General features: G+C 41.7%; 7 protein-coding genes across 23 annotated transcripts in view; 5 read left to right on the forward strand and 2 right to left on the reverse strand.

Annotated features, from left to right (window-relative positions):
• The first annotated feature begins 19991 nt into the window (after positions 1-19991).
• On the forward strand, positions 19992-57989 carry ACSL1 (acyl-CoA synthetase long chain family member 1). Its single transcript, XM_066185892.1, has 21 exons — positions 19992-20030; positions 28905-29132; positions 35171-35285; positions 35654-35718; positions 36910-37011; positions 40655-40754; positions 40922-41100; positions 43900-43932; positions 44110-44161; positions 44946-45019; positions 45791-45868; positions 48076-48210; positions 49790-49924; positions 50614-50709; positions 51723-51795; positions 52464-52552; positions 54757-54873; positions 55226-55369; positions 55891-55992; positions 56094-56165; positions 56364-57989. The coding sequence occupies exons 2-21, from the start codon at positions 28938-28940 to the stop codon at positions 56502-56504; spliced, it is 2097 nt and encodes a 698-aa protein (XP_066041989.1). The 5' UTR covers positions 19992-20030; positions 28905-28937; the 3' UTR covers positions 56505-57989.
• Positions 57990-59381: 1392 nt separating this feature from the next.
• CENPU (centromere protein U) lies at positions 59382-70626 on the forward strand. Of its 3 annotated transcripts, XM_066185900.1 has the most exons (12): positions 59382-59627; positions 59772-59843; positions 61203-61320; positions 62731-62860; positions 63165-63255; positions 64339-64411; positions 65434-65551; positions 65954-66032; positions 66636-66683; positions 68092-68153; positions 69376-69532; positions 70181-70626. In XM_066185900.1, exons 2-12 carry the CDS (start codon positions 59778-59780, stop codon positions 70316-70318), a joined length of 1080 nt encoding a protein of 359 aa, XP_066041997.1. In that variant the 5' UTR covers positions 59382-59627; positions 59772-59777; the 3' UTR covers positions 70319-70626. The 3 variants fall into 3 exon arrangements, with proteins under 3 accessions (XP_066041997.1, XP_066041998.1, XP_066042000.1); XM_066185901.1 differs by having other exon boundaries at positions 59382-59843; positions 64342-64411; XM_066185903.1 differs by having other exon boundaries at positions 59382-59843; positions 64366-64411.
• PRIMPOL (primase and DNA directed polymerase) lies at positions 70603-86987 on the reverse strand. Of its 7 annotated transcripts, none has more exons than XM_066185897.1 (14): positions 86941-86987; positions 84359-84429; positions 82990-83174; positions 81827-81918; positions 80724-80865; positions 79110-79257; positions 77402-77686; positions 75583-75745; positions 74284-74381; positions 73820-73906; positions 73627-73735; positions 72376-72458; positions 72251-72297; positions 70603-71279 (listed from the first exon to the last, which is right to left on the reverse strand). In XM_066185897.1, the coding sequence occupies exons 2-14, from the start codon at positions 84375-84377 to the stop codon at positions 70977-70979; spliced, it is 1761 nt and encodes a 586-aa protein (XP_066041994.1). In that variant the 5' UTR covers positions 84378-84429; positions 86941-86987; the 3' UTR covers positions 70603-70976. The 7 variants fall into 7 exon arrangements, with proteins under 7 accessions (XP_066041994.1, XP_066041990.1, XP_066041992.1 ...); XM_066185893.1 differs by having other exon boundaries at positions 82990-83183; XM_066185895.1 differs by lacking the exon at positions 86941-86987 and adding an exon at positions 86845-86933 and having other exon boundaries at positions 82990-83183.
• A 15-nt stretch (positions 86988-87002) lies between these two features.
• On the forward strand, positions 87003-99114 carry CASP3 (caspase 3). Of its 2 annotated transcripts, none has more exons than XM_066185904.1 (8): positions 87003-87104; positions 91166-91298; positions 92369-92461; positions 93275-93399; positions 93894-94022; positions 95878-96053; positions 96543-96660; positions 97773-99114. In XM_066185904.1, exons 3-8 carry the CDS (start codon positions 92388-92390, stop codon positions 97997-97999), a joined length of 849 nt encoding a protein of 282 aa, XP_066042001.1. In that variant the 5' UTR covers positions 87003-87104; positions 91166-91298; positions 92369-92387; the 3' UTR covers positions 98000-99114. The 2 variants fall into 2 exon arrangements, with proteins under 2 accessions (XP_066042001.1, XP_066042002.1); XM_066185905.1 differs by having other exon boundaries at positions 87026-87115.
• Positions 99115-119444: 20330 nt separating this feature from the next.
• IRF2 (interferon regulatory factor 2) lies at positions 119445-160078 on the forward strand. Of its 5 annotated transcripts, none has more exons than XM_066185907.1 (11): positions 119446-119684; positions 134384-134442; positions 136656-136785; positions 137718-137825; positions 142689-142788; positions 143399-143575; positions 145595-145641; positions 149150-149261; positions 152106-152270; positions 157310-157356; positions 158731-160078. In XM_066185907.1, the coding sequence occupies exons 4-11, from the start codon at positions 137739-137741 to the stop codon at positions 159040-159042; spliced, it is 1047 nt and encodes a 348-aa protein (XP_066042004.1). In that variant the 5' UTR covers positions 119446-119684; positions 134384-134442; positions 136656-136785; positions 137718-137738; the 3' UTR covers positions 159043-160078. The 5 variants fall into 5 exon arrangements, with proteins under 5 accessions (XP_066042007.1, XP_066042004.1, XP_066042005.1 ...); XM_066185908.1 differs by having other exon boundaries at positions 134384-134438; XM_066185906.1 differs by lacking the exon at positions 134384-134442.
• Positions 160079-193241: 33163 nt separating this feature from the next.
• Positions 193242-225563, forward strand: ENPP6 (ectonucleotide pyrophosphatase/phosphodiesterase 6). The gene is made up of 8 exons (XM_066185911.1): positions 193242-193719; positions 203744-203923; positions 209956-210067; positions 214229-214370; positions 215264-215443; positions 217727-217864; positions 221930-222053; positions 222842-225563. Exons 1-8 carry the CDS (start codon positions 193464-193466, stop codon positions 223063-223065), a joined length of 1356 nt encoding a protein of 451 aa, XP_066042008.1. The 5' UTR covers positions 193242-193463; the 3' UTR covers positions 223066-225563.
• Positions 225564-235913: 10350 nt separating this feature from the next.
• Positions 235914-288358, reverse strand: part of STOX2 (storkhead box 2) — a 70929-nt gene continuing 18484 nt past the window's right edge. The window contains exons 2-5 of one of the 4 annotated variants that reach the window (XM_066185913.1): positions 261947-262080; positions 255460-255612; positions 246195-248460; positions 235914-241612 (exon numbers count right to left, since the gene is read on the reverse strand). In XM_066185913.1, coding sequence (XP_066042010.1) covers positions 241417-241612; positions 246195-248460; positions 255460-255612; positions 261947-262019 — 2688 coding nt within the window. In that variant the 5' untranslated portion in view covers positions 262020-262080 and the 3' untranslated portion in view covers positions 235914-241416. Of the gene's footprint in view, positions 241613-246194; positions 248461-255459; positions 255613-261946; positions 262081-262399; positions 262432-280187; positions 280230-288358 lie in introns of those variants that run through there. The other 3 variants (XM_066185914.1, XM_066185915.1, XM_066185912.1) reach the window with 3 other exon arrangements.

Below are 288358 nucleotides of genomic sequence, written 5' to 3' on the forward strand. Positions count from 1 at the left end.
TTTCTAAGGATGTCTGCAAGAAGAGAAATTCAGGAATTTGCCAAGCTGTGAGTAAGAAGAGCCTAAAAAAAGTGAGTGCTACGGTTGGAACAGGAAGAACTAGTTTTTATTGGCTCCTATTGCAATCATCTTAGACACCGAATACATTCTATGCAATAAAAAAGCTCAAAACTGACAATTACAAAGTAAACTAGAGTACTGACATTCTGCTTTGAAAATATCACTTTTTATGTTCTTTAAGAAAAGTACTTAATATTGAGAAATGTGCAAAAGAGAACATACATAGAATGGGTGGGTGGGGGTTTTTTTTGGGTTTTTTTTTGTTTTTGTTTTTTTTTTTTTGTTTTTTTTTGTTTTTTGTTTTTTGTTTTTTGTTTTTGTTTTTTTTTTGTTTTTTTAGCTACTACTCAAGAAGTGACTTTAGCACTAAAGGGAGTTACAAAAACTTCAGCTGCAGCAGTTCCATCCTGAGTGGAGCAGCACAGCCAAATCTGGTGAAGGAGTGTGTTGCCAGGGCACTTAATAACCAGGGCAGACATGGCAAGACTCCCTATTTTTCTGGATGAAATAAGCCATGGCAGTTCTTTTGAGTCATTGCGTTGTCACCAAGGGCCCTTACCAAACTGTGTTGATATGGGATTTTATCTTTTGTCACCTTTCCCTGAATTACATCAGAGAAGTTTTGCAACTAATATCTGACCTGTTTAATTCAAAACAGAAGTAAAGACCTTTGTTTTTTCAGGTTTATTCTCTAATGAGTACACAGTAGAGTAACAGTGAACAAATGCCTACTTTTATCTTGCCAATTTTCATTGAAGTCTTATTAGTAGGCATAGAGTAAGAAACATTTTGGGGATTAGCTCTTATTCTTGGTATTAATTTTGCTGTGTGGGCAAATCAGCGTGCTTCTCTTTGCCCTTCTTTCTCAATCTGTGAAATGGAGATACTTCTGCTCTGAGATTTGAGATGGGTGGCCAGTGCTATTGTGGTCTAAATCCCAGAGCAGTTTCAGAAACCTGAAGGAATCAGCATCACTGTGACTTAGTTGGGAACAGTCCTGGTTTGGTCTAGGTATGTGTCAGCAGAAAAATTGACCTCAGGAGGGTAAGACTGAAACTGTGACTTTTCTACTAGTGATGATAATGCTGTGAAATGCAAGGAAAGATCTGTACTGTTGAAGGAGACGTGCTTTTGGTATGACCGAAGATGTAAATGTTTTGTGGTTACTTCTGTGGTAATTGTAAGTCTGGAAGGAAATTAGGAAATGCGGTTGTGAAAGAAAAGAATATGTTGACCAGAGCACTAGGAGACAATTACCCTCTCTCCTATAGGATAACAGGAATTGACTGTTTTCTTTCATGAATATTTCTTTTATGAATAAAAGATATTCTATTCCAAAAGACTTCTTGAAAGGCTGGCTCCATTAGTTATAGCAACCTCTCCTCAGTCACACTCCAGCTTGCCCTCTGGGCAGCCCTGTAAAGTGTCCATGGTTTGTTTATAGTCTCACCACCTCCTATTGGCTTGGAGGAAATGCTCAGGGGAAAAATAGCAGCCAGTACCTGCACTGTGGGAAATTGTCTTTCTGCCACACTGGAGGCTCTTAAGCCCTTGTACTATTGCTCTTGTTCCTCTCTGCTTTAAAGGGAATGGAATGACTCCAGGTTATAATGCCAATTGTATTTTGTTGTTTGGTTGGGTTTTTTTCAAAACTGCCCTAGCAGCAAAAAGAGATAACCCAAAATCTCTACAGAGGAGATTTAATGTACTGTAGGGCTCTTGTCTAATTTGACATGTTACCTGAATAGTAAAATCCCAGAGAATACTGATTGGAGTGACAGAAGACAGGTGTCCTCACAAGTCGTCGTTTCTGGCTCTCCATTCCCCATGCAGGCCCTGCAATGACTCTGTGCCAGAGCTTTTGCTGCATTGCTGCTGGCTGATGTAGCTGGTATTCTCTTACTTCTCTCTGAGTGATGTTTGGGGTAGGAGGGAGTCATCAGAGAACTGATGCATACAAAGAATAAAGTCATAGTGGAAAACGGCCACCTTTCAATTTTATGCCATTGGGATTTGCAGAATCCCATTAATCACAGTTGTCTGGCTGCTCAGCCCCCAGGAAATTTCTTAACATACCAGAAGCTTGTGCTGACATAAAGTGGGTCAGGACTTCCTCTTCTCTCTGACTGCATCACATGTGTAAGAGGCTGATGATCCATTGCACCATGCAGTGGAAGCAGGTGGCTTTCCTGGAAGTGGCTGTTGCAGATCTGTCTCTGGAAGTTAGTCCCAGATATACTCCTGTGTTGCACCTCTGTGCTTATCTAGAGTGGGAAGGGAACTAGGGGTCTTTTTTGGGGGGGTGTTACTACTCCCCTCTCTATGTCTGGACTTTGCTTAGAGTAGGGGGAAAAAGTGTGATGTCAAGTCTGTGGGTTGTCTTGAAGCTGGGGAATGTTGACCATGCTGATGCTGTGCCTGTAAGAAGAGTTGGGTGTGGGAAGGAAGGCTGGGGTATTTGCTGGGGTGAGCTGACTGTCATTTCTTAGGGAGAGCAAGCAAGAAAACTACTGCCAGGAGAGAGGAAGTGTATGCCTTGGGATAGATGACAAGGAAGAGGGAGTACTTACCAAGAGAGGAGACTGGAACAGGGAGCCCTTGGTGTAGAAACAATATTTGTGAACACTGATCAGTCATAGCACCTTGGAGTAAGGGAGCAAAAATCTTTCTGTTGACAAAGAGCCGGACTGGAAAAATGTGTGCAGGCTCCACAGTCAGGTGGTTAGTACTCACAGGCACGGTGGGGCTCAGGGGAAAGCCAGACTATTTCTCTGCTGCTATCTGACCATTGGCCAAACTATGTATTTAGAACAAATAGTTTTTAAGTCAGCACCAAGTTTTATAGCCTAGATTTATGCAAGGGTCAAGTACTACCCTATCTCCCAGATTCCTGATTTCTGCATCAAGTGTTATTTCTGTTCCTGTTTCAAAACAATGATCAATACTTTAAGAGTCTGTGCAATTGTTTTTCAGATGTGTCCAAACTTTTCTGACCTTACTGTAGAGCATAGGTGTGTTGCTTCTTACTCTGTTTGTCCTTCCATGATGATATTGGAAGCTTTTTCCCTTTCTCCCCCACTCATGTAAATTAGCTGTGCTTATCAGAGTGCTTGAAGCATGGGCAGGGTGGTTTAGGCTCAGGATTGCAGTAGCACCACTTAATCCAGTCAGACCTCTGATTCCCCTCACCTTGCACCACAGGAGCTCTGAAGCAAAAGCAGCTCCTCCTCAAAGGCAGATGCAGTATTAGGATATCTTTGTGCCAACAGAGGACAGCTCAGGACTTCTTGTTTCTTTAACACATCCTTGAACAAATATGCCAGTACATGTATAAACCTGAATAAACACTTTTTCTTGGGCTTTCATAGGGAGCATGGATGAATGTGTGACTCAAGTACTTGCTGTATCAGACTGTTCTGGCATAAAGTGCTTCCCAGCAGCATGGCCATAAAGCAGCAAAGCTATAAAACATCACTGCAGTGAGAGGCGGTGAGTTCATAATTCAGCTGCTCCATCCTTTCTGAAAGAGTGTCAGTGCTGTAACTGAATCTTCCAGTGCTAAATTCCTCTCTCCAGGCAGGAAAAGCAGGGAAAAGCCCACCTGGAAACAAATTAACCCTAAGAACTTTTCCCTTCCCAACTTATTAACATTTAAAATCCTTGAACTGACCCTAGGGTAGACTTTAACCCAGAAGTGAGGGCAGGTACCGAGGGATTAGTGGACTTTTACCACCATTGTTGGATTAATGTGGAAAATTATCTGGTTTTGATGGCAGTGATCTGTAGTGGAGAAATGGGAGAGAGCTGCTTTTGCATATAATGACGTGGAGTCGTGGGCTGGTGGAGTTCCTACTGCCATGTACACCTGTGTTAAGGAGAAAGGAAGCAAGAAGTATGTACTTATCAGAGAGTTTGCAGTTAGAAATAGAAAATAATTTCCAACCCATCCATCATCTTTAAATTACTTTGCAAGCTTCGCAGCTTCTCAACTCTGCCGTCTGTAGACACTGCACCTGCACAGTGTGGATGTGAGTGGGTACTAATGAAGAATTACATACTAATGAAGAATCTACATACTAGTGAAGAATTAGCAATCCACACTGAATAAGAGGATAGAGTTAATCCAGGGGAGCAGGAGCTATTTGAATACCTTCTTTCAAGATGTTACTGTAGCTTACATTTTGTTTTGGTAGTCAGGGAGTTTTTGCTCCTAGCTGAGCTAGTCAGGAGGTAAGAGACAGACTACTATGTTCTATGTGAGAAGGTAAGTCAGAGTTGTGCTTACTACCTGTGGAGACCAATGGCTTGCTTAGAGATGTAGTTATGACTGTCTTCACTGTTGTGCTCCTCTTTGGTTGTGGCCTGACCAATTGTGTGTGGTGGGCTATGTCACAGGTCTTAAAACATTTCCTTCTCTTTGTGGGTATTCTCTCTGTTTTTATGTGTTTGCAGTGCTGTGTCCCTCAAGGGGTAATGATCAAGCACTCTGCCACTGTTGAAGTGCCACAAGTGGCTGAAAAATCAGTCTTGCCTTTTTATTTTATTCATCTCACCCAAACGTCAAATGCCCTTCTTCCTGTGCACTGGAGATTTTTGGCTTGTTTTGTTTAAAGTGATAAAGCCTTCATAACAAAATCCAGGGTTGCATTTTGACCTACCATGGAAAGGAGGTCCTAAATAACTGTTAAGATTGTTAATGGTTTGTTTAAATATAACACTATCAGATCAGCCCTTATCAGTCAGAAGTTTCTGGGATCATCTGTGTTCAGGTCCAGCTGTGTTGCCCACTCCTGTCTTGTTGAGGGCTTATTACTGATGCTTGTAAATAGCTCTGATGGTAAAAGACTGTAGATGTTTGAGATATGGATATCACCGTTGTACTCAGAATTCATCAATCAGCCTATCTGTAGATGTTTTGTACTACTTATCTCCTAATGAAAACGGAAGTGCAACTCCGGGAAGATGGTAGGGGACTTGAAAAGAAATAAGGAAGCTTGCCAGCAATCCTCATGAGTCCATGGTTGTTGAACCTTGCACTGTGTTATGGAAGTTGATGCTGGTTTTGGATGCGCAAATGAACATCACATTTCACTGGAGATGTGAGGAACACAAGATAGCAAAATAAAAATATCCAGGTAAGCTACTATTACAGCACTTCCACCAAAATAACATTCAGACGCTTGGTCTTTCAGCAGGTGATGGGTGCAAGCAGCACAGTGCACTTGTGCATGTATGAAGTTCCAAAATTAAGTTGCTGTGTAAGTGAAGCTGGGTAGCGGACTGGAGAAGAGTAGCCTGTAACAGCAAAGGCTCACTGTGATTTCATGTCTGTGGAAGCCTGGAGGTGATTAAGCTTTGCTTTGGGCTCAGCTCATTACACAGAAGAGAGGATTGCTAGAAAGAACAATTATTGATCTTAATTTCTTCTAGAACTTAAAGGTTAAAGGAGAAGTTTAGTCTGTTGTCTAAACCAAGACATCTGTCTTCACATAAATGAAGCTTGCAAGCTTTTTAAGGAGAAAACAGTGTGCGTTCTTGAAGGAATTGTGGAGGAGTCAAATGCATTGACACACAGTATCTGGCATTTGACTACTCCTGAAGTTGCTGCAAAGTGTGGGATGCTGCAGAGGGCAGACAGAATTGGAAGAATTCCCTGGAATTAGAAGCACTCCTGCTTTTCCCTTCCTGCAGGACAGTAGGGTAACCAACTTCTCATCTTCTAAAGGCCACGAAAGATAATGAACAGCTCTCTTACAGCTGTGCAGTGGCACTGGCTTGAAATTCAAAGTGTTCCTTTTGTTGCTACTCTTGTTCCCTTGAAAATGATCCACACTGAGTTTTGTGCAGCCTGAGGAGTCTTGGATCTTCTGTAACGGAAGGGAATAAAGCTAAAGCACAGACTGGGGCACAGGGACTGTATGAAGAGCTGCACTGTGCTGTTTTCTGCTGTAACAATGAGATGAATGTCCACTGAAGGCTGAGCCTCTCTAACTCTTAGTGACTGCAGAGAGGGGGCTGCATTTGTTGCCCTTCTCAGGTTCTGCCTACTCCATGCAACCGTGAGGGATAATGAGCTATTCAAAGCAATTTGGACTCATTTGTCTAAGTAGAGTGTCAGCTCCAGGCTAATCCTGTGAATTATTTAATCATCCTGTAGCCCTGAGAGCACAAGTGTGGAGATGGCTCTTAATCATTTGGGTGGTGTTTACTCAATTTATACCTGTGCTTTCATTATTTTGCTGTACTGTGTGAAGATGCACATGAGCTGCCTGCAGGGCCTGGGTGAACTGAATGGAAAGGTTCTGGAAGCCTTCATTGCACTGAGATTTTGCACCCAAGGCGTGGGGTGGAAGCTTCATCATGAGAATGATGATTTTCCATAGCTTGAGAAAAGCTTCTTGGTTTTCTGTCCTTGTAACCATGCTTAACCCATCAGCTGCTCATGAAGGTTTTGATTCCTAATGTATCTGTCTCACAGTCATGCTCCTGAAAGCCAAACTGGGGCTGATTCCCAGTCCAGATGTGATGGTATCTTTATGCAGAGAGAGAAGCAGAGTGTATGGATGGTTCTAAGTAACCCAGTGATGTTGGTTTCAGAAGTCCTTGCTGGCATGCTCTTTTTGCACAGCCTGTGATTTGGATTATCTAACAGAGTATGTGTCAGCTCAACCCTGTTACTGGTTACATACCAGGGTCCCCAGCAGGAACCTCAGATAAATGTTGTTTTAAACACTGCATCTTTCAGCTTGGCCCACAATCTACCAATGTGATACAGAGCCCGTGTAAAACTGTTCATTTCTTATCCTTTAAAATAATTTTTGATGCCTACAGTGACCTGGTCCTGGTGTGGGACTTATGGAGTAACTGTGCTGGGGTAGCAGTTGTAGTGGAGGAAAGGAAAAATGGGATCATGGTGTGACAACAGTGTGCAGACTGTCAATCCAGAGTTTTGCAACTAAACAAAAAAGGAAGTAATGATTAAGGTATTAAAACAAATTTTCATCAAGTAACAGGCTTACCCTGATGATTTCTTCTTCCTAACCACAATCCAAAGATTTTGCTGTGGCTGTTGATCTTACCTGGAAAGCACTGTCAATATTATCAGGACAATTACCCTCCTGAAATTTAAGATGTGTATACCATTCTATGCCTGGTGCTTTTGTTAGTGAATACTTACTACATCCTGTACTTATTTGCAAGCCCATTCACTCAAGGCAAGACACCAATTGCATGCCTCTCTGTTGGCTAGAGATCTTTTGATTTGAACATCTCTCCATAATCTTTTGGAACTTCACTCACACTAGGTATTTTCAGATGCTGTACGTATAAATAAGAACATTTTCCACTTTGTTGGTCCCTTGACAAATGTAAATATTGGCTGAACAATTCTTTTTCTTTCCACTTAACCCAAGTATTCCTGTAGCTTGTGAAATTTGTAGCAAGTCTAATATCACTATATACATGTAGTTTTCTGAATAAGTCTACTTCAGCTGTATGCACACAAACTGTGTATGAATAAAAAAGATAAAGTAAACTGAAAGTGTACAAGATCATATCATGTTGAAAATGAATGTTTCATAACCATCCTGAAACAAAGCTTATGAGTTCTGGACTTTTTCTGATATTTGCAAACAGGAGAGAGAATAACTAATCCTGATGAATGTCCCCAGGCAAGTGCTTTTCTATGACCTAAAGGACATCCTTTTTTTTTTTTCTTCCCCCCTCCCCGCTTGCTTTGGAAAAGAATCAATTTCTCTGCATGGAAGGAAGCAGGACAGAAATGGGGCTCCTGAGGAAGAAAGGGGGATTTATCAGAGGCAGAGGTGAAATCCCTTTGGTTCTTCCCACTGATCACATATTCTCACTCTTGATCCTCTTCCTGCTTAGCAAGCAAAAACATCCCAGGTCCTAATACAAGTTTTTTTAAAACAACCCTTACACTTTTCGTAACTGAGAAGCTGAAACACTTTTATGCTAGAAGGTTACTTAAAAAGCAAATGTACACTGAGCTGAGTGAGAATGGCTGAGGCAGAACAAACTCTTTTTATGTTTCTTTTATTGGGGATTTAGGTCTGAATTTGGAGTTGCTGATTTAAAGCGGAAACATTAAGCAAATTGGTGATGACCTTATTTTTACCAGACCATACCATGTGAAAAGCCAGGGGAATCTTGTCCTAGATTTCAGTGGAAGTAGGGCTGAGAGAGTCCCTCAGCATGAATGGTAACTTTTTCTATTGGACTGGGAGAAATTTGCAAGAATTTTCATGCACAAAAATAATCATATAAATCTTTAAACTGGAGTATGACCTGAAAGACACTAGTAGCTTCTTATTAATGAAAACAGTATTTTTGACCTTCCACTTTGAATTAGTTTCATTTTTTTATTTTTTAAGGATCATGAATGAATAACTTTTACAGTTCTCTCAAAAGACTAAAAAAAAAGACATTGCCTCCAAAAAAAAAAAAAATACCTTGAGTTCTGCTTCTGCAAATTTAGACTGCTCTTTTTCTAACCAGAATCTGTGGTTGTGCATCTATACAACTGCAGTTTTGTGAGGAGGCCCATCCATATTTTCATGTCCTGCAGAAAAGGCTCTTCTCAGTTGGAGGGTGCTGCTGCTCTATCAACATGCCACCTGCCCTAGCAGTGGAGAAGCTCAGTAAAGGTTCTTCCTTCAGAAATACTTTTGATACCATGAAGAGTTTAGTTACTTAAAGTTTTTAAATTTTCAGAGACACTTTGGTCAAAGCCATTTGCATTGGGACTGTAATGCTCTTTGGAAATCCTTTGTGGATGCTCAAGGGAATTTTCTGTTTGCCGGAGAACTTGCACTGCAAGACATACAAATTCTTAAATTATATGTACATTTAAAATCTGACTATACCAAGGGTAAGTAAAGCTAGATAAAAGCTCACTAAGCAGCAATAGATCTTCTAGGCAGTACACTGTGTATAATTAATATCCTAATCTAAAGTCTGCTGAAGCTAGAGGAAAGATTTTCATCAACTCCAGAAGAAGTTAAATAAGCTTATTAGCTGACCACAGTGTTCATGTAATCTTGCTAAAGGATTTTAAAAAATTCAGTGCTGCCTTATAAGCTACTGTAGTGATAAGGAAGAGACCATTACTGTATATGACCTATTTGTATTGGTTGAAAACAGGTTGAAGATGATCTCTGCATTCCACCTGCTCCATTTGTATTTCTATTTCACAATTCTTATCGAAATAATCTGCCAGAAATGTCCCTGGGGTTCATCACCCTATACAACATTAGGTGATAACATATGTCAGGAAACATCTGTGGATGTGCTTCAGTTGGGTAGCTTTTCCTGAAGTTTAGAATTATATATCTTTCACTCTGTGTTCTGAAGGATTGCACCACCCAGCTAGACACGGACATACCATCAAGGCATTCCAGGCAAGCTCAGACCACCTTCTCATGGGAGGGATAACTCCTTCTGCATGGAGCAAAGCCATGCTCTCCACTGCTTCCTGGGAATATGATGAAGGTCCTTTCATCCCTGTGAAAGCAAGATCTCTGATAACTCAGCATAGTTTGGGGCTGCAGCTGCGCTAGGGTTTAGAGTGTGAGCTTTGAAAGTTCGTTTTCTGCACTTATTGGGGTAGATAACAGTTGAGAGGAAGTTTGCATGGATTTGAAGGCAAAAAGAGAATATTGAGTGTACTGGAGGAAACTGAATGAACCTGTATTTTACAAAGCTAAAAGCTATTTTCGGCTTCATCAATTACCATCAACGATCCACGATCAGTCTGTGCTTAGGAAGAAGGACATGCTACTGCACACACCTGGTGTAATGTTGCTTTCTTTGCTTTCTTCCTGAAGGGGGTACAGAATTTAGGGATCATGCACCCTGCAGCCTTGTCTGAGGAGGCCACAGGCCAGCTGCAGGCAGAGCAGTGCCATTATGGATGATAAAGCACTTGCCATGGAGGTGCAAATATTATCCCACTTTCTGGAAAGGTTCTTAGCTATTGGAAATATTTTTTGTTTGTTTTGGGTTTTTTTGTTAACAATTTTAAATCTCTATTTTCTCTAATTTGTTACCATCTAATCTGTAAATTGTTATTGAAAAGTTACCTCTGTTTTATGTTGCTGGTTCAGGTGTGTTAGCCAAAGAGAGCAGAGGGAGGTTTGCATTTGCCCTCTTGGAATAGGAAAGAGCCTATGCAAGCTGCACATTTGCAATTCTTTTAATGTCAAAACTCAAAAGGGAATTATGGGATATGGAACTTTTTTTACCACATTTGAGATTTGCTAAGGAATTCACTCTAGGACACTCTGGGCTGTATCTTACCTTGTAGGCATGCAGTTAACAGCCTAAGAACAAAAACAAGCAAGCAAAGGCTTCCTCATGTGGGGTTATGAAACAATTTTCAGCTTGTCATTAACTCTATCAAGCCAAACTGATATCTGTTGCAATCTTCCATGATTTGTGCCAAAGCATATGTTTCAACCCTCAGTAATTTAATCTAGGAATGTGTTTTAATCTTACTTTGGGTTTTGTTGGGGTTTTTTTGTTTGTTTTTTTTTTTTTTTTTTTTTTTTTTAATGTACTCAGTGCATGAAACTAATATCCCTGGGTCATCATTCTCTATAGTCATATCAGGAAATTAAAATTTTAAAAAAAAGAACTGCCCTAAATGTGTGGGGTTTTTAAAGTTCTGTCAGCAAATGCTTATGTAATGGAAACTGCATGTGTAACTACAGCAATACCTGCTGCCATGCAGGTGAACTGGAAATGTGAAGGCCGTTTTCCTTCCAGGGCAGCTGGAAGGCACAGGCTTCTCCATGACCTTGGGGTGAGCCTTGCCACCTGTTGCCCTTTTTATACAAAAGTAGCCTGTGCCAGCCAGCAGGAGCAAGCATTGACCTCTCTGGGGAGAAGCAAGCAGAGCTCAGGAGGGCAGTGAAGCAGCTTGGCAGAACAGTCTGGTTTGGAGCACGTGAAATGCTTGTGAGTGGGACAAGAGCCCCAGGCCTCACACACTGCCAGCACTGCTCCTGCTTGCTGGCACTGCCAGCACCTGCACCTGATACTGCCATTACCATGCTGGATACACCAGGCATTGCTGGCTGCTGCTGCAGGGAGCCTGGGTTAAAACTGCTCTTTTGAAATGATTGAGTGTATGATTTCTCTTTAAGCATCTTTGTAATATTAATTAACTTCAAAAAACAAATAATGAAGGGAGGATCAAATAGGAAAAGAAACCGTAAAATGTTTATATAACTTGAAGTAAAATAATTGCCTTTAATTTAGCCAATCTAAAGTTTGGCTAGATCAACTTAAATAATTTTCATTTAAAATTAAACTTGAAGTCTGAACTTAAAATCTTTGCTCTCTTTAGTCATCATATTCACCTATTAATTTCTTAGCTTCTAACTCTATTTACAGCTCTTCTGCACATATATATGCTGTCTTTGCCTTGTGGAGAAGAAGAGTCATTATCTAAATAGTGACCCAACTGCTGGGGTTTCTGCCTATACATCACCATTCAGCCTGGTAGTGATGCAAGGCTCAGAAATACATGAGACCTAGTCAGATAAAATTTGAATTATCACACAGAGGTTAAACAACCTTGCAGTAGGATCTGTCACTGTTTCATAGAAGATAATATAAGGAAGAAACTTGATGTATTAATTTTTAAGACAGATAAAGTTTGCAGATTTTCTCTCTAGTAAATTTTTGTTGCTGCTAGATATTTCTAGACATAGATTTTGAAAAATCAGTTTTCTGAAATACCAATATGTAGGTGTCCACTAATGTTACATAAAAATAAAGGGAAGCACTTCAAATAATAATTTCTAATACCATTAGGTGGTTTGTTACAAGAAGTAGTAGTCAAATATTCCTACAGGCCCATCTCTATATAAAGAAATGGGGATTTCTTTACCAGGATGCATAATAAAAGATATATTTCCAAAGATAAATAATTGCCTTTTCATCACTCTAAGAGTTTTGCATCTTAAAATACAAGAAAACAAAATAGGGAACAAACTCTGCTCCAGCTGGGCTGTGGTGTTACATGAGGCAGTGGAGGGTAGCATGGATGGCAGGCTATGGCTGGAACAAGGAAAGATCAGGGATATGATAAAGTGAGATCTCTCCAGTAGGCAATTGGAGTGATAGGTGCTGTAAGTGGGATGTGCTGGGGAAGCAGAAGTGATGGCCTGAACAGCTTATGCTGTTCAGGAATGGGACAGGGAAGCTTAAATTCCAAGAACTACTTGGTGTACCAGCTCTTGGGTCCATGCATGACCCTAAAAGTTTCTTGGTATCCCAGCTCTAAAACTGTCTTGGGTTCATGCTAGCCAGCACTCAACTGCAGGGAAACAGTGCCAATACCTGGTACCTATTTTGTGTAGACAACTGGATACAACAGATAACTGTAGACAACAGATAACTTGATTAATGGTGGTTCCTTATAACATAGACATGGCCAAAAAAGTGCTTCTTTTCCTCTTCTAATCAATGTTTTACCAAGGAGAGGCATATTTAACCTGTTTTTCATGTCTATTTCCCATAAACACAAGTTTGCATAGGCAGGTTTGCTGTTCACAAGCCAGACCTCTTTTTATCCCGTGTAGCAACTCTGTGAGTCACCCCATTGCAGTGGAGGAAGGAGGGTGGAATTGTTTCCACACATTTCCAGAGACAATGCAGGTGATTGATGATGAAAGGCCCTGACAGGTTGTTCAGTTAATCCCTGGACTGGCTTTTATCCCAAATGAAGATGTAGTTTACTGACATACCTTGCTGTGGAATACTTTCATGGGCTGTATGATGATCTTATCCATATCCTTCAAGCCTTTTATTAAAAGTATTCCCAGGACTCTTCTTCACCACAACATTAACTTGTGAGTTGGCTCTCTCTCTACCCCTGTCTGAACACTGCTTTGCACTGAAGCAGGAAGGAAGTATGCAACCTCAGTTTTGTAGGTAAGAAGGAGGATTAAGTAATACCTGAGCTACTCCAGCTGCCAACCTGAGCTCCCTGCACTTAGTGCCTTGTTCCCACAGAAGCTAAGCACTGGAAAAGGGCTGGCCACTCATGGGAACTGTAAGTTTTTTCCAGAAGCCTGTGCTTTGGTGTCTGTTTGTGCTTACAGGGGTGGCTCCTGTGGATCCTCTCCATTTGTTTAAGGCAGGCAGCTGATAACTTCCAATGCCTGCTTGTCCATTGTTTTGGTCTGGCATCTGCAAGCTTGATTTGTTTGGCATTTGATGGCCTGGGGCAGATGAGATGCGGGGCCAACCTTTCAAAAGCCAAGCTCTGTTTACACACATGGTTCAGGTGTTGTGACATAAGTGTTACATGAAAATGCAAGTGACAGGATTAATGTACATGTTCCAGTCTGCCGATGTGTTTCGTAAGAAATCAAAGGCTTTTTTGAATGCCAGGCACTAATTTAAAATCAGACCCTCAAAATCACTATGTACAAGCTCTTTGGCTTTGGGAGAAAGCTTGGTGCTCATTAATTCTTTCTGTTTTCCCTTTCTGACTCCTGTAGGCACTAGCATTGAATTGGAGGAGCCCAAATGAATCCTTGCAATGATTTCTTTTTAGCTGACAGCTATGGGAAGGTGAGCACACTCAGATGTCCTTGAAAAGGAGATGTTCCTTGCTATGACATCTGGCCTGCTCCAGGGGCTGAACTTGGCTTGTGCATCAATTCTCATCAGAAATAGTTGCAAGGAGGTGTGGGTATGTGAAGAATGTGAGAACATGCTGTGCATTTAGAGGTCATTGCTGGTGAAGGATGTTCAATATACTGTAGTCTGGCACTATCTGGGGTTCTCCTGTTTGGTTTTGTGTTAAACACGTGCCAGTGAACTGTAAATGGCACTGAATACAACAACTTACTCCTTTTGTCAGCCAGAAAAGACTGTGATCGGGATATGTTTCAGCAGAAGAGATGGTATTATTTTTTCATACACTTTGTTTCTTAGTTGTAGTCTAAACATAATAAATATTTAACTTTTGAGATTTCTTGCTCTGATTATTTCTATGTAATATTTTACTTGACATTCAGTTAAGCAGATGGAATATTATTGTTGGTTCATATATTTCAGCAATATATCTTTATACATTTCAGCATCTGTTCTCAAGTAGTTGTTAGAAGTAAAGAACATAAACTTTATCTCTTTCTTGTGATGCCTTTAACCCTCAAAAAGATTGATATACAGTGATTTGAATAGTGATTGGGGAAAATTTTTACAGCAGAAAAAGTGAACAAGTTGGCTTGTTCATATTGCATTGGTATAAACAACCAGCAGAACATTCTTGTTATGTTTGTCATTTCACTTAAGTAACTTTAAAATTTGAAAAGCTTTTTGTTGACCATTTTGATGAAGTAGTAAACTTGCTAGTAAACTTGCACATGTGAACAGCTTAGAGGAGGAAAGGGGTGTAAATGTAGCCTGTGAGCCAAAATTCAGAGAAAGAAGAAGGACTGGCAAATGAACTGGCACAATTCAGTCTGTTGCTGTTTTAGGCTGACTTTTCCAGTCCTCTGTCATTACAGAGGTGCCTTGTCATTTGAGGAAATAACATTTTTGTAAGCCTGACATAAGCAAGCTGAATCAGCTATGACCAGATTGTCTTGTTTTTACTGGACAGAATACTGTTTCCATAGGACTCCTCTGTCTCCTTCACATCTTCTGGGATTCAAAAGGACACCTTAATGCTGTGTGAAGGGCACTTCCTGTGTGCTGAGTGTGAACTAAAGAGAGATGTTTTCCAGTTAGTTCAGAAGTTCCTCAGAAGATCCCAAACCATAAGATACACATCTTATAGGAGGTAGGGAGCAAGAGAAAGAGAAATATTTGATAAACAGAGACAGTAATAGAAAGTAGAAGGAGTAGTAAACATAGCTGAAAAATTCTTCCTATATTTAAAAAAACCCCACAAAATCCTCAAAACCCAACAAAGTCATTACATGCTTAAAAACATGGAATTGTTATTTAAATTTGCTTTCTAGTTTTTTTCCTTCTTTTTTCTGAAAAATCTCTCTAGATACCTTTTATGTATGTGTGTATCTGTGTGTGTATATATATATATCATGTCTCCTTTCTGGTGTGCCATAGAAATGTCACATTTTTTTGTCTTTGCCTTTATACAGAGGGTTTTGTAAACATTTTATATCCCTGGTTAGGTATCTCAATCAATGTTCAGAAGACCTGTATTTCATGGAACTCAATACACTCATGACTTCCTTACTTCTGTCTTTCTAAGTTGAAGAACTATCTAAGGCAACATACTGAGGGTGACTGAAGCAAGCTTTAGGCTGGCTCTGTGCAGACCTTTATCTAGAGCCCTGCCAGTACAGCTCATTCATTAACTCCGTTTGTCTGATTTTGTTTTCATCCATGTGGAAGGAAGGCAGATGACTGTAGTTTGCAGGAATTCCCCAACATATATTTTTTATCTCTGACCTAGGACAGAGTTTCTTACTTCTGGGCCTCTCTTACCTTCGGGATGTTTGCTGCAATGCCCAATATGATGCGTCATTTCTTAGATGAAAATGCACTTCTACGATGATGACATAGATCAGGGGTAAAAAAGGCATAGAGATAACCAAATTCAGTTGTCCTCAACAAACCAGTTCATCTGTTGCAAGCCTACAATATCTTATTCTAGTATCTTCTTCACACACTACTTTTTTATCCCAGCTCTAGTTGTCATAGAATCATGGAATCATTTAGTTTGGAAAAGACCTCTGAGGTTAAATCCAACCATTATGTAACTGTCACATAAACTCAAACTTAGGTCCCCATGTCACCATTGTCTTTTGATATGTGGCAGGAATATGTGCACTTGCAGCCCAGAAAACTGACCACATCCTGGGCCGCATCAAAAGAACAGTGGCTGGCAGGTCAAGGGAGGTGATGTATGTCCTAGCCTTGTCCTCAGTCCTAGTGCTGGCTCCTACTGTTCCCCACTGGGCCTCCACATGGACCCCAGATCTGACTTGACACCTCAAATTGCCCAAGGCTGTTGGTTGCACCACTTGGAATCCCCTGTCTGGGTGCCCTGGGGGACAGCACAGCTCCTGGGGAAAAGCATTGCTTCTGCTGGAGTTGTCCTCAGGTCCTGCTGGTTCCCGACTATGGAGGGACCCCACCCCCCCTTCCTGCTCCCTGGCGTTTCCTGTCAGTACTGTCATTCCGTTTCTCAAGTGGATGAAATTTACCAATGCAAAATGAACATTATTCCATTTCTCACCGGGAAGAGGGTTGTCAAGACAAAAGTAACAATTCCTGCTCCATGGACCCAGTAGCTCATGGGTTTTGATTGCTATATATGTTAGACATTTTGAAGTGCTTATTTACACAACATTTCTTTCTTTTTCTTTTCTTGAGATTGCACACAAGTGTTAGCAGATGCAGATACAGTATGGTAGAAGGCTAAGCAGTCTGTTTTGTGTAAAAATGATACACTTGAGATGGTTCTGAGATGATACACTTAGGATTACCTGATTCAGTAGGGAGTGCATACCTGGTAAAGAAAAATAAAAAGAGCACAATTAAATAAAAAAGAAAACAGCGATGACAACCAGTACCTATATATATGAGAACAGTACTCTAATATCAATATTACAAAGAAAAGAAAATACAAAGCTGAAAATCCCATAATGTTCATATGGTGAAATGGAAATCCTTTGTTTTGGGTAATCTCTTTATGGGATAATTGCCCTGTTAATATCATGGTGCTGGAGAGAGGAGGGGTCCAAGAAAAAGGATTGATTCTTTAAGGATCACCTTCTCCAAGCTCAAGAGTGGTCCGTCCCCACATGCAGTCAAGCAGAGATGATCATCCCCATCTACTCAGCACTGGGGAGGCCACAACTGGAGCACTGTTTCTGCTATGGTCTCCTCCATACAAAAGAGACATGGACGTACTGGAAAGAGTCCAGTGAAGGGCCATGAATATGGTAAAAGGACTGGAGGTTTTGTCATATGAGGGAAGGCTAAGCCTCAAGAAGGGAAAACTTGGGGCTAGGGGAGGATCTTGCTGGTGTGTAAATACCTATTTTGCAGGGAAAGATGGAGGCAGACCCTTCTTGATGAAAGGACAAGTGGCTGTGGACACAGACTGGAATATATGGAACTCCCTTTAAACAAGAAAGCCAGAATCTCCTTTTGGATGTCTTTACTTATTTGGTTTATCTGCAGTACTTAATGAGCAGATTTCCTTAATGAAACGGGTCTAGAGCCTGTATGCCCTGTGCACCAATAAAAAGAGTTGGTGAAACCTCAAATATAGTTAAAATGTGTATGTAGTTGGTAAAGGATCCTAGACCCATCCTGATCCAAAGGAACACCAGGTTCTTTTGTTTCCCTGCGTAAGACAGTCCAGTATTTTCAGTGTAGATTTTGTTAATGCTCCTACTTCTGTTTCCCTCCACAGCTGGGTTGAGACTGGGCCCCTGTCTTTTCTGATCAGCTGGCAAAAAGCTGATTTCGGAGAGTAACATAGTCCCTGGATGTATAATGTGGTGAGTGTCAAGGAGCATCAGAGAGTGATACCTGGCACCACTGAGATACCTATTTAAATATTGTGTACTTGGGACTTTCGCAATTTCATGTTGCTGGCAGAATTCGTGAAAAAGAATGAGACACAGGGAGATAGAGATTTTTTTTAGACTCTCTTTCCAGTGAAAGACAAGAGAAAACCACTTCATTGACATTTCTTGGAGAAAACACTAAAATGTGGTTTATGGTCTTTAGAAACCCAGATGTGGATAAACATGTGCTAATAAAGGATTAATTAGCATAGTAGATTAAATAATAATAAGCTTTGGTGTTTGGCAGATGGAACATAAATACACTCAGGACAAAACATGAAATCACCAGTGCCTGAGCTGGTGTATGCAATTCTACCTCACTTGTTTCTTTCATCCAAAATCCTGGACAAAACGCAAAAATCATTTGGAAGAGTCTGGCTGTGTCTGCATGAGCATGAAGTGTGGTGCAATAGGAGCGAAGCAGGACAGCCCACCCATGGCAGAACAGCTGATGTCCATGCTGCTCATGCTCTGGGGCTTTACTCAAGAAGCTTTAGTGTGGTGCTAGAGACTCTGTGCCCATTATCATCAGCAGTCAGTGAGATGCACTCCTGGATTATGTGCTTCCACATCCTTTCCTGATAAAGGAATTTATTTTGCATTTCTGAGCCACTCCATAGTGTGAACCCAAGGGCAGTTACATGGGGACTATCAGCAGCTTCACATTTGCCCTCCTCCTTTGAGCTAAAAAGTGAATATAGGCTCCTTCCTCTCTTAAAATGCTGTTTTAAGGAAGTCCTTTGCCTGGTATACTCCAGTATAAACTGAAGCATTAGGAGACAGTAGTTGCCTTTGTATAAAATAAAAGTACCTCCAGTAATTTATAGAATACTATATATATATGTATATATATATATAGATGAAAGTGTACAGCCTTAACACCCCTACACACACTTAAAATAAATAATACCCAGGAAACATAGGGAAGTTATGGCAATGCAAAATGTGCAACATAGCGGGACTTTGACATGTGAGTTGATGATTTACAGGTCTAATGGACTGATGCAGCACACAGCCAAACCAAAACCAGTTGAGGTAACTGAACTGCCATCCAAAGGGGCCTGGAGAGACTTGACAGGTGGAGCCATGAACCTCGCAGAGTTCAACAAGGCCAAGTGCAAGAGGAGAAGGACTTGGGCGTGTTGGTGGATGAGAGGCTGGACATGAGCCGGCAAATGTACACTTGCAGCCTAGAAAGCCAAAGGTGTCCTTTGGGCTGCATCCAAAGGCGTGTGGCCAGCGGGGTGTGGGACAGAATTCTGCTCCTGCACTGCTCTCATGAGACACCATCTAGAATACTACATCCAGCTCTGGGGTCCCCAGCACAAGAAGGACATGGACCTCCTCAGGCAGGTCCAGAGGAGGGCCATGAAGATGATCAGGAGCACCTCTCCTGTGAAGACAGGCTGAAGGAGTTGGGGTAGCTTAGCTTAGAGAAAGCTCTGGAGAAAAAACACAGTAGCCTTCCAGTATCTGAAGGGAGGGTGTGAGGTTTGTAGGACAGCTGGAGAGGGACTTTTTACAAGGGCATTTATTGATAGGAAAAGAGGTTATGGCTTTTAAAATGAAAGAGTGTGGGTTTAGATTAGATCTGAACAAGAAATTCTTTGCTGTGAGAGTTGTGAGACAACAGAAGAGGTTGCCTGGCAAAGCTGTGGATTCCATGTCCCCGGAAAAGTTCAAGGCCAGGTTGGATGAGGCTTTGAGCAACCTGGTGTAGTGAAAGGTGTCCATGCCCACGGCAGAAACATTGGAATTAGATGATCATTAAGGTTCCTTCCAACTCAAACCATTCTATGATTCTATGATAACTATCAGGGGTCCTGATAGAGCCCCAGCCGCCTCAACATGCCCCTCAAATTCACAGCATCTCACAAAACAAAGTCTGGCAGAGGTAAGCAACGAGGTCGATGTCCTCTTCCAACACCTGCATACTCAGCATATGTCCTTTTAGCATATTTAGACCGGATGCAGATGTCCTTTCAGAAGCCCTAAGAAAGCCCTTCCTTTGCAAGCTGTCACCTCGGACCTGTAAGGTGTTAGGTGGCAGTACTGCCAGCGCTCCCCTCAGCTCTCTGTCCGTCTCTGTCATTCGTGCCCGCAGAGTACAAAATTTCCACCGCCCTCCCGGTGCGTTTGTGTGAGTTACTGTGGGGAGGGGCAAGGACAAGGAAAGGGGCAGGGACACGGGCCCGGGAAGCGGGAGGGACGGGAGGCAGACGAGCCGAAGGCCGGGTCCCAGCGCCCGCCGGGCGGCGCGGACGGGCGGGGGCGGAGGCGGAGGCGGGCTCGGCACACGCACACGCCGCTCCCGCCGTGCCTGGCTTAAATAGGGCGGCGCCGGGGAGGCGCGCACAGCCGTGGTCGCTGCTGGTGGCGGAGGTAAGCGGGCTTCGGGGGCACTGCTGCCGGCGGGGCCGGGGGCCGTCAGGGACGCCCCGCCGAGGGAAGCGGCCGGGCCTGCCGGAGCGGCCGCCGCGGGGCTGCGGTGGTCTGTGCGGCCGCTGTCACCGCGAGGCCGGGCGGTCCCGTCCCATCTTGCCGCCGATCCCCGCAGGCTGTCTCTGCGGGGCCGCGGGGCTTTCCTTCCCGCCCCGCAGTGAGAGCAGCGTCCCCCGAGCCGGCTCGGCTTCCCCTCGCACAAAAGCCTTCAGGAAAGCGTAGCTGTCTGTCTCCGGCCTCCCCCCGGCGCTGCGGCAGCTCGGGCTGGCCGGGCATTGTTCGGCGCCGGCGCTGCCCGCCAGCCCGGCCCGGCTCGGCTCGGCCTGGCGCGGGGTGAGCTGCTCGCTCGGGCCGAGCAGCAGGTAGCGGGCTGGGCAGCGCGGTGCTGCCTGCTGATCCCGGGGCGTCACGTTCATTTAGCTGCCGGACTTTGCCTTCAAGTAGGTTGTTCTTTCGGGCACGAATGCAGCATGTACTTGATGCAGCCTTTTTTCCATCATCTTCTAAAGCGGTTTAGAGTCCGTATCGAAATGCAGCGTGAGCCAAACTGGCCTAAAATGGAAGGTTGAGTGGCTTTGACTTTGCAGGCCTTCTCTGCTGCTAGGTAGGACTTGTAGTGCTACAGCACAGAGATTTAGCCTGGTTACCCGACGCTTTTGTTCTTGGATGCATACATTTCTTGTTCCTGTTGAACAGGAATTGCAACACTTGAAGCCTTCTAAATTTCTAAAGGGCATGTCTGTGAGCTGTCTGGAGCATTACGGACACCCTCTTGGACTATGTAATCTAAACATATGCCTCACTTGGGTTAGCCTCTGAGATATGATGGTCGGATTCTGTGATAGGAAAGAACAGACCTCGTCCAGACCTGTGGTGTTAATAGATTTCCTTTTTCATCCGTGTTGCTTTACGGGGACTCATGCGCTCTCCTGAGCCTGATTGGGAGAGTTTATTATTACCTTTTTGCTTTGGAACGTGCTCTCAAATTCACAAGCTGAGATTTCTCAGCCCCAGGATTTGGATCAGATTTCTTGGATCAAGAAATTGAGTGTAAGAAGGCATTGAGTTTACTGAAAAATACCTTTCTCTTCCTCTTGCAACAATAACAGTATTAATAATGCAAAAACTGATACATAGAGTTTCTCATGGACCCTTGCTCTTACTGCTTGCTTGTATTGGGATGGGGAAATGTTTGAAAGAGGGCTAATGGAAAAATCTAAGCTCGTCATTACGAGTAGCTGTTGTGTGTAGTGTTATCAATTCAAGGTCTTGAGCAAACAGCCTTAGCCTAGTCTGAGGACTGCATGATTACAATGGATTTACAAAGGTAGCTTCTACATTTGGTTGATGTTGTTTTACAACTTCAACTTGACCAACATGAGGTTGCAAATAGGTCTTCAGTTTTTGAGAAGGAAATCCCCAAGTAACCTTTTGCTTGAAGGGGCAAGTACAAGGGAGAAAAACAAAACCAGCAATTTAAAATGGAAGGCAAGACAACTTTGAACTAGTTTTGCAGGTAAGTGACTTAAGACAAAGATTTCTTGAGCAAAGTCTTTGTAGCTGGTTCTCCTATCTCATTGCTTCACTAGAAAGGAATACTTCATGGGATTTTTGGGAGGAGGCAGAGGTGGGTTGTACGTTCCTTGTTTTGTGTGTGTTGCTCTCCAGTGGGTCAGAGTAAAAGGCTTTTCTCGTTCTTATCCCTCCAAGAAAACAACGCTTTTACTAATGTGATCAACAGAAGGTAATAATAGGTTTCTGTGTTTTGTTTTTTCTTGGTAATATGGTTCATGGAATTGGGTAGACTGAAGAAAACTGATGGCTTGAAATTTTTTGAATGTGCAGCAGAGATGAGAGAGATGTTCTGGCCCAAGGGATATGTTACTTGATTAATTGGGCTTCTGGTGGTCTTATGAACAGTCTGCCTGCCATATCCTACTTCCCTGCTCTGCTGAATTACAAGTTCAGATATGTTAAATATTTCCCTATGGTAAATATAACCTAGTGGTAACTCCCTATAAATCCTCACAAGTAAGAGGGGTAATGGCTTATTCATTGGTGAATGGTTTTTTGGAGGGAATTTACAGTGCTGTGTGGCTCAGGGAAGCTCTGCTGTACAGTGCTGACCTTTTACAGGCTGTAGGCTGAACCCTGTCTGCAGATGTGGGACTTGCATTTCTGCAGATCCCACCTGACTCCTGAAACAAGGACACTTGATAGCATAAGGCTTCTGTTCTCTTGCTGCCTTTCATGTTGAGTTACTCATCTGCACAGGGCAAAATATGATTCCCTGCCCCTGGCAGGGAGTTTGGGACTAAATAATCTTTAAGGTCTTTTTCAACCCAAACCATTCTGTGATAGCAAAATACTTACTTTTTGATTAGGACTTGAATCTTAGTAGTACTGGTAAATTGCTCAAAACTGATTTAAAACAGCTTGCATGATTTTATAGAGGTGTAGAGGAGAAATGGATTTTGCTTTTGTAGTTGAACCATTTAAGTGCTATAGCAGAAGTGCATAATGTCCTATTTCCAGAAGAGGATTTCTCCCTTTTTTTTATGAATTACTGTTCTTGAACCCAGAACTCTTAAGCTGATTAGTTTGATAACTGCATGTGCCATGTTTTGGAAATTTGGCTTCTGCAGTTGGACTGCAATGATAGCCTGGTAAGGCTGAATTAGTTTCCTAAGGAAGCAAGAAGAAAATGCTTACTATCACTGACTCAGAGTAGATGCAGGCATACTTTAATACGGGAGGTCAAAGGGTTGCTTTGTCATAATTTTGTTTTTTGAGCTGCTGGTGTAGGGAGGTCACTCAGTGAACCAGTTGCTTCTCATAAGCACTAACTGATCTTCCAGCCTCAGAGTGTTTAGGTTATATTTTTTTGTAACAACCTGCTGGATGTAAACACAATCTAGTGCGATGCAATGGGGCTTAGCGTGCCTGACCCAGATTGCCTTCTGCCAGAGTTCAGGTATTAGAAGTGTGAGTGAGTCCTTCTCACAGAGTCTCAAGTGAGCACTTAAACAGTGTGTTAGCTTGATATTGCATAGTGAGCTTTGTGAATAGTAATCTTTTCCTGGGAGAAGTAGAATGAATGAGTTGGTATGATCTGCTCAAGCTGAGTAGATCATATCACAAGAAAGCTGTTGGGTTCTGTAGGGTGATTTTCATCTAAATGGTGTTTGGAATGATACTAGATTGACAGACTAGTGCCATGATGTATTTGCAAATCAAGAGTTTCAGGGATGCAATTCTAATGGATAGCAGTGTGGGCTGAAAAATAAATATTTGTAGGCACCTTATCTGGTTTTCAGAGGTGAGGAACCGGTAAGACGGCTTAGTGACAGGTTGTATATGTATAGGCATGGATTAAAGGTAACTGAAATCCTTCATTCTCAAAGGTTTTAGTGGTAGATGTTGGTTTTCCTTTATTCACAGGGTTACCAAATGTTGTTGGAGGACTGTAATTGCACAAAAGGCATTGAGCGGATTCTTGTCACGTGTTTCAACTCCTGAACTTGAATAAACTCCAGTGACCTCACCAGTGTGCACTCAAATTGCTTACTGGACATCACTGAGAGGCAAGAATCCAGGTGGAGTTCCACTTGATTGCAAGGGGACTGAGGCCAAATGTCTGAGGACAAGCCTGTGACTTTCCTTGTTGATGTGAACAGAACCTTGAGACACCAGTTTCAGATTTAGTGCTCCTTAAAGGTTGCAGCAGAAGCCTTAACTTTGATTGCGTTTTATGAACTAAGTCACTGTGGCCTAACTGGTGGATCTGAGTCAACTGGTAGGTTGTTTCCCTCCAGTTCTGCCTTGTCACAAATGCAGGAACAGAAACTGAACCAGTAGGGGCAACCTGAACCCCAGTGCATGATGCCCCGTGTTTGCTGAGTGCCTGACTGAGGGAGCTGAAGAGGATGGATGGATGTGAGGTGTGAATATTACAGACCTGGCTGCCTGGGATGTGTTCCTTATTAACAGTTCTCTAGTTCTTTGCTCTTGCAGGAAGGTAAATGTCAGTTACTGTTTTAAAAGAAGGGTTATAGCTCTCATGCTTGGCTGGGTGAACTAGGTGATTTCTGGGTAAGATAAATTTTTTTTTTTAGGTTGGGGAGGGGCCAGGGGATGAGGTGGAGGTGATGGAGGAGGAGATCATAGTAGTGGATTATACAGTTCAACGTATTTGGTTTGTTCAGATCTTCTCTGGCTGAGGAGTCATATATGACTCCTCATATATGACATGACAGGCTGCCACCAGAGTAGGCATCTTGCTGTCCTGTTTGTTTTTATGCAGGGCTTAAAGTGGGATTTTTCCTTCAGGTCTCAAATACCAAAGCTCCTTTGCTGTATCTTGAAGGTGGTTGTGGTTTGCTTGCTGATTAGTTTGGCTATGTCTCAGGTGTTTGCAAGACCACAGTCGGATTCCCCTCTGACTGCAGGACAGGCAGAAAATCCTGGGAGGACTTGCATGCAGTGTTTACAGTTTTGTGCTCAATGTGTAGTATTACAGTAGTCCACCCTCTTCCCCAGCTGTGCTGTTGTGTTTCCTTCTGGTAGCTAACTGGCTATCTGGTCATTGAGAAAAGAGTTGATCTAGTTGAGAACTAGCATCACAAATAACATAGAAAGATGGTGTTTGCCAGATCACCTGCCTTGTGACAGCCTGACCAGTGTGGAGAGGGTTGTGGGAGCAGGTATCATGTTGGACTGGCTCAAATTTAAGGGGATTATAAATGCACTCAGATTAGGATTATGTATTCTATTCAGACAAAAGGATTTCTGAGGTTAATAGCTGAAGCTATTTGTTCTACCTGTTTTTTATACATAAAAAGGGACTAGAATGCAATTCTGCACTTGTTCTTTCAAAGGCTGAGTGGAGAAAGGCTTAAGGAGAAAATGAGATCCATGGGAGCTGGGCAGTGTAACCTGTAGGAGTAAGAGAAAAGCAGACTGCATGGCAGGTAGCTGTCAGGACTACTCAAAGGTATGTGGGTGGCTGGTTCCCTGTTTCAGCATATCATAATGAAAACATCTTAGTGGTATGTTGCTTATAATAAGAGGCAACTTGTCTTGTAGATTTCTCCTCCCTGCAAGAGGCTGTAGAAATAACACAGCCTGTTCTTTTACACCATGTGATGGACCTGCCTTTATGGCAGTGCTAGTGTGTTGTTTGTCTAAATATTAGAATAGAGAGAAAGAAAGACCATTGGTTCTTGGGGTTGTTTTCTTTGCAACACAGAAGCTGACGGCTGCTCTCCTGTTCTCTTCCGTTGCACTCGAACGATGTCTGGCTATGGATGGACAATGGGCAGGCTGCTGCCCACTGTAAATAGACCATTGTATGCCGAGAGTAGGAGCCGCAAAGAACGGCAGAGCCCTGCCAACTTGGGTCTTTGCCTTGAGATACTGGCTGTGCTGTAAAGAATGAGTCTTGGGTGCTGCAGGGGGGAGGGGGTATGTGTGTGTGTGAGCCGAGGGAGCTGGCTTTGTCTGAAATTTAGAGAACTCCTTAGCCAATTTGATATGGTGAGTTCCTAGGGGTGCCTTTTTGGGCTGCTCTGGAGGAACAGTTTCTCTGGAGGTGGTCAAGACAGTTGTCTCTGAAGCAGTTTTGCCTTGTTACCCAAACTGCTTTCCTTCTGGTCTTTTAGAAAAAAGACCAAAAGACCAAGGTCTACTGATTGCATTGAGAAAAAAGTGCTTTTGACCTCAAATGTCAGTTCTGCTCTTTCCCCTACATGTAGCAATCTGAGCATTACAGACTGGTACTTTTTATTTGGCATCTCCTTCCTTCCAGTCTTCAGCTGTGTCTCACACTAGGGCTCAGTTTGAGTCTGGTCCTTGTGTTCCAGATCCTGCTTGGTAAGAAGGAATTGCAGGACTAGGATTTGTGAAGAGAGCCTGGGGTTTTTTTACTTGTCTTGAGTGAGCAGTCTTAGCTGGGCCCTTCCTTGAGGAAAACAACTGAAAGCCAGATGCAAGCTCCACTGTGAAGGTCTTTGTACCTCAGTGTGAAGGCTCTAAACCATTCTTCTCGGTCATGATAAAAACCCAGTATGTCTGATGTTGGAGCATGAGTCAAGTAAAGAGATTACTTGAAGGCTGGAAGGCTTTGAAGCTTTTTTTCTTGATGGGGTATATTTGGATGCATATGTTAAGAATGCACATTTATTATCTTGGTTACACCTGGCTTTGCCCTGAATGCAGAAGACAAGAGCTCATTTGACTTAATAGATAGTGTTAAAACTTGGGATTGCTTGGTCTTGCAGAAAACTGTCCTCACCTTGTATTTTGTGTGGATGAGGCAGAAGGCATAATAAGATACTATCTCAAGATAAACATTAGCAGCAAAATGTATCATTGTATACCTGATAACTTGTGGTGTAACTGCTCAATAGAAGTTTTACATTGCAGGCTTCCCTAGAAACAACTGGTCAAGGAAATGGAAAGCAGAAGTGTGCATCTCTTCACCCAGGCTGAAATCATAGCCAATCCTTGACTATAATGGGACTGTTGTGTGAATTAAATGATGATGTTTACTTCAGTTCTTGTTACCTGCAATGGTATCACAGCTTTTTGAGTAATTCAAATTGCACTGCATTCCTAAATCATAGTGTGTGTGTGTGACACATAGTGTGTGAAGGACACTTCATGACTAATGCAAACAGGAAAGCAGTTTTAAAAGTCAAAGGTGCTCATTGTGGAGCTTGAGGAAAGAGCTAAGCTTGCTCTTTGCCAGTACACACATCATAGACCCCCTTGTCTAGTTTCATAACATGGTGTCTATGATAAATGTGAAATTAACCTTTAAGTCCAGACTTCCTTGTTGGTGTGTGAGGGTTTTTTTTTATTCTTACTGTTTAAGTGTATAGTAAAACTTAAGAAGGAGTTTTCACACCTGCAATGCTAAGGAATATGATTAGGTGCATAAAAAGCAACTGCATGGTGATCCTAACTATTAAGTCAATAACTGATTCCTTTTTAAAAAACGGAAGATGAAGAGCTTGTTTCTACATTCTGTTCATCTCTACCTTCTATTAATACAGCCTGATGCGTTGTGGATTTTGATTGTAGTCTGCCGTATATCACTGTGCAAATAACAAAAAGGCACTTCTGAAGTGACGCTGCACTGCCTGTCGAGGTGATGCAGCGTTGTGCCCCAAGGTATGCCAGAAAAGTGTGGGGGACAGAGAGCAGTGCCTGCTGCCTGGGGATTACTCCAGGGGTCCAGGACTGTTCCAGAGGCGGAACTTGATTTCATCCTGACGCTGCCCCCATCCGTGACATTCCTTCAGCCTGTCCTGTTAACATTGTGAAAGCATGGGCCCTTTGAACTAATTTTATTACTATTTTGCTGTCTCTAGCAAATCTTGTCCAAATACTGGTTAGACTTTTAGTGAACTAGACCACGGTTCTGTTTTTTTGGCTGAATGACTGATTGCAGCAGTAAAGATTTCAAGGTCAGACTGTAAACTAGAGATTTTTCCTGTAGAAATATGAAATGTTAACCGGGTATAGTTGGTCTTAAAACTTATAAACGTAATTCTACCCATTTGGGTTTCAGAGTCTCATATGCCACCCCCCTGCAGGGGGGCTCCTTACACAGTATGTTTTAGCTGTTAGCTACCTCTTTTGACATTCTCTAGGACCTTTGTTTAATTCTCTTGCCCGTAGGAAATGGCTAGGACCTAAATTACCTGAGTAAATCCGCCTCTTTGTTCTTGGAGCAAGCGGGACGGCGCTGCCAGCCGTGGCTGGGCGCCGGGGGGCCGTGCCGTGTCCGGGCGCAGGGCGCCCTTGAGCGCGGTGGGGTGAGCGCTGCGGGCCGAGCGCTGCCGCCTGCCATTGGCCCCGCGCGGGCGCGCTGCTCCCGCTCACCTCTCACCTAGTGGGCACCGGCCGGGGGCTTCGGCATGTGACAGACGTCCCGGGAGACCTTGGCTGTAGAGGAGAGCACCAGCTGAGCTGACTGCAATCCCTTTTTTTTTTTTTTTTTTTTTTTGTTCTGCAGCTGGTTCTTGCTGTGGAATATCCGTGTCAGTGAGTGCTGGCAGTGAGCAGCCTCTTCCAGCTCTTCCTTCTGTGTGAACGTGACAAATCAAATGTGCTTCCTGTGCTTGATTGTATTGCTGCGTGCTGCTGCCTTGGGCCTCACTTGCCACTACTTTAGTCTGCCTCATGACCAGAGACAAATTACTGGCATGGTGCTGGGAGAAATAGGAAACTTGCTAAGTACCATGGAGGAGCTATGGGAGGACATAGGCTTTGAAAGCAGCTTGCCGTACTGACCTTTCTGTGCATGTCTGAAGGGAGAGTAGAAAAGAGTTTATTTTACTGGATGCTCCTGCTATGTTCCGATAGGATTGGGATGCTCTCTGTTACATGCAGGCAAGATAACGTATGTCCCTGCCCTTCATTTCCCAGACTTCCCTGCTTGCTGATTAACTGTTTAAACAATCTTACAGCACATCTACTCTACAGAGAACTATTTTACATTTGTGAAATTGTCTCCTTCAAAAAAAAGTCTTCATTTTTTGAGTGTAGTCTGTGTTGGAAGCAATGCTAAAAGCCTGAAGGAATTCCCTCTTCTCAGGCCCACCTATTTGTCTAGAGCATGAACTAATAATTGCTTGCTTATTTAATTGCAGCACAGATATGTAAAGATATTGCCTGCCTAGTGGCAGATCAAGTTGTTTTGATAGTGGGAAGCCAGTAGGACAAAGCATACATCACTGCCCTACAGCAACAGCGAATCAAAAGCGGATTTCAGATTTTTTTTTTGTGCAACTTTTTTCATACCAACAGATTCCAGCATTGGAACAACTGCACTGAACTGCAATGCAAGCACATGAGTTGTTTAGATACCTTCGAATGCCAGAACTTGGGGATGTCAGACAGTACGTGCGCACCCTTCCGACAAACACGCTGATGGGCTTCGGTGCCTTTGCAGCCCTTACCACCTACTGGTATGCAACAAGACCAAAAGCACTAAAGCCACCATGTGATTTAGCAATGCAGTCTGTGGAAGTAGAGGTAAGTGCCACTTGATGGATGCTGTAGTTCACTGAAATTTGAACCCTAAATGCAGCATTGAGAGAGACCAAATACTTGATTTACATTAGGGTGTTTCTAAACCTGTAGTCTGGGGAGAATACACTTCTGAAATTGGGCTTGAACTCATTAATTCAGGTTTCTGAATTTGAAAACCAGCTTGAGGGCTGAGGAAATAGTTGTCACAGGAGTAAAAGACTGCTGAGACAACTGAGCTTCTGACCTTACTAGTGCAAAACTTGTTCATGTTAGAATTGGCACAGGCTAGTTTTCAATTCCTGGGCACATGATGGCATTAAATTAGGTCTTGGGGTCAGAGTGTGTGTGCTGGTATATCCTGATTAGGCTAATACTCTTGTTATTTTTAGTGTATAATAGCTGACACATGAGACTTTATATTGTGTTACGAGCATGAAGGGGGTACTTATTGTCCTCAGATGATCTGTGGCAAGAAATACTAGTCTGCCAAGATCCCAGCCACGGAGTCAGTTGAAATTAAACCAGCCACCTGCCAAACTCTGGATATGTTAGCTTAGCTGTTGTCTTATGCTTTTTAGAAGCAGAGTTACTTTTCGGTGGCGGCTTTTTAAAAGTTAAGTCAAATGCACAAAGAGTCTGACTGGGAGAAATTGTTGCTTTGTGAGCAAATATAGAGAACTGATTGCAAAGCTGGTGTTTTGGGGAATTGTGGTTGTATTGATTGTCCTGCTCATTGCAGAGTCAAATACTTATTCTTTCAAGAGTGTTCTCTTTCTGAAGGATAGATAAGCTGTTTTCTCCTTTTGAAGGAAGGAGAGTTTTGAAAGGTTGTGATCTTTAGGGAGATACAAAGAAAATGCAGAATTGGAAGGCTGACAGCTTCTCTCCTTACTCATGATAGTCAGAAACTTCCACTATATATATATATATATATACACACACATACTTGGAACTGAAGTCTCCATTCACACTACATTCTTCTGCATGGGTAGACCGCATCTAGTTGTCGTGTATCAAATGAATTAACATGACTCTTCTGCTTAAGAGCAGATGTGACTACAAACTGGTGTAAACAAAAGTGGCAGAGTTTGAAATTTATGGTAGGTCAACCTCATGAACTTTAGCCAACTCCTCTCATTACTGCAGATTGGGCACTTTTTTCAATGTTTGTACTATTGAGATTGAAGAATGACACATTGGTTGGCCCCTCCATTCACAGTTTATTTCCTAATCTTCTCAGTAGGGCATACAGCAAGCTTACTGACACATCATGTTACTGTAACGCATAGTGGTCTGCTACTAGAAGTACACAAAAGGGAAACAAAAATAGGCACCGGAAATGTGATAATTGCCAAGAAAACCCACCTATGTTTAAGCAACATGTAGGATCTAGAAGTTAGATCTCACTTCTGTTGGTGAGCTGACAGCAGTCAATTCTGACAGCAGACATGTAGACAATGGGTAGAATAGTCTTGTAAACCAGCACATCTTGGTTTCAGGAATGAACTAGCAGTGCAAGTTTTCCAGCTGTGGAGTGCCTCATTAGGCAGTGTAGACTTCAGCAGATTTTTGGGGGGCATTGCATTTTAAGATGGTAAGACAGTAGCTTTTAGCTGTCCATAAATCCCATGATGAATGCTTACTTGCTTGAGGCTCTTGACAGCAGTCTCAGTTCACTGCCTTGACTTCATCAAGTTAAATTACTTGTCACTGCTGGATTCTGAGATTGAAATCGTTGTTTGGTAGTACGAGACTTCACTAAGTGAGTTAATGCATCATTGATCCAATTATACTAATTGGCTTTCTGATCAGATCAAGATAGGTATAACAGCATTATTTTTCAATGCCTCTTTAGAAAATATGTTTTAATGGAGAGGCTGAATAGTAGTAAGACTTAAATGGAAAACACTTGAATGTGTTAGCATGTTGTAGTGATAAGAGCTCAAATTTAGGAGAGTGTTTTGAAATGAGTAAGATCTGTCCAATTTTGTTTTCATTAAGGGCTGTATCTGACATATTAATAATGTTTAAAATGAGAATGTATGTTTTGAATCAAGTTTCAAGCGTTGGAATTGCTATTCCTGTAACAGTGACAAGACTTTAATACAGTGCTCAGGATTCAGGTTCTCACCACATTTTGCTTAAAATTTAACTTCAGATATACCATTTTCTTATGTATATGTTAAGATGGGTTGTCACTTCTACAGGGGAAAAAAATAAAATAATCCTCTGAAATTGTCTTAATGGTTTTTTTTCTGCCTAAACAATATGACATAAAAGGCCTGACCAGTTGCTCCAAAGAAGGCATTGCAGAAGGCAATACCTCTTTGCTATTTTGCTAATTTTATTATCATTTTACTCATTTTACCACATTTATCATTTATATTTATCATTTACCTCATTTTACTATCTAATCTACCTGTTCTTTTACAGTAAGAAATTTGAACTGGAAATAAGCTTCTACATAATTCTTACATGTGACTTAACTTTGTTAGACATCAAGGAAATAAGTGAGGTCATTGACTGGAGTAGGGTTTCTACATGTTCTGATAACATATCTTCATAACTTCATATGGGAGAAGATTCTATTTACTGCTGTTCCAGATCACTTCCCATCTCTCAAAAGTTTTGATTTGGTAGGCCAGCACCCAGTGACACATTTTAACCATCCTTGGATGACCATAAAGATTGCACGTGTAATTGAAGATGAGTGCAAAGAGTTACTCAAGTGGCAGGGATACATTGCACTAGACCAGGTTGGCCAGGGCCCCTATCAGCCTGGCCTTGAACGCTTCCAGGGATGTCATCCACCTCTGGATCTGTCTGCCTGTAGATTGCTCTTTCTTTCCACCGAAAGGCTAATAGCTGAATAACTTTTGCTGTTGATTTTGCGTGCAGGTGTATGGTTGTCAAATACATTAAGTCTTGCTTTAAAAACTCTTGTTTGTCCCAGCTTATGCTATGTAGGAGAATAGGATAGAAATAAATACTGGGATGTCAGTATTTTCTAGGAGTAAGTCTGGATTTAACTGGCTTTTTTGTTCCCTTAAGAAAAAGTACTCAAATATGGAGAGAAGTATTCAACTCACGAAAACTTTTTAAGTCTTCTTACATTCTTCTGATGCATTACCAGAATTCTAGCATGCTTTGTCTTTCAAGAATCACTTGGTGATGTCCTTCTTTCCCTATGAATGATCAGTTTTAGGTGCTATATGCTTACTTAGGGAATAGCATGCTTAAAATTATATGGCTGGTTTGAAAACTTTGATTTATACTACTTGCTGCTCAGAACAAGTATGTTGGTGACCTAAGCACCACTTGCTAGTATACTTTCCCTCTCAGGTAAAGGGAAGTTTCTCTTGTCTCTGTGGCATTGTGGAGCCTACAGTGTGTTTTGACACTACTGCTAATCCTGAGATGCCTGTGTCAACAAGAAGCAGACCCATGGCTTCAACAAAAGCAGTTACTTTATATGACCTGAATAGGCCTTGATAGAGTAATATATGCTCTGTTGTAGAATAAATCTGTTTCCTTCAGATGCTATTTTTAACCAATGCCAAGGTTTTACTTAATGACTAGCACTTGATGTGCAGTAGGTTAATTTTCTGCAAGGGCTGCTTTACACAAGTAACTAGAATCTGTTCTCAAATTAATCAGATTTTATTGCCTGGCTACTTTAAGAACACTTATTAAAACTGACACCCCTTTTGACTGCTTATCCTTTTACTGGCCAGATCTATTAGATGCTATTCAACTAAATTGTGTGAAGTCAGCCAGACATGCCAGTCCTGGGATTCAGGTACCTGGTGTTAATGACTAGTGATTTCTTAAACAAGTCTGCTGCAAACAGAACTTTCCCTGATATTGCACAAACATTCTGGATAGGGACTGTTTGGACTAGGTCTTAAAATTGTAGTTCTTGCTGCTTTCAAGCAAAATGTAGATGAGTTCTGTTGCTTAGTAGATGAGTTCATTTAGATCTTGGATTATGCTTTTCTTTTGACCGTCAGCACATCTAGGAGTATTTCACTGCATCAATAACATTGAACTCCTTATGGCCTTCACACAAGGAGCTGGGTGTTTTTCAAAAAAACTTTCATTCTAAGACTGAAAATCCAGTTAATTCTACTTTACTATAGGAAAAAAGAACAAAGTAAGCAAAATTGAAAGTTGTTTGTTTCCCCTGATGGAAAACCCATAAAAACTGATGGGAACATTTCAACAGTAGTCTGTTACAGAGTTTCTCTTTTTTTCAGGACAGTGCTATCAGCCTTGTATCTAAGCAGTGTACTGTCTGATAACTCATCTTCAAATTTAGTTAGTGCCTCAGGCCCTGGAAAAATTGCTCTTGTGGTGCTGTGTAATAGGGCATGTAAACAAAACAGCAGTGGCCCACAAGAGGAGAAACAAAGACTTCTTGACTCTTGCTGTGGAATGGCTTAGGCTATTGTATTTCACCTGATGGAGGAATTATAGCACATCAGACATGGTACATGTGATACATTGCACTTGTTGATGTTACCCGTGGCTATGGTAACAAACTACATTGTGTGATCTTTCTTAGATTAGCTCCAGAGTGGCAACACTGGGAAAATCTGTAAGATGACCTTGATTATCCAAGATCTGAGAAAGCAGTGAAATAAAGCAAGCAGTCTTGCTTTTCTTTCCAGGCAGAGACATGTGCTAGTGATCTCTTAATTTCCTGTAGAGTTGATGTTGGTCTGAGAGCAAGTATACTCTTGAATTTCTAATGTCACGAATTTTTAGAGGTTTGCCACTCATTAACTTGTTCTGGGTCATGTTCACAGTGTACGTTTCTGCTTACTGTCAAAGGAGTGGCAAGCACTGCATTACTCATACTGTTTTGCTGAAACAAGTTAGGCTTGTTTTAGTGTAAAATATTTCTTCCTCTCTGTGCCTTTAAGGTGCTAGCTGATTTCTATAGATGTGGGTAATATGACCTCTTCTGTATGTAAATATGCATTTATGTAGCTTATACATGGCAGAGGTGGTCTGGTCCTCCAGACATACTTTGCAAACAGGAGAACCACCTATGGCTACATATGAACAGATTTTAGTTGTGGATGATAGACTAACTAAATCTGTGTCTGAATTGTGTAAGGTTTGACTTTCTGAAAGAGCCAGAAATTGATTATGCTAATAGAGAAAATCTTATGCAGTGTTTACTCAAGACCCTCTGTTTAACCAGCTGGGCTGTTCCTGATAAGAACTTGCTTGTAGGTGTCTGTCATCATAATAGGACTAATTAACAACTGTGGCCTAACAGTAATTGCATAACTGTAATTTGTGAAATTTGATTGCTCTCTGTAACATGAAATTATTTAATCAGTCACTCTAAAAAAGGCAGTGTTAACACTGAACTATTAAATTCTTGTATTGACTTCCAATTGTAGCTTATCTAAGTGCTCAACAGCTGAAAAATGGTGATTTTAATTTTCAGGATAGTATTGTCTTGACTGCATTTAAATAAATCAGGATGAAACCTTTTTTTTGTAAAATGTAACTTTTAATTGGGTTAAAGGACTCTATCTGGAACAGAATATTTTGCTTAGGAGAACACTTGTTTAGGGTGTTGGTGCCCATGCTTAAAATCATTTAGGGTTTGAAACCACATGTTGAAGCGTGATTATGTTCTGTAACCTTACAGAAAAATAGATCAGGATTGCACCATTAATATTCTGTCTAGACAGCTGGGTCTGGATTTAGAAAGCTTGATGAAATTAATTATGGTCTATGCTGCTGTAATGGAGTAAAATATTTCTTAAGAAAAAGTGTTTTTTACAAAATGCCCTTTGTTAATTTTTACTCTTCTCATTTGTTCTGTGCTGTCACAGGTAGCTGAGGAATAAGATTTTGCCTGGGAGGTTTTTGGTAATGTAGGGAGCAGTTTGACTCTTAAAACAATGTCCTGGAAAACCTTGCATAACCCTCAGGTTCTCTCCAGAAGAATATTCTTTCAAGCAATTCCCATTCATTGACAGCCAACAAGGGTGTCTGACCTTTCTAATTGCTTTTCTTAGGGTGGTGAGCATGCTCGGAGGTCCTCTCTTCTCAACAGCGACGAACTGCTGTTGTACTACTATGACGATGTGAGAACAGTTTATGATATTTTCCAAAGGGGTTTACAAGTATCAAGTAAGTCTAAAATTAAAAATATTCTAAATATATCAAGAACTACATATTTGAACTCTTCTGAAATGCAGCTGGACATAGGGGATCTCTGTCTAGCAATATGATGAATGTGTTGGATGTGAATTTTCTTGAGGAGAAATTAAAGTGATAGTTTGTGAAACAGAATTTTGAAAATAAAGTCAGTGCTACATTCCTTGGCCTAACCCAACTTTTTTGCCTCTGTTCTTTCTCAGCTTCCTCCCCTGCACCCCTGAAAAAATCCCATTTGTCATGTGAAAGTGTCCCCTGAGAATCTAGGGACCTAACACCAAGAATGATGCCCGGACAGAGGAGTTGACGTTAAATTTTGAGTAACTTTTATCTTTTTTTAGATAATGGTCCATGTCTAGGTTTTAGAAAACCAAACCAGCCATATGAATGGATCTCCTATAAAGAGGTAAGTAGTCCCTCTTAGTGCTAGACTTGCTTTTGCTTGCTGAGACCATTGGTACAACATCCAGTAATGTGATATAACAAATTTGAATTATTTATGTTTTAAAGTAGTAGCAGAATCTTGCAGAAAGGTTCTAGTTCCTATTAGTGTCTTAAAGGAACAGCCATAAATACGTGCAAGGTAGAGGAAAAAGGGCATCTGCTGTGCTTTATCTGAATTAAAACTGTTACCTTGGCATCTAAGTGCTGAATTGTTTAGAACTTGGGCACAGCAGCTTTGAAGAAGCTCAGACTGTGCTTGCTTCCAAGAGGCTCACTTTACACTAGGAGAAGCTCTATCTAGAGGTGTTGTTTGGGCTTCCTGACACCTTGTTTCTATAGTGCTGAATGATGGTTGCGTAGGGTGCTAGCAGATCTGGTTCTGACTTGCAGCATGCTGCTTCTTGATCCCTGAAAATATCTGTATGCAAATCTCCATCAACAGCTGTACACACTTAGGTTGTTCCTGATTTAATCAGTTGGTCTTCAAATTTGCATAAACCTTGCCCATTGCGTACTGTTAAGGTCATTAAACACCTTCCATGTGTAATAGACCTCACTTTTTTCCCAAGGTGACTTTGCTGGGTATTTGTTAGGTGCAACCTCTTTTATTAAAGCTTTTGCTTTTGGGGTCATGTGACTAACATGGTTTCAAGTCATGTGCTATATAGAAAGAATTTAGAAAATTGCCTTCTCGAGCTCTGTTAATTGAACTAAGTGGGTTTTGTCTCCTTGTTCTCCTGCTTTTTGAAGTGAGAAATGCTATTCTCATAGGAATGAAGTAAAAGGATGGTGTATGTAATGCTTGTGATTAAACAGAAGTATTATATTTAATCATTCCAGGGTCACTTCTTGGGTTTAACAGAGATACAGCAAACAGCCTTTTCTGTGTATGTGTGCTGGACTTCTAAACTTAACACTTTCAAGTCTGACTGGATCAAGTGGTTCTTCTGCTGCATATTGAGTGCAAGTGTAATAATTACAATCAGTGCAATGTAATGGCACTGCAGTGTATGTTATCAAAGTCACAGAGGGCATCCAAAATAGCCTAAGAAACTTCTCTCTCATTCATACCAATTAATAATTGTTGAGGGGAGTTTGCAATTATGAGCTTGCTCTTAATCTTTTTGTCCTTCCTCTTTTTTTGCCCCTCCAGGCTTCAGACAGAGCTGAGTATGTGGGCTCTGCATTACTCCACCGAGGCTTCAAACCATCTCATGTTCAGTATATAGGAATCTTTTCACAAAACAGACCTGAGGTAATTTAACTAACATTTTGTGTATTTGTGGTCTGGCCATTACTAAAATGGCCTACTCTTTTGTCTCTTGGCAGTGTACTTCCTTACTGAGAGCCCATTTGGTGTCAGGAAAAGCCTGAAGATTGACATTGTAGACCCATGAGCCATAGGCATGGTACCTTTCAGCTAAGAACCAAAACTGGTAGTCAACACAATAGTTAATGTCTTATATTGTTGTGTTTTGGTTGGGTTTTTTTTTTGTTTTCTGTTCCCAGAGCTAAATGCAGAAGGCTGGAGAGCAGAAAAAAAAAATCAGGGAATTCAGAAGAACTTAACTAATTATTTTCTGTTACCAGGTTATAGAGGTGGCTTGTTTAATATGAAGTGAATGTAGTTCATAATGAATGTAAATGCTACTGGGTTTCTCTTAAAAAGTAACATTGGAGAACCTAGATAGTTGAAAGTGATGGAAAGTCACAAGGAGGTGTTTAAACTTTTAAAAGGAGCACTTAGTGAATAAATATTTGGACAAAAATGTGTTAAATAATTCTGTTTCTGCCAGAGGCCCTGGGCCTAAATATTCTGGGAGGGGAAAACTATTGCTGAAGGCAAAAATTGGAAATGAATTTAATAAAAATGGTTAGAAAGACTGAAAGTGGCACAATTAAAAGACCACCTGAGACAACTATGGGGGGATATTCAGGTTGATAGTGCCTATCCATTTTAACCCAGAAGTGGTTCTAGATTGCCCTTTCTAAAAGCATTATGAAATATTCAGTAAGCATATATTCTCTAGACTTGTTTATTAGATCTGTTTAATAGGACTGAATTTCTCTAACCTATGTTTGTGTTTAGTAGTTTGAGCTAGTACTTGCTGCATTAAGCTAGTTCAGTGTAAACCTTTATTAAGACCGGGAGCTGCTTCTTACCCTTTATCAAAAGGGTGCTGTCCCTCTTAATTAAATGCTCCTGTTTGTGTTTGCCATTATCAAAGGACATCCACAGTTCTGACAGGTCTAGAAGTTCTATCAGTGCCTTGGTCTCTGGTTACTAAAATGCAGGCTGTATGACAAGTGACTTCAGCTTCCTTCTTTCTCTCTCAACCTAAACCCTAAGAAACTCCTGAGCGCTTGGATTTTCCTGATGGAATTCTATTTCTAACAGCTGTAGATTTATTTCTGTAATAAAGAAGGCTGGAATATATTCAGTTAGGAAGCTGTTATGTAACATGGAGCTACAGACTCTACAGTTCAGTTTCCTGTGCATTTGACATGATGAACTAGAAGTAAAAAAAGGGGGATAGATGTTTTTGTTGTGCCAATTTGAATTGTTTCTCTATAGATCTTTGCATGCAAGGTCTCTGCTGGGTTAGTGAATTTCTGGCAGAGAGCATGGAATTTTTTTCTTGGATCACAGAGATAAAATGCTTAAATTGCATTGCTCTGAGTTGGGTCAGGAATGAGCTGAAAAGATTAGTTTAAACCAGCAATTTTAAATCTGGGATTTTCCCTGCTCAAAAATACTGGATGGGTGTTGTGACATCCCAATCATAATCACTAATCCAGACAGGAGAATATGTGTAGGGGTTTTTTTTGTATGTGTGAAATCATTCACATTTGTTATTTCAGGGAAAAGCTGCTGGGGAAATCCCCTAATGGGGAAAATCCTAGCAAAAACAAAACTTGGATTTGTAAATAAAAGTATTACTTTCTCTTTGAGTTCCTGGAAAACAGTCACCTCTTCTGGAAGTGGGGAGGTTTTGTTTTGGGTTGAGAAACACAACAACGAAGTATTATTTCCCCTACCAGAAGATCAGACCCATTTAAGAAAAGTAACTGGAGGTCTGACTGTCTATAATTAGTCCTAGTTGCTTGCTTGGGCTTTGAGAGAACTCAAGTGTCAGGGTTTGATATTTATATTTACTCATAATTTTAGAAGCAAAATGGGAAAAAGTGTCTTGGTAGACCAGAAAATAAAGATGCTGGATGTGCCATTGAGAATGGCAATGTGCAGTAGTTGTTGGAGGCTGTAACAGGAAGCTTTTAGTGCTGAAGTCTTTTGGTAGTAGACCCCCACCCTTTTAAAATACCTTCTAAACTTCTGGCTGCTGAACAGCGGCACAGCTGCCCCCTTGTTATATGTCCTGGAGGAGGCTGTTTAGCAGGAACTATTCCGTGGACCCTTTCATGGCTATTATAAATGTGCCTGCTTAGACTTACCTGTATATGTAATGTCTTCATGAAAGTCTAGTTACCTGTTAGCTGGCCTTGTATTAGTTTTATAAGAAGTCTTCTTGGATGAGAGGCGTACAATTTGCCCATGGCATGAATGCTGTCAGAAAAATTTTGTGTGTTTAAGGCTGTCTGAATCTGTTAATAGAGTACTTTGGGAAACTGGCCACTAATAAACAGTTTCTAAAACTGAGATTTGACAACTTTAATGTAGTCTCTATTAGATATTTTATGGAATAATCTGCTGAATCATGTTCAGTTTTTTAATCCTGTTTAATTTTAATGGAATAATCTAGTCATCATGTGGTAGTGAGGTAGCTGGCTAGTCCTGCAAAAACACTGGAAAGTGTAACAGTTTGGGGGAGGGGAAAGGAAATACCCCTGTTAGTGCAAGTCTTGTGGAATTGTAAGTTCTGGTAAGTTTTAAAGATGCATGCTGTTTTGTTCCTGTCATTGGAACTAAAGGTACTGAGAATTTTTGTCAAGTCTTTGATGGGAAAACTAGAAATGTTCTGGTTCCACTGGCCTCTTCATGTGTCTGGAGGCTCCTATTTGAGGAGTTGCATGCTATTCTGTATTTTGGTCTAGCTAGTTGGTTACAAACTACACCTGAGAGTTACTATCAGAAGAAAAATTGCATTACTATCTTACCTTGATGGTACTTTGAATGAAAACAGGCTGGATGTAAAGCATAACTCACGTAACACATCATAAGGCTGCAATATTCATTATGTTTATTGAGTACTGTACTCGTTAGCAGGTAAATCCTTCTTACTGCAGCTTGCAGGGATGTAATTGTATTTTTTAAATAGAAGTCTTCATATTAGATTCCTATAAAGGAGAATGGCTAGTGTTGAGAAATGCTGAGAAAATGTCTGACTGTCCAAAGGACTTTAATTACACGTGTTGCATGTCTGACCATCAAATGAGACGCACATAATGTAGGAGTAAGAATATTGTGTGTATATAAATTTAATGTGTGGTCAAGACATAAGTGAGTCCTTCACTGATTCATGATAATACGGCACATTGAAAGCTTTGCCTACCTCAGTAACATAAAACCAATAAAAAGTACTATACTCTTGCTCAACGTCTTTGTTAATAGGTAAACTAAGGAGACAGTTAATGTTAACTACTTTTTTCAAAAGTACCTAAGATATATTACTTTTAGGGATGGGGTTGAATTTTATTGGATTGGATTTTTTACTATAGCTCCTTATTATTTGGGGATGTTTTTCCTCCTTCCACAGATAAAAATTGAGTAGGTCTTCAAAGTGAAAAAACAATACAAATTACCACGTACTTCTCAGAAACACTTGTCCACATGAGCTGTGTCCTGTTAGCTTCCTTGGTAGATTTTAAATATTAATCTTTCCTGGAGGTCTGTTACAATAAGCAAAACATAGTGGCTTTCATCTCTTCTCTTTATGCAGTGGGTCATCATTGAACAGGCATGCTATGCCTTCTCCATGGTGGTGGTGCCACTCTATGATACACTGGGAGCTGAAGCGATTACGTACATTGTGAACAAAGGTAGGACACTTTGGGTAGCTCAGCAACTGAATATATGATGACAGAGCTGAGTGAGGGCAGACCTGTAGCCTTCTTCAGAAAAGCTTTCCATTGTGGTATACTGAAGTATATATGGATTTAGTCTAAACCGAACTTGTCATGTTGATAATATAGTTCTTTTTCATCAGCTGACTTGTCATTGGTTTTCTGTGACAAACCTGACAAGGCCAAGCTTCTGCTAGCCAGTGTGGAAAAGGGAGAAACTCCAATACTCAACACCATTGTTATCATGGATTCTTTTGGTGTGGATCTTGTGGAACGTGGCAAAAAATGTGGTGTGGAAGTCTTCAGCATGAGAGAAATAGAGGTAAGAATGCTTAACCTGCTCAACTGCTTTCATCCCATTTACTTGCCATGGATTAGTTTCAAAATACTTAGCTATCACAAAAATATGAAAAATAATAGGAGGAAAACAACTTGGTAAGGGTGTTTCACAATGCTCAAAGTATAAGTGGATATGCCAAGATGACAGAATGAAAGCTTATTAACATAGTCCAAGACCGAACACTAGATCTGAGTGTTAAGGCTTGCCCATTGAAATGTAATGTGATAATTATATGCTGTGACTAATATTTCAGAAATTCTTATTTCAATAAGAGCCTGTGTAGGTTTTGGTCTTGCGAAAAATGGCACTTTCCTCTGTATACTGAATCTACAAGATGTTTTTTGGGGAGAAGGAAAATGTCAGTCAACTTCTTACAGGATGAGGTTTTGGTGATATAGGGGAATGAGCTTCCAGGTTTTGGAAGCAGAAATCATTTTAATTAACCACTCAATGTGAAGTCTTGGTTTTGCTTGTAGTCTTTGTCTGCATAGATCTCTTATGCAAGTTTATTTCATAACTTCACTCATTTGGAGAACCCTCTCCCAGGATCAAATTTCATGAAGTCCATCTTTACTGTGAGATTATGAAACTGGATTTAGCCTGGTTTCAGATGTAGTTCTGATGAAGGCTTGGCCCACTAGACTTCGAGTATCTCCAGATAAATGTGCTTGCCTTGTGCAGGTGTCTGTAACTGGGGTAAAATGCCCCATTTCACTGAACTTGTTTTTATAGCAGTTAAGACAACTATGCTAATAGAGCCACCTTCTGGTAAAGACACAAAAATGTCAACACACCTTCTTTTAAAAGGAAGATTGACAGACTGGCCTCAGTAAGAGTGCCAGGTTAAAATGGGGCTAAAAACATGAAATGGGGCTAAAAACATGAAATGGGGCTAAAAACATGAAATGGAGCTAAAAACATGAAATAGGGCTAGAGTTAAGTGACTTGTAGTTCACTGGCCAAAGGGTTGGGTTAAACTTAGACAAAGAGTGGCCCAACTGGAAGCTGTTAGACTAAAATGAGCCTCCTTCCTTCAGCTGAGCTGCAGTTTTTGACACAGGAAGATGCTTTCCACTGGATCTTCTAGCTATGGAAAAACAAAACTGAGAGTAAATATAGTCCTTACATAAGATGTTTGTATGCTTAAGTAATGACATTCAGTAGTACTTTATACCTCTTATTTCATTAATGCAAACATCAAGTGTTAAGTAATAGGTGTTCCAAGAGCCTTTTGTATAAATCTCTGAAGAGAAGTTGGAGACAAACTTAAATAATTCCAGTAGTCCTTCAGTGAACAGGAAAGTTCTGTCACCTGTTTTTTTAAGGGGATAGAGACTTACAGTGTCTCCTAAAAGGTAACTATGAGCTGTTCAGGAGTTTAGATTAGGCTAGAATGACTATTTATAGCTTTGAATAGTTGTTTTCTGGATTTCTGGCTTGAGCTTATTGCTCAGCTCTGCATGGGTTATGTGAACCGTTGATCCATGTATCCCCTAGAAGCCATCAGCCTAGTTTCTGATACCCAATGTCTATATGTATTATGTGGTTACTTGTAGCTGAGTAACTGTGAATAAATGGCTCTTTAACAGAAAAAGATGGAGTTTTGTTCTAAGAGATCAAAACAAGTGTCTGGAGACCTTAGCTGTATTTTCAGTAAATCCCAGATTTTACTCAAAGCAGGTTGTAGGGAGGTGCTGAGCTTATGGTGGTACTTGAAACGGAGGTACTGTTCTGAGCAGACAGCCCTGTTGCCATAGTGGTAAATCTTTGCATAATGCACCCTTTCAAAAAGGCAAGCCTACAGGTATGGGAATGTTAACTGTGTTTCCAGACATCCCCTTTGTCTTAAACCTCCTAGAGTAAATCTAAGAGGTCCATGATACAAAAGAAGTCTAGGGCTCAAAGGAATGCATACGTTATTGTGTACTTGGAATGTAAAGTCAGTGGTGAAGTTGGTGTCTGTCCTCAAAGGGTGCTTCCAAAGCTACACTTAACAGAAGGTCCTCTTTAACTTGAATAAGCCCTTAAGCTAGTATTGTTTCTAGTTTTAAATAGACATGGCAATAGTAAGTCTTGGTTTGAAACTTTAAAGCTTATAGATACTGAACATTGGCTTGCAAATATTTCCTCTTACTCACTGTATCCTTGGTGGTAAAAGGATTGTTTTGGTATCCTTTCCCTTCTGCCTAAAGAAACCCTAACATTAGTGGTCAGGCCTGAGTAACTAAGGAGGAAGAAGGGTTCTGGATGAGGGTTTGTCCTGTGTAAAAAGTTCAAACCAGCAATGAAACTCTGTCTTCCTTGGAGGTGCTTGCTCAGATGAATTTTTGTTCATTTCATTCAATAATTGTTGGTGGCACATCTGCACCAATGAGATTGATTGTTGTCTTATCATAACCTTGAGTTTCCCTAGTGAATGACTTCTGGTTTATTAGCTGGAGAAAAGCCCTGTGAGTTTTAGATAAGTTATTGCTTTTGTATTTGTAGAACATGGTAGTTATTCTATGTATTTTTGAAATGTGCTTTAAAGCTTTTGTTACTCTTACATTAACCTCAGAATCACAGAATGGTTTGGGTTGGAAGGAACCTTAAAGATCATCTAGTTCCCATCTACCCTCCAGCCATGGGCAGGGATTGCTGCACTGAGTTACTAAATAAGTTAAAATGCTTTAACCAAGAGTCTAAATAATGAAGTATTATGGTGTTTAGTAATGTCTGATAAATTTAAAGCAAGAAAGCTACATGCTTATGTCTACACTTTCTCTCTTCTCCTTTCTGTAGGAGCTGGGAAGAGCACACAGGCAAAAACCTATGGTAAGTGTGAAATTGGTTCAAGTGACAATGTGAAGCTAGTTAGCATTCTCTAGATCAAACTAGCACATCTCCCTATCTCCCATAGCTCAGAAATAGCACAAGGATCCTGATGTTTTGTCCAGGAAAATATTTTTCCTTGCTATCTTAACCATACTAATACTTTCTTAACTCTCATAGCCTCCAAAGCCAGAAGATCTAGCAGTCATCTGTTTCACCAGTGGAACAACAGGTACACCTCATTATATTATGTAGAATATAGTATTCTGTATGTGCAAAATTAAATTGGAAACCCTCCTACTTTTTTCTTTTTTCCCAAGATTTCCCCTTGCTGCTGCACCTTTTTGGCAAGTAGTAGCTGGGGCAGTGTTATGGTAAAGTTCCCTTGGATTTTTAATTTTTTTTCCTCATTTATTAATACTGAGTTGCAGTATTGGCAGGGTGGAGGTGTTATGTTTTTGGGCTTGGAAATAAATAATGAATTTGTGTTTACTTAGTAATAAAGGCTCTGCATCAGACTTCAGGCTATCAATTCTTCCCCAGTTCTTTTTTTTTTTTTATCAGCAAAATTGTTCCATAGGTCTAAGCAAACTTGCTGTAAGACCAAAACAGACTGTCTAGTTGTCACTCACTTGACATTTGTGAAGTTCATACCCATTGGCATGGAGCATAAGGAAAGAATACAGCAGCTATTTTTTACATAGCTACATTTTAAAAATAGATGTGAGAACAGAAATTAATCTAGATTTGGTAGCTGCATCTTCATGGAAGAGTTGAATTTTGAATGAGAAACATATCCAAAAACATGGCAATTACTCAAGGTTTTGGGCTCCTTAAAAAGTTATAAGACTTCATCACAAACTGTTTACTTAACTGTTGCCAGCTGTTCTTGACAGTGTTTTGTTTATTGATGCACAAAGAAATGTATTAGTATCAAAGAATGCTATCATATTCGTTTTGCCACTGCTAGCTTAAGGATCGAAATTTTACTGTTATTCACTGTCCTTCTTCCTTAGGAAACCCTAAAGGAGCTATGATCACTCACCAAAACATAGTCAGCAATGCTTCAGCTTTTATGAAAACTACAGAGGTAAACTGAAAAGATAAACGTTGTGGATTTGCTTGAAGGGAAGAAATCTCATGAGTAAAACAAACATTGAAATCTCTAACTTTGTTCTTAAACTTTAATAAAATCCAAGTGAAAATGTAACTTGACAGCCTTCTGTGCCCACCTGTCAGAGGTCAGTGTTTACTGGCTATTCTGTCAGGGTCAAGAACCAAACAGATTTCCAATCTGTTCTGATGTAAGCAAAGTGATACAATGATCCTGATGTGAATGTACATTACATTCTGCAATGGGCTTATAGTGTTTCCCATTAGTGCAAGGTGTACTGTTTTTAAATTAAGCAACTGGTCTCACAATTAACTCATGTAAGGTACTTTTGATATTAGCCTTAGGGTAAATTGGATAAACAAGCTTCCTAATCTAAGATGAAACTGTATTTTTTCAAACCAATAGTATTTTAACCTTCATTGCCCCCCTACCCTCCCAGTCTATGTAATGAAACTCCCTGTGGTTTCTATCAGAATTTATGTCTCTTCAGAATCATATGAATGATAAGTTGTAATAATCTGGTCACTGTACTCAACTCTAAAAGATTGTTTGTTTCTCCTGTGTGCCTTTACTCATGCTAGGAAGTCAATGCAGTAATCTTTTTAATGAAAGAAAGACAGTGCAGCTTCATTACAAATAAAACTAAAGCAGGAGCTGTGCTCTAGAGTTTAGATGCTAGATTTTACTGTGTTTAACTTAGGCAAAATAGAAACTCAATGAGAATTAAATTTTTGCTAACACTTCCAGAAATCGTTTGTACCTTCCACTGATGATGTTCTGATATCATTCCTGCCCCTGGCTCATATGTTTGAGAGAATTGTTGAGGTAAGCATCTGTTCGTTGTACAAAATTATTGAGAAGCTTACTTTTCTTACAGAATGCATACAGGTGAAATATGTTCTTCCTTCTTGACTCTTGTAAATGTGTGTGAAAACTTGAAATAAGGTTCAGGAAAGCAGTATCCCATAAACAGTACATAGTGAGCACTAGACAGTTGGTTTTCATGCCAAAATACAAACATTAACCTTAGAGCTAGGGTTAATAAGAAACTGGTTTACTAGAACATGAGGCAATCCCTTAGCATGTGTATACTGCCTAGAAATTCCCTCCAATATAGTTAGTGCATTATTAAAAAATCCATGCCATTCTTTAGTCTGCAAACTTCAAAAATTTATTTTATGAGGAGGCATCCAGTTTGCTTACACAAAACTAATTTTAAGTTAAACTTACCATTGCTTCCAAGAAATTTCTACAGTACAGAGGCAGGGATTTTGTTTCAGTGGAATTTTCTGCCAGGAAATGGAATCGGCTTTTAAAGCCATTTCAGTGACAGATTTTGAAGTTCTCTTACGTCACTTGTTTTACCATATAGCAAAATCTGAGGCCTAATTTTTGGGAATGAAAGGGCTGCGGTTGTCTTAATGCTGGCAGTCTTGAAGTCCTCTGGGCCTGTTTTGGGTGCTATGCGTTATTGAATGGATGCTATTCCCTTGTGCTTCTACAGTATGTAAGAAGTTCATGCATTAATTACTGCACTTATTGAAGTTGAATTCTGTTAGGAATCCTAAGTTTTCTACTGAAATCTATAATTTTCTACTATATATATATATATATACTGGGTGTATATATATATACACAAAAATGTATATATTCACTTTTGTGTGTATATATATAATTCAGAAAAACTCAGAAAAAACCTGAGGTCTACAGGTGCCTCTGGGCATTCAGCACTTTTTCTTCCTGCTCACCTTGATGTCAGTTATACTTCAGCGTCTTGTTTGACTCCCTTTTCTTGCACCAGAACATAAAAGCTCTGTAGCTAACAGCTCTGCTCTTAATTATGCAGTAGAAACAGGGTAGGAACTTTCATTTTAAAAGAAAAAATGAAAAGAGTGTTTGGTTTGCAGTATTCCTCCATTGCTTGAGCTTGTACAAAATAGGTGGTATAGGTGCATAAGGAAATTAACCAAGACATTAGAAAGGAGAAGATTTCTAGTTGTTTGGGGTAGACATGAACACAGGCTCTGTGAGAACCCGTCTCTACAGTTCTGTTTTAAAGCTGTTTCCTTGATTTTGGAATCATATGGAAGTTAGAGGGTAAATGAACTTGACTTGACAAATATGTTCCCATGTAGTAAAGGCAGTTGCTGCTCAGTCCATATGGACTGATATATTTCCTGCTTTTAGCAGATGGTGGCAAAATATAGGTGGAGGGGGAAAGTGACACTTTAGCGTGTCTCATGCAGCAAATAAGAGGATGGATAGTAGGGAATGAAGGAGTAGGTGTTGCAGAGAAAGCAGAAGATATAAAAGCAGGTAGGTATAAAGACAAGGAGGGGAAAAATGTTAAAAAGTAAAAAAAAAAGATAATATAGGAAAATAAAGGTAGGGGTGTAAGGTAGGTGGTGAGGCTTCTAGACAGAAAATATGGAACACAACAGGATTAAGTCTGCCTACCTTTGTTTAGATCTGAAGTGATGCAGAAATAAGCTCTGGCTCTGCCAGAATCTTCTAAAAAGCATCTTGGTCACATAAGAACAAGTCTTCCTCTCACATCAGCCCTGTGAAATGAGAAAGGAAACCAGAGTGCAAGGAGTGGAAATGAAGTAGCACAAGGCAGAAACCCTCACTGGCCTAGTAAATAGCATGTGCTGACTATAAATACAGAATTTCTAGGTATAAAACAGGACAAACAAGTCTAGTATTTTTAAATAAGCTTGCTAAATGTTTCAGAGGAGAAGCTCTTTTCAGTCTTCTGCTACCTCTTGAGTCACTGGCATTGCCTTAGTTGACCAACTGCCCTCTTTGCATAGAGGCTTTTGTGCTAAGCTTGAAAGTCTGGTTTATGTACACCAGATGTGTCTTGCTACTTGGTCTTTCTATTGCCATCTTAGAGTGTGAGAATGCTGCAAAACTAGTCCGGAAGTTTAGAGGACTTAAGGTCTATCTACACTGCATAGGTCTGTCATACATATAGAGCTGGAACACATTGTACTGGCTGTATTTTCAGAGTGTTTACTTTTTTCTAACAGTGTGTGGTTCTGTGCCATGGAGCCCGGATAGGATTCTTTCAAGGGGATATCAGACTACTCATGGATGACCTGAAAACACTGCAGCCAACCGTATTTCCTGTAGTACCAAGACTATTGAACAGAATGTTTGACAAGGTAAGTCTGCAGGCATGAGTGCAGCCTTTTAAGGGACTCCATAAAGTTTGTGCTGCCAGAGTAGGAGTAACTGCTGTGCCCTGGGATATTAAATTGGCATGCTAACAAATGTGTGTATCTCTTTCTAAAAGAGAGCTGAAAGTGCAGAGAACATTACTGGTTGCATTAAAACACTTTAAGGCAGCAAATACTAGTGTTGAAAAGTCTGACTAGGGGACTTGATTCTCTCTACCTTGATTAATGACTTAGTGTTTTGCTCTGAGCAAGCCATTTAAGTCTAGTCTAAAACGTGAAAACGAGGCTTGGCATCTGCATGCCACGCTTTTAGCATCTGACTCATGGAGTGGAATTTGCAAAGCAAGGTCAGGTGTTTGCCTATGTTTGCATGGACACATACAAATTTCCTGCATGGCAGCCAGTGTGACCTAGCTGGGACAACTGTAAAACAGCCAGTTGGGAGTCCTGGGGAGAAGGTGTGTCTGTAGCCCCACTCTCTTCTGTGTGCTGTTTGCCTGCTCAGGGTCATCTGACGTGGGAATTTGAAAGTAGATTCTTTCTTGAGCTTCAGTTTTTAATTGGTGTTTTGCATATGAGTGACTGACTCCTTTTAGGATACAGCCAGGGGAGCTAAAGGATAAAATAAATCCTGTGACTGCTAAAGAAATGGCAGAGCTGTCTATGCTGTCTTAGCCAGGACATTTCTCTGATCAGGAGGCTAAAGGAACACCAAGTAACACAAAGTTCTGTTTGGCTCAGGAACAAATAGTGCAACTGGAATCCATCTGGAGGGGAGGAGAGAGACCGGCTTTTAGCACTTAAAATGTAGCTCCTTATTCTGCTCACATATTCTCTACTGGAATTTGAGAAGCAAAGTCAAAGCTTGGGACTTTATTCTCATGATTTCCTCTTGCTTGTTTAGTCTGGTGCCCTGAGACTTCCACTGTTTCAACCTCAATCACCCTTGCAGTAACCGAGCATGTGAAGCCAGCAAGTTGGGGAATTGGTGTGGCAGGGGGGCATAATGCTGCAGTCTGCATGCGTTCAGTTATAATGCTCAGTCTTCCTCTTTCCAAATGAATATACTAATGTGTGGGTTGCTGTTGAGTCTGCTCTCTGGCTTCCTGAGAACTAGAAAGAGCCTTTGAAAAGTAATCTAAAGTGCAAATTTGTCTATGCAAGACAGATCTCCCTTTGGTGGTTCCGAAGTGACCTGCATCTCCTCACAATACCCTGTGTTACATTATGATAGGGCTCTTTTCAGAAAATGCTGAGGCTTATGCTCAATTTGAATTTTGATGGTACTAGAATAGACAAGTAAACCATCCATTTTCATTCTTACATTTTAATGAAAAGATTATGCATTGAAACATCATCACACAGTTTGAGGGATATCAAGAATTAAGTGCTGATTTCAACTCTTGAACTGTGGTCAAAATAAAAATGCACGAGTATTTCTCACTAGAATTAAGTTGCCTATCCATAAAAGTTGTTATGAGAGTCTCTATGCATGCATATGTAAAAAAAAAAAAGGGAATGGTAGTCTATGAGGATTCTAACAATAGTTCATCTTTCTTAATAGATTTTTGGGCAGGCAGATACTTCATTAAAGAGGTGGCTGCTGGATTTTGCTTCCAAGAGGAAAGAAGCAGAACTCAGAAGTGGTATAGTTAGAAATAACAGTTTCTGGGATAAAGTCATCTTCCGTAAAATACAGGTATGCTTGAGAGCCTCTAAGCTGAACTTTGCAATTGTCGAATTTCATACGAATAGTTATAATCTTGTATGACTTTTTCACTGAGTTAGGACTACCTGGCTAATCCGAGCTATCTTATTTTCAACCTCATTTTTTTTCAATTCCCTTAGTTTGCATAGTATCAGCTAACTGTATTAAGGAAGTCACTCTGAAACAGTCTGGTGCTTTTCTCTTACCACTTTGAAAGCAAACATTTGAAAGCCCCCACTGTCTTCCCCCTGCTGGTCACTAGTAAGTCATGCCTACTATTATATCTGACACTCACTTGCTGTGGCCTTAACCTTGGCTGCACAACATGCCCATGTGGCTGCTTTTTATAGCATTCAGGATGTATGAGAAACTGATACAAGGCAGTTAAAAATAAAGCCATCATCACTGTAAGGCCATGGCTTAAGCTCTTTTTTTGCAGAATCTGCACTGCAGTGACACCATGTGCAGATATTGTATGTTTGAGATTCTGTATCTTCCAGCCATTAGTGAGACTAAAAACACTGCAAGAAAGACAGCTTGCAATAGCAGACTAAACTTCTGCTCTCTAACATTTTTGGGTGGTACTGTAGGCAAAAACTAGCTAAGGGTGTCATAGAAGATGACTCTGGAAATATTTCTGAAATGCTTTTGGTGTCCACAGTATCTTGTGTCTGTTGTAGGCAAGTTTGGGAGGAAGAGTAAAACTGATGGTTACAGGAGCAGCACCTGTGTCTGCAAGTGTACTGACCTTCCTGAGAACAGCTCTTGGCTGTCAGGTGAGTTGCCTGGCCTTAGTCCTAAAACCTAAATATTTTAACACCTGTCTCCAGCTTTGTTAGAGCTTTTCGAGCAGCAGTCTGATTATATGGATAACTCTTTCTAGTATTCTTGGAGACTATACAAGTGCATGCTCTTTTCCTGAGTTTCTCTCAATCCCCTGAAATTTCCATATTCATCCCTAAGTCTTTTAGCTGAAGTAACCAGCTGACCTGTCTTAGAGGAAAGATTTTACTCGTGGGCTGCAGTAAGCAATAAATTACCTCCTTTCTTTAAGTTTCTGGAGTTTGCCTTGCTTACAGAAGTATTTGTAACTGCTGTAGAAAATCCGATAATCAATGTGGTAATATTGTAGTGTTGCTGTTTTGAAGATGAGGCTGGGGTCAAATTGCACACACTGCATTTATTTTCAGAGCCTCTTCAAAGTATATGCTTTTGGAGGTAAAGTTTGAACAGTGGCATAGAATAGAACAAATGTGTTGAAATTAAATAAATTTCAAGGATAGAAAACAAAAATACTCCAAAATATCAGGCTTCCATAATTTCTTGAAGTTTTTCAGTGGTGTGCTGGTTTAACAATAGATTTTGCACAGAAAAGGGAAGCCTGTCTGGTGTATAGCAATCACAGAGCTGTGGTGGGGCATAGGGATTCCATTTCTGGCTGTCTCAGACAAACCTATTTTTAAATTATGTGAATGAAGTCACTGTTAAGTGCTATGGTTCTTCATTTCTTTCTTGCTTCCTCTGCTGTTTTCTGTTTTAATCTAAACAGGTGTCACATGCCATGTGAAACTATTGAGTAGATATTGGAACCGAAGGTGGAATATTAGCACTTAAAATTGTGTATTGGGATAAAACTAATATTTCAGGGGTTTTTTAGAGGGTGCTGAGGGGTTTGGAACACTCAAATTTAAACAATTAGAAGAAAAGAAATAAAATATTAGTTGCATTTTAATGAAGAAACTTTGTGTTGAAAAGTAATGGTCTTAGATTATATTTTGATTTCACCTAGTTCTATGAAGGTTATGGACAGACTGAATGCACAGCTGGATGCTCCCTGTCATTACCTGGTGACTGGACAGCAGGTATGATGTTCAGCTGTCTACTTGTCTATTAAATTTTAGGATTGCTGAAATTTTTTAGAGGTCCCTGATCACTTTACTTAATATTCAGTAACACCTATCATGAAGGATAAGATTGGTTTTCTTCAAGTGAAATAAAAAAAGTTTTGACGGGATTCCTTGATGTTTCTACCCCTAAATAGCTATGAGTGTTCAGTAATTCAGACTTCTAATAGGATTTGTTCTCGTAAGTAGAAGTAGCTTCAGGAGAAGGGAAGTCATAGTATTAACCCTTGTAGTTTCTATCAAACATGAATCTTCTGTGTATAAAGGCAGTACTGGAAATACAAATGGCATTTTTTGGTGTTGGAATCAAGAGTCTGCACTTCCCTCAGCTGTTATATCTCTGGCTCCCTAACTGAAATAATATTGCTAATGGAAATTATAGTGGGACTTCTGCTACTTAAATATGTCTGTACAGTGAGGATCCTGATTATAAGAAAGAGCAAGCCTGAGTACATGGTTCAGCTTATAACATTCTTAGGGGTACCTGAGAATTTAATGTTTCAGTCCTAGCAAATTTAAGCTACCAGAAATCAGTTTTCCATCTTTCTTCAGTGTGTAAGCAGCTTATTTTTTTCAGAATCTGACTAAAAAGCATCAGGCTATTGAAGTGTTACTTTATTTAATAGGGCATGTTGGAGCACCAATGCCATGCAATGTCATCAAGCTTGTTGATGTACAAGAAATGAATTACTTGGCTTCCAAAGGAGAGGGTGAGGTAAGTAATTTCAGAAAGTCAGTGTAAGCCTCTTGGGAAGTTTTGGAAAATGTTTTTTTGTTCCTGAAATAACTGAGTTTAGTAAAAGTGCTAAACATGGTCTGCTACCTAAAATCTAAGATGCCTGCAAGCAATACCAATTAATGATTCACAGAAGCAAATCAAGAAATAGTATATGGGAGGGCAGAAGAAAGAGCTTACATAGTAATCTGTTATCCCACAGGTTAACAGATGGTTATCTGACCATACATAAAGTTGTAAGACCAAGGCAACACCTTCCAGCTGTGGAATAGCTGGGAAGTGTGGCCACCTCATACTGCAGCTACCCTTCAGCAGAATGCTGGCGGAGGGCTTCCCTCCCACTCCACTGCCAAGGGCCAGAGAACTGCTGATGCATATAGCCAGCTACCCGGCTTGTGATGTGTGAGATGAGGTAATTTAAAGTGGCTGGAAACTTCTAAGAGAAATTGAGATCAAGTGCCATGAAGGTTGCTGATGATTTGTGATGCCTGCCTGCACATTTTTCTGAACTTTTTGTATGCAGTTTGCACAAATTGAACACATGTGTTTTACAAATTGTATTTTGATGACTCAGCTTTATATGTAATGCTATATGCTGTCTTAAAATATTTTTTCAAAGTAAAGTATATACAGATTTAACTTTGTATAAACTTTGAACAGATGTTCATGTAGTAATTTGTTTTCCCCAAGCCTCTAGAGCAGATTAACTGTGGTGTCTTTCATATGCTTTCAAGGAGCTGTGGGGGCAGCTGGGGGAGTGAGAAGTTAAAAGTAGCTTAAGCAAGTAACTAATTTGTGGCTACAAAAGATTTATAATCTTTTTTTTTTAGTTGTAATTTGTGTGAGACTAGAGACATCATTGGCCTTTAGCTCCAAGAAATACTCAAGGATTTAGTTGGTCTTGGTGGTGGGAAACTGCTTGCAAGTGAAGAACAGTGTCAAAATTCTTCCATATTTAGTCTTCATCAGAAATTTTTGCTTCACTTTCAGTATGTTCTTAAAGCTTGATCTGCTAGAGGAACTGAGTATAAATTCTTATAATGAGAAATAGTTAAAAAAATCCTAAAAATGCTTTGCTTGCACTTAAGGTGAAAATTTGCTGCATTAGGAGTTACTTTGACCTTGAATAAAAGTGGTAGCCCCTTAATATATCAAGTGCCATCTTAGTCTTTCAGGCCTAACTTCCTCAGTATTACTATTCTAAATAAACTTGCAATATTCTCTGCTCTGTCAGCCTTGCTTTTTCACTTTTGCCACTCAAGAAGAATAAATTTGTGAATAGAATTATATATGAGCATATGCAGATGAGCGCTCAGTGCCAGCTAGCAGGCAAATAGATAAATGGTTTGCTGTCTCTAGTGGGAAAAGCTGTCACTTACTGCCTCCCTGTGATCTGAGGAGCTGGGAAAAATTAACCTTTGATAGGTCAGTCTTTGACTTGACTGGGACATGTAGAGTTCTCTTTTATTCATATCCTTCCAGATAAGGTCTGCTGTAGAACAGAAGGGACACTCGTTTTGTAAAATATGACTCTGGTTTGTTCCCAAGTTTGGAGCTCTCTCCATAAGGTCATCAGAACTCTCACTAATCTCTGATCTCCCTCCTATTGACAACATCTCATGTTCATTGTATTGTGGTTCACCAGCATGCTGGGTAGGCACTGAAAGTTTTTCAAGAATCGATTGCCGAACCACATTAGTAATTCCTTCTAGCCTAATTTTTGGGCAACAAATGTGCCTAATTTTTGGGCAACAAATGTGCCACTTGTTTGATACACAACTTTTTTTCTCCACTAGTCTTAGCACAATGCCCCTGCTGTTTACCAAAGCTGAAATGAACATGTTGCCAGGCTGAGAGATAGTTTTTCTGGATCTAGCAGAATTTTTTCACATAAATAAATAAAACCAAATTTCTTCTGATAGGTTCCAATTATTCAAGTAGTGGGTAGGAACACTGCTGCTAGACTGGAGGAGAACAGATCCTTCTGACTGCTTCTTAGGGTATTTTGTACCAGTGGAAAACATTAGGTCTCCAAAAACCACGAGTAGAAGTTCCTGTACAAACACCAACTTCCTCTTGCCTTTTTAATGGGGGTTAAGAACCATTGCAGAAAGCGTTAGTTGATAGTAGTGATTGCTAACTTTCCTTCATTGTAGCATATATTAACAAATGGCTCTTTTCAGGTGTGTATTAAAGGGGTAAATGTGTTTCGTGGCTATTTGAAAGATCCAGAAAAAACAGCAGAGGCTCTGGACAAAGATGGCTGGCTTCACACGGGAGATATTGGGAAATGGTTACCAGTAAGTTAACTTACATAGCTGGAATGATACTTCTATAGTTATTAGCAGAAATTTAATAAATGTATTAGAAAACATTTGGTATTGAACAGAATTAGTTAATGAAAGACAAGAATTTGTGGATAATCGTTGTAGCTGAGTCTGTGTGCCTGGGCCTAAAAAAGCATTGACAGTGCCAGTCCTGAGGCTTCCCCAGTTTAGATTAGATGGATACATAACCTATTTTCTCCTAACAGTAGTTTGACAGTTCTCTGGCTCCAGCAGTTTTACTGTGCCAGTGTGGCATGCCTAAGGTGTATAGATTGGTTTTTCACTTGAAGTGCCTCCTCTGAGTGAAAATTATTTCTGTCAACAGAATGGTACATTGAAGATCATTGACCGGAAAAAACACATATTTAAACTAGCCCAGGGAGAGTACATAGCACCAGAGAAAATAGAGAATGTGTATCTGAGATGTGAAGCTGTTGCACAGGTGTTTGTCCATGGAGAGAGCTTGCAGGTAAGCATTTTTCAGGTAATTTTAAAAATTAATGCAAAAGGAGACTGCAGAAAAGTCTTCTTTTCTTCCTTCCCCCTGCCCCAAACTTTGAGACTGAAATACAAATTTTCATCATAAACTTTTATCATTATGCATTTTGGTTCTGATTGGATTCCAGCAGTTACATAGTATGTTTCTGGCTTTAGTTTCACACCAGGTAGTGGAGTTGAACTAAATTGCATGTTAATGACTGTATATAAATTGCTAACAGTGTGCAGTGGGAAAAACCCAAAAAACAAAAAACAAAACAGACAAAACCCATGCACACCAAGAATGAACCTGGATATCTTGGTGGTTTTCAAGTGTAAAGGGAAATGTGGGTCTTAATTCTTTAAGTTCAGCTTCTGAACTGCACTTCCTGTGTTCAGGTAGCAGAAAGCTACTGACTTTACAGCAGACTCAGAAATGCTTCCCAAAGAAATATGTAGGAACTAAAGTGTTGACTTAGGAATTTTTGTCAAGCTTTTTTTTCTTTTTCTAAGGCCTTCTTAGTAGGTGTTGTGGTACCTGATCCTGATACTCTGCACAACTGGGCCAAGAAAAAGGGATTTGAAGGCTCCTATCAAGAGCTATGCAGAAGCAAGGTAAGGCATATCTAACTGAACAGTTAGCTGTTCTGCATCAACTTTTTCAAGTTGCTGCTTATGCAAGCATGAAGCTATACAATGTATTTCTGTATCCACAGGATGTAAAAAAATACATTCTGGAGGACATGGTGAGAATTGGGAAAGAATCTGGTTTGAAGTCATTTGAACAGGTATGATGCTTATGAGAACCAAATACCTAATTCTTTAAACTTCACAACACCAATATGATCTGATTCTCCAGAAACTGCCCTTAATTTATGTCTGGAAAACTTCTCAAGTGATGGGCTTTGTTATGATGTTGGGGCAAGTTTTTAATACTCTTTCTATTTCAAGGAATACAGCTTGGCTAGTAACTTTTTATTTTCCAGGTGAAAGACATTGTCCTGCACACTGAAATGTTTTCTATTGAAAACGGCCTGTTGACGCCAACACTGAAGGCAAAGAGACCAGAACTGCGAAAATACTTCCAGTCACAGATAGATGAACTCTATGCTAATGCCAAAATGTAACTGCGAGTGGAATGAGGAAAGTGGCACACGTCTGTCTACTGTTGGCCTTCATATCTGTATTTTGACTACAGCAAAAATAGGGAAGGAAACTGTGCAATCATTAACTTGTACAAAAAATGGGTACTTGCCATAGGAACATTGAAGAAATGGAACACTGCCTTACTGTCAAGTCGTGTTGCATACTGTTTTTATGGTGACCTACAATTTCCAAAAAGAGCCTTAACTATAAATGGTAACTATATGTAAGTTATTTAATATTTCCTTGGTCAAAACTGGGACTCACCTTCACCAAGGAGCTAAGGTTTTATTGCCAGCATGTTTGCTGTCTGCAGTGTGTTTTGCAGTTGTCAATTCCACAAAGGATTTGGCAGCTTTGAAAATGCCTCTAAGTATCTTGCATCCTGAGAAAAATGACTTAATCTTTTAAAAAAAACCCCACCACCCAACCATCAAAAGACCCAAACCCTTACATCTTGCATAGCTGGTATCACATCTTTAGTTAGTCCCAATATTAACTGGGGCAAGGCATCTGAGCTGCGTCTCCCTTCTACATCTGCAGCCAGTTATGGGAGGTACTTCTATAAGGTAGGAGTCAGCACTCCACACAAAGACTGATGAATAGAAGGTCCTCAGAGTAGGTGTGCATATGGTGGTTCTGTGCTGTGTGGATGCAGTTCATTCAGCAAGTGTAGCCTCTGCTATGTTAGCATGATTCTGGAGTGGTGCCAGCCCTGCAGATGAGCAGATCCCAACTCTGGCGAGAACACTAGAGACCTGAAATCCAAATCAGGGGGCTGGGCTATGCTAACAGTCAGGGTAAACATTGCACCTGTACCAGACACTTGTTTCCCTGTAATGAATTTATATTTCAAATGCATTTTATAAAAGTCTGCCAGGCCCTCTGTAAGTGGAAGAGCTTCTGACATAACCTCTCTTTTCTGTGCTTTATGTATGAGCCACTGAGTACTCTTCACTGAATAGGTCAGGTAGAATGTTTTTGCCTGATGCTTTGAAGCAATTGGAATTATTTATATATGCCAACAGAAATGTGTGTTGGCCCAGGATAGGTATTTGTTCAGGGATAAAAATCTAATTCCCAGATAAATGGCAAAATAATAACTAGTTATCTTTTGTTTGAAAAATCAGCAGAAATAAGCCTTATTACAGCATAAGTCTTTTGCTATCCTTAACAGAGTTGGTTTTGCATTAACATTCATTGCTGTTTTTTGAAAACATGGATATATGTAAAATACAAGCACAACAAGGTTTGCACTAAGATTTGTGTGTGATTGTAATGCACTACTCTGTAGCATAATTTCATGTGTATGCAATTCAGGTACACAAATCCAAGTCAACTGTTAGAGCAGTAGTTTGTTACATTGAAATTCAAATGTTTGCTTAGTGTTGGCTATTTCTATGTTTTATAAAACCAAAACAATTTTCAAAACCAATGAAGGAAACCAAAATAAATATTTCTGCATTTCAGTGCTGTGATGTGTTTGTTTATCAAGGAAAAATGCTGCTGACTAACAAGCCCAGGTGTGAAATTCTAACCGACAAGCTCTAAAACTCCACTGCTACAGACATACTAAACACAATATAAAGGCTGGTTGTTTACACTTTTACTTTTTGGAAGTGACTTTTTATGTTTAAGGTCTTGGCCAGTATTTGTAAGAAGAGGAGGCATGTTGGATGTAACTTGCTCTTTCATTACATTACTAAACAAGCAAATCTTTTATTTTTTTGGTCTCTTTCCTGACACTTGTGTTCTTACTGTCACCTCAAATGACTGAAGTGAAAGGTGGAGTTTTCTAAAACTCTACCTGAGTTGTAGTGGGTTTTGTTATTCCTGCCCTCACACCATGCATTTGGCTTAAATCAGGGGTATGGTTTGAGAGATTTCAGGGGCAGAGTTAGCAGAGTAGAGGAAGCACCGCCACCCGGTTGCTGTTTAAAGCTCCCTGTGAATACAGATGTCAGTCCAAGATACTAAGCAAACTTCTGTTCCTACTCACTGTAGAGTTTTTCCTCTTAAGTAATTTTGTATGTTCCTTTATACGTTTTTTCCATACTGAAGGAAACATAAACCAAATTTTTCATTCACTGAATAACAGACCAAAATCTGTGTATGCGCTGCTTGGAAAGGCAGGGAAGTGTCTCCTCCTGGAGATCGCTGAGATACGGATGAGAACTGGATCTAAGGTTTGTATTCTTAACAACAGTCTATCGAAGAAACCTTTCTGGAAAAGCCATCTATCGCTACAGAAACAAAGTAGTACTGTCTTATTTGTGGCTTATGGGGCTGGGTGCTAGAGCCAGCAAAACAGAAGTCTAAGAAGAACTTACCACCTCTTCTGCCTAAAGTGATTATTTCACTGTCTCAACTTACTTGTGTGGCTAAAGCCAAGGGGCCGTGTGGCGGTGTCAGCACCGCCAGTGGCATCAAAAAGGCCCCTTCAACTGACGGGACTTGACAAATCCCTCAATCTTCTCTTAAAGATTTAAGTACCAGAGATGGAATTTAAAGTTTTCAAGCTGAAACCTACTATTTTGTTTTGTTTTGCTTAGCACCCTCTTAAAGCAAGTTCTATTTTTGTGCTGTTTAATTTCTTAACTGCTTCTGACCGTAGCTTTTACTTTATCTTTGCAGAAACGATCTCTTTAGCTTGCTTTTCCAGATGCACAGCGTCAGGTCAGGGGAAAAAAAGTGGGGGGAGAAAAAACCGGGAAGTTCTCGTGGTTCGGTTTTTGTATTTAATTAACAGAAAAGCGCGGAGAGAGGGGACCTTGAATTGGGCGGGGCTGTGGCGGGGCTGCGGCGCTTCCCGTTCCGGCCGCCGCTCCTCCCCGCGCCTCCCCTTCCTGGCCGCCCGCGGCGCGCGCGGCTCCAACGGCGGCGGGAGGCGGGAAGGTGGAGGCTGCCCCGAGGGGCCGGGGGCCTGCGGCTCCCGCGGGACAGGAGCGGCGGCCGGGGAGCCCAGGGACAGGCGGCGGCTGCGGCGTCGCGCTTTGTCTCTCTCACATGCCCTGCCCGCTGATGCGTGCTGTATACATCCGTCCGTACATAAATGTATAACCTCTACGTCGGTCTGGACTAAGGAAGTGGGCTTTACCGCTTTTGAAGTGAGCTGAGCATAAGAGCTTGAAGTAACAAAGAATAGCGTGAACTAGCAAAGATTTCCTGTTCTCCCCAAGCACAGACACAGAGAAAGCTGGTTTGTACCGGGGAAAATTTTTCGCTAACTTCGTTCTCGGATTTATATTCAGCAGCATATGCTGAACAGCGAAATGTCCGCAAAGAAGAAAATAAAGAAGAATCATACCAGCCATAAGCTCGAGGTAAGTTTCGCTAGGTTGGGCAGAATTCAAACAGCCGATGTTTTGGTTTTGTGGAGAGTGTTCGAAGGCAGGACAAGGTGAAAGGGAAGCCGTGGGAGGAGTAGCTGAGGTCCCTTGGTCTGTTCGGCTGGAGGCTGAGGGGACACCTCATGGTGGGCTCAGCTTCCTCGCCCAGGGGATTGCAGGGGCAGACACGGATCTCTTCTCTCCGGTGACCAGTGAGGGGACCAAGGGGAGTGGCCTGAAGGGTTGAGGTTGGATTTTAGGAGTTTTTCATGCAGAGCGTGGTTGGGCACTGGACCCGGCTCACCAGAGCGGCGGTCACAGCACCAAGCCTGGCAGCCTTCCAGGGCTGTTCGGACAGTGCTCATAGGCACATGGTGTGACTCTTGGGGTGTCCTGTGGAGGCCCTTGTGAGTCCCTTCCAGTGCAGGATGTCCTGTGATTCTGTGTCGTGTTAGTGTGCAGTCGGGGCATTGTCTCTGGGGTTAATGCAGGGCTTGCTTTGCACTGGGAACTGCTGTGTAGTCCCTGCTGGGGCAGGCTTGGGGTGCTGGTGTGGGGTTTGCTTTTTTCCTTTTAGGAGTAGCACAAAACGGGCCATTGACTTTCAAACAGGCAAAAGTTTAAAAACAATCTCGTAAAAGAACATCTATAGAGAAAGTAGTTGATGTGTATATTTGGTACTATAATAGAAATGCTGGAGCACTGCTAAAGTTAAAAAGCTCCCGAGGCTGACCTTTTCTGGTTACAATTCACCCTACAGGTAGACACAGAAATCCGCGAGGAAAGTCACTCATGCACTCTGTGAATGGCACACAACTGTTTCATGAACTTGTGTCATTCTCCCTTATCCTACTGGTTTACAGAAGTGTTTCTGTACTCCTTGGTTTATAAATTCCACTTTTTTTTTTTTAATAAGAAGTCACTCTATAGCTTTTCAGTTTCTTAAGATGAAAGTAATTCAATTGGACAAGGGTGGAAATTTATGTGATGTAGAGATGAAAGAAGAAATGTTTTAATGTCTGAAAAGAAAAAGACTACAGGTCATAGAAACCAGGTATTAGAGTGTTACAAGATTTCTAAGCTAGTACACTTCTATGAAATAAGACAAAGCTTGCCGTAGAACACAGTATCAAATAGCAGAGCATACACATTTTATACCATCACTTTTTCGGGGAAAAACCCTGTAGCCTGAGACAAAAATATGCTTCAAATCCTTATGCCATAGCTTAGGAGTCAGTATGATTCTGGTTAAGTGTATTTCTAGCCAAATGTTCTTGAAATTCATTGTCTTATTTAATCTGTTATATACTCAAAAATCTGGGTAAACTGGCTGTTCATTTCATACCCATCCAGGAGGACAAAGCCAACTCCAATCCTCGCTGGAAATCACGTCCTCTTGAGGAACCAGATGTCTCAAGGATATTGAAGGTAGCAGAAACGAATCAACTTGAGGAGCTTGATGATTCCTTTGGTTAGTATTGTCTTGAATGTCATTTAATGTATGATTTTCACAAACAAAACACACGGGCAAAATACTTCAGGTGCTTACTGAGGAAAAGGCTTTGGCTCTTTGCAAGAGAAAATAATGGAGAGGAGAGACAGATGGCATTTGGTGTTATTTTCTATCATTTAGGAAGTAACAGGAATAATCTGCAGTGTGTGCAAATAGAAGTCAGTGAAAAACACTGACTATTCCACCTTTATGGTCCAAATGGTAGAATTTCATGCATCATAATATTGCAGTTGTGTGAGAACTTACAGTTAAAAACCAAAGCTCAATATCTTAACTTATTCTTTATTAAATTTCACAAACTACGAAGTGATATTTTTGCCATTGTAAGAGTATTCATGGCAGCAAACTTGGACATTTGCAGGGGTGTTGTTCTGCCATTTTCATATGTTACTTAAAAAAAATACTATAAAGCCATACAATTTTTGGTGAAGGATTAAAACCACTTCCATGCTTTATATTGGACTTGTGTAATGTGGCCTCAATACACAGGAAGAGATTCAATTTAGATGGTGTAGATGCTCCTCTGTGTGGAGTACTCTATATATCTGTCTGGGTTGGTTTTTGTTTTTTGGGTTTTTTTTGGAAATCAGTGTAGTTAGAAGCTGTAGAGAAAACGTTAAGATTTATTTCTCAACTACAATAGTTATTACTCTGAGAAGATTATGGAAATATAAATGTGACTTAGGAACAGCATTGGTAATGAGCTGTAAAAACAATTTAGCAAAAAGGTTGGTTGTAGGCCAAGGCTGCATAACGAGAAGCTCTTTTCCTTATTTCTGTGGTATGTGTTTAGAGTGTAAAAAGGATGCCCACTGACACTAATGTAAACTAACACAAAAGTTTTGTGGCAGTGTGCTTGAAAAAAGAATTTTATACTGTGGAAGGCAGGCTAAAACCTTACATTTCTCAGAGTTCTAATCTATTTTGGTAGCTACCTTCAAGAATTCTACATTTACAAATATTCTGTAGCATCAGTATTTGCCTTCTCATAGCATCCACTAAAGAAGCTTAAAATCTATATTAAAAAAAAAGGAAGTAGTTGTTTAAATGTGTAGAAAGTTTACATGTGCCATAGCAAAGACAGACTTGAAACAAACTGTACCAAGGATTTTACTTGCTCTATGCCATGTGTACATGCTGAGCTACCTTTGGTTTGGGTTCATAAAGAAATAACAGGTGGGTGGGTACAGAAACTATGAAACCTTTCACTATATAATTTTTCATGATCCTCAAATAACATTTGTAACGAGAACTTCCTTTTTGTTAGTCAGCAAACCACAAATATTCTAACTAAATGCTTAATGCTGGCAGTGTTCTTTGCCTTAAGAGATGGGAGTAGTGTTCATACAGTTTATTTTTTCTTTATAGATCACCCTTTGCACAGTACTGCTGTGGATGCTTATGGAGAGGAGCAGTCACAAAATGAGGCACTTGGTCATGTTTCGGCACCACAGAGGCAAAATACAGAGAGACGGTCTGGTGGAAAAAAACCAAAATTGTCAGCATTTAATTTAATCTTCAGATTTTTACACTTAAAGGGAAAAGGGTTCTAGTTAAATTATGTGTAACAAAGAAAATTATTTTTAAAATATTTTAATTCAAATTTTAGTATATTTCTCGTACGTTAAATCAAATTTGGTTTAAATCTGAAATAGTCTTGCTATTTAATTCAAGCAAGAACTTTAATACTGCTCATATGAGACATGGCTGTACAAAATGTTCCCCAAAACACAAGGTTTTGTATATATGGTTGAAGATCATCCTTCCTCAGAGCGTATTGATGTACATTTTTCTTTTCCCAGTAAAAAACCACGTCACTCAAAGCCCTCCGATGGTGATGTTCAGAAATTCAACACAGCTGATGCTGGAGAGGAGCCCCCTAAGGAGACTGTGGTACTGAAAGAGTTTCATGAGTATTATCAGTCAATTTCGTTTTAGCTTGCTTCATGCCATGCCTGCATTAGAGGGTGGGAGGAGAGGAAGATCTTCCATTTGTTTCTTAGTTCTGTTTTAGTACTTAATTGTATCCAAAATAATCAGTCCTCAGGATATTCCTGTGAGGTGGCCAAGGGCAGTTCTTAAGGCTACAAATCATCACATCAACAAGGAATCTAATAGGCAGCTGTTCCTGGATCCTGTAGCCTATTCTCCTGCTCTCTTGGGAGTATATTCTTTCCTTTTTTCTATTATCTTCTTTGTATCTAGAAAAACATTCTCAAGGAATGGCATACTAGATGGAATATGAATCCTTTGTACTTGTTTGGTATTGGAGCAAAACAGTTTATGGAAAAAAGAATATTGATAAAATTAATTTTGAATATGTGTTAGAGTTAAAAGCCATTCAGTTCTGAATGAGCGTTTTTGAATGCTTACTCCACAATTAGTGTAAAATGCTTTTGGCCCACTTAGCTGCCACACATACACCAGAAGTCAACTGTCTGCAGGGTCAAGAAAGTAACCTATGGTAAAAGAAGCTGTGCAGTAGTTGGAACAAGATTTTTTTATGTGTTTAAATTTATTGGAATTGTACACAGAGTATTAGTCTTTCTTCAGTAGGCTGGATGCATGCAGCACTCTTGTACAAGTGCTGTTGCAGTTGTCACAAAGTCTTCGAAGTAGAGAAAGGATTGGTAGAGAATGTGGGTGAAAAGGAAGGTAAGCAGGCACTGTTGATCAGAGAAATGTTAATCCTGGGCAATGACTGTGCTGAACCAAGGGTCCTTAAGCTCCTTAGGATGTCTGCAGCCCTGCTGCTTGGCCAGTGGCTGTTGGGTCAGTGGCCAGTGCTGTGAGGCAGCCACTGTCCCACAGCAGAATGACCCCTGGGCTGAGACTGGTGGAAGAGGCCAAAGGAAATGTTACTGTTGCTTCAGTCAGGAAATGCTTTCTGCATTCTGCCTGATTGTCATCTCTCAGGAGTTTAGATGAGTAAACCTGGGGTTTATTCTGGAAGTTAATCTGCTTTTCATGTCACAGAAGACTCCGAATATTGCTCAATTCCAGGCAAAAAAGAAGCAACCTTCAGAGGAGAACACATCAGATCCTTCTGGTAAAGTATACTTTTCAGAACTCCCATATAGCTTTTCTTCATTCAAGAACAAAGTTTTTCAATGGTTTTCATTTCTGGAATGCAGCAACCCAGTGCTTCTAGAAATGGAAAGTTTTAGTTTCAGGTTTGGTATAGACCCCTGTTTGATCCCTATGGTTTGCATCCCTGGATTTGCCTGTTCCTCCCTTGAAGGGCTAAAGCACAGGTGTGCATTATACCTCCAAGTCACCCTGGTTTCCTTTGGGAGGGAAGCCTGGAGCTGTGGCTGTGAAGCTGTAGGAGGTGTAGGTGTCAGTACATTCCTTGGTCTGGAGGCCTAGAGCAGCAGCTCGGGGGCAGAACTGGGAGTGCCCCTGACTGCAGCACAGGCACAGCTGTCAGTGTAAAGACCCTGGAGACAGGGAGCTTCGAGGCACTGGCATTTTTCAGTAGGAAGAAACTGTCTCTTGTGTCATCTTGCTTCCTTTGAACAGAACCCCATCACGTTTCAGTACTAGATTTACACTGGGAAGTGTGTGAAGAAACATGGTTTAACTTTTTGTGGAATTGGTTTATAACACTGTTGCAAAGTTTAAAGGAATGTATTTCTGTATAGTGGGACTTTGAGGCATATGTGGTACTACTAGAAGAACATATACAAATATAAAAGCTCATGATTGTTTGAGTAATGCAAGTTGCAAATTCAGGCTAATGGTTTTTTAACAGTAAAAATCATGTCTACAGTACACTATGTAGTTTATTACTTCGTTTACTGATGTGTTCCTGGGCTTGCTTGAATCAATAAAGAATAAGAATTAAGTTACATATCATTGATCATTCCAGTTCTAGGGTGTTCCCAGGTAAATCTATCACAGTTGCTCAGGCAAAGACAGATGAAATAATTTGAATATTCCTCTTCTCAAATTTCACGTTAAAATATTCATAACTTTTAGATGGTTATTTTGATGGTGGGCACAAGAGTTTTTCTGTTGTTTTACATGTACCTGAATTGTGCAATGCTTATATTCATTCTGTTGTTCCAGTGGATAGCCCATATTCTGTAGAAGTTTGGTGTCCCAAAAAACTGAAGAGATCTTCTAGAGATATTACAGAGCTGGATGTTGTTCTGGACAAAGTTGAGAAAATAGCAGCAAATTACAGGTAAATATTCTGCTTTCCCATGTTGGATATTCAAACTATTAAAAAGAAGTATCTGTGTTTTTGCTAATGGGCAAAACCACAGGAGTGTAACCATGAAATAGTGACTTTAGGGAGTCAGTGTTGCATGGTTACATTCTGATGTTGATGATTATTAAGTATCTATGATACAAGTGTTTCTTGATAGTGATCTTGACATGGTCTCCAGGGATTTGATATTGTTCCAAACATGAACAGCTCACCTCAGCTGATATTTTTCAAGACAGAAATGAAGCTATTGCTAGTGTATGAAAGATCTGTAGTTGTCTGGCTGTTTACTTTGGGCTTTATTTGTTACTCACAGGGTTTTGGATGAGATTTCCCCTTTACTAAACCAAATATATTTTGTTCCTCTGACTTCTCCAGACAAAGTATAGAATCAAACATTTGTAGAAAGGCTATCAGTGACTTCTCTTCTGCTTTCAAGGACCAAATCACTGATCTTGTAAGTACACCAGAAACAAAATCAATTTTGTGGTCAAAATACCTATAAGTTTTAAATTGCCTTTACACATTTGTTTTACAAGCTGTAAAGTTTCCAATCTCTTGTCAGTATAAGTAATATGAAAACACAATTTGTTGTGTGCAGGTTTTGACTGGCTGCCTCTGTGCAGGCTTTCACAAGAATTGCCTCTAGACACAACACTGCTGTTATGCAACTACTTTGTTAAATTGTCACCTTTTGAGAATAGGGAAGCATTCAATAATCCTGAAGTGTTTGTCATATCTAAATCATTATGGAGTAAAACTGGTGGGCTGCATAATTTAAATGAGCATACAGCTATGTCAAACACTGTTTTAAGAGCTCATTGACTAGAGTTTTAAAAGGTTGGCTTCATTTTTGTGCTATCTCAGTGACTTCTAAGTAAGGCCTTTAACATATTCCAGGGAAAATCATCCTTTTTTAATTAACATTTTGAACATAACTGTAAGTGTAAGATATTCAAGAACCATCTGGACACAATCCAGTGCCAAGTGCTTGCAACAATGTTCTTAGGAGGATAGCGATGAACTCAACCTGTCAACCTGTAATTCTTCTTCTCTGTAGATAGCAGGAGTCCAGGAATTAAAGAATATGAAGAAAAAAAACGCTAAGGTAAATACATATATATCACTAGATTATACAGCACACAGTTGTGGGCATTGAAATGTTGAGAACTTGACTGGAAGAGATAAAATAATTGACAGAAAAGTGTACTGTACTCAGAATCAACTGCACAAACAGAGGGTAGGGAACCACCAGAGGTTTTATGGAAAAGTTTTGAGTACATGTGGCGGATTGTAAACTCTAGATGTATACTGCTATATGGTGTAAAAAAGAGTGAATGCACATTAGGATGGGTAAGATTTGTGCATGTCAGTTACTCTTTTGGTTTTTTGGTGGTTTTCCTGTTGGTTTTTTCTTGTTTGTTTGTTTTGGGGCTTTTTTTGGTGTGGTTTTTTTTTTTAAATGAGTAAGGGTGAGGCCTCTGGAGAGCCAGTTAAATAATGAGAGCCAACCTTAAAGAAACACAAATTAATATAAAATATAGGAGAGTGGCAAAGATAGCAACCTGTGAGTATGGAATTGGATTGCCTAATTTAAAGAAGGGAAGTCTCAGGCAGCTGCATTCCCTAAATAGAATTTTTGTTCAGAGGAAGACAGTTCCTCTCTTCATTTATATGAAGTAGGAATTCGCTGAAAATACAATGGGAATGTTGACAGAAGGAGGTATTAGTGTAAGGGCAGAAAAACATTGCAGTGGTTTCATCAGGGAGAGGTGAATGCCCTACAGAAGAGAGATTTAAGAGCAGCTTAGGCACTGTCTGGATTTCTGCCCAAATTAACATCTTCTGCAAAATTTTCAATGGCAAAATAGCTTTAACAAATAAAATCAACATAAAGCTTATCCTGGGAAATAGCAATTAATACGCTGAAGTCTTGTTGACTTGAGGTGATACGGTAAGCTGCTTTGCATGTAAAATGAAAATCTTAAAATGAAAATCTTAATACACACCTAGCATTCACAGCCACTCAGATTTATCCTTAGTTTGCTTCTTAGAGATTTGTTTAAAATTAAACTTTAAGTTGCTAAATTTAATTTTATTATGAGTTCTGGGTGTTACTTTTTTCTTTTAATTGCATGTTATATTAAAGAAAGCTTACTTAGTATAACAATCATCCTGAACATACATTCGTAATAATTTGCATTTTTAAACCTAAAACCTCCTAGAGTTCATAATGTTTGAAATCAAAATGTCACAAACTGCTTTTATATGCTTGTAAATCCAATGGTTCTTAAGAAAAAATTGTGGATGGTGATTATAGTTTGACATTTTAAACAGCTTTAAATTGTTTCAAATACAGATGTAAGATATGGCAGTTTATCCAGTCTGGTATCTTAGAATCTTCCACAATGACAATCAGCATAAAACCTCAGAGAAGAAAAGGCAGTGAAATTTGAGTTGTTTGCCTTTGAAGTTTTAGAAACTGTTTCACAGACTTTACTCACTGTTTGTTTCAGGCAATAACAAACATCAAAAAGAAAAGGAAGCAACTGGTGCAAGTCAGAGAAGAGCTAATTGGGTGTGTTTCTAATGATGCACAATAATAGCCTGAGGAACTTAAGGACTCTGGTATTTTGTAACTCAGAAGAGAAAGTAACTTCTTTTGTTCTTGCATTTTACTTAGATGAAATTACCAATGTCATAGTTTTTGTTTTTACCAAAGCTCATGATAACCCCTCCTTTATGTATTTCAGTTGCCTAGACAGTCATTCTTGCAAGTTCTCTTAGCTAACTAGTTACTGGGAGGGTGTTTCACACCATATGTTCATAGGAAGAACACCAGTGTTGTGATTTGAATTGCAAAAGTGTTGGATCACAAATTACAAAGGTAATAAACAAGGACTTCTTTGGTTTTGAGGTGGGAGATTGTATTTCACCTCTGCAGGTTGGCAGGAGTTGTTCTTAGTACGTGGTTTGTTCCATTCTCATGTGGCCACACAATTCCCCTTCTGTAACTTGGCATTAATCTTAAGTGTCATTTAGATACACAACACAGGAATTATGTGGTTGGAAGAACCATCAGACTTCCCCAAATCGCTTGGGTTGCTAGTGCCAAGCTTTATACTGAAGCTGCATGTAACATACACCCTGTAAGGTGACTCTGTAGGAAACAATGGGCTTGGATCCACAAAAACAGGGTAAAAACATTTTCTCTATGGCCATGAGAGGTGTTTTTCTTTGTAGCACTATGGACAGACTTTGCTCAGAGAACTATTTGAAGCCCCTGAAAGCTGTCTTCACATTTTTATATGTTGTGTTTCGATCCTTTGATCATTTTAAAAAAGCCTTTTTTCTGCAACCCTGTTGAATGAAAATCACTGTTAGTGCTCAGTTGTTGGACTGCGACTTTAATAGATCAAGCACTCCAGTTTATTTAGAAGGTGTAGGTAGTTTGTAGATCCTGAATATGCTTCAGCATAAGCACTGAACACTGAGCTTGCAGGCAGGGGTGTGCAGAAGCAGAACACCTTGTACTTAAGAACTACACTTCAAAAACTTAAATGCTTAAGAAAGAGTGCCTGCATTGTCACACTCAAAAGAGAGGTTGGGTCTTTTTGGTGGATTTGGACTCATGCCCCTGTTTAAGTAATACGCTTGTTCTACCTAAGCACTATTCCATAGTAACCTATGTTTTGCATTTCTGACTAACCTTTTAAGAATTCCTTCACAGGAAATAGGGTCATAGTTATTCATGCAATAAATATGCAGATGTAAGCATCAAAGTCTTGATCTTTTTTCAGAGCTGAACCGCAACTGACACAACTACAAAGAGAATATGCTGAGTTGCAGGAAAAGAAATCTTCCTTGAGGCAAGCAATTGCATTAATTACTGATTTAAAGGAGCTACAGCAAGACTGTTTGGATTATAGAGAAGAAAACCCAAAAGAAAAAGTGGTAGTAAGTACATATTCTGCATGTGTTTCAGTTTTCAAAGTGTTTTTCTTATTTTAATTTATGAGATTTATTTATTAACATCTCTTAAGTAGAAGTATTTTGTCAATTGTCTTTGCAGAAGTGACTTGAGAATCACTACTGACCTTTACTGTAGTATCTCACTCGTGGTTTTGGTCTCAGTATGCTGGCTTTGCTCTCAGTATTCAGGAATTCAAAGGACATAGAAATGAAACAGTAGTCCTTAGTTTTAACTTTTTTATAGAAATTGAAGATTAACAGTGGGACCGAAGTAATTAATTTCTTGTGCTGTTACTGTTCAAAAGTAGGGAAGGCTCTGGCACTTCCATGTGAGATATTTAAAGCTGAGAACAGTGCTGGTATTTCATGACCAGAGAAACTTCTCCTGTAGCCTTAGAACCCATTCGTGTTGTACCCAGGAAGGTGGTACAAGGCTTCTGTGGACAAGATTTACACACCTGCCATGTGTAAGGGAAATCCTCACATTTCAGAAGATGCTCTGATTTTGCCTGTCGTTCAGTTTAAAAGGTCATGTTGCGCCATTTTAGATAGAGGAAAAATAAATACTGATGTGTAAGTGATCTTTCCAAGAGTTAAAAATGTTGCCTTGTAATTTTATTTCCTTATCAACAGTATGGAACTTCCAGCCTCCCTGCTCTTCTGGTGGAGTCTCGGAGAATTCTGGGAGCAGAAAGGCACTTTGAGAGTATCAATCTGAAACTGGAAGAGGCTCTGGCTGTAGAGAAAGAGCAGAGAGCAAAGAAAAATTAAATGCCTTTTTAAGACTTTCAGACATTCTGGAACAGTTATTAGAATTGTCCGTGCTTAAAGCTTGTTTAATCATTGTTACTCTATTTTGTTTCAGTGTTTAAAAGAAGTCAACAACTTAGAGATTGTATCTTTCTATTGTCAAATAGTCTCCGAATATCAATGAAAGGAAATAGCAATCACAGTTAATAAAACTTCTGTGTACTCTGAATAATGTTGGGTGTTAATCTTGTGCTAGTAAAGTAATCTTGAGAGGAATAAATTTGTAAAGAGAACGCAGAGTCCGGTTGAACAAAGATGAATAAACAAATCTATTTATTAAATTTGCATTTGAAATAAATTATTTCATCTCGTTTATGGAAATAAGAGTCTGTTTTGTTGGCTTCTCAATAAAACTTGGACATACAGCTAACAAAATAGAAACTGTACAGCAAAGAGCATTAAAGTGCTAAGCTTGGAGCAGCATTCATGGTGAGTTTTTAGTCCAGCTCTCTTCAGCCCCCATGTAATCTTCCATGATCTCCTCATGCCTGTTGAAGTTCACCCAGGCAGTCCATTCTTTGTGTTACAGCTCTGGAGTGGAGGTGGTGAACTACGCCACAGGACCTTTCACACTGGCACATGACACTCAAGTGTCACTCACTGCTGGCCAGGCCTGTGCTTAGCTGCCTTCTCTAGTGCAGAGGTCTTCTTTCCTTAAAGCTTCCAAAAGAACTTCGTCTGGGATTTCTTCCATGGCATAATTCAGACTATCGTCTGCAGCTTCAGCTAGTTCCACATCTTCAGCAGCTTCTAGGAAACAGGCATCATCACTTGTGTTTTCCCACTCGCTGTCTGACAACAGGAAGTCTTGAGAGCAGCTGTTCTCTGGAGATACTGAGCTTTTTGACAAGTCTGACACATCAGAATGTGGATTTACTTCTTCTGTGTGTCCCCTCCCATCCATTAGCGTGGACTCTTCTTCCTTTGAGAAACAAGAACACTGCTTACTCCATATGCAAATATTCTTCATACCTTTAACTGCTCTGCAAGCTGGAAGTTAGTGCTGTCACACAGAATGGATACTGCAGAAAGCTGCCCAACACAACAAGATTTTCCAGCATGTTCATGTATAGCCACAGTAACCTGTGGAAGCCTGTTTTAACAGGAGTAGAAATTTGCTGTTTTTCTAACACCCTACAAGTGTGAATACAGCTTTGTAAAATAATACAAGGTTAAGACTAACTTAAATGTCTGTTCAAAAATACTGTCAGAACCTGAAAACACAGTTAAATGACACTCTCTTGTGAAATAACACTAATAGATATTGATGAGCTGCTTGAGTAGAGCTTAATGTGCCAATCTGCTGTATGACATTTAGAGCTATACAGTTAAATTTAAAAGTTGAAAAAAATGCCAATTCTTATTGCCTAAGCAGTGGAAAAACTTGTATGTTCAGGGTGTAGAGTCTAGGTACAGTACCAGGTCAGTCTAAATATTCTGCCTCCTTGGGGAAACGTGCTGCTTTAATCACTAAAATGGAGATAAATGAATTTCAGAAATGAGGGTCACTGACCTACATTTCACTCTGACTGACTCAGTTGTTCCAGAACCAGTTCTCTTTTACCTTGCAGAAGTCAGACAGGCACAGCACAGCTAAACTTGGGCACTTTTTCCGTTCTGCACCTGGAGTGGCTTTGTGGCTGAGACATTGGGAACTGATGTTCACATCAGGAAAAGTCTTCAGTCCCAGGTGAAGTTAGATAATCCCAGTAACTTAGCATTGCTGGAGAACTTAAAAATTAATATATGGAGCTACCACACCAGCACTGCTGCTCTAGGGACCTCTTCTATACCACCATAACAGTGTGTGGAGCTCTCCCAGCAGACTGGGATGTTAGTGAATATCCCAGAGCGTCACAAGAACTTAAGCATCTCAACAGGACAAAAACGTACCTCTTTGAAAAGAGATGGGAGGCATATCCCAGCTGGTAATGGAAAACCTAAATCAAATATAAGACATTAATTAAAGTTTACATTCCAAAAAGTATTAAGTATGATTGAAATCACAGGCTACGTACTTTGTGATTTGAAGTTTTGTTCTCTGCAGACAGGATCATGACACTTTTGATACCAGACTTCATTCTTTAGATCTACCAGAATCCTAAGAATGACATTATTTAGTTTTTTAGTAAAACTACATAAAGGAATTCATACAGTAGGAAATTCTAAGACTAAATGAACAGGTTTTGTTTGTCCTCAGCTATGGCCATTGCTTTCATACTCTTAGCACACTCACTACATGCTTGTTTTGAGCAATTTTTAGTAAACTTCAGCTTTCTTAAGTTTAAAGAAATGAATTTTTAAGACTAACATCTGAAAGTGAAATTTAGTCAACTTCATTACATTAAGCTTGGAAGACAAATCACCAAGATTAGCATATGGGACTTTACTGTAAGATAAGATTTTGTTGCTGCTGCTGTCACAGATAATTTCATTATAAAAGCCACATAAAATCAGTATTTTCTGTCAACTGATTAGGCCACTCAGCTTTTTCAACTGTGCTTTAGAAATGCCAAAAGTCAAGCAACTCACTGGAGAAACAGCAAGTTCATCCAGCTGTGGGGGTTTTTGAACATCCTTGTTTCTCAGAAAACACATTCCTTATGTTTCAGTGATTTTAAATGTTACATGAAATTATATTTGTTAGAATATTTAAACTAATTATATACGTAATTCTAATATAATCTAAGAAACTGATTTTCCATCATTTATTTTGCTAAAACTTAGAGGAAGTCTGAGGCCTTGAAGAGTCACTAGCAAAACTCATCTTGATTCACGTGGCGGGAGTTACCATTCTAAAATGGCAGTTCTCAATTCTCAAAATGACAGAGTCACTTTGTTAACATAAGAATGTAATTTAAGATTGCGCTGTAAATTAATTCTAAAGCAGTCTGTTTGCTTTCTTATTTTTCAGCTTCCTAGCTGGGAAGTATCAAAACAGTACTGTTTAATAGCTTTAACATACTCTGACTTTTATGTTAGCATCTTTGGGCCCTTATTTTAAATACCACGATGATTACTTCACAAAATTATTAGAAATAAAAGTCCAGTTATCACAAAGTAAACTTGGGCGGGGAGGGGGATAAATAGTTTCTTTGGTTATGTGGGGGGGGTTGTAATTAACACATTGTATCCACACAGAGCAAGACAGCATAAATTGTAACAGTTGCTGAGTCTGTCCATAAGAGCTTTTTCAGCATTTCTAGAGAATAACAGTTGAACAGGAAAATAAAGAAAGCTGTTTTAAACTGAATAGTTAAAGAACATACATTATATTGTTACTTTTGTGAGCTCTTCTGATATTTTCACACCAACGGTAACCAGAAATATCATAAATAAGTAGTTCTTTGAGAGAGAAGTAACTCCATTGTCGTATCCCTGAGGGGAAAAAAATAATCTTTAAATTCTTTAGAAACAGTGCTGCAGAAGACTCCTTTGCAAATAGGAAGGTAGTCTCTTTACCTCCTTGTAGCCCATCTTTATTAACCAAAGAACGAACAAAATTATCAATTTCTGGATACGGCGAACCCTGGTAACCTTCCATGGGATCTGTTAAACCAAAGGCCACAAACACACACAGTTAGAAGGTTTGCCACTGTAATATGCCATTGTAACACTTGAAAATGTACATGAACCGCATCACACCCTTAAATCAAACCAGGGATAAAGCCACTGTTACTTTCTTGTAGATCTTTAAAGTGCCACCCCCACCCCCAAGGTGCAGAGGGAGCTGTGGGTACAGGAGGGGAGTGTCAGTGGCATTCAGGCGCTGCAGGGCATCCTTCAGTGCAGATGTATTTGTCTCCCTCCTGCAGAAAGGCAGCTGAAGAAGAGCCCTCCTGGAAGTTACCAGGTGTACAAGTCACGGAACATCTAAGCTAAGAGTTTGGGGTTTTTTTCTATGCAGTAGAAAAGGCTTGAGGTACCTCTGCTGCTTCTGGTAGTTTTACTGTTTAAAAAAGCAGACATTTTTCTCTCCTCCTCTGAAAAGCCAGATGACAGAACTTTTGTGTCATCATTCACTCTGAAAAAAGGAGAGAATACAAAGAAAATAGTATGATTCTTACAGCATAACATAGTACAGTATAACTCAATGTAACATCTCACAGGGGGGCACAACATGACACAGCCCTGGGCCTGGGGGTGGACCAGGAGACCTCCTGAGGTCCCTGCCAACCTTGACCAGCCCATGATTCGCTGTGCACCTTTCTCTGTCCCTGGAGCACTTTCCCTTCTGGCCTTGGCAGTTTCCCTGACTCCCACCACAGGACAGGGGCTCCTCCCCCCCAAAAGCAACATTTAGTTCCTGCCCAAAGTCCCACCCATTTAACAACTGCTGGTCCACACTCCTACAGCAGGATGTGCTCTAGATGTAGTATTTATGCAAATACACCCTTTGAAAAGTTTCAATTTCTTTTTTTCTCTCTACAATGAACTGCTTTTCCTTGTCATATAGCTAACTGGAAGCCAGATGATTACAGAAATCTAAATTCAACACAGCAGAATTTCTCATCCATATTTATGGTGGATTCAGTTGATGACTATGATCTGAATACACTGTGTAGTTTATTTGCATCAGTTCAGGATAATGAACATTTCAGGATACAAAACCTGAAGGCAGAACAAATGTATGTTTTCAATAAAATTATTAATACTATTTTAACCTTTCTGCCACAGCAATGATTAGGATCTTCTTAAGGTATGACATATCAGAGGTTTAGATTAGATATGGAAAATTTGATTATTGTCCATATGAGCACCCAGGGGGGCACTCATACAGACAATACAGGTACATAGGGGCCTGTACCAAATTTCCAAATGGGAAATGTGGTATGCAAAAAAACACGGACAGAAACACTTTGTATGTCTTTTCCTACTCTGAAATATATTTAACTGACTAGAAACCTGTAAGCTTCCAGAACTACACAGAATTTGACCAAATTTAATAATGGTTATGTTTCGGCATTTTGAGTGTGTATAGAGAATTGAGGCACAATTCAGAAGCTGTACCACATTTGAAGGCAGGTTTAATGAAAGAACAAGACTCTCAAGAAATTTTTTTCTTCAAAACCAAGAAATTCTACTAAGAACTACTAAATTACACTGTAACAATGTTAATTGAGTAACTGCTTATTCGTAATAGATATTTGCAACTGCTGCAGAAGCATTATCATTAAAATACATTTTTAAAAATACCATACATTTGACTGGAATTAAGTAATTACCGAACATTGCAGATTAAAGAGGAAAGAAAATATGCTTCTTCCAAGGAAACATCCTTTTCACAGTTGGGGATAAACTTATTATCCTCTGCTATCTTCAGAATCACATTTTTTCCTGCTTTTGAGGACTTATACATCCGGAAATTTCTATTCTTTGTATAAACTCCTACAGGAAAACAGATATTTCTTAACACGGCAGTGCTGGCTAGGACTTGAGATACTGAGCACTTGTAAATTAAACAATTTTCCTTAGGCCCAGCTAAGAGTCTAACAAATGGACAAAAACTGTTACTGACTGGCTCACATCCCACAGAAGAAATGCAACAAAGCAAGATCATGCACACATACACACTTTTATGTTACAGAATAATTAAGACAAATGCTCAACACCTCTACGTAGGCATTTTAATCCTTCTGACATTATAATTATTAAAAGTTTCCCTTCAGAACAAGAAATTGGTTCTTTCACAACAGCTTTGTGAAATACAAAGCTGCACAATTATTTTAACCAGAAAGAACCTAATCAAACTTTCCATTTTCTCTGGACTGCTTCACAACTTTTCTGAGGCATGTATCAGGAAAGCTTAATTCCAATCTCCAAAACAACAAAGCAATGATCAGGTATCTTAACACTGAAAAATCTATCTAATACTTGATTGAAAAGCTGAGTTTTATTTGCAGGTTGCATTTGATTTTCATGAAGAGAAAAGCACTTACAGACCTCATACAAGAAGAACATCACAAAGCTTTCTGTCACTGCAGCCTCATGATAAAATTCACTGTTTCAGCAATTTGGACTTTAGTTTTCCAATTTTGGGGTTAGGTGTATAACATAAATACTGAGGATGGTTAATTTTGGGAAACTAACATGAAATTATTAAAAAGTGAGACAGGAAACAAAATTATTTAAATTCCATTCACGAATATGAAAGAATTTTGAACCTACTGGTGGAAATACCCCTTCTGACTCAACAAGAGAATCCTCCTGTAGCCATCTTTGGGGTTACATTTCAATAGATCAGACATACTGAAGAGGCCCACAATGAAAGTGAACCTGAATTCCATGAGAAGAATTTGACGGAATGGGGTTTCTTCAGAAGAGTCTGAGGAAAAAACTCAAGGTAAAGTCCTGAAGTGTGTAACACACTCCTGTGCAAAAGCATGCTAAGCTATTTTCATTTCCCTGAGATAAGGCAGAAAGTAAAAAAAACCAAACAGATATGGAGTTAAAGAAGGGTAGAACTTTCAAAGTCTAGTTTGACCCATGGGTGTTGTGCTCCTGGAGATTTGTAACATTTTAATACCATGAACAGGCTATGCCCAGCTGTGCCATGAAGTGTCCAACCAGAAATTTCGATTATTCCATCACTGAAAGCTATCAGCTGCCATTCCAAAAGAAGGCTCAATTCATACATGTTGAATAATACAGAAAGCCATGCCTGCAAGACTTGTTCCTTTATTAAGCAGCTTCTAATTCAACTGAAATAACAAAAATGCAATATACGCTATTCTCTTTTATTCCAAATGGGAGCACTAAACCCTTAAGGGGAAAAAAAAAACCTAGTCCTGTATTTAAAGAATACTTTAAACCTCAGCACATAATAATTAAACGTAGTAATAAAAGGAGTTCCATAGACCATGAATCTAAGGTTCCTTTAAAGAACAGCACTTATGATGAGAGTTTCAGCATGTATTTAAAGTCTGACCATAGGGACAAGAATAAGAACCCCACTGTTCTTACTCTCTGTAATTGAAGATTAAGGAACATTTTATTCTTAACCTTTGTTGCATCCCAAAGAGGTTTAAAAACACTTACACTTACCTAGATCCACAAAAAGCTGCTTGTTGCCTTCTTTATCATTTACTATCAGGAAGGAAAAATCAACATTTTGTTCCTGGTGTGGCATTTCCACATCCTTTGTTTCACGAGCAATGGCTGGCCAGTCTTCAGAATCATCTTCAACAGCTGTCATGTTTGTAAGAGAAACATCTAATCCAGCTCCTGCAGAGCACTGGAAAACATGCCCTGCTTCTTCTGTTGGAAGCACAGCAGGCCTACTCTCCATTAATCTTAAGGCAGGCTGCAAAATGGTTCTCACAAAGTTACCTTAAAAACAACCAAAAAAGGCCAGAAGCAGGTAATGTCATTTATGAGTCAAGAAAGAACTCAGAGAGTTTCTGTGCAAACATTTTTCAAAACACCCAAGAAGGAAGTGGTTGAAGTTTGAGGTCTTTTTAGCCCTTCTGAATTTTTAAAAAGAAATCTTTTAACCAGTCCACTGTATAAAATGGTTCTGGCCAGTGACTGAGAAACCAATGCCTCACAAGAATTTGTACTAAATGTCTTAAAAAACCCCACCATCAACAACAACAACAAAAAAAACCACCAACCAACCAACCAAAACAAAAACAAAAAAACCCAAAACTAAATATTAACAAGCTCGGATATAGGATTCTGAAAAGGTTGTGATTATCCCTCTCACTACTGCTTTCCCTAGTTTCACTTCCAGAATGATTGAAATGTTCACTTGCAGCTTCATGGTGCATTTACCATGTAAATGCATGGTGCTCTTACCGTGTAAGAGCTTGCTCAAACTTACTTACTCAAAAGCTTACTCAAACTACAAATTCCTTTTACAAAAGTATTTTGTAATGACTTTTCACAGTCATTTTCCCAGTACTGTAATTCAACTCCCATTGTACCTCCAGGCTCTGCTAGGTGGTAGCCAAAGACAGACAAATTAAAACTATGGCCAAATTAGTTCCAGGGGGAAAACAAGAGAATAGAATAAATACAAATGTGGGGGAAAAAACTATGAAGTGGAAGGAATGCTGGCAAGGATGATTCTGCACTTGTTGGATGAAGCTTCCATGGGGAACAGGAATGAATATGAAATACTGTTCCTCCCATGCTACATATCAGCAGAATGACTCAGCATATCAAGCATCAAAATCCTCCTCATCCTCATAATTCATTACAGGACTACTGGGGCACACAAATAAGTCAAGATAACTCTAAACTGGCAACTCTCTGTGTTGGAGTTGCCGTATCTGAGAAATCCCAACTTCCATAAACAATTAAAATTCCTTTCAGCTTTCCCTTCACCATGTTTATGCACAGGTGGCTTGACTTCATCTCTGTCCTGCCTTTTTGACAATATGCTGAGCAGAAATTAACTGCATTTAGAGCAAAAACCGGCAGCTTTAATTGTTAAGACTGACATTAATCTGAAAATAAAGGAGTTGTAGACTTGCTAGATTCACAGAAATCAGTATTCTTGTAAATAAAACATACAGGCACAAAATAAAGTTACATTTTTGCACACACATGCTCATTATAGGAAAAGAACGTAGAAGATGAGAAAAAAATGAGGCTTAATGAAATAGAGAGTAATTTTGTGTACGCTGGGAATACGAATTTGTTTCCACATATTATTCCATTAAAATAAATACTCGTAGGGGAAATGGCACTGTACAAAGTCAAAACCTCACCTTTTATTTCTAGGTGTAAGAGAAAAGAGCACACTTACCAATATGAGTATTATCCTTAAATACAGTCTTCTGGGGTAGAAATATTAAGTGCCGACTAAATTTTTCATCAGTACTGGAATCCAAGTTCAAGACGTCTTTTGATGAACAATTTACATCATAAAGTTCTTTTAATTTTTGGCTGACAAGCTAAAATTATAAATATTAATTAAGTTGCTTTACACTAGTAGTTGTATCTATAAAACCTAACACAAATTCAGATTCTGCATTTTTCCCAAGGTCTTTTTTTTTCCCCTCATTTTGAGCAGACATTTAATTTAAATCAAGCTAACCCATACCAAGTTTTAACCAAGTTTGACATAGACTGTATTTCCTTAAATATGCACGTCACTTAACACCAAACTAACAGTGATAAGCTGAGAAGCCTTCCAGTTTCTCAGGTCAAAGTCTGGTTAGGACGCTTTACCCTGCAGGTTGTTTTCTAGCACAGAGCAGTTCACACCCACAGGGACAATGTTTGTCATGCAGGCTCACCAGGAGTGGGACATGGAGGCTGTCAGGATATTACAGGACGGGTGAGCTAATCCACTGTTATGATCTAGATAATTCATTGGTGTGACCCAATGAACAATAACTAAGTGGAAAACATACTTCTCTCTAAATTAGCTCTTAATAAAAACCTTTTATAAACCAAGCTGGTGATTACTCATGTTTAGATCTGGGACTCAGAACCTAAAGATCTGCAAGCCCTGGGTTTTAGCAGCTCAGATCCCCCACCCAGCAAATACAAAATCCTCTTCTTAACCTGAGGAATCTCTACATTTCAGAGCTGATCCACAATGGATGAACCCCTCCAGATTCTGTATCAATGAAGGGTTCTTTATCAAGGAATTACGTCAATAATCTTTTACTTTTGTTCACTTCTAGCTAGAGACATGTAGGTGACAGAAGTCTCACAGACAGACATCCACTCACCATGAGATTTTATTAAAATAGAAGATACCCTTCTAAAAATATACTACTGCCATACTGAACTTGCAGAGAGCTCATTCACAGAAAAAACTGCAATAAAATGGAAACTGCACAATATAATAAAATTGATAATTAGCAAAGGTGTTTAATTTTAGGTACCAAATTGGTAAATGCAGTCACATAATGCTCTCTACATCACCATTCAATTAAATTATAATGAACTGTCATCTAAAGAAAGTTTCAGGAGAGATTCATCTAAGTCCTGATATACAGCTGCACCATTAGGCAAAGGGAATGAACTGAGGAATATATGAATGGAACTTTTACTGATGCTATTTTAAAGAGTGCCTATACATTCCTTCAGTTTTACAGCTTTGAAGTGGCAGAGCCCATAAAACAATCTACAAAAGTAAACTGACCATGTCAGTAATCCTACTGTGAATACAAACAGTCCAACAGCCATAATTTTTTATTTTTGTCTCTCAATTAAATTGTCTCCTGCTTTGATTAAATCCCTGCTTTAATTAAAACAGTATTTTTACTTCATTAAAAATAATCACTGGGTCTGTAATTCTTTTAATTCTACTATAGTATAATCAAGGTAAAGTTGTAAATACTTTGGTTTCATATTAAATTAACAATGAATTCATATTCATCCACAGCATGACTTTCTTCCAGTTTACCTCAATTAACTTCATGACCATACTCTTGCCATCTGCATCAGGATTTGCAGGTTTGTAAAACTCCAAATCAAAATACAGTTTGCAAGCATCTTTTTCAGGAATTACTTCATAGCAATGCATAAGACTTGTTTTGTAACCTTTGCTATGGAAAACCAAAAACAAATCACAACCTCTCATGATAAACATTATGAACATGATAAACATGCTTATCAGTTGCAAACAAGGATCCTACATATTTTATTCTGCAATCAACCACTCATATTAAAAAAATGTAGTAGCCCTATAATGCTTTGAAAAATTTGTCACAAATATCAGCATCAAATATCAACAAAGATTATTTGTCTGGCCCAGAATTTAATTTTGTAAAGTATTCTCCTCTCCATGCCCCCCTCCCCCCCAGTCTTACAAAACATACATTCAAGGAACTATGAAAACTACAGTAAAAAACTTAAGTTATCACTCATATGTCTTTAGCACAAACAAAGAGATTACATAGAGTTTTTTCTAACTAAATTAAAAAATAATATCATCAGTTTGAGAAAAAGATCAAGCTTCATGTATAAAAATTGACTCAGATTTCTTTCACTTCACAGCCAAATGTTTAATTGTAGAAGAAACCAATGGAGGGAAAAGCTCATCACGTGATCAAATTGTCAGTACTTGGAACTACATCATGCAAATGCAAACCCATTAATCAGTTTCCAGACACCTGCATTAACACCCACTGAAACTGCTGTATGATTAGTCAGAGAAGTATGTTTTTGTCAGGTGTTGGTATGATCCCCTGAGGAAAGCTGACAGTAAAAGCAAATCTTCTGTTAATAAATTTCAGTTCAACACACAGACTACTTAATTCACAGGCAATAATGGCAACCTGCTACTCAAAAGAAAGTTGAAACCCGCTATAGAATATATTGGTTTGTCCTCATGAAGGTTTTTCTGATTGCCAAGATGAAAGCTCACGTAACCCATTACACCTCTGTGCTACTCAGAGCAGCAGATGGCTCCTGGGAATACCTATCCAGGGGCAGCTCTCACTAGGTAGGATATCCAGTATAGCACTAACTTTCAGTAACATACAGGGTACCTTCTCAAACACTCACGTGTAATAATACCAAAGCTCTTTATATGTTGTCACAAGGTAAAACCTCTGTCCGCTCTGTGCGTTCTTTTCCAAAGCAAACACGTGAACACCCTTTTTAAATAAAAACATTGAAACTTTTTGTTAGTTTAATTAAAAAAAACAGTTTAAATCTTCCTAAGTTCCTACTTGGCATCAGTTAAAGGTTAGTAAATACTAGAGAACTATAAACAGATCACTTATCCTTTTCCATGCTCAGTAGCATCTAGTTTTAATTTAGAACATCATTCTGATTTCAGTTACATGGGTAAAACTTTGAAACTTTTCTTTTCTGTGCAGTAATGTAAACTCTTTCCTCTGTCAACTCTTGTTTTTTTTCTGGTCAGTATCAAGTGCATCTAAAGGGAGGAAGAACAATGTCCTGAAAGGAGCAGCCTTATGGATATGATGGCAGTATAAGCTTTATGGGCAAATATTCTTCAGACATTATGTTGTTTAGATCCAAAAAGGGAAATCTGAGAAGAAAACAGAAAAAAAACCCCAAACCTACTGCCAAGCCAATGAGAACATATTTTGGAAAACAGGATTACTTGTGAGGATTACTTAAATACCTGAAACAGTGTGGAGAAAAACACAATACTTTCCTTAAAAATAGCAATCAGTTAATACTTTGAATAGTATTAAACTGAAAACAGAGGATACCTTTCACACAGTATTTATTTGGCTAATAACTTCTAATGATCTGAACTTGCTACTCAGATGCCTCAGGAGAGTTGTACTGTTTTTATTTCGTCTCTGCCTCTTCTTTATCTCTTTTTCTTTCTCATTTTTTTCCTCCTCTTTCTTCCTACTCAATTTTCACTACCTTTCCATTCTCCTGTCTACCCTGACAGCTTGTTCATCTTGAGAAGGAACACATTTATCACTACAGTGTTCCCAAAAAGCACTTTTACTGTTTGAAGTTAACACCACATTTCCACTTGCATGTTAGAACAGAGCTTCTTAGAGATACCTGCAGTGCAACATGACCTACAAAGATTAAAAAAAAAGTACTTGCTGTTTCAGGATTGGGAAGAAAAAGATCTTGCAAACTGATAAAGACTTCACTGCCAACAGCAATTTTAAACGATGTTCAATCTCAAAAGTGTATAAAGAGTAGAGACATTTGCCTAACACATGATATACCTCATCACAGGTTTTTGCATAATTAAAAGCTTCAGCCTGTCGAGAAAATATTTTCCAAACCGAGGATGGCATCGAGGGTTTGGACAGTCTTGGTCTATAAACTGTAGGAAGAGGATTTCTTTCATAGTAAGATGCTAGTTCTTCCACTTTCTTCATTCTTTCTTGCCATTTTCTCTTCTTTTCTCCTAAAGCAACTACAAATAGTCAAATCAGTATCAATCTGTCTGCAAGGCAATTTTAATTTGAATATATCCTGTACTCCTCACTGCTTTTGATTTTGGTTTTCTTGAATAATTAATTTATTAATTAACTGGGAGCAGCCAGTATTCCAAATCAACATCCAACCTTGCTATGATACTAATTTTAATGTTAAATGTCTCTACACAGTTTTGGAAGTACAAGAGATTCATATTAACACTATCAGAGATAAACACAACAGAATACAGACAGTGAAAGGAAGCCTAGGAATTTTCATTTTTGCCTACGGAACGGTATTACATGCCTCAGAGAGTATACAAACTTTGACTAGGCAATAACATTAGTAAGGAGTAAAAAAAATACTAAAAGTAAAAAAATACTAAGAGCAAATATATTTTTGTCTTATGGTGGGGGAGACAAATGAGATAACTAATTTGTATGGGTAGTACAATACTTGAGTTCATAGGAGTTAAGACTTCAGTGACTTTAGCTCTGAGCTCTGTATCTCAAAGTAAAAACTGAAATCCAAAATGAGGGCTGTTCTCCACTGCCAACCTTTGCTATTGATCACTAATACTTTCACCTGCTTTAAAAGCTCATGTACTTTTCACAACCTTGAAATAGCAATCTTATCTTTTTTCAAGAAATAGAACCATGCAGTAACTCTTGCTATCTTGCAACCTTTAAGCTTCTAGTTCCATAAAGTAATCCAAATGCTGTAGAGTAATGTAGCAAAGCATAAACACACGTATGTGCAATTATCTGTAAGTCAGTAATAAACACTGCCAGGGAAGTGTGAAACAGAGGAAGAGAGGCAAGAAGTAAACAAACATGAAGGGGAATCTTCTTGTTCTGCCCAGCATAACCACTTGGTTCTCCTAACAGCCCCTGGGTTGCAGTGAAAGATCAAAATGAAACTGAGTGTACTCAAAAGTATTCAAACCTTTAACAAGCTGGATCCACAAGGCAAACTCAAGTATTTAAATATTCTTGTGGGGCCTGGAAGCCCAAATTTTAGATCCTCTCATTTCCCCCCCCAAGTTTTCCATGCAAAAGTTCCTGGACACATTTCTGCCCACTGTTCTAAGCCTGCCTATGTCTTGACAGTCAGTGCCTTTGTAAAGTCTAAGTAAAAGAATGTTTTTTCTCTAACAGGGGTCAACCATATTACCTCTTTCCTCCTTGTCCATCTTCTGACTTGTGCATTTTCTTCACTCTCTTTTTATGCTCTTAATTTCTTCTCTGGGAATGAAAGGTTAGATTATAGATAGCAATCAGCATTTCTCAGAAGTGCTAACAAAACTTTCAGTTTCATTTTGGCTCTGTTGACTGTAAATTAACTGAGTGCAAAAGACATCCCTACATCAGCACTTTCTCACATGGTGACCATTAAAAAGGAAAGCAAAGAAGAAGCCCCATAATTCTCTTATTAATTTTAAACTTTCTAGCTATATCAGGCTGTATTTTTGCAGAAACACAGCTGGGATGATACCTGAACCTAGGAGAAGGTTGATGACCCTTACTTTAAACTGAAACCTATCATGGTTCTCGCAGTCCAAACGCTTGGTCTCCCAGGAGTCAAACATGCCAAGTCTTTTCAAGGCAACTTCAATTCCTTGTGTGAACCGTAACACAACACGCCTATTCAGAGCACAAACAATTAACACAGACCAGCCTTCTGAGTTCACTGGGAAATTCTCACCTCATCTTCACCTCTTATGTCCCACCAGAAGTACGGGCAGTACTTATTTTCGTTTCACTTGACTGAAAGAAACTTTGTCACCATCATGTTTGGACTTCAGTGTTATTGACTCAGCAGGATGACTGCATGGAGAGCCTGGAAAAATGTCTCCTCAGCAATGACTTAAAGAACTTGCTATTCAGTTTTCTTTATTTTATGGAAGACTACTTCTCCATTTACTTCTCGTGATAATGACAAAACATATTGCCCACACCTGCTGACAACTGAAGCTGAGACGTGCAAATCAACTGCTACTCAAAATAACATTACACTTGTTTCCTGGCCAGTGTGTATCATGCAACATAGTTCTATGGCAGAACTCATGGTCCTTGACACAAATAAATCTGTGAGATTTTCTCCCAGCTACTGATGCAGCCTTAGAAGAACACATTACATTCCTTAAAGTTAGTGAAGATTAGCTTAGCTATCCTTACATTGAGTTGACGAGTGGCATATTAACACTACTCATCTTCCCTCAACAACAACAAATTTTCATCTTGCCCTCCTAATAGAGGAGGTGGCCTCTACAATTACAGAATCACAGAATGGCTCAGCTTGGAAAGGCCCACAGTGGGTCACCTGGTCCAACCTCCCTGCTCAAGCAGGGTCATCCTAGAGCACTTGGCACAGGATAGTGTCCAGTCGGATCCTGAGTATCTCCAGCGGGGAAGACTCCACAACCTCTCTGGACAACCTGTTCCAGTATGCAATCTGTTCCTCAAATTAAGATTGCAAGTGCAAAACTCAGTACATCAGACCTGGTGATAAGACCTCAAAAAGTAGGCTGGTTATGAGAAGCTGAAATACATAGTTTCCAATGTCATCTGACTTCTCCTATTGAAGGTCGATGTATAAATATGAAACTAACTGACATGAAAGTTGATGATGAAGCCAAAGTCAGCCCTCAGGGTTAGAGTGCTGTTGTGCAAGGCAGGTCTTTGGGCAGCCAGGGATAGTCACCATGCAGGTGTGTGAAAACCCTGCCCAAAGGAAGGTCCTGCCGCAGTACAGGCCAGCTCACCCACAGGGATCTCACTCACTGGTGTCAGGAGGGGGGGCTCATTTAGTAATTGTCCCCACAGATTACTCCAGCTGGCCATTTCCTTTACAAACCACTATTCTGTCAGAATTACAGAATATTCTGAGTTGGAAGGATCATCTAATCCATCTCCTGGCCCTGCACATCACCATCTCCAAGAGTCACCCCATGTAACTGAGAACATTGTCCAAATGCTTCTTGAGCTCTGTCAGGCTGGTGCTGTGACCGTTCCCCTGGGAGCCTGTTCCAGTGCCCCACCACCCTCTGGGTGAAGAACCTTTTCCTAACATCCAACCTCAACCTTCCCTGACACAGCATCAGGCCATTCCCTCTAGTCCTGTCACTGGGCACCACAGAGACTAGTGCCTGCCCCTCCTCTTCCCTCATGAGGACGTTGAGGACCACAATGAGGTCTCCCCTCAGTCTCCTCTTCTCCAGGCTGAACAGACCAAGTGACCTCAGTTGTTCCTCATACGCCTTCCCCTCAAAGCCCTTCACCATCCCCACGGCCTTCCTTCGGACACTCTCTAATAGCTTTATAACCTTCTTATATTGTGGTGCCCAAAACTGCCCATAGTTTTAAATATGAGGCTGCACCAACATAGTGCAAATGTACCAAAACGGCACATTTGTTTCAGAAGGCAGAGGAACTCAAGCAACAGCGCAAACCTGTCAAGGCTGGGGTTACACCGTTCATACCCAAGAGCAGCAAGAACAGCCGTACCCGGCTCAGCGCCCACAGTGCGCAGGGCGAAGTGGCTCCAGTGTCCCGCCATAGGGCCCGGCCCGGCGAGCTTCGCCGGGAGAGGAGAGCAGAGCAGAGCAGAGCAGAGCAGAGCAGAGCAGAGCAGAGCAGAGCAGAGCAGAGAGCCCGTGCCTCCTCAGCCTGGCCTCGCACGCCTCCCTCCGCGCCGGCAGCGGCCCGCACGGCCGAGCCCGCCTTCCCGCGCCGCTCCCGCCGGCGCCGACTCACCGCCGGGGCCCGCTCCGCGCCGCCATTGGGGCGGGCTGCCCGCCCTGCGCCGGGCGGGGCCAGCGGCGGGGCTTTCTCCGCCCCGAGCAGCGGCCAGCGGAGTCGGGCTCGGCGGAACGCAGCTCGGGGCTCGGCGCCGGTGGAGAGAGCAGGCGGCCAAGCTGGTGGGTGCCAGGTGGGGCGAGCAGACGGCGGTGCCGGGATGCGGGCGCGGCGGCGGGGCCGAACAAAGCGGGGGGGAGGGGGATGGACTAGGCTGTGGCTCTCGCTCTCCAGGTCCGCGTGGCCGCCCGCATCTCTGCCGGGGGAATTCGGCTGCGGGGAGCAGGAAGGGAGCCGCGTTTCGCCCTGGCCGGGCTGAGCGCGCCGCTGCCCCGGCTGCCCGCGGGGCTCCGGGCCCCGCAGGCCCGGCGGTCGGTCGGTCGGTCGGTGGTGGGGGCGGACGGGCCCCGGCCTCGCCCGCGGTGCCATCCCAGCCCCGCCGCTTCCCCCTGCCCGGGGCCAGAGCGCGGGGCCTCAGGTATTCGCTTTCCAGAAGCTTAAGGTAGCTAGTTTGTTCCCTTTGTCTTTGTGGAGAAGCTGCTGAAACAGAGAACAAAAAGAAGGGGAAAAAAAAAAAAAAAAGGGCGCTTTAATTCTGAGCTGCTCTCTGGTGACCCCTTGGTAGACCATTAGTGAGCCGGAAACACGGGGTCCGAGTGTGTATTTGGTTCTTCCAAAACAAAGCGTGTTAAACCTCGTCTGTACCGACGAAAGGCACGCCTGGGGTCCTGGCAGGCACTGTGAGTAACTTTTGATAGCATGTAAAAGGCCCTAAAAGGTGTGTTGTGTCCTGTGTGCTCCCTGCCGGGCTGAAGGATAGGGCTGGCCATCTGTAGTCTATTACCCTGTAACTCAGCGTTCTCTCCTTCAGGTATCTCTGCTTGTCGGGTGGTAGGTTTCAAACGAACACACCGTGCCCTTAATATTAAGGAGCCTGATAGGGCTGTTGCTTATAACGGTGGTGATGTGATGAATAGGTAACAGGTGAATTAATAACTCAAGGGTCTCATCTACACTCGGAGTAATTTCAGCTGATTTACAGACTACCTAAAAGTCTGTTTGCTTTTGGAAAGTCAGAATGCTGGCCCAGTGTCAGGGCTTTCCAGCAACGACATGCAGACCAGAAGTAATGGGAAGAGCTGTCTCAGAATGGGCCTGCTCCCATCTGTGGTAGCAGTATTTAGTGTCACACAGAAAATGTAATGGTATATTTCAAATGTTTTTCGTTTTTTTCATATAGTCAGCTTCTGTATTTTCCTTATGTTATTAGTTAGATAATTATTTTTTAGCGTTATACATTATAGAGTGGAATTTTTAAAATTTGTGTATCTGAATTAGTATCATGATATGTTCATGTACAAAAATAACTTCTTTGAATGCTTGACATTTTCTCTTGCAGTCACATGAGGTGGAAAACTGCCCTTTTCTAATCTTTAAGGAGATGTTTTATGATACTGGTGTCTGTTTTGAGCATGTGTTTTAGTAGTGCTACACTCATTGCTTTGTAGCAGCAGACGGATATTGAACATATGTTTGTATATTTCAGGATCCAGTTGGTAACTAAAGACAGTTCAATTATTGGCTTTCCCCTGTCTGATAAGTTTTGGTATTAGTTTTATCACTATACCATTCATTTGTCTTGTCGGTTCTCATTTCAAATAAATATTGCTTTAAAAAGAAACCTGGTGGCTCTTTATGGCAGTGGTGACACATGGTGATGTGAATTTATTTTCATTAGGTCCAGGTATACTAAGTAAATCCTGGCTGGAATGGAGTAAAAAGTTGTTTTTGTTTTTTTTTTTTCCTATCAAAAGAAAAGCACTGGAACTACTGCATTTATGTAGAAGAAAAAATATTTTTACTCTTATTGCTATACAGAGAGACATTGGTCGTTTTTTGGTAGCTTGCAGAGCATATCTTCGGACCTTTTTGAGCCATTTCATTTCTTACCACTTAGTATATGTAAAGATCATTGTAGCATCATTTTTATATTTGCTGTCTCTGTCTCATATGTGGGGGTTTTTTTTTTAAATGTGTTTTTTCAGCTATAATATAGAAAATAAGCTTCCTAAAATCTACAGAATATATTTTGCTAGATCATAAAAATGCTGTTGCTCTTTTCCAGAACTTTACACTTGAAACCTCGTTTTACGTCAGGTTTCAGAGAAAATAACATCAAAGAGCAGAATAAAAATTTGTAATAAATGTTTAAAGCGCTGCCGTGATTTCTTCCCCCCGTTCCTCCCCCCACCAGGATGAGATCATCCTCCACAGGGAAATGCATGGCATCAGTGCATTACCTAAAGCAAGATGAGGCAATTCTTAGTGGCCTGTTAGAATCGGCAGCATCCTCCGGAGAGCATTGCTGTTACCCTGACCGGTGCTTTAGAGCACAAAAATACCCTGCTGGTTCGAAGAGTGCCTAGCAACAAAAGAGCTGTCCATCTCTTTGTGCGTGTCTTTTGTTCTTTAAAGAAGTGCAAGTGACTTGGTGCCTGAGGGTGCTCAGGAATTGATGGATATTAAAAGTGAGTTACCGATTCTGTTCGGAAGATAAACCATGCGAATTTCAAATACTTAAGGTGTTATAACCAGTTTTTCTAGACAATCCCTATAGCTTCTGTAAAGTCTCTCTGACAAGCTCCAATTGTTAAGAAGTAGAGTGCAGGAAGCTTTAACCCTTCATTAAACAATTGAAACTGAAGGCTGTGAACTAGGCTTGCAGAGGCCTTAGTAAGAAATATTTTTATGATACAGTATTACAAGTTGTGTTTTACATTTTTCAGAAAGAAAGTAATATAGTTCGTTGCAACTGTAGGTTTTGCTAGCTACTGCTTCCAATTTCATTGTTTCTTTGGCTCTGGATCAAGGACACCAGTTTCAGAGCGTTAAATTTTAAGGTTGCAAAAGGGTCAAGGAGATAAATCTTACTGTAAGGTCTATTAAATGTTGAAGATCTCTCTTAGTGTTTGCATCCTGCCTTAACATTTATGTTGTAAGAAGCATTCAGTGCTCGCAGCCAGCTGGGTGTGCAGTTTCCTTAGTTAAGCCTGCTGCTGCTCAGCAGTTTGCTTGGAGCTCCTGATGTGAACCCAGGGCAGCCTAATGAGTCCCTTCCCTTGTGATTCCAGGGGTTCATCTGTTGGCCTGTGTTAGCTTTCCCTGTACTTTGGCTGAGTCTTTCTCCAGGTAGTTGTTGGTAGGTGGCTCATCTGATTGAAGCTGGCCAGAGCTGTTTTAAGTACATATTTACTAGTTTACACTCTCTCCTTCATGTACTTGCAGCAGTGGCACTGCAGAACTTCACAGTGCCAAACAGCTGGGATAAACACCTGGGATTTAGCAGAAGTTGATTTCTGTGCTGACATGGCTGCACTGCTGTCAGTACATCTGCTGGTTTTGATAATAGAGTTGGCACGTGATGCTGTGCTTTTTTATATGGTGTGGCTGTTTATTACTGTTGTCAGACAAAAAACAGATGAAGGAAGTTAACCATTTCCCTGTCTTTCTTATTAATCACAGCCACACTGAAGGATTCGGGTTGTGCTCTTGCACATAGTTCTTCTCCAGGAGAAGGAACAGTATGAGTTGCCTCAGAATGGTGGGTGGGTCTGCTTGGATGTTTCCCAACAAATTTTGCTCAGACTGAGAGCTCAGGAAAGCTGAGAACCAAAGCCAAGGATGATTGTAGTAGGGAGGGTTGAAAAAGTCACAGAAACTCCTGAAGCTGGGCTGTGCTGGAGCAGGAGAACTTACAGCATCCTTGTCAATGAAAGCTATTCTTTCCAATTGCTGGGAATCAGAAGCTCTGCTCTCCAGTTAGAGCTGGGTGCACATGTCATTTGTCACTGTAGAACAGACTTTGCTGGCAGTGCTGATGTTCCCTGCCATAGGGTATAGGGTTGGATCACTGTCATGCCACAGGTCATAGGTATTTGAATGCCCTTTGGAGTTGCTTGCCTTTCTCTTTGCACAGGGTACTTCTAATGAATTAGACTTTGAAATTAGGATGATTGAATCCAGATCAAGGTACTGGGCAGTCAAGTTCTGGACTGTAGATTAAGTTCGTACCCCATGATACTGTCTTTAAAGTAAATTTCTAAAACATGATAAAATGTATTTTAGACATTTTATTCCTAAAATACCAAGCTTATTTAATGATTTGGTATATATTGATTTTCAGGAAATTTCCTGTTTGCTGCATTACATAATACAGTTGTCAGGTCTGGAATAATTTGGTGAAGAAGATTTAATTACGTCAGTGGCCTGAAATAATATTCAGAGTAACACTGAAGATCTTTTGAAGCCACTAAAATGTAAGTAAATGTCTTCCTAGAAAGAAGTTAAGAAAGAAGGTTATATGTAACCAAATTAGTGCTTCTGATACATCAGTAATTGTTGCCACAAAAATGCGTGTTTGTGTTGTACTAACAAGAGAATAGATGCAAAGTTGAGACTTAATATAATAATAATATCATTATGTAAGATGGCAAATATAGTTTTCCCCAAAGTAAGAATCTTCTTCATATCTGACCAGCAAATCTTGCTACTTGGTCTGGCTACTTATACCTTCTTATTTACCATAAATATGTCTGTTCAAGTAAGTTTTTGTAAAATTCTTGCCTTGTAATGCCTTGTTTGGCCTTCTTGAGGTCTCAGCATGCCTAAGCATTTATTACTTTGTCCTATCTGGTGGTTTAAATTTATAATGCATAATTGTTTTCTGAAACTTGAGCTTAGGGTAACTTTTGGTAGTATGTTCCATGAGTGCACACCAAGTAACCATGGAGGAGGTTTAATGCTTCTAAATTGATTTCTGATTTGATAGCCATCATAATTTATTGGCCTGTGTTCTCATAAAAGTGTATAGCCCACAGTATAGAGTTCATTTCGTCAACTGTTTAAAGTTACATTGTTGTGGTTTTATTTTAGTGCTATTGCAATTGCCTTCACATACACCATTTGGAATGGGATGCAGTGACATTTCATTTGAAATGGAATGCAGAGAAATTACTCATTTCTCAATCTACTATGACCCAATTTCTAATCTATGTTAGTCTTTACACATATCTAATAACTTGTATTGCTTGATTTTGGTTCCTAATTTCTAATGCATGTGGGGACATTGCAATATTTTAAAGATTGTTTTTGATTTGTTTGTCTCTTACTTTGCTTTTTGTAGAACTTTTCAATGATTTGGTCAGAGGGATCTGCAGACTTTTTCTCAGAGAAGGCAATAATTCAGAAAAATATTTAATGTACTTCTTTCAAATATAATATGTGTAGGGATTACTCAGAATTGTGGGGGGTTTTTTGCCTACTAATATCCTAGGCTAAAGTTATTTTGTGAGCTGTCACAATACTTCTATTTTCTTGTATTTTCAAGCTGATATTTGAAAACAACAATGACAGACATAGGAGATGGACCACATTTGGGGAAAGATCTGGCAGATGCAAAATCTGTTCCAGGTTTTAAAGGGTAAGTGAGGTACCTTTGGTTTCAGTCTGGTCAACAGTTTATGTCTAAGGGATTCTATGGAATCAATCCTTTATATCAGTTAGTTAAGACTGTAAAGTTTAGCATGCTATCACTTACCAAGAAGCTGTTGTGGCAAGGCATCTCTCAGCCTCGAGGAGTAACCGAGAGAGGCATCCCTGCTCCAGGGGAGATCCTGGTGTGCAGCCTGCTGTGGAGTAAGACAAGTGACAAATCATACTTGCATATGAGCTATATTTGGGGATGGTGCATGCTCAGCTAGCCCTTAGATGTTGAAGAAGACTTAGGGCTCTTTGCTGTTGTATTAGGTATCTCCCCAAAGTCCAGCTTCATCCAGAGATAGCCATCGTGCTGGTGGCTGTTGCTTATGCAGAAAAGGAGCACATAGCTGCCACATCTTTTTAGGCTTTGAATATTTTCTTGTGAAAATTCAGTATTAGCTTTTGTTTAGAATTCAGAACAGATTTGCTTTCTCAGAGCTAACCTTTCCTCCAGGTACACAGATTTCAAAAGATGGTAGTAAAAAAGCCCAACTTAATTTCTTGCAGATACAATAATTTGCATCCTTAAACTAAGTTTTCAGTTTTCATATTCTCCTGTGCAGAGGCATTACAGTTTTAAACACAGTTCTTCCTTGATTCTTTTCATCTCAAGCTTGTTGCAAGTTCCACAGGAGGCTACTACAAGTGCAACCTTACCAGTTTCATTGGGCTTGCTAAAACAGCCTATTATTGTCATTATTTTGAAAAGAGAGATGAGAAATTAACACCTAAATTTTGTCTGGTTTCTATACAGAAAGAACCTACCTGCTAGCAAGTCTATGGACTCTGGAATTCTGCCAGACTACAGTTACAGAATGGATTATCCAGAGATGGGGGAATGTGTGATAATAAACAATAAGAACTTCCACAGACATACTGGTACCACTCACAGATTTTTGACTTTTTTCCTTAATTTAGATAAATTAGTGCCGTGTGTTATTTTTCGAAATTAAATACGCAGTTTTGATTGCACTCTAAAATTAACTCATGGGTGTGATTTATTTCAGTCCATTCTTCCAAATATGCATAGAAGAAACACATTAGGGTATTGCAGTAATGAGGAGGAAAATTGATCAGCAGTACAAGTCTGTTTTACCTTTAAGTCATGATTTCTATTTTGCAAATTAAATTCTTCTTATGACCTTATGTAGATAAGTAGATATAAAAATAAGATACAGATAAATCTACAATACAGGTGCAGAGGATGGGAGATGGTGTGCCCATGTAAAGGTGCAATGTTTTCTCTGCTAGAATGGATCTGGAATAATGGAGTATTTCAGACTGATACAGCTATAAACAAGAAAAGAATTTGGCTCAATCTAACCATGCCATCTATATAATACAAAAAAATAACACATTTCTCTTATGTATAGGCATGTCACCCCGTTCAGGTACAGACGCAGATGCTGTAAGTGTCAGAGAAGTTTTTATGAAGTTGGGATATAAAATAAAGATCAACAATGATCTTTCATGTAAGGACATTTTTAACCTATTGAAAAATGGTAAGTTATTATATGTTTAGTGTGTGCATGAAGTCAACCACTGTTCCAAATATATATCTCTAGCCCTCACATCTCTTCTTTCTGGGTTCTGTTAGATGATATTTCACACCTTCTGGTGATTTATTGCTAAGGATGACATGTACATCATAGTTTCTATGTTTATTCATCTTAGCTGTCTCTCCATCTTTTGTGCCATGACTGTTGTCTCCGTATCCTTTCTCATCTTCTAAAGAAGGATGGAAAAAAGGCTGAAACTTAAATGCAGACTGATTTATATTCTGACCCTAGGATCACTGAAGCTCTGTGAGTTGGAAAGAAAACTGTTAGATTGGGTAGAGGGGTTCTGTTCTTAATGCTTAGTGGTGTGGCCCAAGGTGGGGTTCTGGTTGAGGGACCAGAACTCCAGGTGTGTGGACTGAATTTTCTTTTGGATAAATAACTCACATTTTGTTTAACTTGTGAAACAAAACGCCCTTCTCTCAAGTGAGAGCTTTATACTACTGTGTTAGTCCTGCTTTGTTTGGACTTGGCTACATCTAGGGGTGCCTGGAGGTATCAGCAGCCCTGGAACACAGGCCATTCTAGTTAACTGTTGGAAGGTTCTCTGCCATGACTGGGACTCGTGCCCACTAGTGCTCTCCCAGACTGTTACAGCTGATACTTACAGTGAAAGTATTCCAGTGATTATTCCCAACATCAGTTAGCCTGCAGCAATCCTGGTCTTGGTTTTTGTGTTTGGTTTTCTTTGGTTTATGGGTTTGGTATGGTTTTGTTTTTTTAAATGAAACTATTTGCAAACATAGATGTAGGTTCTTTCATGCCAGTTAATGTTTATGCCAGAAAATGTTCCCAGGCATGGCTAATTCATTAGCATTGTTGCAGCTGGTCTGTTGACAGTAGCTGAAAATGTGGCTCTTCTAAATGTAGTGCTTGTCCATAAATTGTAGAAATCCTGAGTGCACATCACTTGAGTAACGGTGAAACAATTCATTTATTCCAGAACAGAAATTTAGTGCTTTGCTAAGCACCTAACAGTAAGACTTCAGATTTAGGGACTGTTTTCATTTTTCATCTACAAACTCTTGCATCTTTTTGAGTTACCACTCATAATTTCTTTTGGATCCTTTTTTTAACCTTGTTTGTATCTTTTAATAAATTTGAAAAAATCATCTTGGTCCTCAAGTACATTTCCCACAATGTCAGGCAACAAAAGACATTGGAGAATATAAATTCTATGCTATTTGTATACCACAAGATGAAAAAAGTGTAAAACTACAAACATTTTATATTAAGCTTAAATAACTAAGTACAAAAATTAAGAGGATTCAAAAATCTTTCTAGACCTCACTACAGGTAAAAAGTGAGAGAGAGAAGTGTACTGCTAGTACTGCAGGAGCCGCAATAACTGTCATGCTACATTTAGTTCCCATATAATCCAGGTAGTTAAAGCATCCCCAATAGGAAAGAAAGGTAGGACTTCTCCGTTCTTTCCCAAAACTCAAGATATTCCATCAGTCCAATCCCAGCTCAGAAGATTGACTGTTATTGCATCAATGAGGTGTATCATACAGATGTTGAGACACTGTGGGAATACGCTTTTTGTCTCCTTGGAGTATTCCTGGCCTAGTTCTGTGACTGTGTCTTGCAGTGGGTAGAGCTGGCCCTTAGTTTGGGGTCTTCTGTGCCCAACCTCCTGAAATAAAGTAGGCAGGCTTCTTCTGTTCAGGAGTGAAAACTCTTTGGAGGTTTCTAAACATGCAAATTAGTTCTTAAAGACTTCTGTGACATAGGATCAAATGTTCCAAAATTTTTAGAGAGTACAGGAAGTTAAGATAATTCTCTTTTTTCTTTTAAGTTTCTGAGGAAGATCACAGCAAGCGGAGCAGTTTTGTTTGCGTGTTGCTAAGCCATGGCGAGGAAGGGTTGATCTATGGTACAGATGGGCCTCTTGAACTGAAATTACTAACAAGCCTTTTCAGAGGTGACAGGTGCAGAAGTTTAGCAGGAAAACCCAAGCTCTTTTTCATTCAGGTAATGTACAGCTGAACAACGATCATCAAATCAGCCAGCTGGTTTAAAAAAAAGACAATTTCACACTAGTTACTAGTGCAAAAAGTTAATCCTTTCTAATATAGATTTGAATGTAATTACTTTCAGAGTAAGATTCTCTTCAGGTCTGAAGTGGCACAATTTTCCCTGTTAGATAGGCTGCATTTATAACAGCTGATGTTGCATTTATTCTATGTGTTTAATAAAATCTTAGGTAATATTGTAATGAGTTTCTGAGTGCACTTTCAAATGAATATCTTATCTTATCCAAACTGTGTAATTGACTTAAACAAGTGTTACTACTTTTCTTCTGTCTAGTAGAAATGTGATGCATAAATTCTTGTTGTTTTTGCAATTTTTAAATCATGATATTATAATTTTTAAAGCACAAAATACCAATGTTTTTATAATGATCACTGCCTTTGTTTTTCTATTTTAATATTATTTTTCATTCTTCTTTCTACCAAATAGGCTTGTAGAGGGACAGAATTGGATTCTGGTATTGAGACAGACAGTGGATCAGAGGAAACAATGTGTCAGAAAATACCTGTAGAGGCAGACTTCCTGTATGCCTATTCTACAGCTCCAGGTGAGGGACTGTATCCATGTCAGCCTGTACTCATGCTATAAATTACAACTTGGAGTTGCACCCAGTCAGTGGATGACTTCACTTGCATGGAATGTCCCTTTGGTCAGTTTGGGTCAGCTGTCCTAGTTGTGTCCCCTCACAGGATCTTGCCCACTCGCAGCCCCTTGGTGGGGGGAATGTTGGGGAGGCAGCACTGCCCAGCAGTAGCCAAAGCACTGGAGTGTTGTCAACGCCTTTCCAGCTACCAGGGCAGAGCACAGCACTGTGAGGGCTGCTGTAAGAAAATGAACTCCAGCTCAGCCAGACCTAATACACTCTGTTACTTCCCTCAATCACTTTTTGTAATTTGACTTGATTTCTTTTTGAGGTGGTTGCTATTCTCAGTTCCTACAAAACCCCTAACAAACACTGAATATATCCTCCTCATGAGCAAACCCTCAAATGCTTATCTGCTGGAAGTTCAGTTAATTGGAGTTGTGCAAATAATTTACAGCAAGAGGAAAATACATTGTTCTGAGAGGAAACAAAACGGATATGCAGAAGTGGATGATAAGTACTAGCATATTATTTGTCCAGCGACTGTATTTGCATTGCATTGCAAGCAAAATTGCAATTTGCTTGCAAATTGCCACATTTTACTCCAATTCAAGCAAAATCGGTACTGGCAGAGCCCTTCATATATCCTTTACATTTCCACTTAGCAGAAGTAGGTTCAGTCTTCAATTTTGCCCATATTTGTGACACTAGTGAAACTAGTGACACTGAAACCCATTTTCTATCTGTACTGTCACCTCTTCTTTGTATTCGTGCACCTCATGAGAAGTAGTAAGTGATTCATGACTAAGTTTGCTGCAGCAGATTATTTTCCTGCCTTTTGATTTTCTTCCTACTTAAAGTTTTCTTAGATTATAAAAAATGACAGGATTAGAAAAAAAAATTAAGTTTGAACTTGTGGAGATGATAAAATCTAAGTGTTGTTGGTTGGTGGTTTTGATCTTTTAAAATAAAACTTTGATTGCTATTGGAAACAATGCGTTGTTCTCCTAATTGCTGACCTGTCCTGTATCAAAGGCTGCTCCATCTGATCACTTTGACATTGCTCTCTTCCACAGGCTATTACTCTTGGAGGAACTCAGCTGAAGGCTCATGGTTTATTCAGTCACTGTGTAAAATGCTGAAGGAACATGCAAGGAAACTTGAACTCATGCAGATTTTAACTCGTGTCAATCGCAGAGTGGCAGAGTATGAGTCCTGCTCAACTCGACAAGATTTTAATGCAAAGAAACAAATTCCATGTATTGTCTCTATGCTCACCAAAGAATTCTATTTCCCTTCCTAAAATAATTTTTCCGTTCCTGTTTTTATCTGCATTTTATATGCAATATTAGTACAAAATACCACTTTTAAATCTGAATAACTGTTCACTACTGTGTGTGGCACAATGAAGTGTCTCAAAGTTAGATATATGTCTGTTGTTAGAAGTAAAACAGTATAGCTGTGTAGAAATGCAAAGCTGAGTAGCTGAAGCAGATTTGAAAGTAGTGCTCTGAGTATCGCAAAAAATTAGGAAGGGGAGACTGAAGAAAGATCAAGTCATTTATTGGAACTATTTGGTGCTACATTTTACTTTGCTGATGGGGCAGAGGAAAGAAGCAGTTCTTGCAAATAGTTTGGTTTCATATCTTACAAAGAACATTCAGAGTGTCAGTGATGGTAATATGATAGTAGTGTTGTCACACATTTCTTCCTAACTCGAGTTCTTGAAGTTTAGGTTATAAACTAACCTGAACTATTTTTACACTTTTGGGCATAAACTGTGGAGAACAGCCATTTCATATTTTTACATACAATTGCAAAACATATTTAGAGTAGAGTCAGTTTTTCCTGATAATTCCTGATAATTTAATAACTTTCTGTATGGAATATTAGATAAAACAATTAGATCAACATGGTAGCTGTTTCAAAATAAATTTTGTATTCTGACCTTGAAGCTGAGTGCCTAAAGGGGCTAGTCTTCCAAAATGTCTTTTTCTGCAGCTCCTCAAGGGTGGAGCTGTTGGAGCATATTTGGGGCTATAAGAATCGGGGCAAAAGGAAGTCTGCATTCTGAACAGTCTGCTGGAGAAATTTCACTTCATAACGCGAATTCCACTCAATTAATTACAAACTTCAGCTAAAATGTGTTAACAAAGGGTAAATTTTTATCTCTAGATTCTGAAATTTGTGAAACAGACTTAAAAAATTGCAAAACGTTTTTGCTGATGTTTCAACTTGTAACAGTCTTTTTAAGATCAGTGGAAGACAGAATATGAAATTAATATAGGTGCTTCAAAACAAAACTTGAAACTCTTTTAAAATTCTGTAGCAAAACCAAATGTTTGCAAATTGATGTTCACTTCCAGAGGCATTTCATACTTGGGTGTTTTTTAATTAAATGCTGTTTCCTAGATTGTATCATGCTTTTCTGTGTGTTGTTTAAGATCTGACAGTTTTCACAGATTAATCTTAACTTTAATAATATCCTTTTTCCCTCAAATTTCTAGTGTCCTTTTTTCTCCCTCATCAGTCTTACCACCTGAAATTGAAAAGAATCCATTTTAAAGCGTTGTATGCTATTGTATAGCCAGGTAGTAGAGTAGTGACTGAGACCTGGGAAATGCAGGTTCAAAAGGGATACAGAAGAGTCAGTTTTAAATATTGTAGATGAGTTCCCTGATGACTGCCTGCTGGATGGGAGCAATCCTGTCTCTCTCTTATAGAAATGTTCTGTGAGAGAGGGTTGGTCCATTTTAACTCATTGAAATTTTAGTTCTGGGCAGATTCTTGCCCATGCTTCTGTTGAAAAATTAAATAGGCCTCCTCTTCTTGTAGGTTGTGAATTACAACGAGCATTTGCAAGGTAGTAAATGACTGACAGGACTTCTCTTCATCTGCTTCAGAGTAATGGGGCATAGGGATGTTCCTTGAGTTCTGAATTATTTTGCTGGGAAAAACTCCTGTCACAGAGTTTGCTTTTCCCTTAGATTTAATAAGTTCTGCTCTTAATTCATCTCCCTTTAAAGGAAAATTATTGTACAGCTTTTCCAATGGTCCTTAAAACAGAGCAGAACAAAACCAAAGCTAGGCTACAATGAATAGCCAGTTGGAGGAATCAGGCCTGCATGCATTGTGGCATATGTGGTAAAGGCGTTTCCTGAGGTATACCATGAGAGACCTGCTGGAGGGATTTCAAAGGGCACAATGGCCTGGTGATGGGGGTGAGGGGTTATCGTTATCTTACCTTAGCTCTGCAACTGACCAGATGGAAGAGGAAATGATTGTACATGTTCCACCCCGGGCATGGCCCACAGCCTTTGTAGTCTCTCACTCTGTAACTCTCCATCATATCCCTTTTTTTATATATAAAATGGCTGCACCACTGTTCATGATGGCAGTGACAGAATACTTGACTACAGTCTCACCTTCACTTCTCCCAAAAATATTTGAAATCCTCCATGGCAGAGGATGAGAATGTGACCACCGTGCAGAAAAGTTGGTCGGCTTGTTCCTCTCTCCTCCGTAAAGCAGGGAGATCTCTGGTAAGATTTCCACTTGCACCAGAGCATACCTGGAAACACATATGCATAGTGCTGTACTCTCTCATAGATTATGTAGGTCTAGTGAATTTATCACTGGCATTCTAACAAGAATCTGTTAGATTGCCTGTTGCTCCAATAAACTCCACCATTTGTTAATGTGTGGTCATGACTGAGACCAGACTTTGAGTGTAGCCCACATTGTGCATGAGAGATCTTACTGAACACAGCCAGACTTACACTGCTGTATTGGTTATAATCAGAAGCTAAACCTAGCCCCATTCAGCCCCTCTGATCTCTGAGGACTAGTTGGAAAGCAAGGGAATTTATTTTCTGTTGAATTTCTGTACTCTAAGCACCAAACATTTACTACAGGTAGGGCTTAGGAAATGAGGTATTCCTATCAAGTTTTAGGACAAGAGCCACATTTTACTCCAAGTCAGTAGATTCCTTCACAATGGCAAGGAGGCAGCTAGATACTTCAAACTGAGGGATGGAGTTCCAGTCTGTAGGACTTGCTTGTAGAGACAGAGCCTGTTGGAGAAGGCTGAGGGAGAGGTGATAGCATCCTTTTTTTCTCATGTCTTTCCTAAACACTCTGTTCATAATAATCTTTCATCCCACTGCCTCTTACCCAAATTCAACCTTTTTACTGGATCACATTTTCCTAATTATCCATGATCTCACTAGCTCACCAGACCTTGCCAAATCAAGTCAGGTGAAAGGCTGGATGAAAGCACTTTCATGAAAGTGAATATGCTACCCTGAAGGGAACAGTTCATTGCTTCCACAAGGGAGACCTTTCGTGCCAAGCATGGCTGCAGTTTCCAAGCTGAGCTGGAAAACAAACACCTGTTTTCACCTGAAGATCTGTGACTACCTGGATCATCAGTTAAATCGTGTCCAGAAGGCTTTTAAGAAGTCTGACATTAGTATTTTGCTGACTTGAAAAGCCAACAGAACCACAAACTTTTCAAAAATCCATTAGTAAGTTAAATAAGATGGCATATGAGATACCTAACAATTTTTACTGTTTTCTAGTAAAACAAAACAAAAACCAACTGACTAAAAAAAAACCCCACCACCAAACCAATAAAACCAACACTAATTTCTTTTTTGAATAAACACACTTAATGTTAAACAATGGAAGGCAGAAGAAAGTAAAAGACCCAGGCTGAAACCGGGGAGGCAACTAATGCTGTCTTGGTTTACAGCAGGTCAGATACTCCCTTCTGGCTAAGCAAATCCTTATTTTGAATACAGTCAGTCTGCCTTCTTCCTATAACAGCCTCTGAGAGTACCCATTTCAAATATGAGTTTGTTAAAAGAAAAAAAAAAAAAAGGCAAGTCAGACACCAATGCTTGTAAGCCCCATGGAAACTGTCTTTCCCTGAGAACAAAATCCACACTTTTATTACTCTGCTCCATAAGAAAACCCATGGAACTTACTCAAAATACAAATTTGGGGTTGCTCAGTCTGGGAAAGAGATGGCTCCAGGGAGACCTTAGAGCAGCATGTCAGAATCTAAAGGGAGCTGGGGACAGAGTTTTTAGCAGGGCCTGTTGCAATAGGACAAGGGATTGTGGTTTTAAACTAAAAGAGGGTAGATTCAAACTACATTTGAGGAAGTTCTTTTATGATGAGGGTGGTGAAACACAGGAACAGGTTGCCCAGGGAGGTGGTAAGTGCCCCATCTCTGGAAATACTGAAGGTCAGGTTGGACAGGATCTGAGCAACCTGGTCTAGTGGAAGGGGGTCCCTGCTTGCTGCAGGAGGGGTGGACTAGATGGCGTTTAAAGGTCCCTTCCAACACAAATCATTCTTTGCTTCTATGATGATACTGTTGTTAACAACTACCGGGTCTCCTTCTATACATGATGCATTGCTCTTGGAAGTTGATATGGTTTCTCCTTAAATTATAAACCGCATCACTATGCATTCACTGGATTACTATACAATCACATGCAATTCATATTTTTAACTATAATATCAGTTGAGTTTTTTTTTACTGAAGCCAGGCAGTATGCCTATGAAATCACATCTAGTGATTAAGAATATTAGCAGTATGAGTAATAACAGCTAAATTAAGACTTGTCACTTCATATTCTCTAAGGAATGGTACTCATTACCAGAAAAAACAACCTTTCAGCTGTGTATTTAATCCCGGTCTTGATTGCAGACAACAGAACAGTCACAGCAGAACTCTGGCTTTCTGAGAGACCAGGGTCAGAGGTAAACTACTACTTCATCACCACCGGGTGTCACTGCAGATAGCACAATAATCTCCAAAGCTCGCATTACTGAGTTATGCGAAATGAAATCCAAAAGCCTGCTGAATGAAGCAATGCCTTCACAGCTGTCAGTGGTTGTTTGCTGTCAGCTCATGTGTTTATTACATCCTGGGACTTGCATCCTGAAGTATGCGAGAACATCATATTGCTGCTTTCCAAGAAAGCCACACTGTCATATTGAATATCAGAGTAAACAAGAATCAGCTGATTTTGAGGCAAAAAGGCTTGTCTTTGCTGCCCTGGACCTACACAGAGAATACATCCAACTACGGAGCATGTCCCCTTGCAGATCCCTGTCAAACCACTGATAGTCCTGTTACATTTTTAAAAAATTCACAGCACTCCACAAAACAGGTTTCTGCCGTATCTGTGGTGATGGTCTTCAAACAAGACTGGTGCAATAGCTTGCTTTGTCTGCATCATGACAGTGAATTAGTGGAAACAGAGAGAAGAAAGCCTTGTAAGCTCCTAATTTTAATTTTATTCCTTCAAATCAAATTCTGAAGTTCAGATTTTCCTGCATAATCACAAACCAAAAAATTAGGATCTATCTTCTCCTTGCAAACGAAACAATGTTCTTTTCTTCCTAGAGACCAAGACGTTCCATCATGAAGACAGTTGCATAATGAAAGTGTCTCAAAAGAAAACAAGATGCACAGTAGTCCTTTTCCAAAAGTGATTTTGCTTAGTGTTTGCAGACAAGATTTGATACCAGATTAAATGGCTTACAAGTGCTGCCCCCAATGTCAAAGGACTGGCAATGGTGCTCTGCCTTTGCCTGCTGAGCACAAGACCAGAATATTTCTGTCTAGTTGAACATGGTGAGCTTTACAGGGACTTACCTAATGGATTCCATCGGATGGGGTGTGTAGAAGACTAACATAGATGATCTAATAGGTCCTCCTTGTTTCAAATTGTATACAGAAAGGTACCTTGCAAATCTGTCTCACTACCTCTGAAAGATGACCAGTAACAGGTTTTCCAGAATATGCGTAAAGCAGTAGTAATATTGTCTGAGGGGTTTGAGAGTATCTGATGCAAAGATGTACCAAGCACAGTACTCCATGACCATTAAAAAATGTTGGTTCTATTTATTTAACCACAAGACCTCTACGAAGAGTAGTGGAAAGAGCCATCACTGTGAAATTTACCACCATCTGCCACCATAAAAAACATGATTAATAGTAAACAATAACAGGGTGATTTAAAAATGTAAGATCCTTCTTAACAGACACAAGCATTTCCTCTTTCAGTCTATTTCTGATACTGAAAACAGAACATTTTGTGTTCCCTTTTATTCCATTCAGCTAAAAGCCACTTCCTCAAATACACAGCCCATACCTCTCCTGCATGATGCAATGCAAAAAAAGGCTGGTTGAAGGCAGGAGTAACCTTCTCTGCATAGAGTGCTTCTCCTGCTGGTCCTCTTCACTCTTCTTTGCCTCCTCATCCTCAGCTGGCTCCCCGTGCTCAGCACACTCCCACCTCACCTTGGCTGAGGCTATGAGCTTTCTGGATGAGGGAAGGACCTTTAGGTCATGGGGATGCTGTGGCTGCAGGAAGTCCTGAGCCTGGACATGCACTCAGGGGACTGTGGCTTCCCCACCTGATATGTGGTCCCATTCCCCAGACTGTTGGTAAGACTGGTGACCCCACAGGTGTTGCTTTCTTCACTCAGCCTGCTTGTTATTCAGACCTCAGGAAGCCAATTAAAAACCCCAAGTGAGCTTTGATTTCTCTGCTCTTCAGGCTTGACACTTAAAGCCAAGAGTCCATAATTCTTGGTTAACCTTTTCTTTCCCAGGATGGGATCTATATAAGAATGAATGCACTATTATGACAAAATTGTCTCCTGAGACCTATGGAAGATGGGAGAAGAAGCAGAAGAAGGATCCAGCTTTACTGAGTCTCCAGCAGCACAACAGGAGCTTGGCCTTACGTTTGGTAGCTTCTGCCTGCTGAAATGCTGCTGGCTGAAAGCACAGACTCACAGAATGTTTTGGGTTGGAAGGGACCTTAGAGACTGTCTAGTTTCAACACCCCCTGCCACAGGCCTGGACAGCTTCCACCAGACTACATTGCTCAAAGCTCCATCCAACCTGGCCTTGAAAACTTCCAGGGATGGATCCACAACTCCTCTGGGCAGTAGGAAACTTCTTCCTATCATCTAATCTAAATCTACATTCTTTCAGTTCAAAGCCATTTTCGCTTGTCCTATCACCATGTGCCCTTGTAAAAAGTCCCTCTTCAGCTTTCTTAGAACCCCTTTGGTATTAAATGGCTGCAGTAAGGTCATCCCAGAGCCTTCCCTCCACCAGGGTGACAAACCCACACCCAAAAGGCAAAATGAAAACCAGATCCTTCCACTCCTTTCACTAGTTCCCATATTTTATGCTTGCATGTGATGTATAAGCCTCCCTGGCCAGCACCCTGCTCTAGTGGGGCTTCCCTGTAGGCCACCTCTAAGGGCCAGTGGTGCACAGGGCTCGGTGGCCCACAGCACTCCAGGTTTCTGTCAGGGAGCCCAAAGGGTGGCACTCACTTTTATAAGTGAGTCACAAAAGAAGAGTGGGGGTTTGAGTCATACTGAAATCAGTTCAAAAACAACAGGTGCCTTAGCTGCTCAAAGTGACCTGGCTCTGTGATGATGACAGAACAGCAGCCTGAGCAGCAGGGAGGGACAGCAGCAGGGTGAGCAATGGAATCTGTGTCACCAGCTGGGTGCTGCAAGGGCTGTATCCCCTCAGGGCCAGACATAGGCTGGGTGAGCTGGGGAGGCACTGCTGGGGAATTTAGAATGGAGGCTTTACCTGCTGGGCCATGTCAACACAGTCACGTTTTGGTCAGCTTTTCCCAAAGGTGCCACTGTGGGAGCCAGGGGGGAGGGCAAGGGAAGCAAGGAGGACAGCAGTGAGATGGGAGACCCGAGCAGGGGGTCAGAAGGTGGCACCTCTGACTGCAGCCTTGAGCTACTGACCAGCCGCTCTGGAAACCTCTGGGAGGGAAGAGGCTTTGCAGCAATGTATCAGCTACACTGAGTCTTCTAACTCGGATGTTGACCTCAGGAATGTAATCAGAGGGCTGATTATAAATAGTCTATGCAGTTGTTGATGAGATTAAAATGTTCTGCAGCAGGCAATTGGAAGGAGAGCGTTACTTCACTGAAAAGTTACTCCAGTGTCTGCTCAAGATCCTGTACCTCTGTAATCTATGGCTGCACTGTCATCTAAGTCTGAAAAAGGGAAGTGCTAAAAAAAGACTCAAAACATGGTCCCAGAAAGAGGGGGAAAGAGGAAGCAACCTGGCTTACAAAGCTGGGGGTGAGGGACAAGGGGAAATAGGCCAGGGATCAGAGAAAATTAGGAAGGAGGGAGGACAGTCACTGGAGGGATCCCAGTCCAGCATGGGCCAGGCTTAACTCAGAGTTAATACACAACAATAACCTTCAATAAAAAAGACTAAACCAGGAAAACCCGAAGTTAAGGGAATGCCCTGAATATTAGAAGTAAAAACCTCCAGGTAAACCATCAGTGCTAATTGTGTTCAGGTGGCAGCATTTAATGGAGCTTGGAAGAAACAGAAGGAAAAGGAGGTAGAGAAGGAGAAGAGCAAGCTGTGAGTGACCCAGCAACTTGAGGCACCTGCTGTAGCTGAGAGTTGTGCCCAGCCCTATGAGATAGGCACAAAACATATCCAGGAATAGCTGATTCTATCAGCCACAGGTTTGAGAAGCTGTTGCTGCCAGACCTGTGCTGTTTCAGAGAATTGAGGAAAGCACCAGGAAAACTCCCTGGGAAGGCCCAAACTTTGCAACCTCAAACTCTGGAGTCATCCAACTCAAACTCCTCAACTCTGGAGTCATCATCCCTGGAGATGTTCAAGAAAGGACTGAACATGGTGTTTAGTGCTATGATCTAGTTGACAAGACGGTAATCAGTCAAGAATTGGACTTGATGATCTTAAAAGTCTGTTCCACCCTAAATGATTCTTTGACTTCACAAGCAAAGGAAACAGCAGGCAGAACCAGAGGGGCAGAAAAGAAGGCAAGGAAATGATGCTGGGCAGTGAAGAAAGAGACCTGCTGCGGGTTTTTTTAAAGTTAGTACAGAAGAATTTTAAGGAGTAATTGGAGAGGTGCCAGGACCTTTGCAGGATTCTGCTCTAGAGCATCATCCAAATGGGGGTGGCAGCTGGGAAGAAAGTGGAGGAGCACTTGCTGGGCAGTGGGACAAGGATGGCTTTGGTGGGCATGGGGTCCAGGAAAAGCCTTGAAAACAGACAGGCAAGCTGTGTCAAAAAACGTGTTTGGAAGAGAACAGTGATGCAGCAGAGGGATGCAAGAGGAATACAGCGATGACCAGTGGTGGGCTGGGAAAACCACCTGCTGGAGGCTCAGCAAAGCACTGGTGGCAACCAAGGTATGGAGCTCTTGAGCAAGAGTTGTAGCTGTGAGGATGCCTTGAATAGGCCTGGTCATGGATCCTCTGCAGGCAAGTGTGTAGGGAAGGTGAGCTCTGCTGGTGTCCATCACAGGCTGCTTCCACGTCTGGAAAGGTCTCCCCGTGCTGTTTCCCTGCCAGCTCACAGTGCAGGCAGACTGATAGAGAGAGATTATTCAGGATGGACTGACTTGGAAACTTCAGATTTCAGTCTCTCCTGCCTCTGAGTACAACCTGGTTTTCAGTTTGACAGGATAATGGATCAGCAGCACACGGGATGGAATGAAGTTTGTGTCTGTGAATGAAGAAATCCCTGAAGATAGGTGAGTCAGGACAAAAGGAGGAGAAAAGTATGGAGTGTTCCTCATTCACTGCTGAAAGTTGGAGTATTTGGGAGTAAAACAGCTCATTTATGAAATTCATAGATTGGAGAATTTTGCTGAGAGAAACAGAAGAAGTGTTGTGAAGGATTAAAAAGGGTGCTCTGAGAGATGCTACAAAACAAATACCTTTTTTCCCTGCTTTCTTCAAAACAAAATAGTAGTTATCAGCCTTGTCCTAGTGACTGAAACACATACTGTAACTGAAGGCTGTCCTATTACTGACACTGAGTGCATGCACGAGTGACAGCAGCAACATTCACAGGTGCCAAGCTCTACAAACCCATTTAAATCAATACAATATTCCCATTGATACAGTCTTCCCAAGTTCTGGCTGAAGCTGTGTTCCTATGGCTGGCTTTCAGCATCCCCTTGTGTGAATCTTTGGAGCTTGGTATTACCAGGTTGTAACAGTATGAGAGGCAGAACAAAATGCAATCCATAACCTGAAGGGTTATTGCCTTGGATGTGTTTCTTACCCAAGGTCTAAACAGAGTGAGAAAGCAAACACACTTTACTGATACAAGACATAGCAATAGAAGTAGAAAAATACCCAAACCCTATGAACAGAGAAACTTCAGTTGTCAAATTTCCTGTGGCTTTATGCTTCCTGTTTATGTTCCTTTCATGCCACACATATGAAGGGGCAAGCTCTCATTAGGGTTTTTTGGGCACCTGTGGCTGTGGCAAATGACTCCTGTGCATATTTCTTCACCAGGGAGAAGGTGAGTGACAGCAGCTGAGGGTGATTTGTTCTTGCACTGCTCATCACAGGCATCTACAGCAGCCCAGAGACTAACAGGGTGTTGAAACCTGTGTGCAGCTGAGCAGAGTGAAAGCAGTGCAAAAACATTGTGACCTTCTACGATTCCTTCATTTTAATGATGGAGGTGATTTTAAAAGAATCTATGTTTCATAAGACTGATAATTACCCCACTAAATTTGCCACTATCTTGCATTTAGGTTACAAGTATGAAGCTTTGGGGAGATTTGCTGGGAGCCAGTTCACTCATTGGCCCTTACTCTGGTTTGAGCTCTAAGCCATGCCCCTTGAAATCACACTTGCAGTGGAATCATGATACCAAGGGAAAAAAACCATGGGGGTATCACACTTAAGCTGGGAAACGAGATTCCAGGATGGATGTACATGTAGATGTGGCACTGAGCAATGAGAGATTTCTGGGCAAGGGCCCTGCAAAAGATTGGAGCAAAATGTCATGAACCTTTGCAACCCAAAGATAAGAGCTGAAAAAGCGTAAAAATATAGAGGCAAGCTTCCTCTACCTCAGGCTTCTTTCTTCAGCTGTGTCCTGATCATTCCATAACTGCAAGAGATAAGGTATCGGTTGTGCAGTTCACCATTTACCTCCTTTCTAAAACAGAGGATCGTTTGTTTTGCCATCTTGAAAAATATTGCAAAACACTCCAAACACTGATTGCAGGCATAAATCAACAGCACTGCAGGTGCCGCCCATTTCCAGGCTGATTTTGCTCCACGTCTCGGAGGCGTAAATGGGAGACAGGAGCACAGCCACAGCCAAACTCCTCAACTCACCTCACTGAGGTCTCATGGGGATTTTGGTTGGGAAATGGGAAAACTGAAACTCAAATCTAATGAGATAAAGTAAGAACCTGAGTCGAGGGTGGAGGGGAGAAGAGGGGATGGGAGAAAACGTGTTTTAAGGCACAGGCAGCCCTGCCAGCCTCATTGGCACAAGTGCTGGGCAGAAAGGAGAGTTCTTACCTGAGGTCTTACCTGCCTGCCCCCACTGACTGCTGTGGTACCTGGCTGTGCATCAAGCCCTGCTGTCTTACAGAAGTTTAACTTCCAGCAGGGATTAGCTGGCTTTGACCTGGTAAAATCCAGACAGCCATGTTGGGTCAGGTGGGCTGGGGGCTGTGCATTCACTACTCCAAATTTTCCACAATCATGGAATTACAAGGGCAGGTGGACAGCAGTCCTGTGATAGTGGACACTCAATGAGTCCTTCAAGCCCTGTGGGTTTTGTCCTTTGGGCATTTCCTTTAAATTAGCAAAATAACCAGCAAGCAACAGCATTGAAGTTTGGGCACAAAGTGTGAGATGAGGATCTGAAGAGCACTGGGCTTTTAGGGAGAGGTCATGCTTTCACCAGAACCATGAACAAAGTGGGACAAAGGGGCATTTTGAGCAACCTGTCTTTTACCTTCCTCATGTCTTCAGCTCATCAGGATTACCACAACTACTGCATCAAAAGCAGTGTGGCCAGCAGGTCAGGGAAGGTCACTCTGCCCCTCTATTCCATTCTGGTGAGACCCCACGTGGAGTATTGAGTCCAGCTCTGGGGTCCTCAGCACAGGAAGGACATGGACCTGTTGGAGTGAATCTACAGGAGAACCACCAGGATGTTTAGAGGGATGGAGCACTTCTGTGAGGAAAGGCTGAGAGAATTTGGGTTGTTCAACCTGGAGAAGGCTTTGGGGTAACCTAACTGAGGCCTTCCAGTACCTGAAGGGTATCTGAAGGACAGATGGAGAGAGACTTTTTATGAAGACATATAGTGAAAGGACAAGAGGGAATGGCTTCAAACTGAAAGAAGGCAGGTTTGGATTAGATGATATGAAGAAATTTTTTACAGTGAGGGTGGTGAAGCCCTGGAACAGGTTGGCCTAAGCAGTTGTGGATGCTCCATCCCTGGAAGAGTTCAGGGCCAGATAGGATAGGGCTCTGAGCAACCTGCTCTAATGAAAGGTGTCCCTGCCCATGGCAAGGGTGTTGGAACTAGATGAACTTTAAGGTCCCTTCCAACCCAAGCCATTCTATTGGTTTTATGAATCCAGACCCTGTGACTTAAAAAAAAAAAAAAAAGGTGTATCTTGGTCAGTTCTGGTTGGTGTTATAGTTTAGCTGTGCTGTCAAGTAGAGGGACAGAAAAGCAACAGTATAGCTGAAGTCCTTGACATGAGTAATTAGATGTGATGATAGGCCATGTAGTGAAGCTTTTCTCAGAGCTATCTTCCATGTCTGCTCCCTTTTGCACATGAAACCATTTAATGCACTGGTATTTGGCTCTGGCCAAGGGAGAGAAGTCATTGCCTGGACAGGCTGTGACTTCTCAACTGGTGAAGTGATATCTGCTGCTGAGAGTGCCAAGTGCTAAAAGTCACGCTACTAAGGACAACTGATCATGGACTAGCACCAGCAGGACTTGCAGATGAGCTGAAATGTTCTTCTTTCAAGAAGAAGAAAAAGAAGATTCCCCAGGCTGGGAAGAAAGGGGAGAAAATGTGATGAAAACCTTAAATACAGAGTTCAGTAGGAAAAGAGCAGGGAAACTTGCACTAACGCTACCAGCAGATCTGCAAACAGCTTTTGTGTAAATGTTCTCTGCAACTATACCACAAACTATTTACAACAGGTTTATGTGCATTAAGATTTGGCTAGCCAAGCAGTGAAACACTACCCTTTCTTTGAAGCTGATTTGGAACTATTAACACCTGCTTATCAGACTTTTATGTATCTAGCCCGAGGTGTAATTTTATAAGGCTTTCCCATACAGAGAACTCTTGACTCTTCACCCAGATCCACTCCACAAGTGAAATGGCAATGCGGGAGGAAAAGAAATGCAGTGAAATTATACATAATTGCTTTTCCTTCACCTCTATTATACAGAGAGCAGGTGAGTCAGCATTCCCATGGAACTACTTTACTGAAGGAACTCTACCTCAGCCTGGCAGCTGTTTACTCTTGCCTCTGCTTTTGGTATCTGCATACTAAAATTTTCCTGCAGGGCTGGTTACTGCTTATAAGCATCATAACATGCATACCTGTGGAGTACTCCTTACATTAGAAGGAGGATTTGCCACCCTACATGTAATTACTGAAAGCAAGGTGCAAATAGTGACCACAAGCACCTGACTTATGTTTTTCAAAGCAGTCCCCCTATCGTAATGTACTGCTGAAATCCAGTTGGGTTCATGGGTCCAGGTGTCATGCCTTGACTTACAGAACTAAGTAAGCAAGCCTTCTCCTAGCTTTAAAATTGCCTAAATTGTTGCTTCTGATTGTTGTTGATTTATTTGAAATACTAAAAACACAAGCACAAATTATTTGCGCTACTGGAGAACCACCATACAAAGCAATATTATTTCTTGTAGCACTGTACAAGAGCAGGGTTCCAGAGTTAGAGAGATGCTTTTGTACCAGTCACTGTAACACTGAGTAAGAAGAGACAGCTGTTATCTCTAGGAACTTATCATCCACATAGTCTGAGAGAAATAGAAGTAATGAGGAAAACTCACAGCAGGCAGGTAAGACTGGGAAGGTAACTTAAATTTCCTGAGTCTGAGCTGGCACTGACTCCACTAACCTGCCTTAAGAGACAGTCCCTCTGAAGCTCAAGGTTGATTGATCTCCTGGTTATTTTTTAATTTGGGTATTTTAGCTCGGCCTATTGAAAACTCCCCTGCACAGCAATGATCTTTTTTCTGTCTGCCTCTCTCTGATCTGTGCTTGGGAAGTCAGCAGGTAGAGTGCATCATGAGCCTTGCCTTCTGCATTGCATGTCACTAATTAAAGAAGCCATTCAAAATAAAGCTCCTACTCATGTTCTCTATTAATAGCCAGGAGTTTTCCTCCACCCTACCCTCCCACGACCTCTTTCTTTTAAAGTGATAAAGCAGCCCTGTCCATGGTTTTGCGATCCCTTGTGCTCGGATACCAACTCAGTATTTTTCCAGTTGCATTACAGCAGTTCTCTGGAGAACTCAAGGCAGTTTCCTCAAAAATATGCCACATAACACCCCTGTAACCCTATCAAAATACCAGTAGCAATGGAAGATTCTGGGAATAGATGACTTAAAATTGGTGTCAGCTTTTACTATGCCATGAAAGGTTTCTTGTTCAGACCCTGACACTGATTATCCACTCGCTTCTGAAAGCCTCAGTTATGTGGGCTTAGCAAACCTGAGAGCAGGGCAACGGCCAGAGTGGAGAAATGACTTGTCAAAATAGAAGTGCAGCGAGATGGGCTGCAGGAGAGATGAGTCATGGATGAGCTGCACTCCAGAAACAGCTCAGCACGGCCAGCTGCTGCCTTTCAGAAAAATAACTTGTTGGACTCAAGGAGCTAGCACTGAAGCTGCAGCAGAGGAGCTCAGCTTCAGCTAGTCCAGTGCATCCAGAAGATGCTGCATCTGCTCTTGCTTTGAGAGGACAGTCAGCTGGATGTTATGAAGAGGTTATGGAGAAGCACTCTGGAGATCAGTGTTGCCAGGCCACATACATGAAGGCAGTCAGCAGACAGGACTTGTTATCCAAAAATTACTCTTTTGTTAATAATTAAACTCTGATTAGGAAAGCTGAAAGAGACAAAACTTTAAAGAGAGTGGTGAATTGGAAATGGATTTGTAACTTGTAGTGACCATTTTAACTTCAGATGGAAAAGTCTTAAATTAACTGTTTATAATTGGGTCCCCCTTTTTTTTCTCTTTTTGTGGTCATGTTGGGTGGTGTTGCAGTATGAACCGGGGAGTGTACCAAGGAAGAAAGGCTGGAGCTATATTTAATAGCCTCCCAAAGTTATAGCATAAGAGGCTGCCACAGAGTCAGACAAGCTGGGGGGCACACAGAGAATTTCCTGTTTCATCAGCAGGAAACCTCCTGAGGAGGACCCCCCTTTACTGGCACCCCAATGCCTCCTTCACCATTGAGACATCAGTGAGGTGCCCACATCCAAGCACCTCTTGCCTCTCCTTCTGAGATGGGCAATGGTCCCTGACAACCCGCATTGCCCAGCAAAGGACCATGAGAAGTGGGGATGGGAGCTGGGAGGCTGGTTTGCCCATGTGGGCACATCTGCCAGGGGGTGCCCAGCGCAGTCTGGGCTAAGTCCAATGGGTGGGTTGACTTCCTCTGTCCTCTTGTCCTCCAGTTTTGGTGGGGAGGGAAACAGTCCTATCATGGGGTGGAACTTTTCTCCCCACAAAGCCATGGAACCATGGCAGGATTTAAGGAAGAATATCATCTGCTTCGGAGAGTGATTGATGGGGTAAATGTGCCTGCTGAACATTTCTGCAATGGATATCCCTGGAAAGTCTCATTTTTATGTGAAAATCCACTACAAACAGGAAGGTGGAAAGAGAAAAATATCTTTCCCCTCTACAAAGAGAATTGAGCTATTTTTAGCAATAAATAAGTTTTGAATTAATAAATCAAAGAATGTGTTGATATATGATATGAAGCAAAACTCTTCATATCTGATTATTATCCTGAAGAAATGTATTCATTCTGCTTTGTCAAGCCAATATCACTTATCTTTATATTCTACCTCAGTTTCACTGGGAAAATTGCCATAAAACCTTCCACTTCATGAAACACTCTATTGAAGCAGGGCTAAGCAGCTTCACTTTCAGGTGTGATCTGCTGAAGCAGCCTGGCTCCCATCCAGGCTTTCTCTGCCAAACTCCACTCCAGCCCTGAAATGTCAAGATGCTGTATGTGTTTTTAAAGGACTTCTTTCCTCCCTAAATTTTGCTGCAAGGGCCAAGAGATGTGAGTAGCCAAAACCATCTCACAGTGCTGTTAAGCAAATTCCTGTTTCCCTTTTTTCTCTCCTATTAAATAAAGTGAATTGTGTAAAGCAGCTGAGCTGGCAGAGTGATGGGCTGAAGTACTGTAGCCAATAAAAGCAGTGACAAATAACATGAGCAGGCACTATAGTCCTCAGTGGGGTTCTTCTATGTCATGTGTCTGGTTTGAGCTCAGGATACAGGTTCTTCCCACTTACCTGTCCTCCTGCAGTACCTGGCTGCAGCCAGACCAATATGATTGGGAAGGTACAACTATTTCTTAGTAGAATAATGTCTGTTTTATCTGTCTCTTTCTGACCAAATTTGCTAAGGGCTGGATAAAACAACACCTTTGTGAAGACACTTGGATTTCCTGAAAGTATAAGAGGCTTTGAATTGCAATGGAAAAGTTTTGTTTTGCCGTTTAGAGAAGCTACTCTTTTAGAGATCTGGCCTGAGCAAATAGATTTTTCCATCTGGAACAGTTTTCGGTAATTATTACCTTAATTATTACCAATAAAAACAAAGCCACACTCCCACCATCTCATTTCTCAGCAATCAGAAGAACAGCACAGCTGGAATATGACAGCTGAGAAGTACTCACTAATTTAGACACCCTGTTAAGTCTCTCACAGGTAGGTGTCCCTGCTGGCACAGCCCAACTATAACCAAAGGAAATTTCCCACGGATGGATTTGCTCCGAAACGCGTTCAGGAAATTCCATCTTTGTGCTGCGTGAATAGCACTGGGGTGGTGCTGCTGGCACTCAGTCGTGCTGCTGTCCATGGCTCCCTGCTGCAGCTGGTCAGGAGGGCTCAGCCTGGACTTCTGTCGCTGGACATGACACAGCTGTGCCCGCCAGAAACAGGCAGGGGCCCGCATCCCAGCGCAGCAGCCAGAGCAAGCTGCACACTTCCCTGCAGCCATTAGAGTGGAGAAAAAAGGGGGGAAGGACCACAAAAAGTTTGAGTTAAGGAACTTGGACTAAATAAAGGCAAAGAAGGAGGGGTGGGAGGTCTCCTCATCCACACCGCTGTGTGCACATTGACTTCAGATGCGTGAAGGCTCTCCCTGTACTCTAGAGGAATTGCTCATGTCCTTTTATTCAAGGGCTCAATTGGGACCTAAGTGAGTTATTTTTTTTCCGTCCAGAGGCTGAGTAAGGAGGAAGAGGCCCAGCTGTATCTTTAGTGTTCTAGCAACAAGCTTTAGTTCCTATGTATTCTAACATGAGCATAAATACTTTCAGAACATTGCAGAAACACCAAAGCCCAGATAGTCCTATTATTTACAACAGTTTACACACAAAGTAAATTAAATAAAACCCCCCCAAACAACCAACCCCCCAACAAATGAAACTGATTTCAGAGGACAAATCTATTAGAACTTCATAAAAGGTTAGTCAACACTTTCCCATGATACGTTGGGTGATTATTTGTGTTACAGCAATACGCAAATACTTCAAATTCTTAGCCCTAAAAATCTCATGGGTTTTTGTTCATTTTTCACTTTTTTAATAAGAAAGGTGTCATTACTATCTAGTATCTAAAATATCAGTGCAAAAGATTACATCAGCATCAGAATGTTTTTCACAGAACAAATTAAAACTGCAAATAAATTTAACTGTGCATCATGTTTAAAAATGGGTGTAGGCACTCAGGGAGATGTGAGTAATACTATTAAAGTAAGAATTTTAAGATTCTTGCAATTGATTTATTTTCTTGATAGTGGCCTGTAACATAAATTAGCTTTCCTACTTTAATATATCAGAAAAATAAATAGGTCAGCTGTAGGTGGGTAGGTAAGCTTGAGTCCCAGTTCCATGAGAAAATTCAGCTTCTCCAATTCTACATATGAATAGTCTCAATGCCTGTAACAGTGATTTTAAGAACCAAAATGATGGTATAGTCAGTTCCACACAAAGACAGGTTAAAACAATAAAAGCAGAAGAAAGGGAAAATTTCATGAATGTTATTTAACTTTTCAAAAATACTATTAAACTTAACAAACAAACAAACAAAGCCCCCAAAAAACAAAGCAAAAACCCCACAAAGATGGCTGGCATATTGTATACTTATTTGCCTTCTGGAACATAAGGGATTCCCAGTTTCAAGGTTTTTTTTCTCACAGAAATGAACTCCAGGCTAGAAAAGAAACTCATTTGTGAAGGAAAGGCAGGATGCTAATGGAAACAACAGATACCAGTGGCCAGATCCCTAAAGAAGGTGGGTAAAAGAGTAAGTTGCAAAATTTGGCAGTTCTACAGAGCAAAAGCTGTGGATACATGATGCTTCTGGGTTAAATTCTGATTTTAAAGCTGCCACATCTTACTGAAACAGCAAAGTCACAAGAGGTTAAAGCCTCTTTTTGGAGGGAATGAGTCACTGCTGAAAGTTAAGTTTAGAAAACAAAAGCTGCCCATTCCCATCACCCTTCAGCATTAAAAAAAGGAATCACAACACAAGATTTAACTTCTGGTATAACTTCTGATTTTGTGGTGCTAGGACATGTGGAGGGAAAGGCCTTTGTCAATGCACAGAATGTGTCAAGGTCCTTGAATATGCTCCACTGAGATCAGGTGAAGGTGGTAGGAGGAAATGGCAAGAGGGAGCTTCAAATTCTGCCCAATGGCTTGGCTACTGATTCTCAGGGAAGCTGACTCTTTCCTTTGACCCAAACCAGCTAATGTAATTCATAGCAATGCCACTTTGTGAATAGTGTCCTCTGAATGAGACAATAAATATTAAAATGATGGTATTTTTTCCACACAATATTTGCTGATACATAAACTGCAGTATTTTCCACAGCTGGCTCATTCTGCACACAAATTAAAAGCACATACTAGAAAAAATAACAGCTGCTGAGTATTGCAAAAGCCAGCCCAAGTCACTCTACTCTTTGTTTGGAGGGAGGTGTTAAAGTAGCATTCCTGACCTGAACCATTTGCAGGCATTTCTATTCAAGACTTTTTGAAGGATACCAAAGGGCTTCTTGCCCCTAGAAATTTGTGGCTTTGGGGGCTGCTTGAGGCAGAGTTGGGGTTTTTACATTTAATAGACATCAAGGATTTTTTTTTTCCTTCTGTGAATGTGTACAGGTGCTTTTTTTGGGATCTCCTGTGAACTACCGGCACCTCAAAGGAGGATGTCCTACTGTTTAATTACCTGGTGCATGAAGATCCACCTCCTTCTGTTTGCTTTAAACTGGCCACCTGCAAGTTTCACTCGATACTCTCTAGTTCTTATATTAGTAAAGAAAGCAAAGAATCCACCCCTACTCCTCTCTACTCATTATTTTCTCTGGTCTGACTGTTTTCTGTTGTTTATCACTTCTCATCCTGTATAATCTTCCTCACTTAAATCCTTGAATCACTATAACATCAGGATGGCTCCGTATTTTTCTTTATGTTTGTTTCTCTTCCCTGGGTCTTTGCTGTTTCTGTTAGACATGGGCCAGGGCAATGGTCAGGAGGTGTGTTGCAGCCCTCCCCATTCTGGTCTTTGCATTTCATCCTGCCATCTTCCACCAGCTTTGGGACAGTTTTTGAATGCTGAACCAATTCTTCCATGAGTTATTGCAACTGATAGATCTTATTTCTGAGTGGGAACAAGTCGATTAGAAATTTTTCACTTTCAATCAGTTTACTCCTCTCGAATCCAACCTGGCCTCGGTAACCATGTCCAACCTGGTCAGAGGGCACTAACACCCTACTGTTATCCTAGTTAGACCCTAAGTCTGTGAAAACTTGCCTTTAGTTATTGGAGTCTGCTGATTTTACTGCTTCTTTTGTCATGGAGTTCATAGCCCCTTTCCCTATAGCCACAGCCCAGTCTGACCCTCCTACATGAGCTGTGGTCTGTCACTACTATGTCTTGCTGGTTATTTCCTTTCTGTGCACATCTATTCAGTCAACCTGCCAATTTGAAGCCAGGTGTCCCATATCCCTCGTTCTCATTCCACTGTGGCTTCATGGGTATCAGTCTCTTCTGGAAGTATCTGGGAGTATCAGCCATGTGAGCAGGACCTTCCTTGTTTCTCTTGTGCAGCTGCTCTGGGAACCTGTGTTCCTCCACGTAAGTGTGGACCTCTCCTTACTGCTGGGAACGTTTCTAGAGAAGTTTAGGAGATGATTCATTTTACTGTCCTACCTGGCACCCTATGTCTTGCTTCCCAAACCTCTTCCTTGATCTTTCCTACTTCACTGGTGCACATGTGGACCACAGCCACCTTCTAGGCTGCAGTGGTTTTTTGGGAGGTGGTAGATTGCTGACATGCATGGTCTCTGCCAACCTAAATTGTTTTGGGATTATGTTCTCAGTGCAAGAAAATCCTTTTCACAACATGATGTCTCATCGCCCACAAGGTGGACTCCCTATCTCTTTGCTAGCTTGTTGTCCTCTGCATATCCAGGGATGCTGCCACAAAGGATCCCTCTGAGCACACAGCACCTGAAGAACACCTCCCCCTGCATTTGCTGTACAATTGGAGAACACACAGCTCCTTAACCCCTTCCCTGTGCCACTCCCTGCACAACCCCTGGTGTCCTGGTGCCTCTCCCACCACTGCCGGCCGTGCATTGTGTATCTGCACAGAGAGCTGCACTGCTGGGCTACCTGAATACGTTGTATGTATGTGCATACAGTGCATGTGTGCATGTGAGAGAGATACATACACCTGTCTGTCTCCATGTACAGCTTTTTGAAATTACTACATTTCATATCTCCTCCAGCCTCCAAGTGCTCTTTTTCCTTTATCACTTAAGGCCAAGGCTAGGAACGGCGCATTGCAACCTCAGTCAATTTCATTTACTGTAGTTTGAATCGGGATTATCAACATCCTGTAGAAAGCTTTGGTCTCTACGTTGACTCCATAACTAACAGCAGTTTGTAAAATCTGTTGAAATGCAAGAGCTCTCTCTTTAAGTAAGCCAGCCGCTGGAGCCTCGCTGGGTTCAAAGGATCTGATCTGTAATTGTCCTCGTTGTGGAACTACGACATTGCCCTTTTCCAAAGGCAATGAGAGCCCTAGCATGCACGTGTACCAGACCGAAACCAAGACTCCCACCTCAACAGAGGGGCTAGAGACGTAAGGAGCAATTCAGTCGGTGCTGGTGGAGCTGAGCGACAGGGATTCCTCTCTGGTCTCCGGGAAAACCCGCTTTGAGCCCTGGGTTTGGGCGTCCCAGAACAGCGCTCCCTCGCCCCTCGCTACCCGGGAACAGCACTCCTGGCTCCAGTTCTAGGTGCAGCCCTGCGGGCCCGGCGCGTGTTGCAGGAGGCCGGCGATCAGCGAGAGCCGGTGGCGGAGCCCAGTGCTGCGCCCCGGCGCTGTGCTGTGCCCCGGCGCTCTGCCGTGCCGTGCCGTGCCGTGCCGTGCCGTGCCGTGCCGTGCCGTGCCGTGCCGTGCCGTGCCGTGCCGTGCCGTGCCGTGCCCCGGAGCTCTGCCGTGCTGTGCTGTGCCCCGGCGCTGCGCTGTGCCGTGCCGTGCCCCGGCGCGGCGGTGACGGGCGCAGCGCTTCCGCGCCCGCCGCCGCAGCCCTGCCCCCGCCGCCTGCGCGGCCGGCCCGGCCCGGCGGAGAGGCGGGGGGATTTCCAAGCGCCGGCGGCCTCGCCGCTTCCTCTCCTTGTTTTGCTTTCGATCTGGCCCTCTCTCCGCCCGGGCGGAGGCACTGAACTTTTAGTTTTGCTCCCGCGATTATTCAGCGCCTGTTTTCATTTCCATTTCGTGTCCCCTGGCAACGGCGGTAACCTTGAGGAATTATATAAGGGCAGCGAAGACGGGCAAGCAAGGTAATTTTGAATTGTTTTCTAATTTTTTTTCTATTTTTTTCTTTTCTTCTTGTTTAATTTTAATTTTATTTTTCCGCATTGCCGCCGTTTCCGTGTGTGGGGCAGCGGGGGCTCCCGGGGAGATGCGCATCTGTTTTAAAAACAAAAGGTCGGGCTGCAGCGACCGGGGCCGAGCGCGATTCGGCCGCTACGTTTGAGAAGGGGCGGGGGGGAAGGGAAGACGCGGCCGCGGCGGAGATGGAGCGGACACGGGGGTACCCGCCGCTTCCCGGGTGGGGAGGGAGCTCGGGCGCACAGACAAAGGCGGGGGCGTTGGATCGGGAGGGCCGCGGCGCGGGCCGGGCCGGGCCGGGGCCCCCCCGCACTTGTTGCGGGGCCGGCGGCCGCGGTGGCTCCGATAAGGGAAGGGGAGCGGCGGCGGCGCGGGCGGAGGGGCGGCGGGCGGGGGTCGCTGCGGTGGGGGGGGCGCTGCCCCCGCGGGGCCGGGGGCGGGAAGGGGCGTGGCCCGGCCCGCCTCGCGGAGGGTCCGTTACACAAGCGGCGGGGCGGGGCGGCCGCCCCCGGCCCCGAGCGCCGCCACCCGCCGGGCCGGGCCGGGCCGAGCCGGGCCGGGCCGAGCCGGGCCGGGAGGGGAGCCGGGGGCACCCCGGGATCCCACACTCGTGAGGGCACGGCAGCGGCAGTGCGGAGGGGGGAGATGGAGCGGGGTCGGGGAGGGCGGGCCGCAGCGGGCGGTTCCGCGGGAGCGGCGGAAGGAGGAAGTGGCGCGGCCGCTCGGTTCCCTGCAGGACCGGCCTCCCGTGCGGGCACGGTGGCGCGGCCGCATTTGCAAGCGCCGTGCTGCCCCACGCTAGCGAGGAGAGAGCCAAGCGCAGGACGTCGAGCCCCAGAGGGAAGTTAGGAACCGGGATTTTCTTTGTGCGCCGTACGCAGGGTCAAATTTCAAGCGTCTTGCGATGGCTGGGATCAAAGTTGCAAGTACCTGAAGGGTCGGATCCCTCGGCCCAGATTCCCAGAGGTACTTAGGTCTTTAACTCCCGTTCCGATTAGCGTGAGCTCCTAAACAGCAGAGTCTGTGCCTTAACCTTACTTCTTTAGACACAGAGCTCAGGTAGAGGAATTCCGGAGTGCAGAACTTTCCTTCCGGTAAGTATACGGTTGTAATTTATAGTCCACCTTACCGTGCTAAGTCTTGCTGACATCATTCTCTTGAAGGTATGAGCAGTTGTAAATGAAGACCTCAGTTTCTGGAGATGAAGTGCAACATGTTTAAGTTTACAGTTATTTTATTTAAGTCTTAACAGCCTTTGCGGGATGCCTGTGTCAGTATCATAAAAAGAGAGATGAGTGGGGCAGCAACATTTAAATTCACACTAACACAGAGACAGTCACACAAAAGTATCAGAATTGGTCTGTGACGCAGATGGTCTCAGTCTGAATCGCAGTCTTTCCTTGCCACCAGCCCCTTCAAGATACATCAGTATCCTTCTTTGGCCCCTGTTGGTAACATGGTGCCAGGGAATTACTTCATGTGCCCCTTTCTTTTTGCTGGTAAATCATGGTGGAAGGTGTGAGAGCTCCAACTCCTTAGGCACAGTATCACTTCATTGTGGTCCTGTGCCACACTGCAGCCCTTCAGTGAGGTCCAGGCATGGCAAGGTGTCAGCCTGCTGAGCCTTGTGTTCTTTCTCTGAGGCTGGCGGTCCCAGCAGGCTGGCGGATGCAGGTAGAGCAGTCAGTCATTATTATTGTTTGGCACACATATCAGTACTGCTACCCACTTACTTGCTGGTGACAGAAGTGACAGATTTTAGGAGATGTCAAGTCAGTCTCTAGAGAAGAGCTGTTCATCACAGGCCATGCTGTGTGGAAATGGTTAGCCAAGAGGTATGAGAAGTAGCATGGAGGCTATTAGGACGGGGAGTTAAAGTCCCCTTTCTCCATTGAGCAAAGGTCTTTGATGTGTGGGACCAAGTGGAGTTAGAGGCAGTTTTAATACTAAGTTGAGAAAATGATGAAGAAAAAAGGGTGCTAAGATTCAAGAGAAAATAAAAATATTTTTTGGAATAAATAGAGTCTACATTAGAAGAATAGGCTTTATGTAAATAAATTGCAGCCAGGCTATGTATGCCTTCAGTGAAAACATGTGCTTATATATACCGTGTATATATTAATATATGTTTAAAAACCAAACAGTGGGAAAAAGCTGGTGGATAAGGATTGTAAAGTTTGGCATGACACTCTCTCTCTTGAAGTGGTGCATCACCTCCATAGTGTTAAAGCATCTCCATGATGGAATACTTGGAATATCAAAGACTGTGGATGCATAGAGAAGAGCGAGTAGCTTGCACGTGCATGATGTGGGAAGCTTTTTGTTAAAGGGGAAATAACTGTTTGGGGAAGTAACACAGGGTCCCATGGCTTGATGTTCTGGGCCTGTGTAGGAAGAACAAAGAGATTAGGGCTGTATGACTGACTGCCCAACCTAGACGTTGACAATAATTGTCATAAATTAAGGGAGCCTAGAGAAGCTCCGGGAGCAGGAAATACGATTGTTAATGAGAGGCCTCAGTTGCCCCTATGTAGATTATGTCATGGCTCAACATGATATTTGCCCAGGTGCAAAAAAAACTTACTTTCTGGGTGTAGCTTGTACAGATACACTGGGGATAACAGCTCTGGACAAAGTACTGGACAGCAAAAATTAAGTACAGATTTTTGCATTCAAAATCACAGCCAGTTCTGACGTAACACTGGTCATTATGTCCTTAAACTTGGTGTGGTTTCAGGAGCAGCCAAGGTAAGAGTTGTTGTGGCAGTGTGTACTCTTCCAAAGTAGATCTTTATATAGCAAGGAAAGAAATTAATCAAATGGTGAGAGGCAGCCAAAAGTGTAAAATAGTTGTAAATGGCATGTAATTCTTCAAAGACACTAACAGTAAAGCCTTAAAGCAATTGTATGTCATCTGTTAAAAATACCAAAAAAGCTGAGCAGGCTGGCAAAGCAAAGTAAAGCAGCACAAGTAAAAAGACCCCTTTCAAATATTAAGGTTTTGTCTGCAAATGGGAAAGGTGGAAAAGAGCATAAAATCTATGTCAAACACAGTAAGGTAAGCCAAAGAGTCATGCGGCTAAAGGCATGAAAACAATTAGCATACACTCTTTGAAGCGGGTGAAACCCAGGAAGCTTGCTGATAAGTTATCCATGCGTAGAAGGAGTGCCCAAGGAAGATAAAGCCAGTGGAAGAGTAAAACAAATTCTCTGAGCCTTGTTTCACTGAGAAGGAGTTTAAGGGGATTCTTTTGCAAGAGGCTATTTTTTTTAAGGAGTGAACAGGTTGGGGAGTTTTTCAAAGTAAAGTTGTGTGTGAGAGAGGGTGTGAGAACAAACCTTTGGGAAGGATGAAGTAGAACGCAGGCGGTGGTTGCAGAGTTTTGAAACAACTTAAATGGAAAGTTGCTGATATGTTGCCTCTTGCGTGTAACTCCTTTGAGTAGGCCTGCTCTGGTGCTCCAGGAATAGGTTGTAACAAATGAGCTGTCAGTGTTTCAGGGTTTCTGTGGAGACTCAGAACTCCAGGATGGGCATTTTGTATTTGGTTGGTTGATTGGTTGCCACGGATTAGTGAATGCGAGTAGTGAACATGGGTATAAATGTGAAACAGTGACAAAGACTATGCCTGACTTTTGTTGCCAGGGAGTTGAGTGTTTCTGACTCTTCTAGCGTTCTCTAAAGGTATTGCTGAGCTGTTGTCTGGTTGATGCAGTCCTTACTAAAGCAGGGTCAGTTTCAAGGTGGGATCAGTTTGCTTTGGGCTGTGCAGTCATGGCCAGTTTGCTCAGTGAAAAAAGGTTGTACCCAAGTCTGCCCCGGGCCTGTGCCTTCAAGGGATAGATGGAGCAAGGGATAGGTGGGAAAGTGACAAGTTTGCTGGTTGTATTAACTCATTTGGAGGACGAAAATCCCAAAGGCTGAACCACAATGTCTGCAGAAGAATCTTATTTTGAGAGTGTGGATGTAAGTTTGCAGATGAAGTTCAGTACAAACCAATTTCAGTGTAATGCACATGGAAGGGATTGCAATCCTAATTTTCTGTACACAAAAATGAAGCATGAACTTTCTGCTCAAGAAAAAAAATCATACATCTTGTATAATCCAGTGAAAAAATAAGCTCTGTGCCCAGATGTGGCTAATAAAGGATAGGACAGGTTAGGAATTATTAGGAAGGGATTAAAAAAAAGAAATAGAAAGCACCATCATGCCACTACAAATCCATGTTGCTCCCCTCTCCTGATTCAGGAAGTAATGAAAGTTGCTGAGCTACAGAGGAGGATGTCAAAGATGATGAAGGGTAGGAAGGAGTTTTTGTGAAAGAGTAAGTAGTTTGGAAAAGAAGTGACTGAAGGGACTGTGGGGATATTCTTTAAAATCATTAGTGTCATGAAGAAAGTACAAAGGTAAGATAAATGAGACCCAAATAAAATAATTGGGAGGCAACTTCAAAAAAACACAACACTTGAATTGTGGTGCTCACAGTCACTGTGTGTATGTCAGGAGTTTATTCGGGTTCACAAGTGATTAGGCAGTCTTTTGGAGAGAAACTTGCTGTGCAACCTAGCAGTCAGGACAGTTCAGAATCAAATTTTGGGCACTGACTGCTGACAGAGAATTACTGCAGATGCTGATCAAGAATCATTGCTGAAAATTGCTAATAGAAATTTCCACTGAGAAACATAAGCTACAGTGTATTTGCAGATAACAGAGAGAAGCAAGTCTGTGTATTGTCCTTTGTTATGTGAAACTTGTAGCATAAGATTTTATCAAGCTTCCAGGGAAAAAAAAGTCTATGATGATCCTGTTTAATTTGGGCTTCCTACCCCAGCCCTTGTTAACCTGACACCAGTTACAGTCAGGTTAAGTGTATCCTGTGTGCATTTAACATTGCACTGGAGCGGTACCCATGCAAAATTCCTCTGACATTTGCAGGATTAGAACCTCAGCTTGTATTTTGTGCATCATATATCAAAAGTCATGGTCCGTTTCTGGGTAAAGATATAAAACGAATCACGTGTTACTCTTGCTTATCTCTGTGTCTTATTTGTAAAGATTGCTCTTTTGAAACCTGATTCTTCAAAGGCCTAAAATGATTGTGATATTGAGGGCATAAACCATGAGGCAGTGTTTACAGAAGTTTTATAGCTTGTGCTGCTACAAACTGTGATTAGTGCAAAACATTTTCTGGTTTGTCCTTTGAGGTCTCAAGTGCAGAACAAAACAACAAATAAGTAAGCTGAACAGATTCTGGATATGGTAAATGAGAGGAACAGATTTGTTAAGTTGCATATTCCTCATGTATGAATAGCATTATGCAAAATATCATTCAGTGTAATTAAATTATTTCCTCTTGGGGTTTTTTGGTTGTTGGTTTTTTTTGTTTTTTTTTTCCCAGAAGTTTATTGGAACTGTATGAAGGTTCTTTGTACTGAGTATGTGTAAACTCTGGTGTAAAGGTTAAAATAGCCACTAAAAAACCCTGAAATCAACAATTAACAGTTAGTAGAAGTGAATCTATGTTAACAGTTTTATGTTAGCCTATGTGTATGTGAATATGTATATGCAGATATACATGTCTATGTATCTACATATGTAAAAATACATCAAATTAAGATATTTTGTATATAGCATAAAAATACATTGTACAGCACATACTATCAATAAACTATGGAAAGGTTTTAAAACTTGCTCTTACAGTTAGTGCTGGATATGTTTTCAATGTCTTGGAAGCTCATGTAAAATTTCTGGTTTTTTGAAAGACCTAGAGAAGAAAGAAAGAAGTGGTAAGCAGTACAGTAATGTTTGGTTTCTTCATTTGTGATATATTACAAGCCCAGCTTTTTGTATGCTGGAAATCTTCTGACCCCGTTGTTTGCTTGGGAGCAGATTGCATTAAATCAAGTACAGCAGTCTTTAGGACAAGGCAAACATTATATCTTGTTGCAGGTTGGACACAAATCCAGGAGCAAATCTGCTTGCACGTGGCATATTCTTTCACCCCAGGTGCAGAATTTAAATTTTAACTCTTGAGTTATTTTAACATTTAGTAGTTGCAATATAGGTTGCTATCTTTCAGGATAGCTTGGAAGTACTAATTTTCATATTCCTGTCTATTGAAGAGTAGGGCAGATTGGTGTTTGATGGTTTTTCAGCTAACCATGACAGGCTTGGTTTGTAGCTCCCAGCATATTTCTGGTGTTAGGAATGGTGTTAAGGTGCGTCAGAACTGTTTAAATTTGTCCTTTGTTCTGAACTGCACGTGACAGTGGATGTTGTCCAACCATTTCCCTTTAGCTGTAAAATAATTTTAAGTACTTTTTAAAGACTTAGATACTTAACATTAATACAGCACAAAAGAAGGAAGGGTTGCTTACGCATTTGGTTTTGAAAAGTGTGACCTGTGGTTAAGTTCTGCTTTTTGATATGTATGGAGGGATATAAGCAACTTGAAGGGCCTGGTAAGTGCACAGAAGACAAAGCCTGTACTATAATATTTCTATTGATACTGCATATTGCTTGACAGCATTCCAGGCAAGTCTCTTACGGCTTTATCTATGCAAGATACTGCCTTTGTTGTTTAATAAATTAAGGTAGCAATAAATTAACTCTTTATGTGCATTTCATGCATATATGTATAACATGTTTGGTGCATGATGTGGGCTTTTGTGCATTTGGTGAACTGCCTGCTCTTTTAAGGTGTTTTGTTGAATCCTTTATATACAAATGGTCTTTATATACAATTGAGACATGAATCAAGTGGAAAACAGTGAAGTACTGAATTTAATTGGATGAGGGATATAAATCTGTAAAATCAAAACTAAACAGCCCACCCTGAAACACTTTCCAGATTTGTGACAGCATCTTAAAAAGTTTATCTAAAATAAAAATAATTCTGCAATAGGACAACAGGCAAGGATGGGAGAGTAATGTTTTTAAGTTACTGAAAGCTTGCCTGCAGCATTTGAAATCCCCACAGTGTTACATGAACAAGATGAAAGCAAAACTTGAGGATAAAATTGAAACCAAATATAAACAAAAGTGAAACCGACTCCGTTGGTTTTCATTTCCCAGTTGGCAAAAATGAAAGAATAAACACAGAGGAAAGATGCGTGAGTGCTTGAAAAATTAATTCAGTTTTACCATTTATTTAATCTGTTGTCTAAACTAGACTGCTGCATGGCAGCACTCCCTTAGCAAACTACGCAGTAGAGGGTAGGGGCTGCATTCTTGGTTTATCCAGGTACCACTTTTCACAGCCAAAGGTCTGGGCAAAGGCCCTGCAATATGGGAAGTGGCCTCTTCTTCAGTCACAGAAGAGCTGTTTTGAAATGCTGTGGCAAACACGTACACAAAGTACAGTGGAAGTGATGACGTCCAGGATGATGAAAGGGAGTCAGTAATTCAGCTGGCCAGAGCGCTTGAGTTTGTCATGTTGAGATTCAAGTTGCTAATAAAATTGGGTATAAAATACATAGTTGGCTTTTTTTTTTCATTCCACATTTGGGGTCATCCACTTAGATCAGGGGCAGATCAACAGTAACCAAAAGATGTAATCCAGTATCAGCTTTGCTGATGGCATGACATGACTGTGAATGGTTTCACTCAATTGCCACAGATCAGTCATCAGCTAGAATGTACTTTGTGACCTTGAGAACTGCCTGGTGAATTAATCAGAAGATGGACAAACATTGGATGGCTGTGTAATCTCTAATGAATGTTCTTCTCCTATTTAGAGGTGCATGCTCCTGGGTTGTATTGAAAAAAGGCTGGGTGTTGATGAGAAGCTTGGACAATCTCTGCTCTGCTAAAGCTCTACCGGAGTGAAATGAAAAACTTTAATTCCAGAGGTCCAATTCTGACACATTTGAACACAATGCATTCAAGCATATAAAAACTAAATTTTTTTTGTATGCCAGAACAGTTCTGAGATTTGAAATTCATGAGAGAATCCAGAGAAATCTAGCTTTGTTTAGTTTAATATTATTTATGCAGCTTAGATGAGAAATGAAGATGAGTTTCTTACTGTAGCTCAGTAGTATTTTAGGAAATTTCCGAGATAGAAATAGCTGTTGCAGATCACAAAGTGAGGCTAATTGCTTTTGGTCTGTGGTCAACACAAAAACTTTAAATTAAAAGCACATTTTGTAACCAATCCTATTAGCTATTCATATCCTGTATGTCCTGTGGCAGAGGGAAGAGTAGCATTTTTAGAAAAAGGAGCATTAGATCATATCATTTCAACAGGCATAAGTACAAGCATTTAATACTTAGTACACTTCAAATGCATGCCTCTCAAATGTGTGTACAAGAGCAAGATATTTCTCTCTTAAATTCTCCAGTGTCAAGCAATATCTCTGTAAAAACTAATTCAATTTATTTTTTGTGTTCAACACATCTGTCTTTCATGGTGCTATTTTTGTAACTGTAAATAAGTTCATGTGACAGACATGTTTCCAGCTCACAGTGGGTGATTCAGAGGATCCCAGCCCCCAAGTCTGTGCCTGCCACGATCTGTCTGTAAAGGAAGTGTCTTAAGTAAGCATGAGAGTGTTTTTTACAAATCCCAAATAGTGTATACTTCTATTGAATACCAAAGGAAAAATTGCTTTGCTGAAAGGGCTGGGTTTGCTTCTCTTGGTGAGGTTATGCAGAGGTAGTTTGTCTTTTTCTGCTGGATCTGAGTGCTGTGCTAACAATTAGAAGTTTGGGTAGCAAAGGTGTAGTTGTGGGTTAGCTATTAACTTCAGTGGTAGAAACTGCCCTTGCCCCGACAATAAAATGAAAGGTTTAAGCAAATATTAAATCGCACTTTAGTGTAGTGTGCAAATAGTTCTTGCTGTGTGTTGCAGAACAGTATGTTATACAAACAAAGGTAGCTGTGAGAAACAAGCCAAATCCAAGCAAGGTGGATTACATCAGGTGCAGGTCATGGCCAGTGAATCTGAAAACTCTTCCTTGAACACATTTCTCAGTGTTTGCTATCTGGAATAATTTCTTTTCTGCATCCCTGAGTGCCTCTAAAATGTTATTGTCTACTTGCAATCGTGTCTGAGCCTCACAAGCCATCAGTGTGGGAACAATGAGATTAAGCACTTTTCTTTTACAATGGCTCTTTTCTAATGTGTAGCACCCTAAAAAGCACTCACCCTCTACTTAGGCAAAGGAATGTTAGGTAGGACACTGAGATAAAGACTGCCCAGGCTTTAAAAGGTACTGTCACAGTTTAAGATCCCGATCTTGCAGGTATGTGCATGCCTAATTTCCCACTGCTTTCAGAGGGATCCACGTAGTAAAAGTGCTTGTTAAAGTTTTAGGGATGTCTCCTGTAAATCTAGTTATGGAGCTCATGAGAATGCAGTGCTCTAACAGAACCATGCCGTTGAGTTGCATCACTGAAGTGATTGTTTAAAATTGTTTGAGCTTTAATAGCCTTCTAGTTTTCACCAGGCCGGAAAATTCTTTATGAATCAGGTGTCAAATGCTGAGTTTTCCTGGCACCTTTAAAGGACACACAGAGTTTGGCTTCCATGGATTCCAACTGATACAGCTAAGTAGCAGCAGCAATTACATGTGGGTATTCAGGAGTGGATTCACATATGAGCACTTCATTCCAGAATAAAATTGATTATTTTGAGGGTAATTGCTCCCCAGTGCAAGGAATTAATTACTCCCTGACAACCATGACAACAAATCTCTGTTGTAAACAAGCCCCTCCCAAACTTGTATGAGTGAAGAACAGGAAAGTCACCACCTCTTTTTTAGGCAGCATTTGAGAGAAAAATATTTAGAGATCCCAGATACTGAGGACAAATCATTGTGAGTCATCAGATGTAACACAAAGCTTAAGAAGAAAACAAATCAGATATTGGACTGATTATAAATAATCAATTTATGGCTGCTTTTGAGATTCCTGGAGGAGGTGGCAAGGGATAGTGTCTCTTGTACAGATGTGTTGTCATCCTGATGCCACCAGAATCTGGCATCTCCCATCTTCATTCCCTGAAAGACCTGAGGAAAAAAATGAAAGAAACCCCCAAGAAACAAAGTATTCTTTTGAAGCTGAAACTAAAGCAATCGTTTTGTATTGTCACCAGATAAGCAGACATTGATATGTGTGTGCAGATGAGCACTGTGGCAAGGATACTGTGAAGATGATCTTTAGTAATCTGTTAGAAGCCTGGCCCAAGTTCCCAGCTGATGTAGTTTGCTGCAACGCCAGAGAAGTGGATGTGCTCAGCCAGAGACAGTGTTCTTCAAGTGTCATGGTAGTGTTCAGCACAGGAGCCAGCACTAGGGAAAGTTCATTGTCGGTGTTGAGAGGCTGAAGCCTTGCTTCATTATGGCTAAGTCCAGAAGCAAAAAAAAGAGCAACTTTCTGGGTTTATTGTATTAAATTAAGATGGATTTTCTTCAGTGAACTTCTAGGCTGCAAATCCAAGGGCTAATTTTACTGAGGCCTGAGATCACTCCAAAATAACAACTCATGTCTTTGCTGCAGAGGGAGAATAAGCTCTGCATGGAAACCAAAGGAAAGAGTGTTTTGATGTGTAACGTCTGAATCCCAGCCAGGGCACATTAACACCCTTTGGGTGGAACAGAAATGCTATAGGGCTGATGAAACACACTCCTTATACAGTATGAGTTCTCACAGTACATTTTCCTGGGCGTGTTTAACATGCAGTCTGAAATGCTGATTTCAATACATGTTTGAGTTACTTTTGCCTTTGTTTTCTTTTGGTTTTGTTTTGTTTTCAGGGAAAGTTGGGTTGGTTGTTTTTACCCTCTGTCACTTGAGGGCAAAAGGGCTTTTATTCATTCTACTTTGTGTATTGTTCCTTGGTACAGTAGCAGGACAGGAGTGCATGCTGAATGCTTCCCTCCTCTTCCATCTGCCTTGCAATAAGGTGGGCACAACCTGGACACTGCATTGCTGAGCCTTGGAATGTTGGGTAGCTGTTGCTGGCGTGAATCAGTCATGCAGTAGCCTGATTTCCCAGGTTTTTCACCACCCCACAAAGCTTTCCCCTTAGCAGCCGTAGTCCTGTTGTACCTCTGCCACATTTCATTTGGGAACCTAGGGAAGCAGGTGAAGTATTGCCTGGTGGATGCCTGTACAGGTTCTTCTTAATGGCCAGGCCATTCCTTACACCAGTCTGCCCAGGACCTGTGCTCTCCCTCCCTGCTTGCTCTCCAGTTCTGGGCTTTCTGACCTGTCTTGATGAAGTTGTCTCCTTCCTGCAGGCACCAGAGTAAATACCTCTTTTCCTGGCTGCAGTGAACTCTTTCTTGGTGATGGACAGGAAGGACATAGTCTTTTCTGCTGCCACCAAAACATCAGGAAAGAGCAGGAAAAATATTGCTGTTGCTACAGTGTGGATCAAGAGTTACAGCCAACACAGGAGCTGGGCCTGTGAAGCAAACTGGCCGTGGGAATACTTTAACTGAGCTCACAGCAAGAGGTGCTTAGTGAGAAGCAAATCTGCCAGTGATGTTTCCCCCAGCCCCCTCTGCTCAACAGGGCATCACGGACAGAATAATGGTAAGGAAAAAGGAGGCACCACTACATGCAATTAAAAGACCAGAAAGGGTCTTTTGCTTTCTAACTAGCTATGAGTCCAGAAAGTCTGTTACTGGTTTACATGGGTTTTCTTGCTTCATATCTGTTTTCTAAGTGAGGATTTCAGTTTGAACCTGTAACCCTTGTAACCTCTAAGAATGGAAGTATCCATATTTCCTCATTTACTACTCTTTAATTAAGTGTTTTGTTGTTGGTTCCCAAAAAAAAGAGATTGATATTTTCTTAATTTGGGATTATCAAAAAGAAGGCATGTTCTGCAGCACCTGTGCTAAGACTCTTCTCCACCTCATGGCAGACAGGAAATGTACCAGGCAGAGGTCTTGTCTCCCCACACACCTCAGGCAGGGGGAGTTCAGATGTCCACAGTCAAAGCAGCAGAGTAAAGTGCACTTCTGTTGTCCTTTCAGTGTCAGTCTCACATTTCTGAAGTATTTATGGGCAGATGAGTCTAAGTCCCGGGTTTTCTTACCTGGGAGAAGGCTCTATCCCTGTGATGAATTTGACTTCTAAGCAGGGCTTTGCTCAGAATACAGATGGTGAAATCTTTGAAAGTGGTATTCACGGCAGAATAGCTGAAAAAGATGGTCATATTGCAAAATCCTATATGCAGGCAGAGTTCAGTCTGTGACCAAGGAGCAGAATTTTGCTCCAAGTCCTGTTCTTTAAAAAAAGATCATGTTTCCTTGTATGCTGGAACAGTCTTGGCACAGACACAAATACAGAACCCAGTTCTCTGAATCCTAAAATTAGCATATGGTCTCATTTCAGCATATCTCTTTGGTCACACGGGATGATTAATGCTTTTCTTAACTGCATCAGCCTTAGCAAACAAAGGGAATAGTTTAAAAGTTTATCAGCAATGCACAAGTAAAGATACTTTGCAAAAAAAAATAATATTGCCAGTTCTGTTTTTGGAGAGAAAAGATAAATCAATACCATGCAATATTCTGCACATGTTCTCTGAGGAACAGATGTTTTCCCACAGCCTTGAGCAAAGGCTATGACCTACTTCACAAATGTGCGTCTAAGATCTTATCCCACCTTAACTTTTCACAACCGTTAGTAATATTTCCATATACTGACAAATCTTTTAACTAGGTACTTTGTGATAGGGAAAGAAGAACTGCTTTTCTGCTGTTTTGGGTTATTTTGTGTATTTTGGTGTGGTTTTGGTTTTTGTTTTGTTTTCTGGTGTTTTTTTTTTTGGTTTTTTTTTGTTTTTTTTTTTTTTTTTTTTTTAAGTTTTGTTTTATTTTTTTAGTTCCATAGGAATACACTTTTAAGAAAGTACCCACAGGCGCAGAGTAGCTTGTGTTTTTGGGATAACCTTTGTGCTTTCTCAGTTATCCAGATGCTGCCAGAGTGAAACTGAAGGAAAGAGAACATCGTGTACTGCTCAGATGTAATGCCTGCCATGCCATTGCTTTCACTTTCTGTCTACAGCTGCTGTAATTCTTGTGAAGAGCTCTTCATTCTCAAAGGTTACACTTTCTGTATGGCAGGAGTGTTATCTCTCTGAAGGGAAAAACAAGTCAGACTTACTAGAATGTTCTTGCAGAGAGTAGGGAGGGACTACAAGCCCTTTATCAGTCATTATGGAGTGAAAATATGTGTATATGCAGATTGCAACCAGCTTATAGCTTGCTGGGGAGTAGCCTTCACCATGTTCTTGAAGTTTCTCATTGCAAAAAATAGGCTGAACTGATCACAGGGCTAACATGAATAGTGCAGTAATTAAAGCTTCAAAAAAGATCAAAATAATCCCTCCATAAACTGTGGTTGCAGCCCATCCTTGGGTCTTGCTTTTTGTGTAGGAATGGCTCTTCACAGGCTCTCAGTGGCCTACCCCTCCATGCAAATGCCAGTGAATTTGGGCTGATGTCTTGCCCACTCACTGCTGGTTTGGGAATAATTTTATTGATGTCTTCATGTCCATCAATATATTTAAGCTTCCACCCCCAAATGCCCCTGACTGTGGCCCTCTCTAATATTAAGACAGGTGCTAAAAATAGAGCAAGAAAAGGGGAATTATATTCCCGGAGCTACCAATCTTAATATGTTTCTAGCAGGCATGGCTAAAAATAGTGAGTTTTGAAGACTGGCTATTTTACTATGTATGGCTTACTAAGAATGCCTTACTAAGAATCATAGAATGATACCCTAGCAGGTTAGACCTATTTACAATGTCTAAATGAGCTCCTCTTTAAAGATAGGGGGAAAAATGCTTTCTGTGGTCCCATCTGTAGTTGACTGTTTCTTGGTGATTAGTCTTCCTTTCCTCCACCATGAGGCAGTGATAAACCAGAAGAAAAAACAAACAGGAATTATTTTCAACATAATGCCAAAAAGACTTCAACATTGGGTCTCTGGGAGTATTAATCATTATCCTGTGCTCTCACCAAAGAGATGCTGGGGGTCAGTACTATCCAGATTTAAAGCTGTTGTCTAAAAGCACAGGAATAGTTTTGGATTAAGGGTTCCCTCCCTGTCCTTCCCAGCTGCTCCTTCTCACCCCTAATGCCAGAGTGCCTTTGAGTAGGATGGGAGCCATGGTCCAGGTTCAAGCAGATGAAGAAGACCCTGAAGAAAGAGGTGGTGCTTGTAAGCCTGCTGAGTTCCTGGACTTCTTCAGAAAGCTGCCTATGCAAAGAATAGCATTAGCATGCAGCAAAACTGTGATGGGATTGAAGGGTGATGGAGTATGAGGTGCTTCCTTGCACAGGTGGAGCTGGTGCTGCTCCTTCCCTCTGCACCTTCCTTCCTCCCAGCCAGCTCTGCTTCTCTCCCTGGCTCCATCCATGATCTCTGCAGTGTGGGGAAAGATGGTGTCAGGTGTCCCAAGGCAGGCATTAAGCCATTTTTCTCCTGGTTAACCACAGTGTGGAAGGTTTAGGCAGGCAAAAGTAGCCAGGCTTCTGGAGAGGTTTGCTTAGGCCAGCAAATGGGTACGCACAGCTCAGGAAATCATGGTAGTGGTGAAGCCAGTGGGAACTGGATACTTAGGCAGCTCTGAAAATACTGTTAGACATGCAGAAAATACCAATGGCTGTATGTACCTTCTTCTAGGTGTGAATGTGCAGGGAAAATGCAACATTGAGACTGACCAGGAGTGGGAGGATAGGTAGGTAAGTGCTTTTAGTTTCACAGCCAGCTCCAGATTATAAATGTTGATGTTTTATTCTGCTTAAAAGGATCAACTCTTTCTGCTTTTTTTTCTTTCTGCTGGGTAAACAATGGAGAGAGGCTGGCAAGAAACTTGGCATACCTGCTGTTTTATAGGGCTCACCTTAGTTTCTGACTTTGTAGGTTTGTTTTATAATTGATAAATTCTGATGGATGGTGAAGCTGGTGTGGTGTTAGGCAACAGCCCCTGAAACTTAACATGCTTTTGCTGCCTATTTTGGAGCATTTCAAGCATTTTTACAAACGGGGATGATTTTTAATGTCAGGCAATTGAATCTGTACTCACTCGTGGACAGACTCCATGTTCTCCCACCTGGAGCTGCTGGAATGAAGCTTCAAGTGCACCCAGTAATTCCATTTATGGACAGACAAAAGCTACATTTAAGGCACGGCAGAAGCTGATGTTTCTTTCTGTACAAATAAATCATGCATTTGACAGCTCTGGATGGAGATATGGCACCTTTATTTCCCACAGGCCATTACTCGGTAGAGTTGACTTGCTATTTTCATCAAAAGGATGTTGTTGACATGTGACTGACAAAAACCCTGCTACATTTTAGCACCACTGTGGTCAGTGCTGTCCTGAGGCAGACAGGTCTGGGAATGTCTTCTGAAGACATCCAGATTTATTTTCAACAGTTTGTGCTCTTAAAGGAGAATGGGGTGGGGGTTGTGTTTTGATGAGCAGAAGCACAGCTGTGCTTGCTCCTCTGTGAAGGAAGTAACTCCAGAAGGCTCCCACTGTTCCCTCTAGATGAACATCATTGTAGGATTGTTTTTACCTGGGTTTGAATTTACTTTCAGATGAACAGGTCTTGGGAGCCACTCCTCTCTTCTCACAAGCCAAGCTTCTCTCCTGATTACCTTGGATTAATTTGTCTTGGTGTGGGTGATGGATGGGAAGGTGTGTGCTGACAGCTGCAGTTGCTATTCCCAGAGGAATCCCAGGGTGCCAAAAAGGAGATAAGCACCTCTCTGCAGCATCTGCAGGGGAGCAGCTGGGGAAGTCCCCAGGGATGTGGGAGGGCAAAGACAGGTTGGCTCAACTCTCCTGCTTTGGGCAAGACTGGCTTCCCTGCAGTAGGGATTGTTGGCAGGTTTCTCATTTCCTGAAATGTATTGCTTTTGTACAAAGGCAGCTTCTGTTTCTTCCATGTTGCTTGTCCCAAGTGAGATTCATTGCTGCTGCTTTCGAAATGACTTTTCTGCCTTTTAAGCTGTTCATTCAGATGGGCCTGAAATTTGTCTTAGGGGCTTATTGCCCAGAAGACATGTCTGACTGCTAAATGGGAACAGTCATACTGAATGTTAAATCTAATGCACAGTGTTTCCAGGAATTGTCTCAAAGTGCATGCATACTTAAAGATACCTTACAAAGAAACGCATCTCTTGCAGATAATTGTTTCTTCTTTGTCAGACAAATAAAAAATTGCTCCTGTTTTTAGTAGATTGCCATTTGCATTTTTCAGCTTTGACTCAAACTGTAGTAGGGGAAGATGGTAGAGATCTCCTGTACACATTCTGCAACCTGGATGAGGATTGTTGGTGCCAAGGGGAGGGAGTGCAGCGGCATGGCTGGCTGTTTGCCACCAACCTGTGGGTTAAAAAAGCTGAACCCACATCATCTTTGCCCAGAAAACAACTTCCTTTTTACACAGAGAGGGGTTATGCACAAGGGCTTGTCTGCTGTTGGATTCCTGGGGCTGGCTGTTTTTTCATATCTGAAGTGAACCTGAAAGGGAGCTGAGCAGTTGCAACCGTTTTCTGAGCTATTTTAGAAATTTGTAGTGGCTGCAAGAGGCTGCAGCTGAAGCACGAGTGACCAGCTCCGCACAGTAGTAAACAAAATACCAATATGTTTGCTGAAAGATTAGTGTGAGCATGGCTGCTGTTAAATTCTCTGAACACATCAAAGAACCTTATTGTTACATTCAGGTTTTAATTGCTTATTAGTTTCAAGGAAATGCATGTCCTCAGAGCAATGAGAGGAAACTTTGAACGTTTTTCTTCCTCTTGTGCTGGGTGTGGGCTTGGTACTACCTAATTGTTAGTCTGTCCCATGCCTGTACTCCCATAGGAAGCGAGAACAAACCTATTTACATTTGTGCCATTGCTGTGTGCTTTCAAATTTTTCTTTCTCTTTTTTATTTTTAAGATCAAAGGTGACAAGAATAGTGGAGCAGAGAAGTTAAGAATGATGCAGAGAACACAGATGTGAAGAGCAAAAGAGAGAGGAAGGAGCTGAGCCCGGTGCGGAGGGGGCAAGGAGAAGCAGCAGCCTAAATGCAAGTACTTGAATGTGGAAATGATGGGTTCCAGGATGCTTAACAGGCATTTAATATGGTTCTTTAATCTGCATCTATTGCCAGTTGGTTAATGTTTTTAGAATTTTCTGCCTCAGGTTCAGGACTTTAGACTCTTATGTCAATAATTTACAGCTCTAAACAGGGAAGTGGCATCAAGGTCATGTGTGCATGTGTGTGTGTGAGAGAGAGAGAGGGACAGAAAAAGAAGTCAGTTTGAGTCTTAACTGGATAATATAAGTCGGCGTAGTGCAGCTGAGGGGTGTGTGAACCACTCACTTCATAGCTGAACAGCACAGAAATGTAAAATAACAGCTAAAATTTCAGTGACTGGATTGATCAGAGAAAGCTGGAGGGAGGTGATCAAACTGCTTGGCCAGAACCAAAGTGTCTGCTATACTGCTGTGATGTAAAATGTACTTTTATTAATTCTAGTGAAGTTCATAGGACTGAAGCAGCCATTTGAAAGCCCTTTGGTTAGCAGGAGCATCATTTTAGATAGTACAATGATGCCTCCTGCATGTGATTTTTTTTTTTCTTGCTTATTTTTTTTCTTGGTAGGTTTTCTGCAAATGCAGGTATGTAGAACAAAAAGAGGTATCTCCAAGAGTGTGTTTTTCTTTGTGACTTCTGGTATCCTACCTGTATCAGCAGACAAGCTTTTGCTGATATCCTTTGTCATCTTCAGGTGAAGGTTTTCCTAATACAAGTGTACCAGAAGAGTATTTTCTGCCATAAAGAAGAATTTATCTCATTTGCTCTTAGGGGAGGCTCACACACAGATCTAAAATAACAATTATATTTACAGTCATTCATTGTCTGCAAAGCCTTAATAAGTGTACTGTGCAGAGGTGGAGGAGCAGCCTGGGAGTTCTGCCTGGCAAACAAGTAACCTTGTCCCTTGTTCCCTGCAGCTCCTTCCCAGGTGAGTGACAATGCCTGTCGAAAGGATGCGGATGCGGCCCTGGCTGGAAGAACAAATCAACTCTAACAGAATACCGGGGCTGAAATGGCTAAATAAGGTAAGCAGGGGTGGTGCATGCATGTGCTGAAGGGGAACTTGATAGTAGTGGCTGAGGTCTACATAGGTAAATCAGCTCATTCTTGGTTTTCAAAGGGGTGACATGGGGAGGAAGGACAAAGCTGAATGCTTCCTGCTGAACCTGTTCCTCTGGCCTCGCCTGCCAGATTTGAAGTGTCTGTCTTTGGCCTGGTGGATTTGTGGCTCATTTAAAAACATTTTCCAACTCTTTGTTGTTGAAGGGAGTGCTTCTGGAGACTCTGCTTGGACTTTTTTTTTTAACCTGGGAACACATTGTTCAACAAGTAGCATCAGAGGGATGTGTTCAAAATACTCTCCTGAGAAGCTATGTTCTGTGTTAGACTCTGAGTTGAAGCAAGGATCTCCTGTTTCAGATTTGTGTGACTTCTCTGATACTTACTTCTCAACCTGGGAGAAAATCGGATGACTTTTCCCCTGCCAGACTCAAACCTAATATTTCTAGTCCTGAGCTCTTACTAAGCGCTCAAGACACTGGGAGAGCACAGTTGTGAACTCAAAAATGTCAGTGCCCAATTTGAATTTATTTGATTGGTTGAGTAAAATCTAGGAGTGTGTTTGAGAGTTTGAATGGCAATGAATTATGGAAATGTTGCATGCTTTCTGCACTGTGCAGGAGAGTAATTCATCACAGTGAAAAGCATGAAGCTGTTTTTGCTAGAGGCTCATTTATTATCAAAATGGGTGGAAATGCACAAAATCAGGTGTAGAAACATAGGAACTACCTGTCTGCTTAAGTCACTAAGTCTGGTATCCTCCCTATGGCAGTAGTAGTTGTGGTACTCAGGTGCTCATTTTTAGAGTTGAAGAATGACAATTGAAATTACTACTTTTTTTTTAGCTTTCAAAGCTAGAAATGCTCATTACTATGAAATTATCAGGAGTGCTTTAAATATCATCTATGAATCTTGTTTCTCAGAAACTTTGTACATCAGTGACTCTCATGCTGTGGCTAGGTAAATAAATATTGCTTTATCCATTCCCTAGTTAGCTGCATGGTGAATTTGAGTAGGTCCTTGTTCTTGCATAATGGAGTCACAGCTGAAGAGGAGACCGGTTTTTACTGTTGTCTTTGTAATTTGAGTCCCATGTTCAGGTCCTTCTCCTTGAATATCTCTATTTTGGTGTTAGTTTTCCTACTGATAGTCTATATCTGCTGTTCTTTGCTATCCAGGGTGTTCCTGCCTAATCCTGAAATAATTTCTCTGCCTTGAGGTTTATCAAACTCTTATTCCCCACTTCTACTCTCCGATTTGGCATCAGCCTGGATTGCCTTTATTATTCTCAACAAGAAAAGTGCACTCCTGAGCATTTCTGTTCAAAAGTGTTTATACATTCATTCCAACAGTGGATAATTAAACCAAAAATATTTCTATTTTTACTGTAAATCCTGACCATAAACAAAGCCATGCATGGAATCAATGAAGTGTCATGTGTATCACAGCCTGTTCTATACCCACAGAATCAACTTTATAGGCTGTAGTGTTTTAATCAGAGTTTGGTAAAGGACAGTTCACAGTTTAGATAAGAAGGTGTGTCAGATTATCAAGAGAATGAAACCCATGTGTGCACAGCGTTTAAAGAAATAAGGTTTAAATATGAAAGAAAATATTACCATTCTGGGTTGTCATTGGCTGTCTGTTCTTGGGGACTTTTTTCAAACTGAAGAAAGAATTCAACCTCTCTCAGTTAGAAATGACAAAGCTGACACATAATTCTTTCCCTTGCTGTCAGTTCATCATTATACCTCCAGAACAATCCCCTCCTTATAGGGCTTAAAACATAAGTATTTGTGTACCTCTCTGGTGAAAATGTTGTCCTTCTGAGTGGCCCAAAGGAGGAAGGGAATTTCTTTACCTTCCCAGAGAGACAGAACTGGGAGATGTTAATGAAGCAACATAGTTCAGTAGAGGGCAGAGGGGATGTGAGGAGGGGGATTATGAGAGGTCAGTGTTCCTCATGGATCTGGAAAAGGAAACCTTCTGAGTAGCTGTATCAGAGAGGCAATCTACTCCTTTGATGGATGCTTGGAGTATTATCTTGGAGATGGATGCTGTTGTTTAAGATTGATCCTGTGACTTTGTAGCCAGTATGTGGTCCCACGCTCCAGCACTTGCTCCAAGCGTTTTGCTTTGTCAGAGTTCAAAGTGATCGCAGAACATTCTGAGTTTGAAGGGACCCACGAGGATCATCAAGCCTAACTCTTAAGTGAAGGGCCTGTGCAGGGTTGAAACCAAAACCTTGGCCTTAGTAGCACCATGCTGCTCTAACCAGCTGAGCTTTGATCTACTTTTCTCTTCATGCCTATTTCTAAGAATGTTACAGCTTTCCCTTTTGGTATTCCCACTGGACTTTGTTAGCAATTCCTGTTACAGTACAAAATTTTTGTGCGTTGTGTTTTTGACTTTAGGTGAGGCTAATTTTTTTTAATAGAAGCACGAGATTCCTACACAAAAGTCTAGTGATGGAATACTGGATCAGTCAGCACATGGTTTTCCAAGTCTGAGAGAAAGCATTGATGAGCTCTTTCCTGTTAAGGTCATTATTAGGTAGCATGGACTGAAGAAGAATATAGGTAATGTTTGATAATGTGTGACATAAAGAAGTAGTATTTAAATAGAAAGTATCCAGTTAAACTAGAGCAGGGCACTCAACTAACTACATGGTATTGATGTAATCAGCTGTCTTTTCAGGATTTCAGGGAAGATTCGATATTTCGTAGTTGATGAGAAAATCTGTAGTTGCTGTGCAGTGTAAACTTATAGATTTATGATACACATGGCTTCTGTGATTTTGTTATTTATGTTATGATTTGGTTTAATTTCTATGCTTCAAGACATCTGAGATTGGGAAGAACTTTCTGCAATGGGCAGAAGCACTGTAATGACCACTTAGACTGCTGTTGAGTGTCCTTGCAGCTTCTTTAGAAGCAATGAGTACAGTTGATGATGATGGGATGCTATGTCTGGAGTCTTGTTCAGTCTGCTGGGTTTTGAATTATCATATGGTCTATTTCAATCTGGTCTATTCTTAAAGTTCTTATTGATAGAAACTGTTTTCTATTGAAGTATGATTTTTTTTCCCCATGCTTATTATAGTCTACAAAAGAGTAAAGGCAGGGAAGCTTATTCTAGGTCTGATGAATACAGTAGTGTTGTGGAGCACAAATAGTGGCTTTGAGCTGGGGAAAGAGGTCTCTCTGTCGATGATTTACTTATATGTAGAGGGAAGAGTAAAGACAAACTTCTCGTGACAGAACTGATGGAACTACATTAAGAGGAAGATTCATAGTGTGAGGACTTGAGAGGAATGAGGAACGTGTTAAATCAGTGCTTGCACCAAATTAAAGATGAAGCCAAGCAAGAGGGGAAGAATGCAATTCTGAACTAGCAAACGTGACAGAAAGGATTCAAGACTAGAGCTGAAGGACAAAACGCAGGCTCAGAAGAAGAAAAGATCATATGGGAAGGAAGGGGAATAAACCTAGCCTTGGCATGAGTGAAATATTAACCAGACAGTCAGGGAAGAAAAGTGGTTGTTGGAGGAGGGGGAAAGGGTGAAGGATTCATCTCACCTGACCAGATATCTATAATGCAGTCATTTAAATGAGAGCTGCCTGTCTAGAATTATATGTAGTCAGTAGAGAGAAATAGGCTCTTTTAGAGTGTAATTCTGGCAGCATAGCTCAGGTGGCTGCTGCAGGAGGAGGGTGCATTTTGCCCTGGAAGTACTTTTTTCTTCACAGACAGATAATTGGATCTAAACCTGCAGTGGCAGAGTTTATAGTGCAAGTTGTCTGCGTGTGAAGCCAGATAAATATTCTTCCCAATAAAAAACAAATGAGAAAAAACAAGTGCTGTGGAACAAGTTCAGTTGGTATGGCTTTGCAGAAAACAGCAGGAAGAGTTCTGAAGCAGCCCTCTAGGTCAGGACAAAGGAATTCATTACCATGCTCTATGACATAAAAACACATCTGATCCAGAATCCTTCTGGCCCAGTATCCTGTGTGCTTGTGAAGGAGTGTAGGAAGCATGCTATTTAGGCTCTGAAAGCCATTGGGCCCCCAGAGCTGGAGCTACATCCTAAAACTATCATCTTTAATAGTTACCAGGGATCTTCCATGATCCCTTAGGGAATCAGTTTTTACTGACAGCATGTAAGGCATGCCCTGATTCAGCTGTGTGTTAAAAAACCAAATTTTTAAAAAGCCTTCCTTTGCATTTCTTTAAGTGCACTTCTCTTTGGTCTAAAGTTTCTGAACTAAAATGTGTTCGGGTAACTTCAATGCCCATCTTCAATATGAGTGTCTGGGGTTTTTTTATCCCCAGTGGAGAGATGTCTACTGTTGATATATTCTTATGTCTGTTTGCTTGGCATACAAATTTGCAAGATCTCTTTTCTTCACCATGTTAGTATTTACTGCCTGGATTCTAAATTCCCTGATTTTTCTCTGTTCCTATGGTTGTGTAGTTTCAGATATATTTTTCCTAATCATAAAAGTGTCTGTGCTGACAAAACTACCCTTTGTATAAAAGCTTAGAAATGTGTAGAACCGCATGTTTTTTTCTATGTGTCAGCTTGGAAAACTGCCAGACTCATCTTCCATGAAGTGGCTTCTGAGTATTTCATACACTTGGACCGTGCTCTGCTTTTGGTGACGCCAGTGGATATTTTCCTGTTGATTTCAGTGACGGTGACACTGGGCTAGAAGGGAGCAAAATGCTTGGATATGCTGAAACTGTGCTTATAAATTAGTGACTTAAAATCATGAGAAGATTCCTCAAGTCTGTCAGTGTTGGCATTTCCTGTTTGTTTTCCCTTCCAGGAGAAGAAGATTTTCCAGATTCCCTGGATGCATGCCGCAAGACATGGGTGGGATGTTGAAAAAGACGCTCCCTTATTTAGAAACTGGGCAATTCACACAGGTATTGGAACTCTCTTTTTTGCAGGACAGATTTTCACATTGTTTTCCCTTTTAAAGTTACATTTTCCTTCTTTCTTGTCTTTGCTTTTACTAACACAGAGAGTGAACTTAAGTTTACAGATTTGTGGGAGGCTAAGTGTTTTTTCAAGGCCCATGATACTCTCCAGCTTAATTGAAATGCCATAACTCATTTGCATTGTGGAGCACAGTAAAACTTAATTGATTTAAATGTTAACAACATTGGGTTCAAAACTGTCAGGAGTAGAGCACAGTCAGCACTTTGTAGACATAGGCCCTTAGGCTTTTTATGCCTTTCTATGGATTTGAGCCAGACATAATAAAGGTAAATGCTGTGCAAGCTTTTCCATGTTGTTATGGAGTCACATCAGATCTGCAGTGCCCTGGGTGTTTCTTAAGCACAAACTGTTCATCATCTGTTCTAGAAATGTGCATGAGAATGAGATCACAGCACTCTCTTGCAACCTCAGCTATTGTTCGAGTGCTTGTCATGGGAACCAAAGGCTGATACCTTGAAGCTAACCTACGCTGTTATTATTTTGCCTTGGATCTTCAATCATGTCTTATGTGCCTAATTTTCTTTTCTTGCTTAGGAAAATACCAGTCGGGAGTAGATAAACCTGATCCAAAGACATGGAAGGCAAACTTCCGTTGTGCTATGAACTCCCTGCCTGACATAGAAGAAGTGAAGGACAAAAGTATAAAGAAAGGAAATAACGCCTTCAGGGTGTACCGAATGCTGCCCTTATCTGAAAGACCTTCCAAAAAAGGTAGAGGGAAGACCTTGTCAACATGAAATGTTGTTGAGGGCATTGTGTTGAGAAAAACACCCACTGCAGGTAGCTCAGTATGCAACAAGCCACCAATGCAAGCTGCACATGGTGCCGTGACTGGCTGGCTAATGACTGGAACTTAGGAACAGCTGTATGAAAAATACGCTACATTCAGAAGAGAGGATCAATGAGATGTGATACCCCCAAGCTGTTGATATTTGTCTCTTAAAGCTGATGGAATTGTGTTCAGAATCTAGTCCCAGGTCTCCTTCAGTCAAGGAATCTGATTAGGGGATATTAGAGCTCAACACACTTAACTCAGTAGGGGTCGTTCAGAATATGGTGGCAGACACTTTGGTCTCTTTTTTCAAGCAAGAGTGAAATTAAACTGGTTCTGTCTTGAGCTGAGTGAGGGCAGTACACTCCTCTCAGAACATTAAACCACAAAACCACATTATTAGTTACAAAGACCATGAAAAACCAACCCTCAGAGCACAATAATGGTGAAATGGGAGAATGTCTGAATCCCCAGATTTAGGAATTAAATCTCCTGCCTGCCAGCAGGAGATCTAACCATCAGGTCAATCTCATAAGTATTTGGTTTCTTTCAAAGTAAAAATATTGGTTTATTAAGGCTCATTAGCTTTCATATGGCTTCCTTACTGGTTTGTGCAGTAGAACAATGGTTTCCTTAGTCCTCTGGTATCCTGTGTTTATAATTTGAATGAAAAGATAACCTGCAAACCAAACACATGGTGTTCCTCTAAAATCCAGTTCAGTTCACATGTAGCTACAGTTTGCTATTTTCTTAGATTAAGAAGTGAAAGGCAGATCTTCACTTTAAGGTCAGTGTGACTGGAAATTATGAACCATGGAATTTTTGGGGGGCAGAATCATACTGTGAAAGGGAGATCAATGTACAAAAGGTAGAACATTTGTTTTGAAACTGTTTCCAGTCTCTTGTCTACCAAATAGTGTATTTGGTATGTTTAGGCACATTCCCCTAGACCATAACATGTCCCTTGGCAGTAGATTCATGTAGGAACTACAAAAGTTCATCTTTAAAGCTGAGATTCTGGGACTGGGGGCTGTAGCAGGAAAAAGATACTGCAGAAAGTCCAGTTACTGTAAAACCCTGACATAGTTTGGGCCTGTAAAACCCTGACATAGTTTGGGCCTTACATATATTTTCACATGCCCCTTTTTTGTGGCATGTGGCTAAACATGTGTGGGAACAAAAGAATCTGGCTGCAAACATTTCTAATTTTCTGTGGCAGGGTGTAGTGGAGGTGGGAGAAACTCCTGGGTCACGTCTGTGCTAACAGTGGGGCAGAGCTGAGCTTCCATCAACCAGCAATACTGAGCTTCTGCATCAGGTCAGAGTAGGGGCAGCAACACTGGGGTCTGCCAAGGCACATGACATTTTGTGAGGGTCACAAGCAGTGTGGTTTTTGGGATTCCCAAGTCCAGCATGATTGCATAAACAACTTTTGCATGAATGTTAATATGTGTATCCCTACTAGGTTGTAGCTGTTTATAAAAATAGTGGTTGACATTTATTGTGATCTCTTTTCACATTAAATCAATAAACAATCTCCATTTTCCTGTAGCTACAGAGAAAATGTCAGAAATGTGGTGAGACATGTATTTTGATTTTTCTTCCCTTTACGAATATTTTTCTCTGCCTTCCTTTTTTTAACAGGCCTTGTTTTTTAATTTGTCATTCTTCCATATTTTTCACTTTGATTTTTTGACTGCAGTTGCTTTCCTTGGTCCCATAGTGGTTCTCTTTTGTAGCCTTTTAAAAAAGAAGCACAAAGCCAGAGCATTCAAGGTGAATTTTTTCTGCTCAGACCTTAAGAAAAGGGTAAAATTAGACAAAATGTGTTTTCCCTTTACTAGGAAGTCCTGCCATTTTGAGGTTCATTTTGGGGCTATTTGTTGGCGAATATAGAAAATGTGAAGGATAACTCATGGCACGCAGGACTTTATGAAAATTTCCTTCTGTTGTTACAGGAAAAAAAACGAAATCTGAGAAGGATGACAAATTCAAACAAATTAAGGTAAGAAGTGTCAGTTTAATAGTTCAAGAGCTTGTGAATACAATCTGTTGCAAGTATTTTTTAATAGCTCCAACAGTATATTGTGGTGGGTGCTTGTGGTTTAGTTAAGTAACTACAGTTACCCGGCATGTTTGGGGTTGTTTTTTTTATGAAATATGAAGGCTGTTAAAGCCATGACTTACGTCATCAGTGGATACAGCCCTTGTGTTACAATGGCTGGAGGTTGGAAAACAGGCAGTCTCAGCAATACATTGGCATTTTGTTTGTCTCTGTAAGGAGAAATACAGTAATTAGGGAAGGAATGCTTCTGAACAATAGAGCTACCTTTTGGAGCAATTAATTTCTGTGTGTAAAGCACTGGAAATTCAGTTTCACTTAGGCAAGGGTCAGAGCTGCACCCTTGCCTAAATGAAAATGTGTGCTTTTGTTTTGTCAGTTAGAAGGCCTCAGTTGTGAAGCTCTTCAGTCACAGCCTGAGATTTGGGCTTGTTCAGAGTGTGGGCCCAGGCTGACGTCTGCTGTCCCTGTGAGGCACCATGTTTCCCAGCTTTCACACCTCTGCCAAGGGCCTCTGCGGAGTGATCAGTATTACACACCTGCAGGAGCTAGTCCACCTTCAATTTTTTTAACAAAAAAGCAAATCTCAGAGATTTCAGACTCTTAGCTTTCAGTAAAATTACCTTGGGCTGTGTGTAGCTGTACAATTGCTACCTTGGGCTGTGTGTAGCAGCTGTGTCTACAGTGTAAGGGCAGCTTGGTCCCCTGCTGCTCACTTGTGAAGGGCTGTACCACCCATGCCTGGGTTCAGGCTCTGCAGCCTCTGGCCAGGAGGTTCTCTGGGCCAGGTGAACCCAGAAATATGGGAAAAAGTCCTCCACTGAAACGGTTTGGAAAGCGAGTGCTGCCGCAGCAGTTGCAGCTTGTGAAGTTACACATCAGAATGCTATACCTTTTAAATTGTCTTACAGCAACTGCTTTTGAACTATCGTGTTTGGCTTTTACAGCCATGTGTGCTTGTTATAAAGTGACTGATGGTAGCTGATGTTCAGAGGGAGCCAGTAAAACTGCTTTGCTCAGAAAAGAGCAGTGTGCCAGCACATATACCTACCTACCACTGATACCTACTGTTAGTTCTTGTGGCTCTGAGCTGGGGCCAAGTAGAATTCTTGTCTGTTCCCCCATTCTGACACAGATGTGCAGTGGCTAGCCTGGATTTTAAAAGAGATGTTCTTTCCATTCTCAGCCACACGTTGAAGGCTGTAGTAGTGAAGAGGGTTAGTAGGTGAATTAAAGCAAATGCACATTTTTGAGTGTGAAAGATGCTTATAATTGCTTTGCTTGGAGATGTGAGTTCCTGAGATCCGATTTGCATGTTTTGAATTGAATGCCTTACAGTTACCCTGAAAAATCTCTCTTAGTGGAGCCCAGTGGGAGGCTACTCCGCAATTTGGCTGGTAACTGCAATGGGGTGATAGCAGCAGAGGGAGAAGCTGCCAATCTAAGCACACATCTACAAATGGACTTTAGCATAGCAAGAGCCTTGCAGTGAGCTGCTGAATCCTGAAGTTGCCACTGCTGAATCCTGTGGGCACCCATAGCAATTGCTGGTGGGCTGAGCTTGAGCAGGGTGCTCAGGGCACTCACTGCTTGTCCCTGTGCATTTGAGAGTCCTGGACCTTACCAAATCCCTGCTCCACATTAGCAAAGGTGCAAGCAAGTCTCCCACCCCACAGATAGGTCTCCTATCACTGGGCTTTTGGGCAAACAATCTGTCATTATAATTCATTAAAATAATTTAAAAATGAATTCTCAATAATGGGAAGGAAACGGAAATGTCAGATCAGCCCAGATAAAACCAGTGTGCTTCTTTTGAGACAAAGGACTGAATGGAGGCTTAATTTCTACTTTATCCTAGATGTATCCTTTTGACCATGCAGCTCCATATTGAGAGACATTTTTAAAATCTTAGTGACAGCTTTCCCCATGCATTTCGCTTAGGCTAGACATCTGAACACTGAAAATTTAGATGATTTAACACCAACTGTGCCAGTATCCAAGTCTTTTTGTGGATCTGGCACCATCACCTGAGTTCTAAGATGCATAATTGTTTCTGAAGCTTGAAAGGGGCTACTAAATAAACTTCTCTGTAATCGAGCCTCAGTAAAGTTGAACAAGTGCTGCATGCACCGTGTTTCCATGAGGGCTGCTGTGTTTGCTGTGTTGCACAACACCAGATACTCAGGGCTCCAGTGTGCAGCCCTAACTTATCTCTGCAGTTTTGGCCTTCAATGGATCAATAGCAGCTAATTTTATCTTTTCCAGCTCTCCAAGTCTTGGACCTGTGGGCCAACACAACTGGTGCATCCCATCAAAAACCTAGTTGCCATTAACACTTAAGTTGTTACCCTTCTGATGTGCTGAGGAATGTTGGGACAGGGTGCCTGTTTGCCTTGCTTTAGTGTCTGGGGAGATTCACAACTCTTAGTGAGTAGATCACAATCACTTCATGTGACATCAAGAAAAAACCTGTCACAGTGCCCCCAGTGTTTTGTCCCAAGGATACCAAACGGTTCAGATGGTTAGTAGTGGGATAGGCTGGCACTGCAGGTCCTGAGGCTCACCTTTGCCCTGCCTTTGATGAAATGCTTTAGAGCAGTGAAAATGAGCACGGTGTGGACAGCTCTGCACCTCTCCGTGGGTGTCTCTGGTTCAGCAAGCAGGGGAGAACTTGCAGCCTTGCAGGGCTGGGAGTAAGAGCAGAAGACTTTAGACATTGTAACCAATAAACCTGTGAGAGAGTCAATACTGGGGAGGAAGTTGCACGTGTAGAATAATCCTTCTAAAGAAATCCTGAGTTAATGGAATTAATTTTTGGTGTCTACTCTGAAGGGATTTTTTTAGGTTCCCACTTGAGTGTATCAGGCTTACAGAGAGGCATCTTGTGGAAAGCTCAGTCTGTGTAGAACAGGTGGTGTTTTCCAAATGCTGTTGCCCTGTGATAATGTTTATGATGTGATCTAAAAGGCTGTATTTAAAAAGTGTAAACACTTTGGTTTGCTTTAAGGCTTGCTGTAGAGAAAAATTAAGGTTAGAATTTAAGGCTTTAGAAACGAAGGCTTCCTTTTAGAGAGTGCAGAGAGATAGAGCATATTTGGAAGGGACTGAGGATGAATGTTAATTAGAATACTGTTTTAAAGCAGTGTTTCTTCCTTGTTTGTTTCAAGTGTTAATCTCTTCTAGTAAATAGCTTACTACTTTATTGCTCTCAGAAGGCTTACTCTAAATTTAAAAATTAAAAATAGCTTTTGTTTCAAACCACAAGATTTGGAAATGAGTTAGTCTTGAGCTTCTCCTCAGGGAGATATTTGTTCTAAGACAGTGTCTTGCAGAGAGCAGGGGGGTATATCCCATCAGAAGTCATGGGGTTTGTTACCATCTCAGAAAAAAAGAGGTGAACTGTCTCCTGAAATAAAGCAATCTTGACCCAACTGTACTGTTTTCATTCTAGCAAGAACCAGTTGAATCATCTTTTGGGATGAATGGGCTAAATGATGTCACTTCTGACTATTTCCTGTCCTCCAGTATAAAAAATGAAGTTGACAGTACAGTGAATTTTGTAGGTAAGTACTTCTATGCTTTTTTTTTATATATTAAGCACACAGGTAACTTCAAAAACCCTTTTGGTCTGCCAGACTTACCTTTCCATCAGCATTTTGCACTTCAGGGAATGCCACAGTTGCAGTCAGGTAGACCCATTTCTCAGTAGCCTAGGCTGAGCAAGGTTGTGGTTGCAGGTCAGTCCCACCACCTTGTGCAGAGACAATGAGCAGTACTGTGCCAGTGGGGTGGTTCTCTTGAGAGTAAAGCACTTACAGGCACTCTTAGCTGGCTTCTCATGATGGGGACTTCTTCCACAGGGTGGTCCTCAGCCACGAGGAGACTGTAGCCAATGTCACATGGGAGTTAAACTGCAGTCAGATGGCAGTTTCCCATTGCCTAAAGCAGAGGTTTGTATAGAATACCATTTTATCTGGAAGTTCAAACCAGCAGGCAAAATGTAGAAACTTGGTTCTTTTTACTGACACCTCAGAAGAAGAGATAGTTTTTAACATCACTGAGCTAACGAAAAGGATCATCAAAGACTGCATTTAGAAACCGGTACATTAGAAATTAGCTGTCATCTCAGCACGAAAATAATTGGTCCTCGGTAGAATAATTGGACTAGGCTTTGACAGCTCTTTTTTGGTTAAGGTTGTCATTGCAGCAAGAGCTCCTAGTAATATGACCCACATACCATTTTGTCTAGAATTCCACTTTTAAATATGACAAATATGTTAGTATTCTGCTTGGAGAGGTGGCAGAAATCACGTGCAGTTACTGTTTTCGATCCCCATTTCTTAGGTCACAGCTTTGCATAGTCATTCCCCTGAAGTACTTGTGTGACTGAGGAGTTTGTGAGTAGTTTTGCTCTCTTTATGGCAGTTAATTTAATCGGCTGTTGCTTTGTGAGAGTATTAGAACGTGCTTGATGCTCCTACTGCAAGACTTGAAGGAGTAGCACCATAGTGCTATTAATGCTTCCTGTTCACTGAGGATCAGGTAGGGAACTGTCATCCAGTGTGGTTTAATTATTGAGATGTGAGGTGTGCTGCTTATCCAGACTGGAGAAAGAAGCTGTTATTTAGGATTGCAGAAAGGATTTTAATGTAAACAGGGAGGAAAAGGTAAATTAGAATTGTTCTGCAGAAAGACAGGAAATCAGCTGGAGGGGATGAAAGACAAACAGCACCTGCAGAGTTTCTGACATATATGCAGCTCACTGGAAGCTGTGGCATATGGCCCAAGTGAGCAGTAGTTTTGCTGTGCATTTTATCTCTCAGGGTGGGTAAGAATTGGTCAGGTATTGAAGAAAAAGATAAAACAGTGCAGATGGCCTGCTCATACCCTGGGTGGGTTGCGCAATATTGGTCTCTCCCAGATAAAAAATTAACTGTGTGAGCTCTTGCACCATTCTCACCACACTCAATAAAAAGCTGGTTGTTTCAGAACCAGGTAAGGTGAAATAAAGGGGAAACGAAATATCTGAAACATAATTGCAGTAATTGTAGTGATTCAACTTTAGAAAAGTTTATCTGGTATGTATGTAATTTTCTTTATGCTGACATTGCTTCTTAAAATACACATCTAAGTTTTGAAGGTTTTCTACTGGTTACCAGGCACTTCACGTAGCAAAATAATGTGCAGCTTTTCCCTGGGAAAAATATCTGTCACTTTTCTTTTTCAAAAAGTCCTATATAAAGATAGAATGCAGGAGTGAATTGTGTGTATAGACGTGTGCATTCATGTTTATTTATCTTAGTTCATGAAGGAATAGATGCTATCTTTTGACTTTCTCAAATTTAATAATTAGTATACTCGGGTTACTTAACAGAAGAATTACCTACATGTTTTTTCCCTCATGGGTCAAGAAAAAAATGCATTGTTTGAACCACACAGCATTGTGTTTGTACAGAATTTAGCCTTTTGTTCCTTTTCAAGCTTTATGTTCACTGAAAGAATATCTATAGTCTTTCTTTTGGGTAACTATGGTTTCAGGTTAGCCATCCTCTGAGATAGCTCCATCCCTGAGCATTCTTCTGATCTAATTCATGGCTTTCAGTTCTGTGCTGGATTGATGCATTTGTCATGTGTTCATACAGCTGGGATTAAAGGAAGGAGTTTTACAAGACAGTGGAAATTCTGTCAAGCAGCTTCAGACAAGTGAGATTCTGGCTTTCACCATACTTTTGCTTTGCTCAGTAACTTCTTGGTACCTGGGTTTGTCAACCTGTTTCAAAAGGTTGTTGTGTAGAGCAACTAACGATCTGCAAAACATTTCAGGACTCTTGGAAAGCATCCATGGTTGCTTCACTTTGTAGAAATAAGTAACAGTCCTTTGATATTAAATTTCATGTGCTCTTTTTTTTATTAAATATCATGTGCCTGGGGGAATAGGAAACCCCTCTGTTAAAAACTAACCAAACTGTAGCTTTCTGTCACAGACCATGGGGATTGCAGGTACAACTGTTATTTTCTACACACCATCAATGGCATTGTGAGGGTCAGTGAGAATGGCCATCTAACTGGAGCAGAAATGTTTCATAGATTCATGTCATATGTACATCAGAGTCCCACAGTGTTTTGCTTCACCCCATGGCCCGGTTTTTGCATGCCACTTCTGGTCTTCTGTTGTATAGTTTACATGAGAGCATTCAGAGGCCATGGAATGTTGGCAGCTTGCTTGTTGAGGATCAGAGATTTCCTTTAGAACTCTCACTGAAACTTATATCCCCTGGAAGCAGGTGGTGGGCATGGAAAAAACAGCTGAGACTATTGCAGATTCCATCAGATACCAAGCAGGCTCTTAGAGATTCAACAGGGTCAAGACATTATCAGTAATCAGGTTTTTTGTTTCTAATCCCAAGTTGTAGGACAGCCACACCTTGATGGCAGCAGTGAGGAGCAGGTGATCGTTGCCAACCCTCCTGATGTTTGTCAGGTGGTAGAGGTGACAACAGAAAGTGATGAACAGCCCCTCAGCATGAGCCAGCTGTACCCTCTACAGATCTCCCCAGTCTCATCCTATGCAGGTAAGCAACTTGGCATTCGTTACACTCCGTTTTCTGGAAACGTTTAGAAGACATTGTGGGAAAGAGTGTTCTTCCAGGGTAGCTAACAAAGGTTCAGAAATGCATACTCATCTGCCTTCTGAATTGTTAATGAAACTCAAAAATGCACAGTCCTCTGCTCATTTCCTTGGGAAATAACTTGACAGATCTGAGTTTGGAAATGTGAGCTGCAGGTTTTAGCCTGTGAGTAATGGGAAAAGAACGTTTTTAGGTACAATGCAGAGGTCTTTTAGAGGGGGATTTTCAGTGGTAAAAATGACATGCTCCCTGCCTTACTAAAGATCAAAGGTCTTTTTTGCTCTGTGTTTACTCAGTGTCTAGCACAGTGTGCAGTGCTAAGGGCTGCACTAATGGTATAGATGTAGATATGGAGCTGAGGTCCCAGAGGGAGTGGATCTGTGTTACTGCAGACTAGAAGAGCCGTGTAGCGACTGATAACAAGTGATCTTTCAAGCAGCAGAGCTGTGGACATCTGGCTTCCAACGTCTGCCTGCTGTCTGGATTCTCTGATACCTAGAAAGAGGATGAGATAACAGGCTTCCCCCTACTCCCAGTGAGAGTGGTTATGGTTTCTCTTTCCATCTGGCCCCTTATTTTCATATAACTGTTAGGAAGTTAAGAGTCTTTGGCACTCATTTCTGCCTTATCAGAAGGTTTTAGAGGAGAACAGACACAAATGTATGTGTGGACATGCTATGTAGAGTCCCCACAATCATATAAGCCTTATTTCATAGGAAGCAGGACAAAGCCACATTTGAAAGTAGAAGAAGTTTCAGATGCAACCTTTTTGTTTTAACATGGTGCTAATTTGCAAGCCATAGTAGACTGAGTAGAAACACAAATGTTACCTTTTAAGGCAAATTTAAATATAAATTGTTCTCCATGCATTTTATTATTTTACACATGGTTTTGCCTTTGACTCATTAGGCTGAAATTTCTTCCAGACACATTTTTATAAAGTATGTATTTAGTAATTTTTATCTTTGGGACCAAGTGAATAGCATGATGTTCTTTTGGATTGTCTCCACTGTTAGTCTCACACATGTTGATAAACGATTATGCTTCCCAACGTGTTTAGTCTGCAGTGACCAAAGCATTTAGAAGAGCTTTGCAAAGCATAAGGCAGGGAGATAAGAGAATGCTTAAATTTATTAGCAGCAGGGAGACAAGGGCCTTTGAAACATTTTTCCTCTTTACTAATGCATCTTGGAAAACTTTTCCATCTAGGTGAACATGTTGATGCAATCTTTTAACTTCAGCTATAGGATGTAAATTCTTGAAATGCAAACAGAAGTCACTGTCTTGGTCTGGAAGTCATGGTGGTTTCTTGGACTGGAATGATGGAGAAGGGTGGTCTGGTGACCACCCTAACATGAGCAAATCATCGCCTAACTGCCCTAAGGTCACTGCAACCAGTCTGCGTAAGGAAAATGATGGATGATTGAAGTACTTCTGCTATCTCCTTACGCTGTCTTAGTACCTTGGTGGCCTTCAGTTGTCCTAACTTAAACCTGGACCTAGTTTTGCTAGCCCAAAACTCAGATAACAGAGTTTCATGCCACTGGCATGCTTTTGAGTGCATCTCAAGGCAGTTCTTGATGATCCTGGCTACTGTAGCTAGATGCCATTAAGGAGTGGAGTACTGCAAAGGTCGGTCCTGGGACAAGTCTTAATTAATGTATCGATGACTAGAAGATATGTTGGAGACATGTTTGTTAGCTGTACAGGTGACACCAGGCAGAGCGCACCAGTCAATATGTTTGAGGGCAGAGTCGTCATCCAGAGAGCCCTGGAGAGATTTCAGGAATGGGTCAGCAGAAACCATATGAAATTTAGCAAGGGCACATGTGAAGTCCTGTGCTGCATAGGAAGGAAGAGATCTTTGCAGCAATAGTGGCTGAGGCTGATAGTATGGAGAGCAGATCTGCAGAAAGGTGGGTAGGCAGTGAGCTGAGCATGAGACACCAGAGCACCTCTGCCACAGAGAAGGCCACCAGTTTTCAGAATCATGGCTAGCAGATCTAGGGAAGTGATTATCCTCCTCTAGTCAGGACTAGTTGAACTACTTTAAAAGTACTGCATTCAGTCTTGGGCTCCCCAGTCCAAGAAACTTACAAACAAACTGAAGCAAGTGCAGAGAAGGGCTACGCAGGGTATGGCTTCTCGTTCTGTGAGAAGATAGAGAGGCTGGGGCTTGTACAGCGTGGAGAAGAGATGGTTTTGAGGACTTTATACCTGCTGCCTCTACCACAGGGATGTTCCCAAGAAGGCAGAGCCAGGCTCTTTACAGCAGTGCATGGTAGGAGGTAGGAGGATGAGAAACAGCAGGCTAAATTGAAACAAAAAAAATTCTGTCCAGCTGGATAAAAGAAAAAACATCACCCATTTCACCACAAGGATGGTCAGGTAGTGGAGCAGGATACCCAGAAAGATTGTGCTGCCTCCATCCTCAGAAGTTTTCATGACCTGAAGGGATAAGACCCCAAGCAACGCAGTCTAGTCCTGTAGCTGGCCCTGCTTTGAGCAAGAGGTTGGGCTGTAGACCTCCTGAGTTTCTTTCCAGCCTCAATTGTTCCATGAACCGCTTTTTAAAATTTTTTTTAAGGATGTATTTGCTCTTGAGGCCAGAGCGAGGACAAGAATCTGTGTGTTAGAACCCTGAAATTTCTAGGACACTCTTGTGACAATTTCTGCTTCGTCTTGCTCCACACAGACTTGTATAGAACCACAGGCACCTTTGCCCTGTGCTTGCGGGTTTGCTCTGTCAGGTGCTACTGGCTGAATGGCAGGAGAGTATGACCATAACAGCTGTGCAGGAACAGTTAGTTGAGCTCTTCTAAAACAACAGCCAAAAAAAGTAGCCAGATATGTCAGCTGTCCTACATAAATCTGGTTTATTTCAAAACACCTCTGGTTCCTTTCTGAGGTTACTCAGGCAAATGATGTGAGTCACTTGAATGAGTTTTTTCATATATATTCATGGATGTCTATGAAATCCTTTTCGTTTTCATTACTGAGGCTGTTGTCAACCGCCTGTTATGTTTGACATTGATTCAAAAACCCTTTGTGGTAGAAATAACCTCTCTAACTTTCCATGCCTGCGTGGCCAGCTTCCCTGGCTTTGCTAACTATAGTGCTATCTCTTGCTCAGCATTTTGTTAGGTATAAACACCAAGGATGGATTCCTTCTTACCTGCATCACTCTGGTTTTGTTGTGACATGCTTCTTTGTGTCAAGGAATATCTGTTACTCGTCTCTATGTGGATTCCTTCTCTTGATGCTGTCTTCAGGGCTGTTTCTCCTTCGTGTGAATTAATTTTTCCTCTCCCTCCCCCAGTATGGCTTAATTAGCCAGCTTATTCACACTGGCACATCTTTCTCTCCCTGGGCTGGTGAAGGAGAAGGCCTACAGTGCATTGACTTCACAGGGCATTGCAGTTAGATTTAATGTTTTGGACTGTTCCTCTGCTTACTGCACGCTGTGGTGGTGACTCTGGTGCAGGAGAGGTGCTGGCTTTGGAAGCAGCAGCCTGGAGTAGCTGGGCTGGAGTAGAAGGACTTTGGGTACAGTTTAGATCCTGGGGTCTGAAACAGTGATTCAGCCCATTGGTTTAGAGTCTTCTGCCTAAACCTAATGCTTAGTCAAACCTTGAGAGGATGGCAGGGTACAGCCAGTCTCTCTGAAGATGTGCAGGAGCACGATCCATGCACTCTTAGCACTTGGGTTATGTGCAGTCCAGAACATGAGGTTGGACTCTGGGAAGGCAGAGTTGCAGGGGCTGTGAAAAGCAGTTTGCATGGACTAAAATGCATAACACAGAGCTGAGAGTGAAAACTGGGGCTTCAGAGCTCTCTTGCCTGCTATGGTAATTCATCACATCATTCCTTGAATTGTGTGATTTCTCTGTTCCTTGTGGATGAGCCCTCTCTGTGCAGCCCTGCTGTGGGGATTGGAGTGTTGATATCCTGATAGAAGCCTAGGGTTATCCTCCCAGGAAACAGGATACAGTGGTTCAAAACCCCACAAGCTGAAGGGAACCTGCAATCCAGGCCTCCAATGGATTAATCTGAGGAACCAGTGGCTGTGCTGAAGGCAGTAGCCATCACTGCAGACTGAAAACAGGGGTTTCTGCTCTGTTTCAGATGTATCTGAGGCACAGCAGTCTCAACCACCCATGGGCCAGGAGCCTGACCCTCAGACAGTAGGAAATGTGTCTTCAGGCACATGTAGGCTTGAAAATAGAGTAAAAATTCTTGGATTTCAGGCTCTTCTGCAAGGGAGGGATGCAGCTGTAGGAGATGGCTGTCCCACTGGAACTGTGCTCCTGTAATTGTGCTCTAGTTGAAGTGATGAGGGTGAGGAAGGCCATGTGTAGTGTGGGGAGGTGATGGGACTGGAGACTGTAGTATTGCCACTTGCTCAAGTGGTGGGTGAATGGTTGAGAAATAGGCTGGGGAGTGGTAGCAAAAGCAAAACTATATCAACTGTACCACAGTATATCAACAGTAATAAAGCCCCAGAAGTGACAACAAGCCCTTGAGGTAGTAGGCTGAGATAACAGTTCATGAAACAAAATCACATTTACCTGCTCCAGGGTGGAGTTGTTACTGATTTTGCTGGGAGATAAAGATTTGGACAGAACTTTGTTCCTTGCAGGGCCTAGAGTGGCTGTAGAGGGCCAAGAGGGAGGGGCCATCCCCTGCTTGCTGGAGATTCTTCCCAGAAAGCACAAATCTTCTTCCCTCTCTATTTCTGTCTTTTCCAGAATATAGACATGTTAACTGTGATAGCAATGTGAATTTACCCCAGTTGTTCAAGGCAGCTGTGCTGTCTAGCCTTGCTGTGGCAGGGTCTCCATGCTTCTCCATTGTCTTCTGGTTGTTTGACTTGACTCTGTTTGCTTCCACTTATTGGACATACATCAGGCCTCTTGAGCTGGAATTTGTTACTATAGATATAATAGCATGAGTTTCATTTTTGTTTCTATTTTGTTTGACAGAAAGTGAAACAACTGACAGCGTTCCAAGTGATGAAGAAAATGCAGAGGTAAGTGCTTTCTGGATTTTTAGCACTTTAGACGAAGGTCTCGAGATCTATGCCCTGAGATACTTTTCCCCTTTCTCCGTTGCAATTCTGTCTACCAGTGGAATAGTCATTTTGGTAATAGCTGGGGGAGAAGAGAAGACCAGGAAGGTTTAGAACATACAGACATTTGGATGATTGTCACAGAATTAGTATCTCTACAAATTAATTTCTCCTCATCTGTCCAAACCACAAGGTTAATTTGCATAATAAGATGGTCTGCAGAGCCATCTAACAGAGCCAGCTAGTATGTTAACAGGATGCATTGATGTTGTTGGGTAGCAGGTATTTATCTTGGTTGAAAGCTTGCTCACTTCGTTTTCCTTAAATGGCACCTGAACTCATATAACTGGAGGAAATGCTTTCATGTATGACTGAAATGAAATTAGAATGTTTGAGGTAGGTGGGGCAGAAAGCTTTCCTGAGCAGTCAGTTGGGTATTGCTGGGTGAAAGGAATCCATGGGGAAAGTAACCTGAGCTGCACATATACAAAAACACCACTTGCCTTTTATTTTGGGGCTGCCATCAAAGGTACCAGACCTACCAATCTCCATGTGTACTTAAAGGCCAAGTGAAGTTCATTGAGGGCTCTTGGATGCCCTGTGCTCCAGCTGCATTTTTGCATAAGGCCTTTTGCAAAGCTGTCTCCTGCTCTGTTCCCCACCAAAAAGCTCTCTGAGTCCTCCTTCTTGGAGGACCAGCAGTTGTGCATCTGTATAACAACACGGCCAACCCACCTGGTCTCTGGTGCCTTGACTGGGGTGGTACCCATATACAGACTGCCAGAAATGACTCCACAGACCTCCTTCAACAGAACATGCCATTGCAGCATCTCTGGTGGGCAAACAACTGGATGCTCATCTTCCCTTGATGAACTTCTTCCCTGTGATGAGGGATACACTGTCAAGTGACAGTGGTTTCCCAGCAGCCCCACCTGTATTGCTAGTTTGGGTAGTGTTGGGTCTCTGTGCCTGCCTCTTGGCAGGAAGATGTTCTCTCTGGTAACAGAGGAGACACTAGCATTTGGAGTTCTAAATGTCTGCATCCATTTTTGTCGCTGGCATACTGGGAATAAGGCCTTTATTTTTTGTTCAGAAGAACTGATAGTGCCTCTTGAGTGCTGGAGAGCCCACAAAATTTAAGCACATGATTTCAGAAAAGGAGAAATGGCTGAGAGCAAAGACATCGTAAGCCAGTGGCTAGAGGCTCAGGCTCTTACAGGTGGGATAATTTGTGTGCAATTTGTGACTATTTCTATCTTAATCTTGTTACTTAGAGTACATCATGAAGTTGCATTCACTTATACAGTTTTCTGTTCTTTCTTCCCCCATTTCTAGGGACGACTTCATTGGCAGAAAAAAAACATTGAAGGCAAACAGTATCTCAGCAATCTAGGAATGAGGAACACTTCTCATATGCTTCCCAGCATGGCAACTTTTGTAGCCAACAAGCCTGACCTCCAAGTCACCGTCAAAGAAGAAAGCTGCCCACTGCCTTACAATAGCTCCTGGCCTCCTTTCCCAGACATCCCTCTGCCACAAGTAGTGTCCACAGCCTCCACAAGCAGCAGCCAGCCAGACCGTGAGACACGGGCCAGCGTCATCAAGAAAACGTCAGACATCACCCAGTCAAGAGTCAAGAGCTGCTAAGCCTTTGACAGTGTGGTTTTTTAGCTTTGTTTTGTTTGGTTTTGTATTTTATGTTTCTCTAAGAGAGGTTCATCCCTTGACGCACATGAGACAAACCCTAAGGTAAAGCCTTGGCAATATAAAACTTTGCAGTGTCTGACTCCAGTGCCGGAGTGTTTTTAACTCAGGACTCCAGCAGTCAGTGTGTATACATGAACCCATATTTCCAAGGTTGCTACATAGGAAAAGAACCCAAGAACTTTGGCCCACTCACAGGTTCCAGTGTTTCATAAGAGGACCAACCGACCACAAGGGAAGTGGTGCTGCTGCGCTTCTTGCTGTCAAGGCTGTGATGGAACTGAAAGCCTCAGAATGGGAGAGAAAATGTGAACTAGCTGGAATATTTTTAAATAAAGAAAAATCTATTGTGAATATTGTACATAGTGCAGTACTAGCAAAGTTGCAGTCTGCTTCTGCACCTTATTAAGAAAGCACTTACAGAAGGCCTTTTATTACCTTGCTCTACTTAATGGCACATTGAAGGTCCCTCTCCACCTGTATTCTTTTCCAAGGCTGTTCTTGCTAAAGTGTCTTTAAAGAATAGAGGAAGGGAAAGGAAACTAAAACTTTCCATGTGGATTTCATACGTTCTGAGACTGCTTTCATCATGTTTCTTTCTAATCTGCTATGCTTGAATGCCGCGTGGTACAATAGAAAAAAGAAAAGAAACTTATTACAGAGATATTATGCAAATTCCCAGATTTAAAAAAGAAGAAAAATACTCTAATTCTAACCAGAGCAAGCTTTTTTATTTTTTATACAGGGGAATATTTTATTCAAAGTAAAATTCTAAAGTGAATATAATTTTTTTTAATCTTTTCTACAGCAAAATTTATAATTTTAAGATTCAGTCCTTGGTTATCAGCAGTTATGACATCCTTGTGGCACATTTTTTTTTTAATTTTGTAAAGGTGAAATAGCTTTTATGAGCTCATGTAGCAATCAGATTATCCTGTGGATTGATAATAAATATGGTATATAGTTAAATTTTTAATAATCCTCTTGTTTGTCTCATTTTTAATCTTTCAGAAGCCCCAGATGGCATGGGTTTGATAGGTGAATGTGACCTCTCAGAGTGAGCAATTAGTGTAAGCTGCCTTTACAATTTCTGGAGCACCCATCCCAGAGGATGGGAAGTGCTGTGCTTGAGGCACCTCGAGGTGGAAAGAGTAACTAGAACTCAAAGGTGACTTATTCAAGTTTGGCCTCAAATATAGAGATTGGAAGCTGGGGCAGCTGTCACTCCATGGCTGGGCTTTGAACAAGTTACCTCATGATCTTGTCAAAATCCACCCCCCACCCAATGCAAGCTCAGCTGTACTTCCCCCATTCCTCATAGATCTCCATGTGGCTTGCGTGCAGTTTCCTTGTCTGGAAAAAACTCATTTTGCAGTTTCAACCAATTAATGGATTTAATCAAAAATCAAATTAGCATTGTCCAGGGCTTTCAACATTACTACGTGATGGCAAGTTCTGATTCCTGGAAAGCTGTAGTTTATCTTAAGGGTGCAAAATGACTTGCATGGTTGTGGTGATGGGCAGGCTGTGTCCATTGCAAAGCGCTAGGCACTTTGGGCTGACACAGGCAGAAGTTGAGAGCTCTCACCTTTTTGCAGATTTTTAAGCTGTTGGAAGTGACACAGATTGATTCAGGTACCTAAAATATGTGGATGGAGTGCCCTTCAGATGTGATCCTTCAGATGTGATTACCATTCTCATACCTGCCTGACAGGTGTCTGAGCTGAGAGCAGAGTATATTGGGGCTGATGAGCAATAACATGCAAAAAAATGGCTGTGTCACAGGGAAATATGCTATCTGGCTATTGAAAAGGGAAAATAGACAGAAGATTTTTGCTGTGTTCTTAACCTGATCCTACAGTTCCAAGTTTCATCACAGGTCCATGTGAAACTTATAATTTTTTCACCCACTACCCAGTGGCCTGGGAAGACAAGGTTAGAGCTTTCGTTGGAGTTGGGAGTAAGAGGAATGCCCAAGCAGTATTTGGAGTGGGACTGAAAACTTGCAAGGGTTAAAATTATGCATGTAAACTTCCTAGTTTTTGTCCTTTTCATTTGGTCATGCATTTACCTTTCCAGTTTCTTAGTTTCCAAGGCTGATTCAGGTGCCTACAAGGAGCCTGACCCCCAACAGGGCTGCCAGAGCAGAGTGAGGGCTGAGCTGTCTTTTCTGTGTGTCCTGCCTGATTTACCTTCAGTAAGGCCAGCTGGTCACTGGGGTCAGAAGATGGTTGCCCAAGGGCTGCCTGGGGTGTACAAATGCTTGTTTGCAAAGTAAGAGCTACCACTTGCCAGGAGAAGAATTTGCTGCTCTTAGCATCACCTATCTGAAACTTAGGAGCAGGCAGCAGGGAAAGGCAGGCACCTTCAGCTTAACCCATGAGCTCTACATAGCTGGAGAAAGTTACACAATCACATTGCACCTCTGGTCATTCCATGTGTCACACTAGCATGCAGATGGCCAGGCAACCTGGCTTGCTCTCCCCTTGATCCTGCGAGGAGGGCACCTGAGCTGCAAAACTACTGATCCCCACCCCGCTCCAGCAGCTGAGCAATAAGAGACACACACACTCCCCTCTGGGAATAGTGTGTATGCTTGGCAAAATCCTCTCTTCTCAGGGCTTGTATGTTTAGAACTTTTCCAAGAGGTATCCGTGCATGGGAGTTACAATATGTATCCATAACACTGATCTATCAAAGAGACTATGCACCTTGCAAAGACAGTGACACCTCTGCAATGTGCTCAGATCTAGTGCACTGTGGTGCACTGATGTAATGCAAGAGAGGATTTCTTCAGGCTGGGACATCTGATGTTCATTCTGAAATCCAGGGTTCAATTGCATTTGTTACCTGTGCTTGCACAAAGTCATAAAAACCATCCAGCCTTTGATAGCATAACTGCCAGTTCAGCTCTGAAACACAGGAAACCAGGTGCCTGTCCATTAACACTACAAGTAACACCCAGCTGATCTACTGCAATTCTGTGATGTGCTCAGGCAACATGCCTGCAGGAGTCTCTGATGGGAGGCTGGGAGGAAGGTAAGGGCAAGCAGTTAAGGGAAGCTGGGTTGGATCTATTCCACGAAAGCTAAGACCAGTCAAAATTTTTTGCAGGAGAGTTTATGAATGATTATGATTTTTTTTTTCTTGGTTTGGAAGGGGCCAAGATTACTACTGAAGGAGTTCTGTGAAGGTAGGATCACCCTTTCCATAACTCAGCTGAAGTAATGGGAAAAATGAGGGAGAGCATGAAAAAAAATAAACCAATGTTCCCAAGCATAAGTTTATCCAGGTGTGCTTATGAGTCACAAAATGTTACAATCCAGGTTCCAGCTGGACATCCTCCTGGAGCCTGGCAATATCGTCACACGCAAAGTTACTCAAATCCCATTCAAAATTACTCTAGGTGAGTCAGCTCAAAATTCTCCAGGACCAGGCCCTTACTCTTTTTTCTCCCAGCAGGTAGGGATGGCCTCAGTTCCTGTTTGCACGTCACCAGTGGCCACCCCATTCCCTCCCCTGCCTGCACGCATCAGCATCTGCGCAGGCGGGGAAGCGTGGTGTACAGCCTGATGCATTGCACCTTTGTTGGGAGGTCCTGGGAGGCAGTAGCCATGCATAACCTGAATATCTCTTCCCCACGGTAGTGCAAAATACATTCATTCTGCATTGGGATAAATGGGAGAAAGAGGTTTCTGTAGGAAGTGTGAAAATTGTCCATGCCAGTGTATGCTTTGGCTTTCCTCCGGAATCCTTGGAATCACCAAGGCTTGTTAAAGGGTTTCTGCCTGGGACAGCAAAAACCAGCTGGGTCTCTAAATTGTTCCACTCTCACCCGAGATGTGTCTCTTCCTCTCTTCTTTCTCTTCCTCTCTGCTTGCAGCTGGGGCTTCACTCAAGTTTAGAACAGGTACTGCTACATATGCTTTGCTCCAATCTCTCCCTTCCTTTCACTAGCTTGGATCAGACACCTGGCAGGGGAGCCAAGAGCTGGCCGTGCCATGGGGCTGTGTGATGGTGGTCTTGGAAGGAGGTGGACTAGGGCCAGGGGCCAGGACACCCATCTCACATCCTCAGATCCCTCAGGGAAACACTCCCTGCCCCTGTGCCCCTTCTGGCACCATCCCACTTGCTAGTGCAAGTGGGAAGCCAGGTTGGCTTCATCCCTGCTGCCTTAGCTTAGCTGCTTTTGCAGTCTGTCTGTGAATTGCTTTTGCCGACTGGATTTGTTACAAGGGCTTAGGGAGGGGATTGCTGCCACACGTGTGCTGGAGAGGGTGCACTGTCTCCCTGCCGATGCTACAGCAGAAGAAACAGCTCAATGACCTTTCTGGTGAGTGCTTTGAGGGGGATTTCCACCTCTTCAGTAACAGCAGCAGGTGCACAATGTTTCTGTCAACAATAATAAAAATAGTAGTGGGGAGGAAGGAAACCACGGGCACCGCAAAATGGTGCTTTGCCCAGGACCCCAGACTTTCTGAGGAAGCAAAGGCAGTTGCACAAAGGCTTGGAATGCACGAAATTCAGCTGTGGTACATTGCAGCTCTTCAAATGAGTTTGGTTTGTTTTTTTTTTTGCTGTGTGTGGCAGCTTAAAATAACACAGCAGAGGCACAGAAAACTCTATCAAAGTTTGGTGTATCACTTTCTGATGAGTAGCTGATGATAGGTAACTCCTTTGGGCTAGTTCTGCTCTCACTTACACACCCAAGGCCTAAATAATTCAGCAGCAGCTAAAAGGTGTGTCGCCAAGCCTCTCACCGCTGCAACTCCAAGCGCTGCCCAGCCTCCTCGGTGAATTTGTGTTCAGAGCTAATTTTGGACTGGTGTCAGAAGGTGAAATGTCAGTGGAAATAGCTCCTTGTTTTATACAGGGTAATACTGGTGTAGGGACAGTGGAGAGGAATCCGAGTCACTGATTTTATTATAATTTTATAAGGAGCACCTCCCTCAGACCTCTGCTGTCGCTGTTCTCTGGAGAACACTTGATGTCACCTGCTGCGGGTACTGCCTTCATTCCCTTCACTCTTTGGAGGTGTGGTTTCTCAGCTGATTTACGCATCCTGCCCTTTAAACTTTGTGCCTTTGTATATGCTTCTCCAGACTCTTGATTAGGAGAAGATGAACTTTTAAGGTGCCCAAACTCAGGTAACAGGATGGGGATTTGCCAAGCTGCTGCATTATTAACCCCTCGCAGTTTCTGGCCTGAAACGTGGGGGAGCAGCAGGAAGTTGGGCGGGTGCTATGTGCCCGTTTAAAGATGTTATCTCTCCCAGTCAGTGTTGTCAAGTTTCAGTTTTCGGTAATATTTTTACTCTCAGGCACCTTTTTTTACTGCCTTTTTTTTTTTTTTTTAAGAACCTAAAAAAATTGCTGCCACACAAGTCACTGCAACATTTTAAAGGCCATTTTTTTGTTCCTGTTGCACATGAAAAGGCCCAGGTCTGTCAGATCCAGCAGTTGGGATGCTTTTCTGAATACTCTTCTCTTGAGGGCAAGAAAATATAGACTTATAAATAGGGGTGGGGGGGCTTATTTCTGGTGCAAGCCCTCGAGAGCTGATAGCTGCTAAAGCGTGTCTTAGTGCCTGGGGTGGGGGCTGTCTCAGTGCCCCGGGAGGCTGTGTCAAGCTCCCAGGTGGTCAAATCATTTGTACGCACATTCAGCCACCTGGGTATTTGTGGGGCTGCTGCAACCCAGCCCAGCCCCTCCTGCGTTCATTTTTGTTTTCTTTTTGGCTTCCCTTCACATCTTTGGTTCCTTTAACCAGGTTTCAGCCTTTCACATGTGCACTGTGTGAATCCTGCAGCTGGAGTCTGCCTCATATATCCTTTCCAGTCTGGTCCTCCTTTATCCCTCCTCCCTGGCTGCCTTCCTGCCCTCTTCCCTCATCAGTCTGTAGGGCCCTGCCAAACCCCCTCACCCCACATTACAATTTTCCCCAGCTGTATGACTTGGTGGTTTCATCCTCTCATAAGAGGCCTCCAGCAGTGCTCTGGGCATCTGCAGGGAATACTTCAATCCTGTGCCACCCTTGGGGTCGTGTGCTGGTTTTGGCTGGGGCCAAAGTCTTGGACTAAATGGACATTCTGTGGACACTTTATGGACATTTTGCAGGGGTGGTCCTAAGAGAATGATGTTTGTATTTTTCAAAGGATGGGAAGGGGGTGATGCTTAATTAGGATATATTGGGTAGTGTGAGACCTAAGCATGACATAAATGGTGTGGGATAAGGAGTGGAGAAATGTGCTGGTTTTGCCTGGGGGAGAGTTGATTTTCTTCAAGTATTAGGAGGAGGCTATGCTTTGAATTTTGAACCAGAATTGCCCATTGTTCCACCCAAACCCTTTTGCCTCCAGTGGACAGCCACACGATGGAAGAGGATAAAGCAATTCACAGGGATTACATCAAACAAGGCATGGGGCAGCTCTGAGTCACTAGTGTGGGGCTTTCCCCTGCCCCAAAACACTGCCTTGCTCCTCCCAGTGTGGCTCATGGAGCATGAGCTGGGGGAGTGTGCACCAACCCACCACCCACCCGCACAGCCTGTGCACCTTTGGGGGTGCTGAATCTTCCCATGGGGTGCTATGGGTGCACCTCATTGTGCACAGCCACATCCCTGTTGGCACGAGGGCAGAGAACCCTACAGATGATGCCATTCAAAATGTCTTTCCCTAAAAGCCGTTTTCCCTGAAGGCTTCCGCTGCCCGGCACATGTGATGTGACTCATCCTTGTATTTGTGCTTTTTGCAGCTTCCTTTGGCATTTGCCATACTTTGCTGGAGAAAATGAGACAATTCCTGTTTTGCTGGAAGGCCTTACAGTGCCACAGCTCAGTGCATTTTGGGAGACTATCGCTACTCCGGTGACTGCTGTTTGGAGACACAGGTTTCTTGGTATCACAGAGAGACTTTGTGAGCATTTGATGCTTATTGGTACAGGAAAATTTACAGGGAAAATGTAAATGATGAGCATGAGCAAAGCTGATACAAGACTTTTTCATGATCATTCCAAAGGGTTCTTCTAAAATGAATTACATAAAATTAATTATATAGAATAATAGAATCTCCTGAGGTTGAAGGGACCCAGCAAGATCATCAAAATCCAATTCCTGACCCTGCACAGGACAGACCCAAGAATCACACCATGTGCCTGACAGAATTGTCCAAACACTTCTCGAACTCTGTCAGGCTGATGCTGTGACCACTTCCCCGGGGAGTCTGTTCCAGTGCCCAGCCATCCTCTGGGTGAAAAACCTTTTCCTGATATTTAACCTAAACCTTCCCTGACACAGCTTCCTGCCACTCCCATTGGTCCTGCCACTGGTCACCATAGAGAAGACAACACCTGAGCTTGTTCATTTTATGGTTTTATACTTTAAGGTTCCAGATGGGATAGAAAAAAAGCAAAACCAGAGCAGCATGACAAATAATAGGGAATTACATTTACAGCAAGTCCACATTTATTCATGGAAATCTGGTTAACTGGGTTCTAAATAGTTTTACTTAAATCTCTTAAGTTTCCATTGGAATAAGGTCTTTAAAAGCAGACACATGATACTAAATCAAGTTCACTGCAGGCTTAGCTGCAGGAACAAGTTATCCCATCCCACTGATCCACTCTGACTGTGCGCAGAAAATGCTAATTTGAGGTAACATAGTCTTGATGAAAGAAAAAAAAGGGGATTAGCTAAAGGAACATCCATCCCAGTAAGTCAGGGTGATGTGATCTTTATTTAGATGCTTTAATTAACCAAACACCATCTTCTTGTGTAAAGAAGCTTCTTGCTGCTCTGTGGGACTCAGAGCAGCCAGGTGCAGGACAATGGTATCCAAGGCCACTTCATCAGAATTATTGCCCCTCTCACTCTCTGTGCACACAATCACCACAATCCTGCCAAACTGAAACAATGTCCCAGCTGGGTCACCTCAGGTGAAGCCAACAGGATGTGCCCGGGCTCGTCTCCCCTTGGCAGCAGCACAAACACCCCCAGCAGCACGCCGGGAGCTGGTGCCCATGTCCAGAGGCACACTGTCCGGCTGTGGCTGGCACCCTCTAGACAAGAGGTCCTTGTTTTTCTCCTATGCTGGATGACACTCAATGCCAAGCCATTCAATTGCCTTACAAAAGAAAACCTGGTCTCAGCAGGCATGAAGCTGCCCAGGTAATTTTGGTCCTCCTTTGGATGTTTCTTCATGTGCTAACTTGAAGTAAGTTGTTACAAAGATAGGCTTCAGCTTCATAGAGCAGTTTGAGGAAGAGCAAGCTGCCTGCCCCAAGGCAGTTGCCCCCAGTGAAAGAGGTGAAGGCATCAGGTCATCAGGTACGGCTCCAAGGCCCCAGATGGATCTGTACCCTGCTGCAGACCAAGGATGGAGGAGAAGGGTGCTTGAGGGTTTCTAGAGAAGTGCTGTCATAGGATCTGGGGAAGGATGTCCTGCCTAGTACCTCTGCTGCTTTTTCCAATGACTTTTGTTGATCTGGACACAAGATCATGGTTTGTCCCTTAGAGCTACAACATCTCTCATGTTGTCAATCCCTTAATATGTGCTAAGTGACCTCTCAAGTTCCTTGTTAGGACAGAGACAGCAGCAATATCCTCCAAGATATCCCCACATCAGCTCAGATGCTGGGGTACCTCTGTATCAGGGGTGCAGGGCCTAAATGGCCATACCCTGATGTCCAGAGGGCTCAGGCTGTGGGAACTGCTGTAACTCACAAGTCAATTGCATTTTCCCTAGACACCTCTCCTTGCAAACCAGGTCTGTTTGGCCAAAGCTCAGGTTACCCTTCTGAATGTTGTGTCAGTTTGAAAAGATTGGGAACCCTCTTTTTTGGAAGGATATATCATGCTCTTGAATAAAAAATTGTGCCAAATTTATGCTGAGAATTTTATATGCCTAATAAAATTTATATGCACTGGTTGATGCCAGTTCTTCTAGATTTTTGGCAGAGGCCAAATTGATGAAGACCTTACTCTTAGTAGTGTCCGTAGCTTTCATCTTCGTTTGAAGATCTTTTACACGCTCCTTTCTGTAGCAGCAGCACCTTTCACAGAGTTCAGAGTCCTTCATTCAGGCAGTAATGCCCTTCAGCTGACAATCTGCACACCTTCTTAAGCATCCAGAAAATGCCAGTAGCTGCTTTCGCCACAGTGCTGCTCTGAAAACTCACACTTGATTGTTTCTTCAATGGGAACCCCACACTGTCTATCATCTCTGCTTTCCCAGATCCAGGGCGGAGCCTGCCCACCTTTTTCCCAAGCTGCCTACCTTCATGCTTACGAAAAAAACAATATAAATACTTCGGCAACTTTTAAAAAGATTAAATGTTATTCCTCTCTGACCCCATTTCTATTTAAAATCCCGCCAAACTGGGAATCTCTAAATATGGGTGCAGTTACAGTCAGATGGGCAGTACTGCCCAACAGCATTGATATCAACTCCATTTTTATCACGATTGGGCAGCACTTTTGCAAAAGTCCAACCACATCTTCCACTGAGACTGCACTCTCATTCTGCTTTTGTATATCTCTGGTAGGTGTTTCAGCTCTGCTTGGAGTGAAACTCCTTTTTTCATTGCTTTCCCTGACTGAGTAAATATGTACTCAGTGCCATGACATTGTTCTTTGGGTTTGGGCTGTTTCCAGCTGATTAATTATTACAGCCATGCAGTAGTTTTTACAACAGAAGGACAGGGATGTGCGTCAGATTGCTGGCCTGAATGGACCTGTATCCTGTCTCCAAGATTTTGGATAAGTATTTGGACAAGATTATTGAAGCCAGGGCAAGAGAATTTGCTTTGCCGGAGTGAATTTGTCCTTGGTAAATCTCCCTGCCATTTGCTAATCAGCATTTTGAAGAGTTTGTGAGCTGGAGGTTGTATCCAAATGATTATTTAATCCCAATGGATACAAGTTGCACAAATGGGTGCTCTGATATTCCCTGGCAATGAGTTTCTTCATCCAGATATATATTGTGTAAAGAAGTAGTGCTCTTCAACTGCTTCAGAGGAGCTGCCTGATAATTCAACCATAAAACAAGCATTCTGATTTTATCAGATAGACAGGCTAGGAAAGTGATGACATGCCCCTGTATGTTCACATTTCCCAGAACAATGTGTTCACATGGTTTGGGCACATGTTACCTGTTACCATGTTACATGTTACCATGTTACATCTCAGTTACCTGGACAAACACATTAGCAAGTGACAGTGTTCAGTGACACTCTCTGGGCACACATTACTGGTACCACCTCTGCAGGAGCCCATATGAAACCTACAAAAATTGGGTTTGCTGGGTCACTGGGTCACCAAACGGAGACAAGTGGTTGCCATTCCTCAGTGGTGCTCCCAGGAGAAGGGCGGTCAGGGAGCGTAAGCTGGCATGAGCAGTGCTTTTAAACTTGAGCAGCTGAGCATGAGCCACTGAGTAACTCATCCCTGCTGCTTCTGGAAGCATTCTGGAGCTGCCTGCCATTGTGCTCCCTGCCTAACCATGGGCCATGGCACTCTACAAAGACAGCCCATGCAAATGTCTTGCACATCTGTATTTCCAGCCATGCAAAGAAAAAAAGCCCATTGCATGCAATGAACAAACCTGTATTTGAGGTTTTTTAAAAAGCTTTCCTTTCAGACCACTGTCTGGTTTTCACTGAGGAGTGTTACTTTCTTTCAAAGAGGAAGCAGGTGCTTAGAAAGGATTTGTTTTTGCAGTGAGGGGAAATTGCAGCACATTTGGCCAGGCCATAGCTCGGCCCCGCTTTGCCTGGCCCAGCAAGCCCTGGCCAGCAGAGCTGTGTGTGCTGAGCCTGCGGGGTGGCAGCAACCAGCACCCCTTCCCCTGGCAGCCCGGGGGCAGGCACACGTGTTCACACCTCTGCCTACCTGTGCCTGCACACAGGCTGTCCCCGCAGTGTGAAGGGCAGCAGGCTCTCTTTACCTTTAACTGCTTGATAAAAAACAGAGAAAAAAAGAGAAATTTCTATGGTGACAAAACAGGCTTGGAAACAAGTGTCACTGTCATTCAGCGGCTATATGTGGCACCCTGTACTTGGGGAGTCTCGCAAGCTTTAGCCAAAAGCCTAGACTTGACAGGGATGGGAAAGGGGAAGAAGAGAGGAAAGTAATACTGAATTGTTTCTCTGTCCTTCTCTTTTGTCACCCTTTCTTTCCTACTTGAGTGAAAGTGGCCACTGGGTTGAGAAGCTTTTGAGCAGGATTTACTAACTGCTATGCCACCTGCTTCTCCACAAACCTAGAAGAATCCAATTTCTTTTCTTCTTATTCAGAGGGTTTTCAAAGAAATAAACACAGGTAATCAGTTTTAACCAAAGATTTATTTCATCTCACTGTCTCACCAATACTTTGACCATTTCAGAGCTGTTGTGGATGAAATGCTGTTTCATTACACAGGAATTACTCACAGACATGGGGAGAGTTCCCCCTGTCCACCTGTGGAGTGTTAGCTCTAGTCAGGTCTGGACAGAAGACGCCAGACGAGATGGTATCTCCTTCAGACTTGGTTGTTTATTATATCTTATCTAAAGTACAGCCTCACACGATGTGAGTTCTGTCTAACAGGACAAGAAAATGTCCACTTCTACTCTGTTTCAAGGACTTTTAAGCAAGACCAATTAAAACCCAACACGTAAGCCAATTTTATTTATAACCCTATTAAAGATCACACAGTGTCTGCACTGCGGACATTTTCACTAGCCAATTAGAAAAGATCACCCAAGACCGAGAAGAAGGAGGAAGAAGAAAGTGAAGAAGAAGGACCCAGGCAACACCCAAATCCCTCCATATTGTCTTTTATACATATATATATATATATATATATATATATATATATATATATATATATATATATATAAAACTATTCTATATCCTAAACCTTTTAACTTTAAATATTTCACCCCGTGACATCACATACTTCTAAACAACTACACACACGTACTCTCAGTGCTACCACTCAGTTTAGGAAGCTGTTCCCATGGCCTCAAGTCAAAGGCAGTACCCCTTTGAGGGTCACCACCTGTCAAAACAGAAAGCCTGATATTTTCTGCATCCAAGGTTCCAACATCCACCCTCACCTTCCATGGCTGGGGTTTGCATGTGTGCTGCGTCAGGGTGGCCACGGTGTCTGCGCCCAGACAGATGCTCCCTGTGGCCTTGGGCACTGGCAGTGAGAAGGAGCATGCTGAACAGCAGCTGATTCCCAGGCTGTCTGCTGACAAGTGATCCTTGGGGCAGGGCCAGCACAGGGCTGAGGAGCAGGCCTGGCTCCCTCTGGACACACCATGTCTGGTATTGCTCAATGCAGGGGCTGCCTGGCCATGGCACAGGGCAGGCACAGCGTGCTCGCCCTCCTTCCTCTCCAGTAGCCCTTTGCACAGGCCTGCTGAATGGATGGGAAGAGAGAAAAGAAACAGGAACTTCTCTTTGGAATCACATCATCCCAAAACTGAGAGAAGAAGCGAAAGTTCAATAAAAGGGACTGTTTTTAGCAAAGGCTGTTGAACTTCCTAACCTCACAGTGAGCAGTTCCCATGCAACAGTCTGTGGAAGCATGGCTTGATTCAGTGCAACAGTTTCAGCTCCATATTTCCTGTCACTAATTTCTATTAATTACCAGCTGGCCTTATATGAAACATTCTCTTGGTGCCTTCTAGTGTGGAGGAAAATCTCAGACTACCTCTAGAGTGAAATTTAGCAAAAAAGTACTAAAGTCTCAGTTTCTGAGTTACTAGGGAAGCATTAGATGAAAGTAGGTGCAGCTTTCTACACCCACTGTGGTTAGCATGACATATCACATAATTATTCTGGCCCAAAAAAGAAACAGCACCTTGACAATTCTTCAGTGCCTGCATCTCTTTTAAAAAACTCCGGCACAGAAGAAGTGTGGGCCTCATCTTCAGATGAATGGTTCACACAATTTTCATTTGTGAAGGCTGAGAGCAGCATGGTCACACCCAGTAGGACTTTCCAAAGTGGGTGGGTGGTAAGGTTGAATGGCAAGCCAGGAAGATTCTAGCATCAACTCTATTGCAAATCTAGCTTGAAGTCCTGTTAAACTCTAGGAAGACAACGTGTTAGCAGGTACCAGTGACCTCACAGGTATCACCAGGCACTTGCCAACTCTGCTCCACTGGGAAAAGGACCCTGATATTTCCTCATTTCATCATTGCATGCCCCAGATGTGGTCACAACCAAATTTGATCAAAAGAGGTAACCCTTTTTTTTTTTTTTCTCAGATTGCAAAAGAGAATAAAATGGGATAACCACAAGCATTGTTCTGTAGTGTATATGACTAATCCATGAAAGATGCACAGAGTTACAATTTCCGTGGGAAAATAAATGAAAACTACGGCATGCTCCCCCATAGCTTCCATAAAGTAAAATTTTATTGCAATCCAGGAGTCAAAAAGCAGTGTCTTCTATCAGAGAGACTCAAGACAAAGATATTTCTTGGAATATCATTGAAAAACACTGTACTGGGCACTTGATAAGCTTCCAATCCTCAGGATGATATTCACATCTGTTGCTCTAGGAATAAGAAAGCATTTCATTTTTCTTAGACAAAACTAGGCTAATATGGAATTATAGCTGGGAGCAGATATATAAACTCCAAGTAAAACATATTACAGGACTGTAGCAATTATATATCAAAACAAAGTATGTTAAAACTCAAGAAAAATCAGACCTGCAGGTAAATTTAAAGGGAAATGCAAACACATGAACACAGAGAGACATAGGCAGCCAAGCACGGCAGGGATGATGAGTATACATGAGTAGACATGAGTATACACATACTCTATGAGTATGGTGTCAGTTCAACCCCACAATTTTGGGGCAGCACCTCATGGCATATAACCTGCTTCATCTGCTGCGTGTTCAGCTGAGGGCCCTGGGGCCTTGTTCTTACACAGTTTTACCTCCATTTAAATGAAATTATATGTGAAAAATGGTGCTGATTTGTTTTCATCAGGTCTAGATATTATCCTGGAACTCTTTCCCTTTAGTTGGTATAGGCATTAGAGTATGTCAGTCCAAAACCCCAAAGTTATTATTAGTTTTTTAGAAGGTCATACCACCACAAGATCCTGCCTTACCCCATCTTTATCTTTCCAAGAATGCTGCCAGATTGACTTTTTATAAATATATTAAGCAGGTATATCATCTCTTCATTTTAAAAAGCAGCTATATCCCCCTGGTATTCATGGGAAGACACCAAATCTCTTATTTTCTGATTTCCAGACCCAGCTTACGATTGGTTAGACGACACGCCTAAGTAATGGCTCCCTCACCCAAATATTTACTCTTGGCTGTAGTTACCAGCAGCAATTCCACCTAATTCATACCGAAGGAGCCAGAACCACCAGCCATCCCCCCAGCTTCAGTTCTGCCTGTGGGCTGAGGAATAGCCTTCCCCCCTCACACAGAGATTTCTTTAAACCTAAGCCTATAAATAAACTACTTTGAGGTTGGAGTTTCATGTCATTCTTAGGTCAGACTGAAAAATCCTTCTAGTAGCAATAAAAAACCTCTCCACCCTCCTTTCATTTCAGCTAAGTTTAAAAGAGATCTCATCCCCATTGTTCATGTAAAAAACCTCTCACTCCCTCTCTTAAGTGGTTTGATGGGGTTTTACATCTCTATCTGATCTGCAGGGATTTTTTCTGGGCATGTACATAGCGCCTGCTGTCCCTGGGGCAGGTAAGCAGAGCTGCTTCTTGACTCTTGGGCTTCGCTTCAGCTCCTTTCTTAGAAAGTACAAGCCATGCAGAAAACCTTGCTGAAAAGTCACTGCATGCCTTAGAAAGTGAAAAACCTGCTCTTGGGCAGGGCCTGAAAGTCTGACTGTTAGCACTGTGCTCCGAAAGCTCGGAGGTGACGGAGCTCCGCACAGCCCTTGGGAGGCTGTGGGTGGATGCAGGGGTGTCAGAACACCCCAGTCCCACCCCTCTGGCCTCCTGTAGCTTCAATTAGTAAGCAATTAGTGAGTAACCATCACGCAGTTTAATCTCATATTATGTTATGCAGCAGAGACAGTTTAAAAATAGGTTTCTTGGTGGCAGCCCAAGCTTCCCATCCCCTGACGTGTGTCTGAGTCTGGCTGTGACAGTCATGGAGGCAAGAGCTTTGCTCAGTAGAACATGAACTGAGCAACTTTTTCTAGCTAATTTCTGCAGATATTTTGAAGGGTGCCAGTGAAGCTGCTGCTGTGGATTTGTTTGGCCCGTATTCAGGAATTGAAATTTATCTCTATCTAAAGGGTAGAGGGAAGAAGAAACCAGGGTCCTGCACTACTACAAGCTCTTTGACAAAGCAGATTTAGATGCAAAGTAGGTGTGCCATGGCCTGGACCAGAGTATACAGAAATGAATATGACACTGATGATGAGAGATAGCCCCAGCAGCAACAACACTCCTCTCCAAGAGTCCTCAGATAAGGTGTAAGAAAGAATCAGGTATGGCTGCCCTGAGGTGGGGGCAATTCCATCCCCTCTCCACCAAAGCATTTTTACCATTTCTGTTTTCAGGTGGTGCTGCTCAAACTTTTACAGAAACCAAGTTACTGTCCCATAGTCCAAGGCTGTCTCACTGTTCACTAGTAGGCTGAGGGGTTGCGATGCACATCCCCATGAGAAGGCTATCAGTGAGTACTTGTTCTGCCATGCGAGTGTGAGACCACACCATGACCCACTGCCATACACTAAAGCACACACTTTGGATAAAATGAACTTTGCAACAGACTGACTTGAATTAGATGTTTTAATGAGAACAACTCAGAGACCAGAGACACCGTCTGTTCTATCTTCCATATCACATAAAGGTTTGCAGATGGTTTATGAGATGTTACGGTCTGTGCTCTGACAGCTGCAAGATGTTCAGGCTGTTTATAGAGACTAGAAGAGAACAAATTCAGCCTTGGCCCCTTCTCCACCTACATGTGAAGCTATATGTGGAACAAAGTGTCTAATGTTTGCACTGAACCTCACTTCCACTTGCAGAGCTGAAGACAGGAGGAAACAAGAGCAGAAGACTGCAGGACCTGAATACAATGGCAGACATTCACTTGAGGCTTCTTTCAACACCCTGCTCTGCAATACAGCTTTAATCTTTTCACTGCTATTCTGATCAATACTTCTTTCCAATGTGATCTTACTGGGGAGAAAAGGTGCTTCCTGAGGGGATCTACAGCTGTGCATTCTGAACAGACACACTAAAGTATCTGTAACTTCAACATGACAGGAAAAGACTTTGCTCTGCCAACACCAGCACTTCTCAGGCTTGTCATCACTTGGCAATTTTTGGTGTTCAGACACGCTGCTGACAGAAATTGTGTGAGTTGCTTAAACAGGAGGATCTGTGTTCTGGATAATGCCAGTGAATCATCATCAAACTTCTGGGAAAAGGTTTTTACCAAGGTCAGCCAACAGAGCTGTAAAATCACCCACCTGAGAGAAAAATGTCACATTTAAAGCAGCAGAGGGGGAAAGTCTTGGCTAAGTGAGAGAAAGGCTTAAGAATCAACATTATTCTCTGAGGGAGAATAACAATCATGTGCACTTTTATTTGCTGTGAAATAAATTAGACACAGCAAACAGTAGCATTTACAGAGAATTCTGCCTGGTTCTGCAAGAGCTATGAAACCCAAGACTACCAGAAAAGCAAAATCTGGAGCTTTTGCTCGGTGTGTGTTGAAGGGACTGCTCCAAGCTGCTGTCTCTGATGGGTCAGCCTTTCCCTGCCACAAGGTGGGACAAACGCTGACACTGCGTTGGGAAGGTTGGTGTGGCTGAGGAGTTCCATCTACAGCTGCAGAATTTGACCTAGCTGACTGAAGTAAGAGCAGTGACATCTGAAGGCTTGTGTTTCATTCTCCCAGAAAAGGTGCTTTGGTGATCAGGAGCCTGCCAACAGGCTATCTTGTTCTGAAGCAAGTTTCTCACGGCACAATGGGACATGTGATTAGGCAGAAGTTTCCAGGAATTAATGATGAATGGTAAGGTCAGCTAGGTTGATTTTCGTGAACATTATTTTAAGGACATCTGAGAAGAGCAAAATGTGATTGAAGACACGTCAAAAGAGAGGCTTGCTCAGGATTTTGGAAGGGGCACAGCTCCTCTGCAACTCTGACAACAAAATAAATATGAAATGTAACAAATCAGGACCCCATCTGACTCCAGAACAACTGAAAGGTCCACATGGAATTTTGAACCACAGAGGTCAGAGACAGATTTCAGGGCACTGTATGGCTGAAGCCATGAAAAAGTTAATTTAAAAGACTCTTAAAGCCATTTAAGAGACTGCAGAGTGCAATGCCACTGCCTATTAAGGGATCATGCTGCAGAGATCAGGAATGGCATAACAGGCAATGAGTTAAGGTCTAAAGCTTTGCCTTTGTCGGTTCTTAACTCAAAACAAGTGCAAGTCCTGGATTCTGGGAAAAGAATGGGTGGGAAGGAGGGGGAGGGGAGGGGAAGGGGGCGGGGTAGGGGTGGATTTAAAATCTAACCCAAGGAAAGGCCCAGAAATTCAGATGTGCAAGGCTCCTGTTTCTGTGTCATAGTGGATATTGCCATGAACTATGAATATTCTGTTCATTTTGGCACTGAGCAGATGGCAAGAAACTGGAAGGGATTCAAACAACAGTAGACATGATTTAGGAGACACTGGAAGAACTGGCTTGAGAAACAAGCAAACAAATGTAAAATGGGATGAGAAATGTGCTAGAGCTCTTTGGAGAGTATAAAAGTTCCACTGAGAGACAAACTATTTAGTTTTATAGAACAGAATATAAACAAAATGAATGTGCTATGAGTGACAAAGAGCTCTGAAAAATTAACACTAGCTGGTCTCACTGCACTGATTTAAGTTACCAGTCCTTTTTTTGCATCTCAGCTACAACAGCAGTTGCAAGACAGGTAGTGCAGCCTCCCCTCCACTGGCAGCCCACTGCATGGTGGATTTAAATCCTCACTTCTTCCAGGCTAGAAGTGCATGCCAAACTTGGGTGAGCTTGGATGGCCTGTGCAGGTCTGCTGCCATTGTTCCTGCCCCAATATCTCCAGCAGTGCAGGGATGAAGAGGAAACAGTGGTTGGCAATTTCCACAGCTACCCCAGCAAGAGCTTCTTGTTGCTGTGAGTAACCCCCAGCAGCAGCTTCTCTGTGGAGGTCTTCAATAAATCTGTATGGAGGTGAGGTAATAAAAGCAAACACCTTGATCTGGTGCCCCCCACCAGAGCCCCTCTTTTGAATCCTGCCAGCTCCACTATGCCCTGTACACTTCACTTGCTCCTTACAACTGCCTGGCCAGCAGCTACCGGGCACTGCTTTCCTCTTTGGCCACACTACCTGCAGTGCATCAACAGACCAGTGGACCCCAACAATTTCAGATGCTCTCTCCCATTCCTTCACAAGCCCTGTGCACAGCAGGAGAGAGGACCAACGGGAGGGGTGGGCTGCCCCTACAGAGAAGCCCACTCCTTGAACTCCTGAGTGCCAGCTTTTGTTTTATCACCTTCATGACTTGCACATGCACAGAGAGTTGGCAGCATGTTGAGCATCCTTGCAGCTCCACCCCCTCCCTTTCCAGCACTCATCCCGCTTTCTAAAGCAGGCATGAAGTTGCAGATGCCCATACTGAGCCCATGCAAAATATTTCAGCCCATTCACATCAGAGCTTTTCTGTGAGGCATGGCTCCCAGCTGGTGACCCTTTGCGGAATGCTCATGCCTGCAAGTGACCAGAGGGGTGCTGTGCCCCCCATGGGATGCCTCCCCTTGCACCCATGCCCTCCCAGCCACATGCACTCATGCAGCAGTGCATTCATGCATCTGCACACCCATGCACCCACCTTCCCATGCACCATGAATCCATGTGCCCGGGAAGCCGCAGCAGCTCCTGCCAGCACTGCAGCAGTGCTGTTTGCTGCCTCCACTTCAGTGGCCATGGCAACTGTTGTTGTGTAATGAAGTGTTGCCAGGATCCAGGCTGGGAGCAGAGCTTCGTAAAGGAAATGAAAAATAAAAAAAATATCAAACCATGGAAAGGCACGATGTCAAGCCAATGATATCCAAGGACCCCCTCAGCCTGGCGTCACACACACTTTTCCACACCGGCTGCCTGCAATCCAGCCTTGCCACAGCTGACCCAAGGAGCAGCAGCTGAAGAGACACTGCTCAACCCAGTGCATATTATTTGTGCTACTGTGTTCTTTCTTTCTCCCAGTGATAATCAAGAACAAATTGTATTGACCACTCATCTGGTTGTTTCTTTAAGGAAGTGGTTCAGACGACTAAACACATCTTACCAAGCAGCTAAGCCAACAGAACAGGCTACCCACTGCAGGATACCAGGCTGGAGCAGCTTAAATACTTGTTCTTTTGACCCAGAATTGTTTGCATTTGCTTTGCTGAAAATCCCTTCATTGAAAGAAGAGGTGTTTTTAAAAGTGCCAGAGCTCGAAGGTCTCTCTAGGTTAGTCTCCATGAGGGGCAAATTCACCAAGGAAGCAGGAAGCCTGGATGCAGGGAGGCCCGAGCGCTTTCTGTGCCAGCCAGTTCAGATGCAGGAACCTCATCCCTGCTATGGTGAGCCCTTGCCAGGCCAGGGATGTTACAAACAAACATGTAGGAAATACACAGCACCCCACGGAGCTGCAACTCAGCTGGGTTTTGCCTGGGTGATTTCTGAATGCCTCTCATTGCATAACAGGACAGAAGGAAAGACAGGCACTGGACAGGGAAACTCACACCCTTCTTTTTTTTTTTTTTTTTTTTTTTTTTTTTTTTTTTTTTTTTTTTTTTTTTAAAGAACAGAGGGTGGAAAAGCAGGAACAGAGGTGAAGGAGCAGGTATTAACTGCTAGCCTTTAATCCCTGGATTCCATAAGAGCATCTCACCCCTGCAGCCTGTAGCCCTTGCCAGGCTGGCCTGCCAGAAAGTGAGTTTTAGAGCATGAGAGGGAAATGGAGAAGGAAGGCTGTTTTCTAAACAAGGGAAGGGGAAATTGCCTCTATCCCCAGACGGAGTGGAAATATGAGGAAATGCTACGTTTGCACTGGGCAGTTTCTGTTTTTCTCTCAGGGTTTTCAATCAACACTTGGCTTGGTAACTGGTGTCTGTGAACTAAACACTCTGGGACAACAATTCTGCCAGGAGAAAAAACACTAATGGAGCTTTAAACTACTTGCAAAAAGTACCCTGGTGAGAGCTGTTTCCCTGTCACTGCTTTCACTCACTGTAAAGCCTGAAGTGTCCCATCTCAGTCTGAGCTCAGGAGAGCCCACAGCTCGTAGCTTCTTCAAGGTAGCCGTCACAGCTGCTTTTCCTCTCAATGGCAATGAAACCTCGCAGCTGTCAGTCTTCCCTGGCAGGATCCTCCAGGACAGCCTCAGCCTGCGGGAGGCGGGGAGCAGGGAAGATGCAGCTAATGGTCTCCAGGAGATGTTAGCCGCCTTCTGTCACGCTGGGATAAGGGCAGGAACTTCGCATGAAAGTTTTCACCCCTCAAAATGTATAAATGCACGTTTATTTACAAAGACGCTTTGTGCAAAGAGGCGAGAGCCCACCCTTCCTTTCCCCCCTTGCCATTGCAACGCGGCAGCTCCCCGCCCTGCAGGAGTGAAGGGTGCTGGCGTAGCCCAAGGCTCTCCCAGGCAGCTCCTCCATGGATCTGCAGGAAGGCGTTTGCGGCTCGGAGCAGAAGCACTCGCGTGTTTGGGCTGACATCTAGTGTCGGCATGGACGGCGCCTTTCCTCCCAGGGTGTCTACTATGATCTGAAAGGAAGAATGAAGAGGACTTTTCTTTGGGTTAGTATTTTTGATCTGGTCAGAGACCTGACCCATAAGCCCTCGGGTATCTTTGGTCCATTAAACACCAAAGAAAGTAATCATAGAACACTCGAAAGCAGAAATAAATATTGTTAAGAAAACCTCTACTTAGATTTCCAGCAGCAGTGTCAGGCCTCTGACTTCAGCAGAGGGGAAACATTAGATAATTGAATGGTACAGCAATAGGAACAGCTCAGCCTGGGTGGCTACAGGGAGAGACCACAAACAAAGGAATCCCTAGGCTTTTCTACCCTTACAGTCTATGTACCTGTTCCAGTGGTTATTTTTGGGTCTGGGGTCTTCCACTTGTTCACTGGCTGGACAGTTATCACCCTGTGTCACCTTTCATCTGTGTTTTTCTGGTTTTGACTTAGATCTGTTCTGACCTTTCCACATGGTACAGTCAGAAAAAAAAAATTGTAACAGGCATTTTATCTGAAGCTGCAGAAACAGACTTCAGGATTATGAATATGTGAAGGAAGAGGAAAACGTGTTTGTGCTCTACTTTTCCCACAAAACTGGGAGGGATTCTTGTGCAAGGGGGGGTCCCTAGGTCCTTTTGGTCAAAATCCATAGTGTTTATGCAGGAGCTGGCTTTGCTAAAAGATGGAGTCAAGGAGCAGATCTTATCATCCTGACAGAGCAGGCATCCTGACATTGAAGCTTCCCCAGGAAGTTTCCTGTTGCTATTTAACCTTTAAAAATGTGGCCTTTCTTGTCAGATTTCCCATCAGATATCCCATTTCAGACAACCAGGGAATTCAAACTTAAGTTGAGATGGTGCAGGGAATCTTGTGGAACCATGAACTGTTTGCTCTGTACACACACTTGAACTTCAGAATGTACACAGAGATACTTTATATTAAACTCTGGCCTGTTTAAGGACAAAATAGTCCCTCATTGTTTTAGTTATAGTATATTTTACTTCATGAAACATTCAAATATATGCATTTATGGCCACTGTTTATGTTTGATACAGACCCTCTGTTTATCATCATGGCCACATTGCTGCCATCACAACACATGCAATCTGCCTCCCCAGCATAAAACCAAAATAGCAGAGTTGATCTTGGCACGTAGAAACAGCCATTGAGAACAAACCTCTGGAGAGGAACAAGCCTATCACCAACCCCTGCAGATACTGAAAGCATCCTTTAGTGACAGGTTTCCTCCTAGCTCAGCTATGATGCTAAGAGGTTTGGATGGTGGATTCTTTAGGGAGAAAATGCCCTGGCATTGCACAAAAAATACACATCAAGGGTAGTAGCAAGCGTTTGGGGTTTCGTTACCCTCTTTTATGATACCAAAGGCCATCACAGCACTTGAAGAATTAGAGTTTTCTTTCAGAAGCCTTATTTCTGGGCCAGCTGCTGCTGGAGGTGCCCACTTGGGCAAACACTGCCTCTGCAATGGCAAACACAGCAGAAGGGGCTGTTTCGAGACCACACCTCAATTATTAAATCTGATGTGTTGGCTCAAAAGAAGAAGACAAAACCCACTCCTCTTTTACCATGTATCCTTTTAAAGTGAGCGCTGTAAAGCATTATTGGTTTCACATTTCATAAGACTATGTAAAGCTTTTGTTTTGAGGAAAGGCATACTAGCAGCTGCACAAGGGGCATGTAAAAAACAACTCCTTTGGATGAGTAATCATGAGTTTCTGCCTATGGGCTATCCAGAATGAAACTTGGTTCAGAGGCTGATACTTCTTTTCTCTTCTTCAGAAGAGCTTTTCCAAGCTACTCTGATTAGCACCCCACAGATAAGTTGCTCAGTCCAGTGTTTTAGCTGCTTGGAAGTACTGGCTTGTTTCCAGGCCACTTTTGAGTCTCACCTTTTGGCTGATAGCAGCAATGCTGTGCCACCCACAGGCAGTTTTCTAGGGGAAATATCTCACACTGGGGTATGAGCAGCATTTACCTTTCAGTTTCTTCAGCTTCAGATGTGCTTCAAGTGTCACCAGTATGAAAACATTTAATGGCTCACGTAATGTATCTTTAATCACTATTCATTCAGTGTCTTGCTCTCAGACGTGTAGGAGAATGGGCAACCTCACCCCTGATAAGTCACGGCTGTGTTAATTACCAAAACCAGCCTTACCCTTTAATAGGTCACAGCTATATCCAGCAAGGATGAGTGTGAAAAAAGGGTGGGTTGGCTAGTCAGGGGAGAACGATCCAGGAGGGAGGATCCAGAAAGGTTGGACCAAACGGGAGAGAGAATTGCTTCTGTGAGGGGTCTGCTGTGAGGTCAGTCTGATCTGCAGCTGGAGTCTGCTGGTGGAGCCTGCAGTCAGAATCGACAAGGAAAACCTACAGTGGGAGTCTTCTGTAGTCAGTCAGTGAGGAGTTGGAGTCAGGATGGCCAAGCTGTGAGAAAGAATAAACCAGGACCTCTTCATGCTGAGTCGGTGAACAAGACTCACAAGAGTCTGTGTCTCATCTCATTTCTATCCCTAATGAGAGCCCTGCTGTGACACAGATGCTCATATCATGCATTTTAAAATAACATGCTTACAATTCACATTTAGAAAGTATTGGTCCAATCTACTGCTTGTAGGTGATTCATGTGGCATATTCCACCATGGCAGCAGTGTTATGCTGATGAGGACTGAATGAGCAGGGAGTGGTACCCCACGGCACTCCCGAGGGATGTGTCTGACCACCGTGCAATACTAGTTCCCAAAGGACAACAGTAGTTGGAAATCACCTTCCCAGCCTACCTGAGCCATGAAGGATGCTGGAGATGCTGGGCACAAGAAATGCCTGGGGAATGGTGCAGTGACCGGCAAGGGGCAGCAAGAGCTGCTTGGCATTCAGATGAGAGGAAACCACATCAGAGAGACTCAAGCTGGTGTCAGCCACAGTGACACTGACCCTTTCCCCCAGGGAAGGGAGTGGATAACTCCAGTACTGTGCACAGAGCATAGAGAGTGTGTTGGCACAGGCTGTGCTTCCACAGCAAAGTACCATCTCCTGGATTTGGGTCTCACACCCAGCTATGGGGACCTCAATAGTCCAGTCCAACCAGGGTGAACAGTTTGAGATGCTTCCTCAAAGCATGTTGTAAATCCCTACCTGCAATGCTGGAAATATTCCTGTTTCCCCTGAGACTCTGCTACCTCTGAGCTGGTGCAACCATTTCCAGCTTGTGGAGGAAACTGCAGCTGTGGGGAGTACAACAAAATAAGTCAAACTCCAAATGAGCAGAGCAAACAAGCTCTTAACCTTATTTCTTGGAAAAAAAGATATCCATTTCAAATGTTTCTTGCACCTGCTAAATGCATTAGCAGTGGTGCTGCATCCTGAACGAGCAGTCCTGATGAAAGAAAAATAGCTTCTTTGTTGTGATCTGGTGTGCTTGTGACAGCCATTCAGGAGATGATTTACAACTCTGTGCTGGAAGCTGGACAACTACACTCAGTACTCACATGGTTGCTCTCCATAGTTTCCAAACTTCCTTGAAAGAGCAAAGTACTTTGCCACCTATTTTTTCTTTCAAAAAACCGTCAGAATGAGGTTCTGCACATCTTGGCCGTGCCAAGGAAAACAAGCCCTTGTGGGGAAATGGAGGCGGAGGGTCATTGGCCCTGGAGGTTTTTACAGGGTGTCCAGTTCCAGCAGCTGACAGCACTGCAGGAAATCTCAGACGTTTTTTGCTGCCATGCTGTGGATTAACACATCAGCATAATGTCAGGAGGAAAAACACAGAAAATATGAGCCACGTGCTATTAAAACAGACTGAGCAAAGAGCTTGGTTGGCGTCAGGCTGGTGCTGGAGGAACCGCCCGTGCTTTCCACTTCAGGCCACCAGCTGCCTCTGCTCTGCCTATGTGGCCTTAGCCACGCTTTTCCACTCCTCTGCATGGGAGGTGGCCAGGGACATGCCTAACAGGATGCAGTCCCGAACCCAGTACCACAGTTCTGGTTAGCCCTGACCTGTAGCAAACAAGAAGCCATTTTTTCAAACTTGTTTTCACTCAAAAAAACATGGAGATGGGTGGCAGTGGGGGTGGGGGAGGAGCTGACTGCTTCTGCCACAGTATATCAAGGAAACAGTTGTGGCCTCCAGCACTCACAGGTGCAGCACAGGATTCCCTGGAAACAAGGTGGAAATGAACTTTGGGAACATGAACTACTTAGCCATGACTTTCTGTGGTGCCTACTTAAAGTGGCAGTGAGAGCAGGTCATTTTGTCAAGATGCATGTGCTATTTTTGTGTGCTATTTATTTTGGTGATAAAAGAGGAAGGATGACAAAGAAAAGTTTTTACTGGTTCTCCTAAGCAGAGGAAAGGGCACAATTTCACCTGCTTCTCTGTTGGTGATCAGTGCAGTGCCTTCCAGCCCATCCCACTCCTCCCTGCCCTATGTCAGCCTCAGGTATAGCTGCAGGGAACAGTATGGGGAAACAAGAGCCTGAAGTGATTTGGCTTTATGACAACCTTTCTTGCCCCCTGAACAGGTGAGAGATCAGGCAGCTGATGTTGGAGGGCTACCAGAAGAAAAGCACTTCTCAGAAAGAATGCAAAGCACTGTGACTTCTGGGATCCCCTGGGATGATGGCTGCCCAAGAAGTAAGCCTTCCTACTCTATATTTCTCTTCATTTCAGGTAATCAGAGCTTTGTTTAGCTTCTTCTCCAAGAAAACCATAAAACTACTTACAGCTTTAACTGCTCTGAGTCATTCTAGCTGAAGGGAGCACTCAAGAGCAGCCCAGTGCGGTGTCCAGTCACTCAGGCAAAAGGGGTGACAGTGTGCACACACAGACTGTTTTACACATGCTCCCCCTTTGCTTGTTTGCCAGTGTCCACACGGGCTTATCTGGGCTAGAGGAAAAGCTGTGCCACCAGAGGATGTCTGAAACAGCAGGACAAGATGGATCCCCTTGGCTGGAGGCAGGGAGGTCTCTCCGCAGGCAGAAAATGGCCCCTGGGGTCCAGAGTCATTTAATAAAGAAGGAGAAAAGGAAAGTGGGGGCTCTTCAGGTTTTCAGCTTCTCCTGGCAGCATGAACTGTTGCTTTCTAGAAAAGGTGAGATTGATTGAAAACATACTGACTTCAGGATGTTCATACGAAGAGAAAAGCACTTTTACAAAGCACTAAATAGGAGCCTCCACCCTGGGGACATATTTCAGAGAAAAGAAAGGTATGATTTCACTTCAAATCTCTAAGAAGGGACAGAGAGCAGAAGAATGTCAAATGACAGACTGTCTTCACTACTGGAATTGGAAGATGTGATCATAAATCTCAGTACTGTGGAGAAGAGCAGTAATACAAAGCCACAAAGTTAAGGTAACAGAAATAGGATGCAGATGTGGCACAGTGAATTCAGAGCAGATTAAACATCCTATCTGCAACATCCAGATCCACTGAAATCCTGATGAAGTCTGCTTTGACTTGCAGTAAGAGATAATGAGGACAGAAATCAAGGGAATTTGTCTCAGACAGAGACCTCTGAGTACTCAGATGGAAAAATCAGATCAGATACCCCAGGACTGAGGGCTGTTCTAGCTCCTGTCCTCAGATAAAAGATTCCTGCTATCACTGAGACCAGCTCCAGCCATAAGTAATATGTTAGGATTTCCCAACCTGAGCACACAGCTAGAGAGAGAAAGTAATGCTGATCCTGATGTAAAGATATGACCTTGCCTTCTTATAGGGAAGGACGTTATCCATGGTGCTTAGACAGGGATGGGACTTCACCTGTAAGAAAATCTGATGCAGATAAGACTGCGTTTGAGAAGTTGTAACTTGTTGAAGGAGAAACACCCGAAGTTGGGAAATCATGTGCTGGATATCATGTAAATATTTCTTTACACAGTGGTTGGGTTGTAAAACATCTGTCTCTTCTCTCTGGGAGCGAATTCCCCAGAGGTGACTCAGCAGTCAGCGAGATGAGAACCAGACACTTGTAGTTTCTGAACAATGGGCAAAATTGAGACTTTAATCGGTGTCCTCCAGGTGAGGATTTCAACCTCTAGCATAGCCTTACTAATGAATAAGATGCAGTAATGAAAAGCCAGGACTGATGAGATCAAAAATATGAAAGTCAAGATGGACAGTTTGCAGTGGCACACCAAAAAAAGTAAGAGCAACTGTAGGCAGCAAGCTCTCTGCAGCACAGGGCATGCTTGCTGAGGCAGCCTGTCAGAAGCCAGCTTTTGGCGCCTAATTATAAATATTCTCAGGTTAACTTAAATAATTACTGCCAGAATAAAGGCCTGTTTCTTTATTAGATCATGATGCAAGCCCAACTCCCTCAGTTCTTAAGCACTAATGTCAAAAGTTAAAGCTGAACTCCCTATAACCTCCGGGCTATAAAGGATGCCAAATGCCAAATATTTTTGAGTTTTAAAATGACATTTTATGCTAGACCTGGATAGTTTACTTTGTAGGTATACTAAGTTCAAGCTAATATTTGAAGTCTCTTTGTGCTCCATGTAGAAATCTAGCAGAAAGATCAAACATAGAATATATTTTATTATTGGAAAGTAAGAACAGAACACTGATTTGCCAGATATTTTAACCTCTCAAATTATCCTTCATTTAATGGGAAAATCTGAAACCCAAATACTTTGCTTAAATGGGTCTACGTTTGACTAGCACTAGACGGCTGTAAGATTGTGCAAGATTGTTAGACTTTTATCTCATACTTTCATCTTTCAAGGCTGATGCTCAAGCAGGAACTGCTGTGCAAGGCACTGGTGGATGTGCAGAATACCCTGTTGTTTTCTTGGAGGAGCCACTGGCATATGAATGGATGTGTTGAGTTCAAGTCCTGAGGAACATGTTAGTGTCACGGCACAGCAGAATTAGTAACACCTACTCTATTTGGATGATTATAAGGGGTTTTTTTTATACTAAATAAACTAAGTAATCTTGATCAACCTGCTTAGCTTGCCACTCACCCCATTACATGTTGACCCCTGTTTCTAAAATAGCAATAAAATCCTTCACCACAGTCCCCTACCATACAACAAATGACCACACAGTAGAGATGAAGTAGAATATACAATATCCAGGTGCTTAGGACTGACCGTCTGGTTTTGCTAACTTAGCAAACTTAACTTCTCTGGTTTTGACAGAGAAATACATTGCACTAGGCATATTTAATCAATGAGATAAAATCTCCTGTGTTACAGGACACTGATGATCAGACAAGCACAGTCTTGGGCCAATTAGGCAGTAATGTTGCAGAGACGTGAGTTATAAATGTTGGGGAAATAGTGGTGGTGAAGATGGGTTGATATCCATCCAAAATTCTTTGGAAGGGGTGAAGACTGGTTTCAGCCCAAGACAATGACACCCGTCCCTTGAGCTGGACAGTCCTGTGCTCAGGTTGACACATCATGGGGTCAGAGAGGGGGTGGTCTTGTGTCACACACAGGCATCACCTGGTGCAGGCTTCCCGGTGTTTCTTGACCTGAGCTCCTACATATCTCTCAGTGGCAGAGGTTCGCTGTGTAGTGAGTTTAAGCCCACTGGTGAACTGTTTATTTTTCTTAATTGCCTTCACAACCACTAGGAAGTAATTCATAACCTTCCATGGCTCTGCAGGGTTCAAATTAAAATTGTTATTCCAACCCACACTAGCTATATAAAACATGCTTTTCCTTAGGGGCCTCTTTCAGGAGTGCATTTGAAGTGATATTTGTATCCTCTCCTTCCCACCTCAGGCGTGCAGATGTGCAGCCTCTCCCACTGGGCAGCAGCTGGCTGATACAGGGGGCTGACATCAGGCAGCACTGACTGTGTTCAGTCCTGTTGGAGACATATCCCCCTTGCTGCTGGCCCCGCAACTCCCCTCTCCCTCTCCCTCTCCCTCTCCCTCTCCCTCTCCCTCTCCCTCTCCCTCTCCCTCTCCCTCTCCCTCTCCCTCTCCCTCTCCCTCTCCCTCTCCCTCTCCCTCTCCCTCTCCCTCTCCCTCTCCCTCTCCCTCTCCCTCTCCCTCTCCCTCTCCCTCTCCCTCTCCCTCTCCCTCTCCCTCTCCCTCTCCCTCTCCCTCTCCCTCTCCCTCTCCCTCTCCCTCTCCTCTCCTCTCCTCTCCTCTCCTCTCCTCTCCTCTCCTCTCCTCTCCTCTCCTCTCCTCTCCTCTCCTCTCCTCTCCTCTCCTCTCCTCTCCTCTCCTCTCCTCTCCTCTCCTCTCCTCTCCTCTCCTCTCCGTGAATGTCCACTGCAGCAGCTCAGATATCTGTGTAAAGTGGGTGAGAGTGAGCTACAGTTACTGCCCAAGAGAAACCTTTAAGAGAAGGTGTTCTTGGAAGTCTGGGTAGTGATCATACAACACTGAGTTAAGAGAGGTACTAAGCAAAACACTGGAAATGTTCTCCCACTGATTAAATATTGCTGTTCACCCTCTGTAAGAACATAAAGTTCTAGGATGGCTGGAGTCAGTGCTGTTTGTGTTTACCAGCCCTGGGTGCACTGTCTTCCTGTGAATTTGTCCCACCTATGTTTTAACAGCCAGAATCTCCAGGGAAAAGGCCTCGCACCCCCAAATAGTTCTATGGTGTGAAGAGCCACTCTCTTTGTTCATTCTAGTTACATTTAATGAAAGCCCAGCCTGTCTCCCAAGGAGACCATTGTCAGGGAGCATTCAGAGAGCAGTGCTGACAGTGATGCACCAAGCCCATGCAGCTCCTTGCAAGAAAACTGGGAGCCATTGAGGGGTCTCCACTAGTTCATTAAATTTCTTCTTCTCCAAGAGACATTCTTCAACTAGAAAAGTTATTGATATGACTTGTGACTGTTGTAGTGAAGGACAGAGTAAGAGATTTGGAGAGGTGCTCTCTAAACATCACAATTTCCTGAACTGAGGCACTTCAAAGAACATTAAACAGCCCCTGGCCGTCAATCAGGGTGGTCACTGTCCCACTTTGATGTACTCATTATTCAGCATGTGAATGTTTTCAGTAAGGCAAGTCTCATATCAGTTGGTAAGTTAGAGGAAAACTTTGCCTCAAGAAACAGTGAAAGATCACTGCTTTTCTCCAGGAAAGCTGGACTTTCTGGCTTTGAAATGCTCTGTATCTAACAAGTGTGTGACTTTATCATATACATTTGTACATGACTGACAGCAAGAGCAACACATCTCTTATGCCTTGAATTCCTTGTGACTGGACTATTGCACAGCACAAGATCATAGAAATAACTAACTTGACATAAAGTATCACCCAGGAAGATCTGAAGGAGCAGCAGATGCCTTGCCTAGTGCACACCTCCATGCAAAAGCATTTGTGAGCATGCACACGGCAGGAGCAAAGAAACTGGTACTAAACCGCTGCAGCCAGTTACTTCTACCAAGGTAAGACCTTCTGTCAGCTCAGAAGGATGATACACATATTGCCAGAGGTTTTCTGTGGAAGTCAGCAGAGGGGCTAGTACCGCCTGTGACTTTTTTTATCCTAGGTTTGGTGGGCAGGAGAGGAAGAAGAACCTTAGACCAGCAGAATTAAAACTTCAGACAGGCACAAACCCTCTTCCTCTTCAAGGAAATGCAAGCAGCTCAAGGCTTTTATGTCTGGATGTGCCCTGCCTACTTCTCTAATGACAGAAAAGAAACAACCAAACTAGTAAGTCAGGCTGTACTGGCCAAAGTGTTCAACTACTACTGTGTGTGAAGGAAAACAGGAACTGAAAAGGAATTACAGGCTAACAATGAGCCAAGTTACGATTTCTTATCTTTTGTTCAGAAGAGAAAGAAGGACAAGTTTTCCTCTTAGATTTTCTAGTTCACTGGGGAAAAGGGAAAGGATGTTTTACTTTTAGCAGCTGCTGTTCTTGCATGTGCTACTGGACCCAAGAGCACAGAGTTGTGCTGCCAGGAAGGCTGGTATATCTGACAAGGCAAATTGAACTATTAGTGTGAGCCCAGAGAATTTTCTTTCATTTCTATTGTCATGTTTGTTATTTCTGTAGGACTGGGGAAAAAAAAAAAAAAGAAGGATTGGTTCAAGGACACTGGAGGCAGATTTTGCCAAGAGGATTTCTTGAACAACCTAAGTGGTTGAAGATCTTTTCTCAAACAAATTTGGATCAATGGGGTATCTCCTCATGTTCAATTTGAGTTAAAGGATTTTCTTTCCTTTATGCATGCTTCTTCCTAAACCCTGTCTAACAGCTAACTAGTGAGGGCCGTTGTCCCTGGACACCAGCTCAGGCTCTGATAGCTTTTGTAGGAGCATTTGTATCAAAATATTGTTGTGCTGGAGTCTCCACAGCCATCTGGGGCTTTGTGCAGACAGGGTGCTTACAAATGAATGTGAACCAAAGCAAATCAACATTGCTTGGCATGAATGAAGTGTATTGCTAGGATCTGTCTCTGCCAAGCTAGACTGTTTGGCTCCAGTCCCACTCTTCAGGGGGATTGTCTGTCAAAACACAAGTTGGTATTATACAGAATCATGGTTACATGGCTCACTAGTCCTTTAACCCCTCTCAGGCCTTACTCTTATTTTTTGAGCGGGAACCTGTAAATCTCCAACTCTTAAGGCAGACTTTGAGCTCTGGTACCTTGCACCCATTGTTGCTCATGCCACTCTGTCAGCTCAGATAGAGCTGTCTCTTAAGGGGCTGTTAAATAAAAGATTGCAACCCTTTTGAAAGGAAGGCATTATTTCTTAATGCCGTAAAATGTTAAGATGTATATTTTGTACCATCTTATGATGGAAGCCTGGCTTCTTGGTCTAACCACTTCAAAAACCTGGTCATCCTTGCAAAGTGAGAGTCCATCTCAGACATTTTACTGTCTCTCCCTTATTGTCCCATTCCTTCACAGGCGGAAGCTGCTGTTCCTACTGAGCCCTGCTGGTAAACCCAGAGGCCACACAATAGAGGACAAGCCAAAACATCAATGAGAATGACCTCATGTATCTGCCAAGAGGTGCATAATAATATTTCCCTCCTCATTTCTGGACTTGTTTCTGAGTTCATGCGTAAGTATGGACATAATAAATTACCACAGTGACTTGGCCAAGACATGACACTACAGGTCGCTCCAAGCCCTTAACATACAGCTTTTGCTATAGTGAAAATCCACAGTAAGCGCTAGGAGAAGTGCTGTCTCTGAACACAAGTTCTGCAGGGCTACCTCTCATCCTGGAAGTCCAGCCAGGGGCAGCAGGAGGGGGATATGCATATTCCCTTCAGGAGGCAGATGAAGCGGCAGATCCTCAGCTGAGACCTCGCAGAGTCTGGAGATGGCTAAGAAGAGCGCTGACTCTCGATAGGTGTGACACACAGCACGTGCCATCCCTCAGGCGGGCAGCTGCCCCCACCACTGCCCAGGCTGTCACGTCGCCCAGCAGCCTGGTGTGCAGCTGCAGCCTGGTCCCTGAGGGCAGGGCAGTAGCAGCCTTGTACGGGCTGGGACACTCTCAGGACACAGAACAACTGCCTGGGTCACGCAGCCTTGTGGCTTTTCCTCGTGTGGCAAGATTTGTGTGTTTTCCTTCAAAGTTCAGGCTAGAGTGTGCCAGAACCACCTGTCTCTCCCAGGCAATGTCTGCTCAGGGGACTGGGACCTTTTATCATCCCAGGGGACCACAATCCAGATTTCTCTCTCATGGGCAAGAAGTTTTATGGATGGCTCCAGAGCTCAGGTGTCTCTGACATGAAGTACAGGACTCCTCTGTGACCCCAGGTTGGTTTTTGCTGAGAAAACTGCTGCTGCACTGTGAGAAAATAAATTGACTACAGCCAAGCAAGATAAGAAAAGTCAAAACACAGAATTAAAGTCGTCAAGGTGGTGATAGCTAGCAATGCAAGGCTTCAAAAGTCAATGTTACATGAAGAGGGATAAAGCCCTGAAGGGTTAGTTCTCTATGTTGCTTTAACGTTCCCTGACCTGGAGCTTAGAAATGCTCCAAGTCCTTGGCTCAGGGTTTAACTGTTGTGAGAGTACGTCCCCAAGTGCTGGACTCCAAGATGGGAATGGAAAAAGGGGTACATTTAAAAAAAGGGAAGAAAAAAAAGTGGCTGGGCACATCACAAAGAGGGAGATGTCCATGAAGAATGCATTAATCCACTGATAGGGAGGAAACATGAGGAATTTTACTGAGAAGGTGAACACAAGCACAGGCAACTGAAGGGCCTGAGTAGTTCTGCTTGGCTGTAGGCTCCCATTCTCTTCCACCTTCCTGGAATGACTACCTCCTACGGAAAGCCCCAGCACCCCTTCCCTGACAGGGCATCTTCTTTCTTGAGCTGGAAGGCCTGTGGGAGGAGGGCATGGACAGCACATCTCCAGCCATGTTCTGGAAGCAGTGACCTAGAGGCAGCAGCTCTGGCTCATGGACACCAGCACCCAGTACAACATTGTGCAAAAGGCAAGCCAGGACACCAGGTGGGCTTGCAAGGGGGTAAATAAGTGTTCGGGGGTAAAAGAGCTGAGCCCTTTTACTTGCTGAGCCTGCATCAGCCCAGTATTTGGTAAGAGGTAACTGGATGTGCAATTGGGAGCTTTGTAAGGAGCAAAGAGAAGTTCAGACACCCACACTGGGGTGGTGGCCAAGTATAGCAACCTTTCCCAGGTGGAAACATCTGCAAAGGGCATTTTCCACAGTTACACAATGCTATGGAGGTATGCAAGTAAAGCAAGCAGTGTGCAGTTTATGATGTACAACAGGTGCTAGCATTGCATTAGAGTTACAGTTAGGTTTCTGTGAAGGAGAAGAACCTGGTGGTGATTCATGACTAAAATGTGAACATTTTTTCGTTTTTAATATGAAATTAGGCACCATCCAGCAATGAATATCTAAATAATATCAACAGCCAGAAAATAAATGCAGCTGGATTTAAAAAGCTAGCTGAAGCTAGATTTTTCTGCTGGTGCATCAGGATCTAAATTAGTCCCAGGGCAGCACAGAGGAAGCAGAGAGGACAGGGACCTTTGCAGGGACTCGCATCCATGTAGAGAGAGGTGAGCTTGCTCAGCTGGTGCTCTGCGGTACCGCCGTGCCATCGAAATGCTGGACCTCAACTCCCACACACTGCACTTCCCAGCTGGGGAGATGCTTAGTCTTAATCTCGCTCTGAGTTCTATCAGAAGGCACTGCCGGAGCGGTGAGAAGAAAGCCCGCGTTCGCGCTGCTGGAGATGTGAGGCTGTGTTTCAAAGGCTGCAGCCCCTCTCTGCGAGACCCCTGCGAGCCGCAGCCCGGCGCTGCGGTGGGCTGGGCCGGCCGGAGGAGCGGGCTCCGCTCCGTGCCGGCGGTGGGAGCGCGCCGGAGGCAGCGTGCCCGCACTGCCTCGGCAGTGTCTGCGGAGCGTCCCTAGAGGCTCCGCTTACTTTTATGCTGTGTGGTCCCCATCGCTGCCAAGCATTTTTCTTCCTGCAGCTGGGAAATACCAAGCTCTTCCCTCAGCTCGAGGTTAATCATCTGCTTGCAATTAACCTGTGACCTCCCACGCCCGCGGCTCGGGGCAGCGCTGTAGCTTTAACGCGGGCGCTGGAAGCGGGAGGGGGACAACAGTGCCAGGTCCGGCCCCGGAGCCGTCGCAGATCCCTCGCTGCCGTCTGCCATGGAGAGCCGCAGCCTCCTCGCCGCCCTCCTGGCCACTGCCCTCACCGCCCTCCTGCCGCTTCCCGCCGCCTCCTCGGGCCACCGCAAGCTCCTGGTGTTCCTGCTCGATGGCTTTCGCTTCGACTACATTGATGACAGCGAGCTGGAGGGTCTGCCGGGCTTCCGAGACATTGTGAACATGGGCGTGAAGGTGGATTACATGACCCCAGACTTCCCCAGCCTCTCTTACCCAAATTACTACACACTGATGACGGGTGAGTACTTGTATTTCTATGATGTGATGCTCCTCAAAGCTGCCAGCTCCCTGTGCCGAGGTGGAAGGCAGCTCCCCGTGACTTTTTCTTCCAAAGAAGATATAAAAATAACACAAGTCGTGCTTTTAGCTGAGAGTTTAAAAGCGCTGTGGCATTACAGCCCAGAATTGTTTCTCTGAAATGTGTTCCAAACTTGGAAATGCCACCTGCAGCTAGTTTTTGAAGTTCTCTTTTGCTCATCCAAGGTGTAGCTGGTCCCTACCTGCTGCCACCTCAGCATCACGCCACAAGGGCTCCCTGATGTGAGCACCAATGGGGGCTACTGCATGTACATTGAAACGACTGGGAATGCCTGGGAAATGAATACAGAAACTGCTCAGGGGCTTTACTAAAAATGCATGTGAACTGAGTGTGGCTACACTAAGAACTTACGTTCAGTCAGCAGGTCTGTTTTGGCAAGTTCAGCATTACATTTCTTTTTAAACTGTTTTTCTGTTTTCTTAGCTTTGATCTAAGTCCTCATATCTGTAATAATTCAAAATAGCCAAATAGAAAAGCAGTTAAGATTTTTGCTTTCACACTCCTGCAGTTTTTCAGAATGTCCTGGGGAGGCTTTTAGGAAATTAAGAGGACAGTTACAGTTTTCATGATGCTGATTTGCTTTTAATCTTATGTGGAGAAACATGAATACAGTGACACTAGGAAGGTGCAAAAAGTAGAGCTGGGCCAATTCCTTCAGAGACAGACACCAAGGAAGCAAAAGTTAAGCAAAAAAACCCAACCAAACAGATTTTTTTTTCTGGAGTTTCTATTTGGATTTCTCTCTGGAGTTATTTAATAAACAAAACTTTCCACCAAATGAGGAGGAGTAACAAAATCTATCCTCTTCTAAGATATGTGGCATCTTCTGCTATTTTTGGAACAATGCAGTGCCCAGTGATTCATATACTGCTTGCTGGGAAAGCAAATAGACGCCATTGTAAAACAAAAATCTGACATCAGTTGTGCCCAGCTTGTTTTGAAACTGCTTAACCCCTTCTTCCTTCTCTCTCTCTAGAGAAATGCTTTTCTCTTGCTCATCTCTCATCAGAGAAGAATATAAAACCATGACAGGGTTGGTTTTGATTCTTTTTCGTTATTTCGTGCCAATGTATGAGTGCAGAATAAATGTCGTGGTTACAAATAGAGGTGTTCCACTCCGGGCCCTGTTCTTTAGGTGTACATAGGCAAACTGACCTAACACTTTATAAGTGCAAAAAACCTTTGGATGGAGCTGTTTGAAGAAGAAAAATGAGTGACACTTTGCTCCTAACCACATTTAGTCATCACTCCTATTACATGTGTATACATGAAGTGAAGTCTATAATCCTGAACCTTTAGAGGAGTTTTGAAAACCTCCTACTTTGAATTCTCAAAGAAGGAGTTTTGTTTTAGGTGATGAAACACCACTACTGGACTTTTCATATTTTTAGTAGAGTTCTGCGTCTCAGCCTGAAGCACTAAGACAGTCTGTGAGACCAAACTCAACTCTCCTTGCAATTCTTCCGGACTTAATGATAAGATACCAACACAAATACAGTTTAATTGCAAATAGCAATTCACCTTCCTAACACATGAGTCACAGTAGTAATAAGTAGGTCAGGAAGCAATTGAGAACTAAGTTTAGGTGATGAACGTTGCCCAGAGGAAGAACCAAGGCTGCCTTTGAGCCCGTGGGGTGTTAGTGGACCCCATGACCCTGCATGACAGCAGGGTAAATCCCCCAGCTGTACTGTTCCTACCCTTTTGGGCCATGGTGCCATTTCCACTGAAAGGAGGTTTTAGGGGGTGGTGGTGTTGGGAGTGCAGAGCATGTGGCAGATGTAGTGTTAAGCTGTGTTCAGTCTGCATCCATTAAATTTGCAAGGCTGGGACAGGTTTTGGAAAAAATTCAGCGTGGCAGGGTGACACAAACATCATGCCATAGTGACCTGCTAAGGGAATGGCAAGCTGCTGTCCCCCTTGTGCTGCCCTATGGGCATGGGGAAGCTTTCATCACATCTCACCAGCCATGCATCTCCTCTGCTGCAGGCAGACACAACTGTAACTGGTTTTATTTCTGTTTGTGACTGGGATGTCTGCAGTTAAATGCTGCCCCAACTTTTCCTGGGAAATCATTAACAAATTATTCTTTGTGTCTTGTCCTACACTGCTGTTTCAGGAGCTGCCAAGTCATATTTTAACTTCCAAGACATTGTATTTGTCTTTGTAGTGTATTGGCATCTTACAGCTAAACCAGTTTAAAAAATTGCACGTTCCCACCCCTTGTTCATTATATCCCACTTTGATTTTTTTTTCTTTTTTTTCTTTTTTTTTCTTTTTTTTGTTTGTTTGCTTGTTTGTTTGTTTTGGTTTTGTTTTGATAAATACTCCTGTCCCTTCTTTCATTGCTCATTCACAAGGCCTTATGGCTCCACATCCATTCAGGAGCATTCATGGCTGCCAGGTCTTGGACAACACATACATGAAAGTGTTGTAGTTTGTGTGTATCTGACTTGCCTCTACTCATTCTTGTGAGCAAGGCCTTTCCCTTCTGCTGGCTGCCTTTCACCCCACATCTGTGCAACCTTCATGACTCCAGAGTGGCTGAGTTGTTACTAAATGAGAGAAGTTCTCCTTCATTTCTGTGGCTTTGGAGGAGGACAGTGGACTCTGCCCCTCAGATGCCATCCCTGTTGGGACAGGTCAGTCTCCTCAGACATGAACTCACGTTCTCCTCCTGCCCAGACCTGCAGGCAGAGGTTATAGAGATCAGCAGCATTGGCCCTAGCACTTCTCAGTGCAGATGTCAAAGAGATATAGCCATAACTGTTGACCAAGGGCCACGTATCGAAAAGCAACTAACTAACTAACATATGCTAACACAGCCCTTTCTGCTGAGGTGAGGTGCTGGGTGAAGTGCTGATACAGCAGGACAGATAGGGTCCAGCCTGGTGAAATTTTGGAAGGGAAGCATGGGAGGGAGGTGACTTGCTTGTGGTCATGCCGTGCTGCAGTGCTATGGCAGAGCTCTTCATGGGTCCCCCTCCTGCTGCTGTTAACCTGTGAGAAGATGTTTGCTGAAGCTTCCCCAAGTCACCCAGAAAGCCTCATCCCAAAGCCCAGAGCCTGCTTGGAGGTCTTTTCCTTTCCTGCACATCTACCACAATTATGAGAAAGAAAACCAGAGCACAGAAAAATGTAAAATCACCAGTTCAGGTTTGGGGATGATGCTCGTCTTCCTGCAAGCCAGGGCATGGCATCAGGACCTGCTGTTTGCTTGAAAAGCATCAAACAAAAGCCAAAGCAGGACTGGTGCAAAGGGATGTCACTGACAAGCAACCAGAGAAGCTGTTTTGCTACAAAAACCTGGTGCTGTGCAAGGTAGCTCAAGGATGTGCTAGCTTAAAATCCAGCTCTTTGAAAGCAGAGTTCTCTGACAACTTCCTTTATGCCATGTTTCTTAGTATTGGCTTCTACTGTGGCAGAAAGACTTGTTTTTAGGTGGTTTTAGCCTGGTGCCCTGGCTCGCCATGGTGCAGTTACAATATTGCAATTGTTGCCCTGAAAAACATGAAATGGAGAGTTAGATAAAAGGAGATGTTGCAGCTGTGACAGAGCTTTTGCAGCACTCTTTGTGGGCTTGGCAAAGGAGGGAAGAAAGAGTCCAAATGAGTCTATGCTAAAAGGCTCCCTTAATCATCCCATGTGCTGTTTGTTTTGGAAAGGAAGGAATTAAGACCACAAGCCAACTCGGGTTGTTATCCTGTGGGGAGTTTTTAGTATTTCCCTTTCCCTGCTGTGGCCTGGATCTGCAGGGAGCTCTCATGTCAAGTTCGGTGGAAAGTCTGAGGTCTCCCCTGAAACAACTGCAAGCAGGAGTTACTGCTTCAGAGCACTTTGTGCCATATCTGTCAAGAAAAGCTGCTCATGCTCTCGTTGGGTCTCCCTTACCTGACAACCTGTGAGTGTTGGAGGGGTGATGGACTCCCTGCAGCCCAGCTATCCTGAAGTCTCCCCCAGCTGAGAGTACTCAGGGGCACCTCACATTTCCATCCAGCATAAACATGAACAGACAATGACACATGTGAGATAGAGATCCAAAAGGGATTTGTTTTCCAAGATCATAACTAGAAATGAAGTCTTTCTGGCAGATCATCCATGTGGATGTGCCAGCTGCCTGGTCTGCTGTGCAGCCCCACATCCAAGAGTCATATTTCACTTGGCCTCCATGGGAAGCAAAGGGAGCCCCTGATTGCAGAGATGGGTGGGGAACTGCTTGGAGAGGAGCCAGCAAGGAGCCTCCATGGGCCTCTTTGGACAGGACCTGATCTTAAATAAGTGGCAGAGGGGCTGTGAGGTCCCCTGAAGCTTGAGGGGTGAAGGAGGAGGAAGACTAGAGGGTGTTTCAGTCTCCTTCATCCAGAGTGAAGGCTGTGGCCTTTGCAAAGGTGTCCCAGATTAGCTGTAACGCAGCGATGATGTGTTTGGCACTTGTCTATAATACAGGGGTGGTGTGTGGTGTTTTCTCAGCCACTGCCGTTTGTCTCTACAAATGCCATCACCTCCTCCTCTCCATAGCAGTAGGGAATGGGGTGACATGGCAGAGCTCCCATGGATAGGTGACATCAAGGTCCACTCTGCCAGACTGAAGATTTCACCCATCTTCCAGGTTTCAACAATCTTCCCTTCACTCCTCATTCTTGACTTTGGCATACGTAACTGCTGAGGGGCTTTGGTGGATGATGCCGAAGTCCAACAGTCTACATCTGTTCTCCCCTGAGCACAGCAAATCCATGTACAATGCACCCCATTTATTCCATGTTTTCTGGGAGAAAATACCCTTTGGGCTCCCAACCCTGGCATCCTCTGGAGTCTGGCTGATGTGCACACATACTAGTATACTTACTGTTTACTGTGAGAGGTTTCCTGATTAAAAGTACAGCAGCTCCAGGCTCCGTCCACTCAGTACCTGAAGGAAGCCCAGCCTGGTGATGGTTCTAATGGATGACTTTTTTTCTTCTCCACAGTTAATGGCATCCTGACTCTGGACTGGTCCAGAAAAGGATGCTGACAACTTCTGTTCAGCAGTTAAGCAAGCTTTTAACTATGTAAGTGATGCCTTCATCTTTTCTGAGGCATAAAAGATGGAAGGATAGGAGTACAACAGGGAAAGTTATTACATACACATTAACTAAAACTATCTCTGCTTCACTGTCCAAGCTCAAAAAAAAAATCCAAAAGGACACAAAGTGCACGTGAGTGACAACAGAAAATGATTTTTTTCTTTTTGGTCCTCTCAAACAGCTAGAGATACCAGCATCAGCAGAGATTGGAAAGCTTCTGTTTGTGATATACAGCTCTGAAATTAAATCTCTTCCTTTTCTTGGATTCATTAGCTTTCTATTTCTAAAACTCTGTGTTGGGAAGCAAAAAAGCATGCGTAAGTCTGTGGTAATACTATTAACTGGCAGGGAAAGGGTTCTATCCCAGCAAGAACAGGCTGGAAAAAATAGTGGGAACCAGGAGGATTTTCATTTTCACATTCTTCCTCTCAGTTTGTTTACTCACCACCTGCAGAAAGGCTGCAATGCCAAGTGTCAAGATTTTTCTCTTTCACACAAAAATTATTGCAAAAATCTGTGTTTGCTTTCTACCTGGTAAAAAAAAAAAAGGAAACATTTCTAAAATGGAGAACAGATTTTTTTTTAACTTAAGTTCACAATGCTACAAATTGAAATACAGAGGTTTTTCCTTCTTAGTAGCTACAATCTCACAGCTCACAACTACTGTACCTACTACCAGTTGTTAGCTAAGTAGATATTCACGTATCAAAGTATTTGTTAGCCCAGAGCTGAAGTCACTGCCAGAGGCTCATACTCTGTCTAATAGTGCAGGCAGCGGCTTTGTCCATTGTTCTGTCCAGTGCTTGGAGCTTCAGTGCCCTTGAGCCACACCAAGCTCTGGGGGTTCAGGGGTCCTAGAGTGGTCCCTGAGCCCACCACAATTCAGGAGAACAGTCAACAGCTTGGAGTCCTGGCTCTCCAGGGTCACAAGATCTGACTTCCCACGCAAGAAAGCATCTGCAAAACCTCAGCTGGATGATTTATTAGCACTTTTTGTGTACCCCAGCCCTGGTCCCATGATGAAAACATTGAATTGAGAGTTTCAAGCTCTTACTGAATGAATCCCCTTTAGGGAAAAAATAATGCTGTGTATAGGAGAGATTTTTTCTGTGCTTTTTGATGTGATCCTACTTGAATTGCAAAGTTTTGCCTGATGCAGGCAAAGGAGTTCATGCTTTGGCTCTGTCTGATAATAGAGGTCATAAAAATTTGGAAAGACTTTGCCAGCAGACCCCTTTGGAACATGGGCTGGCCATGCACATCATGCACGTACTGTTTTTACTTGGGGATCTGCAGATGGCAGGGCCACTCTGCCCATGCCAGTGTCCCCCCAGACTTCTCATGAGCTCTGTCCTTATCCAGGCTACTTAGGGTTTAGCACATGGGTTTTGTTTTTATCCTGTGGTCTTTCTCTTCAAAGCAGAGCAGGTGAGACCCATCAGGGGAACAATAGAGCAGGGCATATATCAAAGCTCAGTTCCTGGGGACAGCAACCACTATATCTGCTACAGAACAGGAATATGGTGCTGCTGACTTTTAATTCCTGCTTTCTTCATCCTCATGGGAAGCAGTGTGAGCGGAGCATTTCCCAAGGCAAGTCATTCAGCTGTTTGCATGGAGGAACTTAACTCTTCCCCAGACTGTATAGCCCTGTGGCAGCCTGTGTTTGCATCTGCCCCCCTGGCTCTTGTCACTTTCCAGAGAGTGGGGACATCACGGTGGGACAGGAGAGGAAAGGTCCCACCATAGTGACAAGGCATATATATAATACTGAATAGTACATTTAGCTAAATGCATGTCCTGATGTTCCCCATCAGATTATGGTACCTTTGCTGCATTGGTGAATACACACACTGTGGGTTCTCTGATAAATCTGATTTGCTCAGTTCAGAGACGGCAAATGCCCCAGGAGGTCACACTCTGGTTTCCAGATCTCACAGGCAGCCAGAGCAGGGTGCACAGCACTCAGTGTTACTGTGCTGCTGCTCTGGGGGGCCAAGTGACTGTGTTTTGCTGGTTTTTTAAATTTTGTCTTTGTTTTGTAGAGATTCATTTGAATGCTGACAAAAGTGCCTAGAGACATGGGAATGTGCTTTAGACAAATGCTGTATGAAGTGTGGTGTCCAAGTAAGCTGTAGCATGCAGACTTGCAAATGCTTTTGCTGGCTCTCCTCCAGAAGGATACAGCAGTTATCATATTCTTGGGAACTATACCCCCTTTGTTTTCCTCTCTTGCTTGAGGAAGAAGTAATTTTTACTACAATGCAGTGAGTTTAAATAGTGACATCTGTATACTGAAATTGCTTTCTGTCCTGTTTCTATTTTTGAAACTTTTAAAATAACATTTTATTACAGAGGAAAGCTGCAGTAATGGAAGAAGTAATAAATTTGGAATGTTATGGTGACTCTCTAACACCTAACACTTCTAAATGTTGCTATTTTGATAATGATTCAAAAGAAGCACACCAAAGGTAATTTTCTTAAACTGGAGAAAACAAGTGAAAACAGGATATAAAGAAGAGTTAGACAGGTGACCCAAAAGAAACTTGAGAAATGGCCTTGATTCTGTGTACGAGTATCCTGGAGGGGAAATGGCAGGGGCAAAAATGCCAGTTATTCCAGGGCTTTTCAATCTAGTGAGCAAGACTCAGAATAGCCATGGTTGAAGATTAACAAAGGTCAAAAATAAAATTACAGATCAGGCATACTTTTGAACAGTGTTTACTGATGACAAATATTGGGAGGAGCAACTCAAGGAAGAGTTTAATTGGTTGATTATTGATGTCTTCCAAGAAGGTCTAGGGTCTTCCTGAGACACAGGCCTCAGGTAAGCAGCCATTAAATGGCATTAAATGGTCATGTCTTTTGATCTGTTGCTCACCTGGTCTTCTTTTCTGACCCCGTGAACCAGGCATGCCTGCAAGGAAAACTGATGCCTTATAGTCCTCTAGGCCTCTTTTTCAATAGTAAATGAAGGATTTGGAATCCATAGAAAACTGAACTTATCTAATGTGGAGAACAGAACACTTCCTCTGTATTAGTTCAAACACTTATTTAAACTTCTCAACAATACTACAAAGAACAATCTTCAATCTCTTCCTTAAAAATGTGGGCAAACAGACAGCAGACCTTAAGTCCTATATGGTCAGTAGCAGCTAAAGCTCATTGATTCTGTATGAAGACTACCCTATACATCATACAGATCCCTAATATGTAGGTTTCACACTGGCAGAGCTTCAGCACTGACCTATAAGTTTCCCAGGCTGGCACAAATTGGCTGCTGCAGTTTATCAGGTTGATAGATGCTTGTGAATACATGGACTTTAAGAAGCTGAAGTGCTGTAAATTGTAGGGCTGTGTTTTTGATGCACTATAGAGACTTCCTTCTGTGTCTTTTGAGACATACAGAAAAGAGAGCACTTGGCAGCCTGAAGAGAACACATTACTGCCCATCCAATCCACCAGTTCTCCTATATTAAACCTGTTTGGGTTAGTATGATAAGCAGTGACTGCCACAAACTGGGACCACATTTTCCCTCTGGGAAGGAGGAAATGCTCTGCATAATTGAAATACTTTATAGTAGGGAAGGAGAGTCCAAAATCCATTTCAAGATCACATGCACCCAAAGTATACAGAGTCCTCTGCTTGAAATGGCATCCTTTCAGAGCAAGAATACCAAGGTTATTTCAGTTCTGATCACCGTGCTCAGGCTCAAAATAATCAAAGCCTGTTATCTGGATCTCTGCAATAAAATGACTCACCAGCTAATGAGGACAGTGTCTATCACATGCTTCAGTCATTGCTTTTTAAGATATGTAAATAAGGAACTTCCAGTACAATTTATTCTTCAACATTTCTTTTCCCGTTTCTGTTAATTCTTCTTCAGAATAATTAGTAAAATGTAGCATTTTCTGACAATTACAAGAAGTAGACGACATCTCTCAGTTCTTATATACTAGTTTCTTGTAATATGAAGTTGCCCAAGGGTCCCTCAGATACAGTAAGAGGCCCAAACATGTCTGATGAAATTATTGCTGTGCCCACAACTTAGAACAAAGCATGATCATTACAAGAAAAAAAAAAAAAAAGGAAAAGTGAACAATAATGGAAAATAAAAGTAACATATAAATGTGTTTGCCTAGTTTTTGCCTATTTCCAGAAAAGCCATGTGCCCTATGTATAAAGGAAGAATAAGTGCAAGTTTCTCAATCTTTGTTCTGTGTTTCTAGATTGTGCTCTTATCACCTTCTGCTCACACTTGCTTCCCACAGCCCTCTGGCTGTGAGTGCTGATGGGTACCTTAAAATGGCCTCAGACTCGGCAGGTGCTGGGCGTGTAGAAGGACCCAGGTGCCAGCCAAACATGTGGCACCTGTAGGCTGCTGCTGACAGTTTGTGTGTGGGGCTGTGTTCAATATGTTGAGCAGGACACAGGTTTGCAAGGTTTGCTTCTTCTGGCCTCGCCTTAAATTTGGCTGCCTGAAGCTGAGAAAAGGCTGTGATCTTTCTCTACCAATAAGTGAGAGCTTATCACCTCCAGGTACTTGAGATGCCTGTCTTAGGGTGGCATGAATTGTTTTCTAGACATGATTCTTCTTATCCATCAACTGTGAAGGGAACACAGGGGGCTGACAAACTTCAACAACTGACTTTTGGGTGTCTGAACTGGGGGATTTAGTAAGCAAACTGGAGCATGTCAGTGAAGGGTAAGAGTCAGCGAGATTTTATGAATGGTTGCAAGGTAAGAGATCCTGGAATTCAAAGCAAGGCTTTTCAGCTGATTTGCTGGCTGATCCAGTAGTAGCAGTGGTGGTGCTGCCAGCATCCTTCTACTGAAGAACACCCATCTGATTGTGCTGCCTTTTTCTCCTCTCTCAAAGGTCGCCACTGCGAGGTCCATCAGATGACTGGAAACTACATGTGGGACCAGAAGGCAAATGTATCCTTTGATATTGGTGTGAATAAAGAAAGCCTGCTGCCTCTCTGGTGGAATGGATCAGAGCCTTTGTGGGTCACAATGATGAAAGCAAAAAAGAATGTTTCCATGTACTACTGGCCAGGTTAGTATGTGAAAAAATGCTACAGTGCACCTTGATGTCTGAGCACTCCATATGCTGTAGGAAAGGCTCTCTAATACAGTTCTGAAATACAGATAAGAATTTTATGTGCTTTACTAAACAGACATAGAAATGAATTAGCTTTTCTTTGGTTGTGATAATTTGCATATGCTTAGAAAGTAGAAGACTGAAGAGTCACTAGAGGCAGCTTTCCACTAAATGCTAGCTTCAGGAGGGTGCTGGCTTGAAGAGCGTTCCCTCCTCCACCAACTGCTTGTTCCTCTTGCCCACTTGTAACTTCTGCTATGCTGAGTGGTTGCTCCATGAATGGTTCATGGTCCAAAGTTAAACAGTAACCATCCTCACCCAATGCTTCTTTGGTTTTAATTTGGAAATTACTAGCTGAGAGCTGAAGATGATCTGCTCTGTAGGGACAAGAAAATCCAGTTGAAAGCAAAGCTTCCTTGTCCTCTGGTCGTCCGTCACTGTTAGTTCATCGGTGGTCCCATTTGCTCTGAGTCTGAGCCATTCATTTGGAGGGACTTGGCCTTTCTGTTCCTTGTTTGTTAGATATTGGACCACTGGAATGACTAGGGATGTGTAATAATGAGTCCTTTTTAACAAACTGGAGTATTGTATCCCCTTAGGCTATACTTTTAGGGGTTCACATGGAAATAGATGTTCCAGCAGAGCAACCAGACCAAATCCCTTGCAAAGCACTTAGATTCTCAACTTTTTGATCTTCTAACTGCTACCTACCCTAAACAGTCTGCAGATAAGCCTCAGTGTGCAAGCACAGGCTGCAGGAGCAGAGAGCTGTTAGAAGAGCTGTACTGAATACAGCCAGTGCCAGCAGGGCAGTGGCAGCTGACTCATGACATGGGCTCCTGGCCAGTTTGTCTCTGCATCCTAGTGCACATGTGCCTGGCCACAGTCCCTCTATGCAATGTGGCTAACGGTGTCCTGGCAAAAAGCCCACCATTCTAAGGAATGGGAAGAAAGAGTGAACCAAGATGAAAAACATTGAAAAGCCATCCAGAGCGTTTCTACAGTACTGAAGAGCAAAAAGATCTGAGGATGACAATATTGCCTTATGGACTCAGAGGCAGTCAAAGAGTTTACATCAGCCCTGAAAATGTGCTGCTTCCTACTGAAGATGTCTCAAGTGATCTAAAAGCAAGGCAAATAGTAGGATATAGAAATTATGCAAGAATGTAGGAATTCTTCTAAAAATTTACAAAAATATCTCTTTCTGTAGACTATTCATTTTTAACTACTATTGTAATTGCCCTCAATAGGTATAATTATGTACTGAATAGATGTAACAGCCTACAGAGAGCTGCTGAAATCCAAAAAAACCCTCAGTATCACTTTCCATTAAGTGCCTTTGGACTTTACCTAGCTCCTTCATGTTGCCATTTGAGCAGTGTTTCCCAGGGACAGAACATGAGGTGTATGTATATACATATATGTCCCTGTACGTATATGTATACCCTTCACTCTGCCTGCTATTTCTAGCTGAAAATTGCAAGGAACAAAAGAGATCCCCTTTTCCCAGTGCCTACACTCCCAAGTGTATGCATTGAACTCTCTTATGACACAGTGAGGTAATTTTTGCATGGGTCCGGCATTTTAGCTGTGGATTGTGACATGTTCCTCTGTCGGCCCTTAATTATTTATCTATGATGGCTGAACTTTGGCAAAGTCATCAGTGCTTCAGTTCAGCACAAGCTGAAGCACATGTTTGTTTTAAGGGTACTCGTGGTCTCAAAGGAAACTTTGGCCATACAAGTTTAGACACAGGAAGGAGAGTGAAATGTAGAACTACTGAACTAAAATGCAAGGCTGTTGGGCTGAAGTAGGATTCCAGGTGTAACTGGGGTGAACAGAAGTCACTCCAAATGCAAGAACATTTGTTACACTTTCCCTATATGATTTTTTAACCATTATCTTGTTCCATAGTAAGGACAAAATCCTTTCTGAAAATTCTAGATCTACCATTTTAAAGCTTAAATTCTTAACAAGCCATTGGAATGGGGAGCAATACCAACAAAATGAAAATAAAACCCCAAGCTTTAATAACCAAGGTGAGTAGAGGTCCCACAGACATCTGCACTGCATATGATCTGCTATTAGTGATTAGCTGTCCTGTCTAAAGATACACTGCTGCTTAGTAATGAATCTTGCAATTATGATAAAGATCCAAACAGGAAAAGTTTGGGAAATTCTTAATAGGAACTGCAGTATATAGCCAAATTCATCACACTTTGTTCTGGAAGATGCTATTTTCTCTTTAGCCAGCAGTACAGACAAACAAGATCAATGAACCGTAGCAGGAATGCATTGGAAATGCCCCAGTGCTGATTCTCAGGATTAACTTTTACCAGTGCCATTTCCTCCTCAGAGCCAGTTCCAAGTTTTGCAAAGTCTGAACCCAAAATCTGCTGCTTCATTTTCTTCCCTACATTCCTCTCTCATGTGTAGTCACTGCCTAAACAAATAAAATCCAGACCCCAACACACAGGAACACAGAACAGAAGAGCACTCGGATGCAAGCAACAATCACACAGCTTTATCTGTGAGCCTAACATAAACCCACCAAAGACAACTCATGGGCAGAATGCATCTGGGACCTCTTGACTCTAGAAGCAGAGGAGCCAAATTGTCACCATGCCAGGGGTCCCAAACACCACTTTAGCCAAAACATAAGGCCTTGGCTTGTAGGGACAGTTTTCTCCTTTCTTCATGCTGTGCATGGGGTGAAAGGCACAGCCTCACACCCAGGCTGCCTGTCTGAAGCACTGCAGCTCCAGCAGGTGGAGAGTGCCCAGAGGAGTGCAAGAGCATCCTGGCAGGACCACTGAGGTCAAAGCTTTGGAGTGGTCCTCACCCTGAGCCAAGTAAGAGGCATCATCCCAGATGCTCAAGCTCCTTCATTTTCCAGCAGCCTATGCAACTACTTCAGCTGAAGTGCAGTGACAACTTCTCTAAACACTGAAATGAGAGACAGAGGGGGAAAGAAAAAAGACTCTAAACTCAACTTTTGCCATTTAAACATAATATTTACCAGACCATACAGCTAGTCTGGAAAGTTTTCAAAATCTTCTGTTATGACATGAAGTGTCCAACTGTTAAATAAATGTTTAGAAATGTAATTTAAAGCTGGCAGAGATTCAGGTCTCCATGTCAGATAGATAAAGAGGGGCCTATATATCACTCTGAAAGAAGTCCTTATTCCTGCTCCAGTAGTTCAGGTTTTTAAATAAAGGTTTAGCAACATACAAAACTATGCAAAGGTATCTAGGATTACATCTTAGTAAATACAGCTTAACTGTTTGTAGTTTAACCAAGAAAAACTTAGTATTCCCTTTGGCTGGCTCCAAATCTGTTTAAATTTCCTTTCCCATAATGTCTAAAAGAGAAAATTTACCATCTGTCCTGGTCTCTACCAAAACGAAATTAAAACATTAAAGGGTCTTCATGGCCAGTATTTCGGACTTGTAACAAGCCTTAACATTAAAAACCCTGATTTAAGTTTAAAAAAAAAAAAAAAAAAAAAAAAAGAGTAAGCTCTTGGTGTCTAAGCATCTTGAATTTTCAATGGTACTGTCAATGAACTGCACACTTGAAGACCACTATTTCATGGCCAAAATTATTTCTAATTGTTGCTACCCTGTAGTCTTTTACGTCATGCTCATCACTTGACAATCTAGAAATAGCAAAGATATCTCAGCAACTAAAATATCCCATATCCCCAAGAGGTTAATGCTCCCAGTTAAGATTATCTCATGAGTAATTCTGAGGAATGTTATTTGAGAAAATTACAATCTGATGTCAGTATCTGAAGAAAAAAGAGGCAAAATGATCATATTAGTCACTGGCTATGAGCAGTCAGCCACCTGAAGTAAAACACAAGGCATTTATAACAACTTTCCAAATGCATTCTTAACTTCTTGCCTGATTTTGGAGACAATCTTGAACCAGACTCAAGTATGAAAAGAGAAATTGGCTCCAAAGTTGCAATTCAGTCCTGAAATACTAACAAAGCCCAGAGAGGACTACTGTATCACCTATAGCAACTGAGGTAGCTGAAAGCCCTCATTTTGCTGCTGGTGGCACCCAGGACATCCTACAAAAGACTGGAGCTCTCTGTCCTCAGGGAAGGGGACTTCCTGGATATGACTTCAGGCCATTCATAAAATATATTTTTCTGATGATTTGGTTAAGTATCAGCTTGGACCCATCTCTGTTGCACAGTCTAATTTCTTGAAGATGCTGTGCAGATGTATAAAAGTTTTATTGTGGGATGATCTAGACAGTCAGTTCTTGTCAAGTAATCTGCTGGCAGTTTATCCAGGCTGCAGACAACTGTCATGGTGGATCACGGTGGAGAGATGAACACTAAAGTGTCTTCATGCAGAAAGTGGAAGACTAAATCATATGTTTGGAGAAACAAGAGAAAAATTAAAAGTAAGCATCATCCCTGTTTTAATAGGAATAAAAATTAGATCTAGGTTCAAGAGTGGCAAATGTGTTTTTACAGGAAAGTCAATCAGTTGACTACGTTTGATGTTTATTATTGCAAATAATTAATTAATCATAATAGATGAGGTCCCTTGAAACAAGCAAAGCGTGTGGAGACCTGGGAGCTGCTACCACAGGCGAAGAGACTGAAGCTGCCATGTGTGCTATGGCCCTTTAACTTCTGGAAAGGATAATTTTCATCTGACTTATCTGGCTTTCTGCAAATCAGTGAGGATTTAAAAAAATTCCTAAGCTTAAATATTTAAGTTTTTCTATTTTTTTCATGGTACTCCTGAGCCATCACATCAGAAGATTCCTAGCCAGCTTGGCCTGCAAGCGGTGTGCTTTTCCCTGTGTCCCAGTACTGCGCCTCAGTGATGTGAGCTTATGGGACCTGAGATGTAAGACTGACAGATTCTCTTTATTGAGTGTCCCAGTAAGCAAACCACTGTAAATGACCTCTGATAGTAGCTCTGCTTGCTCTAGGGCCCTCTCTGTACTTACACTTCCTCCTCACACCACAAGCAACAAGTCAGCCTGTGACAGTCCTTAATGCCTATCACTTCCCTCCCAAAGGAGCAGCAGAGGGATACAGATATAGACAGATTCAGGCTTTGGCTTAGAGTTGCCTTTTTGACCAGGCTGTGTTGCTGTGCACAGAGGCCATTTTGCAAAAGGTGGGGTTTTTTTCTTTTGTTTTGATTCCTCCTTGTGCCCCAGGAACACATCAGAAAATGCCTAACTGTGATGGGAGGACTCTGGGGTTCTGCGATGATAATTTGCATTAATCCAGTATTTCTGGAAGCATACTTATTTTAAATATTAATATTATTCAGCAGCATAGTAACTGGAGAGCAAAAGGGCAAAGAAACCTTACAAAAACATGTTTTTCTATGTTCAGGGCCATGTTCTCCTGTAGGATTTGTTGCTGTAAATTTTTAGGCCACAAAACAGACTTTATTTTGCAAGAAAGGCTGCAAGTTACCAAGAGAGTTAATTGGTTTACACTGTTTTAATAAGACCTCCTGGGAAACAGATACAATAGTAGAGAGCCAGTATCACATAATAAATTATTGTTTATAGAGGAAATTGCAATGTAAGATACAGCGTGTCTAACTGGAAAGTATTTGCTGAACTTTCAGAGAACAATATCTAAATCTATTGTGTTGGAAGCCTGGAAATGAGTCTACATGACCACAGAAGTTAAAACAAGCTGGTGACTTAGGTGGAAATGATCTGCCATGAGGCAATCAAGCGTTTTATTGTGGGATGGTCACACAGAGACGTTCCTTTTAGAGAAGGAAATCGAAGGATCCAATGTACAGTTTGCTACAAGCATTTGTCAAACCAACCTCTCTCCCCTTTTCCCTTGCCAGCCACATGGTTTCCTGCAGGGAAGGCATAAGGTAAGTAATGTCACAGGGAATTTACAGACCTGAACTTGGACAGCAAGGTGTGGGGTCTGTGATCAAGGGAAAATAGCAGAGCTTACCACAGTTTTTTGCTTGTAGGTTGCGAGGTCGAAATCCTGGGAGTCAGACCGAGTTACTGCCGCGAGTACTTCAGTGTCCCAACAGACAAGAACTTCGCAGACGCCATCAGCGATGCCCTCGAGTCTCTCTGGTACGTCACTGAATTTTTGTGGTGTGGAGTTTCCTCTCTCTAGGACAAGTATTTGGATTTGCTATGAGGGAGATTTTCAGGATGGGCTTCCAGGTAGGAAGATGGGGGCCCAGACTGCTTTATAGTATCATCACAGAAACAACACCGTTACAGAAATGGGCCCTTACATTAAGAATGAAGGGAAAGATGTGCTCCTCGGTGTCTGTGTGGGCTGCAACAAGGAGGAAACATCCTGGCTTACTACTTTTAGTTTGCTCTTTCAGACAACTTCAGGATGAGCCTGTGCATGTCTTTTCATTGACCAGCAAGAAAAGGCTTTGAAATGCTTGTATTTAGAGAGGGAATTTGGAAATTCTGAAATTCAGCTCCAGTCACCTGCTTATAAGACTGATGCTTTGGCTTTTTCTTCATTTTAGAACATCTCAAGCAAAATATTTTTGGAGAGGGTATTCATTTCGTGCAAATATGAGTATAGAATAGAGTAGAATAGAAGAGTTCAGTTGGAAGGGACCTACAATAACCATGTAGTCCAACTGATGGGAATCTATCTCTCAGGCAGCTCCTAGAAAAAAATGTATTCTCCTGACCCAGCTTTAAAGTTCCACCATCTCTCATCCAAATATTTACAAGAGACAGTTCCACACAGGCTGTAAAATTGGGGAAAATTGCAGCACCACATACAGAACCAATGCCTTACCTTGGGTATAACTAAACTCCCTCTTTAAAAACCTTGTTGGTTCCATAATCAATCCAATCCTAGGAAACCCTTCTACTTTAATACTTGCAACTGCCCTAGCAATTTGAATCCAAAAAGTTTTGTATTCAGATGCTGAGTGTTGATTGTTCTTGAAATAAAGGCTCCAAAATGATGAGAGTGTTTTTGGGGATGTTGCTCCCAGTTGCACACTGAGTCCTGCAGTTCACAAGTAAGTGTTGTTTGCAGCATGGGCTTAGACAGGAGGTGTCTGAGACCATGTGAGAGGTTTTATCCTGAAATTATTTAGCTTAGATTTAAAGATTTTACCTGCATGTGACATGAGGAATCCATATGTGCCATAGGAAGCTTTCTAGAGCTTTTGTTATGGTTTAAATTCAGTGAGTAAAAAAGGGAATGGAAGACGTAATACAGACATCAGCTCTGACTTCTGTTGGAAACCCAGAATTCCTGTGGAAAACTTTTTGGTCTGGTATCATCTCGGGATGGGTCAAGATATACTTATAGCTTCTTGCCTGGTTTCTGTGAAGCACAGTGTATAAGGCAGCTCTGCTGTTTTTCAGCTCTGTAATTGTGAACATGGTTAAAAATGAAGCACAAACTGTTTCAAGTATCAGCCCTTCAAGCTGTTATTTTGGGTAGCTGGAGAGTTTCAATAACTAATTCAGTCCAAGCCACAAGGCTGCCTGTCCTGTCTGCAGAGGAAAAGGAAAGCAACACCACAGTGTTGGTGGAACAACTTGTAAGAGGTGAAAGCTGATGATTTCAAGAAAAGTGCAAATCCCTGCCACGATGATGTCTGCCATAAATAACAGCTACAGTCTTACGAAGTGCCCAAATCCTACAGATCATCCCAACACTGCAGAAGTCCTGTCTCTGGTGTCTGTTTACACACCATCCCCGGTGAAGTTCTTCCCAACTTCCTTTTCTTTAAACTAAGTGCCCTGTCGCCAACAGGGCAGGAAAGAGGAAAAAGGAATTAACTTAGATAAAATTAATAATCAGGTTTGGGTGCAAATACTGCAGGGACTTAAAGTAAGAAGGGAAGGTTGAGAACGAACAGATTAAGAATCCGGTAGGATTTCCTTATTCTTTCTCTCATCCATCCTCTTTGTTTATTTCTTCAAGGTTTAGAAGAAACAGTTCCATGCTGCTGAGCCAGCCCATAAGAAGAAATGCTTTTATTGTAGGCATATTCATTTAGCAGGATTTAACGTCTCTTAGTAGAAGAGTCTTGAGCTTGTCATCTGTATCTTTTGCAAGTGCTTTTGACTTTTGAAGCTGTTCAAAGGCTGGCAAATGCAGTGTTTCCTTTCCACACCCTAAGTAATTGGAAAAGCCCATTAGGCTGAGACTGTCCTTAGCTATTTGTGACAAAACAGCCTGTGGCAAGGGCACTGCCTGGAGCAGTAGCCCTAATGGCAGGTATTAGTAGTTAAAGAACTGCACTTAGGCTCCCACCATTAGCAAACCTTGCAGGGACTCCAGGGTAGAGAAGTACCTAACTCATCAGGGAGCCACTGAGCTTCTCTTGCAATCAAAAGAAATCATCCTTCAGCAATATTCTCCAGTCTCCTCATACAGGGGCTTCAAGACCACTATTTGGACCAAGAATATTCAAAACAAAGTCAAGCATCTGGTTCTGGCAAGTGAAACTAAAACATCCCTTGCATCTTTTCAACAGCTGCAACTTAAGGGCTGCTGTAATCTACCTGCCTCCCTGGAGAGGTGTCATGAAGTCTGTATCATACTTGCAAAGTGTGCTGGTAGAATATAAAATACTTTTAGGTATTGCCATCAGTGCTGTCCAACTTTCTTCAGCAGTCTTTTCTAAGTCATTTATTTGGAAAGCTACTGGTGATGGAAGAACACAGGACTAACAGAAAGACAGACTACTTCGCCCATGCAAGCCATGATAAGGGTTTTCTTAGAATAACCCTTATGTTTTCTTTTTCCATGGAAAAACAGTCAAAAATGGAAACAAAGTCAAACTCTAGATATACTGTACCAAATTCTGCATATTCCTAAACATGCTGCATTACTGGAGCTTGTCCCATTGAAGTAATTAAATATTCTTCCTTACAGCACTGAGCCCTGACTGAGAAATCTCAGCACGGCCTAAATGAGATCTCTTGTTTTAAGCACTAAATCTCTTTCTTAGCTTCTGTCTTGATCAAAATGATCATTTACTTACAGGTGAGAAGACAAAAATTAATTTAAGTAGCTCATAATGCAGGCACTGCAGCAGAAGATAACTATTTCAGTAGGTTCAATGACTGTATATGCAATAGAGAAATTACAGGGTTAAATTTTAGAAAATAATTTATGTCTAATACAGATGGAAATTAATGCTTAAAATGAAACTAGGGAGAGGGGAGGGCTGCTTCATTTAAATTATTTTAAAATCTTGAAGAATGAGGAACCACACTGTTCTGGAGGGCCCGCAGTGGAGAAATTCCTACTACAGCAGACACTTGCAGCTTCTCACAGGACTGCTCCTCTGAGGCCTTCTGTAAACTGAGAAATGCAAATGACAGACCCTAATTCGTTCACTCATTCCTTCACCTCTGATTTTGCCTCTTCTGTCCCTCTCATTATACCAGACTACCCAGGTGTCTTTAATCAGAGACGCTGGACTAACAAGTCTTTTTGTCGGGATCTTGATATGGATGAGCGCATGTAATATGGATGGTGTGCTCTGCCATATATTAAGTACAACACAAAAAGACTGGGTTTGAACCTCATGAGTATAGGCTTGTGATTTTATCCACACAACTTCTCTCAGGGAGATTTACAGTGAACAGTAAAGTGGTCATGAAAATCAAAGTAAGCACTGATGTGTGCGCTATTCACCACTAATTAGGCTGAGAGCAATCAGTGCAGAAAAGTGTGATCAGCTAAACTTTTGCAGTTTTGAGATTGTTTTCCTTGCTCATGTTCCTGAATAAAACCCCTTTCTAAAATCTCATCCCAGTTCATACTGCTCAGTATTTTGTAAGGCAGAGCACATCCTGAGTTGAACTCCGTGGTTTGTAAGACCTCACACAGGAGAAAGCCAGAAGTGCCAAACTTTAATTAAAGCATATTTGACTGGTAATTCCCATAATCCTTTTAATAGGGGCATTCAGCACAGAAATCAGAATTTCTTTGTTATTAAAGGGGAAGCTGCCCTCCTAATTCAAAGAGGTTAGTATAGGACTGCCAGGCCGGCCTGTGTTTGCACATGGCAGTTTCCACCTGCTGCCTCTGATGGGAGTCTCAAGCAAACTCAGGAGACTCTGGGTGTGAATAATGAGCCCAGCAGTGCAATAAGTAGTAGGACAGCACAGGCTGAAAGCAGAAAATGCTTTTGTGGCTCTATGTGCTGGTGAAAACAACAATGCCAGCAGCCAGAAAGTCTCCATGTGTATCAGCCTTTCACTCCTTGCTCTCGGTCCCACACCCAGCAACAACAGCGCCGAGATGGCGGCGGTGTACTATGAGCGCATTGATGTGGAAGGCCACCACTACGGCCCTTCGTCCCAGCAGCGGAAAAACGCTTTGAAGGAAGTGGACAAAGCCTTGAGCAACATGATCTCACTCATCAAGGTGAGCGGCATCCATAAACCCAGCTCCTGGGTGCCTTTGGAAAAGGCTTTTAAAACTGGTCTTTGTGGCACTGCTGAGAGCCTATTTAATACCTGTAACTGAATGCAGTGGCTGTAAGTTTTTATTTCCTGAGAAACAGGCTACTGAGATCATGTGGAAGTCGCGGTACCGTTACCCTGATTATTCTTTCCATTGATGGCATTATAACTCTCCTGGTGGACTTATACCAGTAGCCCCAGGAAACCACAAACCAATATCCTTGTTGCTCTGTTTATGACCTGTGTTGCTAGCTGAACTTTATTGTAGGCGAAGGAATCAAAACTGTGTGTTTCCTAAGGTTTGTGGAATCAGACGATTAACTTTTATAGCGGTTTTTATGACAGTATTCAGAACTCTGTACTTCAACCTTGGTTTTAAAAAAGCACTATCAAAATGATTTTGCAGCAAGAAAATCTTTTGGATAAATGGCAATTCTGTGAATATTTCTGACAATGATAAATGCATGTTGGAGTTTTTATGTGTTTCAGTGAAGAGAGGAAAATGTATCTTCAGTTTCACTAAATATTAAAAGCTTTAGTGCTAAGTGCTCATGTTTGAGAGGGAAAGAGAAACACTCCTTCCTAAAGTGATATCATAGCAAAATTGCTGCCTGGACTTGTTTTGGAAAAACTCTGGTGCTGACCTCTCAGACTCTACCAGAGCAGCAAGTAAAAGTGGATGTCCACCATTATGGATGATGGTAAAAGCACATTGCAGGACATCCATGGGTTGATCCTTCTGGTTAACTTCCACAGAATCAGTGGAGGTCAAATGGTGATTTATATTTTCCAGCAGGCACAGACAGTGCAAAGCCCTTACATGGCCCTAAAAGTTGTCATGCACTTTCTTCACAGAGAAAAGGCCTTCAGAATGATATCAATGTCCTCCTCTTCTCTGATCATGGGATGACAGACATCTCTTGGGCAGATAAAATCATTGAGCTGAAAAACTATATCAATATGAGTGATACCATACAAATGAAGGACCGGGGTCCTGTTGTGAGCCTCTGGCCAGCTCCAGAGAAGCATGCAGAGGTGAGTACAGCCTTGTTGCACCTCTCAGTTTCATGTCTCCTCAGTTTTTGTGGCAATTGTGTCTTCCATTTTCTCTTAACATCCAAATACCGCTCTCAGAGATGTGTGCAAAAATCAGCTCTTATCAGGAGTCAGACTTGAATCCTGTGACACCCCTGTGATGCTGGTGTCTGAAGGAAAGTCACACCAGGCAAATTAAAAAGCATGAACTTTCACTGTTATATGGCAAGGACACGTGCTTTAAAACCCCTCCTCTATTAACTTCTGATAAATAACTTAAAGATTTTAGCTCAAAATGCACTTTTAGGATTTTATATCTATTAGTCAATATATGGGCACTCTAGATAGGATTTTCAAATGATCTGGTTCAGGCATTCATATTCCAGTAAACTCCCACTGGGGAAGCAACACCATTAGAACAGAACTGCAAAAAGTATTTTTTTACAATATTTTCCTTGGAGGAATTTTTGATGAAGTATGTTGGATTGAGTCAACCATAAAAGCTCAATACTAGAACTTCAGGGTTTTGAGGGATACATTAAAACAATAGAGAAAATATTTGAAAATATTTGAAAAAAATTGAAAAGAATGGAAATGCAGTTTCTCTGATTAATAGACTAGGAATTATAATTTAACCAGAAACCAGTGCATGAGAAGCCATTACTGCTGTCCTCAGAATATAGATGAGTGGATGTACAAAATGGGCAAGCCGTTCCCCAGGCAAATAGTTCTGGTTTCTACATTATATTTTATCTACTTACAGTATATTGTAGCCTGTGCAATTTTTAAAAAGATAATATTTGCTGATCTTTGCACCCAAATGGTCTCTTCAGGAATTGTGCCTGTGATACTGGGAACGTTTCAAATTAGTGCCAGAACTGAAAGTTTTCTTAGAGGCATGCATGAGCAATTCACTTGCAAGTGCATCACAGGGGATCACAGCATTGAGTTGCTTAACCCAGAGCTCCCTGTTTTTGTAGGCCAGACCTTCAAACAGGCAAGTTACAACTTCACACAGTCATGGGGTTCATCCCACAAAGCTCTTCAGCACATGCGTCTCTCTTATTAAGCAGCCTAATATTTCTAAAGATAAAAAAGTACAGTGCCTTATACAATGGTTTTGTTTCCTTCCTTCATTTCTTTTTAGGATTTCTTACTGGAGGGCTGCTTTTTAAGCAAAATAAAGTTGTTTTTCAGTTTCCCAATAGCTAGATTCTCTATTTCTAAAGAATTTTAAAGAGCTATCTTTGTGAGTTGGAGTGTATTATAATATAGTGGTTATCATCTCTAAGAATTACCCCATTTTGAAGCATCAAAAGTACTGGTGACCACCATCTAGCACTGCTCATGGTGGGAGGAATTGTGTCATCACACCCTGGTGCTGTCCTTATAGTCACTGCACATCACTGCACATATCTGGCACACATATACACACAAGGGTGACTTAGCTGAAAGGCTAGTGAAGAACCTTTCATTCTTTGAAGAGCTGAGCTATTTATTCCTGAAGATTATTTCTATTTAACTTGTTAAAGAACAATATAGAGTCTGGGAACTCCAATAGCTGCCTTCTCTTTGGCATATGAACATCTTTCTCAGGCATTTAAAATCTATTTTCTGAATAATTAGGGGTGTAATGACATTTGTGTGATTATGTTCCAGACAGTATGATTAATATTAATAAACCACTAGCATGGCATTGTGCAGATTCAAAGCTGCAGGCTTTGGCTAATTAATCTCACATCAGATAACTAACAAAGCAGATAACTGAGCACTATCAATCCCTTGTGGTGATTGACTTGGGTAAGTGCCAGAAAGGCAGGTGAGGTGACATTCATTCTCCACTCAAGAGCACAAAGAGGGAATGAGTGGCAGATGCTAAAGATGATATTGCTTTCCCACATCTGTCCACAGTCCGCATGGTGCCTTTGAGTGTCTCACCACTTCACTCACTGCCTCCTGTGAAGGTGTGCCTTCTCCTGATCTGTTTCTGTAGACTGGTACACTCACATGTATACATTTGTGAATGTGTGCATTATAAATACACATAACACATGAATTCATGTTTTCCTCTGTGTTTATGATCTGAGTTTTCAGAATCTCCTAAACCACATAAGCTGGCTTTGTCCAGCCATGATCTTTGGACAGGCAAAGTCCTGGTTTAAATGTACTGATGATTAGCCATTACAGGGGATTAGCCATTTTGCAGATTCAGGTGTTTGCATGTGCCCATGAGTGTATTTACGATCTTTACAGCCATATGGTGTCTTAACATTCGTTTTGCAGATATATCAAAAATTGAAAGCTGTGGAACACATGGATGTTTACAACATAGAGGATATTCCTAACAGGTTTTTCTACAAAAAAGGAAAATTTGTGTCTCCACTAACTCTCGTGGCTGAAGAAGGATGGTTCATAGTAGAGGTAAAGTCTAGAAGCAAAATACTTTGACAGTGTGTGAAAAGGTATAACATATTGCTGATCATTGAGTTAAAGTCACTGGGCTGACTACAAAACTAATGTCAAATTCTGCTGTGTGCTTAAAAGAACTTAAAGGTATTGCAGCTATCCTAAAGGCAGACAATTAAATAGTCAAGATGCCTCTTTTTTCTCTGTTGTCATAAAGAAGCAGTTTTTGTCTTTCACATTCTTCTTCCCCCTGCCATCTACCTTCATTTCTGGTGCAAAAAGAGTTTTTCCTTTTTCAAGTCCTTATTATCCCTCCATTCTGCAGTACTTTATGGCAATTTTTCCTTCTGCCTGGCTTTCCTTCCATCAGACTGTCCTAAAAATGACCCATTTCTCCTGAGACCATCAGTCTCAAAAGGGTCAGACTGGAGAGTTACTCCTCAGAGATGCCCAGTGCACACACTGAACACCTGGGAACTTGTTAAGCAGAGAAGCCAGACATGAAGAGATTTTTCATAAGTTATTTTCTTACTATAAATCGGTATTTTTACTTTGTGCTTGTGTCACTACCGGGCATCTCTACATTACAGATACTAATTGCAGCTCAGCACAGCTCAGAGGGTGAGATAACTGTGTATCTTCTAAAGAGGTAAACTGAGCAGTGGTATTAAGTGATTTGCCCAAGGCCATACATTAGGTCAGTAAGCTGGCAACAGAACCAAGGAGTCCTCAGTTTCCTTCATGTCCCAGCATAGTCAGTGCACTTTGTGGCCTTGCAGGTTATTGTAACTCAGCTGAGCATCTTCTTTCATGGCCTTCAGAGCTGCTGCTCACCAAGCTTTGCTCAGGACAGTCCACACTACCACATTTCTCACCAGCCAACCTGAATTTAGCATAATAGTTTCTACAGCTGAATAAAAATGCTCTAAAAAAACCTGATGGCTTTGGAATACATCTGGGTGAGTACTACATTTCTGATTTAAAAAAAAAAAAAAAAAAAAAAAAAAAAAAAGGTATAAAAAGCCGGAGTTAAGATTTAGACAGGTAGAGTAGGAATCTGAAACATTTTTTCCAAAATTATTTTTAAAAATTACAACTAAACTCTTCCGTACAAAAGTCCAAAACAGAACGTTTTTACATATTCTGTAGAAAATAAAAAAGCATTTAAAAAATCATTGAAACTCTGACAAACCTTAATAACAGTGCAGCAAACACTACTGCTATGATAATTACTTCTGTCTCTCTGCCCATTCCTTCCCATTGTTTCTGATTTTCAAGAATGTCCTCTCATTAATGCTGTCAGATTTTCCTTCTCTTCTGTACACTTTCATTATATGTGCATGGGATATGAAAATGAAAGTTTCCTGTCATATTTTTAAAGAAATGATTGAGCCTTCTATTATACTTCCTGCCCAAACCATTGAAGAGAGGATGTGTAGCTCTTCCCTGTCATGCTCCCAGGGTTTTTTAACTCTCTGCTGGCTAGTGGATAGCTAAAAGCTGTTTGAAAAGGGGGATTTTGGTGGTGGTGGTGTTTTTTGAAAGAGACAAAGGGGCTGTATCTGGAAAGTTGTTTTCCTCATCATGGAGCATAGGAACTAAAACCCATCTACATTCTGATTAAAGTAGGATGAGGAGGGATTTCATGCTGTACCAAAGCTGATCTGCTCCTATCACCTTGTTCCTTTCACACGAGTGAGTAGTGCCCATCCTTTGGGCCTAAGATCCCCAGCTGCTCTCCTGTGTGCAACAATGGTGTTAGTCTTCGATGCTGCATGCTCACTCTGTACCCATCCCAGTGTATTTCCCAACATTTAGAGATCAATTGCAGCACATTTTCTAAACATGTACACGCAGGATGTACACACGTACATGACCATTGTCCGCAGTCTCAGATACGCTTGTTTCATCTTTGACAAGGATTGCTAGCCCAGACTTAGTCTGAGTATGAAAAATTACATCTCAAACGAGTTCTTCATCCCATTTGGACTTGCCAGGCAGGTACATTAGCGTGCTGCCAGTGTTCTGGGTGAAAATGAAGCCCCTGGAGTTTGTGGGGTTCGCTGTAAGGCAGAGCCTGATGCTCCAGAAGGGCAGTGCTGGGATGCTTGCACAGCCCTGTCCCTCAAGCAATTGCTGTTAGGGGCTCCATTTCATGAGCTCTCACTTCAGCTGCAGTTATGAAAGTTAGTTGTATGTTTTTTGACTCAACTGGCACCAGAAATGATGGAAATGACTGTGCCTTTGCGCATTCTGTTGTGAGTAGGTGTCTCCTGTTGTCCAGGTGGGTTATGGAAAGCACATTACCTCCTCCTGCATTTGACATTTCTGGGGAAGCAACTGTGTCCAGAACATCTGCTAGAACCATGGAGGGGTGTAGGTATGGCAATGTCATGATGCTGCCAAAGAACCACTGCAAATTTAATGTGACTTCACTTGTCTGAAGCTGATGCTGGCAAATGCTCTGCAGGTTGCCTGATGGTAAGCAGCACACTTAATCCCCAGGAATCACAGGAAGCAACGGCATAAGGATGTTCTATGGTAGGGAGAGGAGAAGTCTGTTTTCTCCTTGGTTTGCTCTGTGCAGGGAAATAGATGGGGTCAGGAAAAGAAATTTGTTAGCTAAAATAGTTTCATTTAATCTGGAACAGATTACCCAGAGAAGCTGTGGAGTCGCTCTCACCTTTCCCAACAACTGGAAATGTTCAAGAACTGTCTGGATGCAATCTTGTGCAATGGGATCTAGGACAACCCTGTTTGAGCAGGGTGGTTGGACCAGATCATCCACAGTGATCTCTTCCAACCTGACCCATTCTGTAATATTCTGGAATTATCTGGTGTATCTGCCAAGTATTACATCTGAAGAAACAGGGGGTTACCCTGGAAAACAGTTGGAAGAGCTACACCTCTCAGTCATCACTACTGCTGTCCTCAGTGCACAGTCAATTTTCTTAAGGAATGAGACAAAATCATACAAAATCATGCAAAATAAATGTTTATAAAAGAAAAGGGATCCTCAGTTAATCTGCTTCACCATCTGCAGGAGCTGTGGCACCATTTGCCTGAAGTGGGAATGTGGGAAACTCTTTTGGGGCATCTTCTGTCCTTCTGTGCCTGAGTGTGAAGGCTAGACCTGGACACTCTAGAGGACTGTGCAGCTCCTTCTCTGTAATTATCAGAGAAATTAATGTCATGGGTCTGATGAACTGTCAGTTGATGCTCTTTGTTCAAGAGAAATTACTGTCATAGTTTTGGGGTAATGTGGAGTGCCACATCTGTCCGCTGCTATCCCTAAGGAGCATGGGACAGGAGAAACTCATGGACAGGTTGGTTTTGATTTTGTTGGCATTTTGATCAGCCCCTAGGGCCTGACAGATATGGCACTGTTGCAGGTAAGAGCTACTAACACAAAGCAGGAGAAAGTAAGGAAGGAATTTAAAATTACATCTTAAGTGCAATATGGGCTAAGAAGAGCAAGATTTATAATGACAAATTAATAAAGCATAGAGCCACTGAGCAAGGAAATAAAACAGAGTCCAGGCCACAGAAAGTGGGGCTGTCTCAGGCCAGAGCCAGTGTTTCCTGGAACAAACCTCATTTGTTTGAAAACAAGCAGGGAGAAGAAAAAATAATTAGAAAATATCTAGTAGGGGTGATATTTGTATTGTTAGGCTGACTAGTCAAATGGAGCAAAAAATGACTTATTTTTCTTAGGTGTGAGTGGCATGTGGGGCAGAACAACTCCCCAGTAAACCCACGGAAATGCATGGCACTGGGTGGGAGAGCAGTGCTGCAGGCATGGGGGGAGGGACAGCACCTTGCTTACACCTGTCACATATGACTGTGGTACTTTGTGCTTGTGGCAGAAATCTACATGAGTTGTCCTCCCCTTCCAGCTGGGAGTTGGTTACTCACTGAGACAGCAAAGCCAGGGGTCACCCCTCCTGGGGATGAGCTCCTGTGCACAGTGTGGGGGCCTGATGGGGTGACACAGCACATGGAGACACAACATGGCACCCCACAGTGCCCCAGCACAGCCCAGCAGGCAGGCACTAATCACACTCTCCTGTTGTCACCCAGAGCAGGGACAAGCTGCCCTACTGGGAGAATGGGACGGGGAGGAAGGAGGCCTGGCAGAATGGCTGGCATGGCTACGACAATGAGCTCATGGACATGAGAGGCTTCTTCCTCGCGTATGGACCAGGTACAGTGCCACCATCCCTGGTGTTCCACTTCCCCTGCAGCCCCACGGGCCTCACCCCTGCAGCCCCTGGCACAGCAGGACCCTGATGTAGCACTCTGCGACACCCAAAAATTACAAATAGATGGCAGGATTTCCTCACTAATGGAGTGTTTGTTGCACTGCATCTATTTTACAGCTGAAGAAACAGGGCAGAGAGATATGAAGGGATTTGGTCAGCCTCTCTCTGATGTCCCAGTGCAGTAAATATCTCTTTGCCCTGTTTTCCGTAATTTTTGGCCTAAACTTTCAATTCTATCTGAAACACATGAATCCTTTGTTAGGGGATTCAGACTCGCTACAGCAGGACACTTTGTTTGGGAAGGTTGCAGCATACCTCACCCACCTGTCTGACGGGCAGACACAAAACTCCTAGTTTCCACTTCATCAGGCCCTTTAAACAGGGCAGAGCGCCAGGCTGCAACTGCAGACAGGAGTGAAAGCAGAATGTGCATTGCAATCATGTCAGGCTATTACATATATCAAGCACATACAGTAAAGTAGCTCCTATACTTAAAAATTCAGAGCTTCTTTTAGTTTTTCAAATAAAATCGGTCTAGAAGTAAAAATAATTAATAAAATTGTTTAAAATGCTTTTTTGCTGAGCTATGCTGTAAATTGTATAGCATGCCACATCCCAGCCTGGTGGGTAAGTCCCAAGAAAGCCAAAGGAGCCCTTGCCCCACAGCACCCCATATTCCAGGGGCTGAGATCCAAGTTACATGATGCCAACTCCTCTCTTTTGCCTGCAGATTTCCGATCCAACTACCGAGCGCCTCCCATCAGATCTGTGGATGTTTACAACATCATGTGCAGCCTGGCAGGAGTACAGCCACAGCCCAACAATGGCTCCTGGTCCAGGGTGGAGTGCATGCTCCGAAACACAGCCCCCTTGGCACCACTCCCCCCGTGCAGCAGCTGTGTCCTGGCATTAGCTCTGCTCTCCCTGTTCGCCAGGCAGCTCTCCTTACTGTGACCCCTGAACAATGTCAGTCAGTGTCACCAGCAGCTCCATCCTTCTCTGTTTGTTTTTTTAAAGTTCTTTATTTGAATAATAGCTTCATTAATAGAGTGCTGTCCCCCACTCCTCCATTGTGCTCCACCAGGCATGAATCTGACCCATCCTGCATTTACAATGTTTTTAACATGAAGCCAGGTTTTGTGCTGCTCCAACCATAGCCGGGGACAATGGTGTCACTCATCTAGATTTACAGCACTGGCAGTGAGAGCAGAATCTTGTCTGGCTATCCACAAAGTTTTCTGGTGGGTGCTCGTGGGGGTCTCTGAGCATCAAACACATCTCACCCCAGCATCTTTCACTGAGGAGCTCGCCCTGGTTTGCCATACTGAGTTCAGAAGTGGAGACCAACCTCCTAGCAATTAGCTGGGGTCATCCTGGTTCACCCCTTCACCTCCAGCTCTAACAGCAGCAGAGCCCCATCTTCTTACAGCACAAGCCAAGCCCTGTCTCTACAGACACAGTCTTCAAAGAGCCAAGAGCTTTGCTGAGGGACCATAATGCCGAGAGAGGTGGGTCAGCAGGAGGGCAGTGAGAGCATCCTACTTCTCTCAGCCTTTCCTTCTTTATTTTCACCAACATTTTCACCTGGCTCTGCCCATTTCCAGGGCTAGTCTTTCCTCACGGACCACAGAGGAAGGGAGGGCTGGGAAAGAGGAAAGTGACAGAAATCCTCCCCTTCAAAGCCAGTGGGAAAATGAATAAACATCTGGACACACAAGGGTCAGGAGAACATAGGCTGGGGAAGCCTGGCATTTAACAGCCTCTCTGCTTTTCCTGGTGAAGATAATACCATCTGATCACATTTTGATGTTTTATAGTCAATTGCATTTCTGAAGGTTTTTTGACACACTGCTCTTCTACCAGCTTTTGCACTCTACCTCTGTCTGGTGATCAGCACATTTGCCTTTATTCTGCAACAGGGAGAGAGGTCTACACTGATAGAACTCCCACCCTCTCAGCTGATTCTGGTGATTTTTTCCATCATTGGCTATCAAGCAGAAGCGAAGTTGTAACAGCAAAGTTAAATTAAACAGCAGGAGAGGATAGAGCTGTTGCCAGAGGTGCCTTTGGGAGTACACAGCGCTTTATCTGATATACCTCTGAACCAGGAGCTTTCAGCAACAAACTGCCTTTGGAAGGATTGAGGTCCCTGCCCATGTAAAACAAACCTCTAGGACTTACAACTCTTCTGGACCCAGAGACAAGCAGGATCAGGGTATGTGTGGTACAGTGCACTTAGGGGTGAATGATTACACTGTGGGGAAAAAAACACAAACACCAAATTAAACTTGACAAAAGACTTCTGTAATAGCTGTAAAGATTTATGTAATGTGTTTTTAAAGCTCAAGTGAACCATCAAATCAATTGGGAGAAAAATGGAAAAAATCAGGCTTTGTTATTAGACTGTTGAGTATAAAAGGCAATTTAGTGCTTTCGAAGCATTTGCAGTAGCTGTAAAACAAGCACCTACTGTTCAGAGTTCCCTGTTGCTCTTTAATGGACCAGGCTCAATGAAATCACTGGAGCATATTTTTAAAGGAAAAAAAAATATCCCCAGCATGCAAGATAACCAAATTACCAAGTTTTGTCTGAAAATCATCAGGGTAGATGCCATCAGTGCCTGCTAACCCCTACACAATGTGCCATTTTAAGCCTTACCAGCAAGCAGGAGCCAAAGTCTTCTTACAGAAGCAATGTTTCAAAAGGTATAAGAGTATATTCGGCTCCTCTGTTATGCAAACAGAAATTGAAAATAACAAATTGGGTCCCTTGAGTTGTTCCACGGGTGGGTTGTGACACATGAAACCAACACTGATCCTTGTGACTACTTTCTGTAACTCACTTTTGCCAGTGTCCACATGCAAATACTGAAGGGTGAATCCAATTGCAATATGATCTGTTTGACCTTAATGAAAGCATTTTGTGCATGGTAAAAGATGCTTGGTCTGTAAAAGGAAAATTTGATGGCAGACCTTCAGGAAGCTCACTAGCTTCAGGAGAACTAGAGCTCATTATTTTTTGAAAAGTGCATCTTTCTTCCTCAGAAATGTCATACCTCTGAATCAGTTCCCATTCTCATTCAAAATCAAGTGTCTTAACTCTTGCCTATTTTTCTGTATACTATGCAATGGAGGTGGGTGTATTTTAAAACCTATTTCTGAATGATGTTTTTATACAATGACTGATTGTGAATGAATGAATGAATAATTCTAAAAATGGTGTCCGAAAAAGTACTTCTTTGTAAATACTGTAAGATTTTTGAAGAAAAAACCAGCCCAAAACCTTCCCTTCAACACTTTGCCTTTCTTGTCTAATTGCTTCATCAAAGTGTGATAAACAGTGTTTGAAGCTTGTGCTGATTAATTATCAGAAAGACTAATGATAACATTGTTTAGAAATGGCAAAGTTGTCAGCATGTAAATTAAGGACATTAAATGCATCACATGAGATGATGTAGCTTGTATATGCAGTCCTTTTTTCCAGATGTATTTCACTGTTTAACCTTCTGAACATCCATTCAGGAACATGTCATTCCTACTAGGCAATGGACATGAGAAAACAGTTTGCACTTCTAAGAAGAGAAGTGAACCCTGGATGCTCTCTCCAGACACACTTCTCTAAGCCCACTGTGTCACCATCACATCAGATGACTGCACAGAAATTAAGAGCATTGTCACTGGTATGAGGGTGCACCAGGCTCAGGCTCTACATAGCCCCCCTTTCCCAGTGGGAGAAGGTGCAAATGTCAACAAGACCTTGAGAAAACCAACTCCAAAGGCCTCAAGGATAAGGGGGCCCTATTCCATTCCAAGCTTCACAAACCCACAATGTTCATGGAAGGGACTAATTTAATAGAAATAAGTCTCCAAGCCTACTTCATAGTATTTATCTCCTTTTCCTTATATTACCACAGAGCAGGGAGTGGAGGAGGACCAGTGCAGGTATGCCGAGTCCTTTAATTCACAGCAGGGCTCCCCCTGAACCAGTAGCACTGTCAAGGGCTGCCAGAGATGCTCCCCTCACATTCCATGAACATGGGTCCTCAGAAAAGGAAGGTGCTAAGAGCCTGCCTGCAGAGGAATAAGTCTCAGTCTGCTCCCCATCACAGTGCCAAAAATGGCAATTTCACAGCTAAATAAGCTGAGCCCTTTTTACCAATGACCTTGGTGACCATGCAAATGGCGTGGCTGGCTAAGGCCCAGCAGGGGAACCCTCCAGCATCCCTCTGGATGCAGCCTGCATTGTCTGCACAGGCTGTAGCCTTGTGGAGACACTTTCTCACTGGCCCAGACACCAACCTGCACTGTTCACAAGTACTTCACAAGACTTCTGGTCACCTTCCTTGTCTCCTAACTAATACATCACAATATATCACAAAATCACAGAGCATTCTGAGTTGGAAGGAACACACAAGGATCATCAAGTCCAACTCCTGGCCCTTCATAGGACCATTCCCAAGAATCCCCTGAGAGTTACTGTCCAAATGCTTCTTGAACTCTGTCAGGCTTGGTGCTGTGGCATCTGTCAGATGTTAACCCATACACCTCTGGGGGTTGTACAGATCAAATGAGCTCTGGCCACTGGGAAGCGAAAGGCATTGGAAAAGCTCCATGTAACATTTCCTCACCTTCTTTTCCCTGTAGGGCTGTAGCAGAGAGGGCAGGTCGCAGCAAATTCAATAGGAATTTTTAAAGAAAACATGGCCTAATGAAGAGGAAGGTTTGAAACCCTGCGTTTTAGCACAACAAGTCTTTACCAGCTGTTTTAAAAGACAACTTTCACATACACGGAAAAATATTTTTTGTGTAAGTATCAAAACACATCTAAGTTAAGGGAAGATTCAAAAATAAGAACATTTCAGAATTACACACTGGGAACTCTGAGCTTTTGTCATTGAAGGGAACTCTGACTAAAACTGTCACAGGTAGCAAAAAAATTATGAGGAGAGATTTGAAGAGGGGGCTAAGGTGGGGGAAATTCAGTACCCACTTTCCACACCAGCACAGATCAGGGCTTAGCTGAGCTCCAGGGAGCTGGTTGTGATCCTCTTCCGGTCGCAGCAAATGAGGCATTTTAGTATCAGAAGAGTATCAGTCTTCAGGAGCAAGGGGCACCAGTGCATGCATAGAAGATGTTCCTCTGTCCCTCACCAAGGAGTTGCAGGCAGCCAGCCCCAAAATGTCAGCATTCTCTGCAGGGAACACATGTCCAACCAATTTTCTGTGGCTGCCAGAGTGGGCACTGACACTTCTGTTTTTCCCAAGAAATTAATAATACACTAAAACATTACTCATCACATAGACATATTGTTAGGTGAATATTAATTAAGCCCCAAAATTGGCTGGAGACACTGTCATTGCTTCTTTTCCAGATAGAAAAAGGAAGGCTGAGATGGCATCAGCTGTTGCAAAGGCTGTGGAATGAAAGTCAGGCTTGCAGGGGATCATCTACAATCCCTACTGGACTCTCACTCGGCCTGCAGCCCTCACTGGGTTGCCTCCATGCAAAGGCTCCTGGCCACATAAATGTATATAACTGGGCCATGTGTCCATTAGAGGCAGTTTTAACCTTTTTTTAGTGGTCCCACATGGTCCTCATCCCACACCACTACAACAACGAGTGCACTGCCATTTACTGTACCCTCTATTCATGTTAGTTTTACTCCTGCAAGGACATGACTATACTAAGTGACTTGGCAGGAGTCTGCTTCTGATTTCTGAGAGGTGCCTCATCCCCTCTACATGATCCCTGGGCAGAAGGAGGCTCTGACACATTAAAAACTAATTTTTTGGAAGCACTTATTTGCCTCCCAATGCATGCATGCATGCATGCATGCATCCATCCATCCATCCATCCATCTGTAAATTGCACTCTCCCTTGATACTTTTTCCATGTACTCCATACTGGTGGAGCTTTGGGGTGCAAGACTTTGTTTCCTTGCTTGCCAGAGTAGGCAGCAATGTGGTTTTCATCTTACAGCTCATTCACTGTCCATGAAAAGAGAGGGATAAAGCCTGCTGACCACATCCCAGCTGAGTAGATTCTGTCAGAGAGAGGGAAAGCAGCCCTTGCCCATCCATGGAGGGATTCTCACACAATCACAGCTATAACAAAGAAATAATTTTTAACTTAAAAACTAAGATTTAAAAATAGCCTTCAAATTTCAAATAGCAGCTGTGAAAGATGACCAAAAAAAAAAAAAAGCCGAATGTTTTTTAAGGTGAAATTCAAGCTTTGTATGAGCTGGATTATACAAACTGCTTCAAACTGCTTTTACCTCAAGTGATTTCTTATAAGAAAATTTCTGACAAAGAAAAATAACTACTTTTCCCCCTTTAAAGAGAATAAACTTGTGAGGGTACCGAGCTCGCTTTGTGTTTCATGCAATCTTTCATCAAAAACAAATGGGATGAACAAACCCATGTCTTATGGAGAAGAAGATATTTAATATCCATAATGTGGGGAGCTTTCCAGCAGAAGACAGACTCTGTTTTATGCAGAAATAGCTGAGTGCAGGCTGTAAAGGCCTAGCAATTAATCACGCATCTGAAGAAATACAACACGCTCATAGAAGCTGAATTTTAAATGCTTGCTGCTCCAGTTTGGACAGTGACAAATTAAGGCCCCCACAAGAGCAGGTGTGGCTCTTGAAGAAGCCCTCTGAGGGCAATTAAAAATGGGCAACCAGCTGGTAACTGTGCAGATGTGACAGCTAGGGCAGCTCAGGAAATTAATACAAAGGAGGAGAAAGGAGGAATAAATGGTGTAGGAGCTGAGGCAATAGAAACAGGACCTGCTCTCCACAGGGGGTTGTTCCATGGCAGGTGAAGTGCTTCATCATATGAGATGGGCAAAGTGGTGACAGCTACATATCCCCACTGCCCTGGAGAGCTGCCACACACAGGCTTCAAATGAATCCCTCACTGAAGGACCCCCAAAACCAGAAGAGCTGCTGCTTTGTGTGTCACACAGTTTCTCCTGGTGCCCAGGACATGGCTGCATTTAGAGATGACTGAAGCAGATGGCCTGGACACACCTGAATTGTCTGTGGTACCCTGTGATGGAAAAGACAAGGGGTGAGATCAAGGGTGGATTTTCCCAAATCAGCTTCAATGAGCTCCAATCCAACAGGTAATATCCAGCCAGGTTTCACATACAGTGCTTCATAGTTCCTGGTCAGTTCATTGTCTCAAGTGTTCACTGCTCTGAATCAGTCAAGAAAATGGTAGTTTGTCCCATTGAAAATACAGAAAATAATTCAGATACATAACAGATTAGTAGGAATTGGTCCTTTTCCATTAAGGGTAGCACTTAGGAAGTGTGAGCAAAATTATAATAGTGCCATGCTACAACAAACTATGTAGGAGTACAAGCCAGAGCTCCTCATCCCCTTTGGAAAAGGATGTCCCCATGATTGTTATCGCAATTTCTCAGTGCTATTCCTCACACATCTACACCTACCCTGCCTTTCTCCACACATCCATTGTGTGTGAGGCATCACTGGGACAGAATTTATCTTCTACCTAAGTGCAGGCTGGGGGACTGTTCCCACCAGTCTATTCTTCCAAAGTACTTTGTTGATAAAAATCTCTTTCCCGTTGTGAATTATATGGACTATTTCTCAGGAAAAGCTGTCAGCACAGATCACAATAGATTACATTTTTTTGTTGGTTTTCTCCCCTTGTCCATAGAAAAGGTGTACTCCTGTTAACATTAAGCTTTGGCATTCTTCCAGGAAGCTGAGCAAAACAGCATTTCATTTGAGGCTGCTGATAAAAGGGCAGAGTGGACAGGGGTTTTACCAGTTTCAACCTCTAAATAAAAAGATCTCCCCAGGGAAGGGCTGCTCAGCCACTTGCCTGACTCTGTGATGCTGAGTATTCTCTTCTCTCTTGAAAAAAAAATCTTGTTTTGTTGGCCCTATTTCCAGCATAGTGTTGAAGCATAGGAAATTTTCTGTGTAAAAGGAGCTCTCTTTCTGTGTTCCCCTCCAACACTTGCTGCTTGTCACCAGTGCAGGTCGTGACAGTCCTAACAGTGCCATCCTAGCCAGAATGCCAAATAATAAGGCAGGATGGCAGCCTCACTGTGAGAAAGTACCATCCACATTACCTCTGTATCTGGGCATAGGTACTTATTGCAGCACAGAGACCCTCTCTGGCCTAACAGCTTTCATACGATAAATGCATCCTAAGACCAAAGAAATTATTTTCTAACAAGCTCAACATCCAGGGTCTCAGCCAGGCACAAGGGCCCCAGCTGGCCAGGAATAAACCCAGCCTCAAAAAGTAGGATTTTTTTTGTCAAAAATCCTGTAGGAGTGGGAGAAAGGATGCAAATAGAGAGAGTCACAAGCACAGCCTGAGGCTGTACTGAGCACACAAACAGCAGCCACAAGGTGGAGATGATCTCTGCTAGCACATTTCCTCAGTTTTAAAGGATGGTAATGGGCTAATTTGGAACTGGCAATAGGTAAACAAAGAGAAGATACAATATGAATCTTATAAAATGATCTGAACCTGTTCTGCATCCCCCTCCCAGTTCTCCTGACAATCACAGGTAGAAATGGAGAAGGCTTCAAGTGATGTTTCAAAGGTTTCATGTACCAGCATGGCAAACAGAGCCAACAGCTAAATATCCCTGCCTCCAAGAAGGGACAAGAGGAGAAGAAGAAATTGCTTGGTGCTCATCCATCTCCCTCCTGTAATCTGTTGTGTCTGGCAACTGCAGCCATGTGCAAACATCTGCAATGCATCACAGATCTTCTGCTGGAGAGAGGAGATGGTTTTTTGGACACCAAATAAGTTTGGAGGCAGTTTGCAGGCCTTGAAAGGGAATAAACAGCAAGCTATTGCATGTACATAATTAGGGGGGAGAAAAGGGAGAAGATTTTATTATAAGACAAACGGGGGCACCATGAGGGTGATCAAAACTTTCAGGAGCAGAAAACTCCTGCATACATGAGGAGGGGGAGGCTGATGGGTTGAGACAAGCAATAACGAGCTTTGTGTTTAGGGGGCTGCCTAAGCAGAGGGGAATCCCACACCAGGTTTGCAAAATGTGCCTAGATCCGACCTAGTGGGTGAAGGGTGGCAAGTTGTTCTTCAGACCAGGAGTTAACCAGGAGTAAGAAGGGCCATTGCACTTGGGCAACAGAGAGGAGGAGTCTGCATGGCAGGACTGCCAGGTGGCCCCTACCAGGATCTCTCTCCATTCCTTCCCACTGGGCTTTTTCCAGGATCCCACTCTGCCTACGAACGGGGCACCTCCATGAAAGCCAACCCCTGCTGCTCTCAGTGGCTGCACCATCTCCTGGCCCCTGCTGGGCATTACTCAGGGACACCACATGCTTACAGTACAACTACAGACACGTCACAACATTCCAATATCAATTGCTAATTATTTTAAGTCTGTATAAACCATGAAGGCAGGTACATATAGTTCCCCACTTCAGCTGGCTTTTGGGAGTTCAGGATCCTCCAGCCCCCCAATAGTGCAAAGATTTTTTCTTCTGTCTTGAACTGATATTCCTTCTCCAGCTGCTGGCCCTATGACTCCCCTGCTACTGAAGCACATCCTCACATTTCTCTGTCCTTGAATTTCCCTCTTTATTTTGGTGAACTCTCTCAGGATTTTAAACCCTGATATTCCAATTTCCTCATTTTCCTTAAGGAGAACAGTATCCACTATCCACCCTCCTTCTCTTCCGCTCGAGTTGCAGAGATCCCAATTTGGAAGAAATCTGGGCAGAAGCTGGTTGCCTGCTGACCTATCTGTTCATAGAGACCTATGCCAGAGTTGCATCCCTTACAGCTTATCCATGGCACAAGGCAGCAGTCATGAGACACAGAATTCACATAGTGCATACCAATATAGTCTGGAGATTATATTATTTTTTTCTTAAAAAAAAAAAAAAAAAAAAAAAAAAAAAAAAAAAAAAAGAGAGAGAAAAAGAAAAAAAGAAAAAAAAAAAAAGAAAGCCAGCAGGTGAGACAAACTCACTTGCTCTTCTCTGTCTTGAGACTGAGCTGACTGGACTTTATGATCTGCTACTAATCCAGTGTCAAAAAAGGCAGCCTCTTCTGCAACATCCCAAGCAACTAATTTTCAGAAGGACAAACAGTTCTGAAATCTGCAATGGTCTAAATATTTTAAGACAATAGTCTTTCATTAGTTTCTGGATTAAGGAAGGTCCACCCACCTCCAGGAAAATGTTTTAAAGCTGTTTGTCATTCTGCAAAGCTTTAGTTTTCTAGGATTTTTTTTTTTTTTTTTTTTTTTACTTCTGAGTGCAAAAATAAGTCGGTTTCTCACTTTGTTGTTTTTTTTTTTTTCCTGTACAAACTGCGGTTTGGTGAAACTTGTCTGCTGCCTAACAGCGAAGCACGAGAGATAATTGTCTCTCAGTATTGGGTTATAGATAACAATAAAACCATAAAGGCAAAGGGGTCTGCCTTTAAGGAGGAAAAATAAATGTATTGCCTGCCTTAGGTCTGAGGATTCCAGTTTCTTCATCATGAATTAATAATAAATCTCCAGGGTTCACTGGCAACTACTTACAAATAAAGCACTATGGTTAGAAGGTAGAATGACTTTCTTTGTAAGTAAGAGGGGAGGAGAAGATGGGACACAGCCCATGATGCCAGGGGGGAGGGCTCTGGGGAACTGCCAGCCTGCCAGGCACAGGAGCCATGGCACAGCAGAACAATAGAGCTGAGGAGCTTTTTAGGTTTCCTTTTCTACTTTGTGGGTTGGATGTGTCCGCCTCCTCCACGGGGCAAGGCAGGTGGAGAGGGCTCCAGTTGGGGTCCCTCTGTGAACTTGGCACCTCTGTTCCTCAGACTGGTCACTGAGGTGGCCTTGTGCACTTGCATCATGATGGACAAAATGGTTCCTGGCCCTCTCCTCCTCACGGTGCCTGCTCTGATGCTTTTGCCACAGATTTCATCTGACCTTTGCCTCAACCCAGAGTACCTGGGAATTTTCAGCACTCCTTTAGAAGAAAAGAAAAAAACATACTGCTTTGTCTAGGTTAAAAAAGAATAGGGGGAAAGAATAGGTGCATGAGGAGAGCCTATATCCACAGGAGAGGGCCCTGGCTCTTGCTTGTCCTCTCACTCCTGGTACACTACTGAACACACTGGAAGCTGTTACTTTGCAGCTTCCTGCCAGAGTGACCCTCTTTGACACTTACAAGGCAACAGGCCTAATTTTACCAGCAACAAGCAGAGGGACAAGAGGAAAGAGATTGAGAGAACTCAAAACAAATGGCTTCAAGTTTCCCTAAGCAAGTAAGCAACCAAAGTATATAACCATTTCAGTGTATGCACAGCCATGTTGGTAAATTTATTTACTGTCTTTGCTTACTTTCATAGCTGGCAGAACAGGGTTAGGTCTTATGTGCTTATTAGAATGAGAGAGAAGAAAAAAGATGATAAATAAAAGTACTTGGGATTTCCTGTTCCTCGTCCCCATTCATCACTTCTGTGACAGCTAGGCTAAAAATACTTTGCTAAACATGAGGACCTACGGGCATAGAAGGAAGTTGCTTATAAATGCAAGCTCAGCCATCTCCACACAAAAACACAGGCAGTTATCAAAGCCCCAGCATCACTGACTGCTCAAAACCCTTCTGTCTTCAAGTACCAGCTACAGTGAACAGGAGTGTCAGAGCCATGGGCTCTTTCCCTGCAGTTTAGGAAAGGCTAGTAAGTAGAGGCCATTCTCTTCATGTCCATTCTGCAAAGCATAGCTGAATAAATTGCTTTTTAAAGCATTTACCTGAGGCCTTGCTTGATGCCCTGAGGAAGACAGATGTGACCTGGTGTTCCAGTACAGTTTGAGGTTTTGTGTCTTCTCTTTGAGCCCTCAAATCACAGAGATGCTGGACAGAATAGCACATAGTCTTAAAAACAAACAAACAAACAAACAAACAAAAAAAAAACCACACCAAAAAAAAAAAAAAAACCAACAAAAAAACCACCCACCAAAAAAACCAGGAGCAGCAGCCAAAAAAGAGGAAGAGAACAGAAAGGACTAAAATATGGGGCTATATTTACATTCCTAAACGTTTTTAAAATTAAAAACTGCAACAGCATGGCTTGAAGGGAAGTGCTGACAGGAGCACCTGTCCTGAAGCAGCTGATCACCTTTTCTTCTCTAAGGTCTTTCTGATGAGCAAGGAAAAGTGAAAAAGGGAAAGTAATGGAAAAGAGGGAGAAAGACATTCTAAGATTAGAATGACATTTTGAGAGAGGAGGATGAGAAATGGGCCAGAAGAACTCTTGTGTCAAGTAACATGTAGGGAAACAAAACTCCCAACCTGAAGGAGAATAAATGTCAAAAAGAAGCAAAGATAAGGGGATTCAATAGGAGAAGGATATTATAGAAAGCAAGTTGTGAGGAAAACAACAGACCAATGAAACAGCTGGGAGGCTGATGGAGAAAAAATCTAGAGAGAAGAGCTTTCAAAAAAGTTACCTTACAGATGTAAGATATCGGTAGATACAGAGGGATGTAAATCTACTCAGTGCTCTCAGCAGAAAGGTGTGACCTAACAGCAAGAGAATACTTCTTCAGGCAAGCAGTGGCCCTAGACATTTTCAGTATGTTACAGGCCATGTTTGACCAAAAGATGCCACTTGTACAAGATCTTCAGTTTACCTGTCAGCAGAGTAAGTATAAAGAGAATTGAAGTCAAGCTTGCAAGCAAATTTTAAAGTGCAGTGTGTCGTAACTTTGGACAACAATAGCTTCTTTCTAGGTAATTAATGATTAGCCTAATTTAGCACCTAAAATACAAGCACACTATAAGGAGAGAAACAAAAACAAAATTCTCTGTGAGGGGGAAATAGTGCTTGCAAACTTCTTAAGTAATACTGAAAAAGCCTTGAAAGTCTGAATCTACCAAAACCCAAAACTGACTTGCCTGTGCAAAGCAAAGCACTAGGTCAGTGCTGGCATAAAGCCCTAATTAAACCCTGTCTGGTTTTGGGATTTTTTTGCCCCTGTAATTCAAAATATGTAATTTCATGAAGATGGATCACAGTGGAAGCAGGTGGATGAAGGGGAATGAGCCAAGATAGGAACACTGTAGCAGTAGTATGTGCCACTAGCAGGTGACAAGCCAAGGTGCTTAAGACAGCACCTACTTCCAAGAGATGCTGCTTTGTTTTTAATCTTATAAATGTTGTAAATTCTCATAGCTGACTTTGGCAAACAGCAGTTCTCATGGAACAGCTCTGGCAAATCTCCTGGACCTTAAACTTACTCCAAACATTCTTCTAGGTGGTGGTAGAAGGTTGGAAAACAGCACTTGCATGTTACATTGTCCACTTGGGCTTTTCCAATCAGCAGCTATCAGTTTTCTTGTAGAATGTGAAAAAAACTCCTTGCTAGAACCCTTTCTCTTGGGTGTGCACCAGGTCCTCCTTTAGCTCATGAGGACGGAGAGGAAAGGAGGCATCAGGAGGTCCTAATGGACTTCTCATTTTCTGGAGCTTGGGTGCATCTCAGCTGGGCACTCACATTCAGTGGAGATCACACTCCACCTGCAGCTGTCAACTTCATGTACAGTCCAAGCCAGAAAAGAAGGTGTATTTTCTCCCTTGCACTCTTAATGGCCCAAAGAGCTTTTATAAAGCGTAGGAGAACACAGCAAGTTGTCACAGTGTTTGTTTATCTGAGATTTCTGGTTTGTTGTGCAAGGTTCCCTAAGTGAGGGAGAGAAACAGCATGTTAAATGGAAATATAAGTATACTCTCTAAAAACCACCGATGAGTGCAAAGAATCCACTTAGAACATATAACCAAATGTTATTTAATATCTTAAAAAGTAACACAATCCAAAATGGATATTTCACACAACACTACATAAACAACATGAACACAATATTACCATATGGAGGGACTTTCAAATATAGACTTACAAAAATCCCTGTCCTTTTTTTTCCTTTAAATTATTATACTAAGCATGACAAGTAATCATCATTTACAATATGGTACACTGACACAATAAAAACCATGTTACAAATGTGCTGTTATAAATCAGTAACGTTAGGGAAGACATTTCATGAACTGCAATTATTTCATATGAAATACTATACAATATAAACAGAACATCCATCTTGGATGACCTTTACAGCAACCAGAGACCAAGTAATTTTTAAATTTTTTTTTCAGTGCAAACACATTTATACAAGGCAGTCTTGGCTGCAAAACTCCCTTCTAACATACAGTAAGTCCCACTTGCATTTATTAACTCATTTAAACCTAATGCAACAGCCACATTCAGTCACTCACAGAAAATTACCTGCAGAATTATGATCCCTTTAAACTTAAAATCTCCTCCACACATAAAAGTAACATCTGTGCCAATTACTCCAAGGGCCCTTTCATACTTCTGGATGGGTATCCTTTGGGTGGCTCTAACCGATATATGACACGAGGGCAGTGCACCGCGTGGGAAATGACCCTTCCAAGGTGGGACACGCTGGCGGCTGTCACGGATCCCGGCTGGGTGGCTGTGCATTTCAGCAGGGATTCAGCCCAAGCTGCCCTTCCAGAGGCAGCTGTGTGGCCTTCTGCTCCTTCTCTCTGTTTAGTGTCTCAGGGCGGGGGCGGGGGGGAGGAACACGGAAACCCTCAGCTCAGAACTGAGCTTCAATGGAGTTAACGACCCATTCCCATCTCTCTCAGATCCTCGGAGATCAGGGCAGTTACGCCAGATTTACACTCGCATAACTGAAACCAACGTTTAGAGCGCCACTATAAAAGAAGTGTGATGGTCCCGTTTTCTTCTAGCACCAGCTTGGCTTTTGGTGGGTTCACTGCATGTGTCTCATGCAGTAATGATGCACTTTACTTATGCTGGGGGGAACATTTTAGATATATAGCCTTTTTTTAAAAGAATTTCGTAAAAAATAGAACTTTTCTCTCTAATACTGTACAGTTTTCTTCAGAAGAGCAAAGAGAATTGTAAACTGTGGGTATGACACCAGATTAGGAGTGCTACTTGCTTTCTCAGCACAACAATTTGAACAATTGTGTTGGGAAAAGCACTACAAAATGTATTTGAAAAACAAATTTTTAATTAACATGACTGTTTCTAAAACCACTGCTGCCAGTACTTGTATGACTGCAAACTTGTTTTCGGAACTGCTAATCCAAGAGTGTCTGCAGGGCTGTAAAGTAGTTTCTTACTTAAACAAACTGAATGCATCAAAAGAATAATTTCAGAATAAAAGCATTAAACACTTTGGTTAACAGTTAAACTTCAGTGATTTTTAAAAAGCAACTAGTTAATAAGTTAGTCTGCAGACTCTTAGCCTTTGCTTTTTCCAACGGACCTGGACAAAAAGTTGGGTCAGTGAACTCTGCCTACCTCACAGGCAAATGCTTTGAGACTCTCAGGCAAAAAGGTGTGATTTAAGTGCAAAGTATAATCTTTGTTCATGATGGCCACTGAATAATGGTTTGCTTGTTCTCATTCCTAACAGTGACTACTGCTGGCAAGCACTTAGGCCACAGTTTTCATTAAAACTTTTGTTTTCCAATACATTTTTATTTTTTTTAAGTTGAGTGAATGTTGTTTCGCATATAACAGTCATTTTACAGTGGTGCTGGGAGTCAAATGGCTAATGATTTCTTCTAAATTTTAACTGAAATACTTAAAATGGCAAAATTAGCTCAACTGATGATTGTATATTAATTTGCATCAGGATAATGGTACTAGGTTTGCTGAAAGGTGTTCATAAATCGGGATTTGTAAATAATGCGATCTGCTTAGGTTCAACTGCCACTTTCTTCCTTTGGTTTTTGGAAAAATCTATCTTTCTTCCCTCTTGAAAGGTGGCTTGTTGCAGCTGGCTACTTTTCAAAAGCCAGCTTAATTTTTCTTGGAAACTAGCCCATGTTCTTTGAACAATAGGCACATACCTCGAGTAGGGACCCTAATACTGCTCCCAGCAACGTCAATTAAAGGCTGTTGGTAATTTCTATAGGAGCAAATGTTTTAGATGCACACAATCTAGAGACCAGAGTGCATATCATTAAAGGAAGAGCTGTTTTAACACCCTTGCCAGTTCAGAGAAACAATGTACTAATGTTGACAAAGATGGAGGCAGAATAGGGCCCCAAGTATCTGAAGGCTGCCAAGGAAATACCCAGAGTGTCTTCTGTTAAACCCCAAACTGTCAATCATATTTCATAGACTGTAGATGTTTCTAATTTGCTAAATTACAAATACATTTTCAAGTTCTACCAGGCAGAAATCTCAGCAGTAACTGGGGAGAGGATGGAAGGTTTCAGCCTCCCTTTCACTTTTATCCCAATTATGCAGCCTTGTCAAAGTCTTTAAGTGACTCATCTGAAAGCCATCTTTTTAACATTGTAGAAGGAAATTGTGGCAATGGAAACATGATGACTTCATATGCAAGCTTTGACACACAAGAGAACGCCATGACCTAATGCTTCAAAGTTTCTAACCTTGCTTTGTACAATACACTTTTCATGTTGCTGCATTTCATCAAATTCATGGAGGTAGTTATATGTGTAAAAAAAATTACCATAAAAGTAACATGTTGTATTATAATAATACATATTAAGTGTGCAAAATGCCGACAGATTTGTGTTGACCCTTTACAGTTGAACACAACACAGATTCAACCTAATCTAACTCTGTAAACCTTTAAATTGATACATTAGAAGAATGATAGATAAGCAACCACATAATACAAGGCTATGATTTCATCAAAGGATTAGGGTGACATAAAGCACTCAAGCTCCACTCTCGTGGTTTTGTTACCAGAACCTCAAGATGGAATTTTCTTATTTTCCATTGTTGATTTTAAAAGGAAAAAAAAAAAAAATCAAGATTAGAACGTTTCTATTTGAAACTTCTGTTTACATTCCATATTCCAAGAGTCACATTAATATTGGTACTATGCCATGTCAACATTAATATGACATTTATGTTGTCTGCTGGTCTCTGGGAACTTTAGGAAATAACATACTATACAGTTTATAGGTATGTACTATCACATTTTGTTGGAATTATGTCTTCTGTACAACCAGCTGCCTGCACAAATTCTGATTAGCTTATGACAAACAATTATTTCCCCAAAGGTGAAACCTGTTTCTGCTCTTCACATTTTAATACTGCCATTAGTACTTCAGATCATCACTGTAATACCATTTCGACATTTTTATTTACTGAATTGATACATACTACTAATGTCAGAGCTCATCTCAGAAACAAAATCACAGTCAGCCACTGCATAGTATATGACAATTCCCCACAAAAAAACTCTGACTCTACAGTTCGCATGGAATTAAGTACTGCTGGAGTTACATATCGAATAATAAGATGCGTCATGCAAAGCATTATATGGTAATTAGAGCACATCTTGGAAGGTATGATAAGGCAGAAGGCTAAAGGCCAAGTGACTTTGATAACCAACCAAAAGCACAATAATTTCCTTTATGTGCACTGAAAGGTCTTATTGCTCCTATGAAATGGAAATTATACACTGAAATCAATGAAAACAGACCTGTGCATTGACTGGGTATTCTTGACAGAACTGGAAACTGATCGTGTCCAGAGTTACAAAGCTGTTTTATAAGTAAATGAACTATATCCGATGGTGTAACATAAGGCTGAATTGTCAGTAAAGACTTCTGATGACACTAGAGAACATAAGTGAAGCTCAAATGACTTTGTATACAGAGTAATAAATGTCACCAGAACCTGATGAAAATACTGGCTTTTTATATGTACAGTTGGGTTTCATATTTGTGTACTACAAGAGCTAGACAGGGTTAATGTCCCTCTTCTATGAAACAATTTGGGCTGTTGCACATTTTAGTATCTTATTCTTCCACCATTTTGTCTGTTCTGATGAAATAAGTCAGTATGTTGCACTACCAGGTTGCATGAGTAACAGAGCAGAATGTGACCCTATATCTAAAATTACTCTTGGAGTTTAACTATCTGTAGAATTTACTCTGCAGTAATTAGCATAGTACTAATTACATTGGAGTTACAGTTTAGGGAGAGCAACTAGGATGTACCATGCCTGCAGGACTCAGATTTCTACTGCAAACCAAGTGGACACATTGAATTTCTAGAAACCAGACATGTCCATAAAATGCTAAATTGCAAATAACATCCACTGAATAAAAAGGCCAGAAGTTTATAATTCTCTAAATTTTGTTCTCTGATAATCATTACACTGTATGCTATTTTTAATAGCCTAATTTAGGCACTCTATTTAATAAGCTACATAAAATAGATTTATGTCCTTCCACTAGAAAGAAATCAATTCTTCAGGCCATACTTGTCATTTATATCATAAAGGATATTTTTGTTCCAAGAAATTAGTTATCCTGATTCCTATATTAATGGCAAGTTGCAATACCAGAAGTGACACAAGAATTAGATTATCTTTTTAAAATAAGTGAATTATACTGAAGACATTTAATATATTTCGTGTCACTCCACATTGTGGCTCCATGACAGTTACATCTTTCCCTTCCCTCCCCACTCCCCCCTCTACGCAAAGGCCCACCTCCTCACTGGTGACTATGGAAGGTCAAGTAGCAAGTCTCATTAAGTAAACATCTCTCCTATTTTTGAAACAAAAGGAGGAGCCGCCTTCCTTCTCACCCTAGAGACCCTCCATAACTAGAACAAAAGCAAATCAAAACAAACCCCAAACCTCCTTTTACTTGCTTAACCAGGTATTTGTAAAATTGTGTCACAAAAACGCACAGTGAAAATGACTGATTAGTATTAATAATTCGCATATAGAGCTGAGGTCATGACTTGTCATGTTTGGCATTGTTTTTCCTCATGGTGATCCTGGCTGGTTACGTTCAGCAGTGGCTCAGTTTTTGAAGAAAAAAAATGATGAACTCTGCAGCAGAGTTTAGCCTCTGACCAGGGGCATCACACATCTGTGGCATTTTTTTAAATGAAGTTGGCAACTGCATGGACATTGAAAATGCAGATTACACTTACAGTGTCTAGACTTTCATATATGTGCTCAGTTACAATTAAGTGAAGCAAAAAGTGTACATATTATCCCTACTGCTATTCTGTTGCTACAGAGCCCCAAATGTGAAAAGCAATACCTTGAAATAAAGACTTCTTTGTTGCCCCTAGTCTACATAGCAGCACAGTTTAAGTGAACACTAAAACTGTGGTTGAGATGCTTGTTCTATTTTTCCCCAAAGATGTAAACATCAGTCCCAGTGTCGTAAACTTTGCTGTATAGGATGAGACAGACGATCTGAGGCAGGCTGACTATCAGACACTAGTGACAGAAGCTTGCAGGCAGTTACCAGGTTTCTGCAGTTTCTCAGCTTCACTCGTGGGTGGGTCTGCAGTGGCTCGGAAGCTGAACGTCGGGCCTGCGCCGCCATGTGCAGGGCTCAGAGCGGGGTTCTGACGTCTGTTGCTTTCAACAATACTCGAAGTGTTGGATGCCAGGCTCTCACGAGTACTGGAACGGAAAAGAAATATATATACACACTCATCTATGACATGCCTATATATCTTTCGACCAGACAGGAAAGGAGAACAGAGTGTTTTATAATAGGTTTCCTGTGTTTGTGTGTAATGTCACATCAATGAATCATCTCATTTTGACAGTACACATATGTTCCCCCAAAACGCGTCCCAGAGGTGCTCAGCAGTCATCATACCATAACACAGGTATAGCACTAAGCACAACTGAAACTGTCACACAGACCGTAAGCTGAAACAGCATCAAGCATCTGGATTTTTCACTCAAGGAAATAGCTTCCAGTTGCACTTGGAATGTGCTGGTTTTCTCTCCTGACTGGTGCGGTTTTGCACAAAGCATCTTCATCAAATCAGCTCTGTGACTAGGTAGAGTTAGGACAGCAATCATATAAGACAGCACCCTCTGTTGTCTCCTCTTCTACCTATGTTTCTCTACACAAAATAATAAGTAAAAGTTTTACCTTAAACCCATGATGATTCAAAATGCAACACTTCAATTTGGCTTTGCAGCTGAGATGATTGCAGCTTACCAATACAATGAGACAACTGCCTGGTCTGTGATCTTGCCCCGGACAACAACTAGTGCTGCTATTCATTCAGAAAATGGACAATGTTCCTTTAGTTCTAACATATCATTTAACCACAAGAGTGACAGGACACTTAACACTTTGAAAGATTAAGCCTTTTAATGATACATCTAATTATGAATACAGAGAAGCTTGTATTTTAGTCTACAGCTTTTAAGAAGCTCAGCCATGAGATGCTAAGGCTACTTTTACCAGTACTACTGTTTTTGTTGTCTTTACACTATAAAATAATTTTTGATCTCTAAATAATATGTGCCAGTTCAGGAACAGATTTACTTTCAAACATCCATGTGGCCCCCTGGTCATGTATCCTTCACCTGCACCCTACTTCTTTGTAAAATGACATCACCACTTGCTACGGAGATGTTTACAGAATACATTTAGAGGCCTCAATGCAGTTACTAAATCAGCACTATAAACAAGGATACTAATGACAAAAGTTTCATAGTTAGTTCAAAGTCAACCTAAATTTACCTGCTACTGAGAGGGGTAGCTCTTGCCTGTCTTGTGTGGACCTGACCCTGCCACACGTTTCTGCTGTTTCCCTGACTAAGCCTTGCAGGCAGCCAGACAAATCAGGGACCACTCTCAGTTAAATACTAGCCCTAAGGAAAAAAAACATGAGTGCTAGCATCAAGGGAGGAGTAGGAATGCACAGCTTTAGATATGGCAGGGGAGAAATGTGTCAGTGCGTGGCACAGAGGAACAAAAAAACACTTTTCCTAGTCATAGGGCAGATTTAAATAACCTTAAACTGACTGAGTCTGGAAAATCAATGAAGCTTTTAGGAAAATTCTCACAGATCTTTTAAACTGGTCAAAATGGATGCTACTGATATTCATCTGCCAGTGATTGTTTTACTGTCCATTGTTCCTAAGAGCTATGATGATGTGACACACATAGTAAATGATTCCTGTGAGCTGCAATGATATATGGTGCACTTCTCTTGCTCATTTTTTTATTCCTCTCCCTCTGCTTTTTAATGAAAATAGATGCAAATCTTAGTTTTCAGAGATGATTTAGTATTGCATCATTCTTTACGGGACCACCAATTCCAGATCTTCAGACATGCTCAACCCTGCTATTACAAACTGACCGTTAAAACGTGTATACACAAAAAACTGCATTGAAAATTATGCATGCAGAGTAATACCACAATTAGCTTTCTTTAGGTGACAAAGGAGCAACAGTATTATATAAGCCCTAAAAATAAAGGAATAAAATTAATCTTGACAGCTAACATTTACTATATATAACTTGCATTAAAGCAATGCACAAAATATTATGAGGCTTTTTTTCCCAATGGTGATTAATATGTTCACACATTTTGCACACAAATACTTTGGATGTCAAATGACCACTGCTAATCTCTTTAACTGCAGCCACTTCTTTCTAATTTTTTTTACTGTCCTTTTTTCAATTTATCAGACTTTAAAAATATTTTTTTTCTTTTATAGTGTGAAATTGGCAATTTTGATTCCCCAAACAATGTTGCATACTTCAGTTTGAATGAAAAGATACCACCCCACCTCAGGAAGCAGAGTTATTTCATCAGTGGAGGCTAGAAGAATACACCTGAAGAACATCACTATATGCATAACCAGTTCTTCTATTCTTCCCATGGCATCTGCTAAAGGACACTGTCACACTTAGCTGAATCTTACCAGATGGATGCTGGATGGCTATTTTGCATTTCCTGGAAAAGGGCTGTGGAGTACATTTTTTATTATAAGGTAGGATAATAATAACAACATGGTGCTGTTAGTCAAAGGGCTGAATTCACCCTCAGCTCAATTTAGTTTTGGAGACTTATACCAAGAAGTGACCCAAACTCAGCAAAATCATCAAATTTAATCATTTTGATGCAAAGCTCATGAGAAAGCTTTGAAATATCCAGACTATGGGCCAGTCTCACAAAACAAAATACCCAACAGAACGTTTTGGTTTGGGTTTTTTTAAGCTTATTTTGTGTGGCCTTGCCAGAAATTCATTTGTTAATAAGCAAACAGTAAAATTAAAAAAAAAAAAAAAAAAAAAAAAAAAAAAAGAGGATGTGTGGAATACAAACATAATTGAAAGTTGCTCATCTGTTTCCCTTTTGATTTAAACAAAGTGGTATAGCAGCACTAAATCCAGTACACTCACCGCATTCTGTTCTTGCTAGCTAAGTTTAACATAAACAGAAATTTTAGCTTTTGTGTAAATAATTAGGGAAGAAAATATCTACCACTGCATTAATCAGAAACACGAACTTGATATTCAGCTAGCATTCAAAACAGAAGTCCAAGAACTGATTTTTAATCCAGTTGATATCCTGTCCTGGAGGTGACTCTCATACTTTGCTGGACTCTCAGACATGCTGAGCAAGAAGCAAACACCACAACAGGTTCCCCTACAAAAACTGACTGCAAGTATAGCACTTCAACTACTGGAGGAGATCACATTTAAAAAGGAAAAGTGCAAACAGTTTAATACAACAGTTCTATGTGAGAACAGTGTCAGGCATCTGCAGAAGAGTCAATAACATAAATTCAAAGCCTTCTCAAGCTTCTTTTTTAGAGTGGACTCAGTGTTAGTGGTATGATTTATTCAAATCATTTTTCTGGTTTTTAACTCAGAAAAAAATATACATTCACTAGAAGCCTGCTCTAGTTCAATACATCACTGCAAGCTGCATCAGGCTCACTGATTTCTGGTTTGTCATTAACATAAGTGGGAGCAACCATCAAATCCAAAGGAATTTCTTCCAGAGTGATAGGACTTCAACTGAAAATGAAATTTAGTCCTGTGTAGAAGCAGGAAATCCTTCACATGCCTTCCTGAGAGCCTTTGCTATAGATGTAAAATATATATATATATATATATACTTCTGAGGAACAAGAACACCATTTACAGGGGAAAATAAAAAAGTGACAAAAAACCAAACAAAAACCCCCTTTTTCACATAATACAAAATCAGTCTTAGAGGTTTTCTTTTTAAACACAGGCAATAAATAATTTAAGCTTAAGTAAGCCACTCTAAGAGAACTACTACTGTAAATTATTTCTGTGTTCTTAGAGTCATTGTTCTGAACTCTGATGAGTTGCTATGCAGGCCAAACAAAACTGGTCATGCTCCATTCCATCAAGGACCTAGGGCTGCCAAAGGTCAGACAGACAAAGAAGAAGGCTGGCGTAAAGGGTTCTTAACCTGGAAATGAACTTGTGAAATCTCCAGGGCAGGGAATGCACCAAAAACTCTCTCCTCCCTACATTTGTAAGATTTGTAGCATACGGAGACTTCCACGATGCCTGAAATCCCTGGAATAGTGATTACTAACCAGCACCACCACATGCAAACATCTGGACTCTTCTCCCAAGTATCTTAGACAAGGCACCTCTCTCTCAGCAGTTTTAAGTCACATCGGAAGTTCAAACATCCTGAGCAATTTTAACTTGTAGGGGGAGTGGCTATTCCAATCTCACCAGTTTGGAATGGTAACTAGATATGCTTTCAAAATTTGTGAAGAAAACAAACAAGGAAGCCCAAACACAAACCAATATACTTTGTTTTTCTTTCTGTCTGAGCCAAAGATTATGCCACCTGGCCATGCCTAGTCTTTCCATTAGTCTTGTTGATGGTATCTTAGAGAGAAAGGGAAGGGAAGAGTATGCAGGAGCTCGTCCCTTTTATTCTAAAAGCGAACACAAGTTTAATGCAGGGAAAAAAAAAAAAGGATACAGGGAGGTTTTCAGCAAACAGGAAATGAACTAATACAGAGCCAATGCCGCAAATGGTCATTGGTTTCTTACTGTATGGTGGGAAACCCACACATCTGAATAAAGGATTCCAGGGCTGTAGAAAAAAACCAGTCTGAAAACATGCGACTTTTTTTAATACAGCCCTACATTCTGTCACCAATATCACACACCCACAAAACCATAAATGGAACTTCCTAGTCTGTAAAGCTGCAATGAATGTGACAGTCCTACCGTGGAGAGTTGAACCCGCTGTCCACAGTAATGCTGCTGCTGTCCATGCTGTCCAAGCGGGCTGAATGGGTAGCTCTCTGGTTGTTGCTATTTTCTGTTTCCTTCGGGGTGAGAAGGGTAAGATTCTTCTCAAACTTTCGCTGTAGATCCCTTTCCTTTTCTCTCTCTAGGAGCCATTGCATTGTACCGACATCATCCCTGTTCTTTTCTTCCTCAGCATTTTTGTTGGTTCCTTCCTCTGAGTCATCATCATCAGATACGTTGTAGTAGTCAAAGGAGGCCTCCTGGTTCCCGGTTGTCTCTTGCTGCCTCTGAGAAACAGGCATGACTTGAGTGACTGAGGTTACCATCGCTTGTTCAAGTTTCTCACATCTGACGGGCAATGTGTCAGAGGGGCTCTTTTGATGGGGCTTTAGCAGAGGTGTGTTAGACTTATGATAACTATTCACAGAAAGAGTGTTGTGCAGAGGCTTAAAGAGTGTGTCCTTGCTAAATATTTCTTTCCTTTTATCAAGGCTGCTTGATTCAGTGCTATGGTGTTGAACCAGCCGCCCGTTAGCAATCACCTCTGGAGTTTGGCTAGGAATCACTGAACCACTGCTTGGGCCCTTTGGGGACTCCTCCTTGTGCACCCCAGGCTCCCTAGCAATATGTTGAGACTGTCTTTCTGTGGGAGTCATTTTTTTTAGCCCATCTGGCCCTGTTAGCGTATCGTGATCCTCTTTATTCTTTCCCAGTGGTGATGGAGCAGTAAGCACAGTCTCACTGGATGTGTTGCACTGAAAATAGTCATCAACTGCAGATTTTGTTGTGCAGGAGTTGAGCTCACTATATGGTGGCAAATTATCAGTAGGCTTGCCTTGTTCCAATAGGCTACAAGAACTGGGGGTTTCTACACTGCCACCGGCTATTTCAGGGATGCAAGTCTCTTTGTAGCTTGCGGATGAAATCAGAGCCCTTTGATGACTGAGCGACTGAGATGGCCTTAAGGTACTATCATCAATGTAGGTTTGGCTAGTTGTTTGGTCATCTGGGCTACAGCCTTCACCTATATCTTCAGGTGTGCCTAAAGTAGCCGAGCCCAGAGGTCCCTTGGAGTTATCCATGGATCTAGACCTTTCTTTAGCCTTACTGGACCGCTCATTCCTTGATCTTCTATCCTGTGTATGGCTGTGGCTCCGATGGACCTTGGAGTGGGAGCTTCCCCTGGAAGGTTCAGGGAAAGGCATTTCAGTTCTTCTTTTGGCCAGTTCACCAGACACATCCCACTCAGGTGTCATGGGAAAGTGAGATTCAATCATGTTAGGATTGCTGTGCATTATATAATTATCTCCCTTGTGTTCTATTATAAAACAGCCTTCCCGTGGGGATCGAGTCAAGGGATCATAGAACTCATACTCCCTTTCAGCAGGTATATCCAAATGAGAGCCATCTGATGGGTCTCCTTTGGACACCCGGGTCTTGCTGTGCGACCTCGATTTCCCATGAGACTTTCTGTGATTCCTGCTCTTTTTACTTCGTCCACTGTGGTGAGCTGAAGACCCTGCTTTGCTTCGTTGAGCTTTTTCTTCTTCAAGTTTCTTCATTAGTGCAGTGTGTCTCATGACATTTTCCACAGTCAAGTCTGGGTTAATGCGCCTAATAATCTCCATTTCTACCTCTCTAGGTATAGTGGTAGGGGTGTCCTCGTCCCTTAGCGGCCACTCCTCTGGAGGAAACTGGGCAGAGAAATTTGCCAACTGTTTGGTCTTATCCTTCTTAAAACTTAATCGGAATAATTTGAGTCCAAATTTCTTAGACTGCTTTTCTACATCCTTAGGCTTTGTGAGCGTCTCTGATTTATATGAAAAATTGACAGTACTTTTACTTTTCTCAGTAGGTGGGACCTGACATAATGAAGGAGGACAGTATGAGTCTTTACAGTCTTTTGCTGATTTCCTCTGTAGGGTAGATGCATGCATGCTGTGCATGTCTTCTCTGCAACAGTGGCAGGAGTCGCAGTGGTTTTTGGGTAGTGTTCGGTCCCTGGCACAACCCGAGGTGGAGGGAGTTATAGTTCCTTGTTGTGGAGAGGTACATTGAGACCTGTCAGGTATCCTCTCATCCAAATGGTACCATTTACTGTTAGTTCTTATGAGAGATGGTGTTATAAAGTAAGTCTGTGGGGTTACAATGAAATAACCATCTGGAGTCGGGTATATTTTCCTCTCCCGTACAAGCATATTCAAAGTATGGCGAAGGATTTCTGGACTGGGTGTTGGAACTCCTAGAAATAACAGTAAACACATATCAGGAAGTGCATAAAACTGTGTAGGACACTCTGGTTTCCCCCTCCCCAACAAAAAGCTAGTCTTTCCAATGTGCAATGTTGGAATATGCTGAGCAATCAACTCCAGTAAAGCATTTTGTTTGGCATTCACTTCTTTGTTTATGTTTCCACTTATCTCCTACACTTCAGACATATCAATTATTAACTAAATAGTAGGGCATTAATAAAATGCTAAAAAAAACCTCGAGAGAACTTCTAGTAATTTTCAATGTGCAGGTGACCTTAAGCTACAAGATGGAATCACTGAAAATCAGAGTGTCGAGGGAAATATTCTACTTTCATTCTTCTTCCAACAAAGTATTTACATCCAAATTCACCAGAACTATGCTTACAATGCCTTGTCACATATAAAGCAGTAGTTATTTGCTACTTTGGATGCCTAAGCTGCTTTCCCCACAGAATACTACACAGAAAAAAAAAAAAAAAAAAAAAAAAAAGCAGTTCCTCAAACTGTCCCTTTATCACAAACCTGATTTAACGGATTTGCTCTCCCCTTAAAATATGTTTCAACTACATCAGCTGCTCCTAAACAGAGACATCCTGAATGATACAGTTCACCTTACCCAGAAAAGTCTTTTCCATTAGGCTGGAAGTTACAGACTTAGGTCCCAAACATTTGCTTCTCAGAGTTCCTTGTCTTTCAGGTGAGATGTGAGGGACGCTATCTGTGTGCATGTACGGCATAGCGAGAGAGGGACAAGTATGACTACCCTGCATCAATGGCATATGGTAGACTAAGCATTGTGAGCCAGATCCTTCCCATTACCAGTTCACCTGCTGGATTCAGTGGTGCTTGACCAAGTCTTCAATATGTTATTAGATAAAACACTAAGTTGCATGTTGTGTATAGGAGTAAGTTCCATCTAGAGCTAAGGAAAAAAAGAACTTTTGTTCACAAACTAGTTTTTAAAAGTCTGTTTATGTTGAATAAAAAACTAAAATACTTCCATGTTATCAGTGGAAAAAGCTATCATCAATAAATACATTTTGTTTAACTAAAATGTGTTTTAATTCTGAGTACTAGTCTGGTTTACATTTTTAGAACTAGAGATTTTTTTTCAAAGGTTTGGATGGTCTATTTTAAACAGAAAAAGTTATTATTATTTATTCTGGGTCTTAGTTTTAAACAAAAGTAATTTACAGAAAAAAAAAAAATCAGAGATCAACTTAGGTTGAAAGAGAACTCATGAATTCAGCTGGTCAGCACTTCTACTCAAATCCTGGCCAATTTAGATGAGGTTGGTCAGGACCTTGTCAAGTCAAACCCTGTCTTGAAGAACTGAATTTCAATGCATGAAAAACATTTCAGTGAAGCATGTGCTTTTAACAAAAACACTTCATGAAGAAATCTCAGCTGGGGTACCTGCAACAAACGCAGGAGCACACAGCGTCTGGTCACCAACTCTTCTCCAACACATCAAAGGTTGGAGCCTGCAAGCTCACTGATCCCCTTGTGACAGCAACACCCATTAAAAGCAACAAGAAAAAAAGAATTTGTACTAATTTCTTAACTCATCCTCTTTCTTGCAATTGGGTTGGAGGCAACACGTTCTTATGTCTGATTTTGGGTGTTGTTTGAACTTATTGATATGACCATACTACTCCTATCCGTAACTAAAATCTTAAAACGGAAACAGCAAAGGATTAGGAACAACATGGACCTAGGTGAAAGCAGTTACAACATAGAAGGCACCAGGGAGAAGTACACAGGGGCATGTGCTGGTTTTGACTGGGATAGAGTTAATATAGCTCATGCACAGTCCATAGAGCTGAAATATTGGGGCCAATTCAGATGCAGGAAGTGAGAGGCCACAATAGGATATAATTTGAGAGCATAAAGGAGAATGAATATTAGGAAAAAATATGGAGAATCAGGAGCTTGCATTTTCTCCCCTTTTCATGCTGGTGTCCACAATTTCTGTAATAACCTGAGCGAGAGTAACAAAGACCCGCAGAACCTCTACCTGAGTTAACATGCCAGAAACAGCAACAGGTGGGAAAAGCTGAAATCCAGAGAGCTGGGGGAAAAAAAAGGAGTATTTGTCCCTAGCCCAGAATTCTGAACCTCTCTGGACTGAAGTAAACAACATGTGAGCTTCCTCTGGATTATGAGGCAAAGCAGGCTGTCCTCTGCATGAGCTTTTGATAGCACACAGGAACCTGAAGAGTGATTTCAACCCCTGTTACAACGAATCATCTAACTCTTCATTCCTTCAGTGGAGCTGTGTCTGCTTGGGCAACACCGCCCCTTTGACATTATGCCTCACATCACAAGACGTGGATGACTACAAAACTCAAGCTCATTTGTTTCTCCATCCCATGCTGAATGTGCACTGCAGGGTCCACCCACGGTCCAACTCAGGTGCACCTGCTTTGCAGCAGCCAACCTCTCTTTCCTTCCTCTGCACGAACAACCTGCCCCATCCATTGCACTTTTCAGGAGCTTACAAGTTAAGACTTCAACACATACTTACCTTTGTGAGAACCTAGTTCTTCATCCTTATTTTACTAAAGAGACTTTTCTTAACACACTGTTTCAAAAACGCCACAAGACAAATAAAAGGGATGAAAGTATTTCTCCTGGGAGCTTAGAGAAAAGTTAGGGAAAGAGATTGAAATGGATGTACTGATGTTTTACAGCAATTTAGGCAAAAATGCACTGCGAATACATGGTAAAAATAATAATACGTATTTTTCACCCAGTAAACCATAATATGGTTTACAATATGCTGGATGAGTCTCTAAACACTGGATGCACAGTAGCTACATTACTGAGTAACTCTTCTGAATGGAGAATGTGCAGATAAACAGCAAGGAAAATAATCAGCATGCCTGACAATCAACGGTGCTGTAAAGTTAATAGTGTCAGCCTTCTCTCTGGAGTTGAAGCCTATCACTTTTACCACTCCCAGCATACAGTCCACGCTGTGGTTCACTAAGTCAGCAGTGATGATATCTGATGCAGACCTCAGAAGCTCAGCACTGTCAGCTAAGGGAAGCTATGGGTTTTATTCCAAGCTCTTTTAGGTACTTACAAAAGCAGAAACAGACCCAAACTCAGCTTAGGCTTTCCTGCATGGCAGACAGGAGCAATGACATTAAAAAAAGGAACAATGGGATCCAGAGTGAATACAGATTTCTTGGCTTTCTCAAGACTTTCCTCTTTAAAGCAATCTGCCCACATAATGTCCATACACAACCTACCCCCCTGCATTCAAAGGTCTCTTTCTGGTCTCCCTTCCGGTCTCCCTTCCTCCATTAAATAGGAACAAGGGAAAAAAACCCAGTGGCTTACAGATTCTAGCACATAAAATATTGCATGACAGCAGTGGTGTTATTTAAGAGTATGTAGTGGTTTAATAATTCAAAAGCAGAAACTGTCTGGACACTGAATCATCAGACATGTACATTTTCTGTATCTCAAGAGAGTCTACTATGCTATCCACTGAGCTTCCAGACAGAAGATTATGTCTTGTTTGCTGCTCACAAAGAACACTGACCTAGAGTGAACTCAGTTAATGTAAGACACTTCTTTTAAGTGCTACACATATAATTCATATATTTAAAGACTGAAGTTCTAAAGGTGATTGTCAGAGGAATTTGCCAGCTTTCAGAAAACTGCTTGCTTCAAAAGCAACCTAGGCCAATACACAAGTATTTTTTACACTGAAATTTTCAATGTCTTAAAATTATTTAAACATGTACGTGAACAAATTTGGAGAGGAAAAAAAAAGACAAATATCCTTATTAAAGGCAGCACAGACTAAGGACTGATGTTGTCTTTGTCCAGGTTCATACAGATAAGAGGGTCTGGTTGCCAAACACAGAACAGGGGTTACATTCTTAGCTCTTTAGACTGGATTTCAAAGATTTACATTTAATGTATGGGATTTAAACCATGGTCAATAAATTACAAAGTAGGGCTGTACAAACATCTCATTGTTTAATTCTAAGTCAGAATAATGGAAGCACGTGCAGGAGCTGCCCTCTTGCTTTTTTAAAAACCCAACAAATAACAAAAACCACAAATAAAATGTGCATTATCAATAAAAAAAATTTGAATTAAATAAATTAATGAAAAATACATCTGAAGTAGTATTTAAATGGTGTTAAATCTGCTAAAATGATTTTCTCTTGAGCTGATGCTAAGGCTTAACAAGGGATAAAAGAAATACTCTGATTGGCTCATGAAATACTAGTTAAAGATGTGGAGTGGTTGCTATGTGATGTTATAAATAATTAGCATACCTTATTTCAGATAGAGCCATGGCCCAGATTTATGCCTGCACAATGGCTCAGCAAACTAGAGGGCTAGACAGCAACTGTAAGACCCTGCACTGAGGAAAAAGGTTTATTATTCTTAGACACTTTTGAGAATAGCATCTGGGGTCTTAGGAAATTTATCTTCACCATGAAATGCAGAGCAGCATCTGTTCATTAAAGCACAAACAATACAGGCAGACAAGTGCTGCTACAGGAAGAGATATGGAGAAGTTATGTGATAATAACAGACACATCTACAGTGGTAATGCTCTTCTCTCCCTCAGAGCATCAGCACCTAGTTAGGAAAAACAAACTATCAGAATATGAGAGGACATATGTTTTGCAAAAGCCACAAAGAATACAAGGGCTCAAAAGGCTACAGCTAGTTTATTAGAGGAGTTTGGGCAGAAAAGCTAAAAGTGTCAGCACATGAAGTTCTGTTTATTGGAAAGGAGAAAATTTTTAGATAATCCTCATGCACTGAGAGAACATGTAGGCTTGCTATGTTAAATATGTCATGGTTGTGAGAGAAAGACATTTCTCTAGAGAAGGGGAGAAATTGATCAACAAAGGGTGGATTTTTTTCTTCAAATAACTTTCTCTACATTTTGGGAAGTGAGGTTCTCCGTTTGTTTTTTTTTTATTTCAAATCTCAGACTTGAGAAATTCACATGTTAATGGCTAGTGGAAAAAAAAAAAAGGCAGCAAGAGACTATGTGCTAACTTGCCTCAGGCTTTGTCTGAGCAACGTCTACAAAATAATCCAGCCAGTTGAATTATTTTTCATGTTTGGTTCTGTCTAACAAGAATAGCACAACACACCAAGTGAACTGATAATCACACTCCCAGGAAACTCAAGGGATGTCACCAATAAATTATCATTTCCACCACACAACAATGTTTATATAAAAATATTGATAGAATAATTGAAAAAATACTTGCAATCTATGAAATTCTTCTAGTACATAGCATACATAGAAAAGATAAATTGGGAAAAAAAATCATCAAAATGAACTAAAAGAATTACAATTGTGAAGTTTGACTTCTTTGCATTCTAACCCTTACAATTTTTACCACTATTTTCAAAATCAGCCTTATAATACAGAACTACAAATCTGGAGAGAAAGCCAATATTTATAAAATACCCTTGCAGTACTTTTTTTGAAGTGCAATTACTAAATGTCAGACAGAATTGTTTATTCCAAACACAGCTCTCAATTGAGAATTATATTTTAAATTCTCAGAACTCAGTATCAGTTATAGCAAAACACACGTAAATTTCAAGGCTTTAAGTAACTCTTGCTCTAAAACATGAGCAAAAATATTCCAGATATCAAAACATGGCTATGGTTAGGCTGCCTAGATGAGATAGACGCATCAGTAGTTTTCCTACTGAGGCATTTTTAATTAGCTACTTCTTGCGTCTATAAAATAGGTACAGTGGAGAAGTTTCTCAATTACTTTAGTGAACTGTAAACTCAGATGCAGAATAGGTAAACATCTTGCCCAGGATCATACAAAGCACAAATGAAAAAGTTCTGCTTTCTTGAGCAGTAAACCTCTGCCCAGCGCTCTAGTGCCTCACTGTGAAATGTCTCTACAAGGTGCATTTTCCATCATTCACCCAATCCAGATACAGATGGCAAGTAGAGAAGCAGCATGCTCAAAAGAATATTCTTGTCATAGGATTCCCTTTTTGTGATGTTACAGTATGTTTAATCCAAGACAATTTCCATTTACCATTTGATAAATATCAAACGCTGGCAAGACTACCTTCTGAACAGTACACCAGCATTTGTGAACACAGCAAGTGTATCTATGGCTCTCCAAAACTTTTAGTTTAACCATGGAGAGAGATGTCCTTTTTTCATTTGTTTTTCAAGCAAGGGCAGTACAGAAGCAAAAGCCAGAACTGTGTCCAAGAAGGATCTGAGAACTCCTGGAAAGCAGACTGACACAGTCCTTTCGCTTTAAATATAACCTCCCCCTGAAGCAGGCACATGATTGTTACTGGACTCTACTACTTGCATCAGGCCACACATGGAGAGCCTGTTCTGGGGGAAGGAAGACATGCAGTTGTATGGGAAACCTGCTTGTTAGGAGGGAGGTCTCTACAGAGACGTCCATGAGGTTACCTCTTTGGAGACTGCACAGTGACACCTGAACGCGTTGAATGATGTCAACAGAACTCTTATGAGTTAGCTACAATTGGTTTGAAAGCCACAAGGTGAAACGGGTTGGCTTTGGCTATGACACATCATGCTTTGTTCTCCATAGTTGCTAAGAAGCCCTGTAGTCCTTTGGCTATGATGATAAAAAAGGTTATTTTGTGAGAAAAATCACAAATAAGCTTATTCTGATCCCGTCTGAAAAAAGAAACAAGCCAGTGTTTCGTTGCTTAGTACCCCAAATAATTTTTATTACTTACATAAAGTCAGGAATTTGCCCTGCAAAATGCATTTCAGATGAATGGTCTGTCAAAGAGAACTCAATTCTCTGTATGTTTAAGAATAAAGAAAAAGTTCCAAGATTAGAACCCTAATGTCTCCTTTTACTTTTGGTTAGAACGTCAGGATTAGTCAATATTCCCATCCAGAAGGTACTGAGGAGTCTTTAACTGCCCTTTTACAGACATGTGCTCATCTGACCCATGACTTATTAATGACTGCTTACCTGGGAAGCAGGTGGTTAGGTGCTCCATTAGTGCTTCTTGTGTGACTTGTTTTCGGGCAGAGTTCATTGCTGAGATGGCCAGGCAAAGGATTTCCCCAAGTGGAATAAACTGCGACTGAGTGATGGGAGACATGCTGATAGGTGATACATCACCTGTAAAAAGACAAAAGATGTGCAATGAAGCATCTTGTTCAAAAATCTGCTCATAGGACAAAGAGGCAGAGATACAGCTGGTGAAAATTCAGAGATCCCTAGGTTTTGTACTGAGCTGGGGATAAAACTCTTACAATGGAGAATCATCCATCATCTTATTTCAAATCTTAAGACACAGAAAACTTTGGAAAATGGGAGATATACACTATGCAGATACAGTTTCTCAAAGGGTACAATAGACAGACTCAGAAAAATGCCAATAAATTAGCACTCATGGTTGCAAAACCTCCCGCTTAACATCCTACTAGGTAACTGCACCAACAAAATAGTTGCATATATTTCTCTGGACATAAAAGGGGAAATTTCACTCTCCTTTCAAAGTATAGATCACCCACCATCCATTTGATATAGTATTTTTTATTAGTAACAAAGATCTAAAATACGTTGCTAAGTAATGAGTAACATTTTAACTCAACTGATAGCACAGAACACTCTTTAGAGGCCCAAAAGCCTCAAAACACCTTAAGACTGATACTCTGAATAAATCTCTCCTGGATCTACATGTCAAATGTCTTTGTACAAACTACGTATTTTTTAGAAGAGAAGTTTTAATGGTTCCAGGATGGCCTGAAAATTAAGTTTGTTGTAACTTTTCTCATGTTGTCTTACAAACTATTCATTAGTTTTAAAACTATAGTTTAAAAAAAATCATTAAAAGATCTTAAAGTTATGGGAGAAATTGTAATTCGATAATACTAGCATGACTACACGTATACAAGTGCATTTTAACATGCTTTATCCAAGTACATAAATCTTTGATTCTGCTCTGTAACTCTTCTTGAAGTGGTAATAGCTCCCCAGTGATCTCAAAGAGAGGAAAGCAACAAGCTAAAATATTTTCCTTGCCAGTGGAAAAGGAGTAATAAAGAGTAACAGACAGAACAAAGGGTGCTTAAGTATGAATCCTATTCTGGCCACAGGTCAGTCAATAGCAAGGGATTAAGTTCCACGTAAATGGCTTTGAAATGTCAGGAAAATCACCCTATTTCTGCTGTCACAGAGCAACACCTTGTGATCAAATCATGAATGAAATTACCAGAAATTAATTCAAATTCTCATTCTCAATTCAGAAGATCTAATATTTGCCCCATTAATTCTATATTCCTGTTATGTCTAATGCTCTGAACAAGAACAGCAACATCTAGAATTGATTATCAAAACGTATTTACTCTGGTATTTTACTCAGCACTTTGGAGGGAAAAGATTGGTGAGAGTAGTAAACTGCAAAGCTGTCTCAGTGAGACTTATGAGCAATATTTTTCAATCACAAGCTCTACAATCTGCTCTACAACAGTGATGCACATTACCCAAGACAAGAACGATTTAAAACTACACATTTGTGCTATGTTAACTCCTGATTGCTTTTGTTTAATCAGGCCTAACCAGATCGATGCAGCATTCCCTTCCCAGCACGGCAGCATTCCTCCAGCTTCAACACAGTGAAGCCCAAGATCCTCTTCATTCTTATCTCATCACAGAACTATGACCTTAAAATATAACCATCTCTGGACACTTTTTACTCAAATATACCTAAAAGTTCCTGCCACATGTATTAGAGACAACGGCAAAGAAGATGACACACAGCTTACAGGAAATACGCTTCCATATGACTTGGGAGCAACACCATCTGTTCCCTCATCATTTGAGTACAGATAAAGAACATCGCTGTTTTATATTACTATTTACTAATAATTATATCTGCTGTCAGTTTAAATTTGTTCATAGACAAGTTTTTGTAATCAGCCAAATACATAAGTTTACCAACTTTGATCACCAGTCACCATCCACTTTGTATATGGGATCAGTTTCTTTAATGATTACTTTCAGGTCTAAGAAGCATCAGAATTAAGGTAAGAATTATGCAGATTTAGCTAAGTAATTTAAGAAATTACTGTTTTAACACAAAGATTATGTGTCATGGGTATCCTTGTGAGAACTACTAAATTGAGTTCAGTGCAATGTCAGACAGATTGGCATATATTGGCCACAGTTGAGGTTTAATCTTACCAGGTTCATTGGGCACGGAAATGGGCTCTCTGGTGTCCTGGTTTTGCCTGGGATAGAGTAGCTTTAAGAGCATCCAGGTAAAGGGCAGCAACTCCTTAATTGTTTTATCTGTATCACCAAAGACCTGGCAATTTCTTAAAGCGAAGCAGCCTGGCAGGAGTATCCCTGTGCCTGTTCCCAGCTATGCACTCTCAGTGCCACCTACACAGGTGCCCAGATGGGAAAGTGGGAGGAAGACCTCTTTCTTTCCCTTGCACGGGAATGATCCACTCACAGCTAACCAGAACGATACTTTGGATGTAAAGAATGGGCCTTAATACTGTAACCAGCTTCCTGAAGTGGGAAAGGGACTCACAGAGTTTTATACCCGAAGCTTTGCTCTGCACTCTTGTAGCTACTCCCAGAGGGATGCTTGGACAAGAACTCAGAAACCAATTGCTCTCCTCATGCCCAGGAGCAGCCCATCCCTCTCCCCTGGCTGCCAAGAGCCTGCAGAGATCCACCTTTGAGATCACTTCCAGTCGGCACTTGCTAATTTCAAACTGGCTAAGTACAAGCTAAGAAATAATAAAATTTGCCCAATTTTAGTAACTTTGCGCAATTCTTCCTTTTCAAGTAGGCCTTCAGCATGGAATTGCTTTCTAGGTTAGTGAGCAGGAAACATTCAGTCAGCGCTGAATGACCCCCTGCCAGCAGGACTGTTGTCACCAGGAAAAAGCCAGGAATTTCCACTGAAATACTAACAGTACTTCACGTAACTCCTCAATATGAAACATTCAGTATTGGTTCCTTAATGTTTACACAATTTCTAGCACAGAACACTATAGTTAGGATACCAGGGTAACACACATCCTGCTTGCAAATATTTGGGAGCTTGACAACCATTTAATTAACTACAGAGATTAATATAATTGCCCATAAAATCATAATTTAAATGGCCTTAAATGAAATAGAAATGTTTAACAAATATTGGTTTATGTGAGGGCCTTTCTGGTTTGTTAGAGAATATCATGAGTTAAGCCTTATTCTTTTCTACTGAGTGCTCTTCAACCTTCTTCATTACGACAAGAAAACTGTCATTTCACCTCTGCTGTGATAGAACGATCTCCATAGCTTGTTGTTCATAACTGTCTCCTGGAGATTGTTACTAGCTTTTGTTTAAAAAAGGCTAGCACGTATTTTGAGCAGACCTAGTGATAGAAAGCCAAACTCCCCTTACTCAGGGAAGCCCTAATTTGTCAGATTTTATCTTGATTGTCCTGTGGCTCTGGGAAATCACACGCACTCTGTGGTTATAGTTAAGTCAACAAACTTCTTTGATGCACAGTAACAGCAAATACCTCACATCTACAAGATAATGTAATACATTAACATCAATTACACATATAAATACTGTTAGGCTATTGAACAGAAGGTTTACTACAACTTCTTTAGGAAAGATCGGCTCAAAAAAAAGAAAAAAGCAAATATGCTTTTCCTAATTTTTCTGAAGACCACATCACTTACATAAAACATCTAGCATATGGCTCCTGTTAGCTCTGACTGATGCTTGTCTCAAGCAGCTTTCTTTTGAAATCAAATTACTAGCCTCAACTTTCATATGTTTGTGTTCCCAATTAAATGAAAACTGGAGCTCAGAGAGCAGTTTTCACCAGCTGACTGTATGTTTTGTTTAAATATGAGATATATATGTATATATAGCTTCAGCTCTCTTTCTGCAATGTCTTTCCAAACCTCTCTCTAAATAATTAAAAAAAAAGTTTTCTAGACTTCTTGCATTAAGTGGCATTCAATTTTAAAGAACGTCTAAGCACATAAGAAACAGTGAACGGGAATTGTACTCATTTATGCCTTGGGGATTTGTATTGCTAGCCTGAGGGAAAAATTATTTTTATTACTTAGAACAAAAGATTATGTAGCACATAAAATAAACACTTAGCTCTTACACAGCACTTTTCTTCAGTGGTTTCCAAACACTCTGAAAAACTAGGAACCACAATTATCCTTAACATACAGATGAGAAATTGACGGTCTAACATAGCTGTGAATAAACATTCCCATATCCCGAACCCATACCACCCAGAACTTTTCCTGTGCCCGTGTTTCTAGTGGGTCTGTTCTCTGCAAGTCTGGGTAACACCATTTTGGCAGAAAATGAGGCAGACTACATTCTGTACCATGTATCAGCAATTAGACTATCAACTACACATCGATGACAGAATTTTTACTAGTGATTCTACTGCTGGAAAAAGTGACCTGAAAGTCAAACTCTTTGTCTCATGAACTTTGCATAAAGATTACTTGAAAAATCACCTCTTGACTTACAAATGGAATGAATTAAAGAAATTACAGTGCAAAATCATACTATATTAGAATTTTTATACCCTATCTCTCTGAATTAGGGAGAAGACCATCTGATTTACGCTCTGTATCCTGTAAAGTACAGGAAGTCAAAGCCCAGTTTCACTTCTTCAGACTCTCAACACCGTTGTAAACTTTTGTTTCTTACGGCTCAAGACAATCTTTAAACATAATTTTTAGCCTGGTTTCCACAGAAAATGAGGCTTGCACAATCACAACCTGTGTGTTTGTATGTGTCAGGGAGCCTGAGCCTCATTAGACAAGAGGAGTGATTCTAAAACTTCTGTTTGCTACACGTTACATCCATACAGAGCTTCAGGCATAGCAACCTCCCACTAGATAGGACAGAATCCAGTCAAAAAACACTTGTCAAGGGAAATCCGACTTCACTACTTTTGCTGCTTACATAATGACATTATTAATCAGAAAACATCAAGCTAGAGCACAGTAACTTCACAAAATCTCATGATTATTGTGGTGGTTGCAACAGAAGTCCCCTACAAAATTTTTCTTGCCAACAGCTTGTTCTGATCAACACTTGTCTATGATTTCACCCTGGAAGGAACTACAAGAAAGGTCATTTTTAAACAAAACTACTTGTAATGGGCAAAGGAGGGCCTAGAATATTATAATTTTTTCCCCATAATACTGAAAACAAGAAGTCTCTTCTACAAAAAGTACACTCTCAGATTCACTCGATGAAGGGACAGATGCTGAAGAAGTTACATGTCTGGCCTGGGTTGCACAATAACCCCTTTTTGCCCCAAACCCCAACTTGACTGAATTATGCTAATTAAAGAACACTTACACAGATATAGCAAACCTATTCTGATATGAATTTACAACAAAGATATACGATTGCTATTTTAGGTTAGACATTCACATTTGATTGAAAAAAAGAAGAGAAAAGGAAGAATACACAGATGCCTTTGGTATTAACCATACTACTATGAAATACCTTGAATCTGCACTAGCATGCTAAAACACAAAAGATCACATTTCACTGGCAAAATCAGAAACAAAGAAAATTATAAGAAATGTTGCTTGTGCTGTTTCCAGACACAGCCTAAATCCTCCTTTTAAGCTACATTTCCTGAAGTATTTTATGAAAAAAGCTGCAAGTTGTTTTTACTGGACAGTTACACATATTAGAGGACTGATAACAACAATAAAAAACACATTAAAGATTTTTCCATTTATTCCTGTTTAAGAACAGCTTAAACAAAGGCTCAACAAATGCAGTAACACATTCATTCACTAACCAACAAGTTCCTTGTGCATCTCTGAAATGCACACCCACCAAAATAAATAATGAACATTTCCAAGAATGTGATCACTCCAAATCTATACAGCCCGAAGAAAACACGTCAAACTTAGTATAACCAATATAACAAATGTAAACAGAGTTCTAGTTCCTTACTGGTTATTAACTTCATCTGTGTAAATTGATTTTTTTAATCATTCAGACCCAGCTAAACATGATCTCCAGGTTCCCCAAGTGGCACTAACTTTCAGAAACAGGTGCCAAATTACCCACAGTCAGCAGACTCCTCTTACATGCATTCATCCTGTGTATTTCCTGAGATTTAATTTTCCTTCTCTTTGTTCATGTCCTGTGGCCAGCTGCCTCCTGATCCAAAGTGATATCCCAGCACGTGTTACAACTATGATCATAAAAAGTTTCTACTGGAGCACGGAACTTTCCCAGAGGATTCAGCTGAGGAGATTTCTGTAGTGCTGCTTGTCCTGGGAAGGAGGTGGGGGGGGGGGGGGGGGGACTGTGTTTTTTTAATATATTGTGTGCTTTAGAACGTGTTTCCCCAAACAATATTTTTCAAATGCATTTTTTAATAAATGTCCATGTCTATATTCCTGGCACACAATATGTTAAAAAACGGGGACTTACCTGAACCCCTATAGTCTGGTTCCATGCTCCAGTACAGTATCCAGAGAAGCTGTGATGTAACAACAATGTGCATATTGGGGCTTTATATCACTGTGGACGCTGGCTGAATGCAGCATAGGTCAGTGCCACAAGACCTGAAAGAAGAAAAACAAAGCATGCTTTTAGGCATTAATATGCTGAACACCCACCTCTTAAAGCAGGAAATAGGGGCATACTGAAGAAAAAAAATCAGTTATCTATGCAGGTCCACTGAAATTAACACTATTTCACGCAATTCTCACAAAAGCACGAGAAATAAATGGTTAAGAAATTACAGAGGAGGTGGAGAAGAATCTAAAAGGGACTACAAATATAACTCCCACACAGTGTTTTGAAAACATCTCTCTTTGCCCTGTTTCCATGGAATGGCTGAAATCACGTTCTGATACCACCCCCTGTTCCGAAGGCACTCACAGTCTTTGCAAAGCACCTCTCCACTGCAGTGCCTCAGGATTCTGCAGTGTCACTCCTCTTCTCCCTGGCTCTCTGCAAAGTGAAGTCATAGGAATGGATCAGCCAACCTGACTTCTCACTACCCTGCCCAGAATCCTTTGTGAACCGAAATGAGTCATCGCTCTGAAAAAATCCACAGCGCAATGTTCCAGGTTTCTCCCTGTGTCTGCGCTGGCTTCTTTGTCTTTGAAATGAAGTGCCTATGCTTCTGGAACAGTGCCCAGCTGCATTGTACAGGATAACACGCCAGCCTTCTCATTAAGTGGACAAGAAAGCTATTTACATGCATTAGCAAAGGCAAGTTAAAGCTTTAACCCTCTAGTCAACGTAAAAAAAATCACCCCAACATATCTTCCTGATGTAATGCACAACTCCCCCTGTACACAGAAACATAAATGCACAGACGTATGTGGGCATACAGATACTTACACAGAGCAGTATTTTCTTTAACTATTCACTATTTATCATGACACTTACCAGTTTTAGGTCTATTAATTAAAAAGAAAGATTTACTCTCTTTTGTCAGTCCTGAAGAATGCTGCAGATCTAAACGTAACAAGCAGCTCTGCTGTACACTAGATCAAAGTTGTGCTGCTGTGAACTGTTAATCAAAAAATTAGAAGCAGTGGACAAGTTCTTATAAGCTGATTTTTCATTATCACATTCACCATTTGGGCTTAAAGCAAAGTGAGCCCTGAAACCATGCCAGACAGAAAATGTCAGACTGCTCCAAGTGCCGAGGGCCAGCAGAGCTGCTTCAGCTTCTGCTACAACTGACAAAGAAGGTAATGCTCAGAACGAGGTCACTGTGTCAGGATCTCACTCCCAGTGCTAGGTTGTCCTTTGCTTGGTGAGGATATGCTAAGGTAAAGTATCAGGAAGACACAGAAGAAATAGGAATAGTGTAGGAGACGAGACAGATGCTGCTGTTTCAGAGAAACATTTTTAGTCGTTCTGAGATTTTCTTTTAAAAGAAGAAAACATTTAAAATTGCATTTACTGAAAAAGAACTATTTCTAGTCATGACCTAATCACCAAAATCAGACCAATATGCCAAAATGGAGGTGCAAAAAGAAAAAGGAAGTTTTGCCACAAAGCACTTTAAAGGTTCCTATATTCCAAGCATTCTGAAACAGTTTGAAGCATAGAAGGCACATAATCCATAAAATTTTGAAACACAGCACTTCAGGACTCATCTGTGCTATGTTAGAACAGGCAGTTCTCCTACCTATTTTCCCAAATGAACACACCAGGTGCTTAGGACTGAATGAAATACAAAAGTCAGCACTCCCCTGGCCCTAAAACAACCCTGGCAGCGAAAGAGTCCAACCAAGCCTAAAACAGGTCCATGTGTTTCGTGAGAACAAGTAAACAGCTGGTTAGTAAATACAACTAACAAGCATCACTTTTGGTTATGGGTCTGTGGTGGTTGTTATGCTGCAAAGCCATAGAGCAGATTAATTTACAAGTGTAAGGTTAACAGGATGCTCTGCCACATCGGTAGTTACACAGTAGCCATAATCTCAACACTAAAATCTGGGGGCTTGCTATATACACAGTCTACAACTTCTATGTTCCCTGAAGGGCCTCCTTCCAGGAAATCATCCTTCAGCTTTACAGAATTTTTGCCTTCCCTGGAGCTGCAGCATCAGCCACAACACCTCTAACGAATCCAACTTGGCATTTACAACGTTTCGGGTCCCCTAGGATTGTCCTTCGGAAACTCTGGCTGTCTGCTAAGTACACACCCACTTTACAGCAACAGAACCCATTTCATGAAGAAAAATTTAAAAGTGAATTAGAACAAGCACTTACTGAAAGTAAAAACAACACCTCAAATCTTCTTCCCCTTCGCACCAGACAACCTTCATGCAAAGCTAAATGGGCTTGCGCGTGCAGCACTGTTTCCACAGACATGCACCAGTTCTTGCTGCAGTAGTCTTGCAACTAACACCAAAGTTAAAACACTGGCAAGAAGAAAGCTAAAGGTAATACTGCAGCCTGAATATCTTTTCTCTCTAACAAATTTCTCTAGCACTTGAACCCATATTATATGCTCAAGACCAACTCAACTATTCTGAACAGACTAAAAATACAACTGCAAGCTCTTTCAGGGAGACAATTCCTCTCGCATGTGTGATGCCTACAGATACCTGGAATACACCAAGCATGCACATGTGTCTAGGGCGCACAGACGTCTTGTGTGCACGCACCTAGGCATGCCTTTACTCAAATTTATCAGTTTACAGCACCATTACACATACATTAATCAATATGAACAACACCAAGAAGTACCTGATACCTCAAACATAGGGGAGAGCAAAAGTGAGAGACCAGCGGGGGAAAATATAAATGACAATGTTTAGAAGAGCTGGTTGATGGACAAACCAGTGCTGCCCATCATCAGTGATGTTACAGCAGTGTGGCCTCACAGGAAGAAGGCCTAGCCAAAATACTGCATGCACTCCCCAGCCAGCACAGATCCTCTGTTCCTCCATCCCACATCTCCCCCCTCAGAACAACAGAGCTGCCTTATTGACAGTGTAGAGTACAAACACAGCACATACTTCTCTCTGTCTAACTCCATGTATGCATGTGCATCCAAATAGACCACTACAAAATACAGTGGAGCCTAACATCCATCTCCATCACACACTGAGGAAACAGACGATCTAAAAATCCCAATTTCTTTCTCTGCACACACTCCTTTGTCAAACTCTACACTAGCTTGCATTTATCCTTCAGTCCTCCCAAGTCAGGGTCTGGTATCCCCTTCCTTTGCCATGGCCCTTTCCTGATCACTAGAGGGAAACTCAAGAGAAGGAGAGGAATATGCTAAAATGGGGACATGCACACACACACTCACACACGTGTTAACACATGACAGAAAACAAAAAAGCCTTAAAAAGAACATGGTCAAAAGAAGCCAAGAAGGTTATCAAGAGTGCAATGCTGTCTTGCCTGTGCCAGTTACCCAAATTTCAGAGACTAAAATCAGCCATCAGTGCTCAGCAATTGTAGCTGCAGAGACCATAGTTGTCTATGACAGGATCATAGAATATCCTGAGTAGGAAGGGACCCACAAGGATCATCAAGTCCAGCACTAGGAAATAGCTCATAAAGAGACCAAACTTACAACCTTGGTGTTACCAGAACCATGTTCCAACCAACTGAGCTAATTTCAGTGCTGGTTATCATGATCACCTCTACAAGAACCAACTTCACAAAGCAGGAACCACCCAGACACTACACTAGGAGCACAGCCCACAAACCCTGTGGCCTCAGAAAAAAACAGATTAAGGAACATGAGAAAGAAACCAATTGACACTTCCGTTTATTTAGGAAATCTCTTAATACTAGAAATTTTGACATATTAGTGCTCCGCTAACAACAACTTACTTACAGTATGCTATTAAGTTTTGCCTGACTTACCTGAACAAATCTCCTGGTTCTTTAAGAAATCACAAGTGGAAACATGGTCAGGGTATTAAGTTCACTAAAATCCCAACAAGTAATGCCCAACTGTTTTTGTGTTAATGTTGTCTAGGAGCTAAATACCCTTTCTCTTTTTTTTTTTTTTTTTTTTGACTCCTGCTGCTTACACCCCAATTTATTAGCAGAGAACACATCTCCCCTCCTTCAGATCTCATTCCACTGGATTTTAAAAAAAACACACTCCTCTAGTTTTCTTTTGTATGTCTACCCTTCCTGTCCCTTTAATCCTGTTAGAGGACTCCTTTACATTTACTCTAACTTACATAACTTTCCTTTAAAAGCAACAACCAGAATTCTACACCACATTCTAGTGTTCTAGCTAACCTCCCACCTGCATCGGGTACCAGGAAATTGGAATTTCCTTACTTTTAGTGGAAATACCCTGCCTTATACCCTGCTTTTTTCCCCACAGCTGTATTTTATTGGTGGCTCGCTGTCACCCTACAACTGGGCAAGCAGTTTCAGTTAACCTTTTTATGCTGACTGCAAGTGAGTTTGAAGCAAATATTCCTAGGTTTAACTCCCAAGACCACAATATTTAACAGCTCACTCTGCGAATATGATTAAGGATCCTTGAACATCAAATTCTCCTTAGCTGTTATCCATTTTTAAGCATCTCTACTTACCACATTCTAAAAAAGAATCTCAAAACCTAAGACCAAAAACAAACAACTCTTTAAGTGTTACCTAATGCAGGACAGAAACATTACCCAGTGCAACACTTGCTAATACAACCACCCAGGAAACAGCATTTGAATGAAAACATCAACTCTTAACAGGAGAACCAAGGCAACCAATGCAACTCCCTCCCTCAAAAAGCCCACTAGGTAAAACAATTGTGTCTTTTTAGAATTCAACTACTAAATGAGGCTTCTTTAAATTACAGCCCACTGGAAAGTATGTGATATTTAAAAGCACACAGAAGAATTCTCTAACATATTTTGTCGCTAGGACCACAAAATGAGAAGGGAGGAGGGTTTGGGGCTTTTTCATAGAAATCTGCTACTATCAAATTAATTTGACTAATGTTAATGCTATATTGTAATCAACCACACCAACACCCCACCCCCTCAAAAACAAAGTCTGCCTGTTCTCTGGCAGCAAACAGCAAATGCAAGGAAAGATAGAAGCATTTAAAAAATCTGACACTAGAGGAGGTTTGCAAGAGAGAGTAAGCAAATAAGAAACAAAAGAAACAAAACCCAGCAAAGAAAGATAAACCTAGATGGTTTCTTATAGGGTGGAATTTTTAAAAACACAGATAAAAATACTCCTTTCCAAACACTGCTGAAAGCACAAAACATGGCTATTGAAGGTCTTAACCACATGTTCTTCACTGTCCTCTTCAGTTTCAGCCAGAACACATTTGCAGTGTGGCCGGAGACGCAGCAGTAAACATTGAGCAAGAATCTAGTCAGAAGAAAAAATTCTTCAAAGGTGAAGTGATAATTAGCAACACAACCGAAAGACATAGTGCACTCTCTCTCCTTTATATTGACTCCTGTAACCATTAAAAGATTTTCAGCCCAAAGACAGCACTGCAGTGGTTACAGTTTTTCAAACCAATAGTGATGACTGGCAGATAACATCAGGTTAAAATAAGAACCTGCAACACTGAACACAAGTCCCATGGTACTGCAGCAGCCTTTAACAGCCCAGTTTTTCCCGGCTAGGAGAGAACTGATGAAAAGGCCAGGCATGGAATCAATTAAATTAGTGCCAAAGTGCTTTTAAAAAGAAAAGGTTAGATGCTCCAAAGACTTAGCAGTTAAGAGTTTACTGGGTCATTTTTTTCCCTGTGGTCAAAAGCAGAGTTTCCAATATGGCTGGAGTACCTCTAAGAAGATGTACTTTAAAGTGAAATTGAAATATTTTACACCTCAATACATGAAGAAGCTATACTAGTATATTCTGCCCCTATGCTCTACCTGCATGAGGTTGATGCAATGACCCCTGCTTCCCACAGTCGTTCAAAATTCTTTCAAATTCTGTGCTTTGGTCTCACCTGTGTGGGGATTAGCTGTGAGGATGGGAACAAAGGAAATGCCATGGCACAACAGTTCAGCAACACACCAAATCTGCTGCCTCCCTCATGCTCCTCAGTCATCCTAGAGGAAGCATTAGAAATCCAACTGCACACACTACCACTAGTGTATACTGCACCTTAAAGGGAAATGCCTTTGTTCCAGACAGAAACAGTTCTTTTGAGATCCTCAGGGACTGGCATATTTTGACCTTTTATCCCAATGAGTATGACTATCAGCAAATGCATCAATCAAAACCTACCTCCCTAAATAAATGACAGTACCTGGAACCAGGGGTTCCCACAACTAAACAGCTCCCTAGATGAAATACTTCCTCCTGTCCATTTCACAGATTTTTTACTTTTGAATTTTACTGAGCATTTATTTACAGGAAGCAGCAAACTAAAACCTACAAGAGATGCTTCACTACTGCTAATAAAACAGTAATACCTCTCTACATACTGCTCTATCATTTTTGAATGAAATTTCAGGAATCTGAAAATTGCCCTGTACACGAGCCATAAAACCAAACACATTTTCCAAAAGGATAAAGTTCCCAATTTCACAGAGCAACCTCTCTTGCATGACTTCTTACGTAGCTCCTCATTTATAGTCGTAAGTTCAGACTTTTAATTACCACTCCTGACTCATCTAACGCATTCAGCACTGACTCCAGCAACATGCAGAGACCACGCTCCTAAAAAAGCACAAAACTTAACAAATTTAAGCACTATTTTGTCAGTGCTCACTGCACTGCTTTATACTACAGTGCTGATGTCACTACTCTGCAGAATTGCTCAGCTGTTTCACTCAGCTGTCGCTAGTCCCTTCTGAAATCCTCTTCAGCAGTCTTAAAGAACCTGAACAACTGCGATCTGACAGACAGGGTTACCACTTCATTATCCATTCCATCCTTCAGATTTTTAATATAGCTATTAAACCCCAAACATTTGGTACTGACCCCTGCTGCACAAAGCACAGTTAACCATTTACAGGGCCCAGAAGTGGCCATCCTTCTTTTTTCTCCTCTCTATACTAAACTGAGCTTGACAAGACTTTTCTTTAGGACTTTCACCAAGCATTTAAAAAGCACTAGAGCGTGGAGTTCTTGTGCTCCCTGAGTGTCGCTATGACCCAGTTTTCTGAAAGATGAGAGCACATAAAAATAGTTGTCTCTTTGCCCTCTTATTCAGTATAGAGAGACCTAAACTAGGATATCAAGGCTAGATTCCTGAGATGATCTCAGGAGCTGATGATGATCTCACCTTTAACTGAACTAAACCAAAAGGCTAGCAAAAGGAGAATCAGGATAATTTCTTTTAACAGATTTCACAAGTAACCACAGGACAGTGAGAAAAAAATCATGTATCAAAAATGTGGAGATCAAAGCATAGAGGATATATAAATCCAAGATCTGAATTACTACATTTTATGCCATAGCAAGATAGTTATTTTCTAACACACATTAAAACAACAAAGTAAGTAATTCCTTGTCTTGTCACCATGTTGTAATTCCTTACTCTTGGCCATAAGAAAAAAGGCCTTATAGTTACCATCATATTCTTTCAACAAGCAACCTCCACAGGCAGTACTTTAACTCACCCAGATCTTATGGGCCTGAGGGCACCTCCTATTTAGACAAGTAAAAAATGCCTCAGTCAGAACCAGAGCTTGAGAAGGCTCCCTGTTTCAAAAGCATTTCTGATTATCAGTAAACATGGCATTGCACATGATGAAGGGGATGGTACATGCCTCTCTCTCATCTGGTCACCCCCTTTGTGAGGCTGGAACTGCTGCACAGACCAGCCCTCAGAAACATCTACAATTCTGAATGCACTTTTTAAAACCCCTGCTGTTCTTCTTATCAACTAGCTACAAGTTTCAAAGAGTTGATATAAAGGCTACCTAAAGAAAAACCTAGGCTAAAAAGACTGAATGAGCAGCAGAAGAAGACAGGAGAGAAAAACAAGAAACAATATAAGAAAGAAAGAAGACAGGAAAGGTTAAAAGGAATAGTGAGGAAAGAGCTGATTTTTGTTTGATCATTAAAGCAATGCAGCATCTGAGATTACTTCTGAGGTTACTTCTGAAAGAAGACTTGTTAAAAGAATCTAAATGCTTTGCAGGGCTAAATGGAAGCAGAAATAATAACCAAATGTAAGAAATAAAATTAGTACCTCCAGCTGTAGGAAGGCTGGGGAAAAAATAAAGATCTACAGAATTGCTGGAATAAGCTAAAGTGGGAATGGCCGCATGGTCAGTGAGGAAAGAAGTGAACAAAGGACAGTTGTTTTGTGACAGCTGATGTGCATGTGCTCTGCATCCACTTGGTGCTTGCCTTTGCTTTCTTTTCTGGGCTGACCATCACCCCCTGCCACACAAAGGATTCAGTGAAAGCCTCCACTCAAAGTCTCAATCAAAAACCCAAAAAACCAAGCATATCTTGTGCTGCAGCCCCAAGTCTAAGCCCAGGAACCAATGACCCAGCAAATGTTGCATCCCTAGCAGAGCACCAGGCTGCTGCCAAGGGTACCTGCATACTACTACACCACCTTGGAAAGAGCCCTCCTCCCCTCCCAGTGTCTGGAACAGGCAGAATAGCTAAAAGGAAACATTTAGCTTCATATCCAAAAGACTGCTTCTAAGCTTTTATGATGAAAGATCAAAGCTAGGGGAAGGGTGGGAGCTTACAGGACAGTAAAGAAAGTTGAGAGTAAATTAGTAGTGTGCATGCTAATAAGACACACATACAACATCACTTAGGGAGTATGTCAATGGTTTGGGCAGTTTGAATGGCAACATGTGAAAGCAGTTAAGCATGTCATCACCAGTACTGTCTTTAGAAGTGTTCTGTTGTTTTATGAGCAGCTCTTCAAAATACACATGCACATGTAGTTTCATACAAAGATGGTGTAATCCACAAGAACTTGAAAATGTGAAGCTATCCAAAGGCTGTCCTGCATGGTCTGCAAAGCCTATGCATAATGCACGTGAATTTTTCCTTTAAACTGTGGTATTTCATTTCTGGTACTGCATTTAACTGAGTTATTCCAACATGGATTTGTTGTGCAGTATCCAGTTTGATACATGCTTGGAACATAATTTGGAGAACATCTGTGTAACAGGGATAAGATAGAAACTGACCTCAGGGCTTTGGTCTAAAAGACTAATTTACTGTCAGAACTATCTTGGTGTAACTATACCTATGTAAATAGCCGGAGTAAGAATGTTTTGTTTAACCTGATTTAGCTTATACAACTTCCAGAAGTTTTATCAATGGGGTTGGTAGTACATGCATAATCCCACTAAATTCATCTGCATGACCATTTGTATTATGCATAAAAAGGTGACAATTAAAAATAAAATAATCAATAGTAAAAATAAAATACTAGTTTTGTTACAGGCAAGCATATGTCTTCCTGTTGTTCAATCATATGATCCCTAATGCATTCAAAAACTAAATGTTTAAACAAAGGAATGAACTTTCCACTAGTACTTTTTTCCTGGGTTCTGATAGCTTCAGTCTTCAAGAGTATATAATCATTGACATTTAGAGTCACAAGTACTATTTCTGTAAAATCTTCCTGTCATGAAAAAAGGCAAAGATAGTAAAGGAGCCAAACGTGGCTTCTATTGCCATATGTTGTTTCTAATATAATAGTCACAGCTTGAGTTTCAAAACTGATGTAGATTTTCATTTCCCTTTATCTCCGTTGAGTGCTGCTGTACTATCAGTATTTCTTAAAATCAGGACTTACTAAGAAGCCTAATTTTAGGCACTCATTTCTGGAACATGTCACAGAAGCTCACACTCAAATGTAAAAAGAATCCAGGCATGTAAGATATCTGGAAATACCTGAAAGTCTTGGACACATCTCCTTCATACTTCAGTTTACAAACAAGAGCCTAAAAGTCTATTTTAAGGCATAGAGCTTTGAATGTGATTTACATGTCTTTTGTGCCTTGCTCCTGACAAACATTTTTTGATGGAAGTTTTGATGCAATTAGTGTTTCCAAGAAAAGTTTGGGGGTTGCAAAATTATATTCTTAAGAGGTATACAGAGTAAGAAGTTCTTGCTTTTAGAGAATATAATTCTGGTATTCTCCATGATATCTTTGGAGACTGAGGATACAAAAGCCTAGTGCAGCTTCCCAGTGGCAGTTTTCTTCCTGATAACATGACTACTTTCAAGGGCAGAAATTACCTTGAAAACATAATCACCACATATTTTCCCCTCACATGCAGCCTCTGATTGTCTCATTCATCACCTAGGTAGACAGACATTATGCAATTCTGTTTGCCAGATACTGCTCCTTAGGAAGCACTTGCAGAATACCAAAAGGATATAAACTGCCCCCCAGGCCTCCAGAGTGGGTCATCTTCAACTATGGCTTCCACCAACAGTGAAGTCACAGCGTTGGCTTTCTGACATCACAGCATTCTCTCTAGCAACAGCCTAGGAAGTCACAAATAAAGGATTATCACTTTGTTGCAGGATTAGGGGAGCTAAGAAGCTGGTCTGTCAGGAGATGAGTTTTACTCCAAATAATGGGCATTAGGAGAATGCTGAAAATAACTGGGTTGTAAATTGTCTTTGTCTGGCATGCACCCACCCTTTTTTTGATAATACAGTAAAATAAAGTATTGTTTTCATTAGCAACTCCTAAGTAATGGAATGAACTGCACACTACCTCCTGAGCTATTGCATGGGAGATGAATTCTGCAACAACTTTCATAGTTTTGGACTCCTCAGTTATTTGATTTGGCAAGTGTAGACATCAGTCAGACCACTCTCCTCAAGCAGTCTGCTGGTTAGTTTATTCACAAGTGTTCAAAGCTAGTAATAAGTTTCAGAAAGTGACTAGAAAAAAACTACAAAAGGAAGTCTGGAAATATCTGCTGGGGGAAGGAGGGATGAAAGGAAGGATGATACCAGGTGACAACAGTATTACTACATTATTCTCAGAAATCCCATGACCCATGCATGTTTGCACATGCAGACTTTCCCCATATTTCTGAAGTAATTACCCACTTTTCCAGATGCCTGGAAACTCAGGCCATCCGATCTGGAAACTAGCTACTATATGCATATAGTCTTATCTCACACGTGCAGCAGGTCCAATACATCAGGTGTACTATGTATGCATAATTTATCCCTCAGGGACTGTCCCAGATTTTAAGATTAAGATCTAAAAATCCAAAAACAGCCTGTCTCGTAATTTTCTGTCTGACCTGTGATGCAACCAGTACAAGCAATTGTGCAGTGTGAGAGTATCTTGCAACTTCAGGAAGATTTTTTTACTAAGGCCCTACTTTCAGCTTATAGGAGCTGGAAGGAGATCCTTCCAGCATTATGAGTGTAGGCACTAATACCAATTTCCATTCTAGAACTGGAAGAAAACATTGGACATATTTGCAGCAGCTCATCAAGGCATCACCTGGAGTCTCACCCACCAGTCTGGAAAATTTATATTTCTATTCTGCAGCAGGACAACTATTAAAAACGTGGAGAAGAAACACAGACGGAGTAACGAGATGTTTCACAGCGTTTTAAATACGCTTTGAAATTTTGCAACCTCTTTAAAAACATTGTTTCTTTTGCCCTCCAGCACTAGCAATAAAGAACCTCAAAGGAAGTGCTTAGATAGACTAGACTTACTCGCTTTGCCACTAAGCTCTGCAGCTTTCCAGGGCCGTCAGGAGCGGCCGGGCTGAGCCGCGCCGTGAGACGCGAAGCAGCGCGCTCAGCCGCGCCGTGCTGCCAGCGCTGGGGGCGCCGCGGCCGCCTCCGCGCACCCGGAACGCTGCAGAGACGCTCGGCCTCTACCGGCACCGTCATTTGCCGGCGGCTCGCTGCAGCCAGCCCGCGCCAATGCCGAGTGCCCCGGGCAAGGCACCATCCGCGCCTCCCGGGGGAAGCGCTGCCCCGCCGGTACAACCCACCCGCCGGCGAGGCGGGAGCGCGGCGCAGCCTCCCACCGCTCCACGCTGCCGGCGAAGCTTTTATCGCGCAGCAAGGCGGACAACCGAGCCTAATGGAGAAGGATCGCCCACCCCATCCCGGCTCGGCCCGGTGGCCCCCGGGGACGCGGCACCTACCGAGCGGCACCTCCGGCAGCGCCGAGGCGCGACAGCCCGCCCGCCGCCATGGCAACACGGGGCCCGTTCCCTACACCTCCCTTGCCGAGCCCTGCACGGAAAGGTGCCAACGCTTTACGGCCCCCGGAATAGGGAGAAAAAGCAACGGGCGACTAGTCGGAAGATGGGACGTTACTCCCACCTTTGCACGACATTTCCAACCAAAACCCAGCGCAGTGTTCTCCTCCAGCACAGGCCACCCACGTCCCAGCCATTTTGGATGCATGAGGAACTCCCACAGGACATGCACCCCTGTGTGCTGCTGCTGCTGCTGCTCAGGAGTGGCCAAAATCCCAGAGAGGAAGAGCTCAGAAACAAAAATAAAAAAAAAAAGAGGGGGGGGTGTTAATTGGTTTCTTTGGCCTGGAGGTCGTGGGGCTTTGTGTTTTTGTTTGAGGTTGTTGATTTTACATGATGGTAAAGCAGGTTTCCATCCCATTCATCTACGAGCTCGCTGTCCTTACAAGAAACCCTGGGGTTGGTACTCCAAAAAAAGCACGAAAAAAGCAGTACAGGCACAAAAAACCCCTTTGCCTCCCTGAGGACAGTGGTGTGATGGGACATGTGCTGCTGATGCCAGAAATAAATCTGAACGGCTGCTGCGACTAAATCCACCTCCCGCTTCAAAAGTACTTCAAAACACCCATCTAGTATTTTATGCAACTTTTCAATTCAACATGGCTTCATGACTGATCCAAGGTTTTTGCAGTTTTGTTTAAGGGGGTCAAAGGACCAACAGCAAAATACTCCTCTCTGGCTGCTATCGAGAAGAATCTGAACTTGTGCAAAAACTTCAGCTGATTAGCCACCTATATTTACAAGGAAGTTGTTGTCTAAAAGGGCAATCATAATGGAAACGTTTTTGCATAAGAAGTGTAGAAAGACCCACTGCCTCTATTTTTAATGGATGCAGAAGGTTCTATGACCAAAACATGGTTTGTCAAAACAGCAATCAGCACGCTTGCTGAAAACCACAGCTATAGAGCAAATCAGAAACCTAAATCAAACCACATTCTCCATCTCCTTTGGTTTCATCAAAAGCAAGCTGGAGAATTACTTTATAAGGCAAATCACAGGGTAACAATAGGTGCCTGCTGTGGATCCTGAGGATGAATTCGAACTTTGCTCTGAACCTGGCTGAGGCCTTTCTTCACAAGTGTAAATGCACATCTTGGGTTTTAGGGCGGGTGTATCTCATGGTCCTCAGGCACCAGCAACATGCATAGCCTAACCACACCTTGCTGATGGATATTTAGAAGAAAGCTAAAACAGTATTACAGTCACGGTAATTCAGTGTTTGGGAGACAGCTGGGCAAACACTGGTAAGACATAATTTGCAGCATACTGTGGTCAAGAACCTTTGTTATCAAGAAAATAACAAAATAATCTGATGTTCATGTATTTCTGCAGTATCTAAGCAAAGGGATCTCTTAGCTTTCTCCACATAGTTTCTGTTAACTGAAACCCTGGAATCATTTAATTACTACCTCCATATACAAGATTTGCCCAGATACTAAAATTCTGAAACGGTAAGCTTATAGGTGTTTTTGCTCTTTTCTCCTTCACTGCTAAATAGAAAATACTAAGGCAAAGATTAACTAGACGAGGCACTCAATTTGTTCCAACTTCTTACCTCTCTCTCATGTGCTGGTTTAAAAATGTCAACCTGAACTGAACCAATGATCATCAAGCAAATTAGTTTCAGCAAGAACCAAATTTGAGACCCCCACACTTAACAGTAAGAACTTCACGAGTTTCTCAAACAGCACACCTGGATTCTTCCCACCACCAGGAAAAGCTCCAGGACAGATCTAGCACACACTACACTACTAACTCCTGCAGGCTAGTTTAGTTCCTAAACAGCACCAGGAAAACAGCTTTGATTCAAAAGCAAGGGATGGTCAAGATGTTGGAAAGCTACTCAAAACATCTGTGCTGCATTCAGTGCTGTGACTGGAACTAACAGAAATGTATCTCGATCAGATTCACACTGCCCATGTGGGAAAGCTCACTGACCATTCACATAGGTTTTGTGGTCTGTGTTGAACACTGTGGTTCAGCAGTTACTCGGCTCACATTAATAGAGCTGACCAGGTCAAAGAGAGTTCTGGCTTGCCTATACAGCTCCTAGTACATGCCATATATGTTTGGCCCCCTTAGACTTAAATGATTTTGAAATTTAAGTATCTAGAAAACCTTACGGAATAGTTTATGCAAAATAGTATCCCCCATGCCGGAAATCTTTCATTTCTAAGAGAGCAATAGGATTAAACAGGAAACAAAAAGACCAAACATATCTATCCTTGAAAGACTCACGTCAGATGTATGATGGAAATTATGTACTCATCTGTGCTAAAACCCGACAAGAAAATCTGGAAAATTCTGTTGGATATCATAATTGCTACTACAGACGGCCTGAGGAATCCATCACCACGCTGGTGGTATTCTGTGGTATTTCTCCTTTGTTCACAGGAAAATGAAAGTCCTTGCATAAACAAGTCATCATTTGTCAAAACATCCATCATAGATGCCTAACTGCACAACAGAGCTACCCAACCTAAAGGCTATCCATTGCTCTCCTCATCCAGGCCAGTACAGCCCACATTTATGCTTGATCTGCTGTCATAAGTTAGTTTAGGGAGCTAACTTAGCAGAAAGCTACTCCTGCCAAAAAAAAAAAAAAAAAATAAGGCAAACTCTGGGTGCTCAGTTAAGACAGAGGAGATCCTGTCTCAGGGCAAAGTAGGAGGCAGTCTGCCACAGGCAATGGAGAAGCAGGAGCTCCTGCTCTGGGAGCTGGCAGTTATAGGTAAAAACTGCTCAGTTATCACAAAACTGCATGGTAATGTGGCCACTCACCACTAAAATGACTGACACAGTCACCATCCTGACAGCAGGTCCATGTGACAGCTGGAATTTTCAAAGGGCTTTAAAAAGGCTTACTAAATTCCATTCATTTTCATGGCATCCAGGATCAAGTCTATCAGCACTGGTTTCACCTGCAAAGGGCAAGTTTTGCAAAAGGAAGCTTTGTTTGTCATATCCGACAGACCATCAAGAACAAAGTAAGGACATGCAGCTGGAATAAACAAGGATATAAGCAGCAAGCACACATTCCACACATTCCAAGAATATGTTTAAAAATAGTGCTGTTTTTACAGAGACGGCATGTACCCATTTTCATCAGTACTTCCAAAGATCTGGTAAAAACCATCACTTGCAATAACTGAGCTTCCCATGGAATATGGTCTATTAGACATCAGATACTGACCATTCTGGTGGAAAATAACATGCAGAAGACAAGAAGGATCCTGCATTTTTCCATCCACTGCTGGAATATCTCCCACAAACACAGATGACATAGTCATAATGAATGGCAGACATCCTACTGCGTAGAATACAATTCCACTGATATTAAAATGTATCAGAAAACCATACTTTTTTATGTATCAATTTTAGAAAGAGGGAGAAATATTTTGACAAATGTCAGAACTTCCTGTTACGGCATTCCTGCAAAAGAAGTGTTTCTTTCTATCCTTTCCAATTAGGTTGTTCTAAAAGATTGCATTAGGTAGAGCAATATTTAAAACATTTAAACAGTCAAATTTGAAACAAACCAGTCTGATCCTGCTGGAATTAAGTGTTTTATGTGATCTTAAAATACTGGGGTTTGGATTTTCTTCCACATGAAATCTGTCTACTTTGGAGCTCTGTTTCAAATCAGAAAACAATTTCCTTAGAATTCCAAAACCTCCACAAAATAGAGCCTCTGTCTACTAGTCAACTGTATGGAAGCCTCAAATTTTATAAAACAAGTTTCAACATATGTCCTTACAAGAATATCCAGTATCATGTATTTCCTCATAGAAAACTTGAGAATCTTAACACATTAGTTTAAAATGAAAACTTTCATTTAGTCTGAGCAGGATTGAAGCACTATTGCCTTGTTCTGCATCTCAATCTGTGTTTTATTAATTTATCTTGTGAACACAAGTCTTGATTGACTTGCATGTGTTTATAAATATGTATGTACAACTCAGAGAAGGAAAGCAGCAACAGCATTACATCAGCCTCAACACCTGCACCATGTTGACTGAAGCAGAGAAGACTGTCTATTGTTTCTCTTTCTTATTAATGTCTGCCTTCCCAGCCTTACAAATGCCTTACTGCTCTGCTAGCAACATAAATCATGCTGACTCTCTCTGACTTGCAATTTCCACTGTGACTGGAGAGGCAGGTCTTAAAAGAAAAAGAAAAAAACCAAACAAAACCCCAACAAAAAAACCCAGTAAAAATACCTAACAAATATTCTTAAGATTTTTATAATGACATTTGCCCCAAGTGCCCATTTGTGTGGAAAATGTTTAAATTGCTTCATTTAAAAAAGTCTACAGTCCTAAGGGAGCTTTTAGAATTATATACAAAACATTTTAATGCAGATGGAGGGCATTAAGTACTTCATGCATGCAAGAAGAAAAAAAAGCTTGAAGAAATGTTTCAAGAGAAAAACAGGAATGTTTTAAGTCTGAGACAGAGATCCTGTTCATCACACTCACAGAGAAAACAAACCGAAAAGAAACCAAAAGGAAACAGCTGATATACTATAGAACAGATTCTCTCCAAAAACTTAGTCAGCATCTAATGTGACCATCTCAAAAATTCTTCTTCTAAGCTAATAAGTAAACCTTAAAAAATACCTAATTTTGCACTACAGAAGTTTACTATTCCATAAGCTAAGCTATGCATCTAGGCAGGAGAAACAGTAAGGATCCAAGTCAGCCAGCACTGGGGGAGACACTCACCATACTTCACCCAGAAAACAGCAGTTTCAGCAAAAAAGAAATCCAGACTGGAACTGAGACCAAGACTGCTACCCATGACAGCAGTGAGTAATGGCACAGTCTTCTAAGTGGAAGAGTGGGGATAAAATCTGATTTAAAAATGGATCACTTTTGGAAAGACTTAACGGTCACCTGCAGCAGCTGCAAGAGGTAGGACACAAAGACCCCAAAGTGCATCTATCTTCAGAATCCCACCCCTACCAGAAGGCAGCTGAGGGAAGGGTATTAGCTGGAAAAGCATCTGAATACCGGGAAGACAGGCTACAAAGGAGCAAGCATTAAGACAAACCCCTGTGGGGCAGCAGGACTGCTTTGAAAATCATTATTTTTAATTTCAGTCTTGATTCTGAAGTGATAACATCATGCCACAAGCAAAGGAACCAGAATGGCAATGTTGTCTAGAGCATGATTTCATCCACCCCACCTTGCAAGTTGCTTATCAGCCCAGAAGGACACCATCAAGCTTAGCAGCACAGGCTTGCTGCTGGAAGAATGTGGAGCTAGCAGGGTTTTTCAGGTCAGGCTGGACCTGGTACAATGCTGCAGATTAAGCAACTTCAGTGAATGAGGTGGGAGTCTTGGGAGCAGACAATTTGCTCCTGGGAATAAGATTCAGAGCACCTAACCAAGCATTTAGGTAGGAAGGGACTGCCAGCTCTCAGTTTGTTCCTACTTTGATGTTCAAGGGAACAGAAAGGATAACCTTTCTGGAAGTGAACAAATCATACTAAGCAAAGCATTCTGTATGACCCATTGCTAAAGTATACAAAAATACCCCAGAAACAAAGAGTTTTGGGTGCTGCAAGGCAAAAGCTCCCTAACTGTTTTAAAGATCTGTTGTGGTTTTGTCTTAAAGCTCATCAGTGCTCAAAGCCCATGAAAAGCTGTAATTTTCTCACTGCTCATGAACACACCAAAGAGCAATAATAAACAAGCATTGTGAGAGGATCCAACTGGTGGACAGGTTCTTGAAACCTGGACACAACATCCACGCATTTGTCTGTCATTTCTGTGATCTTAAGCCTGAGCTCTGTTGTCAAGAGTAGATTATCTGTAAGTCTTTCTAGTGCCTCTTACTGGAGCCCAGATCCTTAATAGCATCATTTAATATTCATTATCTATTACGAGATGTAAAAGAGACAAGTCCTGTGACATAAGTCCTGCCTCTCACAAAGTGGAACACCTAACACCAGCTGTTTTAAATGTCAATTTAATGATAAATAGTGTCTCACAAAACAAGATAGACATACCACTGGAAATGTCCCCATGCCTCTCTTGTATTGGATGCATCATTCTTGTAACCTTGCAACAGTCAGGGCTATTCATTAACCAGCTATTAGCTGAAAAACATAAAATGTCCATTAAAAAGTAGCACCAACTTTCTCAAAGTGCAATAAACTGAGACACAGGTAAACTTTCAGAAGCGGAAAAGTATTTTAGCTAGAAACTTCATCCTGAACCTCTGCTTTATCTAACTGAATTTTGTACTTTTGTAGAAAGCTGCCATGATAATCCAGGTAAATTCTGAGCATGTAAAAATGAAAAAAAAAAAAGAGAGAGAGAGAGAAAGAAAATCATGATCCTTCAGGAATACTCCGGATGCTACTATGCAACCTCTTCAAAAAGAGAATTCCTTATACAGGGAGTTAATTTTGTGCCACCTTCTATTATAAACCCAAAGGATGCACACAACAATATATGGGTGAAAGTGATTTACAATGTATTTCCAATAATGCTTGAATGAGGACTTGCTTCTGGAATTATTCACACAAACAATTTCCATTTGTTAAAGCCATTATCCCTATTCTCTGACTAACTCCCTTGCATCCCTTTAAAAAGAGGGAAAAAAACCCAAAGCAAAACCCAACAAAACCAAAAAAAGAGAACAATTTAAATGTTTTGATGTGACAAATGCCAGACTCCAAAGCTCATAAATGTGCTCGAACAATGCATTTGAAACTCTCATCCCAGCACCTTGCATCTTCAAATAATCTCCTGAGCTCATTCAAAATGCAAGCACTTTAAATGTACAAACATGGAAAGAACCTTCCAGCTCTTGCAAAGAAGATAATAAACCACAAAGTTAACTTTTTACTTTCAAGATAACTCTCAGTCATTGCTTCCGTGATTTTACTTTCAGGCTCACCCTGTCCCAATCCTGGCATGTTCTGCTGCAGAACACACAGAGAGATCAGAAAAGCTGTGCTCGAGATTCAGAAAGAGGATAAAAAGTACAGGTGATTAGAAGCGTGCTCTATTCTGCCTGAAAGGATGGGGAGAGGGCTGATAGTGGTGGGGGACAGCAAAAAAGCACACAAAAGCACACACAATATAATAAGGGGAAATGCTCTTCCAGAATGAGATGGAAAATGAAGGAAGCAGGGTGGAGGGGGAGCAGGAAGGGATCTAAACAGTTATGAAGAAAAAAATAGAGATAGTTTATAAACTCATGAGAGAAAAAACACTTACAGCTTTACAGAAATGGATGTAACTTTTAAAAATTTAAGCTAAAAGGCAAACAAACAAAAGATTAAAGTAAGAAGTGAGAGAGATACCTATCCTGAGCAGGTTTCCAGTAGATGTTGACACCATGCATTATGAAGCCCTGGATTTTAAAGGTGAAGGTGTCTGGGAAATGATTTTCCTTCAAAGGAAACCAAATCTATGACCAGGGCAGACCTACAAGCAAACAAGCATCAGCACCTTTGGCTACCCAGACCAGAATCAGAACTGACAAGCTCTTCACCTGGATATGGGAATGAAGGGATGGTCCTTTGTGGATGGCACATATAAGCCACTGCTAAATAGGTTGGGCATCCTGAACACATTTTCCTAGCATCTGTTTGGATACAGGCCCCTGCTGCTGGCCTGGAAGTTGGCAGGACTGGAAGCAGCGTGGAAACCACAGCCTCCAAATGCTGCTCAACAGTTCTGATCACAGGATAACCTGGTGGTGTGGAGAGGAAGAATTTCTACCCAGTTAATGGCAAAAATCAGAATTCCTCCTAGAACCTTCACTTCATTCCCAAAAACTCCTATCCAAAGCTGATTCTCAAAAGCTTTCTTGGGGGTTGGAGGTTTGGTCATTTTCAGGTTTTTGTTTGCTGGTTTGGAGCGGGTAGATGAGGTTTGGGGACTGTAAGATTGTTTTGAGGGGTTTTTTTATATTTTATTTTTCTTTCTTGGTCCAGTTCCCACTTTCAGGGTGTAATTAAGGGTCAAGAAAGAAAGGGAACCAGCTTTGTGTCAGTTATCAGCTCAAAATCCTGTTAATATCTACCCATAATCTCTCCCAGTCTAGGCGTGTAATCTACCTGAGAGGTAAATTAATTTTCCAGTGGTTGCCTCCATGGGTTACCGATCTCTATTGCTTCTCATACATTTAGTTACACAGGTTATAATGTCTGCTGAGAATACACAACCAGGTATTACACTTCACCTCCATGAGCCCCATTCTCTTTATAGTAGAGCTTGTACCTCCACACGAGGAATATAAGCTTAGTTAGAAATGAGAAGCCCTATTTCCCCATGCACAAGGACATAATTTGCTTTACATATTTAAAGAAAACTACAACTGAGTACAAGCAGCTAGAATTAACCTTAAAAGGTTTTGGGTTTTTTTTCCTTCCAATGTTTTTACTTGTTAACAAATCAAGCTAGTTTCACAGTCTCTAAGCGTCAGTTCTCAGGGGGAAAAAAAAGATCAGCAAGTCATAGTCACAGCTTTTAACAAGTTCCCAAAGTTCCATAATACCTCATAAAACAAGTATCACTTACATCCCCACCACCCAGCACAGTGATCCATATTGAACATTTGCCACAACAGCGAACGCACACCATTTCCCTTACAGCACTGTTCAGTCAAGTCAAACTGACATGTGAGAATATGGTACCCCACATTTCCATTTTTTCCCTTTTCCCATCTTAGTGATGACAGGTATCAGGTCTGTAACCCAGCTTTGTCTTGAACAACCCTCAGGCAAACATTACCGAGTCTTGCCTTGCAGATGTCATGAGGGACTTCACCTGCCACTGTGGTAGGACCGTTCTGGCGATTCTGGTAGCCACAATGATTGGGAGGCAGACAGGCAATGCCCACTGCTCTCCCAGGGTCTTGGGAAAACAGGGATGAACACCAAATCACTAGAAAGAGGTGACCTAAATGCTAAACAACATCCTCCATCCTCACTGCTGACAGGACTATTCATTCCACAGTGGGCAGGCTCTATCTTACCAACAGTTTTCCCCATTTTATATACACACAATCCCTGACTCACACACACACACACACACACACAGACACACACACACACACACACACACACACAGGTTCTCATTATCAGACAATGATTGAATGACTGAAGGTTAAGAATCACTCCTATCTCTTTTTGCCTGGTTGATATCTTAAAAACAAAAACCAATTCAATTTATGTATCATTTATAGGAATTGTTTTCATCTCAACTGTACCATACAGGAACTGGAAAGGTAATGGCTCTGCTGCAAAAAGAGGGAATAAAAGTTCCCAGGCTCCCAAAGGTTGATTTATTCCACACTCCCCAAATTCAAAAGTGAGGTTTCTCTTGCACACAATAGTTAATAATCTGGATTCTTCTTTGCTGCACTATTATTTCACTGACAAAATTTACTGGCAATATAAAATACAGGAGAATATTTTATTCTGCATATATTTTGCACTTCCATCTCCTTTGCATCTTGTTTCTACTTCAGTAGATAGAGTTCAAGGCTTTGCAGCATTATTTTATGTGCCCATCACAACAGGTACCCAACTGCAAAAAAATATATATATACAATAAGAACAGAAGGGCATTTTCTCCTCAGCTACACATCAGACACCTGAATTTAGGGGAAGTCTCTGTGCTTGTAGAGTCAAGACTTGAATTGCTGGTCATGGACAGGTCACTGTCAATAGAAAAGGAGAGCAGTGTCATGTTGGGAGAGTGACAGAGTCAGGAAGAGCCAAGTCGAATACTTACCCAGCAGAGGTCAGGCTAAACCAAAACTTCACTGTCATTATGGGTCCTAAGAAATTGTCTCTTAGGTCATTCTCACTGTTTCCCCTCAGAATCAAACAAGTATTTTTACAATGTGACAGATACCTAAGAATTACTCTGAAAATCAATTTAATACAGCAAAGACTTAAGTTTGTTGGAAAAACGACTCCTGAAAAAGACTAAGACAAAAGCATCTGATACCAAACATTTGAAGAACTCATTATTGTTGGGCAAAAATGTATTAATTAAATGAAATAAGAATAAAAATCCACTGTAGCAACATAAACAAAACATTGTGTATGCTCTCCAAGAGTATTTCAAGCGAATTTTGTGTCGAAGCATAGTAAATGCTTCTAAAAAATACATTGATATAAGTAAGCATAATGACAAGGGGAATCACAAAGGATCTCAAGAGTTTGGGAGTCATCTGTCCACAAAATCAAAACAAAAGCATCATGCATGTGATTTAGCACTTTGCACAAAAAGCAGAAGACAGAAAACACTTAAAACAAGACTCATAGAGATCAAATAAAGTAAGCTCGCATAAAATGTTCATATGCATGACATAGAATCTACATGGGCCCCCACAGCTTTCAACTAAAAATGTGAAAATACTACAAAAACCTAACAGAGGAGATGTAGTGTTCAGTATCCCAGTAAGTTGCATTTAAACAAACCAAATGGTAGAGAATGTACAAAAAATGCAGAGAAAAGTTAAAAAGTGCAGCATCAAACATGTCTGTGTATTTGTGATATGCACACACACATGCAAACATGCATTACTTGTTAAGCAAACTTTTCTTCTACAGTCAACAGAAGTGTTGGGGGCAGGCTCCAAGCACACGAATAACATTTTAGCACAGGTAAGATGTTCAGTAATATTTCTTATAAGAGTTAATACTAGAACATTGCAGACAATGCTAATTACACCCTGAATATTGTTTGAATCAAGAGGTTTGACATATCATCTAGCACTAAGTGTGGCAAGTCGCAATGCTGCATTTCACAGGGGAAGACATCAGAGCTCTTACACTTTCTATTACCTTAAGGAAGCAAAGTGCCCTAAGTTTGACCTAAGCAGTTGGTAGGCAGTGTGTTTATGCTTAAAATGCCTAAGTTTACAATCCAAGGCAATGGACTTTGTTGCAGCACTCAGCACTCTAGGTTATGCTCTAGTCTCATTTTGTTGCTGCTTACCAGAGAATGTCAAGATTGGTGGAGACAACTTTGGATCACCTCTGGGCCTCTCCCCCTGCCCTGCTCTGTGGCCTCAGAAGGGTTTGATAATAACTGTCTCCCCTGAAGCTGCGGCATGCAGAAGTCTTATCCCAGAATATACCTTCTTTTTCCCTAATAGTTACCAAACTCAGAGCTTGTGCACTGTCCTCTAAAGGCATCCCTAAAACTGCTTTACAGTCTCTGCACTGACGACAGTTTTTTTTCAAGCAGATCACAGGCTTTGAGATGCAGCTCTATTCCTCTTGTCCACATTAAGTGGACACATGCAGTCCAAACGTTTTCAATGACTATATTTACAGCAGAACTTGAATTGGCTTGCAACCTCCCTGTATTGATATTTACACTTTGCTAAAGGGCTGCTTTCAAGTCTTAGCTGCGCAGGAAGTTTAAAAGAAAATGTCCCACCTCAAGGGAAATACAGAGTTCCTAAATCACTGCTACATTATTATAGGACACAGAGTTTTATCCACATAACACATACACAAACCTTTCAGCTCTGATTAAAAAAGAAAAATACGGTCACATAAAAGGTGCTGCAGGGATGCCAGAAATGGTTCTTTCCTAAATGGAATCTGCATTAAACGTGACTTCTTTAGCATGCAACTTCTGCAATGATTGAAAAGATTATACCAGATACCCTAGAGAAGTAACTTAGAGAGTGTTATTAGTTCAACAACAGTTTCAACTGAGGATGAAATTGAATGAAATGACTAGTACATACTACCATTACTCTTTAAATACCTCTTCTGCAAAGCCAGAATCAATTACAAATTGCAAAAGTGATTGCAAAAGCTGGAACAGCCTCCCTCATTACCTGAAGACTACTAGAATGTGGGATGAAGTCAAGAGACAGAATTCATGTCATGAAAACAAGACAGACAACACCAGTGCTCCTCCAGACATGGCCCATTCATCTGTGCATCCTGCAGACAATTTTCCTTCTATCTGCTATGCCAGTCACCCTTGTTCCATCTCGCAGCTAGTGATTAATTACACTTCAGTGCAGCAATTCATCCAAGTCGGACCTTTGAAACAGAAAGACACTGTGGGAATCTTATGCTTTGCTTTTTAAGTGCTTTCCTCTACTGGTAAAACTAAAAGTAATAAAGCCACATAATATCAAAAGGTAGTATTTCTGACTGCCTTATGGTACAGAGAAAAAACCCCAACATGTTACACATCTTCATATTAGGTTCTTAGTTGTCATGACACCAATGTCCAATGAAAATTTCTTCATGGAAGGGAAACACTTTTCAAATCCAAACGTGTAACAAACATGATATAAGCCACGCTGTTCTGCAGCAATGTGTGCTGATATCCCAGCTTAGTCCTTGCTGCACTTTGCCAACCACGGAAATGTCTAATTGCATTCTGCTTTTCTAGTCCAGAACTCCTTGTACTGCTGGTATCACCACTTCGTTGTGTTCCTCCATGCTTGTTTCGACAGCTCTTGATAAAGACTAGCCAAAATGTAAGCCTGGTTTAGACAGGCAAATCACCTCACTCATACAAAGGCAATCTTCAAGCCTGCCTCAGTAAATTAAACATACAGTTATAAGAAAATAATGAGAGGCATTCCCATGGACTCATCTGAAATATGGTGCTAGCTATGAGATGCAGCCCTAAATAATTCCAGCACAAGTCCACCTCAGGAGACAAGATACACAGGATTTGAGAACAGGGTGGTGTTTTCTCCTTATGCTTTGTTTATTCTTGCCAATGTCATTACATACTTTCTTGGGTCATTCCATCAACAAGTCACAAAACTGAACAAAAACTGCAAGCAAAGACACAGAAGTGGTATGCAATCAATAATATCATTATTTTTGGCAAATAAAGCAACAAATGGCTAGATTTAACAAAATACTCTTCTAGGTAAGATCATTAATGACAAAATCAGTAGTCCTTGAATTAGAAGTGCAATTTATTTTAGCATGGGCTTCAAGCTTTTGCTTCAAGCCAGTGTGATTTGCATGCGGTACTCCCAAGTAAATTAATAGAATTTACTTTGATTTAAAAAGCATTGTTAGAGCACAAAGATTCAAGTCCTCTTGAGAGGAATGGTGTGGCCTCACAAGGAAGAGAGTGGACTACAATCAGCTGAGATTCCTTCCAACCTGAACTTTTCCTATAATCTTGATAACTCAAAGTGTTCAGTCAGATGCCAGTCTGTACAGGCTATTGGGATGACTGGAGGCAGGGTCTGGAAGAGCCTGCACACTCCTATTGAATATAATATGAGTTCTCATGCCAAACCTCTTATGCACGTCATACAATGCTCAACAGCAATCAGTCTCAAATTTGCCAATTCAGATATACCTGTATCCTACAATACATGCTATCACCTTGGATGTGATAACAACAGCTGTTCAAGTAACAAAAGAGTAAAATGTGGCCTTAATGCCATCAATAACTTATGTCTGTTTTGAATAGAATATTTATAATGAAAAAATCAAAGGTCACATCTAAATAGTGTTCTTGTTATCTTTCCTAATGCATTGTTAGATTTTGCTAGTGATGCTACAGAGTTTGTGCGTGTTTGGGATTTTCTCCTCTGTTTTGCTGGCAGGACCAGGGAAGTCCCAGGGCTGAGACTGGTGAAGAGGCAGTGTTCCCAAGGACTGTACAATAGAGCAGTGTTTCCTAAACTAGGTTATGTGAAGGACGAGCAGAAAGGCATCAGAGGGAGGGGTGACTGTGGAAAATATGGATGATGTCATCCTCAACACGAACAGATCTTTGAAAATACAGGGCAGCGATTTATTTTCCTGGTGGAAGATAAGGAGCTATGCTTCCAAAAGTTGGGAAAGTGCAGCCCTATCCCAGTGTTCCCTTGTTTCACTGAATCCTTTTAACCAAGCAGTTCTGGAAACATGGACAACTTGGTTACAAATGGCCACGTGCTCAGCCTTTGTCTTAAGCCTATGCCCAGATGACCCATTTTGCACATTTCAACCAAGAATAAAGTGACCTCATTTTCAAAAGTGCTGAGCACCAGCTGTTCCTATTGTGTTCACAAACCGCACTATAGGTTCCTGTTTTCAAATTCTTGACCTCAAAAGAATTTTGAGGCAGCAGAGAGGTTATATGCTCTTCCACTTACCATTTGCCTATTTATTTTAGTTCAAATACAAAAGTCTGGGTCAACTACTTTAGACTCCTGAATGCA

Source organism: Chamaea fasciata, unplaced genomic scaffold, assembly GCF_029207755.1.
Source record: "Chamaea fasciata isolate MVZ Bird 193981 ecotype frontalis unplaced genomic scaffold, bChaFas1.0.hap1 SCAF_6, whole genome shotgun sequence".
NCBI lineage: Eukaryota > Metazoa > Chordata > Aves > Passeriformes > Sylviidae > Chamaea > Chamaea fasciata.

Coding starts and splice junctions, on each gene's coding strand:
- CASP3 (XM_066185904.1), top strand. CDS start 92,388: ATGACAGACATAGGAGATGGACCACATTTGGGGAAAGATCTGGCAGAT. Junction 94,023..95,877: donor TTTTAACCTATTGAAAAATG/GTAAGTTATTAT, acceptor TTTTCTTTTAAG/TTTCTGAGGAAGATCACAGC. Junction 96,661..97,772: donor TGCCTATTCTACAGCTCCAG/GTGAGGGACTGT, acceptor TCTCTTCCACAG/GCTATTACTCTTGGAGGAAC.
- PRIMPOL (XM_066185899.1), bottom strand. CDS start 86,743: ATGGCGGGACACTGGAGCCACTTCGCCCTGCGCACTGTGGGCGCTGAG. Junction 81,919..82,989: donor ATGCAAAAACCTGTGATGAG/GTATATCATGTG, acceptor TTATTTAAAAAG/GGTGTTCACGTGTTTGCTTT. Junction 75,746..77,401: donor GCAGCTTTTTGTGGATCTAG/GTAAGTGTAAGT, acceptor GTTTTCCTGTAG/GAGTTTATACAAAGAATAGA.
- ENPP6 (XM_066185911.1), top strand. CDS start 193,464: ATGGAGAGCCGCAGCCTCCTCGCCGCCCTCCTGGCCACTGCCCTCACC. Junction 214,371..215,263: donor ACATGATCTCACTCATCAAG/GTGAGCGGCATC, acceptor CTTTCTTCACAG/AGAAAAGGCCTTCAGAATGA. Junction 222,054..222,841: donor CTTCCTCGCGTATGGACCAG/GTACAGTGCCAC, acceptor TTTTGCCTGCAG/ATTTCCGATCCAACTACCGA.
- ACSL1 (XM_066185892.1), top strand. CDS start 28,938: ATGCAAGCACATGAGTTGTTTAGATACCTTCGAATGCCAGAACTTGGG. Junction 35,286..35,653: donor AAGGGGTTTACAAGTATCAA/GTAAGTCTAAAA, acceptor ATCTTTTTTTAG/ATAATGGTCCATGTCTAGGT. Junction 55,370..55,890: donor TCCATGGAGAGAGCTTGCAG/GTAAGCATTTTT, acceptor TCTTTTTCTAAG/GCCTTCTTAGTAGGTGTTGT.
- IRF2 (XM_066185910.1), top strand. CDS start 137,739: ATGCCTGTCGAAAGGATGCGGATGCGGCCCTGGCTGGAAGAACAAATC. Junction 145,642..149,149: donor ACAAATTCAAACAAATTAAG/GTAAGAAGTGTC, acceptor TTTTCATTCTAG/CAAGAACCAGTTGAATCATC. Junction 149,262..152,105: donor CAGTACAGTGAATTTTGTAG/GTAAGTACTTCT, acceptor TCTAATCCCAAG/TTGTAGGACAGCCACACCTT.
- CENPU (XM_066185900.1), top strand. CDS start 59,778: ATGCTGAACAGCGAAATGTCCGCAAAGAAGAAAATAAAGAAGAATCAT. Junction 62,861..63,164: donor GGTGGAAAAAAACCAAAATT/GTCAGCATTTAA, acceptor TTCTTTTCCCAG/TAAAAAACCACGTCACTCAA. Junction 66,684..68,091: donor TGAAGAAAAAAAACGCTAAG/GTAAATACATAT, acceptor TGTTTGTTTCAG/GCAATAACAAACATCAAAAA.